This window comes from Diorhabda sublineata, chromosome X, assembly GCF_026230105.1.
Source record: "Diorhabda sublineata isolate icDioSubl1.1 chromosome X, icDioSubl1.1, whole genome shotgun sequence".
Classification (NCBI taxonomy): Eukaryota; Metazoa; Arthropoda; class Insecta; order Coleoptera; family Chrysomelidae; genus Diorhabda; species Diorhabda sublineata.
Window position 1 is genome coordinate 32,979,644 of NC_079485.1, and position 288,358 is coordinate 33,268,001.

At 30.5% G+C, this 288,358-nt stretch overlaps 5 protein-coding genes, 2 long non-coding RNA genes and 1 pseudogene across 9 annotated transcripts; 4 read left to right on the plus strand and 4 right to left on the minus strand.

Annotated features, from left to right (window-relative positions):
• Positions 1 to 20,655: 20,655 nt before the first annotated feature.
• On the plus strand, positions 20,656 to 134,587 carry LOC130451741 (aspartyl/asparaginyl beta-hydroxylase-like). 3 transcript variants are annotated; one of them, XM_056790956.1, is made up of 14 exons: positions 20,656 to 20,874; positions 102,775 to 103,013; positions 103,119 to 103,322; positions 104,831 to 105,639; positions 106,446 to 106,533; positions 106,834 to 106,908; positions 107,673 to 107,792; positions 121,566 to 121,901; positions 122,703 to 122,842; positions 123,227 to 123,461; positions 125,465 to 125,570; positions 126,919 to 127,153; positions 130,593 to 131,080; positions 134,363 to 134,587. In XM_056790956.1, the coding sequence occupies exons 2-14, from the start codon at positions 102,962 to 102,964 to the stop codon at positions 134,511 to 134,513; spliced, it is 3,039 nt and encodes a 1,012-aa protein (XP_056646934.1). In that variant the 5' UTR covers positions 20,656 to 20,874; positions 102,775 to 102,961; the 3' UTR covers positions 134,514 to 134,587. The 3 variants fall into 3 exon arrangements, with proteins under 3 accessions (XP_056646934.1, XP_056646936.1, XP_056646935.1); XM_056790957.1 differs by lacking the exon at positions 107,673 to 107,792 and having other exon boundaries at positions 20,691 to 20,874; XM_056790958.1 differs by lacking the exons at positions 106,834 to 106,908; positions 107,673 to 107,792; positions 121,566 to 121,901.
• LOC130451742 (hairy/enhancer-of-split related with YRPW motif protein) lies at positions 84,364 to 93,296 on the minus strand. Its single transcript, XM_056790959.1, has 3 exons — positions 92,362 to 93,296; positions 90,968 to 91,185; positions 84,364 to 85,112 (listed from the first exon to the last, which is right to left on the minus strand). The coding sequence occupies exons 1-3, from the start codon at positions 92,517 to 92,519 to the stop codon at positions 84,499 to 84,501; spliced, it is 990 nt and encodes a 329-aa protein (XP_056646937.1). The 5' UTR covers positions 92,520 to 93,296; the 3' UTR covers positions 84,364 to 84,498.
• A 4,407-nt stretch (positions 134,588 to 138,994) lies between the features above and the next one.
• On the minus strand, positions 138,995 to 145,464 carry LOC130451453 (TBC1 domain family member 22B). The gene is made up of 4 exons (XM_056790470.1): positions 145,243 to 145,464; positions 145,058 to 145,191; positions 144,765 to 145,001; positions 138,995 to 143,482 (listed from the first exon to the last, which is right to left on the minus strand). The coding sequence occupies exons 1-4, from the start codon at positions 145,305 to 145,307 to the stop codon at positions 142,524 to 142,526; spliced, it is 1,395 nt and encodes a 464-aa protein (XP_056646448.1). The 5' UTR covers positions 145,308 to 145,464; the 3' UTR covers positions 138,995 to 142,523.
• Positions 145,465 to 147,745: 2,281 nt separating this feature from the next.
• On the plus strand, positions 147,746 to 154,079 carry LOC130451128 (uncharacterized). Its single transcript, XR_008910675.1, has 2 exons — positions 147,746 to 147,840; positions 152,791 to 154,079. It is a non-coding gene; the product is annotated as an uncharacterized LOC130451128 (long non-coding RNA).
• A 191-nt stretch (positions 154,080 to 154,270) lies between these two features.
• LOC130451352 (uncharacterized) lies at positions 154,271 to 163,846 on the minus strand. Its single transcript, XM_056790317.1, has 4 exons — positions 163,615 to 163,846; positions 161,826 to 162,258; positions 159,925 to 160,752; positions 154,271 to 158,785 (listed from the first exon to the last, which is right to left on the minus strand). Exons 2-4 carry the CDS (start codon positions 162,251 to 162,253, stop codon positions 156,496 to 156,498), a joined length of 3,546 nt encoding a protein of 1,181 aa, XP_056646295.1. The 5' UTR covers positions 162,254 to 162,258; positions 163,615 to 163,846; the 3' UTR covers positions 154,271 to 156,495.
• A 6,669-nt stretch (positions 163,847 to 170,515) lies between these two features.
• LOC130451376 (protein trapped in endoderm-1-like) lies at positions 170,516 to 224,264 on the plus strand. The gene is made up of 5 exons (XM_056790354.1): positions 170,516 to 170,809; positions 198,873 to 199,119; positions 216,844 to 216,946; positions 218,259 to 218,461; positions 220,948 to 224,264. Exons 1-5 carry the CDS (start codon positions 170,695 to 170,697, stop codon positions 221,312 to 221,314), a joined length of 1,035 nt encoding a protein of 344 aa, XP_056646332.1. The 5' UTR covers positions 170,516 to 170,694; the 3' UTR covers positions 221,315 to 224,264.
• On the plus strand, positions 176,586 to 177,684 carry LOC130451377 (uncharacterized). The gene is made up of 3 exons (XR_008910713.1): positions 176,586 to 176,647; positions 176,709 to 176,912; positions 177,642 to 177,684. It is a non-coding gene; the product is annotated as an uncharacterized LOC130451377 (long non-coding RNA).
• Positions 224,265 to 248,454: 24,190 nt separating the features above from the next.
• LOC130451081 (uncharacterized) lies at positions 248,455 to 249,104 on the minus strand (annotated as a pseudogene).
• Positions 249,105 to 288,358: the final 39,254 nt, after the last annotated feature.

Here is a 288,358-nt window from a genome sequence, read left to right on the forward strand (position 1 = left end):
GAAAAGGCTCGCTTTCATAATGACATATATACTTTTACAACAATGTGTGTGCAAGCAAAATGCTTCGCGTGATAGAAAATAAATTAGTCTTAATTGATAATAAGAATGGAAAAGAGTTCATGAAATACAAATATATAGATAATAAAAAAATAAATATTTTTGTGACTACAAACCGCAGAACACTTTTATACAGGTAGCGGTCAATTTTTTCATTTATGATCACTACTCTTTTTAGTTTGCAGTGGAGGATAGCCCGTTTGAAATTTCATCTGAGATCAAATTGTTCGTAAAGAAGCTTTAATAATGAATATATATATGTTGCGAGGGATACTTCACATAATCCAAATAATTATGGAAAATTTTCATTAGTTAATGTTAGAGTAACACGTAATCGTCAGGGCTGGGAGGTTTTTACAAACAGGTGAATATTTCTTTGTCTTATTTTCCGGACAAATCACTACTAACCATTATTTTGAAAAATGCTATTCTCTGATATATCCCTTCCCTTGCAGCATTATCATAATTTGAAACTCTGAATCAAACATTCGAATACTTAGTGGATCTTGGCGCTTTCTGAAGAAATTCTGACAATAACCATAGACCTAGACTATAAACAATCAGAATTGCCAGTGGTTGATTACAAATAGCTCGAGAATTTTTTAATGAAATAGAGGATATTTATAAACAAAAACAATATTTTTCTAGTATTTATGATATTTATTCATAAATTAATATTGTACATATTTTTTATAACCGCTAATATTTCAGTGAGTCATATTACAATAAAGGTTCATTAATTTAAATAAAGTGTCTATATTGGAAGGATTTAGTAGGTGATTAATTAAATTAACTCGCACGGTTTGTAAATACGAGTACATCATCAGTTAAGATGGCGTATTCTTAGCTTAGAGCATATCCCTTGATGTTTCCTTGTAGAACAGTTTAGTCTCTGCGCTTTCCAGATTTTTCTATGGTTTTCAAATGGTCAGACACATTTAGATAAGCTTTTTTGTTGGAATACATTATTTTTATCACACATATCTTTTTAATTGGCTTTATTTTTATTGTCAATCATTCGTATGTGAATCGTTGCATGAAATATATAAATTCCAACTAATTAACATATAATTAATTAGATGATAGATAATTCCCGAATACTGTGTATTCATAGAATAAAGAACTTGATAATATCTATTCAATTCATATAAATTCACAAAAAAGGTTTAATGAGAATTTTTCAGATAAATTGCGCCATCTGTATCAGTATCAGTATACAGGATACGCCTTTACAAATATATTTGAGTAGTACACTCTGTACACATTTGCAGTTTTTATCAATTCATCAAATTATACATATAATGGCCAAGGCCGCATAATTTTAGAAGTGCTAGCTTCAAAGTCATAAATTATTTCTTCTTATAATTAGTGATGGAGATTAGGATAAAATTTAACTTGTTAACCGAACAGGAAGGAATAAATAAATAACTTTATTTTCTATAGGTAATAAACTTGGTATTTTTGTACAGTCTGGCAGGTCGAGTAGATAATGTTTATGGATAGGTATCATCGGCACCGCTGGTATTAAACCATAATTTGTAGAAGGTTCCAGATTTTACTGTTGTGCGATATTAGTCGAAATGAAATTTGTCAAGAAATATGAATTGAACAAGGGGCAAAATAAAGTGACCAAATTTATTGGTTTTATTCTGTTATTTCTGAAGATGTCGAAAAAACATGGTATATAAGACAAAACTTGATAATCGTACTGAACTGAGAAATATAATTCCGGTACGTACGTAATTCCTTATCACAGGTTCAAAATTGACTTTGATACTATAAAATAGAAGACGAAAGACATATGAATAAACACGGTTAATCATTCATTTTCTCTTGTTGAATATGATATATTTCATTGATAATTGGAAAAATATGTCAATAAGTTATTTGGGAGTATACCTACTTGCAATCGACCTAAATTATAATTTAGGATAATATATGACAAAACTAAATAAAATCGAAATATTATTAAGATACATTACTTTGTATTTGCTGTCATCACTTTGAAGAGCCCGGTAACAAGATGTGTACTATAAACATTATCGATGTTATAGTTTAACTAAAAATAGCAAACAAAGTGTAGAAATTTATCACGGACATGCACTTACGCATAAAAAATCGGAGATGTCAAATAAGGACAAAAAAGATATTTAATATTGTTGCACGAGAATTTAATGTTACGAACATAAATTTCATCAGAAAATCGATTCCAATGCTCAGTATACAATATGAAATGCATTTATTCAAAGTATCATTTCCAATACTACTGTCACAGCTGTTGTGTGATCTGAAATAATTTCTAAAGCATTTAGGGTTGCTACGGTAGTCTTCCAAAGTATAAAACTCATATCTGAATTTAGATATGAGTATAAGATAATTTCTTCTATATTGGATGTACATATTCTCCAGAATAAATAGAAATATAAAATGAACGCTTATAAAACACTAGTAACAAATTTTAACATAGCTTTTTTTTCTAGATTATGTAGGCCTTTGCTTTCAACAGTCGTAATGTATTTATTAGTACGATTAATCATTTAAACGAGCACATTTCCAACATATTTCTTCGAGCTCAAAAAAAAACTTCTGGGGTACAGGGTTATTCAATAGCTCAAATCTTCTTCGATATTTGCATATATCAAACTATTTCTTTGATTTATGAGGAATTGATACATAATTGTGTAACGTAGTAGATTTCTATTTTTAATTAATCAATATACAACAGAAGTAATATATATCAACTATGTACATTTCAAGCTTATAGAGCTTATACTGATAAGGATAATGATGTTTAATTAATATTGAATGAAAGATAGTCAATTTCTTTTTAATTTACTCCATGTATCATCCTCTTTATTTTGTAGTCATTTCACCATCTTACTTTGAATTTGATCTAGTTGTTTAAAATATTTTTGCTTTTCATACTTTTTTTGGACAATCGCTGGCGTTGGTCATACTAAAAAAACTGTTAATTTTGTATGAATATTCCCACATATTTATCTAAGTATTTCTTAGTTTATTTTTTAGAATTCTATTTCTGTTCCTTAAAATTCAATTTTCATATTGCACTGGTTTCATATCTAGTCGGATAATACTGGTCTGTTTTAAAGTAGTTGACACTACTTACCTCTTGTTATGTCGATATATCTGGGATCAAGATGATTGGATCTTATCTATAAATTCAATGCATTTTAGGATAATGCTTTTTGCGTTTATGGGTATTTCTAATTTTAAAAGTTGTAGAAGGTAGCATTTCCAGTTCATGGATATTTTAGTTTAAAGCTTAATTCTACAAGGGATTTAACTATCAAACTATAGAGGTGAGTTGTGGCACAACTATATTTGTGAACAATATTTACTGCGATGCCAGAGGCAGTTTAGAAATTAACTGAGTAAGTTTTTTATGATTTTGAAAAAGGCCTGTGCTAAAACTAATTGTTTTCTATAGTGGCCAGGAATATTTTTTTTGGTAAATGAAAAGCCCAATATTTCATGAAAGTAATTTTCTTTTACACATTTGAGCAAAAATCTAAAATAAATTTGAACGGATAGTACAATATTTTCTATTTACTCGTTTTACAGCGTTATCAGTATAACTATAAAATTTTCAGGCTAAGAGAATATAGTGAGAATTCAATAAAAAAGAATTCATACCTCCTAACATAATCATCTCCAAAATATGATATTCTCATCAAATTCATTTCTAAATTCTTTCAGTGGAATGCGATAACTACATAGCTGAACGACGGACTTTGAAGTATGAATGTAGAATTCTTAACTTATCAAATAATTTTCGAAGTTTATCACTGTAGGAAACTGAAAAGAAACAGGGAATGATTGTTTTAAAAGAATTTTGACATTGATTTTTCTTAGTTCTTAGGTCTAATTAAATTCAAGCCAAAGATTTAAGACACTAAGATCAGAAACTTAGATAATTTCGCCGGTTTTTCTCCACTTTAGAAACGTTTTACTGTGATATTTTCTCAATAAGAGTATACTATATCAGAGTATACCCTCTGATAAAATTTTAGCTCATAAATAAACGTAAACGAGTTTCTCATACAAATTTGTATACAGTCCTATTGAAAAATTCTCTCTCTCTTTTTATCTCTTGAACAATTATACAAAAACCAATATAATTTGTGATATGATTATTGAGGATTATAAACTTCTCTACTATTGATGATATATGACGTGTTTATCAATGATGACAAATACGAAGTTCATTGTAACCAATAATTTTTAATGTAACCTATGGCAAGCGATACCTCTTCTCGAAGGTATTGAAAAAATCTCTTCAATGTTACTAATCTTATTTCTTCGGTGCTCATAGGCCAATCTATCAACCACGATATTACTTGTTCACACATCATCTTATTACACTGTAATAGTGTGGAAAAAAACCATTCTATTGGAATGAATTACAAAATTTATCTAGATCAGCTTTCGAAACAGATCAAACGATACAATAACATTTTGTCTCACAACAGTACAAGAAAATGTACAATATTCTGCAAATTACTAGAAGTACCAAAATAGTTCAACGTTTGATCCCAAATTATTAAATGTGCAATTACTTTGCTAGTTACAAAAACGTCAAACTAAAGAAACATACAAAAACCTTAGATTATTTGACAACTATCAATAGCATATAATTTCAAATTTTATTATCAACTGATCTAATTCACTACTGCTTTGTATCTTAAGGCCAGGTGCTAAAACTGCCTTAGAAATATCGGTATATTTGAGTTTATAGTTTCAATACCTTTGATAAAAGGGGGTGTCACTTACTATAAAAAGCAGCAAATAAATATTTTCAATATATTTGATTTGGACATCTTCAGTTCAATTCAATTCTTTGAAAACAATTTAGATGCCTTTAAAACTGTACTGATGCGTTAGTTTTTGATTATAGTAGTTATTTATCAGTATACTTGATTATTTCAGGACGTTCCAAAGAGGGATTCCCGCTCAACTTATTAAAAACGTATCTAAATACATATAAAAAGTATAACTATGATCGAAAATGATAGACAGTTTAAGCAAAATGAAAAATAATGTATAGGTAACAAACGAACCAAAATCACTTTATAGATTAACAATAAATATTATATTTTCTCAGTTGAATTAATGTCTTTTGCAATCCCATTTGGATGATTCCATGATCGAATATTTTTCTCGTCGCGTGAATTTTCAAAACGCTAGTTGAAATCGAGTAAGGATCATTGATTTAATGTTTCGCGAATTTTATCCTGTGATTGCTGACAGCTGTGTTGTCAGTTGTTCGAGACTTGTTTTCATATAAACATTTTTAGGTCACTTAACATGTACTTCGGTTGTCACTAGCCTTATATATGCAAATTTATACGCGTCTTCGTTTTTTTACAAATATATGTAGATATCCATATGCAATCAAATAATGACCTTTTTAAATATACAAGTCGGCTTATGAGGCAGTAAAAAATTCCCGTTGGAGAGTGTCACTACACTCTTACAAAATAAGAATAAAATTAAAAAACTATATTTTAGTCACATAAAAGTTTCTGTATGAGTCGGTGGCGAAGGCATCTGAATTATTTATTTAATTCTTGCGCTTTGTACACTGCTATTTTTGATGCTAGAATAATAATTTAGAATAGCTCAGTAGTCTATTTCCGTCGATATGGAAGTATTGCTACTAATATCCATCCTAATGTGAATAACTACTGGTTCTATAATGGTTTCTACTAGGCAATATAGCAATACCACTTATCGTTTCCAAACACAATTGCTTTTAACGTTTTTTCTGATCATTCCTCGTAATAAATATTTTTCATATATCATTATTATTGTTTGAATTCCACGAAATCGACGCCAAGACATTAGTTAATATATATCAGCAAACTTTTGTCTGATGGATAATAAGTTTTCCTCAAAGTTTTTAAACCGTTTTTATATAGCATCAGATTTGTCTTCTTAGACTTAAAACATCCTCTAATTTTCATTTGAATATACATATTTACAACTAAATGAAATTTTTGATGTTAGAGAGAATGACCTCCTCAGATTTTGCAAAAATTTGTGTAATATGTAAAAGATTATAAAAAAGAAACGTTAATGTTGACGTCGAATAATGCGTAGTGGAACTAACAATTGATTTGTTGGAAATTAATTAGAAATAAGAACAATGTAAAAGTTTTTTCCAAATTTCATTACTTGTTTTTAAAATGTCTTCATTTCAGGTCTCTTCTAATTGAAACTTAGTTTCTAAAATAGGTGAAAAATTGACGTTTCGACCTATCGTCTATCTTACGTATATCATCTATATTATGTATATCGAAATAAAATCTGTTTTAACCAAAAATATTAATTTATCTTTATACTTTGAAAATATGCAGCAGCCATCAATTAAATCACACTAATATAATATAACATTTAACTTTTTGTCTGTAGCTGCGAATTTTGTGGTTGATAATGATCACATATGGCTTGTTTTTGTTGAATCTACCCTCACAATTATATGAACAGATTAAGTTACTTGGCTTTTGATTTTCAACATTTAAGCGTATAGATTATCCAATCGATAACAGGAATATTTTACTGTGTTAAGATTGTTATTTAAAATTCAGTCAGAAGTATTTCACAGACAGGTTGTTTAAATATGTGTTCAAAAATTGTAGAGAAGTTATATCAAAGACAGTGAAAAAAACCTATTTTGAGTATTCTTAGATAAAAATGAGAAGTCTTTAGCTCCCAATTTTATTGTTAATTGTGAGTGGAATATAGTTTATAGAAATGTCGTAAAATGAGTCCCTCTAAACTTGAAACTACGACTATTTGGCGAGAACCACGAAATCATCTCGGAAATTGTTATTTTTGTTACGTGAACGTGAATAATTCAAACAATAAAAAATGAACTAAATAGCAGTTTGCAGGTACCAGTTCTCTTTGAAGTCCAGTATAGCGCTCTCCTAACTCCTCAGTGCCTAAATATATCAGAACCCTTACAACAACACATTAAAGGATAGGTTCATCACAAAATGACTGATTATAAAGATATGTAAAATAAACCAAAATGGTTTTCCCAAATTTATTATTTTGTTTGAGATTAAATCTTTCTAAACAAGCTTTAGAATTGTTAGTATCAAGACTAAAAGAGAAAAATTTGCTCTCCTCAGACACTAAAATAAGATTTTATCGTAATAGAGGAAAGAATTACTGGGAATTATTCATTAACAGAGCATTGGGTGAACATATAGTCCAGAATTGATTAGTAGGTCGTGACAAAATTATACTTCCACCGTTACATCTTGAAACAGTTTTTTAAATCACTAGATAAAAACGGTAACTGCTTTTCTCACATTATGAAAAAAATTCCTCAGCTAAATATAGAAAAAATTAAAACCGGTATTTTTAGGGGCCTCATGTTCTGGAAGATATATTACCCACGTGAAACTAACATTAATTTCATCAATCTGAGGAAAGATACAATCCTAACAATTTCTCATTTAATATGTTATACAGGGTCCTTTACGACGGGCTGAATAGATATGTATATGGAAACGTACTAAGACTAGTATTCTGAAAATTTGCTTGCATGGGTTTTCCGAAATGCTCGTTTCACCTAAAATAATTTTAGCTTTTTGAAACCTCCGGTTATACCGGAAAAGGACACAAACTTCGTTATTTTAAACAAAATGCTATAGTTTTTATTAAATATTTCGAATCTACGCAAAATTTCAATATAACTTTATATAAGGCATAATATGCCCAAAGTCCATCATTTTTCGATTATTTCACATTTTCCAAATTACAGCTTTCAAAATCTGTGAAAACCTTGACAAAAATTTATACAGGATGTTCAGAAAATGGTGCCGAATTTCACTATCACTATGACAACCCCCATTTTTCTCTTCTTCAAATTAAGGGGACTCAAATAAACGGTTTTTGTAGAAACTGAAATCTTCATGGTTTTTAATTGTCGGTTGTCTCGAGCGACAAAAAAAGCTAACATATCAACAAACAACAAACAAATAATGAAAAATAATGAAAACAGCTTGACGTTTAAGCATTACAAAAGTGATCATCATGTCTCGTTTAGGATTTACTGATGAAGATTATCTCAATTTCCTGGTAATATACGGGGAATGTGATAGGATTATTAAACGAGCCTGCGATACTTTCCGTTTGCGATATCCGGATAGACCACGACCCACCCCTGATACACTTACGCGGCTCATTCATAATTGTAAAACCCACGGTCAGTTTGTTGCACCGTGCAGCAAACTGAAACCTGTTGTAGACAATGAAGCCATTGAAATTACAGTCTTGGGATACTTCAAAGCGTATCTTGAAAATTCATTGAGCGATGCGGATAGAGATTTTGGAATATCAGTGATAAGTATTTACAGAATTCTTAAAAAACACAAGTTCCATCCGTATTCAACTCGTTGGTACAAAATTTAAAACCAGGTGACGATCAAAGAAGGATTGCTTTTATTGAATTTATATTAATCAAAACTCAGGACGACGGAAATTTTTTACAAAACTTAATTTGGACCGATGAATGTAAAATTCAGAAGAATGGAATATTTAACCGGCGTAACTCCCATTATTGGAGTGATACTAATCTTTACATGTTTCGTGAAAGACAGTTTCAAGGGTACTAAAATTTCAATATTTTTGCTGCGATAAAAAATGTTAGTATGCTGGTGGATTATTTTTATGACGATAATTCGAATGGTGATCTTACTATTTAAATTTGAGGGTGAATTTTACTCCAAATTTTTGTTTATTTCAGATAACAGATATCTAGAAAATATTAGAAAATTATTTACACCCACTAAATCTGAATTGGAATCACATGTGGTATCAGCACCACGGGGCCCCACCATACGGTAGTGCACTTGTAAATAACTTTTTACAGACTCATTTTGAGGACTGATTGATAGCACAGGATGGACCGCATCAATGGCCTCCCCGTTCACCGGATATCACCCCATTAGATTTATTTCTTTGGAGTCGTAAAAAAGATATCGTGTATGACTCGCCGCTAACTACAACAGAAGAATGTCAGACTCTTTCGCCGCAAGAAATTCGAAACGCCCCTCAGCACGGGTTTTTAAGAAGAATCCATAAATGTTTGGAAGTTGGGGGCAACCATTTCGAATATTTACTTTAGTTTAATATTTAGTTTTGTTCTTCTCCTCTTAGTGTAGTGATTTTAAATATTTTCTAATTGTATTTTATTTTAATTTTTGATACGTTAACTTTTGTTATTCGTTGTTCGCCATTGGCAGGTAACAATTAAAAAACATGAAAATTTCAGTTCTTTCAAGATTCTACAAAAACCGTTAATTTGAGATATATGAATTTACTAATAATTCACTAAGTCCACCTAATTTAAAGCGTAGAATCCAATAGTAAAGAGAAAAATGGGGGTTACTATTTGAAAAAATTAAGTTTTCGAAGCTTTTAACTAGCGAAACTCATCACCATTTTCTGAACATCCTATATAAATTTTAGTCAAAGCTTTCACAAATTTCGAAGCTGTAAGTGTTGTCTGTTTAAATCCGAACAATATTAGACTTGATTCACCTAAACTTAGAAATATAAGTTTTTTAGTGTCCAAAAATTTCGAAGATGTGAAATAATTAAAAAATAACCTTATATAAAGTTATATTGAAATTTCGCGTAAGTACCAAAAATTTTATAGAAACCATAGAATTCCGTTTAAAATAACGAAGTTTGGGTCAATTTCCGGTATAACCAGAAGTCTCAGAAAGCTGAAATTATTTTAGCTGATACGAGCATAGAAAACCCATGAAAGCAAATTTTCAGAACACTAGTCTCAGTACTTTCTCATATGCATATCGATTAAGCTCGTCGTTAAGGACCCTGTATAAAGTACTTTGAAATACCCTACTGACTTTTTTATGAAACCTTAAATCCTCCATATCCTTCGCATCTAATTCTTTATAATACATCTAACGCTGACTTTGACATTAGACATTCTAACACTATTATCTTACTTACTATTTATACTCTTATCATATAAAATCAGTTACTCCTAAATTTTCCGGAAGCTATAAACAATATAGTTTGATAATAGCTTACAGAAAAACTTTGAAGTTTCAATGCGCATGTACTAAAATCAAAGAAAGAACACCAACCAATAAATTCCCTAACATAATTTATGAAATTACTTGTTCAAATTGTGATAAGAAGTATATTGGTCACCCAGATAGGTACTGCCAAACTTTTGACAAATTTTATTATCTCCATTTCAAGCGGCTTTATATTGGGAACGTGGCAAGCGAGCTTTCGAATACTTATGTATTCATCGTCTGGGACTGAAATTATGGTAGAATACAATATAAGAAATATGTATAACAATAATAAAATTTTACTTACAGTAATTAATTTAGATTTCTGGTGATTTTTGATGTTATTAAAAATTGTAAAATTTTTTAAACTCATAGATTTCAAAATTCAATATTTAAATAGACGTTGATAGAAATTTTGATTCATTGAAATATTGATTCTGGCTACTATAAGAATTTTCATTAATGTTTGATTGGTTAGGTTATGAATGACGTTGAATTTTTATAGGTTACATAAGAATAAGTTTTAGTGAATGATCTTCAATATTGATTGGTAAATTTATGGATAACATGAATTTCAATAGGTTAGATCGTTATGAATGTAGTTGAATATTTATTGGCTAGAATATAAATCAAAGAAACTTATATAATATGATATTACCATCGAATTATGTATTGTTGGGATTGGATGTAATATCCCTATTTAGTACACTTGAATATATGCCTTACAGCTCTACAACATAAATGGAGCGATATAAGTAAAAACTGCAAACTTAATAAAGAAACTCTATTAGAATTGAAAACATTCATTTTTATCAACAGATGAAAAATAGAGTCCTAAAAATTTTTGATCCAATTTTTCATGAAAAAAACATTGAAATACTTTACCAACTTTTTTATGAAAATCATATCCTCCATATCTTTTGTAACGAATTTTGTATAATTCATTTAACATTGACATTGAATCATAATTTTTAAACGTCATTTCTAACACTTCTATTCCATGCATTACTACACCTTTACCATATATAAAATAAGTTACTCCTAAACTATCTGAAATCTTTACAAAATACAATATTAAAATAGCATATAGTCAAACACTCAATATTCCATCTATTTTTACTAAAGTAAAAGATAAAACACCAATCAATAAATTGCCCAAAATAGTATATGCAATACCTTGTTTAAATTCTGATAAAAAGTACATTGGTCAGTCAAAAAGGTCATCCATCAATCGTATAACCTCCTACAAGAGTGATAGCAGATTACATCCTGATAGATGTTCATAAGCGACTCATGTCTATCCCGAAGGACACAATATGAATTATGAATCTGCCAAAGTTTTGACAACTGAAAAAAACTACAAAAAACGTGTACATAGTGTAATTTATGCATATCTTCTAGATTTTGAAAAAAACAAATTCTATAAAAATTCAACTCCATTAACAACCAACTAACTTCACCTAACCTATAAATTTTCCCTTATAACGACCTAACCTATTGAAATTTAATGTTACTTTTCCTTATCTAACCTATAAAAATTCAACGTCATTCATAATCTAACCAATCAAAAATTAATGAAACTTCTTATAGTAACCAGAATCAATATTTCAATGAATCAATATTTCTATCTATCAACGTCAATTTAAATATTGAAATGATTCACATGAATACAATGTTTGGGTTATCCAATTTATGACTTTGTTCAATGGAGCCTAGTGTCTGTCGGCATTTTGTGGAGTTCGCGCCATGCGAGGACGACCAAACAACTCCTGCTAAATTTTACTTAAATTATTTAAGTCATTTTTAACATTGTCAGCTTTCTCGTTCCCATTTATTAGAACTATTTCTAAAAATTATCTTTTCCATGTATTTGCTTCTGTATCAAGAATTTATAACCTTTTATTCTATTTTCTAAATACTGAGAAGCAATATGTAGACAGCGTTAAAATCATTACGAGGTAATATTACTTCTTTTGCTTTTTAGGTATTTTAGTGAAATATTTAGATCATGTATTATGTTTTTCATGACATCTAATTACCATATTTATTAATTCTATACCACTATTCTATCACTTAACCATAGAGTTTAGAATGAGGTCAATAATTTGCTCAAATTAGTTATAATGAGAACAATACGAACAGACTACGGTCAGTAACTATTATGGACAACGCATCGTTGATATAATGATACAATTTAGAGTTTGCTGTAAAAATTATTGCGGTTTTGAACCTAAGTATCTCACATATAGCATAAAATTCCATTCTAAAAATACTTAGATATATTAAGTTAATATTCTTTGTCTATGGTGACCAATCGATGCCGCTTTTAAATTCTTAAAATTCTAATTAGAAGAATTATAAAATTTCCACTTCTACGTGGAGTTGCTAAAATATTTCCTCAAAATCAGTGACCAAATTAATTATATTAATTATATTTATGCTCCCTGACTTTTTATACCATACTAATCTAATAGGTACTCGTATAATCGAGTCTCAACGAGCACGCTTGATAAGTGTCGATAAGTTTTAAACTATGAGACTGAGGTGGAGCTAGAGATGTTCTTGTAGGATTACTTTTCCTGTGTTTCTGTTAAGTGTTACAATGATATATTCGTTGTTATTGAATGGAGACAAATAATCATATATTTCCAAATATTGAAATTATTATCTCCCAAGAAAAACATCATTAAATAATGTAAAATAAAGTGAAACTGTCACTTGTTTAAATATAGCTCTTTATGCTACAGTAGTGTCCTTAGATTGTTGTGATACAAACAACGTAATTACTTTAGTGGAACAAACCAAATATAACAATTATAAACTACAATAATTACTCACTCAATATTTGTTTGTTACACCTTATTAGGGGTACACCAACCAATAGGATAAAATTGAGTTTTATATACCAAAGGATCGTAAGGCAATAAACATTCAAGTGAACTCAAACTACTTTCAAGGCAGGATAGGATGAGATGACCAACAATATGTTTTTATGAAATTATTGGTATATTGTTCACATATAATTCTTATTTGACCGAAAAAGTTTCTATATCAATTCTGTCCTTCCAGAGCTCTTAAATATCCAAATTTTTATTGATCTGGACTCTTTGTGAAAAATAAAAAAAAATTTTTTTGCTTATTTCTATTTGTATCTCACGTTATTGTTATTACATTAATATATCAATCTTACTTTCTCTGCTGTACTAACTTTCCATAATTGGAAACTTTATACTGCTACTTCTTCTAAAAGAGATAGATATATTCCACTCCTTTAATTTAGAATATTATATATACACCTAGTATCCCATAGTTATCTCATGTGTGCCAAGTCCATTATCGTCAATCTCTCACTATCTGCGTTGTGATAACCCTTTTCTACAGGTCGAGCACTATCCCTCTACTTTACAACGACTTGCAAAAAACTCTAACTGTTTGAAGACTGAATTGATAAAAATATTTATAATTGTATATATATTTAAAACTGAACATCTGATAACTCTCCTAGAAGACTGGTAAATTACTCTCTTATTCACATACTTCTACTGACATGATCATATTTTTCCATTATTTCTATTTTGGTTTCAAAATAACTACTTAATGAATTTACCAATTTGCTATTTGTTATTTGTTTCTGGTTAGTACTTTCGTTCGTCTTCCAAGTTCAATCATTTATATTGTTTTCATAATTTGAACTTAATTATGATAATTTTACTCACATTGTGAAAAATATGTGAATAAACTGCATCATGCTACCTATATTTCTTACACTATCTTTATTATTTAACTAATAATCTCAGTTAAGTACCTTTGTTAACAGACTTTCATTAAAAATTAGAAATCTTTCAGTTTTGTATTAAAACTTATAAAAATTCAAACCATTGCTGTAAATTGCAGTTAAACACGTTCAAGGGGAATCAGAATACATTACTTCTCCACCTCTAGCAAGAGCTGAAACTAAAACTGAAGTTAGTAACCAAAAAGAGTAGCGGAGTGACTCTCGCCGTTTATCGATCTTTAGATTTCCTTCCTTTTTCATTTCATTTCAAGTACTCCACCTTTTAATACGATTATTACCATAAAAACCACAATAATTTTGTAAATGTATTTATTTTTAGTTCATTGAGTATTTTGTTGATTTTTTTTAACAACTAAATACTTTTTATAGCATCAGTTTAGTAATTTTATCAAAAACTGATCATTCGTCAAAGACTATTCCGCAAAGCTTGTTGTGATCTTCACTGAAACGAATAATTCAGAGCCATCTATATAGAAGAATTTTAGTTTGACTGAACCATCTTTATCACGACCAAATAAAATTGAAAAAAGCAAAGCTATTGAAGATATAATTGCGGATTTGAGCTACTTTTGATTGAAAATTAAGTTACATTAATACATTTTGCCAAAATCATAACTTTGTTAGATAAAGATATAATTCTACTATGAACACCGTGAAAGATTCTAAACATTCATATATTACCAATTAGTTAATTAGTTTTGTGGTTTGATAAACAAAGGAATGATTTGAAGGATATTTTATTATTCTCCTTGGTTTTATCAACCTAAGTGCTTATATCACCTTACCGTTTTCCATGCATGACTTTTTGGGGATGTGAGAACAGGAATCAGAGGAAGCCAAATCTGGTGAATAGGGTGGATGTTGAAACAGCTCGTGAATCATTTCAATGATTTGCGATGTAGTGTTTGAACTATGTGAAAGGGTACTTAGAAGCTTTATAAAGTGACCTCTATTTTGCGGAACCAGGTCTTTCTCCCAATTTTTACATTCACTTAATCCAAACGATAACAATAACAATATGTTTCACCCTTGGAGTTAATCTATAACTGAAATTGCCCTTGAATCCCTAACCTAACGAATCATGGTTGAAAATACCGCATACGAGGGTTTTGTTATTCACCCTGAAATGATTATTCTGAAAATCAGTTAGTTTTGTTTTGTTTCGATTTGTTTCGGCAAGTTTTAATAACATGGTAATATTATGTATTTCTTTTTAAATGCACCGTGTACTTACTTTAATAGTTATATAAATTTGTCAAATGTAGGTATTTTCTGTATCTGGGATACATTATCGCAATCTAAAAGAGCTTTTAAAGTTACTAGATTACAAATTTCATCTACCATTTGATAATGGACATACTATTGTTTTCTTAAGGTCTATGTGACCACGACATACAAAGGATGCTTCGTTTAACCCATTTGAACAGTAGTAGTAGATACCTTAAATACTACTATTGAATACGAGTGAGCCACAAAGGTTTGCGCATATAACAAGATCAGAATCATACAAGAAGGTAACGAGAACAAACTTAACCACAGTTAGTTAAATAAAATGTATGGTTGACTCTGTTCGTTCCGGGAGTCCTGGGGCGCGAACGAAGAACCTCTCTGTTTGTCGACACCGGAGCGATTAGAACCATTATGAATCCAGAGATAATAAACTCCAACAAGAAGTTTCTACCAATCAAGCTTCTCCTGTAGACCCCCACAGAGAGACACAAATTTAATTGGGAATTTGTACAAAAAAATTCACGCATAAGCTAACTGTAACTGACGTGATTCTGGGAATGGACGTACTCAATCTACATGGTTTCAAGTAGGACTCTAGAAACAGAACAATTGACGTAGGTTCTGAAGAAAAATGCCTTCATTTATATAAGAGCAGCACAATAGTAACGCGGCAGCAGGAATCTTCATAGAAATTACACCGGTTATGATGGAGGCAAGAAGGAAAGGTACTAAATACAAAAGGATTAGTTACGTTAATGAAGAAGTGTTAACGTTAACGATTACCCATCCACCCAATTACAAAAAAATATGAATTTAATAAGATGCTTCTACATGATAAATTGACAGCAAATATCAATATTTGGCTAGAAATTTCTGAGGAATAAAGCAAATCTCCCGGTGTTACGATATTCAATCTGCTCCTTTTTTTGCTCAATTCCTCACAGTCCAGGATATTTCTACCTGCAGCCAAAATTATTGATACCCTCTTTTGAATGTCACTTTTAGCTTCTCATTAGTGACAAGCTCGAGTAGCTCTTCTTGTAATATCACAAACCAAATTTTAAATATTAAGCACTGTACTGACGACACTTCTTAATATCGGCCATGTTACTTACTTTTTAATATATTTCTGTAAGTTCTATAAAACCTTATAATTAAATTTTTAATATCAAAACTCAGCAATAATTGAATAAATTACATAGGTAATAAAAATTAAGTAGGGACAATAAGTTCAATCTTTATCAGATTTCTGTTCTTTATCGAAGTATGTGAGTAAGTTCAATACCTATACAATATAAAATTTAAATTGAAATGAATAATTTATTTGTAATGATTACGTATAATAGGTACATAGTAGAAATCAAATACTGAACTTCCATACTTCCATAAATATACCTATGACATATAGCAGGTTAGTTGGAAAAGATTCCTGTATATTTAATTTCCATAGGTAGGTTCTAGCTTCTCTGATACAGGCTATCTCTAATACCTATTCACTTTAATTTTCTTTTCGAAATTCTGGAAACAAATTCCGTCACTGGTCAATAATAATATCGATTCAATTTTCTTTATAAATTCCGGAAACAAATGAATAATATTTATACTCGACATTCGTATTTATATTAGTAAAAAATCAAACCAGTTCTTGCAAGAATGCAAGCACATACACCACAAGTCGTATTAATTTGCACGTTTGAAAAAGCGTTGCGGACAGGACGGCAGCCGGAGCGGTAACGCCAAGTCTTGACACATTGTACTGAATATGTAAGAAATAGTCACTTAAAATGTTATCTGCTTATATCTATAGGCAGAAATCAAGCCAACATTTAAGTTGTCCACTATCGAAACCAAATAAATTTTTCGTGGACCCCCAATATCTTTCCATCTTTTATTTAGGCCTTTTTCAAAACTTAAATTTTTTCTTATTTCTCAGACCTTTTATATATATATATATATATATATATATATATATTTACGTTTCTAAATCGTCCTGAGTTTAGGTCTCTTCTGTTATAAAATTGTTTTTTTCCAAAATCATGTTGAAATGTAGAGTATATATGGTGTTTTGAGTTGTTCACTCATATAACTCTATACATAAAATATCTTATCAACTCTCAATTTTAACATGATTTATTTATTCTCTTAGTATGTGTGAACGTAATCAAAAAGAACCGAATCGAACAATAAAAAGGTTTTCAATTCGAAAGAGTTCTCTTATTCGAACAATGCTTCACACGTAACATAAAAGAAATCTCGAAGGTTGGCATTTTTACAATGCTTCCTTTTGTTCTATATTTTTTATTAGAATTTAGTACCGGACAATACAAAAAATTTTCATTTTTAAGATATTTTAAAATAGACAACTAAAATCACTAATAGAAGCAAAGTATTTATTTTAATAAAAAACTATATATTGAAAAATTTCATGCTTTCCATTGTTGTATCTGCAGATATTAGTACTAAAGTTGCGTATGATTCGAATAGAGATTGAAAGAATATTGTTTCAGTTTTCAACCTATTAAACATGATTTCAAATTGAAATAGAATCGTTAATTGTTTAAATCTAGAAGAATTCGGTAATTTGGAAATAATATAGCAACAGGCTCTCTACACTATTACGGCTAAGTAAGAAGGTATTTGGATAAAGAATGTCATGAAATATGGATTGAACGGCGAGAAAATCAATACATTGATTAGCTGGTTACCGGACTTCACACGTTTGATTTTTCTGAGAGCGTATCTTAAATCGAAGGCTCACGCCCTGAATCTGACATTAGGCTTTGAACAACGTTGCAGAATGTAGGACGATTTACGAAGACATTTGAAAAAGTACGACAAGAATTTCAAACTAGCCTATTTCACTGCTATTAAGTAAATGAAGCACACTAGAAGCAATTATTAGACTAGATCAGTCTCTAATTAATATACCACAAAAGATACAAACCTGTCCTGGCACATTTTGCTTGTAAAAATAGATTTATGCTCAAAAAATTCCATCTACTACAATTATGGATACTCGTTTTTTATCGTCTTTGAAACGAGAAATATTTTAGAAATGTGGTTATTTACCCTGAATAGTTAACTAAGGTGTCTTAATAAATAACTTTCCTATTCATTGACGTTATTGTTATTTTGCTTTTGCTGCCTTAGTTATTTTGGGTCGATAGACTTCTATTTCCCGGGCGGATCTACTATTTCCATTCACCCCTGGTTTCAAATGAATCGAAAAAAAATTGTCAACTAATTGTTTAACAAGGCTAGTTTGCTTGGATAGAAGGTGGTTTATATAAATGTGATTAAATTTTCGATACTCCTATTTTACAAAAGAATTGAGTGTATGTTATAAATTACATAAAAAATTTTTTTCCCTACAAAAAATACGTCGATGTTTTCACAGCTCAATATTTCGAAAACATGAGATGTGTGAAAATATGAGAGTCGAAATTGTTGTTGGATTTTATTATAAGAAAGACGTTTTGTATTTCAAGAACATATTCAATTTTAACTCTTTATCATATTACAGTAATGATAAAAGTGGCTTTAAAATGCACAGCTGTATAATTTCAAATAGTATATTGTTTTATTGAGGTCTCTTGAAATAGTGCAATAAAATGCAAGCAAACCGTTCTAAGATCAGAATATTGCATATCCTTATCTTAGCTGTAAACCACCCAAAATTGAGCGTAGTGAATAAATTCCAACAAATAAAATTACGAACCAGAAGAACATTACCACAAAAGACATAAAGTTAGCTCCACAAAAAATGCTTCATTCGATCAACTGTCCTGACTGATATTTCAAAGGTGTTTAATCTAATAGTAAGTTATTTTTCGAAAGCGTATAAATTGTGAAGAAGCAATTTTCTGAGTATCTTGCACTCCAATCATCCTGAACTCCTGGGAAGTCTTATTACCCACCTCCATACCACCTATAGGTTGAGTAGCATCATTTGTCTCTATTTTCTCAATTTTTTCAAATAATTTTTCATTTTTTGTATTTACTTCACTCGTCATGTGTTCTTTTTTAGTCATTCGAAAAAAATCGACACCTAATACCAATGTTTGCGCATCAAATTGTTTGTAACAATATTAGTAAAATCTTAACAAACCAATTTTGAATTTATGTGAGGTGAAAGTTCTAATGAGTGAAATTTAAAGGTACAGTTTCAACTTCAAATGTAAAAATGGTCATACTGACATGGAGGATTCTTTGGTTGACGAGCAATCAACTTATACTATTGCAGTATAGCTTAAAAATGGCCAGCATAACAGTAGTTGAAAGGCTATTAATATGTTCAAAATTATCTTCATTCATTTTATATTAGTATGCAAATGCCAACAATTATCTACAAAAATTTATCAACCATAAAGGAAAGAAAATTATACAAACTTTAGGTAAAGTGAATTTCCGTTCAGGAGAAGCAAAGCCGTAGATCACTGCTGGTGAAAGATATGGTTTGATAGAGAAAAGTATTTGAGGATAATACGATAATATGTACAAACAGATGGAAACCGAATATTCTCTTTAGATGAAACCTGGCCCATTGGAAGATGAATCGCTTGAAAATCCAAGACAACCATTTTACGAGATTTTATAAAAGGTATTTTGTGTTGAATGTATGTTGAACTCTATAAAGATTAAGATTACCTAGAAGATATTAATGCTGATCTTCTATCTATTCTTTCCATGAAATATAAGATTTAATTCACAAAAAGCTTTAGATAATATTCCCCATCAGTATCAGGTAGAATAACCGGTCTCAACGGATAACTGAAAAAAACTCCATAGATGACTTAGCTGGAATGGAAATTATTATAGAATTTTTAAACGTAACAAAGACTCCAAAAGATCCGAATTCGATATAATACAAGGATGGTTCTAAATAAACCAAAATTTTTCAATAAACGCGCGAAAAATTTAATGTAATGTAAAAGTGACTGTACTGGATGTTAGACTGGTCTGCTACGAAGCGTAGAGAACAGCTTGGACCGCGTAACCATGTTTTTTATTGTACTTATAGCCATGAGCGAGAATAATGTGATTACCAGTGTCTGGTTAGCCACGCATTATTATTCGTTTTTTAGTCAAAGATAATGTAAAATCCGTAGAAATTTATCGAAAATTACTCGAGCAATTTTATCCTCAATTCTCATATATACGCGCAAATTTAGTAGCGTATTTCTTGCCCAAGCTCAACTTCTTAAGAAGAATATATCCCTATCCCCTTTTTATATTTCTCCAACTTTCTCTAAAACTGTAAAATTAAGCCACAGAAAATTTGATTACTATACTCATTCATTTTAATTTCACAACAATCCTATCTATTACACCACTTATACGAAATCCTAGAAAATTTACGGCCCCAAAATCATCCACCACGACCTTCAGCGAATAATTGAATTTAATGATATGGCTGTGACGTCGCCATCTATGGCACAGAAGTTCAACTAAACGCTTACGATTAAATGAAATCTACAATAATTTCTTGAAATATATTTTTGCAATGAACCTGATGAGATAAAACAAAAAGTATAGAACAGAACGTCTTAAATTAAAATTGAGTAGTCGATAAAAAGTTGTTACCATCTAACAAAAAGTGATCATTACTTAGTAAAAACAAAAACAGGCGCTTTGTGGAATCTATGAATCTATTCATAAATTCAACAGTGTTAACCTAGAAGAAATTCGTCACAGCAACAGCAACAGGTAAGTTTAGTTATATTTACAATTCATATTGTTTTAATGCCTTCAAAACTATCACTCGAAGGTTTGAAACATGACACATGAAATATTTAATGAACCGTTGAGAATTGAATACTAAATTACTAATTGGAATGTTTACTTAAAATTGAATTGCTACACGCCTACCTAACCTAACATAAACCCCTACTTGTTTATTTACATCCTTTCTTTCACCTTATACATATACTTATAGGTGTCACTAGTATGATATAACAGGAATAAAAATGCCTATATATATATATATATATATATATATATATATATATATATATATATATATATATATATATATCCCCTTGTTACTTGTTGTAAATTGGCGAAACAGATTTGTTCATAAGGAAGCAAATGTACAAATAGTATACACAATATTGTAAGGCCTAATAATATAGTTCAATGTATTAGTTTAACATTAGAACAATCAATTTTCACAAATTCAGGGTATTGTTCCTCTGCTAAATTTTATTTATAATAATAAAATTTAATATAATTGGTATATAGAAAAGCAAAATTTTTAGAATACCTCTGCATTTTCCAGCATAATTAATAACAATTATTAACTTATTACATTAATGTAATATATGTAAATATGTAAAATCAAATAGATCAGTGACTTCAGTATTCTATACCACAAATTCATTAGATATGTTTGGAGGGCGGCTTAATGTTCATTTATAAACAGGTATTTTATTCCATAAGCAGGTTTTATTTTGTTAGAAAAATGGAAAATAAGAACAATTTCTTAGTTTTTCGAAACAGATGGATTGTTTATTTCAGTTTGAATAACGGATATGATAAATTACAACGCATTTAAGAAAGATCTCATATCCATTGCTGGCCAAAATTTAAATAGACGTATTAAATTATTGGTGAAAACTAGACAATTTTTTTTATGGAATTTCATTACCAAACTGGTTTTGCTATAATGATTGATATACATTTCATATTTGATGAACTAGACCAAAAGCAATAACTCATCGTCGGAGAAGTTGCATGATCCTTTTTATTTTTTCTACATTTTTGTTTATGTGCATTTTTCAAAAATAAGAATACAAGCGTATTTTTTTTTTCTCTTGGAAAGGTTTAAAAATTTCGCCTAAATTTTTTTCGACTCGAATTACTACTCAACAAGTTTAATTTGTTGCGGAAATGTGAAAATTTTTGTTTATTACATAAACTTGATACGCAATTTTTATATCACGCATGTTTAAGCAGTTACAGTCGGTCTGATTGATTAGGTTATGTTGGTTAATAAAATTGGATTTCACACAAAAATTTTAGCATCTCACGAAACTTTTAATTGCTGCAATAATTTCTTTGATGTGGGAGAATTTTAGAGAAAATTTCCATAATCAGAACTCGCTATTACAGTCTTGAGAATAATTATAAGTGAGGTAGAATTCACAATAGGATATTTTAAATTTATCTTACTACAAATTTTATATTATTGATGATATGCCACTTTTTCATCGGATCCATTTAAAAATCATCATCTTATTTTGCTTTCAGAGAATCCATTATCTTTTCTTGTAGTCATGTATTTATGGAAGATTCGACGATTCAATACAATGTTTTAAATTGTAAGGTTCTTCATTTTTTATACCTGACTTGAAATCGAATCATTTAGAAGTTGATTTAAAAAGTGAAATGCCAATCTGACCACATCAGAATTGTTAACGATGATACAGATGTTTCCATCGTGGCAATTTATCTTTAGTCTAAGCAAGCAGGGTTAGGTTGTTTAGGTTTATGACCTAACGATTTTTATTCATATGATTGGGCTAGAAAAAATGTTCATAAAGCTGCATCTTCAGATTTCTTGCAAAGAACTTTTGGGCAAATAGGAAATTCATATATTAATGTTAAACACCTATGCATTGGAAATCATGTGGGTCTTGAAAAAAATTGAATGCTGCCAAACATCAATATAAATTGATTTTCCAGAATATTTGCTTTAATTTAAGTTCACCAAAAATAATTTGCTCTATAGATGCTTAACATTTACATTTGTATCTATTAGTACAGTCTATTGCTTACAACTTGTTAGTGAATGAGAATAACGATGGAAAATTATATCTGTATTGGTTTTTCCATGTGCTACAAATTGTTAAAGGCTCTAACTGAATAAAATCTTTTCTTGTAACAAAAATAATGTTTACTGTTATAAAATATATTTCCTAAATTATTCAAATTCTTAATAAATGCGGGTCGAACTATACAATCTGTCGAGGGCAGCATGTCACACGTTCTTCAGTTTGTTAGATAAACAAAGTAAAGTAGCAAAGTGCCCAAACGCAAATCGAGCGTGTTGTTGCATGTGATCAAAATGGACATCAGTGGACAGTGGTCAATTTTACGCAACTGCCCTAACAAACTAATCTAAACAAAATTTCAGACGACTTCGACATCTGGCCTCTTCACGGCTCGTAAAGTCGAGCTTAGTCAGTTGTTGTATATATTAAATCATTTTGTGTATTGATAAATGACGTTTTCATATTAGTTTGATTGGCATTTTTACTCTAATGCAGTCAGTGCATGCGTTATATATTTTGTTTATTGATACGACTACGTGAATTCTATTGAAGAATATTAAATTATTCGGTTAACCAAAATTTGCGAGGGGAAATAATTGAAACATTTAAAAAACTTCTTTGTAACATAACCAGATATTGAAGAAACTAAACAGTATGCTTTTATAATTATCGGACCAAAAAATTATTCTTAATGTGAGTATAAAATGTCTGACATAACAATTAATTTCACTGCCCTAAAACGACATTAGTACGTCATGTTTTTAAATAATAACTGCATTTTGGAATAAAACTAAAGATAATTTATGACGAATAATATTGAGTACCCCACTTATTAAAACCGTGACATTCATTTTTGTCTCAGTTATTTCATTTTATATATATATATATATATATATATATATATACGAGAAGGCTGTCAATGTCAATAAAAAAGACATAAGGAATTTAAGCAAAATTTCAATGCTCCTTGTAGTAGTAATAGTATATATATATCAACCATTTGTGTATAAATTAATTTTTTTTCTCTCTAATTTCTTGGGTTCGTAGGTTGTTACATCCTACAATTAGAGAGAAAAAAATAAATAATATATATATATATATATATATATATATATATATATATATATATATATATATATATATATATCCATTAATGTAATCCTATTTTGTTTATATTATTTCGGTTCACAATTTTGGCGTTCTCTTAACAATTTCGACAAATAATTGTCGTCTATATGATTTCATTCATTAATCGTGATATTCGAATGCGGCTGTAACGGTCAAATCATTACATTCTTCATTTCCAATTCATTCAAATACTCTTTGTATAGCTTCGAGAAATGCTGGAAGATAAATTTTTTGCCGATCAGGCGCTGTCCAGAATGTGCTACATTTTTCTTTAATATTTTCAATAACCATCTCCATAATCCCTTCAATTTTTACCAAGTCTCCAGTCGCACTTTCTCCAAAACATACTCAAATCATCACCGAGCCTCCGCCAGGTTTTACAGTCGAGATTCACCTGGATTTTACATCCGTTCTTTCTTTGACTTGCACACAAACACTTTTCTCTTAGACCTAAAAACCTCAAACTTTGACACTTCACTCCATAGAACTCTCTCCCACTCTTCATGCCTCTAATTTTAATATTGTTTAGCCCACCAGCAACCTCTTAATTTTATTTTGAAATCTCAAAAGAGGTTTCTTGTCTGCTACCCTCCAGATAGGGCAACTTCTCTCAATCTCCTATTCACAGTAGAAATACTCAAAAACAGATTACTAATTTCATTGATCTGGTCTGTTATCTGTGGGCTCGTAAGTTGTCGATCAAGTTTACTGATCAATACAATACTTCTAAATTCGGCAACTGTAATCTAAGCAAATAACAGTAAACGAGACAATCTCCTAAGAAGTATAGAATTTTTTATTGAATATTATAATTTATTATAATTGAATAACTAGAAGAATTGTTGATATTTATATCTTGTCATTTAGTAGATTTCGAACTAGCCGAAGTGCCAATCTCATCAGTAGTCAGTCCTTGAAATGAATGTATCGCTGCAGCTGGCAGTTGGGATCATTCTTTCGTCAATTGCCATTTTATGGAGAATAGATTCATCAATATAATTCTCAGCCACTCAGCAAAACACATTAGTGGCCTCAGCATCCACAGAGAGCATTTTCTTTAAACATATTGGTATGAATACATACTGTATTAACAGTTCTTCATATATAATTTGAGTTTTAAAAAATACTTGAATGAATAATAACGTAATGCAGAGTTTTTATTGAAATAGTCAATATATTTTTCACTATTAATTAAATATAGTGATATTGCACAACTCTCTACGTGGACATACTCCATACATTCCGAAAATAGTATTTTATGAATTAAAGGGATGTTAGGCAACTGACAATCTCTTTGATTAAATAAACTGCTCGTGTCAACTTGACTTCTGTAATTATTGCTATAACATGCCATTACTTTTGTCTCAGTTAAATATTTCATTATTAGTACTGGACAAAATCCATGTGTCAGATATCACTTAGGTGTTTTAGATATTTTCTTTAATAAACTGAAATTTATTTGAAAAATGAATGACTGTATTAAACTACTTCAAACAAATGTTCGTATTTAAAACGTACCTTATTAAAATTCACTCGTTATTATTCAGAATAGTCCAGCGTTTAAATATATACATTCTATTTAAATATGTTATTAAGTTATTGAAGATAGTTGAAGGGTATACAAAATTTCGAGAGGAGGAGAGGAGTGTATAGTGGTGATTTCGTTTATATATTTGATATCATTTTCAATTTTTTCAATATAATTGAGAAGCTTTTTCGTTACTTCTGAAATATAAAATCAATTTTTCTAATATTAATTACATAGTCAGAAGCTGATCATAGTTCTCAATGTACGCCGTTTTCCATTAATTCTAGTCCTTAGCAAATCCTGTATGACAAATTCCTCAATTTTTCTAAAGTAACGAGTACATCCGAATATTTTTTATTCAATACTTGAATTGAACGAAATATCTCCAATATTATAGCAATTTACTAGATGAACTTGGTATTAAATATTGTTGAAAATAATCACAATTAAAAAGTTGTTTTCCAAAGGTCGAAAGCTCTTTTGATACTTCGTGAAAGGCAAATAGATTTTTTCACCTTTTTTTATATTTTTGTAGCCTCTTCAATACCTAACTATTTACTGTTATTAACATTATTAGGTTAGTCCATCTCTGTGGACTTGATCTATTAACAGTAATAAATTGACGTACAAGCAACGTCGCCATATTATAAAATTTTCAATGACGAAAATATTTGCACAACGTTTATACAGGTTACAAAAACATTGAATGTATGAATTGCCTCGCTGATTTGATACAATTCATGAACACGTATGCGTTTTTTCTAAAATATCTTTCAAACAATGAATGTAGAGCATTGAATATTTGATCAAGGGTGTTATTCAGAATTAGCAGTACAGCATTGTTTTGAAATAATTACTTCACAAGCACAATTTATTCAAATTCGTATATGATTTCTATTCACTTACATTATTAACCCTGTCTTTTACCCGTTATTGTTATTTAGTTATTCGATTTGAAATATAAAATTCTCTCGTTAAAACTTAACCAATCATTCTCATCTAATTTATCAATTCGGAGACATATCCATTGGCGCTTTGGAAATTTTCTATTAGATTATTTGAATTACATCCCCTGATTTGAGAGTATGATTGATCGATTTTCAATGTTTCAAAAATTCTAATCCAATTCGAATGTCAATAAATTGCCACTATTGTTGTATGAAAGAGGTTAGAAACAGGAAGTTAAATTTGGTATATTGTAATACTACTACCAATGCTACAGGGTGTTTTTCAACTTAGATTACGAAATCCATATAATTCGAAAAATTAAAGGGATTTGGAAAAAGCGTACGATTGTGTGCAATTGGAAAAGTTCTACACATCTTTTACAACAAGCGAATCCCACATAACCTTTACAAAACCATAGAACCGATAGGAAGATTCTCTTCTTGATCTTTGTGGACAACGTAACTTGAAATATCATGATAAGCTGAGTTGATATGTATGCAGAAAACCCCTGGTAATATTTATATGGAAATTATACGTGCTACGACGAAGTTCTAGTAAAATTATTTTCCACGGCTTATCGTTATATCGGAAATGAATACTTTGATTCTTAGATAAAGCTTTATAGTATTGTTAGAAACTACGATGACTATAATTTAACTAGAAACATATTCTCTAAAGGGTTCTAGTTTTCATTTATTTTAATTTTTCTGAAAACCATAATAAATGGGCTCTTCAGAAAAAAAGCATCGAATCACAAGGGTTTGCTTGAATAATACCTGAACCTTTTTAACTTTTTATCCAGAAATGTTTCAAGTCCAGTTATCATAATGCGCAGAACCAGTGCTGTATTCAACTATCTCGAAAATTGATTCACTAATTTTTTTCAAATCGATTCCCTATTTTTTCTTACGTCGGTGAATTCTACGAAATAACTAGGGGGAGTTTATGCCTACAATCCTATACCTAAATTAAATGATTTTTGTATAGACGTGAAAAAACTGAAATAGAATATCCATATGGTTATTGGAAATAAGTCATCAAGTCAGTTAGCGAAAAGGCGATGGAGCTACTATATGTACCTGGATCTAGGGAACTCATGAAAAATAAAATTGCCGATAAGCTGGCCAAACTTTAAGCCACCCAATCTGTATTGGAAATCACTGTCAGAAGTGGGATACTGTAAATAAACAGTGACATAAACATGGCCAAGGGACTAAGTAACTTGAAAGTGACGGAACTGAAAGCCCAACTGGAGAATCGCGAGTTAAAAACATCTGTTAAGAAGAGTGAATTAGTAGAAAGATTCAAAGTGGCTCTGGCAAGTGATGGCTCTGAACCAGAAACAGATCTATTTAAAGACGAGTCTTCCACCTTGATATCGTCAATTTCTAATAATATGAACGAAAAGATTTCGACATTAAAAACTATATTTCTGACAATATGGGAGACAAGATATTGAATATGAGAGAATATTTCAGCCAATATGGACGAGGAGATTTCAATTCTGAAGAATGATATTTCGGCCAATATTGACAGCAACCTACCTGGCAAGAAGTGTCAAGATTTTTGCCATCATATTGGGCTCAGTGGGAATCCCTTGTACTTGAAGAGGGCCTTTTAAAAAGAATCATTGATGAACAGCTCCAACGCTATGGAGAACTGGTGTAAGAAATGTACGACTTGTGCTACGAGTGATGGACCACATCGCAAGAGAAAGGCACCCATGACACAGTATAATGTTGAAAGGACCATTTCCGGCGACAAACAGTAGTGATAAATGCATCCTAGTCGTGATGTACCATTTTACAAAATGGGTGGAAATTTACATGATCCCCAATCTTGAGATACAACTTTTGTGGAAGAAAGCACGAGGATTAGCAACCTTCTTCCGGAAGAAGTTTGGTCGATTAGAAAAACTTGAAGAGCAGATCCCCGTCAGGACGCTGATAATCAAACACGATTCGTAGTACATCTTTTACCTGGTACTCAAAAATGAGTTTCAAGAACAATACATCTGCAATGATATATGGAAATGTAAGATAACAAGTAACCAGTTGGATTGGCGAGTCTCCAGGAACACGAGAGAGGTGATATTCCAGAATACATCAGTAATTGGTGAAAACAGACCCTGTTATTTCTATATGACCGGAAAGTGCAGGAATGGATCCAGTTGCCAATTTAAACATACATTCTCGGATATCCATGAGTTCCAGGAGGAACTTCCATCTAAGGAGGGGGTAATGTTATGAACAAGCTCACGAAATTAGTCCCAAGACTGGCCCTGTCCAGCTACAATGGAATTTTGAAATTCGGCAAATTCGCGCTGTGTCTTTAATCTTTTTTTTATATAAATGGCGGACGCGCCTTTGATGAAATTTTTATTATAGAAGAAAATAATGTCTACGAAAGTCTCTTTATTTATTTCTTGTGTTTCTTTTTGTTCTAGAACTTTGTAGAATTCTATTTGTACTATATAAATAAGTTTATGCACCGCAGTAAGTTCATTATAAATAAATAATCGAATTTTTGTTGTACTTTATTCTCTAAATTAAAGAATTATAGAAAAAACTAGACAATGTTGATTATTGAAACGCGAAAAGAATCTTTGCGGAATATCATTTGATGAGTTTTGTTAATTCAATCATTGAAATTAATTTGATTCATTCAAGATTTGTAAAATTGTGATGTTTTTTGTGAATAAATTTTTTTAAAAAATTGTTTTCCGCTTCGAAATATATACTTCTTTATGCTAACTGTAAAACTGTAATTTAGAACCGCTTATTCGAACATATTCGTCACTATGTTTTAATTAATTTAAATTCAATTCAAATTATCTATATTGCTGCACAATCTCTTGAACTCTCTCCAAAAGTGAATTAAATTCAAATTAAAACACGGGAATCCAATTATTCCCGAGTGTACAACAAACACTCAAGAAACTTGACCATCAGTAAACAGCACAAAAAAATAATATGACTTCAGTAAGTTGAATAGTGGTCAAAAAGATCTCTAGGGAGTCACAGGTTCGCCCTAACCAACGTTCGTATATACGTTTATCTAAGAGACCATTTATGTTCTTGAAGTAAATTAATATTAGGGATTAAAGCTCTCCATTTATTGTAATGTATATATTGGAAAATATCGAAGAATATATTATATAGAATATAATATAATAACAGTCATTTCTTTTTAAAATATTTTACGATGCTATAACTTTGGATAATTTCACATAACCTACAAAACATGTCTTAATAGCTCTAACAATTTTGGAATGTAGTTGAAAGTGAAATGAATAGGAGAATTGAACATACAATTACATTAGCCCTGAATGGAAGTGTCTGCTCTCTTATTTTTGCATAATTCAATTTTTGATATATACATATAAGGCAATTCTACTTGTTCAATATATAACAGGGCATTAAAAGTAGGTTGTTTCCACCCTTTCTTTCTTCCCATTTTTTTCTCTATTCTTTGTATTGGATCATATTGCTCCGGAGTGTTAGATAGCCATATTTGTCTAAGACTTGGTTTTAGATGAGGAGGGACAATTTCTCAGTCTTCCAGTCAGTTTGAATTCACAATTTCGCACAATGCCGTGCGATTATTTTTGTTCAACGATGAAAGTGTAACTATTATATCAAACAATTGAATGTGTTGTATGTGTGTAGTCTCTATAATACTTCCTTCGAGTGTATTCGAGAAATTCGATAGAGAAGTGACACGCCAAAAGAATGTATACGATTTACGCGTAACTCCGGAATAAAATTCTGTTCAACCAGTTGAATTTACGTTGGACTATTTGTAGTCAATATAATTATATTTTTGAAACCATACACAATTCTTCTCTCATTTGCAAATAGAATATCCTTTTTTTATTTGCTTATAGTGATTGTAGTTATGGGAAATGATAAAGAATTATTTTAAAACCACAAAATTGAATTAGGCCTGCAGGGGATAGTTAAACCTAATATCAGTAGGCTGTTTTTAATTTTAAATGAGTTTTCATGAAAAATAAGCGAACCTAAACAGTCAGAACCTCAACTTCCATTGGTTTCGCATAATACTCATAACACAACATCGAATTTAGGTTTTCAGAAAAATGAGTTCAAGCCCAAACAAGAATTGAGCAGTGTACTTTAAAAAGTTGAGTTGCACATCTGTTGAAAACTTCATTTCATTCATATCAAGCATATAGGATATATCTTATCCAAGAACTTTTGGAAGCTTTTCACTGAATATAGTTTTTACGAATAAAACTACTTTTTCTATATATGAAGTAGATAACAGGCACAATTGCGAATTTATTATCCTCTTTTGGCAGTAAATGCGTTATATGCGCGATCTACTTTACTTTGATCCACATTCATCTGGCTTATGGTATCTGTCTATGGGAGAATTCAAGAAGAGTCCAAAGGGTTTTTACTCTTCAGAAAACTTTACGTATTAGTGATAATTCAAGAAGTCGAATACATTGTCGCGAACGAGATAAGGCAACTCCTTCTGATGTTCACAGTGATACCACCAAGGGTCCGGGTAAACTTATTGTACCATTTTATAGGCTACATCAAACACAATATAACAAACTTGACGTTAGACTGTATAACAAGTTTCTAGATTTGCATACTGATAAGAACATAAAAAATATGAGCCAGAGTCCGTTCTATGAACTTTCAAAGTGATTTTCATTGTAAAACTGTTTTTATGCAGCTGGAAACTTCATGTCTTTCAAAATATAATTTGATGAAATATTGGTTTCACTTTGTTTAAATATTCTTCTTCATTGCCTTATGTTATTGATAACCGCTCAGTGGTTTACTATTGGGAGTACACAAATCTCCGATTAAAGCTAACGGAATTTGTAAACAAAAAATAAGGTCCACTACAGTATACACTAAAATTAATTTAATCAAACAGATGAAAAATAGAGTCCTAAAAATTTCTGATCCAATTTTTCATGAAAAAACGTTAAAATACACAAACTTTTTTATGAAAACTCATATCCTCCATTTCGTTTGAAACGAATTTTGTATAATCCATTTGACATTGACACGAACATTGAAACATCATTTTCTAACGTCATTTCTAAAATTTCTTTTCTATATATTTATATACCTTTACCATATATAAAATCAGTTAATCCTAAATTTTCTGGAATCTTTGAACAACAACAATATCTTGTTTAAATTGTGAGAAAAAGTACATTGGTTAGTCGGAAAGGTCACTGATCAGTCGAATAACCTCTCATAATTATCTATCACGATGAAAGTGTAACTATTATATCAAACAATTGAATGTGTTGTATGTGTGTAGTCTCTATAATACTTCCTTCGAGTGTATTCGAGAAATTCGATAGAGAAGTGACACGCCAAAAGAATGTATACGATTTACGCGTAACTCCGGAATAAAATTCTGTTCAACCAGTTGAATTTACGTTGGACTATTTGTAGTCAATATAATTATATTTTTGAAACCATACACAATTCTTCTCTCATTTGCAAATAGAATATCCTTTTTTTATTTGCTTATAGTGATTGTAGTTATGGGAAATGATAAAGAATTATTTTAAAACCACAAAATTGAATTAGGCCTGCAGGGGATAGTTAAACCTAATATCAGTAGGCTGTTTTTAATTTTAAATGAGTTTTCATGAAAAATAAGCGAACCTAAACAGTCAGAACCTCAACTTCCATTGGTTTCGCATAATACTCATAACACAACATCGAATTTAGGTTTTCAGAAAAATGAGTTCAAGCCCAAACAAGAATTGAGCAGTGTACTTTAAAAAGTTGAGTTGCACATCTGTTGAAAACTTCATTTCATTCATATCAAGCATATAGGATATATCTTATCCAAGAACTTTTGGAAGCTTTTCACTGAATATAGTTTTTACGAATAAAACTACTTTTTCTATATATGAAGTAGATAACAGGCACAATTGCGAATTTATTATCCTCTTTTGGCAGTAAATGCGTTATATGCGCGATCTACTTTACTTTGATCCACATTCATCTGGCTTATGGTATCTGTCTATGGGAGAATTCAAGAAGAGTCCAAAGGGTTTTTACTCTTCAGAAAACTTTACGTATTAGTGATAATTCAAGAAGTCGAATACATTGTCGCGAACGAGATAAGGCAACTCCTTCTGATGTTCACAGTGATACCACCAAGGGTCCGGGTAAACTTATTGTACCATTTTATAGGCTACATCAAACACAATATAACAAACTTGACGTTAGACTGTATAACAAGTTTCTAGATTTGCATACTGATAAGAACATAAAAAATATGAGCCAGAGTCCGTTCTATGAACTTTCAAAGTGATTTTCATTGTAAAACTGTTTTTATGCAGCTGGAAACTTCATGTCTTTCAAAATATAATTTGATGAAATATTGGTTTCACTTTGTTTAAATATTCTTCTTCATTGCCTTATGTTATTGATAACCGCTCAGTGGTTTACTATTGGGAGTACACAAATCTCCGATTAAAGCTAACGGAATTTGTAAACAAAAAATAAGGTCCACTACAGTATACACTAAAATTAATTTAATCAAACAGATGAAAAATAGAGTCCTAAAAATTTCTGATCCAATTTTTCATGAAAAAACGTTAAAATACACAAACTTTTTTATGAAAACTCATATCCTCCATTTCGTTTGAAACGAATTTTGTATAATCCATTTGACATTGACACGAACATTGAAACATCATTTTCTAACGTCATTTCTAAAATTTCTTTTCTATATATTTATATACCTTTACCATATATAAAATCAGTTAATCCTAAATTTTCTGGAATCTTTGAACAACAACAATATCTTGTTTAAATTGTGAGAAAAAGTACATTGGTTAGTCGGAAAGGTCACTGATCAGTCGAATAACCTCTCATAATTATCTATCACGAAGGATACAATATGAATTATGAATCTGCCAATGTTTTGACAACTGAAAAAAACTACAAGAAACGTTTATTTTTAGTATGTATTGCCCAAAATGATTAATGCATTAATAAGAAAACTGATTCAAATAACCTTAGTGTATTTTATGATATCTTTTAGATTTCGAAAAAACAAATTCTATGAAAATTCAACGCCATCAACAACCAACTAACCTCACCTAACCTATAAATTTCAAACTTCACTTATAACGACCTAACCTATAAAATTTATTGTCACTTATATTCTAGCCAATGAATATTCAACTACATTCATAACGACCTAAATTTAATGTTATCCATAAATTTACCAATCAATATTAAACATCATTCACTGAAACTTATCCTTATCTAACCTATAAAAATTCAACGTCATTCATAATCTAACCAATCAAAAATGCTTATAGTAACCAGAATCAATATTTCTATCAACGTCAATTTGAATATTGAATTTTGAATTTTATGAGTTTCCCAATAAAAAACTACTATATACTATATATAGTATATAGTACATTAAAGTTTTTTTAAACTTGTAATTAAAGTTCATTTGAATCTCAAGTCAGGGTTTAAATTTATGTAACAATAATGACAGTTAAATGATTTTAAACCCTTATCTACATTTAACACAATGATACAATTAAACACGATTCAGACATGAAGAGGGTCGGTCACTTTTTACTCAGTTCTCATTTCTTGTGACATGTTCATGACAGTTGTAGATTTTATTGTCCTCAGTACACGCGACAATATGTTATAATTATAGTTTAAATGCGTGTAAATATGTAACATTTCAAAGCTTTCCGAAAAGTTTAAACAGGGGGTTGAGTTTATTGGTTATGGATAATGAATTTTATCATTTGATTATCAGTGGGAAATATTTTTAAAAAATAAATTAAATATTTTGGTGTAGTTATCGTAAGTAGAGTTTCACAAAGAATTTGAACCATCAACTGTTTCCTTCCATTACCGCAACACTGCCTGTTGTGTGTTATCTTCTGAAAAGACGCATCACAACAACAATCGCAGTTACACAATTGCACTGCCTAGTCCTTCAAGCTTCCCATATATTGTGGGTAATATCCGGCCGCAATACCAACCAGTGCATTATAAATTTTGCTATACTAATAATAATTAGGGTAATTGTGAGTGTTGGTGTAGTGATAGTGAATAATGTGTTCATTACGAATATCATCAACAATTCCAGAAGTACTTTTGCCATGTTGCACCGTAAGAATGATCGTTATGACATATTGTTCACAAAATTAGGCAAGTTTTGTTGATGTAGATTCTAGAATAAGCCAAGGTTTGACTAAAAATTGACTAATTTTTTTATGTAAATTGAAAGTTTTCTTCAACTTTCTGGGTCATTTCCTAACCTATGGCTAAATTGAACTCCCTCAACATATTCTTGTTCCCACAATATATTTTCGTTGTTATTGTAAATATATCATTTCTATTGAGGATTATGCTTTTTTAACGAATTTTTTCTCATTTGTTTTGAGATGGACAAATAAAAACAAATATTTATAATTGAAAATGACTTCATTGTTTTTTAAAATATTCTTCATTAATATCAGTACACTTTTGTTTGCTTCTGAACCTATTGTCGAAGGATTTTTTCTATTTCGATCGATGTGGACTGTTCAAAAGGTTTTAGTTTGAACTATTTGTGAGCGCTCTCATTGTCGTGGTGGAGAATGATTCGTCTTCTGCGATTGGTCTTTCTGTTTTTTTTTTGAACTCCCCGGCGAACAAATTTTGGTATACCACTCAGATTTGAACTTTCTCTAATGGAACGTTGGCGAAACAATTATACCGAAACGACAGGCGACCGTTTGCTCCAAGTGCTTTGTGCGCGAATATAAAGTCTATTGTTGTTTAGTTTCGGGTTTATATGCATAGAACCATGATTCGTCGCCACCTGTCATGATCTCATAGACGTCTTTTCAAGCACCGCTATTTTTTTCAGCATTTCTTTGCACAAATCGACTAGATCTGTTTTTGAGCGATTGTCAAATAATTATGCGGTATCCAAAGCGAACAAATTTTTTTAGCAGCCAAATGTTCCGAGTGGAACTAATGCCCAAGTATTCTTCAATCTCATAGTACGAGTATGTCACATGACAATATTGTAATATCACTTTACGCACACACAGTATCGATGTTCTCTGGCACAACAGCCGATTTTGGACGAACTCTACAAAATTCATTATGTAGCGACTTGTGATCACGATTGAATTCGAAAACCAGCAAAACACGATGGCTCGAGATGGTGCTTCACCAACAAAAGTCGAAGTGAGTTGATCGGCACACTGCTGTTGGTTTAATCCACGTTGGAAATCAAAGAAAATCATCTATAAAATCCAGACCACTTTAAAAATTTAATCGTAAAAAAAAGATTGTTTCATAAATACTCAATCACCATTTATTTCAATGTGAATAGGAATTCTTATGAATATCATTTTAATGAGTTCTATTATTTCAATCGTTTTAAATTAATGTATTCCAATATTATTCCAAGTCTGTAAATAAAGTTTTTTGAAAATAAAATTTCGGAAGTGAAATTTGTTATTGGCGCAGTTACAGTAGGATTCGGGTGATCGTGTATTTCTTACACAAAGTGACGATAAAAAACTCGACTCAACGATCTACAAGGGACTCAGCCTTCAAATATCTATAAGTGCAAAGTTCCTTCTTTTCTTGTATTTTTTCTTTTCTGAACTCTATACTTATCTATTATTGCAATGTCGAAGAGATAATTTATTGATTTCAAATACGTTTTTATGAAGGAATTAGAAAATTTATTGAATACTTCTAAAAACTAAATATTAAAGAGATTAAAAACAATGCAGATTCGTTTAAAATAGCAACGAAAAACCCAGAAACCCTTATTGGGAATTGTTTTGATTAAAATTAGCAAATATTTAGCCTTACGTCAGAGGCAGTAATACCTTTAACAAATTTATTAACCGATGCTAGAATCTAATCGAAACATAAGCATAACGATCATAATATAAACATACATGTTTTGGAATGTATTTAGGAAAAATGAATTGAAAAAGCCAAGGGCATGGTAAGGGATAAAATGGAATTGAACACATGGTCTAAAGTAAAAAAAGCATTAAAACAATGTTTTGCTGATAGACGTGACTTGGACTGTATTCTACAAGAACTGACGAGAACCAGACACAATTGTTGAAAAGTCAAACAATACTAAGAATGAGCAATGATTCTAATTCAAGCAAAATAGATAAAAAATGACAAGTAAACCACTGTCAGAAAACTGCGCTAAAATACTTTATTGCAGGATGTTGAGGCTAAATAAGAAATAATATGTATTTGAAGAAACTTAGCTCTTTAGAAGATGCAATGGCATATGCTGATGATTTCGAGAATTTCGAAAAACTTAATGGCTCATTTTATGATTATGAAATTTTAATTAATACTTCACATAGAAAAATATTTATCCGAACATTAGGTCAAAAAAAGGATTATTAAATGCTGTAGGAAAAATAGTTGAATGGCTTTTTGGAAATATAGATTCAGACGATGAAGAAAGATACGATAAGGTAATAAATATTTTACAACAAAATCAGTAATCAACGAAATAAATATGCAAATATCTTTACATACAAATTTAATTAATCATTATAATAAATCGATAACGACTTTATGGCTTAACCAACAAAAACTTCAAAATAATTTAGAATTAATATATCATTGGAAAATAAAATTATAACTTTAAATAATTTCATTACATTTTAAAGTACAATCTCCAAGATCAATCTAGATTGTGAAAATTTAATTACATTGATCGATAATATTGAAAACAATTACATTTTCTAAATTAAACTCAATCCATAGTTTGATAATTTCGAGTCAAGACATTTTAGAAATGTTAAAACATTCACCTTTTATTTATGAAGAACTAATTCCATAATTTCATAATCTTTGACATATTATCTCTTTCTACGCTTTCAAACAACTTTTTCCAAGTCTAAAATAATTTTTGCTACCCATACACCTAGATTGAAATCGCAAACTACCGAATTTTTCCATTTATACTCTGTTATCCAAATTAAAAAAATATTTAATCCGTCATAACCCTACGTGGCCAACACTCCAGAAGAAGTCATTCTAATAAAAAAGAATGTCCAATTTTAGAAGAAAAATATTTTCACAAAGAGAAATAGTATTATAGAACTATTAATCGGTTATTCTCCTACAAACTGTTTGTTAGTGATGTGAACCTCCAGGAAACTATTATGGAATAGATTTCAGATTTAGAAACTATTATATAAATGAGTTTCAGACCATTATTTGAAAATAAAAAACCCTTAGGGATGGAGGAGTTAAATCTAGAAAAATCCAGAGGATTTTAAAAATTAAAACGTAAAGATTATGTTTCATAAATAGTTAATCATCGTTTATTTCAATATAAATAGGAATTATTGTAAATACTAGTTTAATGAGTTTTATTAATTCAATGTTTGAAATCAATGTAATTCATTCAATATTGTAATTTTGTGAATAATGTTTTTAATTTAAAAATAAAATTTGATGAATGTTTCAAGTATTGGTAGCAACTCAAATAGCACTCGTATGACAACACGTTCTGAGTACGTTCACCATTAAAAATCTCAAAATTATGATGGCAATGTGAGATTTGATATACTCACATACTCACATTACCATGTCATCAAAATTCATAAATTTCTTTTTTTCTTTATTTTCTGTATTCAATATTTCTGTTAAAAAAACGGGTATAGATTTTTGTATTTTTCGAAATAATATACCGGTTTCCATTAAGCAATAGACAACGATTTGGTAAAAACTTGAAACATTTAAAAATTTTTATATTAAGATGGTGAAAAAGGTGTTTCTCACATTAACAATATGAGGACTTTCGAAAACTATAATTGAATTAACCCGATCATGATCTGATTATTCGGAAACTAACTGAAAATGTGTTTGGAAAATAAGTTAATCGGGTCGTAGTCTTATGATAAGATCTTTCTAACTTTCTACCCTGGTAGACCAGTGAGTGAATACGTTTCATTTGTCTATGGTTTGTTTGAACATTAAAAATTATGTAGTCACCGTATATTGTCTATTATTAATTCACTTGAGCAGCGTTATTTATAGGTTGCTGAGGTTTGCTGTTTTTATACTTTTCGTCATTACATATAGAAATTGCTTATTAGTATCAATCTTTAGTGCTAAATCCTTGTGATTGGATAATTCATTGATAACTACTCAATAACAATTATTAAGTATCTAGAATCTTCCAGAATCTATTATATAACTAAACATCATAGAGAAATTAATCCACAAAAAAGCTATAAAATGTTTTTGTTGATCATCACTGAAAATAGGACGCGACGTTCGGAAACGGTGATCATAACAAATGATTATCTAATGATGTTAATGAATACGAAAAAAAAATAAGGAATATAAAACTATTATTTAGGTTTTCTTCATACTTATTAAACAAATGTCTGTATTTTTTACAAAATATTGAATCTCTCTCATGTAGTATTTTGCCAATGACCTCCCTATAGCTACTACCAAGAACCGCTCGTTTGTCGTAATGGCACACAATGTACATAGCACAGAATCTTTTGTCAATCTCATCTATTTTAAAACAATTATATCAGCTTTGATCATTTTGCTATCTTTGAAGGTAGCAATTGAACGATATGTTGATTCCTGTCTTTTTATTCCTTCCACAAGACTTTCATTGCAGCTACGGACCCAGATACCTAGCAAAGCTACTCTTTGGGTGTTACTTTATAGTCCTTATGTGCTGCTTCTTCCTTCATCACACCGACCCAGGATCTAACTAGAGCCACGTTTTAAGGCGGAGACTATACGATCTCATTAAAATGGCTAAAGTAGCAGAAGCCGGAACAGGTTCAAGTTTATTACTCGCCCCACCACATGAGGTATCAGACACACTAGTTAAAATATAAGCGGAAAGTAATCACTGCTATATCAATTTACTATATCTTTGACCACACCTCATATGTATAATTTATGTTTCACGTATAGACAAATATGTTAGAGGTTTGGAAGGCATTATATATTATTTTATTCTTATTTGTGCGTTATTCAATCGATATACCAAAAAAGTAAAAACTATTGATTAGTGCAAGTGTATGATCCGTGCCTGGATACATATTATATATATATATATATATATATAAGTCGGCCATATTAGACACGTGCTGGCCTACAAATCGGAAACAATAGACAGAAGATGAGCGTGTGTATGGCACGCGTCACTGACGTCATACAACTCAATATTCTCAGCTATTGACATGCCGAAAAGGTATTAGTATTAGCATGATTCATGAAAAGTTTTCAGAAAAAATACAGCTCCGTAACGACTGAATCATCAAAGGATTTGTGACATGTGACAAGTAAAGAGGCCATACATAAGATGTTCACAATATACAAAATATGTCAGATTTCAAATTTAAAAGAATGGTTTTGAGATTGATTGACGGCCGGTTTCATAACGAAATTAAAGAGACTTCAAATCAAGTTTAAGACGTTAAAGTTCCGAGATCCCGATTTATTGGCTTTTATATCTTAAAGTCGACTTCACGAAAGCGTACCAACACATATCCCTGAAAACAATAGTGAATATTGAATGTAACCAATAATATAACCTCAATTGTTTATATAACAACTGAATATTGTGTTCGTTATAATTGTCCATAAAGCATGAATAGATTATTATACAAGTTCAAGTTCATCGTCTGATCAAGAATCTGAAATTATTATTAGATGACCAAAGATTTATGAAAACAGGGAAGACACTTTCAATAAATATATAATGAAATTAAACTTTTTCAACACTTTAGATTGAAAAAAGATACAGTGAATATGTTGTTGCATCGCATTCAGCACTTACTAGCACTGCCTACAAGCCGGTAGAATTTATAATGATACTTATACTGCCCCTTTAGTGGAAGAAGTATACTACCGATTTGTCAATTTTTACTGACCCTACGTTTTTTATGCAACGGGTAGTTTATTAATTTGAGTAAGAGTACCAAAGCTTCAGCATTTCGAATTGTTAGACGAGTTTCAATACTAGTTTGTTCTCTACTGCCAAAGTACATCTAATTGACTCACAACCATCAAAGATGGGTAGCTCTGCATAGGAGTTTTACCATATTTCTAGATTTCACAGAGTGCTTCGAGGTATAGACTGCACTTTAATGAAAATATAATCACCCGGTGGAAAAAATGCAGAGATCTTTCGATCAAGGAAAGATTTTTTTGCCTTAAATGTGCAAACTGTGTCAGATTAAAATTTAAGGATTAAGAATATAGTTGTTCGATGGTCGGGTTCTTGTTATAGATAATTTCTAACAATTCCCAGGTCTTCTCCTAGAAGAAAAAAGAATAATTAATCATGCAACTAACAATCGTATTCCAAGAAACCTTTTTATTTTTTGATAATTTATATATAGTTTCATATTTTACATATATTTTTCCTTTTATTAACTGCTCTATCTCTATCTCTCTTTATCACACATCATGGTAAATTGAACAGTAAACGGCAAAATTAAAAAAAAAACATGATACTTATTTATTTTTGGTTGAAAATTTTGTTAATAATATAGAATAGTATTGAAACAGAGTGCGTAAAATTAACACACTGCTAAATTTGACAAAACTGGGTGTTTATTTTGTTATGTCGTGCAATGTACTTCACTATACATGTGAGGAGAAGTGACTTAATTTCAAAGTCCAATATTTATAATAACAAGTAAAATTAATTAGTATTCGTAGGAAAAGTACCATAAACAACTTAATACAAACACTCGTGTTTCGATTCACTCGGACAGTTCCTTGTTCACAACATTAACACTTTTTTGAAATTTGTCATTATGTAATACTACCATTAGAGTTTATCTTAAACATGTTTTTTCACAATTTGTACAGTTAAACAGCAATTTCAAATGTCAATCAATAACACTGGTAGACAAAAAAATTTCATGAGGCTGAATAGCTTACTATTTAACCTAGAAATATATGAAAATGACCAGAAAAATGCTGTAAACGTTTTTTATTTAAAAAAAAAACTACATCCAAACAGACTTCACTTTTCAAAAAACACATAATACTCAGAGTTTCCTGGGAACCGTTATTTCCATTGTTTCCCAAAATAATATCTTGCCAATGTAAAGGCGCCGTCGTAATGAGCAACAGGTCTCATGGCAGATTGTAAAAAGATCAATAACGGACTAAGTATAAATTCCACTTAATTAATTAATTAAAACTTTATGCGCAGAAAAACAAATCACAATTTTACAAATGTTGAATGAACCCAATTGATTTCAACGATGAAATAACACAATTCATTAGATGAATGATGAATCAACAAATTTCATTACAACGGTATTCAGAACAATGCCTATTTGTATTAAAATAAATGCTTATTAAGTATGTACTTATGAAATATAATCTTTTTCCGTTTTAATTTTTAAAGTCGTCTCGATTTTTCTAGATGTAACTTACGAGGACATATGGTTTTATGAAAAATTTGTGATGTGATGATATTTCTGAAGACTGTTTATAGTCACTTGGGTTTCATATGAAATAGATGCTTGATAGAAATTTATCGCAGCTCTACCCATTTTAAGTAACAAATATTGAGAGATATTGACTATTTGCAATACAACGAAAAAACTGACAGAGCATAAGAAAAATAGTAAATTCACTTTCGAAATGTTCTTTCGAGTGACCACTTGGGTGCGTAAGGTATATTTTCTTCCTTGTTTTTTGGCTATTCGTTGATTAAATTGCTTGGCTTCTTGTAATAGATGGACATGTGTGGATATTCCACAACTTCCATTTTTTTCTTCAAATCCTATGATAATCGTGTCATTCGTTTCTCCTTAATTTTCAATATATCATGTTTTAGGAGTTCTTCGATTTCTTTCCACTTTTTATGTATCCAAATCACTTTCACTGCATTTTAATACTTCCTCCACTCATTACACTTTTTTCACACGTTCTTTTGTTTAACAACCACGAAGTTTTTGTACAATTTGTCCTATCTGAACATTACTTGCTGGACATATAAATATTTTTAGTAATTAATAACAGAAATCTTATAATTGAAAATGCTAAGCTAATTGAGGTATTGGCTATAACTTTTCTCTAAAATCGATTCAAAGCTAATATTTAATTTGGTTGTTTTCATTTTTATTGAAGCTAATAATTCATTGTTATAATCGTGAAAACAACAAATATATAAATTTTCGTGTTAAATACTATTATGCTAATCTTGTTAATACTCGGTAACTGTTTCTATAGTTATTTACTACGAATAATGTATCATTCATTTTTATTGATACATCGAAAGGGAAATAATTTGCAAAAATTGTGTGATTTTTTTCATTATTAGCAATTCTAAACAAAATAATCGATTAAAAAAAACATTGAAATATATTGAAAAACTAAGCAATGCTCGAGAAGTAATGTACAGAAGTCCAATTTTCATATTTAGTTTTATGTCTGCAATTAAAAATGTGATTTTTACAAATGAATACCATATTTTTTAGAATTAGTATATACTTATGAAGTAATAAATAATATTCTGTGAGCAGTCTCGAGTCATAAATACATGTTTATGCGAAACGGTAGACTTGGACGTGAAAATCACAAATTTCGATTAAGTATTCTTATAACTGGTCGTCACTTCCTATAGACCATGTACCAGCAACATATAACACAGACCATCCCAAGTCTACGGGTTAGTCATACACAACTAAACAGAACTTTCTACTTTCCAAAGCACCCATATGCTCCATTTCTGAAGTAATACGAAAAATTCGAGGATAAAAACATACTACAGTATTTGAAATCAACTGATTCCAAATGAAATTTATAACAAGCCGACGACGTACATTTGAATGCGCATACAAAGCGATACAAATGTGTGGGTATTCCTTTTGCTTATGTCGTAGTTAATATATATTCGTAATTATATGGATAATGGATATACTACATTTGGCAGTTTGAAAATTTTATTAAAATTATTAAAATGATATCCTTATCTTTGTTTTCTCGTGGATGGGTATATCTAATAGTTTATTTTCTCAATATATAAGTAGTAGTATAAATAAAATAAGACCGCTACGATCAGTGTTTGATACATTGCATTTTACTACTGTTCAATACGTAAATATATCTATATCACAATAGCGACTGTAGCGCGTATGTATGTACTCGGACTTTTGAGTTTACTGTTTGACTTCGAGGTCTGTCTAAAGAAAGAGCGTTAGAGCACGACCTCTACACATCATTGTCTGCGTCGTGCATATAATCCCCGAGTGGGAAGACTAATCAAATAATTAAAAAGGTATTGGATGTGAAATTATAACGATAACATTAATGTTTTTTAGTTTCAATAAGAAGCATGATTTTGTGATAGAATATATTATTTTTTCAAAACTGTTCATTCCAATTTTTTTTGTTCGAAGATTTGAATTTTAAAATTATTATAACATTCAATTTAAATTTTATATTCTTAAAAGTGCTCTCAAAAAGTCCAATTTCATTGCCTGTACTGATTTAATCTTCTCAAATAGTTTCACAAAAGATCAATCTTCAACTAGGCTGCCAAGCGGAATTCAATTATTTCATAAGTAAATCTTCGAATTAATTTCCATACTGACTAGGTATAAATCAAGTTGTTAATCATGTGCACACATAATAAATATGCTGAAATAGCACATGCGACTAGAATTCTATACTTTCTCAATTATACATTTATTATCAGTGAAATTTTAAATCAATACAATATTTTAAATACCGATACGCTCATAAACTATAACATTAAAAAAAATAAACTGGATAATTCGTCGTTTACTTATCATTTGTAGAACTCTTTGTTGGTCTACTAAATAGGCATGTTATTATTTTATATAGACTCACTGAAATTACAAGTACTACACTGACAACAAGAAGAAATAATGTCTTGACATTAACTTTTTGGCACATCAAAATACAAATATCAGCGTTTTATTTCTGACCATATTCCCAAATCCAAATTTTTTTAAATAACCTGTTTTCGGAAGCCGAATAGTAAAGATTTTATCAGTTATTCCTATTTATATAACGTTTAACATAATGGCCCAGGACGGTAGACGCTGTCGTTTAAAGCGACGTAAAATTTGGTTTGCATTATCTAAATGGGTGTACACAAATACTTTGTAGCAAGACATTGCACATCGAACTATGAAGTTTCTCCCAGTAACTGGTTGGCCACTGCGGTTATCACATTTAATCGAATCAAGAATATGATGGCACTGGCTATGTCGCAATTAGTGTCGCGTAGAATGACACAGAACGAGACGCCACAAGCAGACATCGATCACCTTCTTTTGTCAAACACATTAATTATATTGATTATTGCACGTTAAAAAATGTCACCAAAATAACATTTCATTCTTGATTATCGAACAAAAAAATTCCGCTTCTACTCATGTTTTCCTTTGCTCTCTCAAGATTTGTGCTTCAATGGTCTACCATGATTCATCTTTCACTTTTATAAAGTATTTTATTTTTCCAAATCTTAACTAGTACTAAATTATCAACTTTGTAACGACGATATGGATGGTGGGCCATATTGTGTTTTATGAATCTTCTATTGCACTTTGTTCTTCTAGGAACAATAATGGGCTTAAGCTGCCTCCTTCTTACACTTTTAGCAGTTTCCAATATCACATTTTCACTTTGACTTTTTATCGTATGCTTTTCACATGTTTGACATTTCTTTATAGACCAGTTTGGATGAATACTTCATTTTGAAGTTGTCTTGCTCCATTTTACTATATTCAAATCTACTTCTCGTTTCAACCAAAGATGCTTTTTTTGAACTTGAAATGATCTAAAATGCTACATTCAATTTTAGTTAGAAAATTTTTGCATAAAACGTATATTTCGATGGTTTATTTCATAAGACGAATCGGTTTTTTTCTGTAATTTAGTCTTACAAAAATATATACACCGCAGGATACGTGAAAGAATTTGAGTTGATATGTTGTTTCTTGAATAATCTGAAGGTGAGGAGCTTTTTTATTTACTTACGTATATTAATTGGTTTTTTGAATGAATTTTATGATAGGTTTTATAGTCTATATCACTAAGATTACAGAAAATCTGCATTTCCCTAATTACATCTATCAATTTTACTGTAAGAACCATTTTACCAACGAGGCATTTCACGAGTTCTTTATACTTATAGCAGAATGTTTTTTTTTGTAACACTGGTAAACATTGTTTTTGTCACACGAACTTTGTAATGATTTTTATTTGTTTTGATGTAACCTCATTAAAAAAAATTATTATTTTGCTTCTGTCACATCCAATTTTTTTATTTAATTTTAGTTTATTCTTTTCCTTATTTACGTGTTTTTGTTTGAATAACTTAATTTAGGCGACTGTTACATTTTTTACATTCTAATTATGCTGCGAAAGTGTTCTAATAACTCGGATAGTTTTTGTTATGTGTGTGAAGAATTTACTTTTACATCTGAGCGTCGAAAATTTACGCCATCAATTAAAATATGCTATTCATAATATTTTCGTTTTCCTGTGCGCTACCAATATAAATCCTGGGTTCCACATATATGTTGGGTAACGAGTGTGGAACTCCTATAAGGTTGGGTTATGCAAGAATCTAGACATTTGCCTTTTGGTATACCAATGATTTGGATGGAACCAAAAGATCATGTAAGTGACTGTTATTTCTGTTTGATTCAAACAAAGGCGTCAACCCGATAAGGTACCCAAGTTATGAATCGTCATCTTCAAAAGAACCGCATTTATTGATACAAATTGATTTAAACAATTTAGTACGTGATTTAAATTGTTCTTAACAAGCTGAGCTTTTGAAGTCTAGATTGAACGACTGGAATCTACTTTCTCCTGGTACGAAAACTTCTTATTTCCGACATCGTAACGATGAACTTACTTTTCTAAAACAGATCATTCAGTCTATTGTAGTAAAATTCCTGTAGCGATAAATTTATCGAATTTTGAATATGATCAAGTTACTGGAGATACAACGGAAACAAATGTTCTTCAGTGCCGGCTGCCCAGGGTACTGATATGAATGAGACTAACGAGGCCATGAAGCTTATTGAAAAAATTGAATACATTCAACATATTTGGAAAATTTGTGGAGATTTGAAGTTATTGCTCTTTTGCTTGGGCTACAGCTTGGTTACACAAAATATTTCTGTTTTACTTGCGAATGGGCAGCAGAGACTCCGGAGTAGAAGAATGTTAAAAATGATCCTTTAGTGAACCGTGACGATATACTTTTACTACCGTTGCATATAAAGCTCGGCTTGATTAAAAAATTTGTGAAAGCACATGGCAGTGGATTCTTATACCTGAAAGAGAAATTTTCCAAACTCAGAAAGGCAAAAATTCAAGAAGAAATATTCATTGGTCCACAAATACGGGAACAAATGAAGGATACAAACTTTGAAGAAAAGCTGAATGATCTGGGAAAAGACACCTGGAAATGTTTTGTGAATGTTGTCCAAAATTTTCTAGGAAACCATAAAACGGAAAATTACAAAGACTTAATCAGTGAGCTTATAATTTCATACAAAGCTCTGCGATGTGATATGTCTTTAAAAATACATATCCTGCACTCTCATCAGGAATCCTTTCACGAGTATTTGGGTGCTGTGAGTGACGAACAAGGCTAAAGATTTCATCAGGATATTTTCTTGATAGAAAAGCGCTATCAAGATAAAAAATGTCCAGGAATGCTGGAAGATTGCTATTGGAGACTTAAAAGGGACCTACCAGAAGCCAAACAATAAAGAAAATCATAACTATTTATTGTACATTAAGGAATATTTTTGTTAGTGATTTTTGTACTTTTTATAAAAATATATATCACCATGAAACCTGATCTGTCATTTTTTTCTATTGATATATTATTGTTTGATCGCCATAGTACATTCAAAATTTGGTATGTTTTCGTGTGGCAAAAAAATTCAATTTTTTTGAATAACTTAACTTACAGCGGCGGTAATCAAACGTTTGATTGGCTTGTTAAAACATTATGATCTAAAATAAATGGAAGGTAGAAGGATACTTTTCCAATAACTTCCGAGTACTTGTGAAAAAAAATTGATGTATTTCAACTGTTCCATCATATGCACCTATAACAATCAACAATGCAAACATTAGTTTGTGAACAGCAGCTAACACCAATAGAGTTATTGACGTGTTTACTGCTGTAATGATTTAGTTACTGTTAGTAGTAGTCTGTTATTCATAAAGAACGTAGAACGTGGAATCCAGTACGCTCTCTATGTACTCATTCCATTGAAATAATTTCAATATCAAATAGTTGCTGCAAATTTTCTGAACTCGTAGAAAATCGACCCTTCTACTTAATAAGGAGGTGATGATTGTGTGATTAAGATTGTTATGTCATGGTTTTTAATATATTTTTTTCCTATTTAAAATGTTTATATAGTCAAAGAGGAATCGACGTATGAGTACCGAAAACTATTCCACCTCAATTTTTTATACGATCCTCTTCAAATTGTCCAACTGATGATGCATGTTGCCGTGAGACAACACCATGCCATATTGTTTAAACCGAAATTGCAAAGAATTGTTATTCAATTGTTATTCAATTGTTATTCAACCGGACAAAATTTCATTGTTTCTGCCTGTTTTTCAATTGTTAATTTCGCGCGCTCACAAATATACGTTTTGATTCCAAAAAATGTACAAATACCATTATATCTTATTATTGTTGATATAAATATATAAATAACTATAATAATAACAAAAAATTGATATAAACTGATAAAAAAGTAATTTCAATTACATGTTCCGATTCATTCTTAAATAACTTTTGTAAAATTGATTCCAAGAAAAAATTTGTTATATAACAAATTATAGATAATATAATTATTAATAACATTGCTCTCTTTAACAAAGTTAATAGTTTTTAAGATAAATGTTAAATAATGATTTAGGACAAAAAAAGGCTGATGCAGCGCAAGAATCAGAGATGGCATAATCGATATATACTTGTGAGCGACCGAAATTAACAATTAAGAAAGAGGAATAAACATTTAAAACAATTACATCTATATTTTATTTTTAATATATTTTTCATGGCTCAAAACTACCCAAATTCGAGATTTTTCGAGCCTTTAAAAATTTATATCTCTTAAAATATCAACTCGTAAAAAGTCACGGGACCTTTTGTGTAACAAGTGTAACAAAAATATATCTTTAAGAGGTATTAAAATTACTTTTTGTCTCTGGTAGATAATTAAGAAAAGATAATTTGAAAATTAGACTCTTCTACTTCGAAATAATCGAACTAGAGTGAGGTATCGACAAATTCATTTTTTTTTTAAATATTGGACGTGGCTATACAATAGAAATAATTACGACGCCAGAATAATTATTCACGAGGAGGAAACATATTTGACGAAAAACTCACTTCTAGTTATCTAAAAAGGATGTGGTAGATGTCTGCTTGTGACATCACATTTCAAGCAAATGCGTCAGAGTCCATGGAGAATTGTGTAAATTAGACAGTCTTCTTCCCATCATATTCCACGTAATTTCGATGAGAATTAAATCTGGAAGTCAGTGTCTACGACCAAACATTTAAATCAGCTTCTTGGGAAACTCTATAGTTCCACGTAAAATATAGTGAACATGCATTGACTTGTGGAAATAATGTGGTAAAATGTATGTAGTATTCCAACAATACTGTCTACCTTTCAACAGAATCCAAATATCTTGTCGCTCTCCACAACGGTATCTTACCATACCAAGTCCGTCATGCCCTCTTAAGCAAAATAGCAATTTGCCGCTTAAATTCGTTTGCCACAGTGATCCGTCGGTGTAAAAAGAGGCGATGTAGTATACATACAATAACAGGTCTACTTTCCTATTAAAACCACTGATTAACAATTTAGCACGTATCAGAGAACAGTCTCACAAATATCGTCACCCGTTGCATTAATATTGTATCACAGTAGAAAAATTTTCCTTCTTGGTGTGCCACTGTTTATGCGTGCTTTCATTGTGTTGCAATTGTCAAAAGTGAAAATACACTAAGTAGTAGTTAATTCAGAAAATTCACAGTTTTTGCGTGATAATGCCTATGTGCAACTAAACAAGAACAAAAATTTTAGAACGAGTAATATTGTTAACAAAACCACACTATTGTATGAATGTAGCCTACTGATTGAGTCATAATGTCTAATAGAATAATCTTGGTGTTTTGTGTGAAAAATCATAAGAGGTCGTAAACTCAATTTTTATACTGATTTTGAAAATTACTAAAATTTGAAATGTAGATTGAAAGGTCTACAATATAATATGAATAGAGGTTGAATGCAATCTCGTTTATTCTCCTGAAAAAGTAATATTTTTCCAATAACCAACTCAAAGTAGAGATAACTGTGGGCATCGTAGATCTGTGTTAAAACTACTACACTAATCCAGACATTAATACCCATATTGTTTATCCAGTTGTGTAATAGAAACAAAATAATTATTTTCATTGATAGACCAAAAACTAGAATCGTTTTTGATAAACGTTTGAAAAGTATGGAGTGTTTTTATTGTCAACAACTAACCATTGCGATAAAGAAAAACAATTTAATCGAACAGAAAATACATTTATTACTTAAACACTAATATCACAGTCAAAACAGCATAAATTGTTATAAATAAAAATAGGATATGGATCTACGGTATGTCCCAAAAAATATTTTGTATGAAATTAAATACTAAAAACGACTAGTAAATACAACTCTAAATGAATTTTTACAGTGAGATTCTACAAAAGTCGATCAAATTTCTCATCTTTAAAACTTTAAACCTTACTTACACTTGTTACTCGTTACGAGTAGTATATCTTATGTTTGATTACATCTAATCAGATTTAAAAATGAGAAATTAAGCAACAATTTTCACTGTGATACATATAATAAAGAAATATAAGAAATTTCAGTTCTTGGGGCCTAATATATATAAAATCAAAGAACTAATAGCTCAATTCTCTCTTCTCTATGCATTCGTTAAGTCTGTTCTCATTGACTTCGTTGTTGCTTGTCTGACATGAACAGGGATAAATATCATCCAAAATTGTTACCTCTGTGGAAATGCTTCCTCGATATCCATAATTGGATAATGATATTGCTGATCCATAACTTGTGTATTTTTTTCGTTGCCTTCTATTTTGGATCGACGTAGACCAATTTTTGAAAACCTGGAATAAAGATTACTTGTTTACATAACGAGATTCATCAGCTTGAATTATATTTTGGATGGCGGTGTTTTCTACATTCATTCTCTTTTTAACTTGTATACGTATAAAAAAACATGGACACGGTTATGTTAATTATAAAAAATGACAGTACAGATGAATATGCGCTTTCCTCGATATTATTAGAAAATTGGGGAATGATATAAATGAAGTAAACTTCTTACACTTTCTTCTTCATAAACCTTTTTATATGTTTTTCTTGGTCTCGATTCTTTTCGGTGTTTATCTGAATATGATTTGACATTGACAATTTACTTAATTATACGGATATAAAAAATAAAAATCTGTTTTAACCACAAAAATAATTTTTCGTTTGTTGAATTTCAAAAATATATATAGCAGTTACCAATTAAATTATTCGTAGTTGCATTAAATTTGATAAAATGGATGTATAAAGTTCAATGAAATTATTTAGGTCTTTGATATTGATAGGTAAATGTACAAGTTTGTTGGAAATTATCAATTTTTATAGATAACACTAATAATAGTACAACTTATATATAAAATTTATTAATAAAACTTTAACAATTGTTTTGTTTTCAATGTACAATACTCAATACATACTTCCATTGAAATATTTGATTATTTGATTCAGTTTCAATTTCATAATTGATAATATTGAATAATCTGCAACTGACTTATGAATTGCTATATAAACATTATATTCCAATACATATCATATTTCTAAATGTAAATGAAAGTATGAATCGATTTGTTATATCATCATCAACTAAATATTGTTTTCATTTTTTAAATAATCTCTAGGTTATTTTTTCCGATTAACGAACTCTCGATCAGTATTAAAACAAAACACACTGCCACTCATAGTGAAGATTTTGTAAATAATAACAAACTATATATTGTAAGTGTCCTCAAAATCACTGAAATAAATGAGTAGCTCAGAAGTTCAATTTATCCTTAACAATGTATTATGATATTGACAATTCTGATAATTACATGAGTTAATAGATCATATACTGTATCAATATAAAAATACAAACTATTTGAACCATAGAAAGAGAAGTTACTATCAATTGAAATTATTGATAGTTGCAGTTTTTTAATGATGATATCTTAACTTACTCGCAAAATATTGAGATATCTGTCTCAGATAAACAGCATCACAATTATTACATTTGTGATAGTACTCCTTTCATTTTACAGTTTTTTACCTAATGATATAATTTTTCTTGTATTTTACTTTGGGTTTGGAAAAAAGTGGTTTCACATAGAGATTTCTTAAACCTATGACGATTGATTAACCTATTTACAATTCTTTTTTCATAACCGTTGAGTACAGCGACGTCCTCAATGAATGACTTTTCCTTATTATATCTCTCGATTGTGAGTGGAAAGTGGATTAACCGATGTACCAGAAAATGGATGCTGGCCATCTTATGTTAGATACAATGAAAAGAATCAGCAGGGATGTACCTGCACGTAGCGGTGTTTTTCCTAAATACATCAAATTCTAACTTATTACTATTCGTAATTACTAAAGTATCTAAAAATGGTAACTGTCCATTATTCTCCATTTCGTAGCTGAACTTTATAGATGGATATAGTTCCAAAATGAATTCGTCTACGTTTGCCTTCTTCGTATTGAATATGGCGAAAGTATCATCCACATACCTGTACCATACCCTGGGAAAATACTGAAACTCTCGACTGATTTGCTTTGCAAAATGATTCATAAACAGTTCAGCCATGAACGGTGTTAGGCAGTTTCCCATCGCTGTTCCTTCATTTTACTTGTAGAATTCGTTGTTGTACTGGAAATAGTTTTGTTCCATACATATTTTTGTTAACTGTAAATATTCTTCTATCACATCAGCTCCCAAATTATTAAATCTCAGTAAGTCCTCAAGGTACACGAAGGTCTGCGGGATCGGCACGCTGGGAAATAATGAACTTACATCAAAGGAGATTAAAATTTCCCCATCTGCAATCTTTGTAGTCTTCACTTTGTTGATAAACTCCAAAGAATTCTTCACTGAAAAACTCTCAGGTTTGATGGGTAGGTTTTCAAACTCCTTCGTTAACCACCTGGAAATATTATAACTAAGTGTACAAATTGTTGGAACACTAGGGCTCATTGCCCTTCCCAGGTTTGTGAATTTTGGAAAGGCAATAGAGCTTTGACAAAGTTGGATTATTGACGGATAACTTATGCTTGAGTGTACCAGTGACAAGGTTCTTAAAATTTTTAAATGTTTCTTTCACATTTGTGATCATTTTATTCAGCGGAGTTTTTGAGATTTTGGTGTATGGTCCTGTTTCGATTAAGTTATCCACTCTCCCGAAATAGTCTTTCTTGTCCATTATAACAACCTTGTTTCCTTTATCTGCTTTCAAGTAGAAACAATCTTTCCTCTTCAATCTCCTGACAGTATTCAGATCTCTTTGACTGACTGATGGTTTTTTATTCTCGGTAGATACATTTTTCAAGATTTGACTTCTGCACGCTTCCTGGACGTATCCTAGCGACTTGAGGAAGATAATGAACAAATTGCAGTACTATGGTTTCAGGGGAACTCCTCTCGCATGGTTTAAGCCATACCTTATCAACAGAAGTTGGCTTGTAAAGGTTGATATAACGATGTTTTCTTGCAAGCCAATAGAATGAGGAGGGCCTCAAGGTTCAGTACTAGGCCTTCTTTTGTTTCTTCTGTTTATAAACGACATCGGCTATCTAGACATCAGTGGTAAAATATGTCTATTTGCAGACGACACTAGTTTCTTTTGGAGCAACCCTGATCTTACTGTACTTCAAAGGATCATATCTAGTGACCTATTCACCCTTAAATCATGGTGCAATTCTAATCTTCTCTGTCTCAATGCAAAAAATGCACAATCACTTGCCAATTGAAATTAAATCGATATCATCTTTCCTCGCATTCCGCAATAATTTGAGGATATATTTACTGGAAAGCACCTTCTACTCTGTAAACGACTTCTATTTTAATAATAATATTTAATTCCGAGCATGCTGCATACTGGTTTAATTTTTGCTATGGACTTATATACTATATATTACTATTACCTATAATTTAGTTACTCATTGTGGTTTTATTCTGTATATTGAAATTTTATTTTATTTGTATCTTTTATTATTTATTTTTATATTTGTTTTTCAGTTTTTACAAGCTGTTGTTTAAAATTGTAACAATTTTTTTGACAATAAAGCATTTTTCTCTTTTTCTTTTCTCTAAATATAAATCGAAGGTCAAACAACCTGATATCAACAATAATTACCTAAATTTCCTTCAAACATAAAATTATATTTTTTTGTATAATTTTGAGGATTCTAAACTATTATCCGTTCTAAATTCTGAAAAATATTACGTTCCTATGACTGATGCTTAAATTACTAGATATCGATAGATTATTTTTTCAGTAGATGACGATAATATTAATACTGAATAATTGTGTATAGAGAATTTTTGTAAATCTAATGTTACTATGTGAAACACTACTAAATTTTCCTAGACCACAATCGAACCCGTCACATGCAGTTTTAATTCACGGAGCATTAACACTGATCTATTAGAGACGTTGAATATGTTTATCGTATATATGTTTCTTAATGTACAATGGTTTTTGAAACAATTTATAAACTGAAGTACCTCTTGAAACAATATAAATTTGACTCAAACATTATTGTGTGTTTAGATTTTCCATTATCATCTCGCGATCGGTCGCTATGATAGAAAAAATCTAACAATTTCAATATTTTGCTCATAAAATTTGATAAGTCTGCTTAAAATACTTACCTCTCTAGAAGTGCCTGGAGACGACAATATGTTAGCGCATGGCACACTGGCGTTTGACGTAGTTAAGAGCAGTCGACCGCAGGGGCAGTTGTTAGTATTATTCTCACACGCGAGTGGTAACGTTCGATAATTTGTTAGAAAAATTCTAGCTAAGCGACCTATCCCGTTAGTTTTTTGGTGTGAATTGTTTATGTTTTTGGTAAGTTTGAACTAATATATTTATATAGATTTTAGTAATATTAATTTTTCATTTCATTTATAGGATTTCCAATTTAAAAATAGATAAGGAAGTTGAAGAGCAACCATGGTAATGGTATAACGAAAATCCCACTGACACAGAGCCCATGAATTCAGACGACGACATAAGTGATGCTCCGTTTGAACACAGTTTACATAATACTGACACTGAGCAATCAGACGAGGATGATAGCGTTACTACGGCTCAACCCATTGCTACTGTGACAGAAGCGCAAACAAAAATAGACCCTATTTTTTAGGTAAAAATCTCAAGGAGTGGCTAAACCACAAACCTATCATGCCTAGAAGAAGAACAGGTCTTCACAACCTTATTATACAACTAGCTGGTGTTAAAGCTATTGCCAAAGGAGCTAGTACTACTTTAGGTTGTTGGAAACTATTTTTCCCAGACGAAACCATTGGCAAATTGGTAGTTTCACGAACCAGAAATTAGCGATAATGCGAGAATCATATTCTGTCCATCTACTGATATCGAGGAAATTCACGTATTTCTTTGGCTTTTATACATGGCGAGTGTAAAAAAATCTCAACACTTAAATACTTCCGATTTATGAATTACTGATGGTACGGCCACAAAATACTTTGCGGTTTTTATGTCGGAGAGAAGTTTTGACGTGCTAATTCGGGCATTACATTTTGACGAAAATGATACTAGGAAAGAAAGAGCCAAATATGATAACCTAGCACCAATTCGGGATCTATTTGACAATTTTGTAAAAGCATGCTATTCAAATTTCTCCATTGGAGAGTATGCTACGATAGACGAAATCTATAGTCTAGCAGATACAAGATACGCACAATATGGAAATATATGCCAGAAAACAACCAGAGGGACCATACAAGCTGCCAAACGATGCTTCCAACGTTGTGAAACGTTTGATACTTACTACTTGATAAGACTGGACGAAACGTTACAATGGATAATTACTTCACATAGGTTCCCCTTGCTAAATTAGAAACTGACTTTAGTTGGTACACTGCGAAAGAATAAGCCGAAGGTCCCGTCCGAGTTTGTTCAAGTAAAAAATCTTCCAGAATGCAGTACTATGTTTGCTTATGGGAAAGATGACAATAACTGTATTCTTGCGTCGTATATTTCAAGAAGTAATAAAAACGTTCTGATGCTATCTACTCTCAATGATGATGATTCAATAGATCCGTCCACCGAACAAGCAAACACCAACAGTTTTTTAAGCTCTAAGAAATATTGCTATAATAAATTCCCAAATAATTCAGAAACATAACACGGGTGAGATAAAAGTAAGGAGACTTTTTATTTCAGATCTCTCAAAACAGTTGGCATTACCTCATCTAATCAGGCGCTCTTCTATTCTCCAAATTTGTCTATTCCTCTTCAACAAAAATATCTAACTTTATTGGCAAAAGACCAACGCAGATTGTAACTCTATTACAAGATCAGCAGGATCAGCAAAAAGTAAGATATAAATATTGCCCCAAAAGAAAGAACCGATTTACACAACATCAGTACGCAACTTGTGTCTCTCCAGTATGTAAAGAACACAGTCAAACAATTACTTATATTTATATTGAATGTGGCAATAATTCCACTGAAGAATCTTTGTAGTTTATATTTTTTTGAGACCTATATTTTTAAACTGTTCTTAAAAATAGTTATTAGTATATTCCGTATTCTGTTAAAAAAACTTTCTTATTTCATTTTTTAAATTTATTTAAAAAGTTTAATTTGTAATAATATTCATAAATAAACTTATATAAATTTTTTTTTTTACATTAATGACTTTCACTCTAATTCTTAGATAAAATCTAACAAACGACATATCGAGTTATGAAAAGAGTAGCGACCGTTTCCGGGTTAATATGTTATGTCAAATTATGTTTAGAAGCAACTAAAAAGGAGAAAATTAAGGTGACTTTTGTATAACATCACCAGAATTTAGAGGAGCTGTTGAAGTTGCTTCATTAAATTTATTGTCGGAATAGTCAAGGAAAGTATATAATGTGGTATATGAGCTGGCAAAAAGGATTATTAATAACTATAAATAAATACCAACCTCTTGTAACATTAGATAGGTACCCAATATTTGTTCAACTAATACATAGATTTTTGTGTTAATTATTATTGATATAATATACGATTATTATAATTTCCCATAACTATGTACTATGTTCAAATGCACGATAGGATAATATATTGTATGAAATATTTGCTAGAATAAAATAATATTGCTTCTAATAATGTAACAAAATTTTCCAACAAAAAAACTTACACAAAAATATTTAGTAGTCGTGGATAAAGTAAAGTATTCTACTGGCATATAATGTATATTGTACTGTAGTTTCAAGAACTGTCAAGTCACTTGGTTGTATGATATGTAGTATGAAAGGATTCCATTTGTATTGCATGCAAGTTGTATATATGGGGTTAAATATAGTTACTTCCGATGTCAGTCGATCAGTTAATTGTATGATTGTATGGATAAAAAGCCTACACAAAAAGTTGGTTCCGGAAAATAAAAGTGTTTGTATTTGTTAGTAGTGGACAAAATGCAATGTCAAGTACCCCACATAAAGTCAAACAACTTGTGAAATTCATCATACGTAATAATTTTAACCTTACAAAAATCTGTATGCACTTTCTTACGTTGTCTTAATACATAAAGTAGAGTAGATAGAAACAAGTATGCAAGATGTATTTTGTTTGAAGTTGACGATTCACAGATCGGAAATTATATATGGATTATGGTATCGGATTCAGTGTAAAATATTAAAAATATTCTCATAAGGAATAAGGAAAAAATGAAAACGTAAAACAGAATTCTGTGAGTACACAATGAATGAAAACAATAATAATATCAATGATATTTTTTTATTTTCTATTCATGTATCATTTTATTTGATAGGGCGTGTAGACCTTATCTTATCCTATGGCGAACCGATTTATATTTCCATAACTATTACGCCTGTTTTTAGACAGAACATTTTCAAATCGATCTAAGAAGAGATAATCTGAAATGATTCACTAAATCTCCCAATCTTACTTTTTTAGATTTCTTTTTATGTGGTTATTCAGAATCAGGTTTACACTAACAGACCTGCGATACATTTCTGCATTATCGTCAGCAAGGAAAATTTTGTAAGCTTATAACCTCAACACATTACAGTTAATTATTGTGTATCGTAGATAATTCTTCTAAAAACCAATATGTGAAAATAATTATCTACCTGCTTTGGTGTTTTTTCATATCACTGTTTATTCAGCTTAATTTAACTTCAGATAAGAATATTTGTAATCAGTTCAAGTTTAATACTCGTATAACAGTAGAAGTATATTCGCAACTGGAAAATATTCTTAGGTTGAATTCTCTGTTAAAACATCGGTAACACGGAAAGATAAGTACTTTAATAAATTTTGTAAAAAAGATGATTGATTGTATTCTGGCCATTTGCATCAGAAGGCTAACAATGGTTTAAATTTCAACCCTGGCTTAATTCTGTGTTTTGAATTGCACCGTGTGCCAAACCAAGTTTTAAAATGTTATTAAATTCAACACCCCGAATCGAGGGCTTAAACTGATTTAATTTACCATTTAAATAGTTTCTATAACCTATAATTTGGGTCATTCTGATTGAAAAACACAGCAGAAACAATGAAGAATTTAAAAAATGGTAGCAATAAAAGCTGCAGAGGACCTATATGAAGTTAATCTTTATTTTCTGGAGATTGTAGATATGGGATTTTCCAGGAGGGTGTATAATAGTGGGGACCATTTCACAAATATGGATAATTTTACAATTTTTATAAGGTTCATACCATAAAAGCCAACAGTTATTAACATTTTGGAGCAAATTAATGAAAATATATCGATTCCACTTCCAATAGCCACAGAGTAACTTTCTTATTGAATATCAATATATGTTGCTTTTGCTATAATATCCTATCCTATTATTATGTTAAATTTGAATTCATGAAGTTATTCTGGATTTATTCTATTAAGTCTTAAGTCTTTAAGAAACTCTTAAAATGAAAAAAAAAAACGAAAAAACTGCTTGTATAATCTTAAAATGTATCGTTTGAAGATAGGTTTTTGGGCCAATTCATTCAATTTTTAAGAAAATTTCCCTGAGTAGATGACATAACTTTAACTTGAACCGCATAAAATACGGTGCAAGCGATTATAATCGTAACTTAAATAGTCGATGAATTTTAACAGTCTGTTATTTTAAACAGTGGTTTAGAAATTGAGGTGCCAGTGGGCATTAGGGGAATCGAGTTGAAATTTGGATGAAAAAGTGTTTGAATAATAAATTATTGAAAAGGTAGAAAGACATATATAAAAAAAGTGAATAAAAATAATGAATTATGGTAAAAATTGGATATAAGTAAAGAATAGGAAGAGGAAAGGTGCTAAATAGTGTCTATAAATGCACCGAATTTTACCACTGCATCCGGATTTCCTGGATTAAAATACGAGTTTATATCGTGATGAGACTAGTATTATCATGAAAAAACATTTAACTAGAGGTAATTATTGGTAAAAAACCAGTTTAAATTTTAAGCAAAAATAATTGTTATGGATACAATTTTAAATGGAGAAACGTGAATCTATATTTGTCAAAATGCATTTAAATTTTCATTTCTCACACATATTTTACACAAGATTTCAAAGAATTCAGTGAAGTTTTTTTCAAATTCAAATTATGTCTATATTCTAAGAACTGGACTTCTTTTCTTTTCCAATCTCCAGTTGAGTTCAGATATAGTGGACAAAGTGCAAAATTCTACAATTCTAACAAATATCTGACAATAAAGTATGCCTTATAATGGACCCTTACCAAAAACTCGGCAATAATCAATTCACATTTTGTTCTTCCATATATATATATATATATATATAGTACAAATTATGATTCCTCATGTCAAAAAACGTAAAATTGCCAATTTTCAAAGAGAAATTGTGAAAACATAAAAAATTATTGTGAAAATTTAAATTTAAACTTTGAACTCTGAAACTAGCAATATTTGCATAAGGCATGTTGAGCAGAATCATCATATTTTGCTACAGTTCAGAGATTGGACATTCTAAATGAATCACCCTGTATATATATACAAGGTGATTCATTTTATATATATATATATATATATATATATATATATATATATATATATATTGAATAGGATATTTACAAGTATATGGAGATTCTTTAATTACAAAAAAAGTAAAGCTCGCAGTTATAAATTACTTAACTCTCATTATTATAAAATTTATTTGTCTGGAAGTAACGTAATATATCGAAAACTGTAACTAATATTTAATAAAAATCGTGTTGAAATCAATATACGTAATAGTTCAGTATATTAAAAAACGTCTGAATAAATCATTGAGGTCAGCACACCGAAAATCAATATACAAACTATTAACAATATTAATAAAAACTTACTTTGAGGCAACTGTGGCTCGTCCACTGGAAAAATTTCCTAACCGACATCGTACTTTTCTCCGACTATGTCTGATATTGACTTTCACAGTTGTGTTCCACTACGCGATTTCGAGTGATATAATATAGACTCCGCGCGCGCGTATACAAAGCTATATATGTATGATCCCCTCCATAGCTTCTCAATAATCTGCACCCTAATATAATGTCCTATTTGAATTTCCACCCTCTAATTACAAATACCAGTTTAGAGTAAAGAATTAATGTTTCCCACACTTGTTCGTTGCCCTCTAGTATGATGTTTTCAAATCGAGATATGTTTCACACGGTGCTTTCGAATCAGTTTATGAAAGGGTTGCGTGAGATAATTGTTTTGATGGAGGTCTGAATTTTTCGATATGTTGTAAAAGTAATTGTGCTTATCAATATAAGTGGTTATCATGAAATGATAGATATCGAATTGTATATTGAAATAATATACAAGATATGACTATAAAATAACGATACTTCCATCATTATAAACAGTTCCGGAATTCCTCTTCTATTGGCTTATTCACGACGCGAGACTTTTTATAGCTTCAATGGACTCAAATCTTACTGTGTTAATGTAGATTTTACCTCAGATAACGGATAAAAACCCCACAGCTGAAGACCTAGCAATTAAGATAGATGGTTTAACACTGGGTTACTGAAACATCTTGACAGACAACGAGTTAACTCATTTTCGTTGTTTCGTTTCTGTTTTGCTTTGTAATTGATTGAAGTTCAAATATCTTGAGGAACAAGTTGGTTTCGTAAACCATTCTGTTCTTAGGTTATTGTTTATTTTATATAATGTGACATCAAGAAAATTTTATTATTTTGTTCGATTTCGATTGTGAATTCAAGTTTTTTATAATAAGAGTTGAATTTTTTATTTATGTTTTCAATTTGATTCTTTGGTACGGCAGTAATGCAATCATCTACATATCGGAAAAGAATTGGATATATATAAAGTTTTCTTAAGACAGTTTCCTTACCTTCGACTACTAATTGTGCTATAATACTTGAAATGGAAGTGCCCATAGCACGATCATAAATTTTTTTGTATATTTCATTTTCATATTTGAAGTATGTTGTTGTCAGTTTGAGTTCTATAGCTTCAATAAATTTGTTTTGGGGTATTTCTGTATATTCTTTAATTTTGTCCCATTTTTTAATTAATATCTTTTTCACAATGGTAATAGGAATATTTGTATATAAAGAAACCACATCTAACGAAATAATAAAACATCAAAAAAAAACATAAATTCAATTATACAGATTCAAAAATTCTTGGAACGGAAAAGAAAATTTTTATAAATGGTTCAGATTCATAAGAACGAAAAAGCTATAAATGATAAAAAAGATCTAAGTAATTTAAGTAAAATTTATGGCTCTATTTTGTAAATTCTAATAAAACTACAAATAATTTAAATAATTGATGCTACTGAGGAAAAAATAAATTTCTATTTTGATTTTATTTTTATTTTGATGTTCATGATGTAGGTGGTATATTGATTTATATAAATATTATTTTACTTAAATAAAAGTCGAAACGTGAATTATCTTTCTTCCAAAAATTATTTTAAAAAAACTAAATTTAAAACAGAAGAGACCTAGAAGCATAAACATCGAAGAATGGTCCAAGAAATTAAAGAAAAAGTTTATACATATATATATATATATATATATATATATATATATATATATATATATATATATATATATATATATATTCTTATTTCTTAGAGGAAAAGATGTCAATCCAAGACGGAAGACGAGCCAAATCACCAACGTTTGACGGTAAGACTTTGTAGACCAAATGTTAATCAACTGGTCGAACAATCGAAATATGACTTATAAAGATTCAAAATTTTTATTTGATTAAACATTTGAGCATCATTGTCTGTCGATACATTGGCTGGACTGCAAAAATATTCATCTCCGTGGCGAATTTGACAGTCCTTGTTTAGATAATCCTATCGTTATTGTACTGGCCTAATGAAATTCTACAGTTTATTGAATTCAATTAGGATTACGAGTATAATACACATTCATTTGACTAAAGGAGAGGCAATGAGGGTCGCAAATACCTTGACCTTAAGATCTATTTGCAACACCGCTCCAGCTACAATGTCTCAATCATCGAACATCCTACGATCATTACTTGTTTTGATTTTCAAGAACAGGAGCAAGTCGCTCTCTTTTCCTATAGACAGCTTCAAAATTGCAAAGCAGGTGTTCGGCTGACTTAGTGACTTCTTTGCAGAAACAGCAGGTATCATCGTGTCTCGTCAATTTCTTCAGCTCTGAATTGCTGAGTGAAAACTTTTTTCTCGAACTCGTCAAGCAGGAGATCTTTTATTTGAGTTTGATCATTCGCCATCCAATTTTTGTACGTTCCCATTCCTTTACCAAAATTTATTAGTGGGTGGATACAATGTTTTGCTATTTATTTTTGCATAGTGTCGAAATCAAGAAATGTTTTTAAATACCCGAACCTTGGAAAATTTTGGACATCCTGTAAATCAAATATCATATGTCCTTAATTAAAAATAGTAGACCCAAAGCCATATTATAACATGTGAACATAATTTTTAATTTGAATGTCAATTAATTGCTTAGAAATATTAGAAGAAGAAATTCCATTTATATAATATTCATAATATAAGTGTGACAAAATAATCTTCAATATAAAATTTTTACCAGAACAACGTCTTAAAAATGGACGTATAATCTAAAATTAATTTTGAAAATGTGCCAATAATTTACATACTATTTTGCATTGGGAATGCCCATCTATTAACTGTTTAAAGCTAATAAATGAATTTATACCACCTACAGTGGATAGTCTAGAAATTTTTCAAACTAACATAATTTTACTTTTTAATAAATTTTTTGTTTTGTGAGCTTATGTGTCGCTATAAATCAAACCTATAAAACATTGTTTTTCCACATGTTGCGGTTCTCTGCAATCTCAATATTTTCTTCATAAGTAAATATAATTGATTGAATAACTCAATGTAAAACTAAAAAAACAGTTGAATCAGTAGATCGTGAAATGGATCTGATTCCTTCAGTAACTTACTGCGCCTACTGAGCATTCAAAAACCCACTACATTGCACGCTATTGCATAACTTACTTATGGTTTATTGAATCGATGATCAATTTTACCATTATTGTTATAAATTTCAGTAAACAGACTTCTCTATCTCTTGGGAAGTCTAACAGATCTGTGAAATATATATTTTTCTTAAGACTGCTTCATATTTTCGTCTCGATTACTTGACAGGTAACTTACAGTAACAACACTCCTTCTTTTTAACTCGCTTACATTAGCTTCACCTGTATGCGGATTTGTGAGCTTCTTTGTTGGTTAGTTAGTAACTCTCCTATGTGGTTTATTACTGTTAGTATATCCCAATACTTTAATTCCGTTGGTTAACCAAGCGAGCTAAGGCGTCAACCTCCGGATTCACTGGTCTTTTGCTCAAATCCCGTTCACGCAAAAAAATGGTTGTTGCACATTTTTTTTAGAAATTATCACTGCAAATTATTTTCTTTTTACATCGAAATAACAGTCTGCCCTCTGTTGGAGCTTTACTATTCTTACTGCATCAGTATTACTTATATATAGAATTCAACACCTTAAATTTTATCATGTTGTTTGAGAAGAATTTTACATCCCTGCACCCTCTGTTGGATATTTACAATACTAGTCACTAGACTTGAAAAAAATTTCATTGTTGACAATAAATCGAACCAAGAAGTGGAAAATATATAGTTTTAAAACACCAAAAAACATGCTTTCTAAGTATATGATGAAACTAAAAAGTGAAAAATAAGTATATTTTAAAGAAATTAAAAAAACAGGCGTTTAAAGCACATCAAACTAAATAGTTGGAAATATTTTTTTTAATAAGCTTAAGGAATAAAGAATGAAAAGTAGTAGTATTATTGTGAAAAAAGCGTGTGGCGCTTTGTTCAATGTTTCTCGTACATCGAGCGCCCGACGAATCCTCCAGTACCACAACAACAAGAAGAGACACAATAGAACTTTTGGGTCGCAATGGATATGTCACCCTGAATGCATACTTCATACAAATTTCAGTTTATTAACAATTAATCAAGTTTAAGATTCCAAATATTCTGAAAAAATAAGAAATTTTTCGAGGAAGTATGTGTATATTATTAGACAGTCGGATAACAGGACATTTTGCATAAGTAGATCAAGTGCAATTTGTTTCAATATGAGGTTCAAAATTTGCACTATCATTTCTTTCCATTATATAATTTTATACGAGTAAACTTCATACAATTGGATTATAACAATCATTATATTTGAATATTGTGGATTCCAAATAATGGAGCCATATATAAGGAGCGAAAATAGTACACATCACAAATATTTTATTGAGTTTCTTAGACATATGAAATTTGTTTATATAAAAATTTTTATCTGAATATAACACTAAATCTTTCCCTTGACTGACACTCGAATAATATTATTATTGAAGAATATGCAATAGTATAGAGGTGGTTTTAGAAAATTGTGGCCAGTACATATACATATTCTTTCTGATTTAAACATTTTTTATCACAGCCTTTTTATTGGATATTTTGCAAAATTGCTAGCTTAAAAGTTTTATTCCGTTTAATTGCCCATCTTTCCCTTCTAAGTACTGCACAATATTTTCTTTTTTATTTGACTCTTTCATATACGTCGATGTGGAAAATATTCATTTCATTCAAATGTATTTTATATTTCAAGTTTTGTCGTTTTACTACATTTTTTGATCATATAAAACCACGTTTCTTTTTTTCTATTGTCCTTATGTACATCTTCCTGAAAATATATCGTATCAAATTTTTCACTTGCTGAAATGATGGATTATTATGCATGGATTATTTGGCAAAAATGAATAAAAAATTACAATATAATTAAGCCTTGTACCCACTAGAGGTGAGGTGAGACGTGACTCAAGCTGTCACATATGTGAAACAACACGCCCTGTGTGTTGTTTGAGCCATTTGAATATCTCTTGGTTGAAATATGTCTTGAAAGGCGCGAAAAATTAGACATCCAAAAGCTGGAGACGATGAGTGCAATGTGGAGGTAGACAGAATAATAATGCCGTTTTGTTTCGCGTATTCTAAAGTTTCAAGCACTTTGTGGCGTACATGTGCGTCGACAATCAATATAACTTTATCGTCAATAGATGATTTAACAAAACTTTGAAAGTGTTTGATCCATTTCAGATATAAATCCGTTATCAACCATCCAGATAGTTGAGCTACACCTAAAGTGCCAGGAGGTGTTTCATCGACCAATTCCTTCTTCATATTTTTCCTAGAAAATATCATCATCAGCGGAACAGAGGTAGCAATAGCATTAACCAACAAACAACAGTGGTGTTAGTTCCACGTTCTGTGCTAGTTATTACGCCAACTTGCTTCCTACCAGTAGTAGCCAATATCTTTTGGGGTTTTTGTACAGTAGACAGGCTTGATTCGTCAGTATTATAAATTCTGTATGGCCCAATTTTCTCAGATTCCAGCAGATGTCCGTAAATCTCAAAAAACTTTTTGACTTGAGGTCGATTAAAAGCCTGAGCACGAGCAGCTGAAGTCGCTTGTGGTATGCGTAAAGAAATATCTTTATTTCGTCTCAAAACCCCTTCTAACCATTCTTGTCCAGCTTTTCGTTTTAATGGGTGAAATTTGTGAGCAAAACCGTTTTTTTCAGCCAACTCAAAAGCTAATTCTTGAACACAATGAAAACAAACGAGAATCAAGTAATTTCGAATGCTTAACTAATTTTTTTCCACATCAGGTGTAAAAGTAGCTTTTCAACATCCTAGACCCTTTGCAGACGATTCCGAAATTTTGTTACCATTCGAAGCATGTCTTCTTAGTGTTGCTTGTGGGACTGGCGTGAGTTCACGTTTTGGTTAGTTTTACCGGCTTGAGTCATGTGATGTACAGATCGACCAACACAGCTTTGCCTCTGAGATGCGTAAAAGATAAACAGAGAGGGCTAGTGTGCGACAAAGAACGACTTCGCCTTTTCACCGAGAAGTACAATCGAGAGAAAAATTTTAGTCCAAACTGTTGATTGAATGCAGTACCTGAATCAACGTCAAAATAAATTTGGCATCGGTTGACCATAACAATAAAATTCTGGATGGATTACAATCTTTATTTTCCTGTTCTGATTCAGTGTCGCTATCCTCATCATTCAAATCAATAACCTGATCATCTACTATCAATGTCTATTATGGGTTTTTTTCGTCACGAAATCGTCCTCAAATTTCTTCGCTCTTTTGCTAAGAGATTTCAACTGCTCTGGAGAAAATCCTTTGAAAAAATCGTCGCAATGTTGCATAACATCCTTGAAATTAAAAGATACATTTTCATTTGCACATAGTCTTTGAGTTCGGCTCAAACCGATTCGATTGGATTCAAATCCGGATGATATGGTGGTAGTCGCACGTCTTATGATTTGCTGTTAGAAAAAGCTGATGTATTTCATACCGCTTATATTTTGGCTTATAGTTCTTTATGAGGGCATATAATTCAGGTTTCAGCATCGTTTTATTAAATGGAATATTTCTCTCTGATTGCTCTCGGTCAATGTCGTTGGCATTTTGTTGATTTCTTTATTATGATAAGGTATCGATAACCACAACGCTTTTTGTCGGCAAATTCGGAATCAACTGTTCTGACACCCATTTCTTATAATTTTCAAAATTCATCTCATTATGATAATTACCTGTATTGCAATTCGATTTCCTTCTTATATAAGCATTAGGCACAAATCCATTTTCTCCACCTGCATGTTTTATTGCCGTTGCCTTTTACTAACAGGTTTTTTAGACCATTCTCGGTATTATCACTCCAGCCTTTTTGGTGCGTGTGTATAGCATGAATATAAGTTTCGTCCATGTAAATAATAGGTCGAGCCTCTTCTCTGTAGGTCTGCATTTTTTTAAGAATTCCATTCTCAGTAGTCGAATGGGCTGGAGCTCCATTAATATTTTTCTGTTCATTTTCACCTTCCTCCATCGAAATCCAAGTTTATGAATGTTTTTTCTCAAAGACTCTTTGCAACTCTGATAATCCATATCGCGAATGATATTTCTATGAATTACCCTGAGCGAAGGAATTCTATTTCTGTGCTATGGAAATTAACTATGCACCTACATAAAATAGCCAAATCAGCATCATCCATTGAGAGGTTTGCATGTTTCACTCTCTTTTTATTTGGAGTTGAAAACGTTTCCTGTTCACCTTCTTCTATTTTTTCATCTCTGATATAATTTTCTTTACGGTTCTTACGCATACACCTGTAGCCTCTGATACTCGATCTTGAACCTTCGATGATAAAAAATAAGTGATAGTACATTTTGACTTATTTCTGCCATTACTTCTTAGCTTCCCAAGAGGAATCCTTATTCCATCTGCCGTTGCTTCTGCCTGCATAAATCTTAAAACATTGTTGACAATTTCTCTGCTTTGTCCACTACCTTGTGTTTCACTTTACTGTTCAAAGGCATTTTCAATGTAACGAACACAGAATTATCACAACAGTTCACTAAATAGTCTACCGCGCATACAATTCTCAGAGGCAAAGCTATGTTGGTCGATCTATAGTTATCTATGGCGGGCTAAAAGCGGAAGGATTTGAAATATGATGTCGTCTCATTTTTTCGGTATATATCATTTTGTACGTACTTCCCCTACGTATAGCTAAATCTAAAAAAAGATTTAAAAAAAAATAGAAAATGCTACGGGGCTCAATTTTTTAATTTGGAATGCTCGTATAATCACTTATCTAAAAGCACTATTTTTTTAAATAAATAATTAAAATTCTTTTAATAATTACGTTAAAGGATTTTTGTTTTTATTGAGTCTTGGAACACTAAAGATTTTATGGTACTAATGAAAATAGAATTGCTACATTTGTGATCTCGGTAAGAACCAAGTTCGTTGAAAGCCCTTTTTATAGTTGTTCGTCAAACGCTTTTGGAATTGAAGTGAATCAATATAAATCAGGAGTATAATGAATTTTATTTTTATATAAATTACTTTGTTACTCAAAAATTATTCACCTTTGTAGTTCCAGATAAGTAATATATATAATATCGTGCCGATATCAACTATAAATATTATTTATTGTTATTACGAAAATAGAACTACTTATGCAAATCCAACATGTTTCAATTATTTTCGTCCTAATTTTTCTCATATCTTTTTATGTCATATGTATTTTTCTGTTTGATGTAATGAAAAATAATGTTTACCGAATAAAAATTATTATCAAAACTTAATAATATTATGAAATTGTTATCAGTTGAAAAAACGTGCCAAATACAATAATGAATGTTATATAAAAATCCATTGTTCTTTTATGTAAGTACTGCTGATAATTCTCAATTATTTGATTATTCAATAATCACGTTTCTTTGTTTTTAGTATCTATCTGGGGACACTCCGCAAAACATGGAATTGTGAATTTTCATAACAACACATTTACGCTAATATATGCATATACAGGGTGTTTCTATATTCGACCTATAACGCTCTACCACAGATAGATCTCTAAACAAAAGTCTGCAAGCAAGTAAGTAATTTACAAATTAATTAATTATTCATTCAATTTCAAATAATTGATTGAGTAAGTAGTTCAAAGCAAATAAAAACCTTGATAATTTCAATTTCCAACAAAAATGTATTACAATAATAACAAAATTGTTAATGAAAATAAAAATAATAATAGCTCAAATTAAATTGTTGGAGAATGTATCGTTAAATATTACACAACAAATGTGGTTTCAACACGATGCGGCATCTGATCATTTTGCTACAGCGGTAAAAATTACTTAAACAGACGTTATATGAAGTCCTTAGTGTACGAAACAATCATGGAATCTGATCTAATTGCTAGAATTCAAGCTGTTGCAGAAATCATTCAATCTCATCCAGATTTATTCTCAAACACGTTTTTCAATGACAAAACAGTATAATACGTGTATTGAAGTAAGCGGCCAACAGTTTGAACAACTTCTGTAACTTTGTCAATTTTTTTATTGTTGGAATACAGTGTTGTTTAAATTTAATTTGGGCAATTATTATTTTCATTTTCATTGCCAATTTTGTTATTATTGTAATTTTGAACTACTTACGCAAATTAAATGAATAATTAATTAATTTGTAAATTACTTACGTGCTTGCAGACTTTTGATTAGAGGCAAATTTATACAACCCTGTTCATTCTAGCTCCATATAAGGTTATTAGTTTTTTAACTAAAAATAATCAGGCATTTTAAAACAAAGTTAAAAAAAGAATTTGCTCCAGTGGCGTAAAAAATAGGGAGATAAAAATGACAACTAACCCTGACAGCGTGCCACTGGTTAAATTTTTCCAAAGTTTGTTTATGTCAAGATATTACTTTATTAAGGAACATATTGATTACCAAAGGTGTTTTTGATTTATGGCAAATTTTTGATTTTGATTTAAAATTTTGAACGCTCTATACGTCAGCAACTAGGCCCCGTAAGGTTTCGTATTCCTATATCAAAATGAATCATTTATTGAGATCTCTCTGTGGTAGAGCGTTGTCTGTCGAATATAGAAACAAAACAAGGGATCTATTTTGTCCCTTTTCTTGGTGCAATACTGGGGAACCTTTTGAAAAGTCTAGAATGTGGGATGGCTACAGTTCCAGAGATCTTTATCTTCTATTTCATATGCTCCTAGGTGTAATGCTCTTTGGTTCCGTAGTGTATATCACTTCGAGAGATTGTTCCGTCCTCTGTGCAACAAAATCTGCACGGCGTATTATCTGATAAGTATAGCGTCTCCAGGTATTTTTTGAGGCGACAGTGCCCCAATCGGCCTCCTGTTAGCATTCGTAGATTGTTCCTACTAAGCTTGTTACATTCACCAGATCTTCTCTGTTATAATTTTCGTTTTTTCCATTGCTTTTTCTATTGTTCTGTAGCTGACCCTGAAGGGCTGGTCTGCCCTCACTTTAGCGAGCTTATTAGCTATTTCATTTCCCATCTCTCCGGTATGTCCTGGAATCCATTGTAGGGTACGCTGATGTAAATCAACATGTCTCAAGCATTAACAGATTTCGACAAACTTTTTCGATCAATATAAAGCTAGGCATTATCATTTTATATATCTATCTATAAGAACCTTTTTTCCTCCTTATGAGATAAATTTAAATTTTTTAGAAGTTTCATTTGCCTCATAAAAAGAAAGCATATGTTGTTCGTGTATGACAGAAATTTTGCAATGATCGTATGTAACAATGGATGCTTCGTAATCATCTTTTCCTTTAACGATGCTGTTTTTATCAATAATGATAAAAACCATAATTTTGGAGTTACTAATCGATTTAATCACATGCTAAATACTTCTACAAACTTACTGTTTACATATCCTAATTCCTTACGATATGAAATCGCGAAGAAAAATATTTATTGACCCTTTTTTTATTTTTTTTTACACTAAATTAATTAAACATAGTTATTGATTATAATTAATGTATCTCAATTTCAAGTTTTATTTATTCACTATTCATAACAATTAATATTTCAAGCTATAATTAAACTTCGTTACACTGGATTGAAAGTGTCTTGTTGGCAAAATTCTGTCATAAGATAGACTAGTCGAGAATGAAAAACAGTATTTTTACCCTTTATACCTGCGACCTGTTTTACATTATGTCAAATAATATACTTCATACGTTCATAATGCAAACATATAAACCAATATAATAACCCACAAATCATTTAAACAGATTTGAATTCTATCCTAGTATGGAGCTTCAAATGGTTTAATATCTCTGAATTTGAATAGGAACAAACCGCCATCGCTAATCTGACTGTATTTTGTATAAGCATATCAACTACAATTTACCTTACAAAAGTAATGATTAAATAGTTCTGATTGTTCTATATCATTTATGTGGGACCATCTAGACCAGAATATTCTAGGTCTACATGGTATACTGACTTCATTAAAGACAAGACCCTCGAGGGAAGCCTTCGAAGAAGGTCCAATGAGACTTCGGGATCCTGGGGAAATAAAGCCATAATTCAAGTATAATATCGAAATTTTGGATGTAAAAGTCGCTTTGAACGTCATCATTTTAAAATGAGAGAAAAAACTATTTTAGGCAGAAAGTAATACCGATGAAATTTATTCAAAAAGAAACTTTACCAGACGATATTAAACTAATTAGTTTTTATTTATTTTATTGTATTTGATATATATTTTTTGTGTACACTTGTTGATTACGAGTAAGCGAGTGATTTTTGATGAAATATTTTGTAACAAGGGATAAGACCCAAAATCAAATAACGTTTGATCACGATTATCAATAAAACAAGTGAAAACTGATATAGTACCATGATAGCTTAAGCAGGTTCCAATTATTCTATCCGATGAACTTCTAGAAATTCGAACCCAACTGATTGAAAATCAATTCAATTTTGATTCAAAAATCCTTTTTATATCCCCAGTGCTTGGAGCATTATATATATATATATATATATATATATATATATATATATATATATATATATATATATATAGCTGCTAGTTGCTACTACTACCTACGTTGCAAAAATTGTATTCAACAATATTTGAACTCCATAAAAAATGCCTTTACCAAGCAGTTGATTTCCTTGAACCAGCCTTTTTAAAATCTCACTAAGATCGCCGATACTGCTAAAGAAAGCCAAACAAAATTCAATATTTTCAACTCGCTTCTGTAGTAGCAACACATCTTTTTTGTAATTGTCGTTGAATTTTCAATAATTGTAATAAATATAGTTTTCAAAAACTGAAACACTGGCACATCAAACTAAAAAGTTGAAAATAATTTTCAAAATAAGCTTAAAAAAATAATGAAGGAAAAATACTAATTATTGTGAAAGCGTCGGGTGCTCGGGGTACAAGAAATATGGAAAGCGCCCCACTTCTCTGTCTCATGTCCCGAACATATGTGTCCATATCTTATTCTCCATATCATAATAAATCAAAAGTTTCACTGGACTATGTATAGTCATAACCCTAATATACTTAAATATAGAAATTTTTGTCAAATAAGTATTGTATTATAGAAGTTCTAAATTTTGATAGTTTATAGATACTAAAAAATAGAGCTGGAAAAATTTATATTTTTTGAAACGGATAAATTCATTAAGATTTTTAATATTTGTATATCAAATTTAAATATAAAATATTTAACGTTCACACCAATATCACTTTTATAGATATTTTTCCAATGGCAAATCAAAAATACTAAATTGCAAAGCGTGCTAAAGAAATTTGTTGAAATGTCTAATATAAGAATTATTGAGATTCATCTATTTTGACTTGCCACACATTCAGTAAGTAATAGTGAATATTAGGTACAATATAGGCTGTGGGGATCTCCAAAACAACAAATTCAGTACATTGCTCAGTACAGTAACATTTGTGATTGTGATAACTTCAGTGTTAATTGTACGTTACCTTTTACATGAAGAGATAGATAAAATATACCTATTTTGCATAAAATTTTAGTAGAAATAAACTTTTCAAACGTTAGCAGAAACATGTGAAAAACTTTACTTCTAAGAAAACATCAATAAGAATTATTACTTATTTAGAGAATATTAGACAATTAAGAACAGAAACAAAATATTTTTTATTTGCGTAAACATGGATATATCGATAACATTTGTATTGAATACACTGTTTTTTTTTTTTTCGAAACTCGCATCAGACAGTGTAATGGTGAGTGTTGGTGTAGTGGTGGTTTACACAGTGTATTCAATATAAATATCACCAACGGTTCCAGAAATTCCAACTTAGTGGACGACATTTGGTTAAAAAAATTTGCCACGATAAACTGATTCAGGCATTTAGAGCTTAAGAGCTTCTTTAGAAGTTACATCGGTAAAAAGATCCAATTATAATAATTATTGTATTCTCAGTTCAATTTTAAATTACTTCACTGCATAATCTTTATAATCTTCTCCATTCTTGTTTTAATATGATAGCCTCAATCCTTAAATCCGTTACTTTTTCTAGTGGTGTTACATATTTCATTATCAAATACCAAAAATAATTATATCTCACATTCTATACGAGGGATGTCAGATGTCAGTTCCGACCTAACAAACAAACAAGATATTTTCTTTTCATAATTTAGTTTACGTATGCGGTAATGTCCTTGTCTAATGAAATACCTGGCCAAGAATTAAAACTTTAATAAAGAAACAGGAAAAAGTTGCTGGGGACCAGATCTGATTATTAAACACTTCGAAGTGTAATTCTTGAAATTAGCCATACGGTCAACGAAGTGTGAGGTACGAATTTAAGTAATTAATAAATAAGATTCCCAAATTTAATATTATTCCGACATTTTGCTATAATATGACAAATTTATCAAATTATTGTATTGTCATTAGTTGTTAATAATTGTGCAAAATTTCAGCATAACCCGGCTTTTTGAAATGGGCAAAAATTACGTTCAAAGATTCCGTTACATAGATACATATTAAGCTAGTAAAAGCGTGATGTATGAAAGAATAAGTAAAATACTTTATGAATAGATTAATATTTTTCATTATAACACGTATACCCTCTACCTATCCATCTAAAAGATATATTCAGTAAAGTAAAAACTAGAAATCTTCCTACAACTTTTGCTCATCATTTTTATAATAATATTTCATTAGTTTTAGACCAAACAAAATCCTTTTTAATCATCTGTATAGCTCAATAAAACATAGAAATAATAACAATTAATTGCTGAATAAGATAACTATGTTCAATTGTTAAATAAGGTAAAGTAAAGTGCATAATGGAGTCACATTCTTCAGGTTTATAGTTTTCTCCTTATCACCCCCTAAAAATTTCGCCTCGAAGAGTATTGAGGTGGCGTGTGCAACCGGACAATGTTCAACTGTTCGGCGTACGCATGAGAGTCGGCTTTCTAAGTATTTCCCACGTTTTGGCACCCCTAAACCCTAAGCAAGTCATGTCATTTCTACCCCACGTAAATGCGCTATACTTTTATTTATACACACACACACACATTTTATTTGCATGTAACTTACTCTATTTGATTTTCTTTAGCGATTCGCAATAATCTCTCTAAATATCCCTGAGGCACATACGGAATTTTTCACTTAAAAAATAAACTAATTATCATACTGGGTAAATAAAAGGTATATCTTTACTACTAAAAAAATTTTTTTTAAATAATAAATTCGAACATGGTGTTTAGTAAATTTTTTTTGTTTGGCCTATATCAAAATAAATCATTTATTTAATTCAATGTTACCAGTAATTTGCTGAAGCACGATCTTTTCAAAAATAGTTTGTAACAAAAAATTCAAACTATTTCATATAAGTCATTCCTCAAATTGTAAAGATTGTAAAGATATGCCATTGTTCTCTGAATTGGATCTCAAATTTATGTAAAATAATGTGAATTATCAAATATAACTTCTCTTTTCTTCATTTAAGCAAATAAAGGCAATACACCAATTCGGAATATTGTTTTCCAGCTCGTACATACAATTATTAGATTTTAAAATTGATAAATTATCTGTTCCTTACTTTAGGCACAGATAAGGAAAAGTAAAAAGGAAAAACATAAGAACTTGGCACTTAAAGCAATGTAAAGGCGGAATCGAATTTTTTGATCACAACGACGCGTAAAAATTTACAACTGAAGAAACCCTGCTGAAACTGTTTTTAAAAATTTTATTTTACATAAAGCATCATCGTCCCTCCTTCGTTACAATCTGCTGTAAAATTCCAATAAGTTTTGTCGAGAGAACAACGAGCAGATTATAATCCTTTGATTGTAGTTGTTTTCGGTTAAGTGATGTTGAACTCACTTTCTAAACTTTAGACCTTACCAAGTTCCCATAATTAATTGCAAACAGTCTTTTCTTAGTAGTTTGAAGCTATCACAGACATTTGTCGCGTTAATTGTCGATTTTTGATCAGTTTTTTTACTAAACCTCTTACTACAAATTTGTTAGAGTTCATTAATTAATCCTATTAACAAATTTAAAGGAATCTTGAGTGTTGTAGTGAAATGTGTTAATAAGTTTTTAGTTGAGCTTGTGGTTTCAAAGGTAACGATTTGGTTCTGCATTGTTGTGTGTTATGTGCGAATGATTCGAGATTGCTAGAACAACAATGTACCAGAAGAATATTTCTGAAATTCGACCATTGAAATATTTCATTATGACCTCTCTGAATTCATGATCCAAAATATATTTATATTAGGAGATGAAAAATGGTTTCAGGGGAGGAACTTTTTAAGATTATTTTCATCAGATGATATTTCACCATTAAATCTAGTTTATATTGTAGCGTTACACGATCTTGTGTTAAATGATGAAACGATTTAAATTGTTATTCACACCATACTAAATATTTGAACAATCCCGCGTTTGGTAATAATATATAGATTATTTTTAATTCAATGAAAGGTTTACACTGGCGTCACGTTTGCAGTTTGAATTTACATTCTACATTCAGGAATATGAATTAAAAATAAAAAGTTGTTATCGATTATGATCTAAATTCTAAAATTTTTATCTAGTTATAGCATGAGGATTTTACAACGAACCCAATAAATAAGTAATTTTTAAGAATTTGAATGTTTTAAGCATAAGAATATTCTGCATTCTGATAATGCAATCATGGTGATAAGAATTGCAGAATTAACAGAAACGAAGTTGTCGAGGTTGTTCTGAAAGTAACAAAACGTATGACATTATAAATTGATAGAACTACGCAAGAATTTGTATGACGAGAACAGAAGAAGTTATACAGAAAAAATTAGTATATCATCAAAATTATACTTATACCAGCATGGATATATTGCGTTCGTTTAAATAATATCCAAATAATAAGATGTGGCTTTAAACATTCCGAAAAATAATGGATAGTATAATGGAGACAAGACTATTTACATAAAATGAAAAACTTCTAGACATTCTAATAGACTCATAACTTGTTTCGACAATACACAGTCATGATGTAGTAACTTATGATCTAATTTATAATAGTGAAAATTGCTGTTTAATAGGACTATGTTCTAATGAACAAAGCATTATAATATTATACGCTTTTAAACGTAATTCATAATCATTATTTGCCAAAAAAATTAAAGAATGTCCGACTCATGAAGATATGACAGCACATTGAGTGAAATATTGGTTTGGAGAACAATTAATAACGACCCATAGTCAGTAATTGTTATGGAGAACATGTGTCACCTCCAAGATACCACCAAATACCAGCAATAGAAAAGATGAAATAATTACATTTTAATCTGAAAAGAATATACCTCTTATTGCGACCAATTGAGTGAAAAACCTAATAAAAAGATTTGCTTGAAATATATTAATATAGAAAAAAATATTAATCACTTACGGCATATGCGGTACACACCCATCTAAAACTATTAAAGAAGGATTGAATATGTTGGAAAAAGTTCTTAAAATATTATGTGATCTTACATTTAAATTCACAAAATCAGTATTTCTAATAAAAAGTATAACTTATTTGGAATACGAATTATCATACCATTAAATAGTTCCGTCAACATTCAAAACTCAAGCGGTACGTAACTTTCCAAAAACTCAACATAAGTTTAGACAATTTCTGGGATTAATGGGATTCTTTAGAAAATTCATCAAAGATTTTGCCAGAATAACGGCTCCTCTTACAAAATTAAAGAGAAAAGGTATTCCTGGAAATATTGTCAAAATTTTGGAAAATATCGATAGTACTTAGTGGGTTCCGAATTTATGATTATTACAGATTTTAATGCGGTCAAAAATTTACTAAATAGACAAACAATAATCCCACGGATTGCTAGATAGGTTTTAGTTTTACAAAATTATTCTTTTCAAATCCAAAAAAAAAAACAGGTACGTAAATGCAACATGTAGACGTTCTGAACCGCAATTTCAAAAAGAAAGAAACAATTTCCATAAGCAAATTTTAAAAATACGAGAAGACGTTTATATACGTTAAGCACAAGACCAAGACTTTTCTATTGAAAAAATCAAAAACATTCTATTAGAAGGGGATGCCATGAACAATAAGGGTACATTTGATGATTTTCATCTCCGTGGAAACAAATTATAGAGAATAACACCTTACGAAAGAATGTACCTAAAAATTGTAGGTGGCAAAGCAAAGCTAATTATAATGACGTAGGTCATTTCGCGTTTGATAAAATTCTTAATAGAATCAAACAAAAATATTGGTTTGCAAAAATATCCAGATATACAATATATACAGGATTATTATGGCCGAAAGTGTACCAAATATTGTCGTTGTTTCTGGAATTTTTAATTCTTCAATAGGTTTTAGTTTCCTTGCAACTTTAGTATCGTTCAGTCCTTTGAAGTCCATTTGGTTCAAATTTGGTTTAAGGTACGTTTGACCTTCTATAAATTCAGATTCAAGTTTTAGTAGTTTTATTGATTTGTTAGTTATCTGCTCTATTATTAGCTCTTAGAGATTTGCTTCGATGGTATAACAGTGTATAGGCGAGTGACCGTCTAATAATTCTAATGTACAATTATCTCTTGATCTGATTTCTTGTCGACATTAGTATTTATCTTCTAATATTGGACATTCTTCCTTTATGTGACACCTCTTGCCAAGTAGGGTTGTACGGGAATAAACATTTTATGATTTTAGACATAGGTGATAAAATTTTGCTGTTTCAGGTTTTAATATAGATGTATGAGTCAGATCTTTCTACATTTCGTTTATTAATAATTTCTTCTCTAGTTTCTGCATTTCTGTTTTGAATTTTTTCGTAAAGGTGTTTGGTAGCTTTCTTATGGTTCTCTACATAGAATAGATAGAACTAAGTGATCATTTAGATCAAAAGGGTCTGGACTATTGATATGCCCTTCAACTATTTCGAATGGAGTGAATAAATGGAATTATTGTAGGAAAGAAAGGAATGCTTTATGAATTGTTGGGGTGGGGAGTGAGGTTTTTATTTCTTACTCAATACATAGAAAATGTTCAATAAGGCTAGAATGAAAGCGTTCTACGGGTGAATTAGAATTACTATTTTTCGCTGTAGTAAATTGGAATTCTATTTTATGTAATTTGCAAAAATCTTGTGGATCATTGTTTTTAAGTTCAGTACCACAATCAGCGGTACTTTTGACCGTGATGGAATATGTAAGTTAACGGATTATCGACTATGTACACGCCTGTTAAACTGGAAATTGTGTAAGCCTGTCTGTTACGAAATAAGATTGATTAGAAATTTTGAATACATCGTTACGTAAAAATGTTCGAATGGTTTAGATGCTGTGAACTAAGAATACATCTAACTAATGGAGGATTCCTATCATATTTATTTTTTTTACATGTTTCGCAATTATTTACAAAACTTTTTATATCCTCTGCCATTTTAGGCCAATAGTATTTTAAACCGAGTGATGCTTTTAATTCATTTATTCTCATTATTTGAAATAGAAAACACCTAAAATTTAGAAACATAAACATATCAAAAGGTCTAAGAAATAAGAAACTTGAGCAAATTTTGTTTTGAGCATTTTTCATCCATTACCGTTTAAAAGGTAGATAGGGAATTTTTTAGACCAAAAGGCATACAAAAAAATTCGTAGTGGCCATTGTCGCTGAATACTGTGTTTTCAATTGATTCTGGTGGTATTTTTTTTGCTGAAATCCGCTGGCTAAATCAAGAGTACTGAAGTATTGTGCTCTACCTAATTTGTCGTTGATATTTGGAACGGGATATCTGTTTGAAATTGTCTTTTCATTAAGCTTACGATAATCGATTACGAGAAGCCATTTTTGACGTTCAAATGCGTTCATTTTCTTACTTACTATCCAGATTAGTGAGATCCATTGTGAATATGAAGCTCTTATGTTGCCTTTATCTAACATATCGTTGATTTTTCGTTGAACTTCCTCTTTATGTACTTAGGGGTATCTATAGGATTTTGTGTGAACGGGAATTTCATCGGTAGTTTTTATGGAGTGTTTAAATTTCGAAGTAAATGTTAACGGATTACCGGGTTTTAAGAAAATATTAGAAAAATTTTGACATAGTTTAGTGATGCTATTCTTCTCTTCAGAATAAACTATTTATATCTATTTTCTGGTTATTATCTGATTGTTGTTTTTCATTTGGTTTATTTGTGAAGTTGAAATAGGGAATTTTATATTGAAAAGATTCGATTTTAAAATCGTTTAATCGTTAGCATATAACTCTTCTGATACACCACTACTTATTTTATCAATATGCCAATTATTAAATGATATTAATAAATTTTCTAGTTCATTCATATGTGTAATGAATGAATAGAAGTAAAGTAATTATTTAAAAATTGAAAATTATCTCAAAATGTTTCAATGTTGAACAGCTCGTGCGGATTTTGAGCCTATGTATCCCATTTTGCCAAAAAATATCCTTGAACTACTTATGCATAACGTCATTCGACTATCGAATAATAAATCGATCATCACATATTAATGTGAATATTAATAATTACAATTGAAATTGTGTATCACATTCCTCGAGTCCATAAATACATATACATTTTCATAATGAATGACGTGATCATTGCAAACTAGGTGGGAATTGAATAATAAAAAAATTGTTTATGTAACCCTTTTAAAGTAGTAAGTATTTAGAGAGTATTCATATAGATTCTTTTGAATCGGATATTTCATTCTCAGCTGTGTTGGTTGAATCGAAAGGAAGTTGACAGGACCTGATCCCGTCTTTTAAGCTGTAATATTAGTTTATTTATCAAGCTATTGAAGTAGAAATTTTCACAAAATGTAAATAATACATCTACAGAAGACAACTTTGATTCTGTAAGTTATGTATGTTTTTTAACATTTTAAAATACTGAATAATACAAACATGATGGAAGAAACTTTTCAATGAAAAAGTTACTTCACTAAAAAAATATTTCATTTTTTACCATTCCTAGCAAGATTTTAATTTTTTTGAACCAAAAATAATATCTTCATTCGTTTGAAATATTCACTTCTTCAGTTATCTCTCTTACTTTACTCATAACAAGTTTATTATAATATATCAAACCAATGTGTGCAGAAGTTCTTACACAGCGTTTTTAGTACAGCTAAAGAATCTGAAGTTGTCACAGAAGTTTTTGTAGGAACTGCGTACAATATTTAAACTTATATACTAGTATAGTAATAGATTCTGCGCGATATGTATAACATTTTTTCAGAATATGAAAGCACAACCAGTACTACTAATTTTTGAAATATCTATATCGTATTGCAATGCTTTTCTTATTTATTTATACGGTTTCTATCGGTGAGGTGAATGTATAAACACTGTCTTTCACTTACTTAATTTATTTACACACTTACACTAGACTTAACTAACTTATATAATAATTAACTTATCGCTAATACTATCTAATTTATTGAAATTCTCCGGTTACTTCTCTCTTCACTTTGACTATTTATTATAAACTAAACTAACTCTGCTCAATAGCAGGAACAACATTTCTAGAATTCTAGGAAGTAAACAAACAAAAACAAATAAATAACAAGACTTTTATAGGAATTAGTTGAAAAAAATCGTAAAGTAAAGAAACCGCCTTCTATGATAAAAACATACATAAAAACAACCCTCAAACGAATTCTGCTGTTTAATAAACGGACTGCGACAAATTTTAGAATTACATTATAACCGAACAGGACCGGCTTCACGACCTATGTCTTGGACTTGTTCGTAACAGTATTAATTAATCATAATAAAAGTGATATTTAGATGTACCACGTAGATTTAGATGTAGATGATACTCCACGACAAATTTCATCACAATAAATCTTAAATGGATAAACTAACCTTCAGTGGCCTTCAAAGTATGTTGGATTGGCACAGACAATCAAGTACTCGCCAATAGACTAGCGAAACTAATTTGTGTTATATGACCTGACGATTTCTCACATTAAAATAAATTTGGAACGTTGCTGAATAGTTGTGTCTCTGATATAATTTCAATTGTTACTAAGAACAAATTGGCTAGATCAGACTCTGTTTTTGCTCTACTGGTTTTACGGTGATAATAAGAAGCGAACTTGCCAATAGTGGACAAGAAAAAAATCAACCCTTATTAGCAGATTGTGGAAACCTGTTTTAGAGCTATTGCAACTCATCGTCCGTGAAAAATTGTCTATTCAAAGGATTTTCCCAACAATTCAAATTTGCACGGTCAAACAAACATAGGATTTTATTTTTACATTATTATTGAAACATAGCATAACAGTTATAACCCATATGAATATTTAAAGTAAGTTGCACGTGTGTTCCGGTACAGGAAGTCGTTAGGCTCATTTTAAGCTGGTTGTTAGACTGTTTTTTATACCCCAAACTGACCGAACGTTTTTCTAATATTTTTTTAAGTATTGTAAAAACCCTTGAATACTTCACCAAAAATGATTTTTGCAAAATAATTGAAGGTTTAAATTAATTACCTACAGTCCTTTTTTTCATTTATATTCATATTTGAATATAAATGAAAATAATATAAAATTTATAGAAGGCAAGTACTTGAATAACTAAGAGGGGTGTAAGACAAATATTTTTATCCAGAGTTGTTCAACCTCTACTCATAAATAATAATTCAGCTTTAATCAGATGATATGGCTTGTGCGGTATTATAGGTGAAACTACTTTTAAATTTTTTTATTAGTAACACAAGCATTTCTCCATAAATATATTTAAAGTTACTGACATTTATCTCAAAATGGTCATTCAATGGAATGTTTTAGAATACATTTAAGTGTGTGGACATTTGAAATAAATACCTGAAAAGTTGTGTAGAATAATATGAGATACATAGTATAGATGATCTTTTCTAATATTTATAGACCTGGAACAATAAATTTTCATAGCTATCCCAAGGAAATATATGAAATAAAAAATACATTCATTTCAAGGGAGTTTTATAGAGGAGTTTAAGTAACTCAAAATTTTATCGTGAACAAATAACGGAACAAAGTGAAAAAATAATTTAAAAATTGCATTATTATTCTATATCTGGTTTGGTTTTACAAAGCAATCGTAAAAAAATTTATTAGAAAGATATGTGAAGATAAAGATACGAAGCATTGGAAGAAAATATATTTATTAAGTGTAACACCTTCCTTTTAACAAAGATAGCATGAGGATAAATAGCTGGATTCAAACGTATTTTGCTCTCATAAATATTTGGAGCAGCCAAAGCCTATTTAAATACCTGTCATGATTTAGTTGTGTAAGGATTATTGAACTCTTGAACATATTATGATCATATTTTGATTACAAACTTTTGGAATGTGTTTCCTGTACATGATATAGAGAAAGAAAATTCTCGTCAAGGACAGTATCTTTATGTATTGATTTTGAATCCTTGTCAAATATCATAAAAATACGATTCGAGATTAGTTTTTGCCAAAGAAAGGTGTCAGCTTTCTCCATTTGCCTATAATGACGAAAACTTGGAATATTGTATATTATTTTCACAAATATATTGTAAAATAGTTTATTAATTATCATAGATTTCACTGTCACAAGCTTTCTACCAAACATCAAGTTTTAATTGGTAGGAATACATTTTTTTGAAAGTATTAAATATTGAGCTTTCTTTTTCAATTACAAAATCAACTTTCTCTTGATGATCCTGGTTGGTGGACGTACAAAATTTCAGTTTATGAAGTTGTTTTTGGATTGGTTTGAAATATCTATTAATATATAAGCTGATAAGAATAAAATGAAAAAGTGAATTTCATATATTTGATTCCACATTCATTAGAAGATGTTGATGTTAAAAATTGTGTCTCTGTCAGACTTTTGTCCAAAACAAAACCACCCTGCTTAAACTGTGCTTGTTACTGTATATTTATTTTTCCAATGTTATAGAAATTTGTCCATTTTAGGTTTATACTAGACTTGTATATGCCTACTATGTTCTACTTTTCTATTAGAGTAAAATGTTCGAACTATAGTTATTTTCAATTCTTTCAATCACTAGGACTGTTTATAACCGATTCTGTAATTATTACAGCCGAACTGTTGTGCCCATGGCTTGTGCTCGAGTGGAAAATAGATCTACATGAAATGGTGAGGGGTGGCTGTAAAGTCCAGCTCGTTCCTGGTCACTCGAGCTGAACCTCTCGCCAGACTGGGGTCAGCAAAACAACCAGTGAATCTAAAACGTAACTACTCTTAACAGGATACTGTCATCTAAGACACGAATATCCTTAATGCTTCTGGTACATGGAAGAGGAAGAAACTGCAGACCACTCACACGTGCAAGGCTCAAACACATGAACAAACCTTATAGTTCACCCAGTGGCATTGGAAGGTTCAAGCCAATGTACCTGAGAACAACGGCATGTTGGCAGTTTTAAGTGGAGTTTGACAGGCCTATTAGAAACCCTGTATGCACAACGGATCTTGACCGTCCACTGTCTTAACTACTGTAACTATCCATAATTATTTCTTATACCTTTCTCGTTCTATTTGTCACTACTAGCAAGTGTTGCTCTTTTTGTTTTTAAAATTCAATAACAAAGGTCCATAAAAAATGTAATGAATAACTAACATTATTTTTACTTACTTTTTATTATAGAGTAAAACTATCGAAACAATCTTTGTAGTAATGAGGGGAAATAAAAAAATGCAATATCGATAATAATATTTATTGCTGAAAATTTGTCATCACAATAAAATATTCAAGCTTAGTGAGATCATATATCTATAAAAATATTTTGTCTATATGGCAAAATCTATCAGGAAATTATAAAAATCCTAAATATAATAAACTAATAATAAATAAACATTCAAGTAAGGTACAAATGACTAAGTCTCGGATAGTTCTGCGTAAGGCAAATTTATATACAGCCACATAATACGTCCAGACCAATAATACTGTTGAATATATATATATATATATATATATATATATATATATATATATATATATATATATATATATATATATATATATATATATATATAACACATAATTATAGTCCGAAAACGAACTGGCACTAGTTTATAATCACATCATAATTTTCAACAACTAATCAGGACGTTTTTTTCAAGGTCACTTAATTAAAAGACTAGTTCAGTAAGCGACTTCCGCGCCCCATGGTCGATATGGTTTCATTCCTTGTGATGGTGGAATACTTTGGCTATAATTCTGATGATGACTTGTAGTTGGGATACTAAATCCGTTGTGTGGATATTGATGGGAACTGTAGGCTAAAGCTGAAGGTGTCGTTGTTGTTAAAGGAGTTAATATAGATGTTGAAGGTGGTATTCTATTATTACTATCCGAAGTTGGTACTGGTATTGTAGTTTGGCCACAGGATGTAGAAACATCAAAATGTCCCAAATCATGATGTATATTTTGTGGAGGAGGAGCTGTTTGATGATGATTCAGATTAGATAAAGGACCATGGTTAGAAGCGGGAGAAGGAGGTAAAGCATTAATGGGAGGATAAGGAGGTTGAGATCCTGGGTATCCCCAAGGAGCAGAGGTAGCTTGCTTTGAAGCTAGTTCTCTCTGAGCAGCACAACATTGGAGATGCGAGGTTAACCTGATTCGTAATGGGTTTTGAACATCTAAACCTTCAATTCGTTCAAGATATCGAGCAACTTCCGCTACACATTCCCTGAAGCCCATTCCATGGTAATCCATAGCATATTTATGCGGATCGTAAGCAAAAGAATCCAAGCCTGAAAAAAATTTTTAGAATTAGTTTTAGTTTTTATTAAGAAATTAAACAATATATCGGCAAACACAAATACAAGGTTTGATTGAGTTTTTATAGCACGTTTGACTTATTCTGCATCTATTGTGAACTAGCATGTCTATTATAGCCTCATGTGTTGAAACAAGCAGTGACAAAATTGTAGTCGTTCTGGCTTGCAAGTATGTTACTACGGCCACTTTAATGAGATCATGTTTGCAATATGTCGTGGATCTTGAACAACGCATTAAGGTTACGTTTTATTTCAAGACGAAAAAAGTGCAGAATAAGGTTACTAAATGTTGAAATCTGTCCATGGTTATGATTCAAAGGTAAAGATTCAGAGTTCTGAATTGAAAATGAGTTACTCATCTCGGCGTCACAATTAGAGTCGAACATCAAGATCATCGATATATTATTTTTCGTTTATGAGAGCATCGTGCTATTGAAGTTAGAACACCTTCATACTCCAAGTTTTAGAAGCAGTTCTAGAACGTTTGCGAAGAAACGGGAATAGATCAACGTTTAATATCATGACAACGTGGGTGTGTCACAAGCTGCTTTTGCTTCACAAATTTTTCATCTCGTAAAGTGTTCTGTTTATCGGTATCCTGCATATTCACTTGATTTATCATAATGAGACTTCTGGCTTTTCTTGAAAATAAAAAAATTTGCGAACATACAATTTTTTTAAACCATTTCTAACATAGACAATGCCACGAGAGAGTAGATGCAAGCCACGAGCCTTAGAGATTAATCCAAATTTTATGTTACTTTCATAGATAATTCAAAATTTTTGGTATTTAGAATATACGTTACGTCTTACAGTCATTTGAGACTTCAGATCAATTTTCACTCTGTTTAATTTGATTGAAACATATATAACATTTGACATTCAAAAAACGTCTAATGAAACTATTTTTACACTCTTTCACATATATGTTTATTTAACATTTATCGAAATATTTTTACTGCTTTTCTGCGCTACTTGCTGATCAAATCATGCTAATTTATATAATTCCAAACTAAATAATTTCTATTTCGACGAAGTTCTATAAAACATGTAATGGAAAAACTTGAAATGAAAATTAATAGCGTTAAAACAACCATAAATCCACATCTCAAAAATAAGTTAGTAGTGGAGGAGGGAAATATGAATAAAATTGCATAAAAATTGATACCGGCAACAAAGTAGAGGATGTCGTTATAGTAATTAGTTTTTGATGCAGAACAAAAAATATAAAAATTTCACATTTCATCAGAACAAATTTGAATGACTTAAAATCAAGGGGACTTAATGCTGCTAGCAAATTGTACTGCATATAAGATTAATTTTAACAACGATAAACAGAACTTAATACTTTATGAAAAGGTGACATGATGGAAAATTTTTGTACTTATCTTCCTGGCAGTTACAATTTAAAATTTTATTATGGGTTTCGTTTTAATAAGTGGTTTATTAAAGTTGGGAAAAATGTCATTGTTCACAGAATAAAATCGTAGAAAAACAAAGTTTGATAAGGATCTTATGAGAGAAATATCGAGAAATATAATATAAGACACAGCAATATTTTATAACGAAAAATGTTAATTTGACAATGCAAACATTTGTTACCGCCGCATGAATGTTATGGGTGATTTAGGGCCCAGTTACTTTTCATTTAGATACATGAAAACTTTAAATACTCCATTTTTTTGTTGTGTTTAATGTTAATACTGTGTTTTGAGGAAAGTATTATTATTGATTTATTGGTAGAAATTTCAGATTTAAAAATATTATTTTTTCATGACTTGATCCAGTGTATGTTATACGTGTAGAAATTTTAATATCAAATACACAGAAATCTGAGACATCTAATATAAATTCATATTTGCAATAAAACAGCCAAATTTTGGGAAACAACTATACACGTTCCGTACCTGTTACACGTTATTTTTCTATCGGGACGTTCCAAAATTTCATTGTACTGTCACTGATTTGTTGGTTTATTAATATTTATTTTTGTTTTACCGTTCTTCTTTGTTGAAAATAAAACTAAGGGTACCTATTATGAGATGAATAAGTAAATAAAGCGCCGATAAACGATGTAAATCTACAATATGGGTGTAGAGCGGAGAGAGGGAATGAAACCTGTTGCAAGTGTAGCTGTTCGGCGAATCGGTGTTTCTTTACAAGGGTTCCCACGGGTGTACCCCACTACTATGAATACGGTCTATAGGTTTACATTTGTCACAGCTGGTTCATCGCATATTCCCACGCATGTAATATAGATTAACCCTTTTAATTCTATATTCACCTGCTACCTGAATAGGTAGTGGTCAAAAACCGTTTAAAACACTACTTTCAACTCATTGTTCTCCTCATTTTGTTTATTTAAGAGAACAATGATTAACGTGAAACGAAATAGTTACTTCTTATTTTATCAATTTTCTGGTTTCCAAAAATACTTAATTCTTGAAAATATTTACAAAGATATTTTTAAGTAATAAACTTCCATAAATTCACTAATACAAATCCTTATAGGTATATTGTTCCGTGTATATCTTTTAACAGATCTTTTATCGAATGCAGACAATCTTCATTCAATAATAGCATTAAATGGATTTTGTATTATTATGTTTAGTAAGCCATTTATCTTGTCATAACAACCTAAGAACCTTGTTAATTTCTATAAATTTGTTCATAGTGGAGAATTGTAAAATTCACGAAGTAATTTGAAGAAATACTGCATCTTATATTTTTTTTTCGTGACCCAATGCTGTAACGTAGAATGTGGAAGTGTAGGTCTGAGTTTCAATATAAACTTTAATAAGAATTATACACATTTATGTAATTAAGATGTTGGAGATAAATAAATGAATAATCGTTATAAAACAAAATCGTTTCATATAGTTTCAAGCAAATCGAAATATTTATAAATTTGCTATAGCTAATATTTCTTTTTTTATCAAATTATCTTCAAATTCAATACTTTTGGTAGTTAACCAGTCAATAATTTCTTGTTTTCTCCAAAATGAAGTTGGAGTCTTCTCTATGCGTCGAGAATGATAACTTGCGTTATCCATAACTACTACTGAATCAGCCGGAAGATATTTTATCACTAAAATAGTCTTTAAAAACATTTGATTGCTTTACGGTTATGCTTTTCCTAAGCAAAATCCATATTTCTCAAAGTGTTACATAAAAGTTATCAACGGAATACTGTCATCCTGGCCAAGCTCCATTAAAATCTTATCTTTTTTAAAATAAAAAGAGTGAACTTTTCTTCGAATTACACTTTTGGTGTCTTTATTAAGGACTTTTACTGCTCTGCCTGGACTTTTCTTGGCCTGATATCTTTTTCGCCTGCAATAATTTAAAAACGGTGGACTTTCCAACTCCGGTCATTCGGGAACATCGATCGACAGTTTCCTACAGTAAATTTCGGGTAATTGTATTTTATGCAATCGTGTACATTTAAAATAATAAGTTTTTCATTCACTGATATTGGAGAATTATTGGAACATCTTTTCGTTGGTGTAAATGTCGCCATTTTATTACTAATCTTATAATACTGTGAACACTATTTATGGCTTAACAGCAAATATACTTATAAAGGTCTAAAAATTTTGGTTAAGGCACCATTGCCCTTACGGCGCATGGTTAAGCCGAATCTGAAATAGGGTTGGATTTAGGCAGAGGCACTAATAGAAGGTTAAACGGTACCTGTTAAACGCAAAACGTAACTGTATAATCTACTACACAATATTTCAAGACCTACAACTATGGTCGACACTGAAATTGAGCCGAACTGGGCGGAATTCCCCATTTTATTGCACTATACAATATAATAATATCCTCAAGTTTTAAGTATAGTAATTTTACTAATTTTTAATATATGTATACAGAAATAAAACAGTAGTGAATCATTGGAATTTAAATGTCATTCAAACAACATAATTCCAATTTACCTGTGTACCTTTCAATAGAACTAAATACATTTAAATATTCCACTAGAATCTCGCTCCAGTTTTTTTCTCTACTAACTAGTCATTAATCAGTTACAGAACAAGAGCGAGTAAAGTCTACCAAATAAGAATTTTTAAATAATCGTTTATTGAATTAAGATTATTTGTAAAAAACATGTCAGTAATAAAGAAATGTGCTTGTCATAATGGGGAATTGAAGTAATTCTAGAAAAATAAACAAAAACGGAGTTTCAAAAATAACCTCATAATATTTAATTTAAAAAAAATGAATATGAATATATAAAACAAAATATTATCGTAATAAAGTCAAAGTCGGTTTCATCGGCCGAAAAACAAATGGCGACCGTTTTTTGGAGCAGTCATAGGACTGTGCTCAACGATTATCTTCAAAAACGAACAACAAGAGAGTATTATGCATCATTGCTTGACGTAAAAGGAGTAAATATAAGAAAGCGACCGCATTTGAAGAAAAATAAGTGCTTTGCCATCAGGACAATGCACCTTCTTACACTTTGGTGATCGACGTGGTTATAATTCATTTCAACTTTTTCACTTTCACTAACAGGAGATAGTTTCTCATCAAAGAAGTCGTTATCGCTTCGCCTATTTTGAGGAGAAAGACGACAAATATTATTTGGAACAGTTAAAAAGGTTAGGCAGGTTGAGATCACGGAATTGAATCACTTCTTACCAATGAACGAATGACCACCCTATCCCCACCCTTCTTTTGACGAAACGTCAAGAATCTTTAAAATTTCAACGCGGTTCAAACCGCGAACATCAATATTTCTATCACACGTCATTTTGAATATTGAATTTTGAATCCCCATAATTTCAAGTTTTCACAAGAATTAATACAATTTAAAGCCACAGTAAATCTGAATTAATTATTTCCCAGACGATGAATACATAAGTATTCGAAAGCTCGGAAAAAATATATTAAAGGTAGTCTACTTTGGTGTTTCATTGCCACGTTCCCAATAAGAAAATGCTAAATATAATTGATAATGCTTTAACGTCAAAATAAAACAAAATCCTAATAAAAATCTACCTATGAGATCAAGAAGTTTTAATAAAAAAATATATATTTACTTAAAATGTTTCTAGGTTTACTATATTTTTAACTATACTTTTCTTTTTTTAGATTTATGAATATGAATCTTTCTTTAGTACTTCAAAATTTTTATTCTTGATCCATTTCCAAACTCAATTATTCTTGTCCTATATGCCAAATGAATCCAATAGAGTTTAAAATGGAGAATTTCGTTGAATAAATATTTTTTCTTTAATTAAGAAATATAAAAAGATTGAATTTAAATCATTTACCTCTTTTAGTCTTGGATAATTTGCGGGGAACAAAAATGTAATTATAAATAAGTATAATCAATTGATATAAATAAAAAATTATATGACTAAAAAGCGAATTACATAATCAAATGCAGTTATATAAATACCGCATATCACTCAAATTATGATTCTACTGAACATTTTGAAAAGAAAATCTCAAAAACTAAGCTAATATGAGAAAAAGTGTATTTTGATCAGTTTTTGAGGTTTTCTTTTCAAAATTTTTAATTAACTTAATTAAATAAAATGTAATGTCTCAGTAGAATATAAATACATATATATATATATATATATATATATATATATATATATATATACATATAACGTTTATCTAATAAGATAATTCCAACAAACCATGATAAAACTGAAATAACTAGCGTACAATGGTTCTCGATTAACATGAGTAAATTTATTAAAAATGTTTTATTCGAAGTAATTTTGTCAATTTAATTTAACACAACATACCTATATTAAGTTTTACGTTGTGTGCAAGAAATAATATATTTCCTCGGTATTTATATTTACCTTTAGCATGCAGCATTTTTAAATGGTCAACGGTCATTTGCAAAATTTCGGCTTTCTCGAGCTTTGCTGATCCTTGTTTCTCAAAGGCACTAGGCACAAGTCTTTTTAATTCACTCAGTGACATGTTTATTCGATCTCGTCTCTTTTTTTCTATTACGCCTCTACGTTTTTTCCTCGATAACATTTGACAACTATCGGCATCACCAGGGCTGGTGCATCTAAAGTAATTATAATATCAAATCTACACTGAAATTTACTTTTTTTGTTATCAATATAAGCACACTGTCATGTCTCCCAATTAATAATTATGTTATACCTTGCCATAATTTACTTAATTGTCTTTTCTGAGTGAGTTTTGAGATTTATATATTGTGAAAATGAGTCGTCTCGAATAGTTTCTATGAAAAACTGTCTCTGTGATTTTCGCCAATTTTTTTTCAAACATAATGTTGAAAAACAGTTAAGTGCTACTAGAACTAGATATTCTTGTTTCCTTAATTTTATCATTCTTATTAATAAATAGAGTGACATAAATACTGAATTGAAAATTACAAAGAACATTAATAAAAAATATAATCAACATTTAAGGATTTATTTGAAATTCAGATGTTCTTCGAATTTAAATCAAATAATTCACTATTCTGACTATTAATAAATGCTTGATAAACAGAATAAAAAAACTCTTAGCAGTTGTGAAATGAAATTAATGAATTTGATATTACAAATTATTTTTCAATAAAATATTATTTTGTATTAAAAAATGAATAATTGAGGGAAATTATCCTTTTCATAAAAGCATTTTTAATCTATAATATGTCATATAAAAATTACATGTATTTGTTTAATTTTTAAACTTTTATTGGTTTTTGTGATTTTACTTGTATTTCCAGTACATAAAATAATGAATATAAAATTTTAATACCTCTAAATGTTCTTGATTTTAGGTCTCTTATGTTTTAAAATTAGTTTTTTTAATAATTTTTGAGAGATTGATGAAAAAATGACGTTTCGACTTAACTTCAGCCTTTATCAAAATATTTGATATTTTGATAAACCTCAATTTTTTATCAATCTCTCAAAGAATATTAAAAAAAAACTAATTTTAAAACAAAAGAGACCTATAATCAAGAACATTTAGAAGCATTAATATATCAAAAAGTGTAAGAAATGAGAAATCAAAGAAATTTATAAAATTTCATTCATATTCATTATTATAGAAAACCAAAAAATAGCCGACTATATACGTACATGATTCCTTATATTAAAAATGTATCATTTTTCTTCCAGAAATATTTATCTAGCTCTTTTCAAATTGGTTCCCATTTGTGAAACACGACAGTGGATTTATAAATAAGTGAAATAGAAGTAGACACTTTGAAATAATTGGTACTTACTGCTCTTTAGATGATTCCTCCGAGTAAACATCATCACAGTCACTTTCGGAAAGAGGTCTTTTGATACCTCTTGAGACAGGCTGCCAAGACGAAGAAGTACTACTACTCCCAGAATATCCCCACTGCAATGGAGTGTGCTGAGACAAAGAATGATCCATATCGGAAAATAGGTCACTATCACTGACACTTGTGTCCAAAGATGAAAATCGGAAATAAGTCGCGTGTCAAAACGGCTGTCAGTCAGATCACGCGCGTGTGTTAGTGTCGTTTGCAAATGCGGAATGTACAGCCCTGTTGATCAACCAACGTTCAGCCACGTTTTTACCCCCACTCTACCCCCACTAGTAGGCCTATCCACGCGACTTGTTCCTTGTAGTTTCCGCTACTCACCCCGAAAGTCTATATTGTATCATTTTTCCTTTTTTGTAGTGGTGGTGCAGGGCCAATTCTGGGTGGTGTGTGTAAGCGTGTACTTGCACGTGATACATGGGACAAAAAATTATAGCGTGCGTTCGGATTGCTACTAGAATTCAATCCTTGTCCAGAATTCGAATGAGATTTATTAAGAAATATCTAATTTTACCTACACATTTTCAACAATAATAAATATTAATGTTAAAAGAATAATAATAACGATCATTATCGTACTAGCTATGAATATTATGGTATGCAATGATGAAAAAATCTACATATCGATGACTCCTTTGAAAATCAATTCTTTGTATCTTTTGAATAAATGATTTTAATGTAGCTCAGTAATATGCGTAGTAACCTAGCAGCCTAACGAAGATGAAGTTAAATCAATTCAAAAATTCATCGAGAATTGCCAAAATAATAATTGATAAGTGATATAGTGAAATCATCGTAGTAATCAGTGATGATGATAATAAAAATTTATTCCATAAGAATGCGATTACGCACAAATAACATTTCAATAAACAAATATATCACATATTAAATGAGTAAGATATATACATTTCTACAGAGACTGAAAACTTTTAAATCCGACTATTCTCACTATTCTAACTTCAATTCATGTCATTCTATGTCACAGACGACATTAGTGATATTAGTTTGGCTGATAGAGCTTATCCAACTATTAGATCATGACTTTAGATGCATAACTGTTAAAAAAGCAAATGCTGCATTAAGAAAAAGTAATTATCCTAACAAAAGGATAAATAAAAACATTTCAAGGAAAACCAAATACTACAATCAATTAAGGAACAAAACAGAACCCAAACATTAAAATGTCAAACATTGTTTCAACCATATATAATAAATATAATATTAGAAAGAGCCATAAAGGACATAATACATTATCAAATTACCGAACAAGAAAAACGATTCTTTTTATAAGTAAATAAGGTAATCATGTGATGTTGAAATCACCCATTTTTATTCACCCAATGATACATATCCAAATCGGAACCAATCTACCAAAACTTCAGTTTGAATGGGTGCCATTAAAAGTCGCCCTACAACTGACCGACCAAAAACCGTAATTGATGACGTAAAAATTATTAGACGTTATGCAAAAATATGTAGAAAATTCTATTTATCCATTCGGGAATCTGCATCACAACATGAAAAAGTAAATTTAATTTTGATCAATTAACACTACAATTATTTGATGATGATTATAACTACAGAATCAGGCTACTCGTATGTTAGGAGTAATATATTTAATCGCCACATTTGTAGATATGGGACTAATTGAAATTAATTGTGCCTTCTCATGATTTTTTGGCCTCTTGGTAAAAAGTGTTTAATTCTCTATTTTAAAAATGTTCATTATTGCATATTCTCTTTTTTTGCTTGAGTATCTTTTTAGTGTTCCTTCAGATTTCTGAGTACTTTCTTATGGTTTTCATCGAGACAGTTTCTACTGTCCTTAGTCGTACAACATTCCTTTCCACCAGTTTTTCTACACTTCTCATCAAACAATTCTTTATTGTTAGTTTTATTTTCCAAGCCCAGCGTTTGCTCTGCCACCCTTTCTATTAATTTTTTTACTTGCATTCACACCTTTTCCATATTGTCGTCTATGTTACTTATTCTCAGATTTATGCTAACTTGTTGATGTTTTAAAATAGAAAACTTTAGTCTCAAAATTATATTAATGTTAACATTATAAAACTATAATATGTTAAAAATAAACCTCTTTTGTGATTTAAAATGTCGATTAAAATAATTCATTCCCTCCATGATAACAAATTATACGGTGCATTGGGACTGTACAGTACATTTTCGATTATCCCTTGAACTCCTGTATTGCTCGTCAGTATGATGGTTCCCAACTTTCTATACCCAACTTGCCCGCTTACCTTTATCGCTTTCCTCTTTTTCAATCGATCTTATTTGCTGCTGAATCTTTTGCTCCTTCTTATTTTATAGGGTATCAATCTTTGGCTTTTGTTCCGTAACACAACTATCTTTTCTGTAACGTCATCCCCCACTTTTCTTGCATTTCTTAATTTTATATCTATTTTAAATTTATTCAACATGAACTTTTCAATTTGTCCTTCTAAAGCTTTATAACATATTTGTATTGATCTCTATATCCGAAATTCTGTTTGTTTTCTCTTTCTAGCTTCCTGATAAATACTTTATTTCCTCTTTCATCTTTTTGTCTCTTTTTTAATTTCCATGAATTATTGTTGGTTTTCTCTATTTTTAGTTGTAGTTAGTATTTGCTTTATTAACGTATTGCACTCATCAATACATAATCCTAATCTCTTTTTCTCACGGAGTCGAGAATTTTATATTTCTCATTATCACTACATTCCCATAACTGATTTTCAGTATTATCATTCTTCTATCATGAATTTGCTCTATCAAGCTATCCAAGTTCTTTCGCATTTATTTTTACAGATTTTAACACCTATACATCTCCTTTCCTAAATATATCTGTACTAGAATTTAACATTTCAATTTTAAATGAACTGAGTTATTTAAAGTTGATACATCTTGTAGTATAAACACATTATAATAATAAATATATAGTTCATATTCTATTTTATCTCTATTTTTAAAACAGCTTCTTATACCTATCTGAAACGCCCTTAGGGAAGTAAAAAGCCTTGTTGAAATCGAATTTTACCGTAATAAAACTGTACTTTTTCTTTCACTAGGAAGTACCGTTACGCTTACCAACATTTCCGCATTTTTATTCCTCCTCCTAAAAAATAATCATGAAAAAGGATTCTTATTACAGTTTGTTATTACAAAAAATGAAGGATACATCATCGTCATAAAGCATATTTCTATAGACGAATTGTTATTAATGTAAACCCAACTGCAGGTAAGAAGTCTTCGGACACCCCCTCGGTTAGTATAATAGAGCTTTGATGGATTTTTGTTAGATAATATTCGTGGTATAAGGGTATAATTTTCACTGAACAAAATTACTTCTACACAAAATAATATATGGTCAAGAACTTTTACTCAAAATTAATTTTCCTTTCTTGCGAAATAATAAATATTGAAAAAATAGTATACCCTTAATAAAACATGAAAATTAGAAGTGATTAGTATTAGTTCCATAATAAATGTAGTGTACTCAATGTATTTCAGCCAATTTATCACTCAAAATTCCATTTCCCTTCTAAATATTGGGCAGTGTGATTCAAAAATAAATTTCAATTTGTAGTGTAATATGTGCATCAAAGTGTGTGGACCAAAAGGAATAATTTCTTGACCTTAAATTTTTCGCAATATCATAATCATATTAAGAGCTGGCTAAGATAACGTCAACGTTTTATGTTCCAGCATTTTTACAAAAGTTGTATTTTTTTAAATTTTTTTCTGAGGAATTTATTTTTTTCTGAAGAAATCTGTTCACAAAGGCCGATAATATAGACGTTGTTAGTTATTGCGAGTTTGTCTACTTGTGTTAACGTTAAAGTTCGAAGACGTTGAAATTATCACCATGCTAGCGATTTTGACCAATGTGAAAGTGATTGTAATGCAATGACAATGATGCTAGAAGATACAAAGGGATACACAGGATACTAACTAGTCAACTAAGCCTCAAGATATGCGCTGCAGGAAACTAGTTCTGCGAGACTCTTTTGCTACCATGTGTCAAATTGTTGACCAACGGTTTAGAGACGAGTGTAGCATTGTGTATGGGAGGTAAGTCCGGTTGTGGAAAAGGAAATAATATTGGCTTTGTTATTGAAAGCTAAAACTACTGCACTATTACCATAGACAAATTTTAAAATTTCGTGAGCTTTTTAGTCCTTTTTTCTCAAATTGAAACAAAACTTCATGTTACTGTTTCGTTCAAGATTTCACTATGGTCAAAACACAATTTCACTGAAGCGATTATAGTAGCAGACTGATAAGCTGGAACAGGTTTAAACTTGTCACTACTCATCTCAACAGATAAAGGTATGATGCTTGACATATTCAATTCAAATTTCTTAATCGTTGGATATTCAGGGTGTTTTTACTTCTACTGGTGCCTCAGCCTAATTCCCACCCTTTTTCAGATTCTGCTTAACCATGCGCCGTAAGGGCAATGGTGCCTTACCCAAAATTTTTAGACCTTTATAATTATATTTGTTTAGTTTAACGCATCAGTATTTGCTGTTAAGCCGTAAATAGTGTTCACAGTATTATAAGATTAGTAATAAAATGGCGACATTTACACCAACGAAACTACTCCACTATTAGTGAATGAAAAACTTAATATTTTAAATGTACACAATTGCATAAAATACGATTATCCGAAATTTACTGTACAAGAAACTTGTCGATCGATGTTCCCGAATGACTGGAGTTGGAGAGTGCAACAATTTTAAATTATTGCGGGGGAGAAAGATAGCAGACCAAGTGGAACCTCCCAAAAAAAAGTCCAGGCAGATCAGTAAAAGTCCTTAATGAAGACACGAAAAGTGTAATTCCAAGAAAAGTTCACTCTTTTTATTTTAAAAAAGATATACCCACCCTAGATAAGATTTTAATAGAGCTTGGCCAGGATGACAGTATTCCGTTGATAACTAAAAAACTTTTATGGACCACTTTGAGAAATATGGATTTTGCCTGCGAAAAGCATAACCGTAAAGCACTTTTACTGGAAAGCGATGAAATTGTTTGCTGACGACGAAAATACTTAAGAAGTATAAAGCAGAACAGAGCAGAAGAAAATGTTTTATCTTGATGAGACGTGGATTAATGAAGGTTATACAGTACCAAAAATGTGGCAAGACAAAAATATAACCAGTGCTCGCCAAGCTTTCATGGGAGGCCTGTCAACGGGTATTAAGGTGCCTTCAGATAAAGAGAAGAGACTAATAATCGTCCACATTGGAAGCGAAGAGGGATTTGCTAACCTTTCAATCATGCCATACGGGAGATTACCACGAGGACATGGATTCGGATGTTTTTGAGAAGACTGTAGCGGGTGGTAGTACCTGCACTTGATAAAAAGAAAGAGTTTTACAATGAAATTAATGCCAAACTATGAAAATAGCTTAAATATTCGTTGGGTCACTCTGTGGTCCCTTTGCACACCTAATGAGGATTTATTACTCTATATCTTTCTGAAATAAATTATAGTCGAAGTTTACTTGTAAGTTTGTAGGTTATTTTTATCTGTGTATTTTAACATGTATAAAAACGCTGAAATGCAACATGCATTTTGTATATTGTATGGCAAATGGTAATTCGCGACAAGCTAGATATCTTTACGCTAAAAAATATCTGCAACGAATGACGCCTCATCATTCCGTATTTGGACGTAATCACAACCGCTTATCTGAAAGTGGAATATTAAAAAGGAATTCAACAAACACTAGTTATTTTCGGATAGTTAGAAATGTAATGGTAGATCAAGCAATTTTAGATGAAATTGATGTACACAGGACAAGCACTAGAAAAATTGCTAACACCTTAAATATCACCCATTCATCTGTTTGGCGAGTTTTAAAAGAACAACAGTTATATTCTCACCACACCCAACAGGTTCCAACTCTTGTACCTAGAGATTTTCCTCAATGAGTTAGGTTTTACGAATAGTTGACAAACCAAATGCCATAAAATACATAATTTTTAAATAATATATTGTTTACGGACGTGGCAAATTTTTCAAAAGTACATAAATTTCCACAATAATCACGCGTAGGTTGACAAGAATCCTCATGCGATTATAGAAGACCATTTTCAAAATGTTTTTTCAGTAAACGTAAGGATTGATATTGTAGGGGATAATTCAATTGGTCCCCCTTTTTTGCCTCATGGAATGGAATTGCTCACACCAGTTTTCTCAAAAACGATCTCCCTGAACTATTTGAAAAAATTGCACTCAATATCAGACATGTAGTTTATGCTGCTAGGCAACATTTAAATGCAACATATCCTAACCGTTGGATTGGTCGAGGCCCCAACATTGGCCTTTTTGATTCCCTGAGTTAAATCCTTGTGATTTCTGTTTATTGGGTTATTTTAAATTCTTAGTCTACACGACACCTATGGTTGATATTATCGATTTGAAGAATCACATTCCAAATAGCATATGACTCGATAAGAAATACAACCCAAATCTTTAAACGTATACGGCAACCCATGACTCATAGGCTACGTTCATGTATTTTGGCTAGAGGTGATTATTTCCAGCATCTATTATGAATCGTATTACAATTTACATCTTAACTGATTTCCACTCAATTTTTTTGGGCCTGGTGGAGTCTTCATCGCTTATATTTCTGGCAAATATTGTTTTGTATTCCAGTTCACTTTTGAGCAGAGGAACTTCTTTATCCTCTTCTAAATTGGCATTTTCTTCTTCTTTAATTAGGAGAAGGTGGTAGAACTGATGAAAGTAGAATTACTGGTTTTCTTCTTCTTCTACCTGTTTTATTGTTGGGGTCTATATATTTCTTGTACATTCTCTCAAAATGTTTCCTACGATTCTCAGAATTTGCTGGAGTTATTCATTTTAAAAGTTTTCTCCATTTCATTCGCTATTAGCTGGAACATTTTATTAAAATTCTCCTTATTTTATTATCTCCTTCCGGTATTGTTCATAGAAACCTGAAAAAATCAAGTTATTGTAAACCTTCAACCACAGAATGTTAATTTTTTTGTCATTTAATCATATTTTCCATTTCATCTGAGATTATGCCTAAAATCAAAACGAAATTTCGACAGAAAAATCTCTCGATATCAACGACTGCGAAAATCAATCTGTTGAGTACCCGCAAATGTAAATCTATATCTTCTAAAATAAATATAAACTAATTGAATTATTATAATGAACAATCTCATTTAAAAGCGAATTTTCATTGAAGAGAGAAGCGATAATAATCATTTTAGGGTGGTCTAGGGAGAAAGGCCTAGAATACTAAGGGAAAGGGATCGAAAGGTTGGTATCGTGGGAAACACACTTTTCTGCTCGTCACACAACCGACACGCGCCTATCGTCGTCAATAGTTTGGCGTTAACAGTGGTAGGTATTGAAAGGGGCAAGAGGGACATACTGGCAAGCTATATATGGAAAGACTAAATGAACATGGACATACATTATTTTTAATACTCAACCATACCACCTTGAACTTTTTGTTCTTATTAAATTATTCGGAACTTTTATTAAAAAGGCTGCCCAGATTGCTGTTAACAGAATAAAATCCGATGTTCTACAAACCAAATAACTTCTTGCTCCTTTGTTTACTACTATAAGATAAAACTAACTTAGATTGAAAGTTATTGCATATTGTATAATCAATCAATGGATATATAAATGAAAAATTCAGTTTTATCTAAAAAACTTCAACCGATGCATATCGGATCAACTATACTTAATCTAGTGTGTATAACTATTTACAGGATATTGATGATTATTTACTGTGTTAGTCATCATTGGGCTTTTTCAAAGGATCTGTAAATTTACGATAAAATGATATAATCTTCAATTATTGTAATGTCCTATATCCTTTCTAAAAGATTTTGTTACATGTTGAGATATAAATCAACAAGAATGAAATTCTAAAAAATAGTGAAATAAAACTTTTCATACAGAGTTTAAACAAGGTAAGACAAAAACAAAACACCAATATTCTTAAATGAAGTGTTTAAATTCACACCGATAAAGGCCAGGGGTCCGGTTTTTTCCGCGGTGCTGATAGCCGGTAAAGCGATAAGAAGCATCAGGATTAGGACTTTTTCGATTGAATATAGTAAGGAAATAGGACAGGTCCTGATTAATATTAAATAGTCGAAATAATATTCAAGAAAACATCTATGGACAGCAGAAAAAGGAAAAGTGAAAAAGATAACGAAGAAAAAGGGACAGCCTATTTCAGTAGAAGCAAAAAAACATTTAGATCGCTATTGAAAACGCATGGAAATATGGAGAAAAACCTTGAAAGAATGAAGGAACAAATAGGTGAATCTATGGACAATCTGGCAAAAGAGGTAGTGGAAGAGCAAAAAGGGTAAAGATAGAAAATGGACAATTAAAAAATGAAAATAAACAACTGGAAAAGCTGGTAGCGGGCATGGATGAAATACTAGAGAGATTTGAAAAGAGACAAATAATGTGGTGGTACAGGGCATCAAAATAGATAAGAGTGACAAAGAGCAAACTTAAAATAAGAACAACTTCAATATAATTAACACCTTACCTCTGTACATGAATAAAACGAAAACTCATCTTTCTGACTGAACACGTGCTACAAATAGATTCAGAAGTTATTTTTGTTAGACATCCGCCCCAGATCAAATACGTAACCACTACATTAAGTCAAATGTCAATGCTGTTCTGTGACTGGCTGAAAATCATAGCATGTAGTGTCACCTATCGTCAAATCTATAAACGTATTAGTTGTGCTCGTGAACCAAGAAAGGATTCTTCGGTTCATTTTCCCCTTTTGCACCAGTTTCCACACTCTGGTTCAGACTTCTATGTCAACCGTCAAGAAGTAAAGATGTGAATTTATGTAAATTTTTCAACAAGGGTCTTTTTAACACGATTATATCAGCTTCACCTATATGTGTGATTGTTTGTTTGTAACTCTCCTAAGCAAGTGGCTTATTTAATAAAAAAATCGTTCGACAGAGTTAGAAATTGAGAACTTCAACAACCTTACTAACTACACCGTTATGGCTCGTTATAAGTTTCGAGTAGATGTAGCTATACAAGCAGTGAAGCCATTATACGAATCTGAGTATCAATTAAATAAATATACGAGTAGTTTAAAAAATCAAAAAACACGCTTTCGTAGCATATGAAACAATAAGTGAACAATAAATATAGTTTAAAAAATCACGCTTTTAAAGCACATGTCTTGCATTTACAGAGTATTACAGACAAGTTTGACAGCTTGAAATTCAATTATTTCCATTTTCAGAAAAATCTTCATAGCGACTCACTTAATATGCCTTTGTTGTTAAAAAATGTGGAATCCTTGTTTTGGCCATTATGGTGACCTTCAAATGTCCTGAGACCTGTCGATTTTTATAGGTTAGACCGGATACTTCTTCTTGGCAATATCCAATGGATTTGGATATGCCGACATAAGTAAATCATTTTCCCAACTAATTTCTGATTTTTTATTTATTAATGGCTGTTGATTATAATTACATTTGCTACTGAATTACATTTACTTTTTTGTCTGTTAAAGTATGAACTAAAGATTATAAATTTTGTGTTTTCCCATTAATTAAAAAATACTAAATATATTGGCGCTCATAAATTATTAAACCTAAAAGAATGTCCTAAAATATTTAATACTCGAACCCTCAGCACAATGAGCTATGATTTTTTTCCATTGGCCAATTTAATAACAAGTTCGTTACAAAACGATTTATTACAAATGGTAGAATATTATGGAAAAATACTTTAATGGTACGACCATATACAAAATAATCCGCATGAATTAATTATGAATATATAATGTATTTGATAGAAAAATCAAATAAGTGATATGAACAAGAAGAAATGAGAGAGAGATAAACGTATTATATCTATATACTACAGAGACAGGATATATATATATATATATATATATATATATATATATATATATATATATATATATATATATATAAGATAATTTATATGTAGAAAAACGATTATTTAATATGTCGGAAAAACGATTTTAGAATGCTAAGATATCAAAATATTATATCAATAGCTGGAAAGCATCCTAAACAATAATATTCCTTCTAGTGAGTTCATGCAATATAAGATAATCTTTTCAAGATATTATAGAAGACCCTGTCCAACAAAACTATACCAATGTTTCTTCAAAATGTTTTTCATTTCATGTAATCATAAATACTTTTGTCGACATATTTATCAAAAATATTGGAATATATTGATAATCCTTTAAAAATAAGAACAAGAACATCATTTTAATCACATTTATTGTATTATTTCCGCTATTGAACTGATAATTTTCTCTACAGACTCATCAAGTATAATTTGAGTAAGATCGTCTAAGCTCGACAGTAATCGACTAAAAAAGTGTGCAGACTGCCTTAACTCAATACTGCGTTGCGCGTTCCGCTAAAATCGGTTAGAAATACATTTTCGAAAGAAAAAAAAAGAGATCGTGTATGGTGGTGTTACCTTTACCCTAACCCCGTCTACAAAATGTCGGGAGACGTACAACCGAGGAAAAGAAAGGACAAGAAAAAAAGAAAAGGTATTGCGTTAATGATATTAGTTTATTTTTAGCCACGAACAGCACGATGATATTCTATTTTTGTTCTCATAGTAAATTATGTAAACCAATTTTTATAATTTTTAGACGATGGAGACCAAATTCCTGAAAAGCTCCACGTTCCTCTTCTTACTAATAATAATTTAAATAATGAAGATGTTAACATTCACCTTCACAAGGATGAAGGGACAGGGGGTGGAATTTGTGCAAAGTTTGTGTTTTTCATTTTATTCTCTGCATTAACTGTACTTATTGGCCTTATAATTACAGAGTATAGAGGACTGACAGATCGTGAGTAAAGGTTTTATCTATTTATGAGTGCTTTAGATAATGTTTACCATTTGATAAAGTAGTCGTTGGATAATTTACTATTTTTTTATCCGAACTGCAATGTATAATAAATACTATCCATACTACTTCAAGAATATTTATCTTTTCAGATATTTATCAGTTTTTTTATAAAAAGTAAAAAAAATACATGCATTTGAAATAATTGTGTGTAATGTGATCAAAATAATCTTAATTTTGATGCATGCATCTGTTACTTTTTATATATCCCTACGTCCATAAATGCTCTGATGACTGTTCTATTAGTCCTTCATCAGATTGTTGCAGTTTCATGTACTTAAATTTACAGAATGTATACACAAAAGATAAGATAAAAAAGAGGTCATAAACTAAACCACGTATTATAGTGCAAATTTTAACACAAATGAAGCTCTTATTCAACATTATAATCTATTTTTCCAGTAAGCATTAACTTTCGTAAGGAAAAGCAAATGAAAACAACAAAAATATTGTATTCCTTTAATCTCCTTGAATTCTTTATTGGTATTTACAAATATTCTTGTTTATTTGTAGATCATAATATTGTTTCCTAGTACTTTTTCTAAAATCCAGTCATATTTTTGTTATTCAAAAATTCTGAGTATCAAAAATATATATTTGTAGATTGACCTTTTTCTAGCATACTTATCAGGTGCAGCATTAACAGAGAAACCCAAAACCTTCCATAAACCCTCACAGCACCTCAAAATGATTAAGATCAGGACCTCTTAGTAGCCAAAAATATCAGAGCCTCGTTCAGTCAAACAACTAGTTCAGGAAATATTCCTAAAGTATTGTAAGGCCACCTAAATACTCAACACTTATTGCTATAGATACTTTCAAAAGTATTGTTGTCAATAATAGTGTGAATGAAACATACTAAATCTTCTATTCTTCAAGAAGAGTAATGAGATTTTGAGTGATTAAAGAAGCCGAAAGTTGTTGCGGCTCACATAATAATTTGAAGACAATTCGAGGAGCAACAAATTCATACTTATCATTTAACAATTAATCAAAGATTGCGTGATCTTACGATTGAATGTAAAAGTACATTCGAAATGTCAATTTAATGAATTATATTTTGTTTACTGATGAAGCTATTCATATGAAATACCTTACAAATTTGAAAGAAAACTAATACAAAATGTCATTGATCACTAAGAGGAATTTGTAATAAGTCCTCAGATGAGATAAACTCCTCAATCAAAGAAAAGTATGAGGATTCGATTTGATGAAGCTCTAGCTTGCAATACACTAACGAAATAAGCGAATCTTTTTGAACATTACTTCTTGCTTTAAATTGATAATAATTATTTTACTTAGGAGAGATGTTCTGTGTAGAAATATTAGATTGATTCTCAAAAATATTTTTTACCCAGGCGATTTAATACCTGACCCAACTCTTATTATTTCGTGTCACCTACATAAGCATAAAAGTTATACATCATTATTAACATAGATTTATTTTTTAGTTGAAACGACAGATCCGAATTCTAAATTTTCTCAGTTATTTGAAGGCTGGGTTGACTCTAATAATCATGATGATCACGATGAACACGTTTTAGATGCTATCGATGTTGACCACGACGAAAATCACGGTGAAGATCACAACGATATTTCATACGAAGAAGATCGTGGCGATGATGTAGACGAAGAAGGTAATGAGGATAATTCGGATGAAGATGATCATGACGATGAAGAATTAGTTGATGCTAGAAATAGCGAAGAGCAAGATGAGAATGATGAGGAATTAGAACCTATAGATGACAGTTATGAAGATGAAGAACCTGAAGAGGAGGATAGAGAGGAAATAGATGACGAGGAAGAAGATGATGAGGATATTGATTCCGTAGAGGAAGCTAAAGAATTCGTTGCTTCTGAAGAAGATGATATTGAACAAGATGAGGATGAGCCTGACGATAACCAAAATGAAGATTATAAGCATAAAGAACTAGATGATAATGAACAAAAAGATTTTAATGAAAAAGATGAAGATGACGATGAAGACATAGAACAAGATGATGAAGACCAGGAAGATGAAGACCAAAAATATGAAGATCAAGAAGATGAAGAACTTAAAAATGAGAAAGTTAGTACCGAAAATAGACTTGTTTCTGAAGAAAAATTGGCTGATGATAAGGATATTGAAAACAAAGAGGGCGATCTTGATCTTCATCAGGAAGAGGAACTAAATGAAGATATAACTTCCGATAAAGATAGCAAAGAAAAAAGTCAAAACAATAACGATGTAGATAATGATAACATAGATGAAAAAAAAGAGGTTTGTTTATTTTTCATAATTTTGTGTATTTTTATTTTATTTACTTCAAATTAACTAATTGTTACTTCTTTTCATAGTCTTTTTGTTTCACCTCATTTTTCTAATTCCTGACCTTGTTTTAGAAATAAGAATTTATTTGTTTCCTTACTTTTAATAAAACTAGAAATATAAAAAAACATTTTTTTTTTGATTATGGTAATTTCTGATTCATATCATAGTTGTTTTTTGAGTCAGTGATTATCTGATTTTTGATGATTGGATAATAATAGAAAATAGAAAGTACATTATCAATATTTCTGAATATTCGTCATCATTAGAAATAGCAAACATTGAATATAATAATTAATTCATTTAATTTTTAGTTTCACAATTAAAAAGTTACCATTGATGGATTGAAATAGCTTCGAATATAACAGAAATTTATGTAAAATTAAATTTGTCAATATAAAAAATATGTTATATATACCCTTCGTGAGGAAGTCCAACAAAATGAATTTCCACGCGGGAAAATGAATCACCAATTTATTTATTTTAATACACCTCGAAATAAAAATTACTTATTAATAACATGACAAGTAACTAATCGCTGAGTGTTCTTGAAAATTGAGTGATAGAGTAAACTATTTTAATAAGCAAATTTTAATCAGCTTCTCGTTATGAGATCCTCTGGAAAAGATAACATAATTATAAAAATAGTTGTAGATTCACATCAGAAAGAATAATTTAAATGAATAGAAGTTTCAATCAACAATTAAATAAATTTTGTAGTGTTATAAAATATATCAATAGACGATTTAATGTCTTAGGAAAATATACAGCTGAAATCAAAAACAAAGGAAACTGTTGAACAAGACCAAGAAAAAATAGGAAATGGCAGCGTAGAAAGTTCCGGTAGTAAGTATAAAAATTTTTATTTTTTAGTTTCCAAACACCATCTTAGCTCATTTTGAACTCGTTTTGGTAGTACCTTTTTACCACTTCTATAAGGATCTTAGTTGCTTGTGCTATAGCTTATTTGAGTACATTAAATGCATAAGTACTTGATTTTTGAATAAATTTTATATAAATAAGGAACATTAAAATACATTTTGTGAAACTACATTCTGAGAACATATAATTTTATTTTAAGTTTAAATTTACTCCAATACTGTAAATCAGGAAATGCAATATTTACAAAAAGCATTTGTTTTATAGTGGCCGTGAAAATTGGTGTTGGGCTAGCCCTTCTAGTGGTTGCGCATCTCGTGTTGGTAAAAAAATGGAGAAACGGTTAGTAGAATGCATGTAGATGTTGAGTTAAGATTCAAACCTCAAAAGTGGTAGATTAATTAAAAAAATAACAATTCATTTCCGTCTGTTTTAATTTGATGTAGTTATCTCCAATATTTCCCATAGGCAAAATTCGTAAACTACTTACTTGTATCAAGTAGGGGGATAACTATTTATCACTCCAAGTTAAACTTCATTTAAACATGTATGAACTTTTAGTAAACAAAAATAGCGTTCTGAGTACCATTGAGGTTATGTAAGATTTTTAAAAGACATTTTCTTCGTTTGAGTGATTTAGTACACAATTTTGTACACAATATGTTCAAATAAATAATTTTTCGTTGGATATTTCCTTTTAAAAATTTGTACATGTGAACAACAATGACCAGATCAACAATATATTGAAGAAATTAATTAAATATATATATATATATATATATATATATATATATATATATATATATATATATATATTCGATTTACTCATTTCATGTGATAATCTACATCTTTTAAGGTTAGATAGTCCGCCTTTTTGCTTCTGATTATTCATTGCCACTAACACCATTGCATTTCCTGGTAAGTACTAGGCTTTTGAAATATAATTTGTAAATGTCTTGTGTAATTTAACACAGTTTAATTTGTCCTATAAAAGCAATAATACATTAGGGAATAGTCCTCATTGAGAATAGTTCAATAATCATATTGCTTTTAGAGGGTAAATCTTATTAGATAAAAATGTTGAATCATCCAAAAATTTTAAATAGCTGGTGATGATACGCTGCCATTCGATAAACCACCTCCAGTAATCCAAGATCGAAGAAATACAATAATTGTCCCTCGAGCATTCAAAGAAGTAGAACCAGATATGGAGCAGGTTCAAGAAGGTATTTTAATTAATAACTTCGAAATATTTCAGTATAATAAAATGTCAAAATTCTTGTTTCTATCAAGTTTAATTAATTAACATTGAACTCGAACATAATAATTTCGATGAACAATAATTTCAATAAACAAAACAACATACTACATTTATTCATGCAAATAATTGCTGACTGATTTTAGAATAGGGAGATTGGAAATAAATATTCAAAAAAATTTTGGTGCTCCTATTCTTATATATCGCGCCTTTGTGTATAAAATAGCGGTTCTTTCCTTATTTGGAGGTATTATTTATCCTAACGTTGGTTTACAGTTACTTCATACCTCACTCACAAAGGAGGTGTAAAAATTAAGTGATGAGACCAATTTTTCAAATTCTGTGTACTTCAAAGAATTTCCTCTGGAAGTCAAGCAACATTCCACACCACAACTCGGATACCGATATAATTTTCATTCACTCACGTCAGATAAGTAAGGAGGATAAGAGGCCACAGGAACGAATTTATTATTCAAAATCTAGTTTATTGAAATTGCTGTGTGACAAAAGGCATTGTCATTATGTAATCAGCATGCATTCGATCTGTGACTTACTCATGTTTACTTATTTATTCAAATGGCTTTCTGGAACCATTTTCGCTCAGATCTTTCTCATTTCCAATTCATTAGTCAAACTTTGATGACGGTGGTGTGACTCAATAATTCTTCAATCATTAAACGATGATTTGAACGAACAATCTCTCAGATTTTGTCGACATTTTCAACAGTTCTTACTGTTGATTGCTTTCTACAAAGAGGTTCATTTCCATGGAATTTTGTCCTTCTAAAAATGCTGAAACATCTGTGCTCTTTTCAAAGCTCTCTCTCTCAGTAGACCCGCTACAGTATTTCAAAGTTTTTCTTGTACTGTAGTCTGAAGCAGCATCTGGTAGCACACCGTTGCTCGAGATTATGTCATTAACTTTTTGAACGCACCTAAAAATATAGTTTCACAAAAATAATGACGACGCCTAAGTCACCGAATCGAACAAGTGGAACATCGTAGTAAACATCTATCACGTGTCCATCTGCTACTTCTCCAAGACGCGTGCTTTCAGTGTTACCGTATCGAACGCTACGTTGCGAGTATCATCATTTCATTTCCATATCTCGTAAAAAATGACTCGCACAGTACTTTCGGCTAGATCATCTCTGTAAACGGTTAAATATTCAAGATGAGGCTATAGGTTTGGGGATGCAACATGTCAGATCTAATACTGTTCAATTGCGTATGACTGTGTGTTAGGAGATAAAAGATTAGATATAAAGTATGTTGTACCTTCAGTTTTTGGAATTAGCTCTGTCCACATTTCGATATAGTTTGCGTCTTTTCACAGTCTATATGTTATATTTGGTAAATACAGCTTGCTACTTGACTTATGTTTCACATATATTATTCACGTAATACAGATCTTAAGTTTACTACTCCCTTGCTACCGGTATAGGGGTAATAGGTATATTATTATTCCCGGGTATCAAAACTTATGAGTTATCTCATATCCTAGAAGATTTCTGTCATGATTCATGTTTATTCAAAATAATTGAGTATCTTCATATTTGTTATTATTATAAAGTTTATTGAAATTCCAACCACAATATTTTTTCTAAGTAGTTTTAATTGTTTCATTTTTAAGTCAAATAATTAATGGAATAAATAATGAATAATGTTACGGTTCTGTTACATGATTTGAATTAAAAATCTTCACAACCTCCAACCCCCATAAATTACAAAATAATATACCGTTTATTGGATACTTAATCAATGGTACTGAAGTAGAGATATGAACATCTGAGTAGATCAATTAATTCTTTTCGTTGATTTGCAAATATTTCTCCCTATTTTAAGTTCATGTTCATCACACGATCCTGTTGTTTGTAGAATCCGCATTGTAATCAATTTTTGACTACACTTCCAACACAGGATAAGATAAATGGAATATCTCATATATCACAAGACCTTTGAACAAATTTTATGAACAAAAAATTACTACACTACCTGTAAAAAAGAAATTCACCCATTCTCTCTATGGGGTTAGGCAATATACAATGGCTACATCTTCAATAACTGGAAAAAATTTTTTGCTTTGTTTATAAACTTTCATACTTAATACAATTATAACATTGCACAATTTTTGCGACAAATTCCTTTATTGTATATTTTTTAGAATTCTGGTTGTATAAAAAACGTACAATAACAAACATCTCTTTTTTTATTGCTAAACCGTTGATAATTCTTAATTGTTTTATCTTTTTCTTCTTCAGATTCATTCTTTTCGTTACAATCGTTCACTTTCAACCAAAATTAAAAGAATTTCGTTTGATGCGCTAGCTTCTATCTCATTGTCTATGTTATTGGGAGCTTTGGATATAGAACTTTTGTACAATCTCGCTTCGATTTCTGGAGATGAGCTATTCAGTTCAAAATAATATGTTGACACAGATTTACCTGGTGGAACACAAATTTTCTTTTGCCTTTTTCGTTTCACATTCACAAATATAAATTTTTTAACATGTCTGAAAATTGCGATTTCGATAGCACCCTACGATTTGTTTGTTTCCACATTGTTAGATTTCGGCGCCATGCCTTTTTTAATGGTCCAAATACTGAAGATTAAAGTAAGTTCCAGTTGGCCCATTTTGTATCCACTTCAAATACAAATGCTTATAGCTTTGTACACCACATATGGTGCTAATAATGGACCATCTCCTGTAGCGCAGAACATAATAGACGTAGAAGTTTTGGATGAATCCAAAATTCGATGCGTATGCTTAGATCCCCTTCTCACTAAAACCTTTTGCTTTCTGACAATCTCCTTGCCAATTCAAGATTTATTTCCAAAAATGTTAATTACCACTCCTTTCTAGGAAGATTGTTTTGAAATACAGGAATATGAACACCATTTCGATTCAAATACTGTTTAACGAATTTAAATAGCACTTGCTGGCCAGCCCAAATAAACTGGCAGCAAATGAAGCATTTACAATACTTTTTTCCTCCAATATACATAAGACAGGAGGCCATCCCTACATATCACCGTTTTTCCCAAGGCATTTATTGTATAACGTAGTTTTGGACACCCCACACTTATCTGCGGCTTGCTGGAACGATAGTTGACCCTCTATAACACTTTCAATGTTTTCGTGGCATCGTTCTGTATATTCTCTAAAAATAACACTTTGTGAATATTTTAGCATTTTCCGAAAACGAGTGATGTTTTTGCCAAATTCACATGAAAGTTGAGGTAATAGGTAAGTATTGATTCCATTGGAGTACTAATGTACAATTTTTAGTGTTCTGACAATAGGTGAAACTTTCTAACATATGTATGATGATAAATATTTTACTTAATTATTGTTATATAATACTTACTAATGAATTTCACGAAATGAAAATACTCTTTGTTGCGTCAAGTTTTAGGATGACATAAATAAGGATATTAAGTCAAAAACAAGGCTATCATTCCTAATAAGTGTTCAGTAATTTACAGTCTATTCAACATTCTAAAGTACATTCGTTCATAAATTACTCTACTATGATAATGCAGATTCCAGAAAGCTACTGTCGTCACCTTATACTTTTTTACTTCCGAAGCAGCGCAAATTGTTTATACGTCATTATCAAATATGAAAAGTAGGTGAAATTACTCAAACCATCGAGTTGGGCCAACTATCCAACTTAACACAATTTTCAACTATTTACCAAAAACTGAAAACCAATAGAGGCTCAATACTTGGGTTTTACATGAATTAACGTCAGCAAATTTTATGGATCGTGTTTTTTAATCTCCAACTTGTTTCGAATTTTAAATGGGGATTCAAAAATTACGCACTACACCATCGTCTCCTGTATAGCACTCAGTGATTCTTTCTAAAGCCCATTGAGCGGGTGGTATGTTGTCTTCTCTTACCAAGACAACAGCACCGATCACAACCTCAGGGCCGATTTTCTTCCACTTGGTACGTACAGTTAACTCGTTAAAATATTCATGACTCCATCTAGACCAAAAATGTTGCTTCACCTTTTGAATGTGCTCCCAGTGAGAAAGACGATTAATAGGAGTTGATGAATAATCATAGCCCCTTAGGTTGGTCAATGAATCACCTACTAGAAAATGGCCATGAGTAAGAGCGATAGGATCATTTGAATCAGAGGAAATAGTGGTTAAAGGTCTAGAATTTAATATGGCTCCTATTTCGATAATTAATGTATTGAATTGTTCATATGTGAACAACATCTCCTATCTTGCGACGTGTAATAAATGTTTTTGAAAGATTTTGACAGCAGCTTCCCATAGTCCACCGATATGAGGTGCGAGAGGGGGACTAAAATGCCATTGAATTCCCTTATCACTTAAATAACCTTGAATGTGATTTTGTGCCTTCGCTGAATTAATATCTTCTATAAATTCTTTCTGCATACGGTTAACCGCAACAAAATTAGTACCATTATCACTATAAATATCTTTAGATAGTCACAAGTCAAAGTCAAGATAGTCAAACAAAAGGCTAAACCACGAATCATTCGTTCCAAAGTTGAGAATCTTGTTAATGTTGTGAAGGGTCGAACAGTTGTACAAACATACAGGTCTGCGTTGCTCAGGTAGCTCAGGTAATTCTTCATCAGCGGTCAATAGAGAATTCGGCCAAGACGAATTAGGTTGGCTCAACCAAGTGGGACCGTTTTTCCATAAAGTAGCAGACGGAAACTCTGCAGGTGCTACTCCTCTTGATACAAGGTCCACTGGGTTGTCGTGCGTAGATACGTGCCTCCAACATTTTATCGGAGTCATGGTTTGAATTTCACCAACGCGATGTGCAACAAATGTTTTTAATTGTTGAAGCGAAGTTTGAAGCCACCGCAAGACAATTGTAGAATCAGTCCAATAAAAGGTATTTTATTTTTCTTTAAGAGCAGTTTTCACAGTTTTCATTAAAGTGGATAAAAGATGAGCTCCACACAACTCTAATCTGGGTATTGTTATTGTTTTGATAGGGGCAACACGGGATTTGGCACATAACAATTGTACCCTAATATTATCTGATTGGTCGACTATGCGTAAATAAATGCATGCTCCATATGTTTTTTCGCTTGCATCTGAAAATCCATGTAATTGAATTTCCATCGGTTTCCATCTTCGGTGATTACGGTACGTGGGAAAGACAGTAGGTTCAACGAAGGTAACTACTCGCAATATAATTTCCATTCAATATGGATTTCGACAGGTAATGACTCATTCCAATCAAGTTTGTCATTCCATAAATTTTGTAGAATAATCTTAACAAGTATAATAACTGGAGCCAGCAATCCCAGGGATCGAAGATTTTGGCTACCTTTGACAAAATAGTTCTTTTGGTAATTTTCTTTACCCGGATAGGTTTTACTGTGTAAGTAAGAGCCTCTGTACGTGAGTCCCAATATATACGTAATGTTTTCAGCGTAGTATCCCCAAGTTGTAGTTGAGGATTGATATCCTTGGCCGGTATGCCTTCTAAAATCGATGGATCGTTGGAGGCCCATTGTCTCATTGTTAGACCTGCATGGGACAGGATTTTAATCATTTGTTGTATAATGAGTTTTGCTAGTTCCTTATTTTTGGCTCCACAGATAAAATAATCGACATAAAAATCTTCTAACAATAATGTCACGACTAGAGGATACATTTCACCTAAATCTTCACTTAGTTGATGTAAACAACGAATTGCTAAATAAGGCGCAAAGGTAATACCAAAGGTGATAGTTTTCAATTCGGAAATTTGTAATCTATTTTTACTTTTCCAGAGTATCTGTTGAAATTTGCGATCCTTTTTCCTTACCAAAAATTGTCAGTACATCTTTTTTAAATCACCCGTTATAACAATGGGGTGTTTACGAAAATAAACAAGTCAGGTTGAATAGTAGAACCGGTATACAGTACATCATTTAAGGATACGCCTGTACATGTCTTCTTGGAACCACCATATACCACGCGTACTTTAGTAGTCAGACTGCTTTCTTTAATGACTGCATGGTGCTGTAAATAATAACTATTTAACTCAGAAGGATCATTATTTACTGGAGACATGTGTTTCTGCACTAGATAGTCTTCTAAGACTTCTTCGTATGAAATCTTGAGTTCAGGATTTTGGTTTAATTTAATTGGTTTAAACATTCGGTTTAAATGGTAGGGCGACAACGTAACGCCCATTTGCATCTCTGGTTACATTTTGGCGAAAATGCTGCTCACATTTTTCTTCATCTTCTGTGAATTTTTTAATTGTGGGACATTCTTCTACTTCCCAAAATTTTTGCAGATCGAATTCTGCGGGTGTAGTAGCCATGTGACAGTTGGAAACTGTTGGTGTGTTGGAAGGGGCAGCTCCGCCTATGATTCACCCAAGTATGGTCTTTTGCAGGTATAATTCTTGTTGATTCCGTGTTGAAAATCTGATTTGTCCCACGGACAATAATGAAAGAGTGGTTCCTGCTCCCAACAATAAATCAATAGGTGCTGGTCGATGAAAGTCTGGATCTGCTAACTTGATGTTGGCAGGTATCTTTATGAGTTCACGCTGAATCGGCTGATCCGGTACAATATGGGATATTGCTGGTACGATTAAAAAGGTTAGTGTCTTTTTATAAGCATTGAAACGTGATTTGATAGTAGCCGATACTAATTCAGTACAGTAGGTAGTCATAGAGTTTATTGCTCCTACAGGTATGTTACATACTGTTCTTTTCAATTTTAAAATGTCAGCAAGACGCTGGGTAATGAAATTCGTAGTTGAACAGGTATCGAGTAGGCCTCGACATTGAATAGGTCTAGTATCCTTGTCTAAAATGACTAGTACAGCAGTGACCATTATGTCATTAGACATTGCGTTTACTACAAGGGTCGTTTGCCTTTGTTCGGCGGTTGGATGCGGATAGGTCAGGTTACTTTGTTCAGGTAGCTGGTCAACTGCATTTTGTTCCGGAGGTATGTGCAATAATGTATGATGCCGCTTTCCACAGGTTTTACAAGAAGTTTGTAAATTACATGCATTAACTTTATGAGATTTACCAAAAAAGCATAAATGCGCCTCTAATACCATCTTACGACGATTCTCCACCGATAATTCGCAAAATTTACTACACGTGAATAATAAATGTTGCAAATTACATACTGGACATGGATAGGTCTTTTTTTGATAAGAGGTTTTATCTTGATTATTGGGTTGAGTTTAGAGAGTTTGAGTTTTAACTTCGGTTTTGGCAAACTTAGGATGGTTCATTATGGGACGAATCTGCGCAGTTAGCCCTGCGTCCTAAAAACTTGTGTAATTCTCGAAACGACGGAAATTTATCATTATGCAAGGTTAATTCCCACTGCCAAGCAGTATTTGCGCTGACTTTTGATAAAATTAAATCTACTAATGGTATATCCCAAAACTCGATCGGTGCCTTGAGGTTCTCCAAGGCTCTGGTGTGTTGGTAAAAAACGTCGACAAGTTCATTGAATGCAGCTGGAGTATCCTTTTGCAGCCGTGAAATATCTCTCAAAATAGTCACATGCCGACGTGCCATACGACGTGGGTGTTCGAATTTTTCTTCTAATATGGAAATTGCTACATTATAATTGTCATTCGTGATTGAATGAACGCAAAAATTAAATTATGATACGTAGTGTTTCGAGAAATTGAAAGGGTATTGGTTATCATGAACTAATAGAACTGTTCTATCTATTAATTCGATTGTATATTGTCAACAATTGATGCGATTGAAGCAGGCGATCGAACATATCAAACCCCATTGGAATATTATTTTCTGGTACTCTGCAAAATTTTTGATCAAGTATCATTCCTAGGAAGTTTACTTCTTTCACATATTCTAACTTTTCTCCATATAGATATAAGGTTTTGGGTTGGAGTTGAGTTCTTCTTGAGAAACATATAGCTGTTGTTTTCGATGTATTGAATCGCAACCCACGTCTTATTGACCAATGTTCTATTGTAGCTATTGTTTATTCAATGTTGTCATATTTCTTCCTCTGCAATAAATAACTAAGTGATCTGCGCATTTTACTGGTGATTTACAGTTTGCAATAATCGAATGTATCGCTATGAGAAATAATGTTGTGTTGAGATTGTGGTATACCATTTTCTTGTCTCTTCCATCCACTCGCACTTGATACTGGCGATGTTCTAGGAAGTTAGAGATATATTTCAATATGTTGCCTCGTATTGACCTGTCGTAGAGTATTTTCATTATTGAGTATTTCCAGACTACGCTTTACGAATATCACAAAATATTCCGATGCAGTGTTATTTTATTGCAAAAGCCTCATGTGTGTCTGATTCTAGATCTATAACATGGACCGATTTTTACGGAAGCCACACTATTCGGGAATTATTAATTTTTCTGATTCCAGATGCCATAGAAGTCTGTTGTTAATGATCTTCTCAAAAACTTTACCCATGGTACATGTAAGTGATGTTGGTCTATATGTTTTTGGGTCTGATTTCGGCTTATTTGACTTAGGAATAGAAATTATGATAGAGGTTGTCCATGCTTTGAGAAATTTTCTTTTGTCATTATTAGATTGTATATCTTTAATAAATGTTTTTTTGTTTAGTTATTTAAATTTCTTAGAAAACTAAGAGGAATATTCTCCTGGCCTGCACAGGTGTTTTTAGTTAGTATTGTAATGAGTTTTCGAGTTCGTCAATGGTTATTACAAGGTTTAAATTGTTGATTTGCTGAATATTGTTAATATTTATTTCTTGCTGCTCTATCTTATTTTTATAATTCAAAAAATCTTCTCTATAGTTTGAGTTATTCGAATATTTTTGGTATTCGTTTGCAAGATGTTTGCTATTTCGTTTCGGTCTTTATACAATATTGTTGAGCTCCAGAAAATTTATTGTGTGGTATTGTTTTGGCTTAGATATTCTTTTGACTTTTTCCCATATAGTGAACATTGGGGTTGAGCTATTTATTGTTGAAACATATTCTTTCCAGGATTCCTGTTTAGCCTTTTTAATAGTGTATCTAGCAATGGCTCCCAAGCGTTTGAGTTCGAGTTTTACTGTGTTTTGCTTTTTTTGTATCTGTTAAAAGTTTCCTTTGATCTCTCTACGGCTTTTTGGCAGTGAAAATTCCACCAGGAAATCATGTGGTGTTTGTTATTATGGTCATACCGTCCGATTTGTTTTTGCTGCGTATGTTATAAGTTCGGTAAAAAATTGTGCTTCTTTATCGATGTTGTATGCGGCATAATTTCCTCTTCATTAGTGATTATTATGGAATAGGGGTCACTATCATATAAATACGTTGATACATCCCAATTCAGCTTTTGTGGGAGAGATGAATGACATATCGTTAGATCGATAGCAGAGTCATCGCCAGTTCTTATGTCATATATAGTTTTTTGTCATTCAAGAGGTTGAATTGTACGTTTCTAACAGTTTTTCAAGTTTTTTCCCAAAAAGATGTTTGTTTAGGTGAGCCCCAGATATGATTGTGGGTATTAAAATCTCCTACTATTAACTGAGGAAATGGAACTTTCACTCTTACGGCAACTGCTTCAATTCCTGTGGTAAGGTGGATTGGTGTGACATCTATTTTTAATATAGGTCGCTATCCTTCCATAAGCTATTCTAGCATTTTCTCGATTTGTAACAAAACAACTGTAATTTTTCAGATTATTAATTTTATTTTTAAAATTCGTTCCTTGTTGATAGATTACCATGGGTTTATATTTTGAAATTATTAGTGGTAGGTTCTCTAGATGGGTACAATACTCATTTATATTCTATTGAATTAAGGTGGTGAATTTTAAAAAAAGGTAATAGGTTTCAATTAAGGTATCGGTATCCACTTCGGTTTGGTTTTGTTCCTTATTCGAGTGCATTTGCTTTTGATTTTTCTATCTTTTAAATAAGGATATATTGTGGTAAGTAGTTCTGGGACTTCTGTTATTTCGTCGGTATAGATTTTTACAATACTAACAGGGTCTGTGCAGTCTTCGGAATTTGCAAATAGATCTATAAGCTCTTCATACGTTAAAGGATAATTATTGCCTGTTTTCTCGAAAAGTACTTTAGTGTGACTTAACAGTTCTTCTAATGTTTTTTTTTATTCAGTATTTCTGGACTGTTTAATTTTCTTCTCGTTGTTTTTTGGTTTTGTGAAAGTAAGTGGATGTAAAGATGTTGTGGGGGACGGTGAGAGTTCTGCTGCAGTTCTTTTATTCTGTGGTTTGGTTGTTTCAATTTGGCTTTTTTCGACTGTCAGTGTGCATTCTCCACTTTTTTCGATGTAATTAGGTTCATAGTCGTAAGTGTTAGAGGTTTGTGGTTTGGGAAACTGTTTCGCTGTTTGGGTATTTGATTGATCCTGTTGATCATGCGATATGTTGTTTGGTACTTCCTTAGGTTGATTATTGACTAATTTTTTTGGTGTCATTATGGTTCTTGGGTATGAGTACCTTGAGGTAGTTATAGTGTTTGGGAAAGTTTTTGTGGTATGTGTGGTATATGTGGATTGTTTGCACTGTAAGCATTCTTGATTATCAATGCTGAAATGCTGGATCTGATATGCCTACTCGCAGGAAGGATAAGGATGAGAGAGTATAAATTCTTAGTTTCTTTAGTTCCAATTCAAGAACTGAGTGGGGGATAGAGGAACATTGGATAGGATCAATTTTTGACTTGGAGTGATTACCCAACGCGCCTATAGTTGTTGTTGGTTAATTTGGATTTTACCGTGATCGTTTATAAATGTATTCACTAAATTTTTATTTGCCAAATATATAAATTTTCCATTATTGGATAGCTTTGAGCAAAAAATTTTATTGCTTGGTTGTATTGTTTGACTTAGAGCCTTAAGGTAATCTTATAACCTAGTGTCTTCGATGGCATCAAATAGGATAGCTGGATTTCCATATGGGACGTCTCTAGACCTTTCAGAGCCAAATCTGGTGAATAAGGGGGTGTTCTAGTAATACAAACCCTAAATCACGAATTTTATGCATGGCAACATGAGATTTGTGTGCAGGGGCGTTGTCCTGCAAAAAGAAAACACCTTTGGTTAGCTTTCCGCGTCTTTTCTCTTAAATTTTTTCCCGTAAAGTGGTCAGTAATGTCGAATAGTAATATCCAGTTATTGTTCTACCCTTATCCAAATAATCAATCATGATTACTCCATGGTAATCCCAAAAAACTGAAGAAAGAATGTCTCCAACAGATTTTTGGACACGAAACTTCTTAGGTCTTGGAAAACCAGAGAGTCGCCATTCCATCGATTGTTGCTTTGTTTCTGGATCGTAGAAATATACCCATGTCTCATCCATAGTAACAATTCGGTTTAAGAAGTCTACATCGTTTTCAAATCGAGCACAGATCGAACGATTTTGGTCAACATTTAAACATTTGGGGATCCATTTTGCAGAAATTTTTCTCATGTCCAAACTGACGTGAACTATGGGATGAACACGTTCGTATGAAATATTCAGTGCTTCAGATATCCGTTTTAGCTCAATTCGACGGTCTGATAAAATCATGTCATGAACTGTATCGATATTTTCGGGACTGACCCAGAAACTGGCCTTCCCGATCATTCATCATCTTCAATGGCAAATTTACCTCTTTTGAAGCTTGTAGACCAATTTTTCACGGTCGCATACGAAGGACATTGCTCACCAAGGGTATTAAGTATATCTTCGTAAATCTGCTTACCTCTTAACCCTTTTAAATACAGGTACTTGATGATAGCTCGATACTCCAATTTTTCGATTTTCAAAATTTCGATGGACATCTTTTTTCTTTTAATTTATTGCGTAACTCTGGTTTACTTTTTTGACGTCAAACTTTACACTGACACTTCTAGTAAGTTATTGTTCCGCTCTTAAACCGCATATATATATATATATATATATATATATATATATATATATATATATATATATATATATATACATCTATATATACATATATATGCGGTTTAAGAGTGGTTTTTTATTGGGAACATGGTTAAGAAACACCAAACTGGACTAACTTTAATATATTTTCCGAGCTTTCGAATACTTATGTATTCATCGTTTGGGACTGAAATTATGGTCAAATACATTATAAAATATGTATAAATGTAAAACAATAATAAAATTTTACTCACAATAATTAATTAAGATTTCCGGTTATTTTTGATAATGTTAATGCTTCTAAAAAATTTTAAACTCATAGAATTCAAAATTATTTCAATTAATCAATATTTCTATCAACGTGAATTTGAATATTGAATTTTGAATTCTATAATTTTAAAAATTCATACAAGCAATAATAATATCAAAAATCACCGTGAATCTTAAATAATTATTTCCCAGAAGATGAATACATAAGTATTTGAAAGCTCGGAAAATATATTTAGTCCACTTTGGTGTTACTTGCTACGTTCCCGATAAGAAACCGCTTATATATTACGATGAAACACAGAAATATATGTCACCATGCACTAATGTTAGAGATTAAATTTTCTTCTCCATATTTCAGTTGCTATAAATTCTTCGTCTCTCGTTTTATCTAATTAATTCTTGTAAGTAAAATGTTATTATTGTTATACATTTATACATATTTCTTATATTGTATTTGACCATTATTTCAGTCCCAGGCGATGAATACATAAGTATTCGAAAGCTCGGAAAATATATTAAAGTTAGTCCACTTTGGAGTTTCGTTGCCACGAAAAAGTTTTTAAAAGAAAGATAAATTTTGACGTTTCGACTTTTCTTTTAGTCTTTATCAAAATATATATTTTTTGATATATTAATGCATCTAAATGTTCTAAAAACTAATTTTAAAACAGAAGAGACCTAAAATCAAGAACATTTAGATGCATATATATACAAGGCTTCGTTGAAAGATACCAGGATACGCAGAATATGCTAACTGCATAGATGAACGATTACGATACAAAGAAATGGTCAGAAGGTTTACATATTGTTCAATTTGCCAAGAATACTACATACCACGAAGGAATAAGCCAAAGTCCTTGTTAAGCCAAGTTTGGCATTAAAGCGAAAAGAGGTATAGCATTGTCTTTTTTGCGAACAAATCGCAAGGATCGTAACTAAAGAACAATAACTGGTAATCCTTCTGAAAAAAAATTTGAGTGGTAGTCATACCGAAAACCATATTCCAGAGAAAAATATTGAAGATTTGTAATCTACCACGTTGTCACTTCTGACTATAAACACGACTAACCTCAAGCAGCTTTATACATACGTAAACAGTTCGTTCAGATTCATTTTCAGTAAATTTTACTAAGAGATGCAGCTGCAGCTAATTCGAGAAGCGGTGAGCAAGGCTATTAACGCTGTCATTGCAAAAGAAAGTGCTCCACAAATAAATGCACTTGTAATAGCAAGTGCTCTTGTGCAATTCAAAGTGTCGTAATAGTTTAAGTTGTTGCTATAAATAAGATTCGTATCACATAATTCAATGATATAAATCTCTAACATTAGTGCTTGGTGAATGTCGACATTTACCGGTGTAAATTAGAAATAAATATATTTAGCTAATACTCCGGACATACACCAAGCGACTATGTGTATGTTAATATTCAGTGGTGTTTCGCAGTCGATATTATCTAGATTGCGGGGTATATATATATATATATATATATATATATATATATATATATATATATATATATATATATGTATATATATATATATATATATATATATATATATATATATTATGTATATATATTTATATTTAAAAACTAGACTTTTCTGATGAGGACGAAGGGGAGGGAGATGACGAGAACAATATGGAAGAAAGATCAGATGTTAATTCTACTAAAGCTAAATATGAAGAACTTGCAACTGCCTACACACGACCTGTTTTACAATCAAATCTCAACAATGAAGATATTCACGGAGACTACGAGTACGACGACGAAGAAGACGAACAATACGAAGAGGAAATCGAAGAAGAAGAGGCATCTGAAGAAGAAGAGGAAGAAGAATATGACAATGAAGAAGCTGAAGATGTGGATGACGAAGATGAGGAATTGCTTCAACGACTGGAGGCTCGATATGGAAAACTTCAAAAAGATAATGGTAAATGGTGTTAGGTATAGATTTAGGGAATTTATGAAATCACTCAACTTTTATGTCTATAAGGTATCGAATCAATCAAATACACTATTGAAATTGTCAAACAACTTGTTGCAGTCTTCCCAAATTGCATTTACAGTACAATGAATTCTAAATTCGATATTTTTCCTTTTTCTTCTAAAAATAAAAAAAACTACATTTGTAATTCAATACTCTTAACAAATACAAAATTTTTAAATCACACATAGGGCTCAAATATTATGAATTGAATCAAGATTGAAGAAATATATCGACCTTTTCGTTAAACCGTCAGGTTTCCAAAAATCTAGTAATTTAAAATAGATCCGTATTGAATTATATGGAACTTAGGACAATGTACAAGATTTAGGATTCTTATTAATATTGATTGATTCACTTTCTATATAGATGCATAAATTAAGTTGAGTAAAAATTAATATATAGCTTTAATTTGTTCTAATAAAACTAGAGAATATTTTTTACATTCTGTATATAGCAATATAGTTCTTTGTTCTCAGAAGATATGCACACTATCAAAAATAGAAATTTCATTTTTTTTAATTTATCAATATAATTTAAAAGAGTGAAAAATGATTTTGTTATAAAAATTCAAGATATTATTATTATTATTTAAATCTTCCATACAAGGAATTGGGTACACCTTCATTTCTAAATTTCTATTGGAAGAATGGTGTTTTATATTTTAAACATTTTTTAGCACAAATAGGTGGAATAAATAAGTATTTATCAATTAAATCTACATTATAATATTTTTTTTAATTTTAGACACTAAATCCACAGAAAACAGAGATTTTGACTTTGCTCAGAGGTTAGAAGTTAATGAGTATGAATATACCAATATAACAAATGATGATGACTATAATATTAAAGACGACCTTGATGAGGCACAAAATTCCGTTGAAAATGTAAGATATTTATTACTTTTTTCTCAAGAGAGAAAACTTAGAATTTTTATATGTTTGATAGGATTAAGTAAGAAGAACATCGGAATCCTTTAAACCCTATTATACTTTTAACGTAGTTTGTATTGATTTTATATTTTTATTTGTAACGTTTTGGGAATGTTTTTTTATATTAGTTTGCAAATTTTCATAAATAATTTGGTACAATGACAACTTAAATTTTTCATTGTAAATCATTAGTGTTATGTTTTTCTATTACTAATTTTTATCAAAATTATCCGCACAAATTTTGATAATAATTACCACATTAGATTTTTAGGCTAACATTATTTTTGTTTGTCTTAATGAGTGTTTTTTGTTTGTTTTTATACATACATATATAACCAGGATACTTCGCATGCAATTGTGCTTTTTGATAAGATCCTCCAAAAATTCCCATTCTCACCTCGATCTCTCTTCGGAAAAGCATTGGCATTAGACATTCTGGCAGATAAAAAAAGAAGCAATGACATACTAAAGAAATCTCTTCATATTTATGTACAGTTACTTCAAACAAAAAAAGTACCACCAGCTTTATATCAACTAGCTGCAGAGAGATGTATAAATCGAATGAGATTTATAGGTAAGTAAAATTTAAATGGAATAAAATGGCAACATGAACTCGTCCTTTTTCAAATATTGATATCTAATTATATATAAATGTAAGGTTTTCACTTTCACAATTGATCCGTATTCTGCAGATTCTTTATACCGGATTAACATTATTTAAAACTACAAATTATTCGTTACTATTTATTACCTAATCAAAAGAACATCATCTCAACGGAGATATAGTTATGCAATGAATCAGAATTTATGTATATTTATCTGCACATAATCAAAATAATTTAATTACTTAGTTGCCAAGTTTTCATCTACCACTCTGCAAATGGGCATTAGACATCAAATGCTGTTTTTCCCATATTCAAATTAGTTATAATACCTTATAAGTGTTTCATAAATTTTCATTTTTTTGTTACCTGTAAGCAGCTTCTCTAACCTTCCTATGCCGAATGTTGTCAAATACTTGTTTAAAGTAAACAATAAAAATGTTACAGCGTTATAGTATTCATATAATTTTGAATATTTTTCCTTATTGTCAAAAGTTGGGTCAGTTATTTCAGATATTATACAATGTCAATATTTCAATCTATTATTAATAATTGAGGGTAGAATATGATGTGTATAGCTATGTAATTTTAATATTCAACTTCGTTCCCCTTTTATTTGAATGGAGACATAATTCCCAAATTTCAATGTATCGAAATTATTTCTGCTTTAAATAGTTCCTTGACAATGTTGTGTATATTTTCTCTATTAACACTTTATTCAATTGATTCCCGGAGCTCGATTACTCTTAATCTTTGCATTCTGTACATCGTATATAGATAATAGTAATAATTTCTTAAACATTCAACTTCTGCATTGCTACATAGAATAAGTATCATGATTTCTCCATCATATTTCAAATATTCCACTTTATTGCATATTTGATATGTTTCTTCCTCAATATTCTTTTAGTTTGTATCAGTTTTCTGTATTATTCATAGCTGCTCCTAGCAATTTTAACCATTATTAACCTAGCTAATTTTGTGGATGATCGTTGTCTATTCTATTCATGAATTGTTTCTCTTATTGCTTCTAGTAATATGTATTCAGTGGTTTCCCTTTTATTTAGATGAGTAATAAGGTTTTGCATGTTGATTTCTACAATATAGGTTTCTTTGTCTTATGATCGATCTAGAACTTAAAGAACCATTTCATAGACCTCAAATGACTTGAGTTAAGTTCCGTGCCATTCCTATCAAAAACGTTCCGTCTTGCATTTGAAGGGTAGTAAAGGAAGCTCCATTTCTGAATATAGAATTGGACTATAAAACACTGCACATCAGAAGAACATATTGGGTGATACTATGAATAAAAATACGTGACTTCTTGTATGTAAAAATACATATACTTAGAAAGACATGGGAAACAAGACATCGTGGCAGAGAATGATTAGATCTATAGTGGTGACACATTCTTGAAGCTGTTTCTTTTGGAAATTTTATCCGTAAATCATGTTCTTCTGTATTTTCTTCGCAGTATTCAACGTACTATAGTCTTTGTGGTTTGCCTTCAGTTTTGATTTCTTTTCTTATTTCACTATAAATTTACTTTTATAATTATTTCCCAACCATTCATTCTTTGGAGATCACATGTTTCACTTAGATGTATTTTTTAATGAATTCGGTTACACATTTCCCTTTACAGATTATAACTGTTTCTAAAAATAACAAGTTATAATTTTATTGTATCTATATCTCATGAAACATTCGTGGATTTCCTTTTTTTAATTCTGTGTTTCAGCTGCTTTCCTAGAATAAGAATTAGTTCGAATTTCATTTTTTGTAGATAATTTGGAAAAAAAAATTCTAATAAATATATTTTCAACAAACTTATGGATTTTCACATATTAAATACAGATATATGTGCATGTCTCTGTAATTACGCGATTGTGATTGGTCAACTCAACATAATTTATTACGTATACGTACTTACGTAAAATGTATACATATAATTAAAAATTACATAATATTATTTTAGGACAATATAAGAATACTATTGCCATACATAAACTAATTATAAATAGATTTCCGAACGACCCGAAACATTTAAATAATTTGGTAGTCACTTATTTAACTATTAATAGGTAAGTAAGACATTTTTATTTTGAGTTAAATACCACCAATTACGACTTCAAAAAGCATTCAAAAAAGTATTTGAAATATCTGTCAGTCACCGGATCTAAAACAAGTTGAACTAGTGAAGCAATATTGTTATTTTTAAGTTGTTTCATACAGTCTCTTCATAGAATAAGAAAACGGATCTGAAACCAGTTATTTCGATTACAATCCTCCCTGAGAACCGAACCTATTGGGTAGGCACCCATCATGTAAACATTGGCGTAAAAGGCAGGTTTCTGTTGCTTACACCATGCTTATGAGTTTTTCTTTGTTGCTCGGATTAATGTAAGAGCTTTATATAAGAGAATATAATGGGTGGTTGCATAACTAATAGATTCGGTTCCCAAGAGGTTTATAACCTGCATATCAGCGGTATCTAGGGTAAAGAGAGTCTTTTATATGGAAGAAAAGTGTCCAGATGTATATGATAAAACAGTTCAAAAACCTTCCAGAATGACGCAGGTATAGGATATAATGTGAATATAACAATTGTAGATGAATGGAAGTTAAAAAATTTTATATCATATTTCATTATCGAGGATTTCAAAAACTTGTACAAAAGTGTAAAAAGTTGTCCAGGGCGTAAATAATATTTGACGCTCCCTTTAAAATTTACCCTGATGCTATATGGCGCCACCCTTATTTAACACATTTCGACGGAAATATACACAGATTGTTCTCTCTACTCTCCATAATCAGTTGTTATCCATACAAAAAAACGCATTCTCGACTATCACAGACCTTCAGAAAAAGACATCAAGCTTCTGAGTCATTATTACAGTATATTCTGACATATCAAAGTAGCACAATTATGTATCAAAACACTGAAGTTGAAATATGTGTAACTGATCTTATCTTAAGTAACTGAATCTCTGATTGATCTTGCATTGGGTTTCCAAACCGCTACATTGGTAATTCAAATTTCATTATTCCAATTTGTATCTTTACATCAAGGGAAAAATAGTAGAAGTAGAATCAGTAGAAAAATAGTCATTACGTTAATAAGATATATCTCCGTAATAATCAAGTAATTCTTAATAATATAACTGAAGTTTTTGTTCAGTTAATATGAACCATAAAACTCTATTTTTAGGGACAAATTTCTCGGAATTCCGAGGCAGAATAGATCATCCCAGCAAAAATTGCAAGTCCAATATAATGGCAAAAAATTCTATCAATATTTAGATTTGATCATTCAATATTTTATTTTTCAATTAAACCTAATGGTTCCTACATATATATGGTTGCATCATGTAAACACATTGCAAGAGATTATTTTATTAATATACAATTATTAACTGAATAATTTTATAGGATAGAAGATGCAAAATCTATATTGAAACAGATATTAAGGAAATGGCCAGAGAATGGTTTTGCTTTGGTTCATTATGGCTTCATTTTAAAAACTTGGGATAACGATTTAGAAAAAGCTGTACTTTATCTTAAAAGAGGGATAAGCACCAAGGAGGAAGGTGTAATTGATGGTAGATTTTATTTCCATCTTGGAGATGCTTTAGTTCGTTTAGGTAAACCCGAGGAAGCTGCTGAGGTATAAACGATTTTCATAAAGTTTTCCTTTGCAATGAATGAAATATTATTACATTAATATATATATATATATATATATATATATATATATATATATATATATATATATATATATATAGGTCTAAAATTTTTAAAAGAAAGACAAATATTGACGTTTCGACTTTCCGTCTTTATCAAAATATGATATCGACACTGTGTATTTATATTGATCTATAGATAACCTTCATCTTTTAAAAATTATCAAAAAAAAGTAATTTTAAAACAGAAGAGACCTAAAACCAAGAACATTTAGATGCATTTATATATATATATACAGTGCTTTTCAGATAAAAGTATCCACCTTTAATAACTTTTGTAATACTGGTATTTAGAAAAAATCCTAAAACACGTCAATTTATGTTGGAAGGGGCAAGCATTATTGCTTATTTAAACTTATTGGAAAAGCCACCCCCTCACCCCTAGCAGCATCCCCTTTATTTTTTTAAATTACTTTTCATATTTTTTATGTAAAATTTGGATACTCCTCTTTGAGCTGATTTCAAAAATGTATAATACTTGTAGGTTAAAGTGGTTAGTTTATGAGATAAACAATTTTTCTTTTAAGAGCACAAATTTTACTTTACTTTCACCTTATTTGCCTGTACTAAAATGGGTTGTACAACAGTTCAAGTGAAAAATATTGAGAAAATTAATAATCTAGTATTAAAATAACAACCTATTGCTAAAAATACAAATGAAATAAAACCAAAGTGGATGGTAAATTTAACTGCTACTGTTATACCAGATGAACTGAAAGAAGTTTCATCTTTAGGTCCCAATTTTGCACAAAATATTTGTAGTGACAAAGAATCACCTGTAACAAATATCTTATATAATATTGAATGCAAAATCAGTCATCTAAATAACGAAATAAGATCTGTCAATATCAAACCCCAAAATATTACTAAAACTTTAATCTAAACACTTAAACAAGGGTTTCCTTCGCATTGGATACAATAAGTGATGCCTTTTTTGACTTTATTCTTATCAATATGTCCCTGTCTTTTTCTTGTAAACACCTCTTGTAAATACCTCATAATTTCCTTCGAACCTCAGTAAACCTTCTATGACTAAGTATCCAAAGTCAGTTATAGATATAATGCTGTCCTCAATTTTCTTATAAGTAAAGTGCGCGTTTACCACTGAAGTGCCCAGTAATACTTCAATTGATAATTCCTTGTACTACTGAATACTTTTTCTTAGCATGGTACTGTTACTTGACATTTGATCTGATAGGTTCATTGAACTACCGCAGTTGTAATCTATTATAGCTTTGGGTTTTTCAAAAGAAGGCCCACGTCCCTAAACTTGTGTCTTTCATTTCAACTAGATGATGGGTTTTTAACACTAAAACGTCCCTCTTGTCGCACCATTATAGGATTCATCTTTCTCTATCATCCTCTCAAGCAGTAACTTAGCTTTTTTCAGTTCTCTCTTTTGATAGAGTTTTCTTTGCAATTGCTTCGCAAAGTTCTAAAGCATTGAGTTTCGTTGTCCAAATTTATATGAGCGAGCAGTGTACTTGTGTACCAATTATCAGTAACACAAATTCTGTTACATCCTAGATCATTTACCAAGTTTGGGACAATGCTGGTGGACACCGAAAACAATCGGTCTTTCTTCTCTTTTCCTGCATAAATGGATAGATTCCTTGTATAGCACTTAAGATACAAAAATATTAGTCATGTTCATTAGTTTCACTACCGCTTGACGGACTGAAGATTGGATCATCAAAATAATTATTCGAAAAACAACTATTTGAATAGTCTTCTAAAAGAAATTAGTAAACATAGGCCACGAAGAAACGTGAAAATTAACATGTTGTCAATTGGCAAAGATTTCATAACCTCAATGTTTTTCTGTTATTTGGGTAGAATCCTCACCAAAATCAACTGTTATTCTATAGCAATTTACACTGATTATAAAATAGACATTAATTACTTATTGTCCAATTCTTGTTGTAGTTTTTTGCTAATTGCAATATTCTTTTGAATCGATCACTCATTTTCAGGTGTAAGAAGACCACACAAAACACTACTTGTAACCTCCAACGTTCATTCTGTATATGCAACTGCACAAAACTTTATGTGCTGACGTTGATAAACTAATCGCGACCTGTTTATTAATAAATATGTGTCAACAAACTTATCGAGAGCTATTTATAATTGTCCAGACATAATCGGAAACTCTTGGCAGACAGTTTTGCCCAGCCATAGTGGACACCAGTGTCCGATATAGTGCAGTTGTTGTGGACCAAGGCGGACACCGGTGACCGCTTTGTTTTTATGGGCCATAGCGGACACCGGTATCCGATTAAATTTTCGTACCTTTGGGTAATTATATGTATAAGTAACATAAAATGATGAGTATAAGCTAATGAAAACAACTTGGCCAGGAGGGAAGTTTTACTGAAATTCCCTTGGCGCTTAACTTTCATATAAAAATTTATGAAAAAATTTTCATTTAACTGGGACACTGCATCAACAAAGTTAATGGAATGAAAACTTTATAATAGAGATGAAATATGTAAAATTATTCATAGTAACAGAGGACTCAGCATATTAATTTTTCAAAATATCACAATCATATATAATTTATAAATTAATGTTGAATACTACTCGTATATTACCAAATTTGTATTTTATAATGATAAAAAAGTGTGAGAACGTCTTTCGAAGTGTTTATAAAAAGAACAGACATACACATCTTGAAACGCGACTGTTGAAAGAAATGACAATTATTAAAGAAACTATAAAGGAAGAGAGAACCGAAAGTTGTTTTAATTACGAAATTTTGTACTGAGCACACTGTTCACACTACCATTACACCAACACTCACAATTACATTATCTGACGCTCTTTTTGATATCCAATTGATCATCTTCAGAGATTGGAACGCGCTATTTGTTTCTATAGTTTTTAGCATTGTAATCTATGTGTCTATATTTTCTCGTAACTGCCTTCTTTTAGAAAAATATTATCTGCGTTATCTGCAAAACTGCATTATCAGATTTCCAACATATCAAAATACTATGTATATTTTGTTTTAATTTTGCTGCAAAACCACATTCTAAGGTTTCCAACATTTTCAAATACTATGTATACTTTTTCACTTTTCTATAGCACTATTTGATTATTTAGTCCTCTTTTTTGCTGAAAACAGAGTTCTTTGTTTACTTGCATATCTTTTCAATTGATTTTATCAGTTTTAGATTGATTCCCCTATTAGGTGGTATTTCCCAAACTTTTACATGTGCACTCTGTCAAACGGTTGTATGAAATCAATAAATGCCGTGTACATACTTTTGGTTGTTTCATTATTCACAATTTGCAAATTAACATAAGGTGTTACATTCAGTATTATATGTTCTTCGTTTTTTAATTGCATATTGACCATTTTAGATTTATGAAGAAGGAAGAATAAATAAATTATTTTTATCTAAAAACCAAAGATCTTTATATAATGTTCCACACTTATCGGCCAAACCATGGTGGAACTCCAAGGATGTTCCATCTTACTCAAAATCTCTCGATTTATTAGCAGCTTCATGGAAACAAATAAGAAAAGAGGGTTTATCTATCTTAAATGAGAAAGGATATTTTAAAGATGAATCTGAAAACCTAAAACATACTGGTGAATGGAAACAATTCGAATTATATACAAGAGGGCAAAAAAACATTGAAAATTGTAAAATTTGTCCGATTACGTGTAGTATAATTTATCAAATCCCAGAAGCCAGGACTTGTAAGAGAGGACAAACTAAGTTTAGTGTTATGCATCCTGGTACACATATATGGCCTCATTGTGGTCCTACAAACTGTCGACTAAGAGTACATTTAGGTCTTAAAATTCCTTCGAATACTTTTATAAGAGTGGCAGATGATGTCAAGTAAGTTTATTTTATAAATTGATTCTTTAGTTTTATATACAGCACTATATTTTACCACTGACAAGTTAATACGGCATACAAATGAACAAATCAATTTTCCATAGAAAGAGTTGGCTATGGCTAATTCGTAAATATTGACGCCAGTTGTTTCTCACAAGTGGTGATATACTATTTACACTAATTATGTACCGGGTGTCCCAATAAGAATGGCTCTCAGCCATATCTCGGGAGCCGATTATAGTACTGCTTCGAGAAATAAAAATATAACAAAAGTGAGCTCGAGAAAAACCTGGAAATTATTTACAGAGTTGTAGGTCCACCGCTAGAGGGTGAAATTAAATACCAAAAATTATAAAATGAATAATTTACAAATTTTGCCTAATTAAGATGCATTTAAACTATGACTATCGTCTTCTTCAAGAAATTCAGCGTATATTTGATTTTACAGATCTCAGTCCATCTCTTCAAATAAGAGGTGGGGGAAAGCGGGAACTTTATTATGAAAAAACGCCTAAAGTCCAGTTCTACTTAACCTATCTATGCAAACTTAAGTCTTTTTCAAGAGAGCTCCTTTCTACCAATGTAAGAGTTATAATTTCGAAACAATCTAATGAGTAACATATACGCTAGAGGGCGCTATTTATTTATTTTTTTAAATCTAGCTATCCTTGAAAAATGTTGAATAGAAACATACAGTTTTAATTAAGGAATATAAAAGTAGACCAAATTAGCAACAGAATAGCGAAAACCGCATGTCGATATCTTTTTCGTATTACGAGATATCCTAAGAAATGTGTAAATTTTAAGCAGTTTCTTTTAAACATAAATTATTCCGGTTTGACTGAACGTATTTTAACGTTTTTTGACTCCTCAAAATTGTATTTCCTTGTTCTATTAATAATAGTTCCAATTATTATGTCAATATTACTTATGCTGTCACCAGGAAACTGCGTTATGGTAGTTAAAATGGAAAAATAACTTAAGATACTTCGCTAGTGACGAACTAAATGTTCAAATTGTCGCCCATCATTTTCGATACAAGCGTTTATTCTTTGAAGAGTAGATTGAACAGCAGTCTCAATTTCTGCTCTCGAAATACTCTGAATGGAGTTTCGTATTCTCTCGATCATGTTATCTCTAGTTGTGGGTCTAATTGCACAAACAATGTCTTTAGTCCGGCCCTAGAGATGGAAATCTAAGACAGTTAAGTCTGGTGACCTGGCTGGCCAAAAAAATAGGCCTCCACGTCCTATTCATCTATCAGGGTAAGCATTATCTAAAAATTCTTTAACTTGTCTGGAGAAATGCGCCGGACACCCATCGTGCTGAAACAACATAGACCTACGAGTTGCTAGTGATATATCTTCCAGAAGAAGTGGTAATTTATCCCTTATAAAATTTAGGTAGCGTTTCCCGTTAATTGCGTTGTCAAAAATAAAAGGTCCAATTATCTGACCATCTACAATACCACACCATACATTTACCTACCATCGCCCCTGATACTGAACTTCTTCCATCCAGTGTGGATTATTCTGTGAGCAATAGTGCATATTATGCCGGTTAACCGTACCATCACTGCTAAATGTAGCTTCATCTTACCACAAAATACGTGATGTAATTGAGGGCCGTCATATACCATATGTAGTAACCAGTTGCAATAATCCAACCTTCTGTCGTAATCACAATCAACCAATTGTTGATGCAGTACTGTATGATATGGATGAAATCTAAAAGAAATATAATGTCCTATTAAATATCTTTCCGGAATGATAAATAAATTATTATGTTAACATATAACCATGCCCGCAAATACTATTCGGGTATATTTTGTTTAAGAAACATTTCTTTTTACATCATAATTTACCTGTGTCCTGTCAAAATACGTTGAACGGTGGTTCTGCTTATTCCCAAGTCTCTACTTATTGCTCTAAAACTTAAATGCGGGTTAAATTGCACATATGCCGAAACATTTATTGTGTTTTCCTCTGAACGACCTCTGCCGCGTCTTCTAAATACAGGAAGATTTACATTTCCAGTCGTTCTTAAACGGTGTATGAGTCGACGAAAAACTCTGCTACCGGGATGACGTCTTTGGAGATATTGTATGCCATATACCCTAGCCGCAACAGTTGCATTTCTCATACATTTAAAGTGAATGCCTATCATATCAAATGCTTCTTCGTTTGTAAGAATCATCTTAGATATAAGTGTCAAGTAAATTTTATATCGAATTCAATGCACACAAATCGCAATGACACGTAAATGAACAAATTACTAGGTTTATTAATTTGACACAAGACATATTTTTTCTTTTGTTTTTTTTTGGCCTTTTTAACTTCCATAACGCAATAATTTCCCGGTGACAGCATAAGTAATATTGACATAATAATTGGAACTATTATTAATAGACCAAGGAAATAAAATTTTAAGGAGTCAAAAAATGTTAAAATCTGTTCAGTCAAACCGGAGTAATTTATATTTAAATTAAAATGCTTAAAATTTACACATTTCTTAGGATATCTCGTAATACTAAAAACATATCGACATGCGGTTTTAGCTATTCTGTTGCTAATTTGGTATACTTTTATATTCCTTAATTAAAACTGTATGTTTCCATTCAACATTTTTCAAGGATAGCTAGATTTAAAAAAATAAATAAATAGCGCCCTCTAGCGTATACGTTACTCATTAGGTTGTTTCGAGACTATAACTCTTACATTGGTAGAAAAGAGCTCTCTTCAAAAAGGCTAAGTTTGCATAGATAGGTTAAGTATAACGGGACTTACAGACGTTTTTTCATAATAAAATTCCCGTTTCCCCCCACCTCTTTGAGGAGATAGACTAAAACTTGTAAAATCAAATATACGCTGAATTTCTTCAAGAATACGATAATCATAGTTTAAATGCATCTTAATTAGGCAAAAATTGTAAATTATTCATTTTATAATTTTTGGTATTTAAGTTCCAGGTTTTTCTCGAGCTCACTTTGGTTATAATTTTTTTTTCCGAAGCGGTACGAGAAATGGTTCCCGAGATATGGTCGAGAGTCATTCTTATTGGGACACCCGGTTTATAGTATACAATTTGCTCAACTTAAATTTAAAGAAGAAATAAAATAAGGGGAGTTGAATTTACTTTTTAGGAATTAATTCACAAACTGAGTATCACAATAGGTGTTAACTTATTATTGAATTTGTAATATTTTGATTCAAGTTAAGCAGTAGCAGAAATAATTAGTTTATAACTTTTCCATTTTTGTGAGAATAAAATTTTATTTTTCAGAAGTTGGAAAGAAGGTGAAGTACTTATTTTTGATGATAGCTTTGAACATGAAGTATGGCATAATGGAACAGATTTTCGTTTGATTTTAATTATGGATATATGGCATCCAGAACTAACACTGTCTGAAATAAATAGTCTTTCACCAATTTAATTATATGAATATCTATCATCTTCCATGAAATATTTATGGGTCTGTGTTTATTAAACGTTACATATTTTTCACAACTTTTGTTTTATTATATTAGTATACTTCTAAGATATTGAAAATTAAAATAAAAAAAAGGTGATAGAAAATCTATCTGTCTATCGTGCTTGACACATACTACTAATATTTTGACTAAAATAATTAAAGTTAAAAAAATATAATTTTTTCTCGACAAGAACTGTATGGTTTAACAATTGAAAGCTCAAATGAAATACAGCTCAATCCTAATGTACGAGAGAGTAATAAAACCTACTAAATAATCCAAAAATTAACCATTTTAAAGATTATCATAGAACAATCTTAATGTTTCCTAAAATTATCATAAATGTACATGAGCTAATACGAGCTTTTATTGGTCCTTTATAACCATAAGCTGTACGGAACAATAGAAAGAGGTTTGACTTGGTCAAAAGCCCTATGTATTAAAGATTAGATAAGATCTATAAGTACCTATTTGCCAATTACAATTAGAAATGTTGATTTATTATAACTCCGAGAATCTCTTCCCGACAAATTTCTCTGATAATACAATTTTAAGTTTTTCCTATAGTAAGGAGGTCCAAGTTGAGTATTCTTAACAGTTTTGTTTTGTTGCAACATATAACGTGCAGTGTGCAAACTGTTGTGAATTCTAGTGTGATTAAGGAAAATTTGTAAGGGGCGCGTAAACGCCGAAAAGTCGCTTTGTGTTGAGAAATTTACCATTTACAGACGTATTAAAGAAGAAAAATATGGTGAGTTTCAAACAGTACGTGAAGCTCCAGGGAAACTAATTTCTTGTCACGGTTTGAGATGATTATGATTAACCTGAAGTGGGTGGGTGAGTGAGTAAGTGAATATTTAAAACAAATAGGTTTTTGCTGGTAAAAGCATTCTATAAAGTCTATTTTAATAGATAGAATTGATATTGTAGTATGAAAAAAAAATTACCTAAGGACTATAAAAGGAATGAGAAACGGTAGTTCGGTCAATTTAGACATTCGAAGTTACATAAATTCCCACCAAGCTGAAAATCAATAAAATTGTTTAAAATATAATTTGAAAGGTCCCCATCATTCCCGTGTATAGAAAAACTTTTATTCAAGGTCAAAGGTCAAAAAAAATAGTTTTTCGCGATTGTCAGCAAAAAAAGTTTTATCATAAAAATACCTTAGACAAAAATTGTAGATCATAAAATTTTCTACCAAAAACGTAATAATACTTTTGAAATCGTCATGTAGCTGTAGCCCTTATTTGTAGGTCTAATTTGACCAGACTAAAAGGTGGTTTATTGACTTTGGAATATATTTTTCGATGACTACCATGATATGAATTTTGATGTTTTTAAATAATGATTCTAACAAATGATAAATCTTCTTTCATCAGTCCAATAAAAACATCAATAATAATTTATCGTACTTCAGGCAATCACTTGAATCATCATTAGTTTATTGTTTTTTAATCATAACTTTTCTGCTTGCCTTTACATTTCAATTATTTTTAACTATTTCATGCACTCAACAAACAACAAGAAACTAACATTCAAATAAAATATTCAAGGTATCCTATTGCTACCAACAATGGTCCACTAACCGACCCTATATAGAATTTTTATGTTGGCCTACTCCACCGAGAATTTTTTCGTTTTCTGCCCTTGTATGTATGCATAAAACTGAGACTTGATTTATTGTTATTGTGTAATAACTACAACTGTAACACAATGAAGTAATTTTTTAATAAGGTAAGGAAATGAAATTTAAGACATCTAATGTTCCTCATTGATCTACCAAGAACAGTTAAGATAGAGCAGTTTTATGTTATGGCTATAGAAAAAAAAACATTATCTTTATTTTGTAAATTAAATATGTTTTTTCATTAAAATTATGTTCGTAAATTATTCTCACAACTACATCTTTTTTTAAACTTTCAATAAGTGACATATCTTACAAAAAAATTGTATAGAGAAACATTCGAAGTTGATTTGGAGGCAAAGATCAGAATTTATACACAAAATAATAGCCTCAAGACATATTTTACTTGCCTCTGCAAGAAGCCCATTTTATTTAACAGAATGATTAAATTTAGTTTTTTTTACTACTGTGTGTAAAAAATACACTTTAGACATACTTTGTAGTGCGTACGACTCTACTCTAGAGCATGAATAGTTATTCAAAGCTTTTTAAGTTTCAATCTGTATGTAGTTACACCTAGTATTCTAATATAAAAATGTAGGTACTTATAATAAACGGATATTAAATCTAAATTTTTTTTCAATTAGAGATTGAAATATATAAAATTCAGTATAGTGCATACCTAATAATTATTAGTTAATAATTATTGGGTACTGGAAAATAATACAATAGGGTGCACAAGAAAGTACCTATAAGTTGGCTGTGAGTGACTGACATTTCTTCATGCACTGAATCTGACATTTCAATTTAAATTGAGATCTATAATTATGGCAAGCAAAAGTATTTATATTTACGTATTGAATATTTTTTGGAAACTATGATGTTATTTAATTTTCTTGTTTTAGAAAATGAAATATGTAGGTAGATATAATTAGATGGATTCTGCTGACGATCTCACAGAGGATTATTCTGCACTGCCAAAAATTGGAATAAGGTGTAGCACAGAATGCTTCAAATGATTTATTGTCCCAAAAATGGTGAATATTTATGAAACAAAATACATTTTGTAGGAAAAATAAACTAACAAAATATTGTTGAGGAGAGTAAAGTTCTAGATCAGATGGTGGCTGGAGATTTGATATTAGCAGATAAATGTTTTTTGATTAAGGAACTTCTCCCTGCAGGAGTATCATTAATTATACCTCCATTTTTAATTAACAACACCACAGTTTATAGAATCCCAAGTATATGAAACTCAGCATTTGCAAAGGCTAGAATTCATGTAGGAGAATAAAGTGTTATAATATTTTGTAGCAAGTTCCATCATATTATATACCACAAATTTCAATTATCTTTCAACTGTGTGCAGCCCTCACAAACTTGCAATATTCCCCAATTAAAGAAGTTGAGGAGTATTATAGGTTATGCCGTTTAATGTGAACTGAATTGATTAACCGTACGGAGTTGAGCCAAAGTACATAACATGTTATAATTTTGAGTTTTAAATATTTTTATTGTAGCAATATATTTCATATTCGATTATTTTTGGTAAAACGTTAAGAAATTTTTATTTAAAAAATGTATATTTAGAATTTACTTAATTTATAAATAACTTCACCTAATACAATTATTGTTAAAAGGAGCGCCATTCTGGTCAAATTTTGAATTATAATTTACCGTCTACAAGCGGACAGTTTTTAAGCTAAACTCCCATATGACATGTTACTCCTTACCTCTACCCTCCATAAAACCCATGTTATAAATGCAGACATTGACTTTTATATATACAGAAACAACTATAACTTCCGAATTTAGCCCTTAGATGTCACTAGTTACATTAAAGAATTATTCTGAAATCGAAAAGCATGGGAGTGCTACATCGTAACAAGTGGAGTTGTTACAGTATTGCATTTGGTCTTCATTTGTTTATGCCCGGCCTTTGTTATTGTTACTCCTCTATATTCAACCAAAATAAGTGATTTTTTTAAAATAAGGTAAGTAAAAATCACAGTGACACACGTAACAGTTTTATGTTGCGACTAACAAAAGCTAAATTCAAGGAAACCGATATTAATATTTTGGTAAGTTAAGCAAATTACTTTATTAGAGGAAATAACCTCAATTATTTCTTTTTATTATTATTAACTCTGGGTTTATACAGCAAATAAGATAGGAAGTAAGTTAGGATAAAATAACACATAAAAGCTATTTTCCAGTATATATGTATTAATCAACATTATTTTATTTTATTTATTATTCTAACTTATTTTTTGTCTTATTACTCTTTAAACCCATTGTAACGGGCTAAATTTGGTGAGTTATTTGATTTAATGAATAAGCATAGTGTTTCGTGCAAAATGTCACAAATACATATTCTGTAGTGAACGGTAGTGAAGAAAATAAAGAAAAAATTAGAAATAAGTATGAGAAACTCTTGAAAGAAAAGGAACTGAGCAGACAAGAGAAAGATTTGGATGCTGTTTTCATTTACATGCAGTACTCACTACTCCTTGCGAGAAAATAAGTAGCTTCTATTACAAAAGACGATTGGCAACTTACAACTTCACCATTTTTAATATGAAAGAGAAATTGGACTCCTGTTTCCTATGGCATGAATAGATGGAAAAAAAGAGTTTCCTGTATCATTATTTAGTGAGTGATGAATTTAGGAGTGAAAAGATAATTTTTTACATTTTCAAACTGTACTGGAAAAAACAAAAATAAATTTATATTTACTTTCTATTTGTTTGGTGTACAGATAAATATAACTGATAAAATCAAGACCATTACCCACAAGTATCTGGTAAATGGGCATACCCAAAATGAGGTTGACAGCATGCATGCCACGATTGAAAAAGAGAAAAAATGCATACTTAAAAGTAGTCCTATATATATTATCAATAATAATTATCATTATCTTATTGTTCGCAACAATTATTTTCAATGTTAACAATGTTAAAATTTAAATGAAATATTTACTTTGACAATTCTTATTTTTGTTTTGTTTGATAAATTAAATGGTTCTGTAATTTATTACAGCCTCATTCAATTTTTATGTTTTCAAAAATGCAATTCAAAAGCGTAACAACTCAAATTTCAAATAACTAATAAAGTTTCAATTTTAATACAAAATTACTGTCTCATTATTAGCACATATTGAGAAATTATGTTCAGATCAAAATGAATTAAACCGTTAAAACAATAAATCAAAAATTTTTCATGCAGTTTTTAATTTTTTACTATTTTCTCAATAATTGCGTTTTTGGACATGTTACATTATTGAACTAGACTAGCGATATGAGTGTAAATAATTACTAATTTCTAATTTAAATTCAAATCATTCATATTGGTGTGAAAATAGTTTAAGTATTGTACAGTACAACAAATTTTAACATATAATTCAACATTTCTATTGTTGCAGCAATCATGTTACTCTTTAAAGTTGGGATAAATTATTTCTATTTAATCAGAGAGTAGTTACTAACTTATGCTATGGTTTGCAAAGGACCGGTAGGTATTACATAGCAAAAACTAACTTGATAAATTGTTGTCCATGGTGTAAAGTTGCTTATAACCTCATAAACGGATGTCAATATGCGGTATTATAAACATGAGACGAAGCTACTGATGGAGTAAGTCGACTTAAAATTTCAATATTGCATATCACAGTATTGAAACAAAATGTTGACATCATGCTTAGTATATAAACTGATGGCATCTGATTAGCGCTTTATAGTTCATTTGTGTATTTTATTTTACATAGTTTCATTGCATATATGACGTATCATATGATAAACTACTCTGTAATAACTTTTCCGTATTAAGGCTAGGGAATAAAGAAACATCTTGGTCAGTTGCTATTATTTATAATTTCATAATATACTTTTTATTAGATTTGCAATGTGTAGGAAATACTTGGACTATTTTTTTATTCCAAAAGTTTTTCAATAAGGCCAAGTTATTAAAAAAATATTCTTCTATTTAGATGTTATTGGCTCTATTAGTAATTTAGAATTTGATACTTCAAAAAATGCATGTCACGACCACGATCTTTCCTTTTTCACTTTTCACAAAACAGAAAAAATTAACCAAAAGCTTTAAGAAATTATGTTACAATTTGTAAGTCATTTAATTTTCTAGTTTTTAACTAATTTACATTAAAGTAAAATCTGAAATCTAAACGGCTTGATGCAATTTTTCAATTCTTAATGTTGATTATTTTTTTTGGGAGTGATTCTCCCTCTATACTTTTAATTATAGTCAAAGTTATTTTATTTTATAATAAATGCCTTACTAGTTGTACCCAACATTTACAACTCTGATATATGAATAAATAGATCATTCCTCATGAATATTAAGATATAATCTACTCAATCATATAAAGAATGTTCTTGAGAGTCAATATTTCTTATTATACACAGAAATTTAAATTATAGACAAATTAATTCATCAATGTTATATATTACCCTCACTGTAAATTGAAAGTTTTGGAAGAAGTAATTTTACACAGTTTTATGCCATTATATCAACATCATGATGTAAAGACTACAAGGTGTGCTCTTCATTATCAAATTTATGTTAGTTCAAACTGTGCCAATGCACTTAACAACCCACATCATTTCTTCCTTTTCAGGTGTTGGATGAGGGTTTCCGTCCATCTAATCTTAGTTTCTCCCACTGTCTTATCAATTACTATACTACTACAAAGTTTTGAGTCTTTATGGTTAAGAAAATTTCTTTATTTGGACTATCAATTTTCTTCATGGTCTTCTTTTAGTTTTCAACCTTCAGTAGGCTTCTTGTTAATCATTCCGTCTTCATTCTTAAGATATGCCCATACTAATTCATCTATTTCTTGTTTTATTACTTTTCTAATGTCCTCATAGTAAAATTTTTATCAATTCATTTGTCCTGTTGCTATTTTTGCATCTAGTTTCCCGTCTTCTATAAATATCCTTCCCAGATACTAGTATTTCGTTACTTTTTTGAGCGTATTGCCATTGTATTCAATCTTTTTATTATATCGTTCGTTTTTATTTTCGTTTATTATTCTTACAATGTACTACAGATACCACATATGAAGTGTGTAATATTTTTACATGTTCCATGTCCAATTGCGCTACTTAGGTATAAAAAATGTCGTTTTATATTCTTGACTATTTTGTATCTTATAATTATAAATATATTTATACTATGCACTTGCTTTATTTTTCTACAAACTCCCCTGATGTTCACTCAAAGTAATCTTCTCATTAACTCTGTTTCAACAAAAATGTCATAAATATTCAATTCCCTAAGTTTTTTACTTGAAATATGTTAATGAAAAATTAGTACTCATTGGATTTTTAAAGAATTCCTGTTGCATTAGATTTTATTTTGTCTTTAATAAAACCAAATTCTTGGATTTTCTGTAGTTGATTTTAAATTGTTATACTTCATTGGTTTTCAGCATGTCTTTTGTGTGATTATTAAGGCTGGCTTTTAGTTTACACAAGTTTAAAATTTACAAATACTCTAGATAGAAAATAAATTATACAGCATGTCCAAAAACTATCCTGTCAAACACAAACTACAGATACTAAACGTGATTTTATGTCCATCTAACCTAATTCACTTTTATCCAAAAGCTTCTGCTAAATTAGTTAGCCTTTGAAGATGATTTTTAGTCAAATTTGAAGCATTTCAAAACCACTATTCACAAACTTTCATTGGTTCATTAAATAATTCTATAATCATATACTGCATTGTTTATTGCCATAAAAATCCAGAATCTGAATGCATGTAAGGAAATTCAGAATTATCCTAGAATTTTTTCATTAGTTAGGTAATCCTTACAAAAACAATTGAAGTTATGTTTTGCAACCATGTATTCATTCGTCATGCAGAACAAATATTATAAAAGACAATAATATTCTTATTAATTAAAAAAAAAAATAAGTTAGTCTAAAACTGATTTTTTTTAAAAATGGTGCATAATAGCATATAATTGATAATTTTAGAAAGTACTACATCTTTAAAAGGCGCTAAGGTTGTTATAAAAAACTTTTGGATAAAGACAAATAAAAATTACATCCAGTATCTATAGTTTCATAGGACAGCCTCTGTATACTTTGTAAATAAGTGATAAAACATTTATCCAATAATTTCTGATTGTACAGATAAAGAGTAAAAGAATATATTCAAGATTATTATATAGCAAATCATCTACACAGCAGGTTTTAAATAATTGAAAAAAATCTCAACCTGAGAAAAAATAATCGACAGTACTTTAACAATATAATTAAAGAACCCGATACAAAAAATATAACATTGGACACATTATAATATCAATAAAAATCTAAATAATTCAACTATCACCGGTGGTATTACTTAAAAGATGATTGGGAGCATCAGCAAACATAACTTTAAGTTTGTAGGCCTCGGCCACCAATAAACTTATTTGAGAACTAGTCCAGGATTGAGTCGGTAGATTCTGCAACAACAAAAGTAATCCCTGAAAGTCATGTTGTTGCATTAAACAATCTTTCCAATAAAGGAGGAAGGCAGCACAAACATATAACTGAAATGTTGCAAAGCAATCACTTTCAGCAAGGTAGGTATCCCATAATCTGATGGTGCAACGCAATGGCAGTTCTCGAGTCAATAAATTATTCAGCCATCTAAAGGAAAATTGAAGATAACTAACGTTATGCTCTTTCAAATGTTTATGTAAACTTTCATCAACTCTTTTAATCAATTCCTCAAGCTGTAACACCTTTTTTTGAATACCTATTTGTGCAAATACATAATTATCTTGTATACTATCCATAAATTTGGATAAACACCAAAATGAATCAGCTTCAACTATCCTTCGTTGTTCTTCAGTTAATTGGTCCACAAAACACTTTTCAAATGGTTCATCTTCCTTTAAAAATTCTTGTAAAAACACTATATAAAAAGGAGTTACTAAGTCATTTATACCCTGCACATATCCAGAAGCAGGATGACGTATTGACCATATAAATAATATTCTTTCAAACATGATTTGTACTGTTTTTTGTTGAAATAATGGTATAGAAGGATTCATTCTTGGCACATCAATATTAATTTGGTGTTGAATATCACGGTTGGTTTCATCATGTTCAGTGTAATAATACTTTTCTACTAAAGACCAATAGTCCTGTCTTTTCCTTTCTAATACCTCATTTCTTCGTTCTATATTCATTGGAAGATATCCTGAAAGCAGTCTCCATGTAATTCCTTTCACTTTTCCTGGTATTCCCGACCAACTAAGACGGCACAATTCCTGTAGTGTTGTTGAATTTTCTGAAAATATAAAACATAGAACTTTGGTGTGTGTAGTAACATTACAGAATCAACTAAAACTTTGTTTGTCTAAGGAATAAGGATGCAACTACATGAGAATTTTAATTCAATACAGCATGTCACAATGTATCCAAACACTCATCAAATACATAAACTTAGTAAATAATACTTCTTTAATACCAAATCACAGGAGTACCCATAAAAGAGAATGTACATTTAAGGAATCTATTGTATTAAAGAATTATAGTGGTGATTGATTCACAAGTTCTAGAAAAAATATTGCTGGCTTATCTAAACACAAATAAGACCAATTTGATAAAAATTAAAAAAATTACATTTACTCTACATTCTAAATTTATATACACCTTTGAGATAATGAAATAAAATAATTTTTCATGTATGTAGCAAATGAGTGATTAACTAGTAATGGTTATTTATCTGTAATTATACCCTTGCTCTGAAAATAAAAAAATCCTACTTACAAATCATAAAACAGTTACATTTGGATGATATTTGGCATTCTTACTGAAGTGATATTTTAAATGGAAAGATGTATCACAAGATTAACACAAGAACATAGATATGATATGAACAGAGATATGAAATGAAACCAATTTTAAACAAGATTAACAGAAAAAATATAGTGATAAGTTGTTATTTTCAATATTGATTTAAAACTTTTGTCACTAAATCTTTTGCACTCAATTAAAAAAAATACTGCATTGAAATGAGGGGCAGGAAACCCATAAATTCCAGAAAACAAGAATTTAATACAGCTTAGATGAATTTTTCAGATACTCTTAACAAATAAAATGGTGGTCACTGTGTTTATGCCCACCAGTTGATGTTAAAGGCAAATGAGTCTTGAAGTATAGTTGTCAAAATTTGTTATTACATTTGTGATAATGAATTTCAAATATAAATTATTTCCTGATAACATAAAAGTTCAAATGAAGAACATACCAAATATGTAGCAGTTGTACAATTTTGTTTTGTTTGAAAGAAGTTGAAAGACAAAATGTCCATTCACTAAAAACATTCTAAATTTGAGGATTATGCATCAAGCCTCCAAATAAACAATGACATTTTTGAGATCTCACCCTATCAATTCCTCTGGTGATAAATTGAAATACAGTAGCCACTATTAAATATATATCTGTGACTATAAGTGACTGATGTAATGATAATTTACTCACTGTTATTATTGGTATTACTTATATAAACAATAAAATTATTGGTTATGAAGCACATTATAAGCTAATTTTTATGTGATTATAGTTACCTAGAAGATTTTGGAATTTTTCTAATTTATTCTCTACTCCTTCCTGTTCATTTGGTAATCTACGAATTGGTTTTGGTCTACCAGGTATTCGACTGATTTTATTCTGTTCAGTTTCCAAGCTATCAACTTTTTTATTTTTTTTATTTTCAGTAGATGATTCAAACTCATAGTTACTTCTGTGACTATTTAGTACATTTAAAGCTGCTGAGTGTGCGACTTTTTTTGATATCTTTGTATCTAAAAAGTTGAATTGAATTTAATCTGATTTTAACGAAATAATAATTATTGTTTACTTTCTAGTCCCGATATTACACAAAATTCGTCGTCGTCTAGATCCCAAGCATCACTAACTGATGCCTGAAAATCTTGAAATGATGTCGAGCCTGGTGTTCTCTTGATATCTTTTCCTTCTCTTTTGGGGCTCGGCCTAAAAAACTAGTAATTAAAGTACATATAGATTCGTATCATTAATTAATACCTTCCAGCTACTGACTTCACATTCTTCTTCCAAAAAGAAGATTTCTCAAGATGGTCACTTTCCATCCTATAATTAACATATTTTCATATTTCTCTCGGTAAAGTTAGTTCACTCCAGCACATTTTGAAAATATATATGGGGATAAAAACAAACTGTGAGAGAAAAACAGAAATAACCTTACTCTTTATTTACAGAACTGACACTTGATGGGTGCTATATGACAACTGATAGGAAGGTCTCGTTACCAACTGCTTTCTAGCAACAATTCAAATTAAAGTTCAACTTATAAGGTGTATAATCTATAAAAGACCTGTGTATAATATATTGTTGTTTAATTTAATGAAACATATCAAATTGATATGTTTTCATTCATAATTTGAGGTTTCTATATTAACATATAGCACTTTTCCATTGGCGTAGAAATTTTTGGAATCAGTTTAAAAACATTCATTCTGATAAAACTAGGCCTGCATCACGGATACTAGAATACATGGTAGGGGTCATGCGTTAGATGCGCAGTAGACTCAAGCGCCGGTGACGTCACTCTGAACCCTCTATTCTTCCGAAGTCACCTCACTCACTCAATGTCACTTCGCCACTCAGTTCCATACACATACTTGTCGTTGCTACACGTGCTTTGTGGATTTGTAGTGACTACGTCTTTAGTACTACTAAAAACCATCTGTTTTTATAGGGTAGTCGGGTGAAAACAATGGTTTGTTGTGCAATTGCAGGCTGTTCTAACCACACTAGAAATCAAAACAAACTGTATCTAGCGTAGTTGTAGGAGATGAAAGTTCGCCAAGCAATGAAAAAAGAACATTTCGAGCCCAAAAAAGAAGTAGTAGGAAGGAAGTAGATGATATTTACAAGGAACCAGCAATGACTTATCTTTTAGCGAACTCGTCAGCGCTGAAAATATGTCTTATTCAGACAACATGAAGCATTGTAAAAATGATATTGATAGCTTAAATTCAAAATTAGAAACTATGAGTATAAAGATTAAGGAACTTCGTGAACAAAATTTACAATTACGAGACCGCCTATCTCAGACGAACGCGGAGTTATTAAGATTACAACAGCTAAGAAATGTGGTTAGAGGAACTTTTTCCGGAAGTCAAGAACAGTTATAATGAAAGGACAGTGTACTAATTGGTCATCTGAAAATATTGCAAAGGCAGCAACTTTGCGCTGTTTGTCGTACAAAGCGTTAGGTTTTGAGAGGGACGTTCTCAAATACCCTTTGCCCAGTGAAGTCACTATCAAAAGAAGGCTACGACAGTTATCTGTTCCACCAGGTTTCATTGATCTAATCATCAATGTTATGAAAACACAATCAAAACTATTGACACAGTTTGAAAAAGATGTAATTCTTAGCTTTGGCGAAATGAAACTTAAAATGATCTATGTTTTGATCAGAAAGAGGAAATAATCCAAGGACCTCATAACAATGTATAAGTAATGGTTATTAAAAGCTTAGTAGGAAAGTGGATACTGCCGATTTACTATAATTTCGACACTGCTGTTTCTAAAGACTTGTTAATGGAAACTATTCAAGTGGTAGAAAATGCTGAATTCAAAGTGAGGGCATTTGTGTGCGACATGGGGCCCTCAAACAGAAAACTTATGGGTGATCTAAAAGTTTTGTTTGAAAACTCTGGTTTTAAAAATCCATTCGCAAAACAAATAAATGTATGGGTTTTCTGTGATTTACCCCATGCGTTAAAAATCCTAAGCAACCGTTTGTTAGATAGCGGATATCGACTTAAGTCTGGGGTTTGATGATGAAAGATGCATTCGTCAAATTAGTTGAACTACAAAACACTGGAACAGACTTGATATATGCCTACAAACTGACCATGAACCATTTACTTGTAGCTGGTACAGAAAGGCAAAAGTCAGAAAAGGGGCCGAACTGTTTTCTATGACCGTGGGCAATGCCATTTGTCACAACCTTCCCGAATTTAGTCATGTTAGAGATATTAACAGTGGTTTTGATGTCCTTAACTCAAGATTTCCCGTGGATGGAAATAGACTCAAAAGGGCTTACGGTATGACAATGACACTACCCTCACTATGAGGGTCATAAAACCAAAGGAAGAGGGCAAAAAGGCTGAGCAGAGTTCAAACCAGAAACAAGCAAATAACGAATCTGTAACAAGGTACGAAAACCCAAAAACGATAAAAAGTAAGAAGAAGAAGAATGAAAAAGAAAAGAGCCCGACAGATGGATTGCTCCCTTTCCAAAAAGTGTTTTTGATATCCATAAACAGTCTACGTTCATTGTTCAAAGATTTGAAATCAGAAGACTATACCTACATTATGACATCAAGATGTAACCAGGATATTCTTAAAGTTATTTTTCCAAAGTACGAAATAATCTAAATTATAAAACTCAACCCTCTGTATATATGAAACTCTTTATGTATGAACTATTGATCTTGAAAAATTTGGCCAATAAAATCGTTTCATGATAAAATTAGAGTTTCTCTACTTGTGCTTCTTTAGTTTGTAAATCTTCTAACACGGTGTTACTTTGTATAATTTTGAAAGCAGAATTTTTGAAGTACGATTGCATCGTAGTCGTGAAGATTCTAGGTAAATTGCGGTGTTTGAAATAAATAGCGTATCTTTTGCTTAGGGCGATATGTTCTTTTACAAAATTTATTATTTAGATGGAGAAATGTTTGAAGGTAGTGTACCTAACATATAATCTAGTATTGTCAAAAATATTGGCAGTTTTACATTTGATAGATTCAATGTCTCCAATTGTTATAAATATTTGGTTCTTGCATGTGTTTAATACTCTTTCAGTAATTGGAATAGAAAAAATAGGATTCTCTGTTAAAATATGTTGAGTTTCAATGTCAGATTCCGAGTTTGAATCTTGAAGTCTGTCTAGTTCTTGATTTACAGTGTTAGGGGGTCCTATATGGTTCAGTATTTCCTTGAGGTCAGGACTAGAAAGTGGAGGAGTTTCGTCTAGATTTTGTAGGAAGTTTTCTATTATTTCATCTGCATCTCCTACGTTATTTATTATTGATTCATTATCCATAGCATTCAATTCTATGCATGGATTTCTACTTAGGGCATCTGTGGCTGAGTTCGACGATCCTTTTTTATATTTGATGACGTAATCGTACTCCATCTAACTAGCATAGAATTTTGGTCTTTCATGGAGAAAAGCCATTGCAGTGGCTTGTAGTCTGAATATATTGGGCCGAAAAGGTATGGGCGAAAATATTTGCAGCTCCATACTATTGCTAGGAGCTCTTTCTGGATAGTGGAATGGTTTATTTCGGCTGGATTGAGAGTCCTTAATGCATAGCATATAGGGTGCTTATTTTGTGAAAGAACTGCGCCTATTGCGTAGTTGGAACTATATGTTGTTACTTCAAATTTTTTATCGAAATCCGGATAAATTAAAATTCGTTCAGACGTTAAAATATTTTTACATGTTTCAAAACAATCTATAAAATCTTTTGTGTGTATTACTTTTTCGTTTTCTTCAGGCATTTAGTCATAGGCTTTATGATTTTAGCAAAATTTTTTATAAATTTACCGCAAAAACCTAATAATCCTAGAAAAGATTTTATTTCTTTTTGTGTTTTTGACAAGGGAAAGTTCTTAATAGCTGAGATTTTTTTTGGGTTCGGTTTTATCCCGTCTGTTGTAACTATATGAACTAGAAATTCTACCTCTTTTCGTTAGAATTCCGATTTGTCTAATTGAATTTTAAGTTTCGCTTCGCGTTTTAAATTTTGAAAATATTCTTGAAGTCCGGTGCTGAATATTATTATGTCCTCCATATAAACCATATACACTTTATTTTGAAGATTTTTAAAATTTCATCCATAACATCATAATGGCCGTTATCGACAGTGAAAGCTGTTTTTGATATGGAATTTTTGTCTATTTGGATTTGATGAAAACCAGCCCAAAGGTCAATAGTTAAAAAATAGTTTGATCTTCCCAGTTTGTCGAGAATCGAATTAATATTTGGTATCGGATATCGATCTGGGATCGTTTTTTCCTTGAGTTTCCGATAATAATCGATGACTAGACGATACTTTTATTTCCCTGATTGGTCTTCTTTTTTATTGACTATCCAAATAGAGGATGACCATGGTGAAGTTGAGGGTCGTATTATGCCTTTATCCAACATTTCATTTATCTGGTTATTTATTTCCTGTTTATAAATATATGGATATTTACGATTTACAATGTATAGGAATTTCGTCGGTCGTTTTAATTTCGTGTTTTGTGTTTTTGCCGTGAAAGATAATTTATCACCCGGTTTAAAGATGTCTGAAAAGTTTCGAATAAGTTTTCAGTTTTTTCTTCCGCGTTCATATGGTTTGTTCTAATTAATTGTGATATATCGATATTTTTTTTGATTTTTTTGTCTTCGTTATTTAAGTTAAGAAACGAATCAATATTAAAAGCATCAGAACTAGATTTTTCAAATGACTCTACCTCTAAAGGTTCTTTAAGATTAACTGACATTATTCGATTATTTAGTTTTGGATTTCTACAAGAGCAAATCCGTTTCTGGCTTCAGTCAAAATTTGCGGTATATACAATGGTCCTATTTTCCCTTCATTTATCAATATTTCTCTATTAAAAATAGTAACAGGTAACTTCTTCAGAATATTTTGTTGTGGTTCTACTGAGAATAATATATTTGGATTTTCTTTTCGTCTATATCTAGGAGGTATCTCAGTATTTGGTTCTATTAATTTGTTATTTATAAGATCAATATTAAAGTTCATATTTCTTAAATCATTTAGTCCTATAATACCATCGAAATATTCGTGGAAATCAAATAATAGAAAGAAGATGAAATAGTTTGGATTCTGAAATTCCGAAAAGTGTTGATTGATATACAATATCTTGACTACTCAAATCTGTATTAAATTGTGCATTGATCGATTAACGGAATTTGGATAAGTTTTTTCTATAATATCGGGTTTAATAATTGAACGTGAACTACCGTTATCTATAAGTAATTTTAATTTGGGATTATTAATTTCTATGTAAGGTAATGCGTTTCCTGATGAAATGTTAATTTCTACTGTGTTCCTTGTTGTTGCCTCGTTTGGATAAAATTTTCATTTTTTGTCTTGTCATAATAGTTATAGTACGTTTGATTTTGTTCATTATCGTCCGTATTCTGATTCTGATAGTAATGTTGTTCGTCCGATTGGTCGTAGTCGTTTGGTCTTTTGTGAATAGCTCTTCGGAAGTAAAATTTGAATTCTGTCCAGAATTTCGAAATTTTTATTTCGATTATAATTGTTATTATTTGCTCATCTTTGTTTTAGTGATAATGTGGAAGAATTTCTTGAAGTCGTTGACATAGGTGTTGGTTTAGGAAGTTGGTGTATGAGTATTTGGTTTGGTCTGAAAACATTTTGTGGAGGTCCGAATACTTGTCTGTTCGTCGGGTATTGTCTGGGGGTCATTTGTCTAGGTTGGATATTAATAGGTTGACTGGGGAATTGATTAACTAGTTTATTATTGTCAACGGAGTGATAGGGTTGTTGGAAAGAGAGTTGTGTTTGGTTTTCAGGATAGTATCTTGGTTGTGAATAATGTTGTCGATAATTACTATTAAATCTGGACGTCGTTGCTCGGTTATTGTCATTTAGATTGCCATATAATTTTTCAAAGTTTTCAAACTCATTTAAATAGGCCATTGCATCTTTCAGTGAGGCTGGATTTTTAAAATGCAAGTTATTTCTTAAGGTACCACTACAGCCTGCTATAAAAGTACTAAGTGCAGTTTTATCATAATGGTTTATTTGGCACACTTTCTCCGCGTTAGTTATATTAGGATTATTACTAATTTTCTGCACTATACTACTTCTTAATAATTGAATTCGACTTCCAAAGTTCATCAATGGTTCCTTCCTAAATGATTTCATTCTAGTGAGTTCTTGGACTAAACAGTCAATATTTCTACGATCAGCGAAACATTGAATCAGGGCTTCTTTCAATATCGGCCAATCTGTTAACTCAGCACTATTACCTACTAATATTTCCGCTTTATCTACAAGTTTTTCTTGAACTGATTGGAATATGTGTTTAGATAATTGTGCATCATTAAATTGCCGATAATCATTAATGAGACCTTCACACCTAATTAGAAATTTATGTGATTTGAGCGCATCAACTGTGAGAGTTCGCATTGTCGTGGTGGAGAATGAATTGTCTTCTGTGATTGGTTGGCATGTCCAGTTATTCCGAAAAAACAAGCAGACTTCGAAGTGCTCTGTACACGAACTTGAAAAACTCATACACTCTATTGTTGTTTGACACGAACACGTTTGTCAAATTAAGCGGTATCCAACGCGAACAAATCTTTTAACATCAAATGTTCATGCATTATGGAATGTATACGAGTGGAGCTAATTCCCAAGTATGCCTCAATCTTACGGTATGTCAAATGACGATCTTGCAATATCATTTTACCCACAGAATCGATGTTTTCTGGCAGAACAACCGATTTTGGACGACCTTCACGAAATTCATCCTGTCTCGAAGCGCAACCACGATTGTATTCGGAAAACCAGTGAACCACATTGGCTGGAGATGATGCTTCATCACCAAAAGTCGAAGCGAGTTGATCGGTACAGCAGTTTTGCCGAAAATATTTGCGATTTAAGTACATTTTTTACCAAGATGAATGTTTTAAGTATCTATAAATAACCCAAACCTCGTATGACAACACGTTCTGATTAGGTCCACCATTTAAAGTTTCAAAATTTATGATGGCAATGTCAGATATGACATATACCAATCAGTGTTGCTATGTCTCAAAAGTTAAGTAGCAACCCTCGTAGGTATATGTTGTTTTTTGGTAATTTATGTGTTAAATTCTGATCTATTTATGGGGAACAATGAAGTAACCAACCTATTGTGGCAATATTTTACAGTAAAACATATATTACTTTCATTTTAGCTATTTTTATTTTTCAACAATAGGAACTATCTAACATATACAATCATAGAAATAAATTTTATAATGTGAAAAATATTTTTTATAAAATTTTTAGGATGAACTTGTGAAGGTGTAGATTTACTCGTAAATATATAAATACATCTAAATGTTCTTGATTTGAGGTCTCTTCCATTTTAAAATTAGTTTTGTTTGATAATGTTTAAAAGAAAGATAAATTTTGACGTTTCTTAAAATCAAGAACATTTAGATGCATTAATATATCAAAAGGTGTAAGAAAAGAAAGCGACATAATTTTATATTTATAATATGAAATAACATACTACTCTAATAAAAACTTCTTCAAATGGCCACAAATGAATGTGCTGCTTTATAGCTAATCGAATATATTAACAAAGTTAAAATAGAAATGGAGAAAGCATAATGCGGATAAAAGCCATTATATATAATATTTGAAATAAGGTCTAAGTTCTTCATTTCAAAGTTTTCCTTATTAAATATAGATTCAACTACATATATAATTATTGGAATTCATTTGAATTGATTGAAATTATTTGGATTTATTACTGAATTTTATTAATTTGCAGATGAAACTTACGATAGTTGCTTCTTATGGCTTTTCGATGGAAATTTTACAAAAATGGACATATATATCTCGTTGAATAGCAGCAACTTTCAAGTATGGATCACAGAATTGATTATTCTCCATTAATTCTTTAAAATAATGAATAAAAACCGGTTCACGTTTATCGCCATTTTCTATAATGAACTCAAATAATGTCTAATAAATTCAGCAAAGAAATGGTACTCATAATGTTTATGTACAGGGTCCTCACGACGAGCTGAATCGATATGTATATGGAAAAGTACTGCGACTAGTGTTCTGAAAATTTGCAATATAACTTTATATGAGGCATAGTATGCCTAAAGTCCACCATTTTTTAGTTATTTCACATTTTCGAAATTTTTGGACACTAAAAAACTTATATTTCTAAATTTAAATGAGGCAGGTCTAATATTTTTGGGATTTGGTCAAGTAACACCTACAGCTTTCAACATCTGTGAAAACCTTGACAAAAATGTATATAGGGTGTCCAGAAAATGGTGCCGAATTCCACTATCTACAAACTTCGAAAACTTAATTTTTTCAAATGGCAACTCTCATTTTTCTCTTTATCATTGGATTCTACGCTTTAAATTAAGGGGATTTCGTTAGTAAATTCATATATCTCAAATTTACGGTTTTTGGTGAAATCCTCATGGTTTTTAATTGTCATCTGCCTATGGCAAACAACGAATAACGAAAGTTAATGTATCAAAAATTAAAATATTTTAGTCAATTAAAAAATATTTAAAAACTACAATAACAGAAGAACAAAACTAAAAATTAAACTAAAGTAAATGTTCGAAATGGTTGCCCCAACTTCCATATAATTTTTTTAATGGAGGGCCGCATGTGTCCAAAAATTTCAAAAATGTGAAATAAGTAAAAAATGGAGGACTTTAGGCATACTATGCCTTGTATAAAGTTCGCATAGACTCCTGTATAAGCGGAAGTTTCAGAAAACTGAAATTATTTCAACTGAAACAAGCATTTCTGAAAACCCATGCAAGCAAATTTTCAGAACACAAGTCCCAGTACTTTCACATATCCATATCGATACTCTTCGTGAAAGACCCTGTATATTTAAAATATTTAACAGAACATATATATATTTCCAATGGATTTCTTTCAACTCATCTAACTTAAATGTATTTTGTATTAATGACAGTAATTGAGTGGTACACAAAATTTCTGTATTATGTAAAGTATTATTCTGTATTATGTATTCTGTAAAGCATGTAAATTTTGCTGCAAATATAGATATTTGAATCAGTTTTTGAATTTCTACCTTCTTGGCGAAGAAATAAAAAAAAATTACGGAATTTTTAAAATAAGTAAAAAATATAGTAGATATTTAGTAGAATAGTTATACTACAAATACTGAGACTTTTTCCCTGGAATGCACAGGATTAAGTAGGAAAAAATATAAGAGCAGGACAAATCATAGGCAAAAACAGAAAAACTTTAGATTCACACATTTTTAATCAACAGTATTAAACAATAAACTGAATACAAAAAACATTATACTGAGCAAAAACTAACAATATGTAGTGAAAAATTGTGCATGTATTAAATTGCGTATATATAATAATACAAAAATACTAATAGACTAAAAGCCAGTGCTCCACAGACTTACAGTATAGTAGCAAACTGCATTTTTATTCCAAGTACACTGGTACATGTACCATTGATGAAATGAGGGTTTCTTTGGGTGTGCCTAGAAGTCGAAAGGTATTAAAATGGATTTTCAAAACGTGATTGCAGCATGTCGGCTGTTTTCATATATTAAAATTTACAAATTTTATCGAAAAATTTCATGGCAGACACCTATTCCGGTTCCTAGTATAATTTTATAATTTCAAATCTCAAAATTTTATAGAAAGAATCAAAATCGTGCACCTTTATTAGCACGGTTAAAAACTATTATGTGGTCTAGCTACATTTTAGAACCGATCAATGTATCTGCTTCCGTTAATATATGTATATAATAATAATGCAAACAACATATATAAATGGCAGTTGTGCTGAAACACTAATTCCTGCGGAAAGAAGAGTGAGGGAATCAAAATCATGCACCTTCATTAGCACGGCTAAGAAACTATTATGTGGTCTGTCCGCATGTCAGAACCGACCTATGTGTCGATGTGAATATATGTCTATACAAATTTAATAAATAGCGTACACAATTTACAGCTTTGCTAAAATAACTCAAGATTCTAGAAAATTTATGTGGTTTTGACATTATAAAAAAATATAGTAGAAACCAGAATTTAAGATATCAAAATGGTAGACATGCTGCAATCACGTTTTGAAAATCCAGTGTAATGCCTTTCGACTTCTAGGCACGCCCAAAGGAACCCTCGATGGGAATAGTGACCCTTCATTTCATCTAGAGAAAGTATACCAGTATACCTGGCTTTAAAATGGAGTTTGCTACTATACTGAGCCCACGGAGCACTGGATCTTAGACTATAATAATCGTTTACTGTGTTTTAACAAATAATAATTTAAAAATTATGGCAATCGGTATCACAGTTATCTTACACACAAGTTTCTGCCACAAACCTTTGATACCTACTATCAGATATATTGAAGTTTATAATCTTTAATAATCGACAAACTCTCTAAACTATTTTTTAGTACTTGCCCGCTAAAAATACGGATAAGTAGAAACAGAAATTGAAAAAATATGTATAACTTCACTAAATGAAAAATTAGGAATTCTACAATAATTTATTGAAGTTGAGAATTGTGTTTCCAAAATATTTTAATATTCAGTGAAGTCAGATTGGTTTAAAATTTATGAATAGATGGTTAGACTTAGGTCACTATTGTGGAATGGTTTTTCCATCTAAAATCTTACTTGTATTAAGAAAGAGAAAAAGATTTTTTAGATACCTATTTATTTTTTAAACCAATATTTAGAATCATGTTTAAATATAAGCTTATATTTGTTGTAATCAACCAGAGTAATAATTCCATCGTTTTCTCAACAAGCAAGCTTTTTTCGTCTGAATTAATTTCTAGCACAAGAAAAAATTCCTCAAGGCGACGAAAAAAAAAATGTAGAATATTAACAGATATGACTGAAAAACTAGAAATCGAAGCATACAGATAAAATAAGAAATTCTTGTTTGTAAAGACTATGCATATGTAAACAATTATGATTTTGAACACAAAGTGTAAATAAATGCAGGTTAAATCAACAGAATTGAAAATGTATAGTGACATGTAAGTCCTACAAAACTAATCGAAAAATTGCAAATTTTAGTGAGGAAACAGAAAGATAGGTTGAAAGAACACTAAAAAAGGTTGCAGCCATTCCATTCAAATGGTGAATTATGCAATACCTACTCAAATTATGTTTTTAACTAAGCTATATTCATGTTTTTCAATGCGCGAGACTAATTTGTCAAAATTAAAGTTTATAACTTGAACCGAATACTTAGACAGTATTATTTTATTTTGTATACAAAGTTTTATTCCTTACGATTTCAGTGTGAATTAACAGATAAAATTCACTTTAATCTTATGCAATCGCAAATAACTTTGAAATAAATCCGTATAAACTTCTTCCCTTCTTTTGCCTAAATGATATTAATTAATACTACAAATTAGTAATAAAGTTATATGGTTGAAATATTAAATTGAAATTTTACTTTTTAGATGCAGAACAACACTCATGCTATTATTCTGTGCAGGTACATCCTAAATGCATTTTACAATATGCAACAACTATTGGGATTTCTACTTGTTTAATTCGGTCCATAATGTGAACATAAATATTTCTCAACTCTTTCCGATCATCCTCATGTATATATCTAACTAGTTGCATTATTAAAACGTAAGCGGTAACGTCCGTTCTGCAATTTAAAATAGCCAACAAGAAGCGTAACTTATCCACTTCGTCTAAATCACTCAAAGCAACAGATAGTTGCTCTTTGAACACAGGAAAAACAAGAATGGTCAACCCTGAGATTAGTTCACTTAAGTAGTCGAAAACTGCATATGCATAATTTTCAATTGAACGATTTTCTAAACGTAATAATAACAGTTTTAAGGTGATGTGCGACCTCAATTGTTTGGTAATTGTAAAATGTGTGCACCAGTACTCAGAAAATAGAGACACAAAACTTGTATCAGTAACTTGATTTTTAGAAACGGCATCAACAAAAGTTTGAAAAAACTTATTGACCATAATGGGTGAGGAGTTTGATAGAAACTCAAATACGATATTAAAGTTACGAATACGATTTGACAATCGATTTTTTAAAACTTGAATTATAAACGTTCCAAAGTTATTTACCTTGCCAAAATATTTTTTTATGACATAAATAACAAACTCATCCGAAAAAGATGTGACGATATAGCCAGACATGTATTCAAACAATGTTTCAAGATAACCATCTATTTCAATGTGACTGACTTCCAAATCTTCATAAAAATATAAACATTTTTCAACGTACCGGGTCCGGTATTTCGATGGTACATTTTTCTTTACTAAACTCTCTAAAGTCTCGACGTCATTTTTATCAATGTTACTTAATCTATCTAGAACTAGATGGAAAATATCTTGTGAAGGATTTTTCGAGAAATATTTTAAAGTAGCACTAAAAACATGTTTCTGGCTGGACACATTAGAATAGATTGTAGTGGTTAATAGATTAGTGGTGTATTTTTTATCAAGAACTGCACAACTAAGAAAAATAGCATGTTTTCTAGCAGACACAGCTTGTTTTGATAATTGCTCTACATATGAATACAGTAATCTTTCTGGTGATTTGTGAAAAGTACTGTATAAAGCTGGTAGAGTTGATCGCAAGTAATCACCTTTGGCAAATTTCATTATTGTTCGCAACATTTTGTATGGTTCATCCACTTTTCCTAAAATTTTTGCAATATTCAACTGAATGGTGAACATATTACGCATTTCTTCATCTTCCAGGTTAATTTTTTCATTTTTTGGTAGAAATCTATTCTCCACAATATTTATTATCTCCTCTGGAGTTAGTATATGGTAGATTCTAGCTATACATTTATTTAATGTACTTGTATCGTTTTTGTCAGTTTCATCTAACCGGATCATATAATATTCTTTCATTTTTTTATCAAAACCTAAATGTGAATACTGCTTAATAAATTTATTGTCCAAAAAAGTTCCATAATCTTGTTTGAGATTGTTCTCTAGTATAACATCGTAGTAAGGTACTAGCGTACTTGGTTCATTTTTAAGGAGCCATTCAATTAATGACGGATGATAATAATCTTTACAGAGGCTGTTTAAATAGAAATTAAGTAAATCATTTCCAAAAATAGTCCTCCTCTTTTTTTGAACTACTTTGATAAAAACTTCTTCAAACGCCCGAACATAACCTTGTTGTTTTATTCCTAATGCGAATATATTTAACAAAGTTGCATTAGAAATAGAGAAAGCATACTGCGGATAAAAGTCATTATATATAATAACTTTCGGTATAAGGTCCAATTCACTCCTTTCAAAAGTTTCCTTGTTGAAAACAGATTTTACAGCAAATGTTATTTCAGGGAATTGATTCAAATTGATATAATGGCTAGGATAACTTACACAAAACTTAACCAATATACATATTAAACGATGAAAAGGGGCATTTTGATGATTCTCGGCAAAAACTTTTGAAACCATTTTACAAAATCGATAATATATTTTTTTTTCAGTTGGAAGATTTTTTAATCTTAATTCATTGAAGTAATCATCTTCAATCAACTCTTTAAAATAATCAATAAAAATTTGTTCAGCTTCAATGTCATTTTCCACCATAAATTTCAAATAATGTTTTCTTATGTCAGTGTAGAAATGGTAATGAGGATTTTTTTGTATTTTTAAAATAGTTAGTATATTATAAACATATTTCCAATGGATTTCATTCAAATTACCCAATTTATATGAATTACATATTGAAGATAATAAGTCCTTTGTATAGAAAGTTTCTTTATTAAGCCTAAAACAAATTGCGGATTTTAAAAATTTTTACATATTCCTTAAATTAGGCAGACAATGTGTGCATTCAAATGATAGATATTAGGAATATAATGCAGCCCGAATAGTAATTGATTGCAGTAACCCATGAGTTTTTTCACCCAGATAACCAAGCCTCATCTCTCAAATAATAAAAGTCAGAAAAAACCAGTGTAACCTAGTTAGGTTGCATATTACCAGAAATGCTTTCATGTTAATTTCCATCACTGATTTTTTTGATGTTCATACATGATACCATGACAACTACATTAAAATATAAAATAAAGTGATTCTAAAATTAATAAGAGAAATACAACTCTTTGAAGGGATGAATTGAAAACCTTATTTTTTGAAATATTTGCAAAACGTTATAAAGTTCATATTCTGATAGAGAAAATCTAATAAATTAAGGTATTTTTTTCGTAGAAAAAAAAACAATGTTCAAAATAATGTCTTTGGAATAAATATGGCATAACTCTCATTCTCCAAAGCTATATTTCATTCATATTGGGGTGGGTAGGTGGAGACATGGAATTAATTATAATATAGCATATAATTACTACAAAAAACTTCACAACCAAAAATATTTGGCAGACATTTGAGAAAATAAGATACTTGTTTTATTTGGGATGGTTTCGTGGGCACTTTAATTTTTTATAATAAAAATCGTGGATTTTTTTCTTCTGTATTTATTAAGAACTATGTGCAGAGCTGATGGAAGACTGGCTTCTCTACCGCTATAACTATACAACAATGTTGCCACATATATAAACTTTTAATAATGAAGACATCGAACAATACTCAATTCATCGTTTGAAAGGATTTTATATCTCTTATTTAGTTTTAGAAAAAAGTGTAAATGAAGAACTCTTTTTGAACATACTAACAGTATTATAAATTAATGTACTCGTACATACACCTAGTAAATCCAGCAAATAACCATATTTCTATAATCCTAGACAAATTAACTTGTAAAAATATATTCGGAAATAATTTCTAAACCGGTGCAACTTTATTTCTGACACATATTTCAATCAACAAACCTAATAAATTAATTTACATCCACCTTGTAACTTCAACAAATAACCATATTTCTATATTCTTAGATAAATTAACTCTTACCTTGTAAAAATATATTCCAAAATAATTTCTAAACTGATTGCATCTTTATTTCTGGCACAAATTTCAATCAACAAAACTAATAACGAAGATTTACGATTCGCATCTGAGGTATGGTTAATTTTCTTCTTGATAATTTCAAATGCTTCAGAAGCTGGATAATATTTTAAATAATCTTCATAATTAGTTTCCCGCTTTTCATAATGAAAAGCTGCCCATTTATGAAGTGTCTCTTGGGGCGGTTTAAATTCTATTATATGAGGACCAAGTACCCCTAGTATATCCATTTCAGATTTATTCACAAAGTTTTCATTACATGTTTCATAAAACAGTTGCCATCTTCTATTTTTAGGATAATATTTAATAAATTCATGGCTATTGCAAAAGTTCGGTAGCTCTAGAAACGATCGAGGAAATATTTTTTTGAAAAATGTTTTAAAATCTGTACCCAATTTGTGAACCATCACAGATTTATTTAAAAACCTAAGATATCGCTCGCAATTTCTGGAAATATTATCTTTTGATATTTTCATTATACTTTTAGTAGTTCTTTTCCCTACTGAATGTACATGGAGAATTTCATCTTTTTCTAGTTCCAATAACAGCTTTGGGTTATTTAAACCGATATGCCTAACTACTTTTTGTTCACTATAAACTGATCCTGTAGTGGTTTTAAACTGAATCAAGTAGAATTTTAGAATGTTCTCATTTTTGGTGAAGAGCGCAATCACCTGATTTGGTCGAAATTTTATATCATTTTCTTCTAAAACTGATTTTATTTTATCTAGAGTACATTTTGGCAATACTGGTAATGCAGTTGCAAGTCCATATCTAAAACATATATTCTCTACATTCTACTGCTCTATGAAAAGCTAGCAGCTTGATAAAAGGAAACTCACTCAATATTTGAGACATTAAGTAATTAATATAAACAGACTGTGCACTTTCTATATCTGTAGAAATGGCTAAAATAATTTAGAAATGTTTACTCAATCTCATATGAAGTTAATAATATCACACCTAAGAATTTAAAAGGTTTTTAGATTTTAATGATTCCAATGCTTGTAACACAATAGCAAAATTGTAAAAAAAATTTTACGATGAACCAATTGGTATACATTTATATTTAGGTGTGTGCAAAAAATGAAGCGACATTTTTCTCAATTTCTGTTTAAACTTCACACATAATACTAAAAAAAGATAATCAGACATAACTAAGCATAACCAATCTAGGTTCATTTAGTCGTTCCATTGGGATGGTTGCATTTTGATCCTGACGTCCCGTAGTGCTCTGCGACAATTCATTTGGTTAAACACTAGAAAATTGTTAATAAATATTTTCTTCACTAATTTAACGTTTACATCAGTTGTTCATGTGCCGGATTGCCTATAGCAAATAAAGTTATTTCTCTCGGTTTTTGTGGTGTGCAGAGCTTGTACATTTGTTTGCTCTATATATATTAGTAAACTATTAACTGTGTATCAGAGTACAGATACTGATTTGCTGTAAGAAAAAATCACCTAAATACATTCAGTCTTTAGTTTTGTCACCAAAAGATTTGTTAGCTGAATGTGTAACATAGTAACAAAAAATCGAATGTATGAAGCCCACATACTTTGAACAGTCACATTATTTTTTGATTCTACTATTACCAAAGAAAAAATAGAACCATTAAAAAATTGCAAAATGGGATAAACAAATATACAAAAGCAATAGAAATTACAGACTTAAAAGAAATGGTGAATAGAAAAACAAGAAACTGACTTAAAAAGCAAATTTTAAGATTAGGAAGCTTGATGATAATGAACACCTATTATTTGGATAAAATCTGGTAATGTTCATTAATACTTTAGCAGTTCATCATATGATTATGAAGTTTTTGATAGAAATCATGAAAACTCACTTGTTCTCTAAAGAAGAATCAAATAATTCATCTGTTTTTTCCTCATTCCAGCATTGTGATAATTTTGTAATTAATTTTGTTCTAACAACATATGAAAAAAATGGCATATATCCATCAACTATTACATTTACTTCAATATCTTTAAAGGCTAACTCAAAAAACCAAGGTTGCTTCAAAATCTTAGTAGCAAAAAGCTGATTTCCTCCCTTCAGAACTTCAAGAAGTATCTCAATTCTTTTGAAATATATTAAAGTATCAATGTAAAAAAGGCTTTCTTGGTAAGTTTTAGGCTCCAATTTTTCCAAGGCTTCAATTTGATCTTGTTCACTTTGAAATAAAGATGGATTGTTTATTAACTGAAAAAGGCTCTTTTTCCTTTCACCTATCAAATTTCCTTCCAAGTTGTGAAATCTTGACATAAAATCCATAGTTCCTTAAAATATGTAATATGATAAATATAAACTATATTCATTGACAAAGAAATTATAAAATAACCAAAAGAGAACGGAAGAAATTACTAAATTGTTCCTAGTTATATGGCTACAAACAAAAATTGCAAGATAAATATAATAGCTTTATACTGTTTGAGCAGAAATTATATATGTTTCAGAAAAAATTGCTTTATTGCATTATTAATGTTCTAATATGCTAATCTATCTATTGAAATTTTTCAAGTCACACATTTTTAGCTATTTACACAAAAAAATAATTGAAGTAAAAGTAACTCTATATTTTCGCTTTCTAGCAGAGGGAGTATATTCAAGATTTAAGACATATAACCTTTATCCATTTAACAATTCAGTTATTGAACAGTTAATGTGTGGACATACCACGAATAAACCTCATTCGATGTTAAGAATAGGTCTCATTACTATTCACATTGAAATGTTTTCAGCTATTCACATATAAAAAATGAAGCAAGAAAGTATATTTTACCATTATTAAATGAAACAAAAATGTAAGAACTTAAAGATATGATGAATAATGGTTTGATGACCGATATTTAGATCCTTGTATTGTGATGAATTTGGAACCAAATCAAACTTATCATTTGGATATCCAAAAAATGATACTCGCATCATGTGTTATTATAGAAAAAGCAAAAAGAAAACTGCACTGTGGTATCTGAATCTCAAAAACTGGACAGTCAAACATAACTGTCTGACAACAACTATTAGAGAAAAACATTCAAGTACCTCAATTGATTCATGTTTTAATCGGAATAACAATCATGTGAGTATCGTACTTTATCAATACTTGATTTCAACTCGCTTTTTTAAAATAATAGAACACAAATTTCCTGAAGTTGATCATAGTTATTCTGATTCCAATAGACACTTCGGAAGAATTGAAAACGTTCTAAGGAAACATCAATCAATTTAAATTCCAGATCAATATATCCATAAAAGATAGTATTTTTGTGGATATAGAGGACTTTTTTATGAATTTACTTGTAAATATTTATTTATACAGAATTAACTTAAACTGACAACTAAACATTTATTAAAATAGTTTGCCATAGAGATAAATCATTTAATAATCTTCAAAGTCAATTCCTACAATCAAGAATCTTAAATTACAAAAAAATCTTTCAATTATTCAATCTGTGATTTAACAATTCAATTCATCTTAAAATTTTATACAATATTTATAATATATATATATATATATATATATATATATATATATATATATATATATATATATATATATATATATATATATATATATATAATTTAATTACAATATAGAGATGTAAAAACAGTATTAAATATATTTAGTCACTTACCTCTAGTTCCAATTAAACTAAATTTATTTAAACTAAAACTTGCATAAATATGACCTTAGCATTAACCTAAGATTATCTTCATTAACCATATAACTATATTATAAAGCATATGTTAAATGGTACACATTACAGGCCAGGCCAATCAGAAAGTCGCACTAATTGTAGGCAGAACCCGCCAAATTTAAACAAATAAACAGAATGTAGTGACTGTTCAATCAATCAACCGTCAAGTGTAATTTTTTTTAGTTTCCTATAATTTATATAGTGAGCGACGAAAAAAATGAAAGATATTTTGGGTGTTTGCTACTTGTCAGGTGATGTACTGTGATATATAAGTGAAAAAGTTCTAAATTGAGAACACAACTTCCACTGATTCAGCACTTTCATTTAAATGAATAATAATAAAAATTAATTTATTTTCTATGAGGTTAATCGAAGAATGAAGATATAAATCAAAATTTTAATTAATTCACACAAACAATTCACGCATATGTTACAATATGTTACAATAAATTCTCATATTATCTTAAAAAATTAATTTTCCTTTCCTCTTTTCAGGCTAAGGACTGACAAAAAAGAAATAAATATTCTTAACTGGCGACTTTAAAAAACTAATTAACACTTGTTAAGTGTTGTTTAGATACGTGCATTCTATGTGGATTCTAGAAAAATATTATATTTAATTATGTAGTAATTGAAAACATATATTACAATATAACTTATATATATATATATATATATATATATATATATATATATATATATATATATATATATATATATATTGTAATATATTATAGTTTTGTACTTATTATATGTCCTATATCTCGCATGAAATCTTTGTTTTGTCTCGTTTTCTGTTTCATTTTTATTGCTTATTATTGTTACTAAGGTTTCGACTACTTCGAAGATGAGGTCAATTACATTCACTGTTTCTTGTTTGCGAAATTCCTTCTTTCTTCAAATTTCCATATATTTTATCTTTTTCTGATTTATTTTCAATATTCTTTTTCCTGCCTCAGAAAGATTTGAAGTAGTATCCTCGACCTTCAGGTTCACACAACACACATTCACAATCTTCTGGAGCTTATAATATAATGGAGCACCTACAAGAAGAGATGGATTGGTTGGTTGAAGAAGAGGAAATGATGCTACAATATGAATCCAGGGAGTACTGGGTTAATCCAATAAACCAACGTAGGCACGAATGTGGTGAATATCATGTTCTGTGGCCCGAAATTAGCAATGACGATGACATGTGTAAAATGTATATCAGGATGATCAAGAAGGAATTCGACGTGGTTCACAATTTACTAGAAAGTAAATTAAAGAAGCAAAATACAAATTTTAGAGAAGCAATGTCTCCAGAGGAATACTTTTAATAACTTTAAAGTAGAAAACAACAAAATACAATATTATATTTTCTTAAATACAACCGAGTATAAAATTATTATAAAACTAGACATAATATTATTTTTGGAAAAGTAGATTAACATTTTATAAATTTGTAACATTAATTAATGTATTGGAAAAGGAACTTCCTTGAGTATTTTCTGAAATATAATTATTGGTTTGAGATTGTCGTTTTCGTTGGTTTCGGTAGTCCTTATTTCGGAAATTCTACAAAAACTCATACTTTCCTACCTCTTCTATAAATTGTACCTCAATTAACATAAAGATAATTATAGATATATTACGGAAACGAATGTAGTTAAGGAAACACTTTTCAGTCAAGCTCAGAAAAAACTCGGCACAGGTGGTGAATATAATATACAACACTTTGTAACACTTCTGATGAAAATCTGACCAACGTAAATATTGAAAACACGCGCTATGACGTGTTAAAGCGTGTTGTCAGTCTCTGACGACATATCACAATAATATGCATAGATCTATTCAAAATAACGTAATAGATATTTATATAACACGTGTTTATGCATGTTAACACGACACGTGTTAAAAATGTGTCCTTAGTTTTAGTCTCTAACACACGAGAAATGTGAAGAAATGACTTTTGCGCCATCCCACTGCCGAAAAGTTACATGTATCCTGACACCAACGCGACTCAACGTATGAGCAATCGGTGCAGTAGAGCTTGACATACATTAAATATTAACATATATTTTTTCTAAATCTACATGAGGATTGATTTCATTATTAATATTCTAGAAGTGAATCTAAATCTTTACCGAATGTGTAATAAGAAATTACCAAGTAACAGTTTTTACTTATTTTATAAAACTTAATAAATTCAAATTTTCGTATTACTGGCAAAAAACGAGACAACCCCAAAAATCTAAAGGGACTATCCTGTTCAAAACGGAATGTATGGCCAGCCTTATTCTACGGCATAATGTTCAACTCAATTTGAATTGTAAAAAGAAATACATAGATACGGTTTTAGGAAATAATATATTCTGTTAAATAAAAAATGGGGAAAGTGTGAACATTGTTGCAGTTGCAGTTTCACTCAATTTTCAGAATATTCTTATCGCATTGCATTGCGTTAATCAATTACTTTCGTCATAATTACAGATTTTCTACGGTTCCCTGTATCTGGTAAACTTGTTGGTAAGAGCTAAAACAGCCTCACATGTACCCGCTGAATACCTAATGTATCAAATTTATAGAAGACAAAGAGACACTTAACAAAAGATTAAATTAATACCAGAATGACGAACCCGCACGTCAATATCTTTTAAATCGAATAGTTATACATATAAAAATGTCCAGCTACATAATGAGATTTGAAACTTATTACAAAAGAATCTGCAACCAACTTAAAATTAAACGCGTCATAATTGTAAAACGATAAAACAACCTCTTGTTGTCTTCAAACGCTAATGTTTTTGAACGATATCAAGTCTCTTGAATCAAACGGTTTGAATCAACATAATAGTATACCTGAATTTTGAACATTACTCTTTTGTTCATCAGAAGTTGGATTACCTGATATAGATTCCGCTCCTTTGAATCAACCATAGCCATAGTATCTGTTCACGTATTACAGTTTTTATAGCATTTTCTGAACGCTGTCAATAGGTTTGTTCCAACCTGCTAGTCGGGACCGTAATTGGAACGGTTATCGGAAGCGTTTATAGATATTTTCTGCGCAATCTTCCTGCTATGCACCGTTCTTCTAACAGTACTTGTAATCAACCAAATATCGAAAATACCGACCCTAAAACGGTTCACAAATAATACATAAGTCGGTTGGAACGTAAAACAGAATCGTTCGTATAACAGTTGGAGCACGTAATCTCTAGGTTTGTTCCAACCCATCAAAAAACTGTCCTTGGTACGGTGACGATTCTGCGCGATTATGTGTTCCAACCAGGCGGTTACCGTTATACGAACGATTCTATTTTGCGTTTCAACCGACTTAAGTATCGTTTATGAACCGTTTCAGGGACAGTCTTTTCTGTACTTGGTTGATAGTAAGTACTGTTACAAGAACCGTGCATAGCCGGAGATTGCGTAGAAAATATCTATAAACGCTTCCGATAACCATTCCAAGAAAGGTCCCGACTAGCAGGTTGGAACAAACCTTTTATCACACAGAATCGTCTCTGTACCAATGACGGTTTTTTGATGGGTTGGAACAAACCTAATGTGAACCTCTTTTACATTTGTTATATTATCCAGCTCTATACGAGGTCTGGCTATTAAATTAGACTGCACACCTAAACGGGTGGGGTAAAAAACGAGTAGTGCGTTGGGTTTCTAGATATCTTGTGTATGCACGTCCCAAAATACGGTTCCGTCACTATTATAATATTTGTGCAGTTTGAAACGAGCGTGTATAACTGTGTATAATAACCATGTATAACGAAAAACAAGAGCAACGTACAACAATCTCAAATTTCTCATTAAATTGAAAATAACTCCGACTAAGTGCTGTAAATTATTGAAAGAGACCTATGGGGACAATTCTCTATCTCGTACGCGTGTTTTTGAGTGGTGTAAGCGCTTAAGTGAGGGTCGAGGGAGCAAACCACAATTCAAGGCAATGTTGATCGTTTCTTCGACATTAACGGTATCGTAATGACTGGATGGGTTCCAAAGGGTTAGGTTAGGTAAGGTTAGGTCAACCACACTTACTATTTGTCAGTTTTGGCAACACTGCGAGAATGAGTTCGTAAAAAACGGCCCGAGTTGTGGAAGAACAACTCGTGGATTTTGAACCAAGACAACGCACCTGCCCATAACACGACAGTAAGCGCATAAAATCTGCTTTGAAAGGGACCCGATTTGAGTCGATGGAAGCGATAAAACCAAAAATGGCAGAGTTCCTAAAGGCGCTCGCCAAAGAAGACTGCTTCGGTCAATGGAAAAAACGTATAGAAAGGTGTGTGGTGAGGGGAGGGGAGTATATTGAAGAGGAGCATTCGAATGTATAATAATTTTTATAATAAAACCCTTTTTTATAACCAATCGCGTTATTTAATAGCCAGACTTTGTATTCCTCATCACATGCTAGTTATAAAGTAATATTTCCCATTTATAGAAAAAGAATCAACTGAAAGTGTACTTTATCAATCATCACTTCTGAGCTCTGAGGGTTATTTTATGTTGATAGCTAAGTGTATTTGGTATATTGATGATGACAATCTTTTTCCAAATTTTTTCCTCCACAACTTCTTCCAATAAATTATCTTCTCTGAAGACGTTATATTTCAGTATTCTATTGGCGCTACCACGGCAATCCTACGCCAAACTAAGCGCCGTTCGGTTCAGATTGATGAGACAGCCTAATGATTGGCTCGGCACCATTAAAAACTGACGTATGCTACCACATACTCGAGATTATTACAGGTATTACCTACCTATATTAAAACATTAGACGGAACTATCATTATTTGTTACACCGACCATGTAAACGTTGTTGAAATAATAAACTATATAATATCTATCATAATTGAAGAAATTTTGACTCCACAAAAACTTAAAATAATCTTTTATTACAATCAATGTAAACGTCCTTATATTTTGTGATTCGCTTAATGTTAATGGTGCTATTGTTTCTGTTATTATTATTTATTAGGTTAGATTTAAAATAAACATACAAATTGACACATACTATTTGTATATATAAGTGCTAAAGCTCGTAAAGAAATAATAGGCTATTAATGTTTATCTATGTGGTAGGTAGTTATTTTTTTAATGCTGTACAGACGATACGATGTAATATCAAGTGCGTATATTAATATTGGAAATACGGGGTGCGCAAAAAGAGCCCAGGGATTTGTGTAAGGAAGTATCCGTGCAACATGTGTGTTTGTTGTTGAACAGTATTTCAAATCGGATAAATCGGTCATTATTGTACAAAAAACTTTAGTAAAGAACTTTAATATCGATGGTAATAGTTCGATACCTGATCGCAGCACGGTACTTTATTGGGTGTAGTCGTTTCGTGGAACAGGATCAATTACAAATAATAAATAAACTGGATGTCATTATACGGTACTAACTCCAAAAATTGTTGACAAGTTAGACCTTCTTCGAAGTTCTCAACGCTTGACTAGACTCTTTGTTCCGAAAATTCTCGATTAAAGGTAAAAACTTTGCTTCTTCAAAATAAATCAGACTTGTTAATTTTACCCAACATACATCTATGAAAGCAAGATGATGTTAATAAACTAACATGGAATTAAAAAAATTCAAACACAATATTAAAAACCGTATGCTGCAAAATCGATCAGTTATAGTAATAAACAATATTTTCCATTCACCTTCAATAACTCGAGATCGTGTTGTCCTGTACTTAATTCATTTATTTTGCCAAGCAATTTAGGAAATTTCAAATGCCAAAGTTAGGAGATATACATCCGGGCAGGAGCCAACTTTACATTCAGATTTTTAAAATCCATGAAAAATTATCAATAGCGATTCTAAAAATATCCATCTAGATTATATATCAGGAATTGAGGCGATTAACGATACATTTAATCATGTAGGTTCATCTTATAAGAAATGCTCAAATATCTTCTGTAATTTGGTTTTACGAAGATTCAATATATTACAAAATTCTTTTTCATTGTTTTGTATGGATTAATATCACATTATCGACGCAGGTTCAAAATATTGCCAATGACTTAAATTACAGCAAATATGAATTTTTTTCATTTGATTGATTTGTATGTCTTCATTTAAAAAAAGTACGTAGTATTTTTTATTTTTTGTTTTTACTTTAGATATTGTTCAATTTTCTCGAATCACTTTCAAGAAATACAGTTTGAATTTTTTTTAGTAGTTTTTAAAGAATAAAGAAAGGTTTAATTTTTAAAGATATTTTTAAAAGATAGATAACATTTTATATCCATATAATTATTAAATTAGATAAATATTTTCATTAAGAGGTTAGGTTGTCCATTCAGTTTTTTGCAAAGAATGCCTTCTTTCACTCACTTCCCGTATTACAATACATAGATCGTTGTTCGATTGTTTTTTTGTACTTTGTACTGTCCCATATTGATTTTCTCAATATTTGATAACAATTTTTCTTTGTCTTTATTACCATATCGATGTGGTAACAAACATCAACCTTAAACTCGGCAATGAAAAGCATGCATTTCTGAATTGAATTGAAATTGTATGATTTTAGTAATATTATTTAAATTTCGGAATTTATGAAAAACTACTGCTAGGTTCATTTAACAAAAATTCAGTACAAATAAATTAAATGAGTGTATCAAATTGTTTTTGTAACATTTGTAATGCACAAATAATTAATATAAAAATTGCTATAATATTTATAAAACAATTCTTAATGTCGATCCGCTCCTGGCTTTTCTTGTAACAAGTGACCAAAATTATTTCCTTAGTGCGGGAGACAAAATTATGTGAGATTTATATTCCAATTCAAAATAAAAATAAATATCATGTCCCCACTCCATCCATCATCTTCAGTCACAGGAATTGTAATGGTTATAATCGTGACCCAACCCGCAGTGAGACTTTGAACATTCGGAGTAATGCATGATGTTATGTTTACCTCAAAACTTGTTACTTTCGTTTCGTGTCTCAGGTTTTGGTGATCCCTGTGTATTATTATCTACAGTTTTCACTACATATTAAACAATGTCGAATTACTATTACAATGACAGTGCTACTACCAATGTTATTAAATATTCAAGGGAAGCGACTATTTTGGCGGCATGCTGTGCAATTATTTTTTGTGTTATCGGCGTTATCGGTAAGATTTAAATTTCATCTTATTTTTGGTTTTCATCTATACAAAACAGAGGTGAAGATATAACAAAGGTTTTTTTACTATTTAATAATTTTTTTCATTTAGATGTCCAAGCTTGATATATAGTAATGAGAATTGTGTATAATTCGTTGAAATTTATTTACCTCTGTGTTGAATAAAAACGCTGAAAATGATTTAAATAAAAATTCAAGTTAATATGTACATTGGTTATACAACCAAATTAAAAATGCTTTAAAAAAATTTAATTGCAAAAGTGGTGACTAGTTGGTACTGATAAAATATGAAGAAATCTACTATTTATTGCAAATTTTACAGATAAAATCATGGAAGAATGAATGTTAATTTGAAAGAGAATGAGTTCCGCTTTTGATAAGAATATTTGCATTACCCAAGAAATATATATTCCCTAGTAAGACTATACAAGCAACAAAAGTTTATTTTATTGTACATTTCTTACATAAACATGTATATTATTCACACCATATTACTATCTATACAGTGTTTTTAATAAAATTATTGTCTTATTGAAATTTTGTTATTACATAAACTTCTATCAAATTTTATGACTAGCACAATCATCTGTTTTGTATAATTGATATCTTAATATTTTAAACAAATTATAGTTAGAAAAAAAAACAGTCAAAAAAGACGCTTTTATAGATAAAAGTAAAAAAATTATTTTCTAAATAAAAATAGAATGACTGACGAGAAAATTATTCTATTTTTTTATTTTTGACTTGTTAGTTTGATCAACTATAAAATTGAGCTTTTCAGTTTATTTCAACTATAGTTTATTTTATAGTTCTATCAACAATGAAAGTGTTCTTAACTACAACCTATTTGTTAAATCATTTATAGTTGCAATATCAGGTCGTCTTATGAATCATTTTGCAAGCTAATAATTTCATTTATTATTTCGCCGTTATACGTTAATTTCATCTATTCGTTACCGTTTAAGGGCCGCGCGGCTAAATGCTGCTACATAAATGTATTCAGCAGCAAATAGCCAAGTAGGTGCTCAACTCAGAATGATAATTTTCAAATGGTAACTATTGATATTAGTTTAATTCACTAATTTATTTACGCAGTCGGTTTAGTAAACTGCTATTCTCAGAAAGCGTTTCTAGATGGAAATTGTTAAACCTGATGATGCAGATCAGGTGTATAGGGCAAAATTATTTAATAAGTGTATTGTCATCGGCTCTGGACAAGTGAGCTGAACTTGACCTGATCGTTTAAACTAGGTAAAAAATCGTGATCGAAATTTTAGTTAAAAGATTCCGTTACTTGATACATAGGCAAGTTAATAGAAGCATGTTAAAAATACCCAATCTCTCCACAATAAAAATTTCATTATCTGCTTGGTTAGTATAAACAATTTTGTAGAGCTATAATTCTTTGCTATCATAGATTTCAACAGTCCGCACTCTTTTCTCTTCATCAGAGACAAATTTTCTCGCTGGAAACGAGTTTGTTGTCTGCTCTATATAAATGGATAATATGGAATGGAATGAGTGATAGATTTTTTCTAAACAAGTTCTTATCAAAAACACTTATTTTTTCACTGCAGATATTTGTTCAATCTATCTATTTTTATCAACTGATAGCAGCGGTACATATTTTATATAGTTTGTATATTTTCTTTAATTTTCAACTTTAAACTCAGTATTAACGGTTATTTCGTGTCTAAGTAAGAGATAAGAGATCGTTTTTAACCAAAGATATTTAACTTTTAATAACGTTTATGTTTTCAAAAGTTTCAATTTCTCCTAGTTTAAAACTGCTTAAACTGCTATATTTTCAAACGTAAACTACAGATTCAGTGAGACTCAATTCCAATCTAATCCAATTTATTTCTATCGAAAATTTCCTCTTTAGGTGGTTAACGCCCTTTGAACATGACGGGTTTTTTCTTTGTTAAATATTGCTGCACAAGGTTCAATTAATGCGATTGCGAATGGCCGTGGTAAAGGAGTCAAACATCCCTTGTTGAAAGCTTCTTCTGAATGTGTAAATAATTTAAATACTCCATCGTGGTATTTATTCTTTTGTTGTCATGTCAATCTCTCGAAGCGCATTCGTAGTGCTTTTTTTATCTTTGCGATTAAGAATGCTTCTACTGTGAAGACCGTAACTTTCTGGATCATATCCAAAAATTCATGATTCATCTTCAATAATGTAGGGTTTCCACTATTGATATATCTATTTATTGTTCTGTCATTTTTATAATAACAATATGCGACGAATGAACAAAGACTAAACAAATGTATTACATTTACACCAACTAACATTATCATTCGGTACCATGCACTACAGAGGTCGCTAAGAATTTGTGGCATGGAAATATGAAGGTAAGCTCGATGCTTTTGGGCTAGACTTCGCAGTTATGATTTTATTTGCTTTAACATTATGACTACACTCGTATATTACTTTTATTTTCATTACATCTTTTCAAATTATAATATTGAAATTTCATTTTTTTTATTTATAGCAACCACTAAGTTATTTGGAAATTCCGTCTGTATTCGGATTCTTTGTTTTGTCGTTACGTGCTTCTCCATATTCCATTTCTGTTTTTATTTAAAAAATATTCATCTAATAATATATTTTTTTGAAAAACAAAATAAAGTGAATTTTATTCCAATTTTCTGTTAATTGGTTTGTTTTCGTTTGGGATGAACTTAAATTCTCTTACCCCTATTATTTTCTATGTATTTTTGACTTAAATTTCTTTATTCTGTAGTTGTTGTTTGTATTAGCTCACGTCCAATTATTTTATCCTATTTAGTATATTTTATTTATTATGTCATTCTTTTTCATATCTACGAACGCATTTGGCCATATTCCTCTTTTATAAAAACTAGACAAGAAAATGCAAGAGTAGCGGAATCCGCTTAAAAATTTGACAATTGTTGAATTCATAACTTACGGAATAAGGTACATACCTCTTAAATGTTGTGTAACTTCTAACCGCAACTCCTAAACGAGTGTGGTACAAGCTGGAAATTAATTCCGCAGATGCTTGTCGCTAATCTATCCAATTAAAAAAAAACAATCACAAAGGTAGTACATAAAATATTTATCGCACAACTGACAGACCTTTAGGTGGAAGTTGAACATTCCTGGTGTAGAGACTATTGTGGCTGTCGTCCCTAAATCTGTCTCAAAGCAATCTCAAGTGAAGAATATCTCACACATATATTTTTATACGCACTCATTATATTTACATACAGACAAAATTGTTGATTAGCATTTTTATGTAAAGATTGTACAATTTTCTTTTCATAATAAGTATATTACTTTTCTATAGGAACTATATGAAAATAAATGTCTTGTTATTTATATTTTTAATTTGCTATATGTCGGTTTTCATAACAAAAAATTCCTACACCTCAATTTGAAAATGATGTAACTTGCTAAGACTAGTCTCTAATTCTATGAACAGAATAATTAAAAGAAAATGAAACAATTAATTTTCTTTTAATTATTCTTTCTTTGTTTATTGACAACGAAATACGTTTTTATAATATGTAGTGTCGAGTACGATAAATATGAAATTCGTGTATTGTTAGGATATTATTGCAAACAAATCAATCGTGAAAGCAAGGAAAATATGTTAAATTGGAGGGGAAGACACAGTTAATACGAGTAGTACAGCATTGATATAATTGCTTCAATAGTGGAATAGGAGGAGGATTTGACGCTTTAACATCGTTCGCGCTAAGATCCTCCATCTACGTGGAATATTGAGGTTACAAGAAAGCAGTAGAAAACCATCGAACGTCGAGTAGAGGTGTTTAAACAGCTTTTTGTCATACTGAAAGATGATTGTTTTATGAATTGCATTGCATTATTACTTGCGATAAAAAATGGATATATCTAAACAACCCAAACATGGAAAATCAGTGGTTAAACAAAGGAAAATTGCCAGAACTCGTCTCAAAGAGAGGTGGAGTCGAGCGTAAAGTGGTGGTGGTATAGAACTCCTACCATATCCAGCATTTAGTCCGGATCTTGCACCGTCAAATTACTATTTATTTAAATTCTTGGCGACATTCATGCGTGGAAAAAGATTTGAATCCAAAGGAGAAGGGGGACAATTTCTTGTATCTAAGCCAAAAGAATGGTTTTACCAAGGTCTTGAAGAGTTTGGTGAACGTAGAGTTAAAACCATGGAATACGATGAGCTCTACTTCGATTATTGAGGCTTTCTTTTTGTATGATTATTTATGTAATAAACAAAGTGCCGGATATTGTGGAAAAGGCCGAGCTTTCACACGTAATATTTAACTCTAGTTTTATAATTAGAATTGAAGATTATCTATTGGTATAGGCATTGTTTGAGCAGCACTTTCTATCTAGTAACATACTCTAAAACATTATTTTCATCCTATTACTTGATACAAGTAAATATTAAATAAGGAAACGCACAGAACAGATTAACTACCTACAAGGGTATTCTGTTTAAAAGAGGTTGTTGCCGCCAGTGAACATACTTGCTGTCTGGGGTGGTTAAAAATAAGATTTATGATTACATATTTGGGCCTGATAATATGGAGTGCCAATAAAATGCGTTAAAATTCACGATTCATCGCTTTGATCCAGCCAAAGATTTTGAACTTTAACATACATCAATAAAGTCCGCACGGACTATAATTTGAATGAAAACGGGTAGTAAACATCTTTCGTTCCATTAATATGCGCTTGTATTATCTAAGCGAATTTTTGATCGTTTATACAATCAGTTGTGCAATTCATAATGGAACTACTGCACCTTCATTATCCAAAGGAAAGTACGAATTTAAAAAAGAAGTTAGTGTTTTAAGCGTAACATGAAAACTTTTTACAAAATATTTTTGAATTTTTATCCAAAGTATAACACCTCATTTCTATGTTAATTATATTCTACATTGTCATCTAGACTAAACAACAATAAAATTAATGTAACGGATTATTTAAAATCAGTGTGCAGAGGCGGAAGCCGAATTAATATCGTAATTTTTTACTGCAGAACAAATTAAATTTTGTTTTAATATACTATAACTATTTGCTGTTGAGTATAAAGTATTCTATAATTATAATCAGACATAAAAGTTCTTGTGTGCAAATGTGCAAGTTCTGCTAATGCTAGTATTTTCCTGTAAAATAATATTCAAATTGACGTTTGATAGAATTATTTATTTTATCAAGTGTCAATTTGAATAATGAATTTTGATATTCCATAATTTTTTTGTTTTTACAAGAAACATTTAAAACCGCCGTATCTCAACTAATTATTTCCAAGACGATGAATACATAAGTATTCGATAGCTTGGAATATACATTAGAGTTAACACACTTTGGTTTTTAATGTTTTACACAAAAACGCTCATAATCTAGCTGGCAAAGTTTCTTTCTAATTCATTTATAAATATACAAATAAACAAAACAATATACACAAAATTATATACAAAACGTAAAACTAAACTAAGTCATGCGTGCCGAATCTCTAGAAGGTGCGTAGCTCTGCTGAGATCTAGACGTTTGAGATCTGATCGCTTGGTGGTCCCAAGTCAGAATGAACTTCTATTCGATTCAAAACGTCTCACCTGTATTTCGTTATCTTATTCGAAATTGAGTATCTTCTATACTACACGTAGGTATCTGTTATAGAAAATTTACAGGTGCAAAATTAAAGTTCAATAGTCATAAAACAACTGTTCTCTAACTAGGCAAGTTCACATATCTATTTGTTCAACAGGACATTGCAAGATTGAAGCAACAATTAGGCAGCTAGTTTTAACATCGTAAAATTCAGGGACTTGTCTTGGTAAGGTTCAAGTAAGTTTTCTTCACTGTGTAGTTAGTCGGGAGAATTTTGAATATCCTTTCAAAACTCTAGATTTCAACAAAAGAGGCTGTCGGCACACATTTTTGCTATTGAAACAGCCACCACTCGCCATCACCTCCTTCAAATATAGGAATCTGGTCTTCTTATTCTGTTTGAAGCCACAAGCACTCGGAGATCGATATTACCTGGATGGAAATGGCGACAAGCTTGAATGTGACTAAGACGATTCTGGTCATAAAAATCTGTAATTGTGTAGTAATTATTTTTTTTCAATTCATAGATTTATTTTGTAAACTTCATCAAAAAAGTCTGTATTATTTCAATTTTATTGAATTGTTATTATTGATTTTCTGTTTATAAAGTAGAGAAGAAAGACTTTTAGAATAAACCTATGTATTATGAAGCTGATAATTGAACCAAGATGAAGCACAATTTTCTACAAATGCGATACTCAGATTCATAATTCACACTATCTATTTGATAGGATCCTGTTAATTTTTTTCATTATGTAACTTTACAAAATAAACATTGAATAAGCAAACGGAGCGAAAGAATTATCTATCTACAAAGGCGTTCTCTTTAAACAGAATACCAGACTAACCTCTTCTGTATTCCGTTTCAGTTTTTCTGGAAAACGAAATTTCAAAGCAAAAGCCTTAAATGAAAATAAATTCTTAGCACTAATCAAAATATCCTTTTTTGGTGATGATTTATCTTGATATAACATTTTAAAGTGATTTTCTATGAAAAGAGAGCCAAAATCAAGATATATCGTTATAACACTTATAAATAAATAGAAATAAATGATTCTCAACTTTTCAATTCCAAGGGTTATTTAATGAGCAATCAACAAGACAGTCAGACTAATATGAGAGTAAAACCATATACTTATTTTCGTCCTTAATAACTATTCCGACACAATTTCCAAATCTCTTCGTTCATCACTTTCTCATATTTTATTCAATCAATCTACTTATTTTTTAGGTTCAATTACATTTTCAAAATTCTCTGTATGGTTGAAGAGGCAATAGTGTAGAGACTGTTTTAGAAAGATGTGATCTTATTCTATGACAATTCGTCAATATAATATATTTTTTTAACAAACTATTTATATTAGTCTTTTTTGTTGGACCTTTCGTACCAAGTTAATTGTTTTCAAACATAAGTGTGATTACAGTGATATTATGCGTTTATCAAAACGATTAGTGACTAGTGGAATCTTAGATAGAAGCTGTTCTCTAAACGATTTTTCAAATAAATGACTTCATGATAGTTATCATTATAGTCAAAATTGTCCATCCATCCGTAATTGACTACATTATATCGTCGCGCCATATATAATCTTGTAGTGTGCTCATTTCTGTTGTAAAACTTTCTCAATGCCGCAATCCTGTTTTCCTTGGACAAATCATGTTAAATTCTACGTAGAAAACTTGGCATATTTGTGTCAATGCTTTACAATTTTTCCTTACATGTTTTTCTATTTTGACTACTGTTTGTGGTCCTAGAAGTTTGCAACGATAAAAAAATTATTAATTTAATTTTAAATTACACCGTTCCAACATAGTTCCAAAGATTTCGCATTTAGCCGACGTTAATCAAGTATACATGGATTCTCTATTTTAATTTGCATATACGCTCTGTTAGTGAAACGGACTTTGATTGCTCCATATAAAACCAACTTCTACAATTGTGATTTGTAGAAGTATGGAATGTTAAATATATTCCATAACGTTTTATTGTTGAATTATATTGAAGTTTGCTAGAGACATAGTAATTATATACATCGAAGGAGTGATAGCGTAACCGATATTTACCAAAATTGTCTCAGATTTCGAACTTTTATTGATAAATTTACATTGAAATTAATTCAAATTATAGCATTACATGAGAAAGCATAGTTAGCATATCCTATGTGATAGCAGAAACAAAGCACGTCTCAGGTGTGACGAATAATTATTAAGTGTACGAAGTAGTACATCGTTCAATCCTGTTTAACTTCTTTTTTGTCACTAGCCTTTGTAGTGTAGAGAACTATCTTCCAAAACAACGCTTATTTCTTATAGTCGAATGTATTTATCCATGTTTTCAGTTTTTGTAATACCAGTTTCAAAGTTATTTCAATTTCCACTTGTTTATTTGTACTCAATATTTGTCTGATTCATGACATTGATGATAATATAATATTTATCGTTACTCGTTACTCTTTAGTTCCTGAGTTCCTGGTTTTACTTAAAAATATATTCAAGTATAGAAATTTTCCTCACAATTTTGCTCTAGTTAACTGAAGACTAGTGAGAAAGCTTTATGATGAATTTCTTATAAGTATCTAGAAAATAATGGTCGGTATTAGTTTTAGCAGTCATTTTCGACAAATTATGAATACTGACTCTTTATGCCCGTATTTCCGTTTCCTTCAAAAAAATAGGTGAATGCTAGTGTAAAATTGAATGCTAATTCAAATTTCTTCAAATTTAACTCTAATTTAATAGTAAACAAATAAAATGAATCGGTGCTCAATAAAATTGGAAGTTTTTATGAACAATTTCCGGCTTTGATTTCGTTATCATTTCCGATTGATCACAAAAACATAAATCGCACTCATTTGAGAAAAAAATTGTGAATTATATATTCGTGAATTTGTATAATATTTTCAGTATGACTCAATATGTAATCGAATTATTTCATAAATTTAGTAGAAATGATCCTGATTACAGTCCTCTTATCTCTTAAACTATATCCGTTATTTTCAGACTCGCATCTGACACATTTTGGTAAACATTTCCAGGTAGTTATTGATTGAACCCTCCCTTTATACGACAGAATTGTATTTTGTCTTGCTGTTATGTAAGGATGAATCTCAGCTGTGGTTGTTTTAATGATGTTTTTTTTACAGAAAACCTTAATTTATTGTGTGAATTGTGTGACTGAGAATCATAGAAATAATAAAGAAATGGATTATAATTACAGATCTTAATATCTTGGTGAACTGCAAAATTAATACTTGAATGAAACAGTGAACATACTCACATCTACAATATTATTGGTCCACAACAAAAGCATAATTTGAAAAAATTCTCTAGTGAATGGATTAAATTTCACCTATAATGTTTTAAAGCAGTAATTTTATTACAAAAAAATTATAATTATCAGATATCGTGTGCAAATTTAAAATTTTGCCATCGAGGGTTGGTTATTTAGAGAGCATTCAATAGAAATCGTCAGCAGCTGTTCTATTGACTGTAGACTCAAATCAATATTGTGAACCGCACAAACGGATTCCCTTTGTATCGATATTACATTAAATGAAACTGGTAAGAACCAAAGAAGAAGAAAATAAAGAAAGAAAATAAAATCGATTTACTACAAGTATACACTACAGTATGAATTTGTTCATCGATGTAATTACCTTAAGTTTCCTCGAGATCAAAATTGAGGAAAACGTCAATGAGGCAATCGACTTTTTATGATTCTGTCAGTTAGTGATGTTCGTCTTAGGTATAGATATCCTGGTGAACAATATGATTGATGTAATCTTGCAGAAAAGGTCGGCTATAGTGGTGGATTTGTTATAATGAGGTGGAATTACATAACAGACATTTTTAATCTCATGTAATTTCATATGCTCCATTCATAAGGAACGAAATTCTATTAAAGCATAAGAAATTACGCCACGGTTAGAGCTTCACAGCATCCACCTGAAGGTTTAGATGAACTGTCAACTATATTAATTGTGTCAGTAAATTATGCAATGAAATGATTGGTTGTTTTCGTTCATCCAATACTCTTATTCCTACGGTTTTTTAAGTAATATGTCTGACAAAGTTCTAAGTTTTTATACCGCCATTTACAGGAGTCTTTTAATTTTTTTCTCAAGTTTATTAGTAATTTTACAATATTTACACTAATTTTGTGGCCTAGTGTCATAAAACACGTGTCTGAATAATTGAATCGTTAAAACTTGTTTAATGTAGATGATACTTTTTTGATTTTGTGTAGACAATCAAAACAGGTCGTTAAATTCAATTTTATTATTAATTTTTACTATAAATAGATGACAATCTTGTTTTTGTTTTAAAACAGATATGTTGCCATGGAGTATATTATGAAAATATTGCTTACTAAAAACATAAACATTTCATATTCTATGCTACCACTATATGCTATACACAACAATAACACTAGAAATTCCTTGGACAATTGAAAATAGTGCATTGTCATTTGATTGTATTGCCATTTAAGGGCCATTTAAATATATAAATTACGTCCTCGTATATAATAGTCTAAGATCCCACCGCTTGATTTTGCAAATATATGTTTTTTAATGAAATTAATTTTAAAGGAATCTTGAGGATGCATGGAATGGATTAAGAATAGGCTGCCGTAAAAAATTAGCCGTAATTATCTGTAATTAATTTTAATGTCATTAATAAACTAATATGACTTGCAGCTATATGTTTTTTCAGTCAATATTTCAACATTTGAAAGAAAATGATCTCACAAATCAAAATAAAAATGGTTGCCAGCTCTCAGTCGGCCGCAGCATTAGGGTTGCCAGGTGTACACAGGTATATTATTGTTAATCAACTGCATTCACAGGTTTTTTTTAAATTCTTATGTTAAATTAAAGTTTTATATACTAGGTAAGTGGAAGCGCAAGAGAGAAGATGCACGCATTGTTACGTGCTGTTAACAAAAGTATAAAGTTGTGAAAATTTAGTTTTATTATTTTTTCAAACATAAATTATTTAATTTAACTTGATATATATAAAACTTTAATTTTGCGTAGAAATTTCAAAAAAAACCGGTGAATGCAGTTAATTAACAATAACATACACTTGGCAACCCTAATGCTGCGGCCGACCTAGAGCTGGCAACCATTTTTATTTTGATTTGTGACATCATTGTCTTTCAAATGCTGTAAGATTGACTGAAAAAACATATAGCTGCAAGTCATATTAGTATATTAACGACACAAAAATTAATTACAGGTAATTGCGGCTAATTTTTACTAGACAACCTTTCCCTTATCCATTCCATACATCCTCAAGATTCCTTTAGTTTCTTTTGATTCCTTTGAGATCAGAATTATATATTTTGCCAGCTATAGTTATATCTTGCAAGTGTATCTTCTAAACTGATTAAAATGAGAAATAATATAAATAAATACTGACTCTATTTAGATTTGGCTAAATCTTCATTTAATTGTTTTTTTTTGAATGCAGCCCTGTCTCGATTGAAACTGGCTTGTGATTTTAAGATGACAAATATTGCGTTGGACCAGTAGTGCAGTAGCAATCTATTTGTATCTATAAGTACGTACCATAAATGTCACACAGCTATTCTTGTTTCAAAATTTACAGTAATAAATACGAGTGCTTATCGCTAAATTGTGTATACTACATTGACGGTCGTGTGTGACAAAAGAAAGTAGAGGAAAAAAGATAAGATGAACTGGTCAACCGAGGCATACCACCCAGCTTTAAGATAGGCGTCATAGACAATTAGCCATGCGGGACTGCCTTGCTACTGCTCGTCAAATTATTAACTTGTTACTATGCGTATATTATATAATTGCATTCGAACCTTTGATCACTTTCCATATCGTCCACAATTAGTGTTTTCGTTGATTGCGGAGCACTATCGTCAAGGTGCAGAAAACCGTAGCACTGGTAAGATTGCATTCGACGACGAATCGCGACTCTTTTTGAAAGCGAATGATTGTCGTAGGTTGGTGAAAGGTCGCCATTGAAATCGACGACATATTGCGTTTGGTGCTAAAATGTATGTGCTCAGGACTGTTGAAGAAGATGTCTTGAAGGTCATTCTACTGTCAACATGTATTGTTTCATCCAGATGATACCCGTTGAACGAGGGCAAGAACCTGCGTTAGTGTTGCTTTTAACGAATCGCCACGAGCAGATATAGATGACCTTTTTTTTTTCGAAGTCTATCATGTACACCATTGTATTCAGCTTCACAAATACATTATTCGTTTTCTGAGTATATGTTAAAAAACTTTTTATGTAAATATAATACCATTTCATTCTTGATGTAAGGCTATCGCATTAATAAAACCTAAATGAATCAACCCTTAATGACACATGAGTAAAATGTTGATTCTTATGTCGTAACTTTTATGTGTACACGTTTGTAAACTAGTATAAATTAGACCAACCAAACATAAATGATTCAACTCATAAACCACTTTTTTCTTATATTGACATACAACATTATCAAACAAATTTTTTAATGATTTTTACATATTTTGTCCATGCAATTTACTATTAAGCTATTGATATTGTCTATTAACGTTTTCATATTGAACTAATTCTTCTTTCGGACCAATATTAACTGGACAGAAAACAAAGAAAGTATTATGAGGTGCGACCTTCGGTACAGTAGACATCGTTTTTCAGTTTACATTGAGCAATAATAACTCTTTCAGTTCCGTTCACCGTGCATCACATTTTTAGAACACCTATCTGTATAATTGAATTTATCTCAGATATTCATTTAGAACGTTTCCGTTCAACTATACATCAATTTAAGGTATATGTTGCAAGCCTTTAAATAAATTGTTTATTTTTTGGAACAGATTTTAACAAATAAATTTATGAACCGTGATTAATTTTACACGTTCAATGTAGTCGCACAGAAGATAGTTAAGGACCTGAAAACTGTTGAACTTTTATAAAATAATCAATTGTAAACTCAGCATTTATTTTATTATATATACTTGTATTTTAGCTTTAGACTATGATTTTCATACAGATTTTGTTAAGATAATTTTGTTTTGAGTTTTAATGACAGTGACAAGAAACGTCACATAAACCATTGTGTCAAAACTGCATTAAATACATTTATAGCAGGATGTACTGGCGTCCTAAGAAACAACATGCATCTTAAAAACCAAATTCATTAGAAGACGCAATAGCTTATGTAGACGAATACGAGAATTACGGAAGGTGAAATCGGTGAACCTAGAAACCATCCTGTCCGAAATAATTAAAATAAATTTTAAAATCCTATTAAAAATAATAATTATTATCCAAGAAATAATCCATATCAAAATACTAATTTTAACAATTATCGAAATAATAACAATAACTATCAGAGGCCGACTTTTCCAAGTCAACTAATCGACATTCAACCACGGCCTCAGTAACCAAGAAGATACCTAACAAATGCTCAAGTTTTCAGACCACAACGAAATGTATTTAGACCAAATCAAATTCACGGAAATAGATTGCCAAAACCTGAACCGATGTCCACGACATCCAAAAACTTCACTTTCAATACTAGAAATAATGATAATAAAAATATATATCTTGGAAATTCAAATCCAAACCAATCAAATTATAATAATCATAATAATCAATATTTCCAAAACACCAATCAGAAACCAAACTTTGTATCGGAAGAGCTATATGCTAACGATTTTGAAAACGAATTTGAAGAAGAACAGATAACTTTGAAAACTCTACATACACAGTAGAAAACAACGAACCAAATCAAAATTTTCACGAAATCCCTCAAACCAAGAAACGGAAATAGTAGAAATTAATATAGCAACAAATAACCCACTCCCGTACATCGAAATTGGCCATCAATTTTATCCAATATGCCTTTATCACTCCAACATTGATATAAAGACATTCACAAAGAGAATAATAAAATATCAAGCAGAAATATCAGCGCTCAGATAATTTAATTATAAAGGTAGCATTCATTATATATTGTATAATTTCCACGGCATATTAGGTATAGAAAACATGCTTAAAATGCACTTTAATATAGATCTTTGTAATAAACACTTATTTGGCAGTCACACATCCATTCCCATAAAATGTAGCGCACCAACAGATATCAAATTCTCGGTAGGGCCAACCAAAAAATTATTAAAATCTATACCTGTCAGCATAACAGATGGAGAAATTCTGATTAAGGAAATGCATTTAGGAGAATTATATATCCCTGAAACTTTAACAATAGCAAAAAATTATTACGCAATAGTAAAAATTACTAACAAAACAGATAAAACAATTTCAGTAACTTTAAATATTTTAACTGTACCATGGGAATATCAGATTTTGCAAGATATGGACAATCTGGAAGTACGTGAATGGAACAATATATATATATATATATATATATATATATATATATATATATATATATATATATATAACTATACCAATAAACTAAATGAAAAACAAAAAATTTACGGAAAATTCAGAAGAAAAAAACAACATTACTATACTTCACTTCAAAAAGCTATTGACGAAATTCTTGTCCACACAAAATCACAAAATCATATAGATACCCCTACATACAAAAAGAAATTCAACGCCAAATCAATGATATGCTAGATAAAGGAATTATAAGAACCTCCTATTCACCATGGAGCTCACCAATATGGATAGTAAGCAAGAAAATGGACTCATCTGGACGTCAAAAATGGAGACTTGTAATAGATTATCGTAAACTCAATGAAAAAACAATTCCAGGCAAATACCCCGTTCCTAACATTAATTACTTTTGAGACAAACTATGTAGAGCACAATATTTGAGAACTTTAGATTTAGCCAGCGGATTTCACTAAATACATATGTCATCAGAATTAATAGAAAAAACAACCTTCTGTGTCTACAATGGCCACTACGAATTTATTCGCTTGCCTTTTGGATTAAAAAAATTCACGGTCCACCTTCTAGAGAGCAATGGACGAAATTTCAAAAGAATAAAATTTGTTTGGTGTACATGGATGACATCATAATTTTAAGAACAAGTCTTCAGGAACATATCCAAAATTTGCAATAAGTATTTTTTAAATTAAATTAAAGATAGAATTAGACAAATGTGGATTCCTCCGCAAAGTTGAATTTTTAGGACATGTAGTGTTGAGATATTATAGAAATTTTATTAAGAATTTTGCTAAAATAACAAAACCTATGACAAACTGTCTAAAAAAGGAAAACAAAGTTGAAAACACTCAAGAATTCGTAAATTGTTTTAATTTTTGTAAGAATCTATTAACCTCAGAACCAGTATTAGTATATCTTGACTTCATTAAGTCATTTAAGTTAACAACCGACATTTCAAAATATGCTATCGGAGTAGTGCTGTCCCAAGACGGACATCCAATTGCATACGCGTCGAAAACCCTTAACAACGCTGAAATTATTTATTCAACCATAGAAAAGGAATTATTATTCGGTCGCGAATTTCTTATTTTAACAGATCATAAACCATTACAATAGTTGTTCTCATTTAAAGAACCTAACTCACGAATAGTTAGATGGAGACTAAGATTAGAAGAGTTTATTTATAAAATTCAATATTTAAAAGAGCGGCAAAGTAAACGAAATCAAAACAAAAAGGGAGAAACATTTTGAAAAAAAATACGCGTTTATATGTTGTTTTATCGCGAAGAAATTTAGAACAGAACATATACCAATTTGTTAAGGAATTTATAAATCCCAAACAATTATATGCATTATATTTTGATGAACCTTAAAGTCCCGAAACGTTTATTGTAACCGTCCAAAAGTTTTTTAAAAATAATTTGTTAAACTCTATATATTGTAGAAAAATTTTACAGGACAGATAATCAAATTCCAAAATTGAAAAAAATTCTTAACATATTATCTCTTTTTAGGTACACCAGTAACCTCTGATTCCAAAATCATTTTTGCAATCCACATAACTATATTAAAATCTGAAATAGCAGAATTTTACCACCTATACCCAGGTATACAAAGTCATAAAATGTTTATTCCCGTACGAGCCTACTTGGCAAAAGCTGCAGAAGTAACATTGATCCAAAAAGAATGTCCAGTATTAGAAGACGAGTATTACTGTCGACAAGAAATCAGATAAACAGATAATTGCACATTAGAATTATTAAATGGTCAGTGTCCTACACATTGCTATACCACTGAAGCGAATCTCCAAGAGCCAATAATAGAACAGAGAAAAAACAACGAAATTCTGTTTATTCCAAATCCAACAATAAAAGTCTTGTCTAATGCACGTCAGATCAATATTTAGAAATAATTCAACAATCAATAATCAGAATTCCAAAAATTGCATACTCCAAGTAAGAAAAGAAACATTTTCAAATAACATTAAAATTCGCAAGGGTAAATCTATAATATTACCAAAACTAGAATCAAAATTTCTAGAAGCTCAAACATACCGTTCACCGAATTTAAACCAAATTGACTTGACGATATCAGTAAAGTATCAAGGAACCTAAAACCAATTAAAGAATTAGAAATTTCAAAAACAACGACAATATTTAGTTCACTTTTGGCTATCATAATCATCATACTCATCGTAATAATAATTCTGTATTTTCTGAAAAGAGGTAGAAGGAAGTTGAAACCAAACAAAATGGAAGAAATTGAAATGGACCTTAAGGAGGAGTTACGGACCTGAAAACTGTTGAACTCTTGTAAAATAATCTTGTATTTTAGATTTAGACAATAATTTCAATGTAGATTTTTGGCACAGATTTTGTTCTTTTGTTCAGTTAATATTGTATTTTTGTCTTAATAAAGTTGTTATTTGTAATTTGATATATTCTTTTATTAATGTATTAATCATTGGAAAATCATATCTAGCAGTATGTTATGTATATAAGTATAAGTTTTATTTTCATAAATAAATTGAAAATTTCAATTATCCTCTCTCCTTTCAAATACATGTTTTCTAATTTTATCTTGACGTACATTTCATCTAGTCTAAGCGTGGTCTTAAAATAACTGAACTTTATAGACTGTTTTATTGGGGTAATTTACTTTCTTATGGACACACCCCATTCGTTTTAGTACGGGAAATGAATACAATTTTGGCATTTCCACATAATGAGAAAATTTTTATCATTTGTGTATTTCTAGCTTATATTCGTGACACTACTATGTGTCCTATTTGCTATGTTTAAATTTTGTTTTTAATTAGCTTTCTATAAAAAGATAGAACGAATTATATATTTCGATACCGGAAAACTGTTTTTAAAAATTTTATTTATTACATTCACAATAAATTACAATTTTACAAAATTGAATGAACTCACTAATTCAACAAGTGAACAAACTAAATTCATTGAACGAAGTAACTAAAGTCACCATTTGTTATTTCTCAACATTTCTATTTATATTTAAATAAATGCTGATAACATGCTAACAAAATATATTGGTTAATTCTCATTATGTCTCAATAATTTTGCGACGGTCGTTTAGATTTTTCTGGATGGAACCAACGTTATACGTTCATTTCTTATAATAAATATTCATTTCTTTAACTACTACCAATTGATTTTTGTGTTTAAATAACTCTAACTAATGTAAAAAAAGCAAGAAGCACAAAAAAGACCACGAATATAAAAAAGAAATAAACTGAAGCTTAGTAGTAAACAAAATATATTGGTTCTGAAATGATGTCAAAAATACTTTGAACGTCGACACTTTTTCTCAAATATTGAGAGTTAATTAATTTAGGAAATGAAGAAAACTTGTTTTCTGACCAACACAAGACTAAAACAGTGAGATCCTTTATCCACTACGCTGCTCAATATAGTATTAGAATGAGGTTTGATCAGAACAGGGACACAAAAAACAAGAACAACACAATTACTGCTATACGCAGACGTATGGCAGTAATTGGAAAACGAGCTAAAGAAAATCTGCACAGCCATCATGGAAATGGCAGAGACAGAGAATCTACGAGTTCATGATAATCAACACCACAAAACGCAATGAGACGTTTGTCAATACAACTGAACGAAGAAAAGGCAATGAGCTTAGTTTAAAGCTATGGGGTGGTTATTTAGGACGAAGGTGAAAATTTGGAAGCGAGGATGAAGAGGGGAAGTCAACAGTTGGGAACGCGATAATAAGGCCTCAAAAAATCTCCAGAAAGGCAAAGCTACATCTATATAAAACAATAATAAAACCAATAGTGAGCTACGGAAACGTGGATTCTTAACAACGGAGAGAGAGAAGTCTTTGCCAGCTATATTATCAGTAGTTTTTTATTGGGAACGTGACAAGAAAACACCAAAGCGGACTAACTTCAAGATATTTTCCGAGCTTTTGAATATTTACGTATTCATCGTCTGGGACTGAAATTATGGTCAAATTCAATATTCAAATTTGAATATATATATATATATATATATATATATATATATATATATATATATTAAAAAAAAAGGATTAAATCAAATTAGAACGTCGTTCTAATAAGAAAAATTAATTTTTCCTTGGTCCCTACATCTCAATATATAGCAGTAATCAACTAAATTATTTGTAACTTTATTAGAATTCACAAAATACAACTATAAACTTTACTTAAATTATTTAGATCTTTTTTAGTATTTATAGCTTTTTCGTTCTTATGAATGTGAACCAATTCTAAAAATTACCTTTTACGTGTTTTAGATTCCGTTTCAAGAATTTTTGATTCTTTCACGTGTATAGTACACTCCTAGAGTTTGGTGCGCTCCTCCCGACAGTGAAGATATATGTAAAAATATCACTTTCCCAACACAATATATAAAGCAACGAAATTGTGAATTAAAATGGTATTATTGAAAATTTCAATAGTACAATTGATTTTACGAAGGGAAAATAATTATATAGCCGGGTGCACATGGAGGGTAGAGACTAATGGCATTTAAAAACACCACTTTTACTTCTGCATAGGGTTCATATCCCCTTATATGTTAGGAAATTTTATTTATGAGAATTATCGAGGAGTTTGGTGATGATTCACAAACAGGAAGTTTTGGAATCGCAAATTTAATTATGTTATCGACTATTACTCTATTGTGTATTAATATAGCAAAATGCATAGATATGTTTTAATTTTCGGCTCCTTTTGAAGTGCATACACGTAAGTTGGAAAGAATGTTCATAAACTCAATTCTAGATACAAGTTGAGGGGCTATAAATGAATTTCAATAATCCGGAATAACGATGATGTCTATTTTTCTAGAAATCTTAGCAATAAGAAAATCTTTTTGCCATTTCTATTCAATAATGCAGTTCTTTACACCGTATCTAAACATTATCGCGTGAAGGTTGTTATATTAAAATTATAAGCGAAAAATGGCGGCTAACCTTTGATCGATTAAATGGCAAACCACAAGTCGTGCTGTAACTGTCGTACTGGAGTACAGTGTATCGCATGTCAAAATGAAGAGGCTTTCAAATTGTCAAAAGAGTCGAAATTTCTTATAAGCATGTACTCTGAATTTTTATTCAAATAACAAGGAATCTGCATCAATTCAAAGGAATAACTTAATAGCAAATTTCCCCAGCTCAAAGAGAATCAATTAAAAACTCATTTCAACAACTTCTGATTTTACTATTTATGTTGTGATATGAAATCCACGCTGCGAATAATACAAGAAAATAGTGATAGTGATATGTTGAGAAGGATAGGTCGAAAAACAAAAAAGTTTTTACTCGAACAGCTATTATGCGGAAAATTTACCTTGGTTAGCGAAAGACCAAGAAAGTTCCTCATTAGACCAAATAAAAAGCTCGATAAATTATTCGGTTTGGGTTCTATTGTCGCTGAGTTTATGTTACTTAAATGAAAATTAGTTGTTTCATTTGTTATAATTGGCTTTAGTGTTAATTAAAAGAAGCAATGGGCTATTAAAACAGTACCTCGCTAGTATACTAGACTTTCTTCAAGAAACTAGTATGGACCTTACATGCAAAAATTTACCTAATTAGTGTTACCGAAAAATTAAAGATTTGATGATTTCAATTTGTTTCTTGTTTCAAAGCTTTCTATTTGGTTTTTTTTTGCTTGGGCAGCTCAAATTATTGGTCGACGACTAGAAAGATAAAGTTTCTAGTACAATCCGCAAGATAGGAAATCAATAAAAATTCTATGTTAGTTGGCATTTTATTTACCTACATCAAAAAAAGTATTCTTTTCGAAAAATTTCGAAAAAAAAATTTTGATTCCACCCAATATAAAGCTGAAACCCAATTGTGTCATGTTAAGAATCCTAGTTGTCTGTGACGAAAGAAAGCTTACCTGTTTATCGACCTAACAACATCTATACATCTGCTTTTTTATAAAATGTCCCTTAGACATAATATTCCTATGTTGATTACATAAATAATAAATTCTATTTTTTCATAAGCATATATATTCTTGAGTTTAGTATTTTTTTATGTATTTATAATTCATCGATGCAACTTTCATCATCATTTTCAATGATTTACAGCTGAACTGGCAATAAAGTCGACAATTTAAAACCAGGTACTGATATATTATGAAATAATTCAATCGACATTTTTATATATTTTTCGTGATATATTGTTTTGACTTGAGGTCTCCTTTGATAAAAAATCAGTTTGAAATTTCAGTTAAAAATTTTTCGTTTCGACCTATTTCAGTCTTTATCAAAATATTTTGATAACATTTCTTGTATATAACAATAGCTCTTAGTTTCGTCATTAACCCGTCACATAAACAATAAATATTCTCAATAAAATTATTTGAAATTATCAAAGTCATCAAGATCTACATTTCAAAACGAGCGATTTCTATGGGGTATAGGCGTTCGTCTTATTTTGTTATAGAAACATATGGCCGAAAAATTAGATACATGAATTTGCATCAAGTTTGGCTTCTATCTTGTGATTCTGATTCAAGGCCGCAAAAAAGCTCGTCAAAATCGGGACGTAGGAAAGACAATATTTGATTAAGATGTTGCGCAATATGAAAATACTTCAAGAGGTTATACAATGACTGAATAATACTACGTTGAATTATTGAGAAGATTCACTTCTTTTAAAGAAAGTGATTTGAAATTGGGTGCTTCTAAGTAATGTAATGTGGTATGGACTAGATCTGTGAAAAATATATGAGAGGAAATCAAAAATATGAAAAAGAATTTTTTTAACAAAAATTACTTACGCTGCATCTATTTGAATTAATGTGTCTAACATAATCTTGATAAAAGTAGTGACAAGTTTATACCTGCTCTGGCGTATCAGTTTGCTACTTCACCCACTTTGAGAGATTGTATTTGGAGTTACTTTCATCAACAACGCATTATCATTTATGTAGTTTTATTTCCAGTCACAAAAAAGAATCTCACGCCATAGTGATTTATGGTGATAGTGTAGTAACTTTGATGACTGGCTTTTTTATTTATCATGATAATGCGCCCTGTCATAATTCGCTTTTGATTCGTGAGATTTTGGTAACTAAAAATCTTGATTACTTAATCCACCTTATTTACCAAAAGTACTATTCGATTCATTCTTCCCGAAAATAGAAATATGTTTTAAGGGGATTTTGCCGTTTATGGATTCAACATTATAAGTGCATTACTAACTAAGAGCAGTCATTTGAAGGCGATCGGTTTAAATTATATTTGACCTTTTTACTTTGTTTTTGATAGAATTATTTACCATATTTTTTTATGACTCTTATTTTATCACAGTAACAATTTGGTATGGAATCGTTATCAAATCGACAAAGAAAAATGAACGGTAATACCTCTATTCCAAAAAACTTTTTCTTGCGACTGGCGTAAATAAGCCATTTAAACTGAGGTCTAGAAATATTGGAAATAGTTCACCCCAAGGGCCTCTGGTGTATATGTCGTTCCAATACTATCCGTTATTTCATTGAGTAATTAGTTCGATTTATTTTTTATAAAATTTGTATTTGTAATGTTAATTATTGTAACAAAAAATGTGACCGACAGATAAGTCCGTACAACCAAGAAATTTGCATCGAATTATGATATAAGTAGTACTGTAAAATGTAATTATATTCTAATATATTCTCACTTTATTTGCACACACTTTTCTGAACGTCTAACTTAAGCTTCTATGCTACTATAAAAATACGATGCATCTTTTGGAGTCAACGTCGCTGTTTGTTGTGGAATTAGTGTCTGTCATGGTTGTAGTCGGTAAAGTGAAGTAAGTGGTTGTTGTTGTTGTCGCTCTAATCGCGTCGTAATAACTTCATATCTTGTCAAATTTGATATATATTTTAAAATTTAGTTAAAAAGTTGTCATTGTAATCTTCAATAGTTGCGATTAAATAGTTTCCGTTTCTTCTGTTAAGTTCGTATGTTTGCTTGTGGCTGAACCCGATTTCCTAAACACTGTTAAATCTTTTACCCCTTATCTCCGCCTTCAGCCTGCAAGCAAAAAATAGTCGGACAGGGCCAGATCAGGGTTATATAGTGGATATTCAATCTCTGTGAACCACATTCGTGCACAAGTAGCCTTGGAATGTGAAGCAGTGTGGACTGAAGCATTGTCATGAAGCAAGCGCACACATCAGCTCATTTTGCTGCGCCTTTTTTCGATAAATTTTGATCTCTTATTAAGTCACAGTAATATGTCAGTTGTATTTGATTTCTTCTAATCAATCAAAAGGATTGTTTAGTATAAAAATAAAAAAAATTCATGAAACTAGGGAAAGCAAAGAAATGATTCTATTATATGTTATTTTTCCCTATCGCTTATACTAATCCTGTACTATACTGTACGTTTTCGTCATTGTTGGTGTGGTGAATCTACACACGGTTCACCTGGTGGGTAGGAATATCATAAAATTGTATGTATATTACATGACCCCTACTATTTTAGAAAGAATGCGATGTCCACAATTATTTAATACTCCTAACTTTCCCGCGCAATTCTTACTCACTGTTACTTTTGGAAATAATTAAAAGTATGTGGCAACGATTTCTTCACATGGAAATATTTATATTAAATTGAATTCAATGTTGTGAAATCAAAAAGAGTTGCCTCAATCACTTGATAGGGGTATCTTGGATCCTTATTCTATCATACGTCTCACTCTCTCGCAAGTTTCCAATAGTAACTGAACAACAGAGCTTTTTCAGCAGGTGATATTCGTCCTCTTCTAAATTCACTATAACAGCGAAACACAGTTCCTCGAGGAGGACTTTCATCACCACATCATGTCTCTCACATGTTTTCTTGATATTTCTACGGCAAATCGTATTATTCGTACTACTTATTCTATGATAGCAGAGACTCCATTGCAATTGAAGCTTTAGGATCGTGAAATTAAAAAATGCAGTGTTATCAGTTCTAACTCGTCTAGTTTCGTGGTATCTCAAAATATACAGCGTGACCATTGTTAGTAATAGTAAATTTTGTTATTTTTTTTTGTTCTGCATCAAAAACTATACTAATTACTTTAATTTGATAAAATTAGTTAATGTGTCGTGATTAGAGTAATTCCATTAATCCTCTAGTTAAGACAATCGATGATTTTAATTTCCTGAATTTATTTTTAGATTTCTAAATTACAATTAATGTATTCCTACACATCTATTGCTAAATTTTCTCAAAAATGGTGATGGGGTAGAGAATTCAAGGAGTTGTCACTCGTTCTCCCAATTAAAATTTTTAGCAATTACTATATGGGGTGGATGATTGGCGTTATGTATGGTGCTAAAATGTGTCTCCTTTTAACTTAAAATCTATAAATTCCACCACTTTCTCAGAAAGTTTAGACCTCCACAATTATTTAGGGTTAGTATTTTTGGTTAAGACCCCTAAAAATAGTAGTAATTGAAAATAATTGTTCCTTTATACATTTCTCAACTTTCATATCAATAAATTGAATAAGGCTACCGTCATGTAGTGAACATTAATTTCAAGAGACAAAATATGCAGCTGTCTTTTTCCATATCCAATAAAAAAGTAAAATTACAAGTTTTAAGTAGAATAGAGTAGAATCTTAATATCACACTGCCAGCTGTTTTTAGGTCAACGAACTACTAAAACTAATACAATTATAATCCCTATTCATTTTATTTATTACTCAACACTTAAATGTGTTGGCAATTACCGAATTTAAAGACTGTTTTTATTATATAAATAAGACTGGAGTATACTTTTTAGACTTTGGTATATTTAGTTCTGTAACAATAATAATTTGATATGAAATCTATAAATCCCAAATTTCAACTCAAAATGATTAGTTGAGCATATGTTGCATATATTGATATTTTTTAGGATAGGATAGTTATACTCCATTGCAACTACAATTTAAAAGTATTAGCTTTATATAACACTTAATATTCAGTTTTTCCAATATTTCACATTTGGGATTCATGAAAATCTACCTTGCACAACGACAATATCTAAATTGATATAAAACGGGTCTGCGTACACCGTGTATACTCTTTCGTAAAATAATATATTAGAGAAAGGACAAAGGAGAAGAACAAGGGCGAAAACACAAAAATTGGTCACGAGAAGTTGATAGGAAATTGAACGTGTTGGGAATGGGATGATAGTAAGGTAAAATTCACCAAAAAGAAACAGGAAGATAACACAGGACAAGAAACGGATATCAACATTAAGTAATATTAATATTAGAAAGTTAGTACAAGTGATAAAAATAGTATACTCGTAATAAGTAATAGTAGGTTTATAGATAATAGTAAAGATAATCATAGTAGTATAAACTTGATTAGTAGTATTAAATTTAACTATAACCTTAGAAAAAACAATATTAGGTATCTACCTAAAAGTAGATTTGATAATTGAAAAGAAAATAAATAGCGGGAAGGGCGGCAATATTTACTCAAACCACAGCAGAAACATATCAAAAGAAAATAATGATCAACACCAAAATAAGCAAACTAAAGAAACCATAACAGAAAAACATAAGAATCAAAACAACGTGTGTAAGAAGAAAAATAGAAAGAAAACAATATAAATAGGAGCATGGGACATAACTTCACAACTGAAAAAGTACATGAATTGGAAATGGAATTGACATACAAGAGGAATATCAGGGAGTAACAAATATAAAATATAGAGATTTAAAAGAAGAATCTTGAAACTGGAATTTAGAAGATATATAGAAAAACTACAAAATATTTTATATGAGATAGCAGAAAAGGAAGATTGGACGTCAGAAACAAACCACAAGAATGGGAACAGAATTTGCCAGTTCCAATAAACAAGAAAGGAAAACAAACAATTTGCGAAAACTACAGACCCAATTTGCCCAACATCAGTGTTTTATAGGATGTACACTAGGATACTATGAGGAAGAATAAGATAAGAGGTAGACAAGAAATTGGAATAAGAACAGGCAGCATACAGAAAAGGAAGACAAACAATAGATAATATTCTCATACTAAGAAATATAATAGAAAGACGTTACGAAAAAGGAAAAACACTGCATTTAACGTTCATAGACCTGAGAACAGCATTCGACTCAATCCAATGAAACAACGTGTGTAAGATATTAAAAAAACTAGAAATACCAAGAAGTGTATTTAAAAGAGTGAAAGGAAAAGTAGAACTGAAAGGTCAAAGATCAGAAGGCTTTATGATGAAAAAAGGGAAAAAATAAGGGGACAGTCTAAGCCCACTATAGTTAATACTAACAATGGATGAAATTCTAAAAGAGACCCCTACAAACGAACATAGGTTGCCTAATAAACTTAGAAGGCTTATTATATGCAGACAACATCGTAAATATGACAAAAATTTGGATCGAAGAGATAGAAAAACTGTATAACTTAACTTAGATAAACGAATAACAATGATAATAAACAAGAAAAATGGAAACATAATCAGACTAATAGCAAAAAAGAACAAATAAAACAAATCACAACTTTTGAATATCTTGGTATAGTAATAACAGATGACGGCAAAATAGAAGTGGAGCTTACAAACAGAATAAAAAAGCAACAAACATATATTATGCATTGAATAAAACAGTATTCAGTAAGAGAGTTATAATAAAAAAAGTAAAACTGAGCGTATACTATACAATAATTCCAACACTGACGAATGGAAGTGAAACGTGGGTAACTAACAATAAAATAGATACTAAACGCAATACAGATGAAATACCCACCTACGGAGAATAGAAAGAAAACTAGTAATGATAGAATAAAAATAAAAATATAAGAAACAGTGAAAAAATAAATAGAAGAATCTTAAACTGGTTAGGTTATTTAACAAGGATGGAACAAAATAGATTAATAAAAAAGGCGAAAGGGACGGACCAAGAAAAACATGGGACAAACTAATACCATATTGGAAAACAAAGGCAACAGACAATAAATCAAATGATGATACATGAGATACGTGAGAGGAAGAAATGGGTAAATGGATAATAAATACATTTCCGATGCTCTAGAGATGGCAAAAAAATGAGAAGAAGAATATAAAATATTCAATAACAATTCGCATAAATAGTAAAGAAAACGAGAAAGTGTTATATATAATTTATTAAAACTTAAAATCAACCCAATATCTGTTTTACTATTTGATTATATCCTATATACTCTTTAGATCGGTAATATGAATAAAAATGTTCTACTGCCCTACAGCATTCTTAGTAGTATACTAAGTTCGTAATTATTTTAAATGGGTCAATTTTCTTTTGATCTCAATAAAATTGAGTATAAGAGAAAAAGGATTTTGTAGAATAAATTACATTAGTCTGGTTTTAACTGTAATTAACGGTTAATTAATGTGCCGTATTCATCAAAAATTAAACAGAAAATTTGAAACGAATTTTTGATTAAAATCGTACATATGATGGATTCAGCGAAATATTTTTTTTCTGAAATTTAATTGAATTGTTTTTAATAGTCGACTGTACTATTTTGGTCGACCTCTTTTGATCTTTTCACATATAATTACATTTTTAATGATATATGATACTATAATCTAAAAAGCACAAAAATCTCTATTTCGGATATTTACAGAAAACTTATGAAAAGGGAGGATTGGAATAAAATAAAAATCTAAGTACTGAATGAGAAATATGACACCAAACAAGAAACTCAATTGATCAATTTAACTAAGTAAAGATCAGATTAATTGATTATCTAAAATCTTCAAACTCAAAAACATTAAGCTTCCTCCCTCACATTATCATCTATAAATATATAATTTTCATTAGCACGGTTAATTAAATATACACAAATGATTAAAATCCTAATTGTTTTGAATAAAATATGAATACCAATCTATACTATACGAGATTTGGCTATTAAATAACGAGACTGATCGTTCTATGGAGGAATTGCACTGTTGTAAACAATTTAACATGATAGTTAATAAATGTCAAGTATAAACGTAGAGCAACGATTTATTGTAAAATTTTATTGCAATTGACACTTGTGATTCATCGAAACAAGTGTATAGCAGTGAATGTTTTTCGCGTGCTTCTGCTTTGAGTATTTCCAGGATGTAGTATCGAAAAAATCGATAATTTGATTCAATCGATTAAGTATTCTTAAGTTTGCTGGAACCGATGAAGAATACTTTCGAAAGTTTTTACATGCAAAAAATATGTGGTAAATTGGGTTCATTTAATTTTGTCTAGCATCCTCGTGCTTGACTATTCGCCGGATGTAGCGCCGTATGATTTCTATCTATTTCTTAAGGTTAAAGCTGTGAAAAGTGAAAAGGTACGAGTACTGAAGGAGCTGATAAAAAAGACTTCTTAGCATAATGGAATATTCGCATATAGCATTGTAAGGATAGAGGAGGGATAATATGTGTGATTTTAAAATAAAATATTTTACAGCGTCACTAACTTTATTTAATAGCCATATCTTGTATCAGAGCATCAACTTATAAACATTTTCATGATAGATAAATAATATGTGACAGTTTTTAAGATTTAATTGAAGTGTAGTTTTATAATGCCCTGATATTCCCAGAATTTCTTATTGCCCTCATGTTTTGTGTAGAAAAGTAAATAAATTACAGGCATCGGAATGTAAATCAAACATACACATTTATAATATCACATCTGGTTAAGACTTGAGAAAATGCAACCGAAAAAAATAGTACAAGACGAAAAACATCCGATTACTTTTAATCTCTTCATTAAAACACTTTTGAATGATTGTTAAATATTGCTGGCTACCTTCTGAAATTATAGATTAGAAATAAATTGAGATCTATTTGTTTTTATTTAAATCGAATATTGTCTGGGAATAATCAAACTCTTTTGCCATTCCAGCAATAATTTTTCATAATTGCCCATTAAAAAGTCCTATAAATTATTTTTATAGCTAATATGTACTGTTTACAGAGAATCAAAATGTCCTAGTATCAAACCATTTATATGAATGTGCTGAAAAATATTTGCTAGAAAAAATTACGTATATAGTTCGTAACGCAATAATTTTTTCAGGTAATCTGGTGACAATAATAGCTCTAATAAGATGTCCAAAATTAAGAATCCACGCTACAACTGCATTCGTCTTATCTCTTTGCAGCTCCGATTTGATATTCTGTTTAGTTAATCTACCTCTTACTGCCGCAAGGTACATCTATCAAGCATGGGTTTTCGGAAACGCTCTGTGTAAACTATTTCCGGTGTTGTTTTATGGAAATGTTGCCGTTTCCGTGCTAAATATGGTAGCAATTACCTTAAATAGGTAAGTAGATTACATAATCCTATTTTTACTTATTCAACCATGCATGGAAAAATTTTCCTGTCATTTAAATAATTAGTTTGGTGACTACAGCGTATTGTATATTGGTTATTGTTCTACGAAACTCTTATATTACTGCACGTTTTCATTCGATCATGTAGCTAATAAATGATGGAATAATTATACATAGTGGCTCAAAACCTCTTTTCACATTTTGAATATACTAGAAAAGTAGAGAATTGAGCAACCTAATATAGTAGATTATTTGATATTAATTTAATTTATTATAAACATAAACTGTATGCTCCTCTAAAAAAAATTCTGGAGAGTAATCTTGGTAGAGAAAATTTTGAAATTAGAATAAAAAATAATAAAATCGTTTAACTGGATAACAGCGAACAAATCATCGAATTACCTGAAAGATCTCTCCTAGATCTCTTTGTCTCAATAAATCAATAAAAAAGAAAGATTTTCCTTTTTTTTTCATGGATACATTTTAAAATCTAAAATGATTAGAAATGTGAGATGTATCTAAAAGAAATTAATATTATACAACGCGATTTTTTTCTAGATTGTAAATGTTACTCTAGTAATATAATAAATCAATTATTTTCCATTTCTTCATTTCCTTTGGGATATATATTTTAAGAATAAAAGAACCCTAGACAACCAAGAAATCCCTAAATTTTGGGGGCTCAACCGGCATGAATATGGATCAACAGTGATCAATAGGGCGAATTGGGATCAAACCACGTTAAAAAAGTACAAAAACAACGTTAAAAAAGTACAAAACCTATGTGAATAACTGTAGACCGACGTGGAAAACACTAGAACGACGTAGAAGCTTGAAAATAAACCGAGAGCTGCACACCTCAAACTTTTAATAGACTTTCCGTGGTTAAATTGATTATTAGAGCTGTACACAACCGCAACATTGTAAAAAAAGTGTTACGAGAAACGAGAGGGGTAACCTGCTAATTTAAAGAAGACTACACTGTTGATATTCCCGGCTGATCTACCAGAGGTTGCTGGAGCCGGAAATATGTAAGCTTGCCAGTTCAAACCTGGAGGAAGCCTGAGGTGAGAAATATTTTTCCTTTTATTATTCGAAATCCACGAACTAGTGATCAGTGGCGGACGGCTGCAAAATTTTTTTTATAGACATTCTAACAATACTTATTTAAAAAAAGAACAGAGTACATTTGTACAAACCATAATTGTCAAAATTTAATTAGTTTACATGAATTACAAAATATTTTCTGTAGCTAAGGTGAATAATAAGTTTATATTGTATTGACTGTAATTGACATTTTTGAGGATAATTTGATTTTTCCTCTGCTGTAAAAACGAGATATTTTTTATAATATTTGTCTTCTGAGTAGAAAGTTACAGGATTAAGTTTTAATTGTAACGAAAAAAAATATGTTTGTATAAATACGTTTGATAGTACAAATATTAGTTCACACATTTGATTAGACACATGCCTATTTTTAGAAATACGCGGAACTTTTGATTGAATTTCTGCATTAAGTTCTAAACGAAAAACAAAGAGTTATTTTCTTCTACTTTTTCAGATTTTATATATTTTGCGTAGAATAAATCTATTATTTTAATCATGACAACGTTAGGTTCTGTAGGTACAATTGGTCACAATATTACGCATGCACAACTCAAAGTTGTAAAAATTTTAAATTACATTTGTTTTTCTAATGACGGCGAATCGAGGAGAACTCGTAAGGCTATGCGTTCTTTTCTGGGGTTCAATTTTAGTCACGAATCTGTTGAATATCTGCATAGAGTGGGGAAAGTTCTAGATAAATTTGAACTTCCTGACCTGATTGCTGTTTGTCAAATACTTGGTCTAAATTATACAGACGATAAAAATTATGTAGCTAATTCCATTTGCTCCTTTTTAATAAACTTCTCTCACCCAATTGATAAAGAAGACGAAGTGGATAATCTAGATAGCGAAAACGACGAAGAAGACGGCTTAAATAGCGGAAAAGATGAAGAAAGACGAAGAGATAAAAAAGGACGATTATCTGGTGAAAGACGAAGAGATGAAGAAAGACGAAGGGATGAAAACGGACGATTATATGAAGAAAGACGAAGGGATAGAGAAAGACGAAGGAAGACCTGAAGATGATGGAAGACGAAGAGAGGAAGAAAAACGGAGACTAGAGGATATGCATGAGCTAGAGAGAGCGCGTGGATTTGAAAAGAGACGACGGTATGAAGAATGGCGAAGAAGCGAAGAAAGGCGTGAAAATGAAGCGAGAAGGCGAAGTGATGAGAATACAGATGTTGGCAGCAGACAATGAGATTGCTTTGCATTAATTTCGCATTTACGTAAAGAAATGTTTACGAGATCTGGCTAAATTTTTTATACAATCTGGAAAGGGCATCAGAAGTTGGTCTGAACTTAAAAAAGATTAGTCGAAGAGTTTGGAGTACATGTGAATAGTGCACAAATACATAAAATGCATCAAGAGAGAGATACCCAAGAAATAGTTAAAAATGTCAAGAGGGAGAACAGATTCACCTGTTTCAACTGTGGAGGTCGAGAACATAAATCCAAACTTTGCCCAGATGAGTTGAAGGGTACGAAGTGTTTCAGCTGTAATAAATATGGCCACATGTCAAATAAATGTCCGAATAAGAACGTTGCAAAATCTACTGCTGGAAATTCTAGCGTGAATGTAATAGAAACTCTGTTTGATACTGGTAGTGATGTTTGTACGATTAGAGAAGATCTGATGCCTGATAATATAATGTTAAAAGGATTAGATGAAAATACCAGAGTGGAAACACTTGGATCATTTAGTATTCAGGCTGAGATCAATGATTAAGTCTTCGATCTGAAATTCCATGTAATTCCCGAAGTAGCTACATCCCATCGGGCTATAATTGGAAACAAAATTTTGAAGCAAGCGAGTGTTAACATCAGTGACGATGGTATAGTAATATACAAAAAGACGGAAGAAAACACAATAACGCACATTATTAGTGAGAAGTAGACGTATAACACATAAAAAATACAAGACATAGGGAGGAAGTGAAGAAATTAAAAGAAAACTACAAAACACTCAAAACGAAGACAACGAATATTGAGATGAAGATTGTACTGAAAAGCGAAGAACCGATTGATCAGCGACCTAGAAGACTATCAGCACCCGAAAAAGAAGAAGTAGATAGACAGATAGAGGAATGGTTGAATGATGGAATAATCAAACCGAGTTGTTCGAATTTCGTGAGTCCTATTGTACTAGTGAGAAAAAAGGATGGCCGAATCAGAATTTGTTGCGATTATCGCAAATTAAACAAAAATATAATACGCGATAGATTTCCACTTCCCCTTGTTGAAGATGTCCTAGACAGCTTACAGGGGGCAAGGATATTCAGCACCCTTGATTTGAAAAATGGATGTTCATGTACCTGTTGAAGCAAGCAGCACAAAATATACTTCTTTTGTAACGCCGAATGGCCAGTACGAAATGTCCATTTGGAATGTGTAGTACTCCAGCAGTTTTCCAACGAGTCATCGCTCATATCTTCAGGGAGTTGACTGCTAGAAAGTATGTTATATACTACATGGAAGGCTAAATGGATAGGAAGACTAAAGCTTGTATTGAAGACAGCTGTAGAATATGGATTAGAAATAAAAAAGAAAAAGTGCCAACTATTGAAAACCAAGGTAAAATTTTTGGGATTCATAGTAACCAACGGAACAATCCAACCAGAGGAAGCCAAAATCTAGCAGTCAAGAAATTTCCAGAGCCGAAGAACCAGAAACAAGTCCAATCATATTTAAGCATAACCGGATACTTTAGAAAGTTTATTACTGGATATGCCTATATCGCAAAGCCTCTGAGTGACTTACACTGCAATTAAGGCGAAAAATTTAAGTTTGAATCACCATAAAGAGAAGCATTCAAAACCTTAAAGGCGAAACTTATTTGTGAAACGGTGTTGCATATTTATCAACAAGGAGCTTATACCGAACTACACACCGATGCAAGTATACATGGTTATGAAGCATGCCTTTTGCAGCGATCTAGTGACGATTCGAAGCTGCCACCCAATATATACTGAGAAGAAAGACGATCCCTGCAGAGATGAAGTATACAAGCTGTGAGCTTGAAGTACTTGCCATTATTAAAAGTGTGAAGAAATTCAGAATCTACTTACTGGGAACGAAATTTAAAATAGTTACAGACTGTGATGCATTCACAAAAACCATGGAGAAAAGGAACTTTACAACACGAGTTGCACGATGAGCCCTGATGCTAGAAGAATTCTAGTATGAAATTGGGCGTAGACGAGGTACACAGATGGCTCACTTCGATACTCTTATCAGGAATCCAGTAGTACTGACAATTGCTACAGAATGTGGTATTCAAAGAATTAGACAAGCACAAGAGAAAGACGAGCACGTTAAGGCGATAAAAAGGATTTTGACTACAGAAGAGTATGAAGATTTTTATTTAGAGCATGATATATTGTATAAATACGAGAATGGATTAAAATTACTTGTCGTTCCAAAGAACATGCAGATTGACATAATAACAGAAACCCACGAAATAGACTTCTGTTAAGTTGGCCAATATCGTCTAAGTTATATGATCTGTTCCTGGTCTCGAATCCCTCTTCTTCTTCATTAAAAACACTCATATTCAACACTCGTTGATTGTTAGCTAAGAATCTGTATGTAAAAGTCTACAATTTATTATTATACATTTGAAAAATCCCTACCAAAATAAAGTAGAATCGCCATAGAAAAAAATAAAATAAAAACATATTCGAGTATTATATAATTGAAAAATTTCTCATTAGTAGTAACGCAGGAAGAAACCATATGTTTTAGAACTCTGAGCTGTATATTCAAGTTTTCGATTTGTATCGATATTTTGTTCTCGCCACAATGTGTTCATTGTTTTAGTAAAGTGATGTATTCGGTTTCTGATTATTTATGTTGTTTATAGATTCTTTATTTGACTTAGGAACAGATTCTTTCATTTATGTTTCTCAGTTGTACAATATTTAGTGTCCACAACATTTTTAAATATATATACTGTACTCGTTCCTGTTTTTCCAATTATCAAACAAAATATACAAAATGCAAAACGGAACATCTTTAATGCAATATATCAATATTTTCCTGCCAAAAAAAAACATGTCTGAACAAAATATATTATTTAAACAAGCGGAATCTTTGGTTAATAACCCAAGCTACTGTAAAACTGACTCAAACAATATATACCTACAATGTATTAAATAACATCACCAGCTTCCCATTTATAAATGACGGTAATGATAATGAAAATACTCTAGGTAATAAAAACATACCCAACCTCCCAAAAAACACAGCCATTTCTCACCTTATAGTTAACAAACCTCCTACCTTCAAATCCCAAACTATTAGCAACTCTGTCTTGCCTAACCCCCATAAAGATGATTTTCAATTATACAAAGAAAAGCTAGAAATCGAAATCTTACATAAAATTCCGTTCAAGGTTGAACAAATTATGAAAACATTGTATTTAACTATTTCAAACTGGGATATTTTTCAAGAAACACAAAAAGAGATTAAAACTATTATAAACTCTTTACCTGATCTTTACTATTAGAACCTTGAATATAATACAATCGAATTGTAATTCAATATTAAAAAAGAAATCTAGCCGCTTAAACTATTTATCCAGCTCAACTATTGAATTTGAACTAATTACCCTCAATAAGACTTGGTTATCACCAAATAAAGTATTTCATGTGGGCGGATACAACTTTATATACGTTAACAGGACTGATAAATTTGGTGGTGTTGGTATTCTCATTCGAGATTCCTTGTCCTCTTCGGAAATAGTGCTCCGTAAAAACTCAATTCTAAAATAGAAATTTGTGGAGTATACCTAAATGATCTCAATATATCTATACTTTGTGTTTATAAGTCTCTTAAAATAAAAGCGACTTCAAAAGACTAGGAACATCTTTTCTCGCAGATTCAGGGTGATGTAATTATATGTGTTGATTTCAACTGTCATCATAGTTATTGGGGATTTTCACTCAATAATTCACAAGGTAACAGCATTAATAGATGAACAAATTTAATTATCTTAAACGATGGCTCGCCAACAAAAGTAGGTCAAACGAACGACTTTCGCCAATAGACCTCACACTAGTTTCATCCCGACAATATGTTCTATCACCTATATTACAATCAAGAAAATGGGTAGAGTCCTCTGCTGATTGGGTGTGTTTTCAAGAATACATAGTAAACGACTTTGAAAGTAACGATGTAAACTCGTTAGAGTATTTAATAGAAATAATAAACAAAGCAACATCCAATACATGAAATGTCGTACTGGCGGTTTTAAAAAAGTGTCAAAACCCCTTTGGTGTGACGTTGATTGGGCTCAAACTATAAATAACTGAAAAACGCTTGTCAAATGTACAAAACCACTGCAAACTTAGAGAATTATCTTTTATGGCAAAATATACTAGCTATAAGTAAACTATTATTCAAACAAAAGCAACAGAAATTTTGGAAAAAATTTGTCAGCAGTTTAAACAAAAACACGCCGACAGCAAAAATTTGGGATTTTGTTAAAAAAATATCAAACAAAAACTCAACTATGAAAACACAGCCAATACCAGAAAGTTTCATAAGCCAAATATTTGACATCTCCCAAGTTTTGTTCCAAATATAGTGAAAAAACCAATTGAGAGCCCTAGCAATCATTCCATCGATAAACCCTTTGATATCCTAGAACTGAATATTGCAATCAAATCCACAGGATCTACAGCTCCCGGTAATAATATAACATATGATATTATCAAAAATATAACATAATAACGATTGGTGGGTGAAAGGTAATTACCTTAAACAGCTGAAACAAGTCTTATCGACGTATATCTCTAATGTCCTGTATAACAAAAACTTTTGATAAGATGATCATATTTATACTATACTATTATACATATACTATTTTACCCTGCACACAGTACGGATTTAGGAGGGGCTATGGCACATTGGATGCAATAACTAACTTAGTAAACGATATACAAATCACATTTTCAAAAAACAAATATCTTTTGTGCTTATTTCTAGATATGAAAGATGCTTATGATTGCGTGGATATTAATTTACTTAAAAACAAAATTAATCGCCAGGATCGGCCCTCTATATAGCATAAAAAGGAAAGGAAACGAAAATCATTATGAAACCCATTATATATATATATATATATATATATATATATATATATAATTTATATATATATATATATATAATTTTGTAGCCACTCCTGACTTTTTTCCTAACATTACACTTGCTCCGTCACTGGTAAATCCAATTAAATTTTGTTTCAAATAATCTCGTCGAAGCCATATTTTTCCAAATTATTTAAAATGTATTCTGTAACGGTGGATGCTGTTTGATCGGACAATTCTATTAAATCAAAAAAAAGGAATCGTGGTTGGCTGATTTTATTTACTTCGAATTTTAAAAATATAATTAGAGTAGATTTTTTACTTAATTTTGAAGATTCATCAATGAGAATCGAAATCTTTCCTTTTGTTTTAATAATTTCTGAACAAACTCTTAATTTCATATTTTTGGATATGTGATTAATTATATTTGTGCAGGTATATCTGGACCGTAAACCAGGCGCTAAAATTGTTCCATTTAATTCTTTCAATTGCAATAAATTATAATAATCCGAATATGGTCGGTCGAGTTTGGCTATATAATAAGCAGCTCTAAATACTAAAGACGTGCTCTTAATAGACGCCTTATTTAAATTGTCTATTACATTTTCTTTTGGCTGATGCTGTTCGCTGTTTAAATTTTTTTCTGAATTAATGTGTGCTGTTATTTTCGCGTGTTCAAAACCGCAGTAAGAAACTGATGTGGAGCTCCATTTCTTTGAAACATTTACACCACGGGTTTTAAATACCCCTACGTGCTGTATTTTGTTACAAAAAGAGCAACAGGATTCGGAAAGTAACCAAGGAAACTGTCTTTTCTGTTCTAACCACATTTCCGCACTCCAAATATTAGGCCACAAGATTTCGTCAGAATCGTTATCATTATAAGTACTTGACGTTGATGCTATGGCTGAAGTTCAACAGATTCCAGTTGATCAGCGTTGAAGTTTGTATTGGATATTTGGCTCAATGTTGCATTTTCCCGGGTCATTGACTCATTTTCGCTGCTAGTTTTTAGTTTCTGTTTAAAAAAATCGGTGATGCTACTGTTTTTTCTTTTTTCAATCATGTTGAAATTACTAATAAATTAAATACTATTATTTAATAGGGAAAAAACGGACATTTTTTTATTAATAATAAAAATGAAATATACTCACACTTTAAGTTTATTAGATTAGAGATTATAGAAAAATGCAACTACTACATACATATATGTAGCGCGCACGTAATCTTGTAGCGAGAGGTTCTTGGAAATATACGAAATTGACACTAACACTTTTTAATCGACACTTTGACTTAGGTAGCGTGCATAGAATATTTTGCTAGCAGTAGTACTTATTAATCTTATTATTATATTGTATGTAATAAAGGTTTTAATGCATACAATAGTTTTGTGTGGCACTTATTCACTAACTAAAACTTTAACTCTCTATAAATGTGCTGTCGCAAAGATGGTTTGACACTGATTAAAAAAATGTTTTCAAATACTCAAATTCTTTCACTAAGGGTGAGAAATGTAAAAACTACAAAGATGGGAATTTCCCAGCAATGTACATTTCAGAAATTTCAAAATCGGTACGTTTGTCGGCGTTTTTCTTAGCATCACTGTAATAAACTAATAAAGTTTAGAACATCTACTAATACTGGAAACCAACATCTGGAATCTCTAGTTCACAACAAATGTGTAATAAAAATTCTTAGCATTAGCCGCAGGCCCTTCTGGGTATGGCAATAAACTATACCAGGGATGAGTAACGTTCGGTCCGTGGTCCGCTTGCATTAAAATTTATGTATGAAATCTTTACTTTTTTAAAATTTTATATTTTTTTCTTCTGATGTATATTATAAATAAAGTTTAATTCCCGTTGAACCGGTTCAAAAAACGGTTCACGTATTTGTTTCGGTTCGGTTCGAGTTCTGGTTCAGCAGAAAAAAAACGTTCCAGACTCCGGAAAATGGTTCGGAAAAACAAGCCGGTTTGTTCCGGTTCGGGTTCGGTTCAAACCCTTGTTTATAATAATACATATAAAAAGTCGTCAAAAATTAGAAAAAAAAATCATCAATTCTTTTCATTTTTTTTAATACGTCAGCCAATTGTCGTTATCAGAAATCATCTTTAGTTCCGGAACGCGTGCCTGTCCAAAAAGGAAGTACCGGAACGGCGTTCCGGCTCGACAACACCACTGGTCTGTACCTGCGATGATAATTCTTGTGCTGATCTCAACCACATTTTTTTGGATGCAGCAATCACATTAATAAAACAAACAATTTGTTGTAGTTACTTGTTAAACAAAACTACTCTCTACCTCTAAACCTCACACATTTTTTAAGCATAGATAACCGACAAACTTTAGATCTATTAGTAAATTTTATCAAGGATATTAAAATTAATAATAATATTTAAGTACATAGTATCATTGAAAAATTCTGTGGCTGATGGACTTGCTTCCAAGCCATTTTCTTTAACACACACACAGTATTATCATTTTCAATCAATCTATTAGGTACTAGATTTTTTCCCACGAAATCTTGTACTATGAAGGAAATGTGAGTTAACCCTGAACGAAAACTCGTATCAACGCCTATGGAATCTTAATATCTAATTAAATTTCTTATTTATAACTATGCTTCATGGTACAATAATCTTCATCAATTTAATCTTAAAAACACACTAATATCTATAGTAATTTCTAATCAGTAGCTTTATCAGTGGTACTAGTGTGAATGATGAAACAATGAGTTAATCAGTGTTTTTATTCAATTCTTTGAATATGTCACATCACCAAATGAATCAATTCCGATATACATTTCTCAACTCGAGTTGTTTTCTTTTAGTAGATTCTTATAAAAAGATTGAGATATGACATTAGTGAAGAAGGCCATTGCAATTAATAAGTTCAAGAGTCAAGTGTCGGGTCAACGTTGATATTATTGTCAATCTAATTGTATTAACCGTTACTTATAGTTAGTCATCACTTATGCTTTATGCTGCGAATATTTTTGGCATGGATGAATAATGTATAATATGATGACGTTAATAATTGCAATCTTAAATGGCGGCTATTAAAAACAACTTAGAAGAGAATCTTAATTAATTGTGCTTTTGAAAATACAAGTTGGTTTTAAAATTGGAAACGTAAAGATATTGAATATTACAATAACCTAGTCACCTGACGTAACCATAGGAAGAACTAAAGTAGTAGTATAAATAGATAGAGGAAGAGCCAGTGACCAATTTTGGGTGGTCATTTAAAAAGTCACGAAACTTTCTACAGTAAATCCTCTATACCTACTTAAAATGAAAAGCCACTTTCTTTCAACAGTATTTTGTCTTGGAATTTTTGCCGGAGCATTTACATCTCTCTTAATTGTTGACAGTACGCTATAAATATTTATAAAAAAATTCATTTTGTCATTTCATCAGTCTTCAAATTTTAACAGAAGAAATAAAATAAATAAACAATTAATAACATAGAATGCCAGAAAAAAATTTCATCATCAATAGTAAGCTAGAGCGAGTAACGTGTCCGTGAGAGTGCAAGTAAGACGTAATATGGAAACCTGTGGATTAGTAAGAAAGAGAGTAAAATATATAGAAGTTGAATATATACAATTTAAGAAAAATTTTATCATACTAAATAAAATATACAAAATTTACGTATGAGGAATTATTAACTTGTTTAATAGTCTTCATCTTCGTGTGCACAATCATATCGGTCGCCGTGATCCTCAATGAATACAGATAGAAATACATATGTATATATGTGTATATAAGTGGCTTTTCATTTTCAGTAAGTATAGAGGATTTACTGTAGAAAGTTTCGTAAGTTCTGAAATGACCACATGAAATTGGTCACTGGCTCCTGGTCAAAAATGTAAACGTTTCAAGAGAAATAGTTATGAAACAATAAGTAAGGCATACATACTACATTTATGGCTTGAAACTTTCTTTCACTGGAAATTTCCTTATGTGATAATCCCAATTTTTTGAAATTGTCCCTCCAAAAAACATCCTCAAATACATAATTCTACCAGCACTGCTCTTGGATTCGTGTAATAAGCTTGGAAACAATATTTGGATTATTATTTTATAGAAAAGGGCACTTTATAACTTAAATTTAGCAACATATTTGGGCATTCAAGCATTTACAAGTACGTAATATTTAATTCTCAAAATTCGAATAAATACGTCGCTCCACTCGTTTCCCTTGTAGCGGCTCGGCCGGTAAGCTACTTCACCAACGTCGATAGCATGACTAGAGAATTAATTCCATGTTGAATGTATTATTATTACGCCTTCGCTGTTGTATGTGTTTTTTGAAATGTCAAAATATTCAATAAAAATATTGTATTGTACCAGTACCGATATGTACAAATACGACAATAAATACACCAAGTAAAGTATTCATTGGAATGCCAAAAGGAGAGAAATTACGGAAACAGGGGTTTAATGCAATGAATAGAGTCAATAAAATGAACAAATCTGTCTCCATTTCAAGGTAAGTTAATTTTTAATTAATTAAGGTACTTCATATAGTGGTATTTTCAGTTATAATATCACACAGACTAAATTAAAAGGGCTCCTGTGGTTAAATTCAATTGTCTTCTAATCAAAATTAATTTGAAAAAACGAGAAAACTTTTCGTACTTTTATACAGTAATATGAGATATATATTATTACATATTAAAAGAGATTTGTATCTTATATGGACACTTATAAGTGGAAGATAATGGGTGGAAGTTAAAACTCAGAAAAGGTATTTTACTTCATATTATCAGCAGTGTCGGCAGCCAGGTTCCAAGTCTATCAATCCTGAATAAGCTGCTGCAGCGAAAAGATGTCGTGTAGAAATTCTCCATAATATATGAGTCATCAAATGTCACACATAATTGAAAAGCTGGGAAGTGGTATTGTAAGCAAGTATAGTAGTAGTAGTGGTGCTATTGAAGACAATCCACTCGACTTCTCTGATGATGGATCTAGTTTTGCTTCGTATGAGATATAAAAAGAAATAAAAAAAGTGAGAAGATCTAACAAAAGTGCAAACTGAGAATTACTTTTCCTATCAACTTGAAAATAACTGATATACAATTTCAATTTATTATCTTGTTGCTTTTATGCATCGGATTTCAATTGTCATAAAATCGTTATTTTGGGCAAAATGACTATCCATTGCATGGTAATCTACTTGGGGCAAGCTATCTGATGGATCACGAAATACCCTGCTCAATTATTATCAACAAATTAACTATTTGTCGTCAAAATAACGACAAGTTACTCTAGCTAGTAGCATTTTGTCAAACAGACCAGTTTGTTAATGCTAATCCTATCGACTTGAAATAAACACCATTATTCCTGTAAAATTAAGAAGTATTACCAACAGACGCTCTCTGACGCCATCTTCAGTTCCCATTGCAAAATATCAGTCAAGTATTTCAAGCCGTAATCGCTGATAATATGAAATTTCCTCTATATATGAAGTGCGTCTAACATTTTCATCTAACATTCTTTCAAATATTACATCGAAAACCATACCAACTCAAACCCTGTAGGTATAAAGGAAATAAATTTTGTTTTAAGGCCATCAATCGACCTTATTCAATGGTAAAGATTCTGTTCTTTGTAGAAATAAATAATAAAACTGATTATTTATTGGGAGGATAGATTCGATTTAAATTCACAATCATAAGTTTAATGAATTTATTTTCCCTATATTTCTTCTGTTACAGTTAACGATTATTACGTTTCCACGATAATTCTTCAGTACTTGTGACTTAGTATGTATGTACGTATGTTTTCATTTCATCAATAGATTCCAGGATATGAGGCGTCTGTTGTTTTATCTATAATCTTACAAAACATAAAGGTTTTTATGTCGCTTCATTTCAGTCTTTGGAAACAAATTATTTTGTTTTTATATTATTAAAAATATTATCTTGTTAAAACTTTCGCTTTGTTGTTGTCTAGCCTTGTTTATTCGTTTAGCTAGATAAGATGTATAAATTAGATGTGTAATTTATTGTTTCTAACAATACACACATAAAAACAATACAAACAAACAAATTACAGTGCAGTGTTGAAAAAAAAATGTTAAAATATTTATGAGATAAAAATAAATTATTAGAAAACAAGAAAAACATGAAGATATGGGATACTCAAGGATTCAGGGAGACACATAGGAGTAAGTTATAGTGGAGAATGAGATAATACAAAGATCGATTATCATTGTTATTGTTCATATTAAAACAAATTCATATTTGGCAAATATCATGAATGCTGTTTTCTACTTCTGTGTTTTCAGATATGTAACTCTAATTATAAACCATAGTTAGTAAATAGATATGTGGACTTTTACTTTCTCACTGTAAATATTGTTCATAATTATACTGAATAAATGTTGATTATAATTATTCATTTAATCTCATCTCAATGATGTTAACTTTTTGATTTTAACACGTTGTTTAATCATACTATCGACAAAAATTAACATTTGGCTCATATAAAAAATATGCGTATATGCTATGAGGATTAGTTCTTTTCAAAAAAATTTGTTCAGAAGTGCAATTAGATTTGAGGGTATTCTCTACTCGAATTTCAGCCGATATAATAATTACATGAAGAACATTGTATTTGCAATGTCCTATTGTAAGTCTAGTGAGAATCACTTACACTTTTTATGTTGAAAGTTTTCACAATTTCACTATTGGTTTAAATTCGCTTACCTTAGCCAGCGATTTCTGCGCCAGCTTGGTTGCTAGTTTTCAAGTCACTTGTCAGGCTTTTTCGTAGATATATTTATTGTTATATTCCCACTAGGCTCATATACATCCGCTTCTTTATTTGTTTATTTTTCTTTATTAGGAACGGATCAAATTAACTTGATAGTATAGAGTAGAATAGAAATCCGATATTTGTTCAAAAGAAAAACTAAAATTATTATAGTTTTTGATGTCGTATCCTCCTGAAGTCTGTGATGATTTCATAGCTCTTTATAACTCTATCAAGACCAGTACAACATTGCAAAACAGAGACTATCCGAAGGTGTACAATGGATAGAGACCTTGTTGTAAACTGCATATTATCTATATTTTTGAAGTTCTCTAGCTTTAGTGTAACATTGATTCATCTGAAATAGAAACACTCAGATGCAATTAGATAAATGGAATATAAGATAACTTTGCAGTGCTTCCGTTCACAACTTTCTTGTTAAGAAAACAGTTCTGGTTCATCATGAACAAATTTTCTTTCACGAAATCAACAGGTGTGAAATTTGGCAAGAAACATTCATCAAGTTGGAATTTTTGGAACCGTTGGAGATTTACATATTGAACACACTATTTACTGCTACTACTACATCAAAACACAATTACACTGTATAACGCGCGTTTCGATAATTGATCGTCTTCACAGACTGAACTATTTTGCTGCCAAGAAAGTTGTGAATAAAAGCTATTGAACAGCTAGATAGATTATCCTCGACTTTTGTTTGAGCTTATTTCTTTTCAAAAATATTAGGATGGTGAATGCAAATAATAGAAAAGGAAACACTCACAATCAGATGATGTTATGAGTCTGTGAGTTATTAACTTTTCGTACATGAAATCATTGAGTACTGTTTTGTTGGCCAAATCTATACAAACATAATTGTTGGAAAGAATAATAATTATATAAGAATACGTTATTTTTGTAGTTGTTAGTAGTACAAGAATTTGCTGCAATTTTCTTGGAAAACAGTTGAATACTTTGGAAGAAATGTAGTAATAGAGTCGAAATTATTGATGGTACACTTCATTTGGACTTATGTTTATAACTTCGATATTTGTTGGCGTAATGAGACAGGTATTTCGATTGAAAGAGAGTCAAGATCAGATAAAAAAGCAAAAAAATACTCAAAAAGAAGAGAGAACCTTTGATTAAAGAAAAATGGAGAACTTGGAATTCAAAATAAATAGAAATATTTAAGCATAATTCTAAAGGAACAGAAGGTAGTTCAAAAATTAAGAAAATCAGGACCTGAAAAGTAACAAATGAAACAAAAATCAAAACTTAAAAGTCTCATTATCGACGACGACTCATATATTACTTTTGACGGGAGTGAAACAGCTAATAATAAGATTTATTATTGTCATAACATGAAGTAAAATTTTTCAACACCCTGTATGATTATTGTCGCGACTTTACTCATCAACTATAAACAAATTAGTATTTGAAGCCCTAAATAATCAAAAGCTCACTATGTGTCTTTGTCAAAAAGGAAGCAATTTCATTAAATGTTTGTTTAGAGTTTTCCGAATTGATGGCGGCTTTATAAGGCATTTAAAGACAATTTGATAGCTTTCATTTTGTAAACGATTTGTTGAATCAAGTTCAGCTTTATGGATATTTTTAAACTAGGAGCATTACAACTTTAACCAATAAAAAACTGGTTTCGTATTGAGATGCTACTGAAAGTACTATTTCATCATTTGAGGTCAATATATTGTCAAAGTAACCTATTAAATTGATAATCAACTTATTTCATTATTGATCATTGTCTACATAGACATAGAAATATGGTCGCCGCAATTTTAATGCTGTAAAATTTATTCATAAATTAGTAAAAATACATATGTTGGAGATAATTCAAACTTTCCTTTTATATAGAAATAAATATGCCCTTGTTACTTAACCAAGTTTTATTTCAGGCTTATGTTTCTGAAGTTTATTATTATTAACGAAAGTTTCAAACAGTTTTAAAAATTTCGGGTTGAAACTATCAAATGGCAATAATGACATTTTGGTTGAGGCTATCCGATCAAAAAGTTTGAGACAACAATTGTTTTACATAAGTGTATTTCATATTTATGAATTAAATTATGTTCACTAAAATAGTTGGTATTAAATTTTTTGCATTATTAATATCATAGAAAATCATACTAACTATTTATATTCAAATAAAATGTTTAATGTAAATGGAAATTAAATTAAATGTAAATATTTAATCTATAAATATTCAAATTCCGTTTAATCATTCACACATTCGAGTGAAATTTTATCCACCAATATACAATTCTCTCCTTCACCATCTCGGCGTACTTCTTTTCCTCTTTCTATTTAAGGTATAAACAAATTTGCAGCCTCCACAACTATGTAGTAACATTATGCTACACACTAACGTTGCCTCTTTTGTTAAGATTACTTGAGACAGTGTTTTGCTTGTGATATATTAGCATGTCTACAAGAGGAAGCACAATACAACGCAATATGTGGCGTGCTCTTTACTCCAACATGTTACCCCAGTGGGATTACGCCTTCACATATATTTTGGTAACAGTAGAACAAACAACATATATTTTTACTATAAAAAGTTTAAATCGAAAAAGTGGCACACATACATTTCCCATATTATAGTTTACGTTTTTCTACAGATTGGTAATAAACGTCATTTTATTCTATTTGTCAATTTTTATAACACAATATTGACGTGATAATTGTGTTTTCTAAATTAAATTCGCATTTCATGGTTCAACAGAAGTGTAATATAGGGTAGTGAATTGTTGTCAAACATTGAATCAAGAAGTCCGTATAAGATGTGCTTAAGCTTGTGGAATAGGACGTATTAGAAGAACAATTCCACTCCAAGATCGTCGACTTTGGTTTTTAGCTCTATAGGATTGCTTCACGTCCACAAGGATCATTAGTTTTAAAAGTATGACAGGCCATTAAAAATGCGTATTTTTTATCGCTGAACCAGAAGTTTTGGACAGTTCTGACTTTTTTCTTCCTCTCACTCCAAGACACAAAATTTATCGAATGGCTGGAACCTTGAATGAAATGACATAATTCCAGGAGATTGTGTGATGAAAGACGATATTCTCAAATTTTTGTGGTAATCCATCTGCACCACACTGTCCGAATAATGGTATGGGGACTTTTGCTTATAAAAGTAGGTCACCTTGCCCCCACAGATCTCTAATATTTCATCCGTAGAACTCCGCTGGGACATTAGGCAGTGAAGATTACTAAGTTTATCTCATCCTTCACGGATTATAGAGGCACTTTGGCGTGAGGTAGAAGTAACCTGGGCGATATATACCTGACAAATTTCTTAGTGCGTGAAATATAATGAAAGTCCAACACATTATTAATTTTTCCCTTTATTCCTACTATAAAATTTTTCTCAAGTTTTGTATGCTTACTTATCTAACCTAAGGACACGCCTTCATTATTCTTAAGACTTCACATTATATTGTGAGATTTTTGTGAGCATACCTAAAACAGTATAAATAACTTTAAAACTCTGATTTATTTTTATACACTTTTCTTCATAACCACTACTTCAACATTATTTAGCTTCATTACGTAAGAATTTATAAATTATGTTCCACGAAACTTCATCCTTGACTAAAAAATCCTATAATTCACCTACTCTTTTCAGATGAGAGAAACAGAAGTTATATGATCGCTTGAAAGAATATTTTCATTGATGGTTTTATGATTATTTTCATAATACAGTTGCATATCTTTGGCTTTTTTTACAGATACGTGCTTATATCTTGCCAACAATACTACAATCGACTGTATTCCAAAGTATCTATATGGATCCAACTACTGTTTATTTGGGGAATCGCGTTCCTTCTTATGGTAAGGATAGATTGGATAAATTTTATTTATTTATATATATATATATATATATATATATATATATATATATATATATATATATATATATATATATATATATATATATATATATCGTCAATAGAAGATTTGAAATAACTCTGATCGGCTATATAATTGAAGGTGACTTCTTTTATTATTATTTTTTGCTCTAGAATTTCAGGTGTATCGGCAATTCAAATTTTTTTAGCGTAGGTATTTGATGCATCCATTTTTTTATTACTTTCCTATTCCTCTCAGTCATAACAACTCTTAGTAAACAAACCATCTTGATTGATATAGATCTTTTGCTTCTGACGACCGTATCATCAGTCATTCTACTTATATGGTTGTTCTATTCTTTTTTTCTAGTCAATAACCACTCGTTAATCTTCTCCACATTACATGTTGTTCTAATGTAGTCGCTACTTACTCGATCTCTCAGTGTATTCCCCGTGATTCTCCTCAGTATTCTCATCTCAGCTGTTTCCAGCATTCTTTGTGTTTTGGACGTCTCCGGTCGCGTTTCTGCTGTTTATGTCATTATTGGTCTTATAACAACTTTGTAAATTCTAGTCTTATTTTCTGTTCTAATATGTTTCTCCATATTGTATTATTGAGGCATCCTGCTCTATTGGCTTTCTGTTTTGTTTTTTTACATCTGATTCTACATCCCCATAGCTTGATAGTGTGATGCCTAAGTAATAACTACTACTACTCAGCTCTTTTGCTCTGTATTTAAATTAATTAGATTTTTTTACAGATATTTCGATTTCAGTCTATAACTAATATAAAAAAACTTTTTGTACATAAAGAATATTAAAAATATACTAGGATGTATAAATATACACTTTAACATAAAATCAGTGAGTATATTGTACGAGGTGTGATCAGAAACCAAGTAGAAATCTAACAAAATCTTTTTTAAAGTATTATTATCAGCTAATATTGCATCTTAATGTTGAATCCATTACTGCAAGAATCTCTTATAGGCTTCTTTAGGAATCATTTCCATTTACTCTAACTTTTTCAGTATCAGAATTTTTTTTCATGTATAAAGCAAGCACAATAAGGTAAACCCAACTGCACTCGAGATCAGAGCAAATAAATATGCAATAATAATGAATTTCAGATTTTTCTATGCCATGTAGAATGTAGAAATATAGTCGGATGAAATGTATGAACATGGCTCTTCATATTTATTGAGTATTTAATTATAATACTGTTTATTTTGAAATTCGTTTTCGTGGTATATTTTTTAAGTTAGTTTATAACGATAAATTTGTTTTTGTTGCAGATGCCACCGCTGATAGGAATATGGGGACAACTAGGCTTAAATCCCTCTACATTTTCCTGTACCATATTGAGTAAAAATGGAAAATCTCCGAAAAAAACCATATTTTTGATTGGATTTATTCTACCATGTGTTGTAATAATTCTAGCTTATTCATGTATATACTATAGCGTTCGAAAATCGAGAAAAAAACTTAGATCGCATCGGTGAGATTCTGTTGTATTACTTTATTGTTACAGTCTTTTATGTAATTGGCTGTTCACTATGTTCTGTCGTTCAATAAGAGGTGGTGCTGTAGATTCTTCGTGGTAGTATTCTCATAATGCTTTTACGTCTTTATGGAACACATGTCTCACCTGGGTCACCTCATTCGTATACTAAGTGAAAAGGAAAAAAATTAATATCACGTAATAAAATTTCTAACTCGATTGAGAATTCTGGAGCCTTTTGACAATCAAATTATAATCTTCATATATTGAATTGGTGATAAATTAAAACTTGACTTACACGTTAATACTAAATTTCCTATTAATGAACTCCCCCCGCGAAATACAATTTCAGCAGGAAAAATTACATCGGTGGGAAATTTCACATTTATTCCTTAGTTTATTGAATTATAGAGTGGGCTATAAGAAATAGGCCCCTTGTCCCTATTTATTTATTAATATTGAAAAAATTGTTCTATCTGTTAAGGACTGTTAATGTCTGTTTTAAAGAGCATCAAGCTCAGACAGAAAAATCGGGTATTGCCGAGCTGTCAAACATAGTAATGAAATAAATAAAGATATTGTGAAATTGTTGAAAAATGTATCCAACAAGTTATTGTATGGGGCATTTGAATATATTGAGATTGTTAAATATAAGTTGAAAAGTTTTAGTTTATGTTGAAACCGATAACTGGGTGTTGAACAGTGTAATTGAGACTGTTGGTGTAATGGAAGTGTAAACAATGTGTTCAAAATTAAATTCTTAGTTTTGGAAAGCGTTACATCAAGCATGAGGACTCTTCGCCTGCAATTCAAATAATAGATGGGCTTGTTGCTGGTAAGAGTGGTCATACATATATGAAAGACATCAAAAAATGGTATCAAGGCCAGAAAAAGTAGCGAAAATACAAGATATAATTATACTTGATCGTCGATTAACTGAGAGCGTTTTGGCAAAAGCCGTAGGTGTCTTATTAAGCGGTGTGAAGATTATGTTGGTCATAAAACAGAAATATTGTCATATTCAGTAACACCTGAAGAAAAGCACACTCGTATGCGAATTTCTTAACATTGTTTGGAGCGTTTTGGAAACGTTATGTGTCTTGTAAACTGTACATGAGATTGGGTCTACCACCATTTTTCTTACTCAAAACAAGACGATAAGTATTGGTGTGAGATTAAATTAAAATACAAATTATTGTTAAGTCCTTCCTTTTCACCAGACTTGCTTCCTTTGATTTTTAGCAGTTCTCTCATTTGAAAAAAGTAATGGTTGGAATAGAATGAAGAGGTATTAATAGCTGTGGAAATGTATTTTGACTGTGTTGCATGTATTAAAGATGGAATGCATAAATTAGCATAAAATCGTGCCCTTCTTTCGAACGACAAAACGTATTGAACAAACATTACCAACGAAAAAGGTTGGAGTTTCATTAATGGAATATTTAAAAATTTTGTTTTTCTTTGTGCACTTTGAATTGTGTTGTCAATTATTTGATATATAGTTTTTATCAAAACCGAGAATTAGATTACAAAAATGAAAATAAATGAAGAGTGATAGCATATTATATCCTCATTAATGTTCATTAGCGACTCATGTCTATCACGAAGGACACAATATGAATTATGAATCTGCCAGTTTTAACAACTGAAAAAAACTACAAAAAACGTTTATTTTTAGAAACAACATATTTTGCTCAAAATGATCAATGCATTAATAAGAAAACTGATTTGAATAACCTTAGTGTAATTTATGCATATCTTTTAGATTTTGAAAAAACAAATTCTATGAAAGGTCAACGCCATTAACAACCAACTAACCTCACTTAACCTATAAATTTCAACTTCACTTATAACGACCTAACCTATTGAAATTTAATGTTATCCATAAATTTACCGATCAATATTAAACATCATTCACTAAAACTTATCCTTATCCAACTATAAAAATTCAACGTCATTCATAATCTAACCAATTAAAAATTAATAGAAAATTCCTATAGTAACCAGAATCAATATTTCAATTAATCAATATTTCTATCAACGTCAATTTGAATATTGAATTTTGAATTCTATGAGTTTAAAAATTTTTACAAGCTTTAATAAGATGAAAAATCACCGGTAGTCTTAATTAATTATTGTAAGTGAAATTTTATTATTGTTATACATTTATACATATTTCTTATATTGTATTTGATCATAATTTCAGTTCCAGACAATGAATACATAAGTATTCGAAAGCTCGGATAATATATTGAAGTTAGTCCACTTTGGTGTTTCCTTGCCACGTTCCCAATAAAAAACTACTACTTTCATAATTGTATAAATACATACGAATACAGAAGAAAAAAATGATTACGTGCACCTGAATGTACAAAATTATTCCTGTATTTAAAAGTTATTATAATCATGATTAAATACTACTTCATTATATGTCATAGTACTGGTTACGCTAGATCACTTATTATTATTATTTAATTTTTCAGCCCAATCACAGAAAAGAGGAGTTCCCGCCGAGAACGAGATGACAGTCGCTTGACAAAATTGATGGCCATTATATTCCTTTGCTTCCTAATATGCTTCTTGCCACTGATGTTAGTAAACGTTTTGGATGACGTGACTATCATGTTTCCAACAATCCACGTGTTAGCATCTATAGCCACTTGGGCTTCTAGTGTAATAAATCCTTTTATTTATGCAGCTAGCAACAGACAGTATCGTTCCGCTTATTCGAAATTATTCAGAATCGTTAAATCTAGTGTAGTTTTTTCTGATTCCAAACATAATTCTAACTTGAAGCTTGATAAAAATTCGGTTACCTACAAACCTAGTGGCAGCGTCACACATTCCTGAACTATAAACCTTTTAGCGATTCAATACAGATACTCCATATTTATTTTTCAAAATAAGATGCTAATAGACTGGTATTATTATTTAGATATTTAAAAATGTTTGTTTTGTACAATTTATTTACGGAAAAGTTTCAGCATGGCCAAAGAAATGATGAACATCTAGTAGCATACTTCTAACAGAAAACAAGATAAACATCTTCATAAATATAATTGAAGATAACTACCTACATTAGTAGTGAAAGATATTGTTATTGTAAGGAAGTACACTGGTGCATTTACATCTAAATATGTTATTTTGTTGCATATCTTAGATTTCAATGTTGTTTGATTGTAAAAATGTAATAATCATCAATATTGTTCTCTAAAATATATTATTTGTACACAATGCAAACTGACAGATTGCAATTTTCATTATTGCTTTTTGTTTAATTTTCCTGTAATCAGAAAGTAATAAAAAACGCCTCGTTCATTCAGGTAGTGAAATCGTTTCTATAGGAATAAGATTGATTCTATTGAAAATGTTAACCTTATTACCTTATTTGTTTTTTGGCAATCAATGAAAAATAACTTGATCAATATAATTTATTTGGATGTCATTATATGCGATAAGGTACTGAAATTTATGTAAATGTAAATTTAGTAAAGTAGATTAAATAAAGAAACTTACGAGTATTGCTTGAAAAAGATTGATTTCATTATTGAATAAAAAGATATTTTGAGTTAGTCAAATATATTTATGAATTACACATTTGAATCTCACTCTATTCTTATTTTTTTATTATTCACTACAGTTTCTTTTTAAATATTGGACAAGAAAAAACTAAAGATATATTAATAGTATCACTTACAGCTATAAATTAGTATGTATACTCATTTGACTAATCTAAATTAGGCAAGCTATTATTTATTATAACTAGAATAGTTTTAAATTTTTAAATATCATATTTGATATGTTGGTTTTGGACAGAGAGAACTTGATAGAAATTGAATATTTGGATGTGTGGTATATAATTACCGTACATTTCCAAGTTTTCGATAATAATTTATTATGGATACTGGAATCCAAATATGTAAGGATTTATCCATTGACTTGACAAAAATATGACGTAACATTTCGATAACAATTGAAACTTCACTTAATCAAAAATGGCTGCTTTAGTGCATGTGGCAACTATCGCTCAACATTTTTGTTCTACGACCACGTTTGCTGTGCAACTTGCATCTACATAAAGTTTGATGTGAGATGAATTATCTTTCCTTTTCCTTTATCATACGCAGAAGACATAATGTAAGAATAGCATTTACCCTGTGGTCGCAAATTATTATTTATTCATTTATTTCTGATTTGAATCAAATTGATATAGAGAAGGAAGTTTGATATGATATAAATAATCCTACTCATTCAATAGAATATAAAAACACAGATGAAAACAACATAATGTGTAAAAGCTATTAGAAACAGTAATAAAAAAAAATTTAAAAATTAATATGAAGATAAATATTTACGCAAAAGTAATTAAACGATTCTTTCTTTTTCAAACCTTGGTAGAAGATTAATAAATATTATTTACTTTTTCTTGAGTACTTAACTCCACTTATTAAATTCTCTTCATTTGATGAATTTATAAGTGGAAAAGACTTTGTTATATATTTTAATTTTAACACATCCAATGATGGATAATTTACAATACCATTGATAATATCAGCTTTATTCAGGCTACACATTTTACATCGGTGATCAGCGACAAATTTGTAATTTATTTTATTTAAGTAAATATTTCCTCTTTTTATTAGCTTAACGTAGCTGTATTATTAATCAAGTTTATTAATATGAACATTAGGAAATAACAATCAATAGACTGATAATTATACGTATATATGAGATTAAAACCACTATTTAAAACAAACTCTATATCTTTACTTAGGCAGTTTTTTACGAAACTTTAAATCGCTCATAGTGACTAGTTATTCAAGAATATTTATTAGATTGCTAAGTATGATCAATATGTTTATGAGAGATAATTAAGAAATTAAAGAGATCGCGTATGCCAAGACTTCTCCCAAAGTAAACTTATTGTTATTATAAGATATTGCCTTATGTCCCTAGTATTAGTTTTATCCAAGAGTATAGCATAATATACCTGAAAATTAATAAGATACTGTTTCAGATGTTAATTAATCATTTGTGCCATGACTATCTTAAAATCATAAGCCTTCACAGTTAGCTAGTCTGTTTTGCCAGGAAAAACCAAATACCTACATTTATGGTATACGATAATATTGTATCACTGTAGTATTCACACATACGGTTTTACATTCAATATTCCTTAGCCATAATTAGGTGCTTCTCTCTTTTGCTTTAAATGGAAATTATAAAATGTTGTAGACCTTCAAGAATGGGAATACATATTTTAAATTATGGAACGAATACTCTTGTAACAAAAGGTTATTTGGAAAGTAAAATCATGACATGAAATGCTGTCTTTTCAACGTATTCCAATGTAAATATTTAGTTTAGTGTATTTTTTTAAAATAGGAAATGACAAAATGATATATGTTTACCATTGTAGTTTTGAGTTAGATGTAAAAAAACCCTAGACCAAAATAGTTATTGGTGTGTTGAGCTTTGTAAGAATATTTTAATAACCAAGAAATCCCGGCTGAAATTTTTTAAATTTTGTCTAAATTTGTTTAATAATAATGTAGTTCAACAAGCATTTGTTGATTTCCATATTTGCATTCAAAATTGTTCACTTGATTTAGTGACTATAATTTTTTTATAAACACAAATTTTTCAATATTTGTTCAGTTTTTTTGTATATGACAGTTGAAATTTGTGATCCTATCACATTTATTATAACTAGTGTGATATATTTGTAGTTACCAACATTTTTTTTTGTTGTGTCAATTTTTGTACCAGTGAAAATTAAAATAAAAGTATATGAATTTTAGTTATACCACTTTCTCTCTCCCTCGAATTTGAATAATTTTCAACTTGCAGCTCCTCTCAATTTAATTAATTGGAGAAGGAATTGGAATTGGTGTGACCGAATCATGGTTGACGTTAATTAATCATTAGAAGAACCATTGTGTAATCTATGGAGTGTAGAGAAGGAGTAACGTCTCTGGGTTAAAAAATGTGATCTGATTTTTGATGAGTAAATAGGTGGCGCTGATTATAGAGGGTATTCGCTTTAATTTTACGCGCTGATTTGAAAAGAACTGTATAGTAATGCTTTAAATAATGCACCGTGATAATGAAATTAGTAGTGAAACGATTAACAAAACAGAATCTCGTTAAATTAACTTTATTATTCAGCTATTTATTTGGTTTAGATAATACATATATTCTAATATGAAAAAAAGAAGAATCAGGTAACAATAATGAAATAGTATAAAAAAAACCTTTTGGTTGTTTAAAATAAAATATCGAATTTTATCCGTAACTAATATAATAATTATAGCAATATAATTAGATCAATAAAAATAATACAATAATAAAAAAAATATTTCGGTTCATGAAAATAAAATATTGAACTTCATTAGCAACTAATATAATAGTTATAGTCATATAAAAATATCAATAAGAATAATAAAATAATTGAAAATAAAACATTTTGGTTCATAGAAATAAAATATTGAACTCTATCCGCAACAAATATAATAATTATAGTTTTGTTAAAATATCATTGGTAATTAGCTTATGCAAGCAGGTACAGAAATATATCAAGTTCTTAATAAAAAATAAAAATCTAATAAGATATTAAGGATTGCACACAGCTTTTCACATGAATATAATCAAACGTCAGTCACAACTTTGATAATTTCTTATACAGTAAGTGTTTAACTTCAGATCTCAATCCCATAGTACAATCAGCGCCACGTATTATCCCTACAGAATTCAGACCATATTTTAAACGTACCGTCCATAAGAGATGTCACTCCTTCTCTACACTCCATAGTGTAATCACAGAAGACTACATGTAGGAATAATTCGATTTAAATATTATATTCAGACTTAAAGGCTCTATCATAAGAATATGAAGTACTATATCTTGTTGGTCTGAAGCCACTAATCCAGTAGGTGATACCATTGACCAAATAATTAACAAAGCCAGTCCATCCTGTTATATTTTTTACTCAATCGATTAACATTCGATTAATACGTCGATCTAGAAGTTAAAATCGCATAAAAGATATTTGTATTAATTTCTGTTAGTTGGATTCTGACGTATTAATCTATTTATGAATGATATTCACTTCTTGGATTTACAATTTTTAGTGGATCAAACTTGTTAAAATAATATTTTGCGGGGGTTTGCTTGTAGTGGATTCAGAGTTCTAAATATGGGCTTTCTCTTTTTCATTTGGAATTGGTGTGGCTTATTTAGCAGCTTCTTGTAGTATTAGAATTTAGTTTTTCCATGCTTTCTTAAAGTTTATTCGTAGTTTTTAAGCTGTGCTCAGCTTAAAAACTATCAATTATACTTCAGTATAAAACCCAGTTGGTTCTTAATGAGTGGAGCATGGTTAATTGTTTGATATTTATTGGTACGGTATTTATTGTTCCAATCACAGGATTATGATGTAAAGAGAGTTCATAGTTGAACTCAACAACCATATATGAACTTGATAAGTCAGACGTAATGAAGGAATCCAATAGATCATGAGTCTTTGCTGGATCTGTTGGCCTTAGGTTGAAGTTGACAGGATATTATAGTTATTCTCATTTTTGACTTTTGGAAGCTTTGCGCCTCTTGTACTGGTAAGTCTTGAGCCCTATAGAGTATTTTTTGAATTAGGCAATCCAGTGACCTGTCAAATGAAATTCAATATGGCCTCCCAGGGCAAATATATGTGATTTAATACATTGTAGAATGAATAATATTATAATAAACAATAGAAAGTTTAGTTTCATAAAACTTTTGAGCTGGATAAGTATGTGGAACAGTTGTCTATATAAAAACATTCTTTCTTTGTTAGTGGTTTTTAGACTATCAAGAATTATTAAATATTTACTAGTAAGTACACACTGACTAAAATATATACAATATTATAATTAAAGTGAAATTTTAATGGAATTTCTGGCTTAAAAATTCCACTTGAACTGGAAGTTATCAGCTGCAGTGTTTAACTTATATGTTTAACGTTTTCAGAAGCGAAAATACTTCAAAATGTCAACAACCTGTATTGTAGTCGGTTGTGGGAGCCGTTTAAACCGAGACCAAGTAAGCTATTTTGCTGTTCCAGCTGTTTTAAAAAACAAATTTTTGGTACACAAAAATGAATTAAGTGAAAAACGTAGAGAATTGTGGTTAGCAGCAATTAAGAGAGATGATTTAACAGAATCAAAGATCAAATATCAGGCTGTATGTAGCAGGCATTTTGTTCAAGGTAAGCTTTGTTTATTTTATTAGTATACATATTTATCATTATGTATGATTTCTTATTTAGCTTTATGGATGTAGGATGTGTTTATTTATAGTAAAACCAGCAGCTTTTGAGGACGAAAATCATTCAGATTGGGTGTCATAACAATGTATGGAACATACACGTCAAGTTTTTACAAGGAAGCAAACAGATATAGATAGAAAGGAGAGGTTGACGAGGAGAAGAGAACTGCAATTTTCCAATGTAAGTTATTAAATTGCTGAAAAATATTTATTTCAATTTTTCAGTAAAATGAATATTTGCGAATTAAAATTTACTCATTGAAATGTTTTTGGTAGATTATATTATGTATTGTTCTTAACAGCTGCAACAACCTGAAATTAAAGAAGTTGAAGAAATGACTGAAGACGAGTTGGATCGTCAAAGACTCAAACTGATCTCACAATGAATGATTTGGCTATTAAATTTGAACAGTTGAATTTTTCTGTGCAAAAAATTTAACAAAAAAATTGATAATTCGCCATTTGGTTTGATGGATGATGCAAAGAATATTATACTGGTTTTGAGTATAATATTGTTTATTTAGTAATATTTGAAAGTATCAAGCAATATATTGAAATAACAAGTTGTACTGCATTAAGTGCTTTTAATCAAGTAATTCTAACACTTGTAAAATTACGATTAGATTATCATTTCAAAGATTTGGCATACAATTTTAAAATTTCTCCAACTACCGCTTCCATTTGTTTTGAAAATGTTATCAAGACTATGTTCAAAATATTTAAATCACTAATTATATGGCTTGAAAGATCAGCTATTCGAAAAAATGTTCCAGCTTGCTTTGAAGAAGTTTTTCACGACAAAACAACAGTCATTGTGGATTGTTTTGAAATTTTCATTGTTAATGCTAACACAACAACAGTGTTGGTCAAATTATAAGTATCACCATACTATAAAATTTTTGATCGGAATTACACCTCAGGGTGTAATAAGTTTTATAAGTAATGCATGGGGAGGGAGGGCTTCTGACAAACAAATTGTTGAAAATTCTGATTTTTTGAAATATATTATACCAGGGGATATTGTATTGGCTGACAAAGGTTTTTTAATAAAGCCAAGCTAGTGACACCAGCATTTACAAAGGGCAAAAATCAATTGCATCCTATAGATATTGAGGAAACACGCCAATTAGCACATGTAAGAATACATATTGGTAATTGGTTTAATAAAAATTAAATTTAATATTAGGCATTGTACAATTTCAATAAGTATGTTAACAAAAAAGTATGAGGAACACGATTTGTTAGATATGATTATTACAACGTGCTGTGCACTGTGAATCTTTCTCCTCCGATTGTACCTCTTTAAGTAATATATTTAAAATAAGTACATTAATTGATTTGTTTATTTTCTACAATATGGTGGTGGAAAGTGCTGCAGAAAGAACGGGATACAGACTGAGTAGAGAGGAATCCTTAAAAAAAGCACCTTCTCGTTTTTTAGAAATAAGAAATCCTGAGACATACCGTTTTGCAGTATCAACATAATATTGGGAAAAATAGACAACTAATATTCGTTAATAACAAGTTTGTTTGTGTTTTCGGTTTGAATATCAAAATAAGGTATGTGAAATAAATGCTTTTAGAATATTTTTTGATGTCTCATTTATATCCAGTTTTCAATTAGTTACTATATTTTAGTATTTAAATAAGTTAGAGAAAGAAAAAAAATATGCTTTATTGTCAAGAAAAATTCCAATAATAAACAAAGCTATTTTATAACTTGAACAATAAAATAAGGACATTAACTAATACCAACGTTATTATATGGGAAATAGTCAATTATTATGTATTAACTGCTTATAAATCAGATGATAGATTACACAAATTTTAAATATTGTTTATTTATTTCAATTGCATTGCAAAAACAAAATTAAAACTTATTTTAAACAATCACTGCAATACCATAGATCAAAGGAAACTGTTTTTAAATTTACACAGTCAAAATGGAACCATTTTATCTTACAATCTACATCATCACACAATATCATTGGTCTACCATCATCTACTCCATTACAAAAACAAAAATGGCTCACTTCTGCGGCACCCATTTGTTTTGTAAAGAATTTATCCAAGAGCTCTGGCATTATTACTTCAGAATGGTATTTGAGTGCAATTTCTGAATTTTTTCTCCAAAACTCCAAATCTGGGAGAATTCTTTGTTTGAAAAACGTTTTAGGGGACCAAATAACAAAATCATAGTAATGTAATGTAGAAACAAAAATTTGCATCTGTACCTGGTAATAATATTGGTGATCAGTTTGCAAATAAGTTTTTCCATTGTTTTTGTACAGTGATGAACTGAATATCAGTTAAATCTTTTAATAAATATGGACACTTCACTTCTAAGCATCCTCCAAAATACTCGCAAAAAACTAATCTATCAGGCGAGGCAGCTAGCTGTGGCGACTTTTATCAGCTGTACAGTAGTATTTTATCAATTTCTTAAAGTTTTTCAAAATCTAATTTACTTAAATTTGGGGACTTATATATTTGACTATTTAAAAATTTGAAATATAATTTTGGCAAAATTATTGATTTTCCTTTTTTAATTTGTGTATTGGTTGAAAATATTTCATTTTCTACTAATTTTACAATTCCCCGTAATCCTGATAATTTTTCTTATTCTTCTTATTTTTGAATAACGGTCTGGAGTACATTTGTATATCAATGTATTTACTAAGTTTTGTAATAACTAAAATTTCATTATTAGTCATTCGTTCGATTCTAATTTCTTGGAGGTTCACATCATTAACAAAACAGCTTGTAGGAAAGCGGCCATTTAACAGTTCTATAGTACAATTGTCTTTCAATTTAAATTTTTCTTTGCAATAATATTTATCTTCTAAAATTGTGCATTCCTCTTCTATTAAAATAGCTTGTCCTGTCCAAGTAATGTTGTGAAGGAAGTAAAATTTTTTTATTTTGGATAATAGGATACAAATAGAGAAATTCATTGATTTGGGATTTTAATATGGAAAAAGTTACTTGAGAGCTCAGAAAGAGGTGATATGTCAGAATACTATTGAATTTTGGGATTTGTTCCTCTTCATAAATAGTATTTGAATATTTTATCAATTCTAAAATTTCCTGACTTGAAATTACTGAACTATGAATTGTATTTGATTTGGAAAATGTAATTCCATTTCCAATATTATAAATTAATGTAATTAGACTTCGGCAAACCAGATTGATTTGTGAAATTGTACTATAAAATGTGATGAAATTATTTATTATTTTGTTTTCCACTAATATATGAGTTATTGATTTATTATAATGATCATCTCAATTTTTATGTAAAAATTTGCTCATTTACTTCCTGAATTATTTGTTCTTGTTTTTGCTGTAAAATATTTATTGCTTCAATTAAGCTATTTTTTAAACTATGAAAATATTGTTTTGTTGCTTATTAACTCCTCTCAAATCTATATAATATATAAAAGTATGTTTAGTATATATAACTTTACAAAATCCTAAGTTAATTGATAATAATAGGTTATTTATTTGTGTAATTTGTGTGTCTTCTGTCTTGGTCTTCTGGTAAAATGTTAGTATTATCAGTATTGCCCATTTCGTTTTTTTAACAATTTTTTAAATAAATTTTAGGTTTTCTGATTATATTTTTATGATAAATTCCTCTATATAAGTTAGGGAATTTAGGTAATTTTTTTATCTCTAAATTTATTATTTGTAATTTTGAATATAATGAAATATTATCACATGATGATCTAAATTGAGGGACCATTTTCATTTTTTTCATTAATTATTTTTATTTAATTCAGCATTTTTGTTTCCAATTTTCTCGTATAATAATTTGGAAGGTTCTTTACAATTCTGAATCTAATGAGATATTACCAAATAATCATCTAAATTAAAAGGAAAATAAATTTGTAGTTTATTAAAACAACTTTTTAAAAAATGATTTTTATTTTTATAACTAAAATGAGGTGTAAGGTGTAAATTGAGTAACAGAATAAATACAATTATTATACGAAAGAATTTAATATTTCACGAGTATCGGGTGTTAAATCTTTATTAGTTTCTCTCAAACTATTTAAATGTTCAATTAAACTGATATGAAACTGGTGAATTAGTGTTAATTTTTTTTGCAGTGATATAATACAAGTCAATTTTATGTAATTTACAAAAATCTTGCGAGTCATTATTTTTGAATTCTGAATAGTCAAGTTATAAGTTATGAAAACTAAGATCGGTTTTTAAAAAATATACAAAGTACAAACAATACATCAAGAACGGATTCTGAACAGACTTAAGACAAGACTAATAAGATTGACATGACTGACAATACTGCAAATACAATAAATCTCAAAGAATATACATATAACATTACAAAAGTATGAAGATATCACTTCATTTCTCGTAGAGTCTCTTATTAGTGCAGCTGTCATGATAAGGTGGCCTCGTAACTGTCAACTGTTATTTTATGCGGTAAGCCGTGATGAATAACATAATTTAGTAGGTTATCATCAACAGAAACACCAGTTATACTTGAAATTGGATATGCTTGACCATAACGTGAGAAAGCATCTATTATTGTTAAATATGAATGATTTGCTACATCAATATGTATATATGATCCAATGGTTTGCTTGCTGTTGGGGTTGAATTGAACTTAATTACTGGAGGATTTCTATCATATTTATTCTATTGATAGCACAATTATTAACAAAATTTTCTATGCCTTCTGACATTTTTGGCCACTAATATTTCGCACTTAGTGAATTAATTATTCTGTGTCCATTTTTATATACATGATAAAACTTTTTTTTTGATCTTCAATAGTTGAAATATCTTTAACAACATTTATACAATGGACAAATTTCAATGCAGCGTATTAAAACATGATAATAGACATGAGGTCTTATTGTTGAGATCTATTTTATAATTTCTTAAATTGCGTATCACTTCAAAGAATGATAATATTTGTTTCCAAAATATTTCTTCTATTCTCTTCCCATTGAGTATCGCATTAAATTTCCTATTCAAATATTTTAGACTTATTATTATTTTCATCAAATTCTTTGTTTCGTAATTAATATCATTTCTAACATTTGCATTTTTCATTTTCTTTTATCAATCATATTAATTTGATTGTTCTGTTTTTCTTATTTATTTATATGATTTCTATTCGTGGTGTTAATTAATATTGTCTATCACGTTGTCAATTTATTCAAATACTATACACTACACTGAGCTAATTTCTAATAATACACTTATCACTATCACTTAACTAACTTTAATATTTTATATAAATTCTTCGATTATAAACTGTGCTACTTAAACTCTTTATATGTTTATATGTTCATAATTCCCCAAATATCTAGAAAAATAAAAAAACCAAATAAATAAATAGACCTTCTTAGAAATTATCTAAAAGAAACATCGTAAATAAACCGCTAGATATAAAAAAGGATATGTAAAAACAAACATCAAACGGATTCCGCAGTTTCTAAATCGCAAGTCAAATGTCACGCGCGCGACTTCACCGAATTTTATAATTTGAATACATCTAGACAGGACCGGCTCTAGGGCGGAGACACGCTCGTAACATTACTGCCTCCTTAGATGGAAGTTCCTCCTGGAAGTCATGGATAACGGGGACTGTATCTATAAATCGGCAACCAGACCCATCCCTGCAACATCGGGTCATATGGAAAAAACAGGGCACCAATTTTTGATTACCAGGTGATGTACCGCGATATCCTGCTTAATCTTAGCGTCTTGCCGGGGGCTGGGATCTTAAATCTTCAAGTTTCTCTAATCGACCAAACTTTTTCCGAAAGACGGTTGATAATCCTCTTGCGTTCTTGATACGGGCAGGGATATTGCAGGCCAGCGGATAATTTTTCAGCAGAGTGAACAAGTCTTATTGTTGTTTTGTAGTTACTCCATATCTAGCTTTGCCGGTACCTCCGTACGCACCCATAAATTCTGCGAAGGCAAGGTCAGGCTGTTCTCGCAACTGGTTCACGCCTTCCTCTAGGTCGTAATTTCCTTCAAATGATTTTAGTCGAGTGGTGGAGTACTTTCGGTTTGTCATTGGGATCTTGATTATGAGATAGATGCCATCATTGATCTTGATTGAGTATGGACCTTTCCATGATTTTTGTAATTTTGGAAAAAAATTCATCCCCCTCTTTAAAACTGCCGTCTGTGGCTTCCGTGTCGTATCGTTTCACCGGTAACTTGAAGATTCGAGCGAACTAATTTGTGTATGTCGTCCATTCTTCTTCTTAATTCTCTTCTCCAGGTCGACAGCCAAATTTTAGGTCACAAGGGAGCTACCCTTTTACCAGTGGATTAATCTCTCTGATGGCAGGAAACTACTTTGGACAAATATCTGCCTATGGTCCTGTTCATTTTCTCGTCCATTCCATCTGATTGTGGATGTAATGCGGTCTCGTCCTCGTCTTCTTCATTCTCAGTAGGTCACAGATTTCGTTTAACACATGGCTCTAAAAGTTTCTTCTTTGATCGCTGTGGACTTCCAAGGGCACACAATATCGGCTGATAAACTCCTTCACCAATACTTGTGTTGTGGCCTCTTGATTCGGGATCGCCTATACTTCCGCCCATTTTGTAAAATAATCTATCATATCTAGGATGTATTTACCACCACTTTTTGTCATTGGAAACGGTCCAGCGATATCAAAAGCAATTGGAATGAGTAAGTGTCTTCTTTTCTCGGAACCATCATTATTCTCAAGGATTATTTTCAAAAGGCCTTCTTCTAGAACAAGGGATTCCCACTGAACCCTATATGCTTTTAGTGCCACGCAAAATCTTGATACTTCTTGCCTGGTAGGTCACCAATTTTTTTCCTTCTATTGCGGAATCATTTCCAGGTGAGAATCATTTTTCTGATGTTCTTTGATCCTTGTGGGTGATCATTCTTCGTTAACCACTGTAGCTCTTGAAATTACGGCTTCCTTCGATTCGGCTTTGTTGCGCCGGGCGCAATCTGCTAGGTACGGCCATTTAGACAAAGTGTTGGATTTTCGGTGATCATAGTAGAAGGCAAACTCATGATCCTGGGTCGGTGCTGCCCCCTTTAAGGCGACTTGTTCTTGTTTGGCCTGTGAATGGACTTTGTTGTTTGTGGTATACACAATTTGCGTGCATGACCTGGCTTATCACAATTCCGACGTTCGTTCTCCCTCGGCTTCTTGTTAACCATTACTTTTAACAAGTTGACGATCTGGTCTAATTTTTTCTCGTCACCTTCTTCTTTATGGTTGTATTGCCGTTATATTTTCAAGCCTTCGTGGCTGCATCGTATTCATCGTCAGGGCATCTACTAAGATTTTCGGATAGGTTGATCTGAGCGTCCTCTGCATATCATGGTTGCGCAGGCAATAAATGAATGCCTGGATTCCCCATTCCATCATGTTCTCTAGTGCTGATGGAGAAGCAACTGGGACAAGTCGGTCAATGTCTACCTCGTATTATTGAAGAATTTCGTCAAACTTCTGCTCTTCAGCTGCGATTGGTACATGTGTTCAAGATATTCGTGACCATATCTCATGTCTAATCTCTTCTTCAACTGTTCGAAGTCATCAGTTTCTTCAAGAGGTATCGTCTGCAGTACATCTAAGGCGTCTCCTCGCAATGCAGTGCTCAAGTTCACTGTTTTTTCTTTATCAGACCAATTATCCACTTTAGCCGCTGCCTCAAACTGCTTAACGTAATTAATCCAAGATGTCTTACCGTCATGCCTTGGAGCCTTGACTCGTGTAGAACTGCCGATCTTTTTTGTTTTGAGTGGTGCTTGTATTTTGCATGTTTTTGTACATTCGTGCTTCTTCTCTTCTATTGGAATATGTTTTGTTCTTGAATTCGCAACCTTTTTCTCTTTGATTTTCTAATTCTATCGCTGTCATTTTGTTATTCATGTCCGATTTAAGAGATAAAATTTAATTTTCGAAGTCAGCGACAATGTGCTTTCAATGAGAAAATTTCAGCAGAAATATCGCTCTTCATAGTGGAAATATCTTCCTTCATGGTCAAAATATTGACAGAAATATCGTTTTCCAATGTCGAAATATTCTCGTCCATTTTAGTAGGAATTGATGAGATCAAGGTGGAGGGCTTATCTTTGAATAGATAAGTTTCTGGATCAAAGCCTTCACTTACCAATGCTAATTCAAGTCTTTCTATAAATTCATTCTTCTTACCGGACTTTTCCAACTCGCGATTTTTCATTTCCGTCTCTTGGTTATGTTTATTTCACTATTTATTTATAATACCCCACACCTGATATCAATATAATGTTTTTCTTATTTATTTATATGATTTCTATTCGTTGGTTCCGCGGTTTATGAAAATTACGTTGGAGGTGCCGCGCGCGCCTTCGCCGAATTTTAGAATTTCATTACATCTAGGCAAGACCGTGTCTAGGGCGGAGACATGTTTGTAACAATATAACATTCGTACTCTGTTATTTCATTATACATTTTTATCACTTTATTCATAACTTCTTCTTCTATTAATATATCAATCTTTATTTCATTTATTTTATTTTCTTTTGCTTCAATTTCAGTATCATTTTTATTTATTTTTAATTCATCTAATCCTGTATACTATAATTCTGGGTCTTACTTCGTTTTTTCAAATAATTCTATTTCTAATTCTCTTTTTGTATCACTGTTCATTTCCTTTTTCGTTATAATTTTTGTTAAATTCAATTTATCTTTATCTCCAAATAATCTACCGAGATCTTGTTATAATTATTAGTTACTTTCGATGATTTCGATTCGTTCGTTTCTATGAATGTTTCAATGTGTGGTTATGAATTGTGTGAAGTAAAATTTATGTCAACTATTTTTTTATTCTATTTCTGAGGCTCTTCTCTAAAATTTACGGATTGTTTATGTTTATTTTTTTCAGATTTAATAAAATTTTTAAAAATATATTTTTCCATTTCCTCATTTTTGTCGTCATAATCATTATTGTATATATTTTTCTGATGTAAAATTTTTTATTCCTACTAGGTATATCATTGAAATTTCTTGATGTCGTAGACATCGGTTCTGAGTTGGCTAGTTGTGCATTTGGTTTTGTCGAAAAACATTTTTTTCGACCAAACACTTAAGCATTTGTCTAATCATTACGACGTTGATGTGTTGAAGGGTTTATATTAATTGGTTGACTAGGAAAATGATTTTTATTGTAATTATTATATCGAGAATGATACGGGTAGTTGTTTATTTACTTATTGATTATTCTGATCGTTTCTTAATGAGTCTAAATTTGTCCTAAAATTATTATTATTGCTTCGAACATAATGTTTCTCATTGTGCCTGAGCATCCGGCGATAAAAATGTTCAGTGTAGTTTTCGCATAGTGGTTTATTTGACTTTTTTATCTATTTCACTTAGATTACAATCATTACTTATTACGTATTTTTTGACTTTTTAACAATTGTAGTCTATATTCAAATGCTATTAAATTTTCATTTTTGAACGGTCAGTTCTTGTAAAATACAATTAATGTCTCGTCTATCGACAAAACATTGTTTTAATGCTTCTTTTATTTTGGGCTATGTATTCAATTCCATCGTTTTCCCTATCATAACCTCAGATCCTCCGATCCATTTTTCTTGTATAGATTCCAAAACATGTGTCTTTATATAAATATTATTATAGATTGCATGTTTCAATTACTTTCGCATCTGTTGATAAATTTGTTTAAAGTATTACTTTCACCATTGAAAGGTTTCATATTTTCTAATTTTCATTTAAACATTTCTCAATTAAGGATTTTTGGATTTGCTGTAGCCATTTTATTAAATGAATCTAAATTATTTCTTTTCTTATTTAATTATTAAATGTATTTAATAAATTGTCTAATTTAAAATTAATACATTATCTTTTCCTTACTCTAATACAAGATAAGGATAGAGTTAAAGAGGAAAAATTTAAAAAGAGGAACTTGGCACTTACAGAGAAGGCTGAGTTCTATTTCTTGTCCCTCGTAGCCATAGGTCTTCACACTATGCATTAAAATAAAGTCATTCCAAGAAATTGATTCTATAAAAACGGCCATAATATACTGTAAAGAAGTTATAAAAACAACAGTTTTTGGAAATTTGTATCCGGCGTGCCCACCAAATTTTATTATTATATTATAATATTAACATGATTGAATTGGGTCAGCTTCACAGTTCACGACGTGGCGAGTTCGTACCATATCTAACGAATTTTCTAAGGACCACGCTGGTTTCCTTCACCAAGTATATTTTCACCGCATTTTACGTCCACTATCGTCTTTTACAATTCAGTATCCAAGAAAAATAGCTAATCCAACATAGATATTACGGTAGACACATTGAGTGTTAATGGTTTTCACCACCACATTTAACTACTTATTTATGGATTCATGTTGATGCCCTCCAGTGTACACAAAGCTCCAAAAGCTTTGAGAAGAGGGCCACCTGATCTGATGGCTCGTCAGATATTGAAGCACTTTATAGTAATTTGTGAAGCTAAACTAAAACAATTGAAGTTATCAAACAGTGGTGAATATCTAGGAACAATCACACAAGAAAAGAAATTTTCTCACCTTTGTCGAATATTATGTATAATTTATAGAAGATTTTGCCAACATCACTATACTATTTCCAAGTTATCAAAGAAAAAATAATTTTTGGGGATGCAGTTGGAGAATAAAATAAGTAAATTAAGTTTCCAAGTCGTATTGGGACCAGTCTAATATGCTAGGCTTCTGCAAATAGTCTTTTAAAATGGGGATTCTCGAATTTTAAAGACATTTCAACCTTTTCATTAAATTTAGAAAGTACCGTCTTTGCTGCTTCTAGTGTCATTCAACCTGTCTCAAAGGTATTTCAGTCTTACTATTTTTGATAGTCTGATAACGGCGTAGTAACTTTGAATATCTGCAGAAAACTCATTGCAATAACTATTGTCTAAAATTCTATTAATTACTCGAACTTAGTAAGCAGTCCTGTAGCGTTGCTCCTAGCTGTAGGGTTGAACTAAGCTAATAAGGAAATCTTTTTTAAAGATGCAGTTTGTTCACCGACACCATGTTTTCTTTGGGAAGGGTCAAGAGTGCTTGACGTCCAGTAGTCAATTCTGCCAAATATTTTTACGGTGGAATGACTCCTTCGCCAAAGTTACACCAATCTCACCCAGTTTGATTGCCATGCAGCAAATATAAATTTTCTTCATGAAGGGCGGTAACGAAGTTTTCTTCTATCAAATTATTTCGTTGAACTTATTGCAATAGACAGCATGAGTTAATACACAAAAATCGTAATTTTCGATTATAAGAGGGCGCCGTTTTACAGAGAACACAAGGGGATACGTCCTCCTGTCCCCCGGGCATGGGCTTGTATAATATAACAAATAGGTCCAATTTATGCGTTTTTTTCGACCAAACTATAAATAAGTAATGATCCCGGTAGAGCATTTATTTATTGATTTCAAATAATGAACCCTATTTAAAAAATGTCTACGTCGAACTGTAAGACTGATAACTTGTGTTGATAATTCCTTATCTTAATAGCTCGATTATAGCAATTTAAAGCATCAGCAAAAATTATAAACTACCCATAATCATTTTCTAAACAATTCCAGCAATAATGTTTATCTTGAAAAATGGTAATAAAATAAATATCAAGCTGTTATTGTTCGAAGAATTAAAACATCATATTAGCACGTAAGCCACTTTCATATCGCTGAATATTTGGAATGCTTGGATCTAGAGATAATTTAAATAATTTTTTAGTGCTGGATGTTCGGATATGACTCAATAAAGAACTATTTAGAATGTTTTCTCTGCATATATAATTTTAAATTGTCGAAAGTCTTTTTGTTTCTAATAAGAATTTTTCGCATTCCTTTTCCGTCAATCCGGCCATTTTTCGAATTACGACAATATTAAACATTTTTAAATACTTCCTCAATATTTAGAGAAATTTGTTTATTAATTATATTTTTTTTCCATTTGATATCAAATCCAGCGAACATGTTATGTAGGTATATGTGTTTTGTAAATTGCAGTTAAATTTGTTTTTTTGTGTATCATTTTATTATTTGTTATTAACTAGTATCTGTGACTTTTCTAATAACATTTTCTGTATTAATCACAGTTTAAATTCACCTAAATTGAATTTTCTTGTTTGTAAAATCATAAATTTGTAGTCAATCTCACATCGTACGAAACTATGCTATAAGGTCTTATTTTAAATTAGTTTCCCTTCCACTAATAGTGTATAGTAATTGCTGAAGGAATAATAAATTTGTTATAGCTTTACTTTACTTACTTTATTAATTCTTCATGTTTCCTTTTTTACTGTATATTTTTTGTCATAAAATATATTTTAATTTTAATATCGCACTAATAATCGAATATGGTTATTGGTATATATCCAAAAATTTCTGATATACAGGATGTTTCAATATTCGACCGAAAACGCTCTATTACAGAGAAATTTCACTGAATTCATTTTGATAGAGGAATTTTTTGAAATAAAAAATTTGTTATAAATCAATAACACCTTTAATTTTTTTTTCAAAGCTGGTGACCAATATGCTCCTTGATAAAGTAATATTTTGACATAAGCCAACTTTGGAAAAATTCAACCAGTTGCGCGCTGTCAGGGTTAGTGGTCACTTTTATCCTCATATTTTTTACGCTACTGGAGCAAATTCTTTTTTAATTTTTTTTTAAGTTGCCTGATTATTTTTAGTTGAAAAACTAATAACCTTTTATGGAGCTAAAAAGACCGGAGTTGTAGAAATTTGCATCTAAACAAAAGTCTGTAAACACGTAAGTAATTTACAAATTAATTTAATCTCGAATAATGATTGAGCGTAAGTAGTTCAAAACAAATAAAAATTATCCATAATCTCAATTTCAAACAAAAATGTATTATAATAATAACAAAATTGGCTATAAAAATAATAATAGCACGAATTAAATTGCTGGAGAATGTACCGTTAAATATTGGACAACACATGTGGTTTCAACACCATGGGGCATCTGTTCAAGATGAGGCAAGAAATTACTTAAACAGACGTTATAGAGAAAAATGGATTGATCGGGGTGGACCCAATTGTTGGCCCTTCAAGATCACCTGACTTGAATCTAATCGATTTTTTTACATGGGGCTATATGAATTCCTTAGTGTACGAAACAATCATCGAATCTGAATAAGATCTAATAGCTAGAATTCAAGCTGTGGCAGAAATCATTCAATCCCATCCAGATTTATTGTCATAGACACGTTTTTCAATGACAAAACTGTGTAATAAGTGTATTGCAGTAAGCGGCCAACGGTTTGAACAACTACTTGTCAATTTTGTTATTGTTGTAATACAGTGTTGTTTAATTTAATTTGTGCTATTATTATTATATTTATTTTCATTGCCAATTTTGTTATTATTGAAATACGTTTTTGTTTGAAGTTGAGATTGTGAATAATTTTTATTTCTTTTAAAGTACTTTCGCTCAATCATTATTCGAAGCTAAAAGAATAATTAATTAATTTGTAAATAATTTACGTGCTTGCAAACTTTTGTTTATAGCTAAATTTCTACAGCACCGTTCAATTCAGCTGCATAAATGGTTGTTTGTTTTGTAACTAAAAATCATCAGGCAATTTGAAACAAAATTAAAAATGAATTTTCTCAAGTGGCGTAAAAAATAAGGGGATAAAAGTGACAACTAACCCTAACAGCGCGCCACTGGATGAATTTTTCTAAAGTTTGTTTATGTCAAAATATTACTTTATTAAGGAGCATATTGGTCACAAAATTTAAAAAAAAAATTTAGAGGCGTTCTTGATTTATGGCAAATTTTTTATTTCGGTTTAAAATTTGAACACCCTATATCTCAGCAATTAGGTCCCGAAAGGTTTGTATCCCTATATCAGAAAGAATCATTTATTGAGATCTCTCTGTGGTAGAGTGTTGTCGGTCGAATATAGAAACACTGTGTATACAAATTTTCTCAGAAATGGTAATATATTTTATAATGTTTTGATTATCCAGTAGTTTTCGAGCGAACATGCAATTTTCTGTCAATTTAGTTTTATATTAAACCTTTACCTCAAACACATATAGTAGTGTGTAGTTTTATTTGAACCTAATAAAACGCAAATTTGAAATTTCAAAAGTTCTCAAAAATATGTCGATATTTGAATTTCTCAAACCCCACCTATACAGTAGTACTTTGTTAATCATGTAGAAGGGATGACTAGCATTTATTGGGCACCTGGTGATCCCCACCTTATTTTCGATTGTTCCTATTGGTCGATCAATTCTCACCAAGTACTACCGACTTTATATCAAGCGGAGCTCATACAAATGAGTTAGTTATTTTGTTCGATCGATCTTTGATAATAGTGGTAGTGGTTCCCGGCTAAGTTGATTTTTATAATTTCTGGGTAAGAAAATTTATTTATACATTTCCCAATAATTACATTATTTTTTCGTATTCTAAGAATTTGATGTTTATTTCTTAATGACTAAAATTTTTTGGTCTTTTCTTAAATTGGTTAAAATAAGAAAAAACTTTCAGCTTTACAATATATTTATTCATTATTCTTATTTAAATTTACTATTCCTTGAATTGAATTGGTGATGCAATCAATTTTAGGCATTAATTGATTGAATTTTAGTATGCTGTATTTCATTTTCAACTCAATAACATTATTAATTATTTCTGTTCTCCCCAAAAGTGCAATTTATTTGTCTGTATATTAAAGAATTTCTTTACTAAAATAAGTAAAAAAATTAGTAAAATATTTCAAGACAATTCAATTCTAGATTTGAGAGGTTCAAATATTAGTCGGTATTGAGAGATAATTGTATTTCGGCTTAAAAATTGGATTAAATCAATTCTACTATAAGCTTCTATAAGATAAAGTTTCTAACTTTCATATTTCTAAGTTGATTGCGTTTATATATTATATATTATATATATATATATATATATATATTATATATTATATATATATATATATATTATATATATATATATATATATATATATATTATATATATATATATATATATATATATATATATATATAGATAGATAGATAGATAGATAAATAGATTATTTCAGAACGTCAAACTTTTGCAGGACTATTTATTACTGACTACTTTTCCAATATTATATTTACCCGTGGAAAAATAATATCTGAACTTAAATGGATATGATTACTTGTTTGATATCTCCATAGTAGCACAATACATTGTGCTACTACTTCAGTAAGTTACTATTCATAGTATTTGAAAATTTTCATATTTTTTCAATCGAGTGAAAATATTTTTTTTGATAAAATCTGTGGGGATACATTGAAATGAGTCCATTAAAAAACCTCATTTCGTTTAAATAAAACTGTTGAACATGTATATTCTCTTACACTAATAGACATGCCTCATTTTATACATAATAATTATATATAAAACATAATTTTTTTATGTAATTACCTCACACAGAAATATTGTTGTTAATTTGATTTTAAATTTATCAGTGTTGGTTATTTTTTTTCTGATCTCTCCAATGTTAAGTATGCAATCTCTTTTTCCGTTTTTATCATTTTATTGTTTCAAATTCTATTCATTAGTCCAATCAACATCAATGTAATGTATTTAACAACTTGTAAAATCCTTATTAGATATTAAATAAAAGTAGTAATAGTAAATAAATATTTTACAAAAATATTTTACTGTGTTTGCATATACAGTTTTGGTTTTGGTTTTGAAATAATAAGATATATATGGTAAGTTGCCTGAAAACTTTGAGATTTATTGGTCTATTCAGTATAATATCATGAATTTATTTTCCCGTTCCTCAGTTCAAGATTCAAGATTTTCGCATTATCTCAAAAAATGAGTATCATGTTTTTATTTCATATAGTTTCTTCTTTCTTGGTTTTCCATTGAACTTCCAGGGCTAAATGTGTTGATTATTTATTCAGCATTAGCTATCATGTACCTGAAGTTTTTTTTTCAGAATTTTATTTCCATCCCTTTTGCTTAGGAAATTCTTCAAATTTTTTCAACTTCGGTCTTTTGCTAGTCTTAATTCACTAAATCTATCTTTTATACATACAATGACAATCAACTACGTTCTTGCCTTATGTCGCGATTAATACTGAATTCTACTCGTATCTTATCGATATCAACTACTTCAATAACTCGCAATTCCAAGGAGCAAGATTTAATCCGCTGACTGGCTTTGATGTGATAATGAAATTATAATTATTTTTTCTTGTCCAGTGCTTATAACATACCACAGATATACCAATTATAAACAATGTGCTACTCATACATCATTCTGTAATATTGTAGTCATTTATGAAAAATGTTCATGATTCAATCGTCCATTTGTTTATACAATAATGAACTTTGATAAATTACTCATAAAATAATAAAAATCTTAGAGTAGTTTCCAAAGTATGTGCCACATTATTTTCGTTTATGGTTAGCATTTGAAAATTCTTACAAAAAAACTATGGAGAATTGAAAATATGAAAATCTGAATTCTCAAATTATATTTGTCTCCTTTACTGTCAGTTGTACGGGTATTGTTGTATCCATATCTTCAATTCTTTCATATACCTTTTTATATTCTCTCATCGGTCTTGTTATTTTTTTGTCCTACATACAAGATGTGATGAATAAATCTAGGGAATAAATTTTTATAACACTAATTTCTCACGTTACATTTATTCTAATTAGTAAATATTTCATTATTTGTTGAGAGAAGCACTGACAAGTATGAATCCTTTCTGGTTTGCTATTATAGTTAAGTGCGAGGAACGTTTAGATCTAAAAAACAAAAAAGAAGTGCAGAAAGTGGACAAATGTATTTGGTCCAATAGCTCACATCTTGACACGCACATCACCATCCTTGACTAGAAGGTCACGATAGAGCTGAAGAAAACCAGTCCTAAAAAATCGTTCCACAGATGGTTCCAGTGCATTGCTAGCTGAACTTAGTAGAACTTTTAGTTTCTTTTCTTTATGATTATATATATTTCCTATCATATCATATACTCTGGTTATCAGTTTCTGTTATTTTTGGCTTAATATTTTATTTTTCTATATCTCCATATTTTTTTGCCCATTAATTCCAATTTTGTATGTTATTGTCTCATTCTATCGTTATTATATCTTAATTTTCACTTTACTATCGATTTACTCGTGTTTTTGTTAACTTTCACAGTAGTTTGGTTGATTTATCCTCTGTTGGTCCTTTTTGTGTCCTCATTCTTTGGCCAACAGATTACTACGTGATTACTCTCTGTCTAACATTTTTTGCGTTTATCTTGGTTGCAGTTGACTACAGTTACTTCAATTTATATGTATCACTTCCATCCCGATGTTCTCTAGTCCTTCAGTTCACACATTCAATTGTTGAAGCAATTCCATGAATTTCTTGTCGTAATTAGAATCTGCTTCTTATAATAGTGGATAAATTATTCGTTGGCTTCAACTGTTTGTATCCAATCGTTATTTTACCAATTATTCGCATGAAGAATAGAAAATTTCAAAAATGTGTGTGTTACGCGTCTTCTCATTTCTCATAAGCTCTTCTGATTTTTGTAACACGTTCTACTCTTCCATTTTTCCTTTTCTCTACGATCATATCAGAATACTAGGTGTTTCCATTTCGTTTAAATAACATTCTTCACTTCACTTCACATCTTCACCTTTCTACGATTTTCTTCATATTATTCCATTGTTTTCTAGATGTGAAAGTTGTGTATTATTATATCCTGCCTCTGCTAGTTCCTCTCAAGTGTGCTCTCCAGTGTTCATACGGAGTTAATTTTTGTTCAGTATACTGGTACTCTCTAATGATTTCCAATAACCTTGGTATTCTCTATTCTTCGTTATATTTAATATATTTTACAAATCGAACCTTCCCTATTTTCACAAAAATTAATAATACTAAAGATAAATACACGTATCAGCTCAAGTTTCATTATATTTTTTACAGCTTCTTTGTTATTCACTGCTCTTGCTACTTTTCTTTTTGTGTCCGTACTCTTTTGACTATTTTTATTTCTTCTTCGTCTTGATTATAAACAAAAAATTTAAGCACAGAAAAATAAACTCGGGTCCAGACAACATCAAAAAGTACAAATTCGATGCGTCAACTGTCCAAATTCCATGGAAAATCACCGAATAATTTTTCTTAGTACAACCTCTAAATATAAACGCTAGTTGAACTGGATGTCTTCCTATATATGGCAACTGGAGAGTATAATACTGGTAGATCTGAAAAAAATGTCACTTTGAGAATAAAGCAATGAACACAAAAATAGTTGAAGATTATATTGTCAACAACTTCTCCAGAACTTTTGTAGAGTGGAATAAAAAAAACAATCTCTTAAGGAATCTTTGAATTGTGTGTTTGAGCTCCATTTAAACAGAAACTTGTAAATCGAACACAACAATATTTGTATATTGTAACTTTTTCCGATTGTGTATGCTCTGCAGAATCTTGGTTTCGTTTTATTTTTTATTTACTCGTATTTATTTTAGTTTTCCTTATATTTTTTTTATGTTTCGATTATTATTATATTTGGCTGTTGGTTAATTGGGAAATTACAATCTCTTTCCACCGTTTCTATAAACATTCATTGTTTCTTGTATTTTGATGATTATTCTTTACTCACAGGTTATATCATTGATTATATTGTCTATTTTAACCTACCCGATTTCCATTATATGTCTTTTTTGTTTTTAAACTCTTCGATGAAAATTATAAGCCACATTTTGTTAATATTTTCTTTAATTCCAATATTCATGCATTTTAATTTTGTGTGCTTTTGTGTACATTTTGTACCAATACGTCCAAATTTCGGATACTGAGAAGACTTCTATTGAAATACAATTTTTTTATCGAACTTTTTTGGAATACCAGATAATAATTATTTTATAGTTTCGGCGAACGTGCAAGTATATAGTTCTGTCACCAACAGTTATATTTTATTATCGTTGCCACCAAAATTTCAAATGTGAGATGCTATTCATGTATTCTGAAAAACAATTCGATTCAAATTTAATTGAAAAAAATAATAGTACCATTATCTGATCGATATCATTTCATAATTATCCATAATGGTTGTTTGAATGAAGAATATGCGCATGTGAACCGGACTATCAACCAAACTACCTTAAATATTGAAATAAATTTATTGCAACAAAAATTTCAGTTTCAGCAATTAGTTGACAATTTTTCAACTAAAGAATATCTATTCTTAAAATATAATAACTCACGGAATATAGAAATATAGTATATTATATGAAAGTTACAACACTAATTTCTACCAACTCATCTGCAACACTAAAATTGAACGTGTTGAACAGTATTAACTACTCTATTGAGGAGGCAACATTTACAGGCGATAAATTTTTAAATCGGTAACCTATCATAACTAGGTTTCTGATCATCTACATGCTAAAGTTGTTACCATAAGTTCAAGGAATAGATTGGGTTGGATGTAATTCTAATCTTTCTATTGGCCTACCGGAAAATAGTGACAATCTCAAGTTACCAGACAATCAGCGCTGGATATGATTGATAGAAGCAAAAACTAGTTATTGGTCCTTTTTTTTAGTTAGTTTAAGTCCTGAACTTGATATTAATTGTGTCTAAGAACTTGACAACATTAAGTATCTGAATAGCTACTATTTTTACTAGAAATACAATACACTATTTGACATAAGTTGTATTCTTATAGAGCAAATATGCAACATAATTAGTGGATACAGATTATAATCGATTACTTTTAGATTCTATGTCCTCGACGACCGCGTCAATAATGAAAAATGATTACCATTTATATTGTTATAACTGATTTTCGGCTTTTGGTATTTACAATTTGTTGAAAATGACAAAAAATCATGAACATCTAAATTAAGGAGAAAAATATCAGAAATCTAACAAAAATTATGTCTAAATGGTATATTATTTGCGATAAATCCAAATTTATGCTCTGAGGAACATTGAGGCGTCTTGCTAAGTACTCAACATTGTACGTTCGATATGTAAAGCTTATTTGTGATGACATGTCCTATATGTCATTTCATAACATTTTATGTATGAATTATTTATTATTATTATAAATGAGTTGTTATTTCAGTACGTACTTACAATGGAATGACAAAAATACAAACGAAATAAAGATAAAGTCTTAACCAATTTTAGTCAGGTGTTTCACATATACACTTCACTGGGTATTCCACAATTTTTTGGATTCTTGAGAAATATTACAATATTTTTCATTTATTATATTACGAAACAAAGTTAGGTATTAAAAAATCCAGCTTATTTTTCAACTGTCTATTTTACTGATAGTTATGTTAAAGAAATTATGTGACATTATAACAAGATTCAAGTTATTTAAGCTATAAAAGGGAAAAATACCTTCTCTGTGGTCTATAAGAGTAATTACTTGAAATTTAGCAATAATTGTCAACTAGGCTATTGCACAGGGACGTCATTTTGGAAATAAAAAACTCTAATTAACAGTAAAATAATTATCCATTTATATTAAAAATGAGAAGTCAGACACCCCATTTAAAAATATAGTACACATACTCAACCGTCAACGAATTAAGCAATAGAACTTGTTGCCATAATTTAAATAACAATTAAAATAAAAATAACGGAAAAATATATTCAAAAATCCAAGTTCAGCTCTAACTCAAGAAATCTGAAAATCTGGAAAAGATATTGTCCCAAAAATTCTCGAAAAAGAGAAAGAAAAGAAAATAGTAATATTTGAACATTTATTTTTCACCAAATCTATATCTACAGGGTGATTCATTAAGAATGTCCAATCTCTGAGCTCTAGATTCTAGACCTCAAAATATGATGATTCTGCTCAACATGCCTTATGCAAATATTGCTAGTTTTCGAGTTAATATTTAAATTTTGATTTTCGCAATAATTTTTTATGTTTTCACAATTTCTCATTGAAAATTGGCAATTTTACGTTTTTTGGCTTTTTGGCATGAGGAATCATAATTTGCACTCTAATTTATCATTGCTAATAAAGGGGCTGGACTTACAACTAAAATAATAAAAAAATATTAAAAAGCGTTAAATTCAACAAAAAAAGTTACTCTTCTTTGATTAGGTAACTCAATCGGTTATCGAGTTATTTGCTTCTAAAAAGTTCAATAAATTTTAATTTTTAATCATAAAAAAATTTATATTATAAAACAATAACAAATTTGTAAACAAAAATAAAAAACTTCAAATCAAATGCTCAAAATGCCCACCATTTACTTCAATATACTTTATGATCCGCTTTAGTAAAGATCTCTTAATATCAAATAATCCTTGTCTATTATTCTCAATTACATCCGCGGCTTCTTCTATTTTCCGTCGCAGTTGTGGAAGACAAGTAATTTTTTCTTTGTAATGCCTTCATTTGGGACTAAATTGAAAAATCCAAAGGATTTAAATCAGGGCCTCTTGGTGGCCAAGCAAACTCACTTCCACGATCAATCCATCGATGCGGAAACTATTCAGTTTAAGTATTGACGAACTTGTAAAGAATAATGTGGTGGTGATCCGTCGTGCAAAAACCACATATTTTGTCTTAAAGCGAGAGGTATATCCTCTAGTAATTCGTGGAAATGTTCTTGAAGAAAATCTAAATAAAGAGGTCCATTTAAATTAGTTGCAGTTCAAAAGGACCTATTAAATATCAACATATTACACCACACCAAATGTTAACCTTAAACTCGTGCTGAAAAGTGTTTCCCTCATAGTATGTGGATTTTCAGAATCCCACAAATGATTATTTTTATAATTAAATATTCCTCGTCTGGTAAATGTTGTCTCATCAGAAAAAAGAATTGTAACCAGAAAATCTGGGTTAACATTTTGTTTATCTTGCAAAAAATGGGCAAATTGTAGACTTTTAGATAAATCTTGAGGTAATAAATTCTGAACAGGAATGTAATGATATGGATGCAATTTTTCCCTCTTCAGTATTTTAAAAATAGATGATTGGCTGATACCTGTTTGCAGACTCAATCGGCAATTACTGATTTCTGGATTCTCCGTAACACAAATTAAAATTTCATCTTCATCGGCAGGGATTTTTTTTGTAGCACCGTGCTCAGTTTTAGAGCGTAAAGACCCCGTTTCACCTAAGCGGTTGTAAAGATTTCGGTACAGTTTATAATTGGGTTACCTTCGATTTGGGTATAATTATGTATATCTTCGAGCCGCAGCTGGACCACTATAATTTGACTGAGCAAACACACAAATCATATCGCGCATCTCATTATTGGAAAAATCGTTATGCCTAGGCATAACAGGAAGTAAATGGTGGGCATTTTGAGCATTTGCATTGAAGTTTTTTATTTTTGGTTACAAATTTGTTATTGTTACATATTTAAGGAATAATAAATTTTTTTATAAAAAAATTAAAATTTATTGAACTTTTTAGAAGTAAATATCTCGATATGCGATTGAGTCACACGAATCAAAGAAGAGTAACTTTTTTTTGTAGAATTTAACGCCTTTTATTATTTTAGTTGTAAGTCAAGCCCCTTTATTAGCAATGTTAAATTATAGTGCAAATTATGATTCCTCATGCCAAAAAACGTAAAATTGCCAATTTTCAAAGAGAAATTGTGAAAACATAAGAAATTATTGTTTGTTCACTTAAAAAGCACACATATTTCTTAGCATAAAGCAAACCAAATCCAATGCTGATTAGGTGAGTTGTACCGTCAATATTTTATCATTATCAATGAGAAAGATTGATTTGTTTGTTTAAAAAATAACTGCAACTAGCACGCCAGTGTTATGGCTATAGAAGTAATTTCATCGTAAGCAATATTTAGAATTATTATTACTATGCAATAATATAATTCAATGATTAACTATCCGATGCTTTTGTTTCTAATTTAAATTGTTTACATTCCCATCAGTATTTGTTATACTATTATTCTTGAATTGTTTGACAGATAAAAATTGTATTGATTTATAAAACTAATGAAATTATTGTCAATGAATATTGAACATTGTCAATTGAAAATTGATGAACATATAATATACTGCTATTATTTAAATTTTTCTGTCACAAAGCTTATTTAATTAATAACATGATAAATTATTTTTCAATTTGTATTATATTTGAAATTTTCTCTCTAATACTCTTTTCTATTTATTTGTTCCATGTATGTATTCGTATTTAAAGTTCGCTTGTGCACATTGACTGTATTGTATTATTATGTTCATGTTAATGCTCCGTAGTTCAAAAGTTTGTTAGGTAACAAAAATTTTCTTATTGTTTTCAAAAATAATAGTATTTATTTGTATCCAATTATGAAACAATTAATTACTGTGAAAGATAAACCAAGAATAATCTTAAATTAAAATTACATTACATGTGAACATGTGTATAAAGATAATATATTCCTGGAATGGGATAACTTTCTGCTGGCGTCTATATTTTATACAATTACTAGAAGAGTGAAATATAAAACCCCTCGCTCCTCAAGTATCGAAAAGTTTGGATTGACTTTTCCATTGGGTCATCCCTAAGTTTTCTTCTTCTTTGCCTTCTTCAGTTTCTCTTCTTATGCATCTTAAAATTTTTGACTTAATTTCATTACAGCATACAATATTATGATAATGACTATTGATACGTTTGATTATGAATATTCATAATTTTTTGGGCGAGCTTGAGTTTTGTTTGATTTAGTTAATTTCGAAAAGCTCGACGAAGTCCTAACTAAGTTCAGCAGCAACAACAGAATATTCATTATGGAAGGCTACAAAAAATTAAATCATCCCCAAGCTCAATATCCCCCCCTCCGCAACTCTTGAGGTTACTGGTTAAAAAGCAATAGTGAGAAAGCAGTAACTTTCGCAAAGCACTTACTAATGTTTTTCAACCTAACTCCACAGAAACAAATGAACACAAAATCAATATCGATCGATAGAAAGAGAGAGAGAGAGAGAGAGAGAGAGAGAGAAATTTTCAAAATGTGGGAAAAGATGTTAATGATTGTGCATGTTTTTTATTGTAAAGGTCGTGTTCCGCGTTCCCAATAATCTTTCTAAAATTGGAAAAGCCTGCTTATGAATTAGGCAAACGGATTCAAAGATGAATCACAAAGGAAGAGTCAATATTTTGATTCTTTTAAAGAAGTGATCGATCAGTTTGGCATTTCAAAAGAACCTTTCTTAGTTGTATTGAAATTATTATGACTAATAATCGTTTCTTAATATTAACAATTATCCGTGTGGAAAACTTAATATACAATTATCTTTACTTAGCAAATATTGTTGACTGTTTCATCCAGTAGCGGACATTCTTATGTTTCAAATTGGTCTTCGTTTTGTTTTCGTGCCAAATGAATAAAATTATGAGTATACATTTTATTATTTTGCAGGAAACAAGTGGTAGAATTGATAGGATTTATAATAAGTATTAGAATGTGAATAGCAAAAACTAATTTTAAATCAAAATTTGACATTAGAGTGCTTAAAAATAATATGTTAAGAGTGTCGTTGAATTTTGGAATTTGGTTTTTTGTAAAGAATTTCTGTAAATATTGAATCATGTCGAGAATTTCGCAGCTAGCCATAATGGAACAACGTAGTGAGTTAAATTTTGAAAATAAATTTTCTTCTTTCAAAATTTTTGAATTCGGCGACATATGTCATAGCGTCTTCTAATGATGTTAGATCCATGTTTCATTAGAACCTACAATAAACTTATCTATTGATCATATTGGTTAATTTGACAAGATCGTTTTAGTATGTTCATATTTTAGTTATTACTTATTTTTTGAATTATACTACTATGAATTTAACTGGAGCCAACCATGAAAATTCATAATGCACCAATTAATTCATGAACAAGAGAATCTATGTCACTTCTATCAGCAAAACACTGCAATAAGGGAGTTGACAATTTTTGTCAAGTATTAAACAACTCTATTACGGACCATGGAAGCTTCGACCTTCCCATTTTTCTTGAATACATTCTATTAAATGGGCATTTTTATTTATATATTTATTGTCGCATCAACTACAAAGGTTAGGTTCACACTTTGTGTATATTTCCGAGCATTTTTGAATTTAATCACAAAAAAAGAGAAAAGCTAGCTGCAAACTTTTCGTTGGACCACCCTGTAACAGAAGAGACCTAAAATCAAGAACATTTAGATGCATTTATATATGTATGTATATATAATTTTTTAATTTTCAGAAGATTGATAAAAAATCGACTAAATTATTCGAAACGTCAATTTTTTATCAATCTTTTAAAAACAATTAATTTTAAAACAGAAAAAACCTAAAATCAAGAGTATTTCAAATATATATCTTCATACTTTCCTTTAAACCCTTTTTCATTAAAAAATATGTTGATGACATTATCGTCTCCGTACCTACGCAATGGTTTAAGCGAAACCTCCACTGGTCAACCGATCTTTTGATCGACCAATAAGACTACTATACATATATATAATAGTCAGAATAGTAAAATATATAGAAATCTCTGTATAAAAGTTAAAATAGGAAGGTTTTGCAGATAAACGTTAATGTGGACAAGGACTCTGAGGGAAATGATAGGCTGGGGAAACGGGGATGAAAGTCTTACTAGATCTATAAAAGATAGAGATTTTATATTATGTTAAACTCAATGATGTAATAATGTTGGCATTCAGTTTAACAGGTAGATGAGAATGAGAGTATGAATGAATAAATCTCACTGAGATAGTGTATGTCTGTTTTATTGTTTATACAGTTTTGTGATTTTTGAGATGTAGGCCATTTCTAGAAAGGTCCTTTTTTCTGATGTGGTTCAGTTGTTAAAACGCTTGGAGCATTGAAATCAATCTGATGGTTTCTCCAATTTTCCGCCAGGGCACATATTTCAGGATGCAGTCGCCTTTATGGGAGGTGATCCTGTTTGATAAGGGTCTAAGGGTTTGACCAATATACAGTTTCTACAAGGTATGTTGCTGTAAATCACATTGGTAAGTGAAAAAAAAGGTGTTTCATCTTTTACTTGGAAAAGATGGATCTGATGGTTAAAATTGTTTTGTTAACAATCTTGAAGTTGCTATTATGGTTGTAAAGTTTGGTGATCCTAGCAATAATTTCTTTGATAAATGGTAAATATGTGTAAATTATATAAGATTGAGACAGTTTAATCTTGTTATTTATTGTAATATTAAAATTTGTAATATTGAGTTATGTTCGGCTATGGATGGAGATGGAGTATTAAGTAATAGTTTGCGTAACAAGGATTTGGGGTATGACTTATCTAAGAAGATATTTTACTTTTCTCGAATGTTTATGGTAAGAATGGTAATCCAGGTATCTACCAGAGCTACACGTTTCCTGTGCCAATCTATTACTAGAGAATTATCCAATCGTACGTAGTGGTTGGTGTCTTCTACTTCTAATGTGAATTGGATGTGTGGGTCATAGTTGTTGGAAGTATCTATGATTTCGCTTAAACCATTGCTAGTTACGAAGACGATAATGTCATCAACATATTTTTTAATGAAAAAGGATTTAAAGCAAGTACGGGAGCCAGGATCGGTGACATCGACGCAACCATTGGTGTACCGAAAGTTTCTTTGTGAAATTTATTATTAGAAGAAAAATTTGTGTTATTAAAAAGAAATGATTTCTTATTTATATTACAATGGTTACGGATATGTGAAACGACATCTAGACTAGCCAACACGTGGTTATCTGGTTTTATCAAATGAATCCTTTACAAAATAATCGTTATTAAACACATATGCTATAGTTAAAATATTTGTTACAAATTATGGAACTTGTTCTGTTGGTGCTCCAATGGAGGCTACAATCGGTCTCATGCATAAAGTGGATTTGTGGACTTTTGGGAGGGTGTAAAATTTAGGTGGGATACCATTATAGCCAGTAAGTTTTTTCTTACTATATATTCATCAATTTTTTTGCTAGTAAATAGTGATTTAATGAATTCGTTGCCTTTTTTTTGGATAGAAGCAGTGGGGTCAGATGTGAGCTCAGTATAGGAGCTAGTGTTTATAATTATATCATTAGAGAGAAATTAAAATAGTGGGATTTCTCCATAATGACAGTTGTTACCTTTATTAGATTGTATTAAGATTAGGTCCAGGTTGTTTTATAATTTTTCTGTTTTTGTAATATGGAGGATATGTAATATAAGGAGGTCTACATCTGCTAATATCTATTTAACAGTAATATCTTTGGTGATAATAGGCTTAATACTAAATTTTGGATCTAATGCTGAGAAGTTTAACATATCCTCAGGGATGAGAATATTTGACAAATTTTTTATTTACTTAGGATTTATTTTGAAGATAGAATTGCTCTGTACATCATGTAATGTTTGAAATTTTGTTGTATATATTTTGTTGTTTACTGATATAATTGTTAAACTGTTAATACGTGATTCTAATGTTTTAATTGAGGAATGATTTGCGGCAATCTCAATATTTAAAAGATTGAATTCTAACCTGCTAACGTCCTTGTATTTCCAATGTGAATCTTGGTTGAAGATGAGATTTTTTACAAGTGTTGTTGCTGTTCTATTCTAAACTTTCAAATCACTGAGGTCGCTTGGCTCGTCTTTCTCTTAGGCTTTCCCAACGTCTAACAAATTGTAAATTAAAGATATTTACAATATATATATATATATATATATATATATATATATATATATATATATATATATATATGAACAAAATAACTAGGTTAACGGGTTTATTCGTTTATTCGCTTTGAAAATTTAAAAATTATCGACGTTTTGGCCCTCACTTTGGAGCCATTATCAAGAGAAGAATGGGGATAGGGTGATTATTCGTTCAATGGTAAGAAGTAATCCGATTCCGTGGTCTCAACCTACCTACTCCACGCAACGAATCACCCTTTTTTTCTGGTTGATTCCAAGGCCCCAATCTGCCTACTCCTTGAAACTTGGAACAAGAAGACCATTCTATTACATTATTATATTACTAATTTTATCGTAGATAATCGAAAGACTAACGAAAAACCGTCAGCTCATTTTCCGTATTAAACATAAAATCATGAAAGCTCAATAATTTGATTTCCTATCTAATGAATGCACTAATGACGATGAAATATATACCTTACCTAATAATAATTTTTTTTTCGGCTATGGTGTTTTTGATTTCGCTAAGGCAATCAGTTGTGTTGATCATGAAATTCTGATCAACGAACTAGAGTATTATGGCAACCGAGGTGCTCCTTTAAAATGGTTTGTATCTTAACTTGAAGGTAGAAATCAACTGGTACGAGTTAATGGTAAAGTTTCGAGTAATTCACCAGTTGGCTGTAGTGTGTCTCAGGGCTCAAATTTAAGTCCAATACATATCTTGGTATTCATCAATGATGTCACAGACTTACAAATTATTGGTGCATTAACTTTATTTGCGGATGAAACCAGCATTACCTGGAGTGGTCCAAATACACAAGCTTCACATTCCACTATGGGCAAAGATCTCATTAATATTAAGCTCTGGTCTGATGCGAACAAGCTCTGTTTGAACACTGAAAAAACTTTATTTTTTTATTCTACAAAGAAGATTTACAACCTGTAAAACTCAACAATGTCTTAATACGATCTTCAAATTCGATCAAGTTTCTTGGTCTGCATATTTACGGTGCCCTTCAATGATATAAACATGTAGACACTTTAGCAAAAAAAATTATCCTCTGCTTGTTTGTCCATTACATCTGTATCTAAACAGCTCGATTCTCGTACTGCTTTAGAAACTCACTAATCATTCGAATTGCATCTTCGCCTTTCTGGGGGTATTACAGTTTGCACGTCTTCGAATCTATCTTCAAGATACAAAAAAAAACTATTCATTATATTTATGGAATAAGTAGTTGCAAATTCTATTTTCAAAAATACAAAATTTCAACTCTCCCCACTCTTTTCATTCTAGAATCCACTTGTATGTTTGCAAACACCGTAACAATTCAACGGAGAGACTCAATCATAGTTACCCGTTTAGAAGAAGAAAATTGGATATTTACTTAACAATACCCACCTCTGTTCTGATGTAAAATCCTATAATTCTCAAGCTAAACGATTATTCATTCAGCTTGTGTCGCTTTGTCTATAAAATTGTGATATTTTCTCAAGAAAATAAAGCTTATCTCTCTTTCTCTCTCTAATCGCCTAATTCTGCACTCTATCTAGCTTTTGCCATGTCTCCTTTGAAGCCTTGCAAATCATTCCCATGACTAATGATATAAGCACTTTAAAAGTTGGGCTAGGTAATTAGGTTATGTTATGAAAATTATTGCAGGAATGAAATGGTGAAGCGAATTAAAAGTTCATTGTTAGAGGTTTGATGTTAGGTAACCGTGTGAATGAGATGGTTTTGATCCTAGGTAAGATTAGAGCTTATTTTCGAATCACGGATCTTGTGTTCTCAAATGCTTCTGTGTTTGTTCTCAAACTACACCTTGCTGGAAATTCTATAAGGTACATTCCTTGGAGTACCATAATTTTTGTAGGACCAGGAATAGTGTTACAGGCTTCGCTTCTGTCTCAACGTAAGGAAGATCTGTAGAAATTTACATTTTGAGAGGAAGCTATACTTGCAACGGAAATGTTTGTGAAAGAGGGAATGTAGTTGAAGCATCCATCGGATAACACTATTAATTCACCATTATCCAGGAATCGACTATGACATCTGGCTTTTAATTCCCATTTAGATAATTATATTTGAAAAACATTCTATGCTATGGCTACTTCTAATATTTTTTTAAGTATTTCTCCTAGATATGTGAGTAACCTTTATATTATTTTGGATTATTCACATATTCACTTTGTCATCTTTCGATAAAAACTCTAGAGAGAATGTTACCTTGTCTGATTTCTTTTTGCATACCTATTTTTTCAATAGTTCCTCATTGATTCTCTTTTGTATCGTTGCAATTTTTTTCGAGTTTATGTGTACGAATTTATTCCAATTTTATTTTATTATAGATCCTAATCAAATTAATCATTTGCCGTTGGATGTGTGAAAATAAGAGCTACACCATTTCTTGATGACAATCTATCCACCAATATTTTCCAGCGCAAATAAATATAGGTAAGTCCCGTTTAATCAGTAACTTCGTTTCACATCAATGCATGTTGTGAAACCAAAAACCATCTGAAAACAATTTTGGAATATATAACTCCCATTTATTGTTTTGATAAGATACCATATAAGCAAGTAATGTACAGTTGAACTCATTTCGTACATAATTTTTTTTATTCTGTTACCTAAATCATGCATTCCATTTTCGGCATATGGTTTTTGAGGAATTTGTGGGTGCGTACGAAGAAAATGAAATGGCAGCATATGGTATCACTATCGACCAATTAACCAATTACAGGTTTTTATTATGCTTCTGTTAAATTATTTCATAGTACATCTCATTTACAATGGTATAAATGATTGATACTTTCCATGTGGAGCAGAAACAGACATTCTAGTATCAGGACTAAACAAACTATTTTATAGCGCAGTATTAGGGGACTTAAATTGCAAGATATTAGATTTTGTTGTCCAAAATTGATAAAAATGCTAGGTTACAATTACATTGAGACACACAAATACATGAAGATAATAACCTAGTACATAATCTATTTATGGCTGTAACCATTCGTCCAGATATACGCAAGCAAACACACATACCAAGTTGTTGGTGAAGATATAGTCTAATTAATCTACAAGAGTTGGATGAGTCGCACAGTACTAATTTCATCTAGTGGTTTGCATCAAATAATTATTCACGTTCATTTTTGTCATCTTATGTTAAGTAGAGCTGGATAATATGTATTGGACCAGCTTCACTTAAATATCGTTTTCAATTTTTCCCCAAATAACCTTTGTTATCGATCAATTTCAACTATTCCTCTTAACGAACTAGGGAGTAGATTTGGATGTTATTTGCTGAATCATATTAACTCGCTTACCTGTTTGTACTTACAGTTCCTCCTATACCAAGGGAACTCTGCGAAAATTTCGAATATATTTCAAGATCCCGAAATTGGAGAATCACTACAGGATATACATAATTTCTGTCTTATCCAAAGTGTTGGGGCAATAATGAAATGCCCAATTTGAAAGATTCATAGAGTATTCAAACATCCTGTGGCATATATGAAGAAGAGTGTATACGTTTTGCTTCAGTTTTATCACAAAAAAGATCTGCAGCAACTTATAATTTAATTAGCGACTTACAGATTTATGATAAAAAGTGAAGGGATAATCCAGAATGTTAGGACAGAAGATTAATTATTTGCAATTGCCTCACAACTGGTTCTGATTAAGTCACATTCAATCAATCATCTTTATATAGGGTGACCAGAAACTCTCCTGCCACAAAAACTCCAGATACTACATATGATTTTATGTTCATGTTTCAACATAGAAAAACGCGAGCTCCCTTATGCGACAATTTTATATAAAGGTAAATTAGGTTATTAGAACATTAAAATACATATCTAGTTTGAGCTTGTATTTAACAAGAGAACGATACTCCACTTAAAAAATATCAGATATACTAGCAGGAAGAGTTTATAAAAAGGGGGATAAAATAAAAGCATCGATTTAATACCAATACTAACTGTTTTTATGAAGGATGTTAATATAATGTCAAGAAATAGCAGAAGTTACTACCAGCTACATAAGAATACAATCGAAACCAAATATACTCATCCATCATTACTCAATTCTCCAAAGTGCATTACACTGTTTAAATGGTATTTTTTTCATATTGGCATATAACAACTATACATATTATGTTTTGATTTATAATCAAGTCAAATAGTCACGAATAATTTATTGCTTTAGTGTTTCTAAAGATATTTCAATTAGTCGGAAATAACTAGGGACATTACTCGATTAAGGCTGATTTTATAAGGACCCATGGCATCTTTGCTATATTGAAAGTTCAATTTCAAAGCATAAAAGTGCAATGTTGATAATATAACTTTTTAAATTTCCAATTTTAATTATCAATTACATGTATAAATTCTCTGTTAATAATCCTTGTAAAATCAGCCTTAATCGACGGAACAATATTTGTTTCAGAAAATAAATATGAGTGGAAAAGTATTACTGCTATCCAATGTTATTGTCTCGTGAAGTTGATGAGTCCAGCTGCAGATATTTATTGGTGCACACGTGAACTGATTACTTGATAAAAAGCTTTTGAGCAACATTTAAGAGCCTAAAAAAAGAAAGGTAAGTTTCATTTAACTTGTAGATAATTGGAAAGTGATTATTTCCTATACAGCGTGATAAATACTATTAATAAATTTTCTTGTGGATCTTGTCAATAAATTGTAGAAATTTATTGACAATCATAGCTTAGTCGAATTACGATTAGCTCTATATAACATATTCATTCATTCATTCATATTCTACGTGAATTCTATTTGCAATAGATACGGCATTGTTCAATCCAATGATAACATCGCAGAACAAACTCGAGATGACTAAATGGGGTAGAGGAATTGCAATCATTATTTCAAGCAATCTCTCCGATGATCGATTCTTTGCGCTTTGTTTGCTCTATGATTACTGAGCATAATTTCATATTTCATTCTGTCATCTTCTGTTACTGCTCAATCACTTATAACAATCGAGCTTTGTTTTTCTGTCATTTTACTTACTTTACCCACTGAGCACTGTTTCCTAATCAAATATGATTTGTGATTTTGTGTGTATTTGAAGGACTGTGTGAGTATACACGTCTATTGTACTTTACGATTATTATATGGTAATTGGGAAATAATTCTTATTTCATTTCATTTTATTGTAGATCCTGAGAAGATCGCTTGTCGCTGGTCACGTGAGAATAGAAGACTCTTCCCACCAACATTTTCGAGTGCAAAAGAGTAAGTAAAAGTAAGTTCTATTTAACCAGTCCTTTTTTTCATTTCATTGCATTCTGTGAAGCCGAAACCAGAGGAAAACAAAATATGGCTATTTTTTAATTTTATAGCTTATTTCAAACTAAAAATTCCATTTATTTTTTTGAAATGATACCATTTAAGCAAGTAACCACGTATCCATGTTCTTCTTCCATCACCTCTCAAATCTATTTGCGTAGCACTTTTCTTAATATATTCTGTACATTTCACCCCCAATAAAAGAATAAGATGACATAGATGAACATATGAAGAAATGAAAAGATGGAGGTGTCAAAAAAATTTTCAGTTCTCAACCCTACTTAATTTGAAAGCGTACTGAGCTTTGTTGAAGAGATTCTTAATGTAATACCCAGTCTAGATACAATTAAGCTTTTGTTTAACTATTTGCTATCACATGATATCTTCTCTTGCTTAAATTACGAATGCGAAAAAGAAACAGAGTATATTGAAGAACTTTTTTATCACGCAGTTTAATAGACCTACATTACAAGATATTAGTTAATGATGTTCAGAATTGATAGCAAAACTTCGTTGCCATTAGATTTATGCATACTAATCGTTGATGATTTCACAAATATCTATTTATAGCTCTAACCATACATGGAGCTATATTCAATCACCAATGCCAAGTCATATGTGAAGATATAGATTATTCAATGTATAAAATATGATTAGTCGGACAGCACTCATTTTATCTAGTGGTTTGCATTAACTCATTGTTCAAATACATTTTTTCTGTCATTCTGTGGAGTAGAGCTGGATAATATATAATAAACCAGCTTCGCGCAACATTGTATAGTATATAGGTTTCATATATTGGATGGTAAAAGTCTCTCAAGATCCAGCGAGAAGGGAAGTTACGAGGATGGTCCCAAAAAAGAAAACACAAAAATTTTGGAAAAAAATCCTTTTAGATCCATACACTTTTACCGGTGATAATCAATAAGTTCCTTACCCTTGTTATATTTAGAACCGTCAAAATAGCCATTCACTGCCGACATCACCTCTTCATTGCTGGAAAATTTTTGATGTCTGAGCCATTTTTTCAAGTATTAAAACAGAAAACAATTCAAGGGGGCTAAATATGGTGAATAGGATGCATGAAGTAACATTTCAAACGTTAATTCATTGATGTTAGCCATTGCAATAACGAATGTGTGAACTGGTGCATTGTCTTGATGAAATAACACTTTATTCTTAGTCAAATACTCGCCGTTGATAGTATTTCCTTTTCCAAGATAGTCAAAGGAAATTATCCCACGCGCATCACAAAAAAACCGACGCGATGACCGATTCTCTGTGTTGAATCTATTGTTTCGCTTGTGAAGTGATGAACTCACGTTTTATCCATAGTTATAAAACGGTGCGAAAATTTGGCTTTATATATATGAACCATTGCCAAACACTCGATATAAACATCTTCACGACGCTGTTTTTATTCCATTGTGAGCAAACGCGGCACCCATCTTGAGTACAGCTTTCTTATGTCCAAATTTTCAGTTAATATGCGATAAACCGTAATTGAAATCCCTACTGGGTCTGCTAGCTCGCGCACTTCCAGTCGACGATCATATAGTACAGCTTCGTAGATACTCATTTCTGCAGTCTCACCAAGAGTAGAATCTCGTTCAACTTTTATACTGATTGGGCTAAATTCCTTTCAAATAAAAGTATTGTATCACATAACGTTGACCAATTTTCCCATGTTTACAAATTCACTGAAAACGTTCACAATTGATGGCTGCCAAACAAATACTAAACAACGTGGTTTCTTATGTCAGACCAGGACCATACTATAGGTACTTATAATTATTGTCTCATTCATTGTGTTTCCAAAATATACCTCATTCTTCATATTTACCTATTTATGATAAAATATGAGAAGATAATGAAGAATGTTGCGCAGAAGAATAATTATTTGTTACTGCCTTACAACTAGCTTTGACCAAAGTAGATAACATAAATCTTGTTATACTCCAAATACTATACATATATAACCAAAATATTACCAGTATGATAAAAATATTATCTATTCCTGAAGAAAAAAATTTATGAAAGATTGCATAAAAAGAGTTAAAATACCATCACCAATAATATCACTACTAATTTTAAAATTACTTTAAGCTGCACATGAATACTGACGAAACCAAATATAGCTATCTGGAAATTCACTTTCCATGTTCCATGCAAAAAAAGTGTAATATTGATAATATCACACCTCAAATCTCTACAAATCATGAGTATTTCCAGTTATCAATTATATGTGTAGAGTTTTCTAATAACAATCCTTATGAAATCTGCTTTACTCGACGGGACCATATTTGTTCCAGAAAAAAAGGAAAAAAATTACTACTTTGGGAAGATCTATTATCCCATGTTGTTGATTTAAGGAGTTATTACGCCTGCTTCAGATATACTTTGCGGAATACCACACTTGATTTAACTATTTATTGATGTAAACCTCTTGAGTCCAGGAAAAGATTGGTAAGTTCCGTTTAGCTTATAGATAATTGGATGTAATTATTTTCCATACCGTGTGATAAATACTAGTAATCGATTTACTTGTGAATTGATGAATTTTCACTTTCCATCCAATTTATCAATAAACTTACAAGACAAATTTGAAATAAATAAATATATTATAGAAATTGCAATAATTATTTAGCAATATCTCCCATGATCGATTCCTTGAACCTTATTTGTTTTAGGATTATTAGGCACTATAAGATATACTATAGAACCTTTTTTCTTCTTCCTTTGTTACTGCTGAATTGCTAGTTATCACCTTTTTATGTCATGTGTTTTATTTCTACTTTTACAATTGTGCGCTGCTTCCCAATCAAATATTATATAAGATCTTCTTTTTGATATTAATTCTGTTAGTCCTTCACAGGTCTTCTTCTGTACTCTTGCATTTTATGCGTATTTATGAGTATTGCGTATATTTACTGTTCACAATATGAGATCTGGCTATTAAAGAACGAGACTGCGCGCCTATATGGTGCCCTAGACAGGTAGGGTAGAAAACGAGAAGTGCGTTGGGTATCTAGATATATTGTCACCGAAGAAGACTTCCAGCACTGCTTTGATCAGTGGAAAGATCGTATAGAAAGTTGTGTGACGAGGGGGGAGTATATTGAAGAAGTGCATTCGAATGTAGAAAAATTTTTATAATAAATTTTTTTTTTCGTAACCGGTCCCGTTATTTAATAGCCACACCTCGTACAATTGTTGTGAATTAATTCCAAATAAAGTATTTCCTTTTATCATAGATTCTGCGCAAAATAATCCATTACCGCTGAACTTAGGTGCTGTAAACCTACCATTTCGTGAAGCAACAACATTTTCCAGTACAAAAGAATATAGGTAAGTCCCGTATAATCACTAAATTTTTTAATATCAACGCATGCTGTAACACCGAAACCATCTGAAAACAAAATATGTATAATTTTTAAGTGTTTATCTCATTTTTAACAAAAATATTCCTATATATTATTTTCATAAAATACCATATAAGCAAGTAATGTACTCACATCTAATTCAATCTCACATATCCATTTTCTTCTTCCCCTACCTTTCATACCTTTCATATTTATTTGTGTAGCATTTTGCGTAGATATATAAATATATGTATATATATTCTTGATTTCAGGACATCTGTTTTAAAATTAGTTTTTTTTTGATAATTTAATAATTTTTTTTAACGTTTCGACTTGGAAAATAAAACTAATTTTAAAGTAGAAGAGACCTAAAATCAAGAACATTTAGAAGCATAAACATATCAAAAGGAGTATATATATATATATATATATATATATATATATATATATATATATATATATATATATGTATATATAAATATATATATATATATATATATATATATATATATATATATATATGTATATATAAATATATATATATATATATATATATATATATGTATATATAAATATATATATATATATATATATATATATATATGTATATATAAATATATATATATATATATATGAATTTTAAAGAAGCTATATTATAAGCAGTTTCTTATTGGGAACATGGCAAGGAAACACCAAAGTGGACTAACTTTAATATATTTTCCAAGCTTTCGAATACTTATTTATTCATCGCCTGGGACTGAAATTATGGTCAAATACAATATAAGAAATATGTATAAAAATAATAAAATTTAACGGAAAATATATAAGTTAGTCCACTTAGGTGTTTCCTTGCCACGTTCCCATTAAGAAACCGCTCTTATATATGTATGATATCAAAAATCCATAATAGGACGTGGAAGAAGATTTATTTTTGTTGAAGAGATTCTAAAGATAATATTACTAAATATATAACAGAATCGAATTGCGCATTTGAGAGTCCCTCATGAAATGACAAATTTCAAGGAATATTTTTAGCCCTAGGTTTTTGACGAATTTGTGGGTGCCTACGATAACGAAATAGCATCATTATATATATATATATATATATATATATATATATATATATATATATATATATATATATATATATATATAAGAAGAAACAGACTATACTAAAGAGACTTAATAATGATAACAAGGCTCTGTTGCAATTACATTGATGCATACTAATCGTTGAAGAGAGTAACCTTGTATCAATTTATTTAATGCTGTAACCAATCGTCGAGTAATATGGAATCATCTATGCCAAGTTGTTTATGAAAATACATTTTATTTTAGTTCGGATCAAATAATTGTTTTAATTTATATTTGCCATCATCCTATTGAGTAGAGCTGGATAATATATATTGGACCAGCTCCACTTATCTTTATCTAGTTTTCCCCAAATAGCCTTCCTCATAAAACAGTATTAGTCCAGTCTACAGGACTATATTTTATTGTTCACTTGTTGGTAGGTTCCAGGTTGTTCTAAAGATGAGCCTCCTTCCGGATCTATTTACATTAGCTGAAATAAAGAAAATACCTTGCTCAACTCTAATACTCGTAATTTGCAGATTATATCAAAAATTGTAAAATGTATATGAAGAATATAGAATAACGTTTCATGGTTCTCCTACAGGTCATCTCAATGTAAAGAAGAGCTGCAAAATATTATGAGCTATTAAAATTTATGATGAAAGAGGAGAAGATGATTATATATTTCACGATGAAACATTGAATATTTGAGATTGCTCCGAAACTAGTGTCAAATGAACCACATAAATGTCTCTGTATATAATAGCAGATACTGCAAAAAACCAAATACCATGTGGTATCTATCATACGTACATAATCATGATGCTTATAAACAAGATGTAATTGGAATATCGAATTCATACCACCATTTATCCACTAATATTAACACTAGAAATATTTTATACAATTGGATTGTTTCTTATGATGGATGGTAACAGTGTGTCAAGATTCCCCGAGAAAAAAAGTTGCTATAGTCTATACATTGTCAATAACTCATTCATCGTATACAAAAAATACGCCATATTCCAATTGAGAGTTTAACAGAGTACTTCATAAATCCTATAGTGTGATTGAAGTTTAATTTTCCAGATTTTGCTTCAGTCTTAACGCGAGGAAGATGTGCAAAAATTTAAATATGATAGCAGCTTACCTATTCTTAATTAGGAAAGAATGAAATTATATATTTGTTGCTGTTACTAATAAATATCAATACCACGGTATCCTGAAACTCTCCTGGTTAAAGGAAACTACAAATACTAGATCTGATTTCATGTCCATCGAACCTAAGATACCTTCATGCAAAAAAAACTTCTACTGGAGTAGTGCCATAGTGATTCGAACAATATGAGGAGTCATACTCAAAAGGTGTTCTGGCTCAACTTTCCATTATGCACCTATTTCGAGAAAAATCAAGTCAAGTTCATTAGATTTTTGGCAGTCAATAACATAATTTTTTCATTGACCATCACACATTAACGTTTGTTTACACAATAGTTTGAAATTGCCGTTTAGTAACATATGCTGAAAAATCAAAAAAAAGTTATTGTCGAAGAGCTCTAGCTAATTTAAAAGGACATTTTGACTAACGGCAAATTACGCAAATCACATAAAATACCTGTAGTTTAAGTTCGGCGGGAAGGTTTCTAAAGACCCTGTATATTATTACACAATACATTAATACTTCAAATGCCATACGTACATGACCAAAGTATCGCCAATATGACCAAGATATTTAAGTTGTATCTGAAATTTATGAAAGATTGGATATATTTGGAGATTCGATTCGACAACACTACTAATCCACCAATAGTAACACTAAAACTAATATTTTTCTTATGGCGAATAATGAAGTTCAGTCAAGGGAAAGGAGAACTTACTACAAAATTCACATAATTGCTATCTAAATATTATCTGCCATTAAGTCCTCAAAGTACATTACATTGTTTAGATAGTATTTTTTAGAATTGAAATTCAAATATTCATATTTTGTTTTGTATTAGAATTAACTTAAATATTTTTTAAATAATTCTCAGTTCTATTGTTTTAAAATAAATTTTAACTAGTAAGTCACAAAAATATGGGACTTACTCGATTAAGGCTGATTTTATGATGATTCATGACAGAAAATTTACTTTGAAATCACTAAAGTACCATATTGGTTACATTTAATTTCTCAAATATCTCTCAAATCTCTAAATCACGTGTGTTCAATTATTATCACACGCATAAAATTTTATGTTAGCAATCCTTGTAAAATCAGCCTCAATCGACGGGACAATATTTGTTTCAGAAAATAAGTATGAATGGAAATACTTGGAAAAGTACGGCTATCCTATATTCTTTTATCAAGCTATCCAGTTGCAGAAATTTTTCGGTGCACACGTGAGCGAATTATCTATTAATAGAAATTTCATAAGTCCAAGATTGGTAAGTTGCGTTCAACCTATATAAAATTAGAAACTGAATATGTTCCAGACTTTGAGCTTAAAACACTACTATTCAATTTCCTATTTCCTATTAAGTTTATAAATATCTTGTGCTATAACACTTGAAATGGAAGCTCCCATAGCACAACCATCAATTTGTTTGTATATTTCATTTTCATATTTGAAGTATGTTGTGTGTTAGTATGAGTTCTATAGCTTTGATAAATTCATTTTGAAGTATATCTGTATATTCCTCAATTTTATCCCATTTTTTCATTAACATATTATCCACAATGGTAATAGGAATATTTGTATATAAAGAAACCACATCTAACGAAATAAATAATTCGTTAGGAATGTTTATACTTTTAATTTTTCTTTTTGAAATCCCATGTGTTTTTGATATAGTATTTGTTTTGGTATGAAATTTATTCCAAAATATTTTTTAAATAATTAGACAATGGGGTTAGAGGAGTTTGAATATTTGAAACAATCGGTCGAAGGGGAATGTCAGGCTTGTGTAGCTTTGGTAAACCATATATTTTAGGGGGTAAATGAAAATTCCTGACGACTATGTATTCATTTCGTTAGATGTGGTTTCTTTATATACAAATATTCCTATTATCATTGTGAAAAATATATGCATAAAGAAATGGGACAAAATTGAAGAATATACATGAATACCTCAAAACAAATTTATTGAAGCTATAAAGCTCACACTTACAACAACATACTTCAAATATGAAAATAAAACATACACTCAAATTGATGGTTGTACTATGGGAGCTTCCATTTTATGTGTTATAGTACAATTAGTAATGGAAGATCTTGAGGAAACTGTCCTAAACAAACTTGATATAAATATTCCATTCTTTTTTTGATATGTAAATGATTGCATTACTGCTGTACCAAAGAATTAAATTGAAAACATAAATAAAAAATTCAGTTCTTATCATAAAAAACTTCAATTCACAATTGAAATCAAACAAAATAATGAAAATCAATTTTCTTGATGTCACATTATTTAAAATTAACAATAACATAACAGAATGGTATACAAAACCAACTTGGTCCTCAAGATATTTGAGCTTCGATTCATATTATCTTATGTGACAAAAAATATCAGTGATAATAACATTGGATGATAGATCTATCCAACTATCAGATCTTGAATTTAAACGCTCAACTATTCAAAAAGCAAAAACTGCATTGGAAGAAAATAATTATCCGGTAAAAATGATAAATAAGATATTCAAGAAAAGGATAAACAGATACTGCAACCAATTAAAAAACAAAACAGAAACGAAACATCAGAACATAAAACATTTTACCTTACCATGTGTAAAAGGACTATCCCAACAATTATCAAATTAGTTCAATAAATATGATATTAATATAAGTCATAAAGAACACTATACATCATTCAAATATTTTACTAAATCAAAATCAAAAACACCAAAAAACAAAAGAAGTACTATTATATATCAAGTGCCTTGTCCTAATTGCAACGCTGTCTACATAGGGCAGACATCACTGTGTGAGTTACTTAATGTCATTTTGACTAACTCCAATTTTTTCCTTGTGGATTAGAGACAACAAACATTCCATTTTGTCCTAGTGTGTTATAAGCATGCTTAAAATCTATAAACATAACATGAAGGCCCAAATTTCGCTCATAGCTTTTAACCATGGTCATCTTAAAGGTAAATATCTCATCCGATTATTTCTCTTCCTTTCTTGAAACCTCTTTGGTATTTTCCCACTATCCTTTCTTGGTATTCATTGAGTCTGTTTCTCACAAATTTTAAACGCCACATCCAAAAGTGATATTCCTCTATAATTATTATATTTACTTTTATCTTCCTTCATTGGACTTATTAGTCTATTATTCCATCTCTCGGGGATTTGTACTTTATTCCGTATTATTATTATTCTGTATAATTTTTTATGTATATCTCCCCCACCGTAATCCAAATAAGTGTGAGTTGGCATTCTACCAAATAAGCAAAATAGGCAACTTATTCACGCATATCAAAGATAAAATACCTAAACTCCAGAATGCAAATGTGATTTATCAAATAAATTGTTTGGACTGCAATAAGAGTTGTATCGGTAAGTGTAAACAGTTCATAATTATTATTGTCTGGTTGATTCTAGACATATGGAAATAACAGGGCACCGTCTTTACCAGGTGATGAGGTGGATAACTGCAAATTAATATGTTAACCCAGGTATCCTGGAATATAAACTCTACCATGTTTCTGACGTCGCGCCAATCCAACAGGTTACTCACTATCTTGGTCATACCCAGCTTCCCAGTTTCGTCACGTTAGCTTCCAACACATGGTCATGAAGGCTTTGAAGCATTTTCCACAGAGCGGTAGGTGGATCGATCTTGAAATCAATTGTGTTTTATTCTCAGCAATTCAATTTTTTTATAATTGGCCAAATTTCTTACGGAAGACAGTTGCCAATCCTCGTCCATTCTTTAAACATGCAATGCAGGAATGTTTACAGGCTAGCGAATAAATTCCCGGCAAAGTGAACAAATCTTGTAGTTGTTTCGTAGTAACTCTTTCTTTGCTTTCTTGTCTTTGCTCTGCCGGTACCTTAGTACGTGCCCATAAATTATTCGAAGGCAGGATCAATTCAAACGGCGCTAGTCTTCCACGTTGTTGGACTACTTTCGGCTTTCCATCAGGAATCTTGTTTATGCGATAGTTGATATAATTGATCCTTTTCTTGATCAAGTGTGGACCTTCCTAGGATTTTTGTAATTTTGGGGAAAATCTCTTTCTCCTTTTCGGATAGTGCAGACATACTTGGTCCCCCTCTTTAAAACCGCTATCTGTGGTTTCCGTGTCGTTTCGGTTTTTGATTCTATCGCTGGCAACTTGAAGATTTATGCGAACCAATTCGTGTATATCGTCCATTCTCTTTCTCTATCAGATCACATAATCTTCTCCCGCTACGTTTTCTTCAGATCGACGGCCAAATACTAGGTCACAAGGAAGCCTCATTTCACGTCCAAATAAAATTTTCGCAGGTGTTTTATCGGTGGATTCCTTTATAGTGGATCGATAAACCATTGCGAATAAGGATAGATCCTTATCCCAATCTGTCTGGTGACAGAAACTACTTTGTACAAATATGGTCCTGTTGGCCAATGGTCCTGTTCATTCTCTCGACCATTCCATCTAATAGTGCATGTAATGCTGTTGCTTTGGTCTTCTTCAGCTGGTGTTGATTTCCTGGAACATATGGCTCTCGATGTTTCTTTCTTGAACGCTGTAGACTTCCAAGAGCACACCGTATCGACTGATAAATTCTCTCACCAATACTTCCGCGACAGTTATGGCCTCTTGATTCGGGATCGCGTAAATTTACACCTAATTTATAATATAATCTATCACGATTAGGATGTATTTACCATCACTGTTTGCGGTTGGATATGGTACAACGATATCTAAAGCAATATTCTCAGAAGGATTTCCAACATTATGCTGTTTCATAGGTGCCTTTTTCTCACGATGTGCACTCTTAACACAAGTCGTGCATTTCTTACATTAGTTCTTTATATCGTCGGAGCTGTTCACCCAATAAAACCTTCCACGCTCGTATTCTTCACTCCCAGATGACCTCCTGATGCACTGTCGTGTAACTTCTTCATTACCTCGGCTACTCTCTTCTCGGTACCATCATAGCTCTCAAAGATTCTTTTTCAAAGGCCCTTTTCCAAGATAAAAGGTCCCACTGAGCTCAATATGCCTTTAGTGTCGGTGAAAATGTTTGTTTGCCAGATAGGTCACCGGTTTTCTTTCTTCCATTGCCGAATCATTTTAAGGTGATGATCATTTTCCTGATCTTCTTCGATCCTTGTGTGTGACCATTCTTCGTTTACCACTGTAGCTCTTGAAACTACAACTTCCTTAGATTTCTCCTTGTTGCGATGGTAAGAGTCTACTTGGTACGGCTATCCAGACAAGCTGTCGGCTTTACGGTGACCACTTTAATAGGACGCAAGGTTACAAAACTGGGTCATTGCTGTCCTCCTGTAGGCGATCCGTTCTAGTTTCCCCTCTAAGCGTCCAGGGACTCCCGTAGAGAAGTCCCGAAACGCTTACACAATTTACGTGCATGCTCTGACTTACTAATATTCTGACATTTGCTCTTTCTCGGACTATACCTTTGACATTGACGATCTGGTCCTCGTCACCTTCTTCATGTATGGTTCTGACTTTGTTATATGAAGCCATCTTGGCTGCTTAGTATTCAAGAGCAGCAGTAAGGGAAACAACTGAGATTCTCGAATAGGTTAATCGAAGCGTCATCGTAGCGCAGACCATTAATGAATGCCTGGATGACCAAATATTCTATTATGTTCTCTGGTGCTGATGGATAAGCAAATCGGAGAACTCGGGCAATGTCCACTTCGTACTTTTGTAGTTTCGTTGCGCTTCGGTTCTTCAGCTGCGATTGGTAGATATGTTTTAGATATCGATATAAGCCGTAATATCGATAAATGGTATCGTATTTTAGTAGAAATATCGTTCCTCATTTCAGAAATTGACGAGATTAAGGAGGAAGATTCGTCTTTGAACAGATAAGTTTATGGATGAAATACGTCACATACCAGTGCCACTTTGAGTCTCTACTAATTCGCTCTTCTTACCGGACGTTTCCAATTCACGATTATTCAGTTCGGCTTTTAGTTTCGTCACTTTCAGGTCACAAAATCTCTTAGCCATGTTAATGTCACTGTTTATTTAAAATACCTTACTCCTGTCACCAAAGTAATATTTTTTCTTATGTATTTCTACTATTTCTACCGGTGGAGTGTATTTATATACTCTGTCTCTCACACACTCAATTTATTTAGATACTTACATTGAAGTTAAATAACTTATATAATAAGTAACTTATCACTAATACTTAACTAACTTCTATAATTTATTTAAATTCATTTATTATAAACCAACCTCGCTCAACAAACTCCTTTATATACCCAAAACAAATTTCTTAAAAATTCTATAAAATAAACAGAGAAAACAAATAAATAAAAAGCTCAGGAATATATTAGAGATAATAGGCAAAATTTTTTTGATTAGCCACATTATATATTGTAATGACATATCCATATTAATAGTTTCCTTTTATTATAGCTTCCGAATCATTCAATCAATAGTCGAACGACTCTATTTTCTATAAATTTGTGGAAATATATAATATCCAATCCAAATGTGTTTCAAATGTTCAGCTTCATTTTTCGTCTACTACAGTGCAGAAGAGAAACGGTAAAGCAATTAATAAGCTATATAAGTAGTCTATCATCCACAATTTACAATTTTTCTAAAAATTTGTTGGAGATTTGAATGTTAATGGTAACATTGTTTTATTGTAAATTCATATTTATTTTGTCCAAGTTACATTCATCAAAGAGATAAAAATTGTGCTTAACTATTTCTCCAGAACGTAAATTGATATATAGCATTTATTGACATAATTTTCTCTATTTCAGGATACTACGAATGATATAATAGCATTTTTTGAAACAAGCTCAGATACCATGAAATTGGTTGATGAAAATAGTGGAAATTTAAAGCTATATTCTATAAAATACGTTACTTTTTCTACTGGGAATAACCAAATTCAAAGTGCATCAGACTCTGAAACCCAGGAATAGGTATGTGGTATTTATTTATTGTTTCATTTATTATTTAGTGTTACTGATTTCACGTAATAATTGAGTTTATCCATAGCATTGGCCATTTCATATTTTTTCATTAAAATCCTATAATCCAAACATTAATATCATTTCTTCTGGACATTTCTACTTTTGACACAAATTTCTCACTAAATAATGCCATTACCTCTTCAAAGTACTCAATATGGTGCCATTTCTTCGAAGAATACTCGTACTCACATAATTACACTGTTTCACGGGCTCTTCGATAACTAAATTATCAGCTTCATAGACCCAAGGGGAACTAAAACTTACGTAGTTTGTAAACAAATATGTATTTAATTTTGAATGCCAATTTTTACTCTCATGCGGAAACATAATCCAACGGGAAAACCTACTTCAGTAGTATAATTTTTTCACATCCACTTTCCATTTTATTAACTACTATTACTATACTCACAATAGATGAATTTGAGTTTATCGGAGTAGATAGTTCTATTAGAGACCAATTACAATTCACTTTATAATTTATTTCCTACAAATTAATTTGGAAACTTTTTGCACTGGAAGAGAAGAGTTATATTGGCACCTAAAACTGAGTAGGTACAATCAGATAATTTGTAGCTTATCTCGGATCTCTGTAGTGTAGAGGAAGTAAGTGGTGTGTGTAATATTAAACTCTTTTTTGTCCATTTATATTTGCCTTCTATCACATACTATGAGCACATTATTATTTTCTTCACTTTATTCCTTCAGAAATAACATATTTTTTATTGACAATTCGTTATTCAACTTATTAATGTACCAATCTCACGACAAACCTCGGTATTGCGAATATCTTCATAGTCTATATTTTGAAGGTTTTTCGGTGCGTTGAATAACTCCGTTACAAACCAAACATGTGATCTTCAAATGAGAGCTCCTGTGTATTATACCAAATTCAGATTACTTATATTTTTTTTTGGTTAGGTTTGTTGAATCGTAGGTAAGTTAACACTCTGTAGCTTACTGTATGTTAAAGACAAAAATGATTCCATCTTCTTCAGATTTTCAAAAGATACTGAAATATATTAATTGTTTAATTCAATTGTAATTATCTCTCTTCAATATACAGGGTACATGGAAGTTCGAACCTTTTTCTTTGATTCAAGGAAACAAAAACAATAACAGCAATGGAAGTTACATAACGAAAGATTCGATTTGTGCCGTAGAATGCTCAATTTGAGAGAAGAATGTATATGAAAGGTTCGAGTTTCCGTCTAAACTGTATAAAAAATAGAAAATAATTACAATTCATTCAGATACGAAGATACTGTGAATTATGAAACTACGTTAAGTAACATAAGTTTTTTCTTTTTGCTTGTTTTCATTCCCATAGAGTAATCTAGAGAGGGTTGATTTACCCGCGATTTTAACATGAACTCTTAAAGAAATAATATGTGCTTAGTCTGTAACGTTATGCAGCACACGACTGTAAAATAAGTACTTGATTGATTACTTTTCTTAATAACATTTTTTGATACCTCTTAAAATATCCATATATCGAACTTAACTTTGTCGTATGATGCACCTTGTGCTTGGAACCTCCCAAATGATTCTACTATAGAATTTTATTTACTTATATATAACACAAAGGAACGAGATATTTTTCGTAATAAAATTTTTTGAACAAAAAATTTTCCATCTAATCAAAATCTGGTGCCATTACTTTTAATCAAAAATTAGGCGGAAGGTGATTCGCCGCCACCAAATATTCAAATGTTCTTACACCCAAATTTTAAATGTTAGTATATTTTTATTCAGATCGCTTTATCAAGAAGATAGTCATCTGAGAAATTAATGAGTGCTCTATCACTATTCTATTAGTTTAAAATTTTGAATATTTTGAACAAAATCATCAATATTTTCCTCTGTTATAAAGTGGAATATTTCTGCATGGAACTAGTTTATTATGCGGGAATTAATACTTGTTCTTTCAGGAATGTTTGCGTTATTGACTGTTTTGGCTCCTGCATATTCCATATCCAAAACTTCGAAGATCATCAACAGAAACTTCTTTTGATAATCGTGTTGGTAGTGATCTACCTCATGTATTTCAGGAACAATAACCTTCAATTAACATCAATACAAGTTCTACTACAGTTATTGATTTAATAATACAGTATGATATGATGATATGATCTAATATAATAATATAAATTTCAATATACTAAGTATAATATAAAAGTAATGATAATTCAGAAATTGTGATCATGTGCTATTTCAATCTAAATAAATTTCACGGTAGTAGTAGCAGTAGTAGTAGTAGAATGAGATTTTTGGACACTTCCATGCATCTAATTCAAATTTCCTAACAGTATTTCAAAAATAAATTAATACTAGTTAGATTGTAATTTTAAATTCTAATAATTAATTTATCGAAGTAAGTAATGTTATAACATTGGGAGCACTGCTGAAACTCATTCTATACCTAAAAAAAGTTGAATCTATTTTTATGTTAACAGCTGATATTTTGTATACTGTCAAACTAATCTTACTCTCAATACTAACTAACTACAATATCTACCCGCGGTTATGTCCACTGTCTCGAATTGTAAGGAGAGGTTTGTGACCATTAACTAGTTTCGACGTTATTACGTTTGACAAACTCTCGTTCGGGCTGGAGACTCGAACTCAAAACTAGTCAGTGGTTACAAACCTCTCCTTTTAATTGCGAACCATTGGGAATGTTAATAACATCAAAAAGTTCGATTGACATCGGGCTCTTCAGAGGAGATATACTTCAATATTCGTCGAGGCATTAGCCAGGAAAGTAGTTGTGTTCTCATTTGCAGAACGGAAGAACGAAATATTAAATTTCGAGATTATTTCAGAGGTGAATAGTAAAAATCATTTATTTTGATATATATAATAGTTTTAATTTTTTTTATCGAATTTCCATGATTCTATTGTAAATCGAACACCGAACAGTAGAGCTAGGAAACAACATTTGTGCAGAAATGACTGGCCTATGAGATAGTAGTCCAAACTCACCTTCTCTCAGCTTGTAGAGGCTATGGACCATGATTCAAGTATTTTTGCCAAAAGCTTTCTTACCTTGACGGGCCTAACATTAGAAAAATGATTTTGACTTTGAATACACAATAACTTTTAATGAGAAAAAAGGATGAATATGTCTATTACTACTAAAATTTCAGTTTTTAAATAATCAGCTTGTTTACTTCTCGGATAATTCAAAGGATGTTAGTCACGAGAAAAGTGAGTGTTATTACAAAATAAAAAAGTAATGGATTTGTAAACTATAAATTGGGAAACTTCATCCCGCAGGAGGTCCTAAAGTGTATTTCAGACATTCCAGGACATGGGGAGTGACGCCCCCACGGGTACCAGTTACTACAACGATGTCAGTGCAATCATCCTTGTAGGTTCATTTTTTCAATGCACATCCATCGTCGCTTCTTCGTTCGATCCATTGGTTTTCAATTCAAATATCTTCTAACCCTATATATCCTTTAAATCGCCTTCTAAATCAGCAGATCTTTTTCTTATTGCCACTTGTTCAAGGTAAAGACTATTAGTACCTCGTTGTTCTCCATAGAATCTTCTACTAATCCCTCAAAATCGCGACCTCAATTTTTGTCATGGGTACATTTCTTTAATCTAACGTTTCTACTTTTGGAAGTTAATGCATTTCAGTTATATATCTTTCGGTTTCTTTTTCGTTTGAATTATCCCATCTTTTTGAAATCACCTCGATTCTTCTCGATTGTTGTATTTCCCTTCTCTCCCTGTTTTATTTAATCTTTGGTAATAGTGTTAGTCGGGTATTCACTTCTTTAGGCTTTTGATTTTAGTTTTCAAGATAATAATGGCAAACTATGTAGCAAACTATATTTAGTTTATAGGAATTTAGAATTAGGATAAATAACCCCCAATCTCTCTCAACTACATGAATTTATATCCATATTTAACAGAAACTGTATCTATTATTCTCTCACTATTGTTTAGAATTACTATTGGTGTTCAGTAGAAATAAGAATAATTAAAATTATTTTTGATGTTTAAGTAGACTAATATCAATCCCATGTTATGTTTTAATTGTAATTTACATCGCTTTCCAATGGTACAAATTAGAATTCACGATGTATTTTCGAAGTGTTGAGCTCAATATTTTATTAATTCCAATATAAGTTAATTTAAATAGATAATTGTTTCCTTCTTCATTATGCGATCCAATTCATCATCTATCTATATATCTCAACATATCCTATAAATTTTGAATAAACACAATAATGGTGGAGATATTTTCTCAAATTTAGTATTAGTTTCCATTGAAATCTAATCAAATATATATATATATATATATATATATATATATATATGTGAATGTTTTGTAATATATTCTCAGCTACATAATGTATAACTAACTACATATATTAACTAAGATAACTACTCCTTACTATAATTATTACTACATGTTAAAGTGATGTTAGTTCTTAAATATATCTCAAATATTCATTAAGGTAATTATAACTTGTTCAGTGATTTTTCTTAGTACTCGCATCTACGATATTTTCTGACCTTTGTTTTCTCTTTGGTAATGTTTTTTCCAGACATGCTGTTGTTCTCTTTGGAAGTATGTGAAGAGAGAGAGAGAGAGAGAGAGAGACAGTAGATAGCACCATCACCATTGAGTGATTGGACGCTTTGTTTGATAATCATACTCTATTGTGTAAAAATGTGTATATCTATCATGTTATTAATTATTTGTTTCTTCTCTCAATTTTTTTTAATAGTTTTAATATATTTTTGAATAGGAAAAAATTGGAAAATAATTCAGTTACCTCGAATTCATAAATATATTTTCATCTTTCAATTTTTATTCATATTTTCCCTCTTATGAAGAATAGAACCATTAACTCGAAGGTATAAATATTTTTTGTTATGATTTTATGTATTATCTCCATAAAGCTGATCATGCATTTTATTAATCAAAGTATACTAGCAGTCCACGCCTATGTTTCGTAGTATTCATCAAGTTTCAAAAAATGCTGAAAACGACGATTTTTGTTATAATAGCAACACATTTTTATGATACAGACATCTGTACTTTGTCAACTTCCGTCTTTCTACATCTCCAGCCCTTTATTTTTAAATAGAAAACATATACTAGGTATGGTACATAACTAGAAAAACATTTAAATGTATTATTCAGACATAATGATCATCAACGATACTGAACATACTGTTTATTGCTACTACTACACCAACACTTACTAAAACACTCTGATGTGCAGGAAATAGCTCGGTTAAACAAATTATTTCTTGCAAACTTTCCGTTTTTGAAAAATACAGTAATAATTTCAACTCCTTCTACGATTATAGAATATACTATTTTGGAAGTGAAGAAAGCAATGTTAAACAAATTAACTCGTTATCAAATTACTAATATTTTCTCTCTTTTGATTTGACCATAAAAATGACATATTAGCAAACCATGGACGTTGTATTCCATTTTTAAGCGGCGCTTCACCTAAAATCAATTAAAACTATTTTTTGCAAAGATAATGTAAATATCTAGAAAAAATCGTGGGAGATTATTATATCTGAATACTTCAATTAGCTATCCTATTTCAAAATAAAGGCAAATATCTATATCACCCATACATCACAAATCGATGTGTTTCGCATTTCCTTTTAATCTTAGAAAAACTGCCAGATATAGAAATAACCTGTTTTCTGAGGCCAACTATAAATATTTAACTTTTAACGACTTTTTAAGTTAAGTTAATTTTAAAAGATGTCTTGCCGTCTTTTTGTAAATGATATACTGCTTAACTTCTACTGTCTGCCATTCTAGCTTCACTATTCTGGGTTGCTGTGGACAGATGGTAGTTTATCGAAATTCGACAATTATATGATACCAATGTTTAATCAATAATTCTACATAGACTAAATCTCCCATTAATTCTAATCAATATCATAATTAGATTTGTCGTATAAAGATGCATTTAGAAATAATATATATTAAAAAATGAACTATACTTAAATTTAATCCCACTTATTTCATAGTAACCGTAATCTAATCGATCCTCTTCATGTCCACCATTTCTTCATAATTTCCGATTTATTTGCTATTTCTGTGTTTTCCAATATTTATTCAAAAGTTGAATTTATTTTTCCCTATCTAATCATATAGCTTTCTTCTGATTTTTATTATAAAAATTTCACAAAATCTTTCTTATTGTTTCTATCTGGTATCCAGTAGAATTCATAACTTAACAAACCCCTCCGCTGTTTCTTCCTTTATAAATGTTCCCGATTCTTGAGCAAAAGCTTTCTTCTACTTCACCTCTCTTTAATATACTGTAAGTTTGTAATCTATGTTAAATAATAATGATAGTGTTGGGTAATATGTGTCATTACTCAAACAGTTTGAGTCCAATTTTGATTACAGAGCAATTTGTTAACAATGTTTGAGAAATTGTTCAATAACATCAACAAAATTCTGCTTACCCTATTAAAGTGACCAATTTTTACTAATAAATAAGAACATACATAAATGAAAATACAGTACTTTTTATTGTATACAGTTTTCTGTAAAAATCACAAAAAACAAACAAAATTTCCATATAATTGTAGAAAATCAACCATTTGGTTTTTCAACTTATTTTTCATGCTTACCAACGGTGTTAGTTATCATATACAAAGCACAATCAAATTTCCTGATAAATTGTCACTAAGCCACCATTTTTGATGAGCAATTTCACTTCCTTCTTCCTAGCTTTCCTCCGCTTCTTCGTTAGCAACTGGTAATACAAAGGTTGAATTCTGTTTGAACTATTGGTCATATCGAAGCTAGTTCTGCAAATACTAATTTATCTTGCTCATAATCACATAGAACTTTGCACCCAGTCTTGTTGAAGCGGTTTGTAAAGGTATTTTCACTGACTTGATTCCAAATTTTGGCTGTAACATGTCAATCGTAGTTGTCATTTTGTGTTTCATATCAGTAAAATACTGCCAGACAACTAACTTGTTATTTTTTGTCTCTTTGAATGATACCTTGGGCCACTGTTGAAGTTTCGAAATGATGTATAATAGTTTAGTACTTTATTTCTGTTGTCATATTTAGATTGTTTTTGTATGCAGTAGAATTATAAACGAACTTGAAACTATTGAAGCATCACAGATTATCCAAGCTACAGTATTTGAGGCTTAAACTGTTAGCAATGTATTTTCCAATAATGACTGGCTTAATTTTGTATATCCTGATACAATTTGACCTCAGCAATACTATTATGCGAAGTTTACAATTTTCTCTTCTAAATGATAAAATTTTGTTAGGTACATTTGTAGAATAGTCCAATCTCATCCATATTGAAGATCTTCAAGATTATATCTTTTGATCTGCTACGCGAGTCACATTCTTCCTTTACTTCTGCACTGTCACTGAAAGTTTTCTAAAAAATATTGTTAACGACATTTTCATTCATGTACTCCATTGAGACATGATAATAATAATCGATAAGATACATTATGTAAAGGTTATAATTAGAGGTAAATAAACTTTCCATCTATATTTTACAATAATAAGATGAAGATGTTTTTGATAAATGTTTTCCTTATGTAAAGGTATAATTTACGTTTTCTCTTACGTTCTAGAAGATTTCAAAAATTTTGTTAAATCGAAGTAGTTGTTATACTGAGGCTCATTTTATCACGATTGCACTGAATATCAACATGTTTTATGGAGACTCTTTTATCAAGTAATGATTAGTAAACTACATTTTTAGATAAATGATAATTATATACCTATGTGATTGCTACTTAGGACCATTATTATTTTTCTTATATTTACACAATGTTGTGTTTACAAACCCTTTCATTTCCTCATTCGTCATTTTAATCTGTTAGTTAACAATAAATATCGTCTGATGTTTCACTTTCATATTTTAATTACTGTCATTTTCGAGGTATTACTATTGAAATCATTTTTTTTTGAGGATTTTATGTATCTTCCGTAGGACTGATAGCCTTTTTATATAATTTACCTCTTTTTATCTTATGTTTTTGCTTCCTAATTTGTTTCATTATTTCTTCAAATTTCTATTTTTTATGTATTAACTTACACTCTGTAATGTAATGTTTGTATTGGTATTCGAATAAGTAGCAGCAGCTTAGTTTCAATTTAACATCTTTCCATCCCATACGAATTCAGATACTTTCTTCCCAAATTCTACATAGTTTGAGTTCTCAGAAACAATTCTAACTTTGTATTCTATAGAACAGTATCTGCATATTAATAGTTGATTCTTGTGTGCATCCAATAGCTTAGATTTTTCAATACTAGTTGCCTTATTGATTAATTTTTTTGCTAGTTCTCTTCAAATTAAAATTCGAATAAAATTGTACAACAAACAAGCGTTTGTTGAATCGAGACTTGTTGGAAGTTGAATATTAACTTCAAAAAAGTATAACAGTCTTAATTGATGTTTTTCCGGGGAGTTTTCGATATAAAGGTTAAATTATTTCAGCATTTTTCCTTAAAATATCAAGTACTTTCATGATGAACATTTAATTTAGTTCGCTCATTTGATTCTAGATATTACCTTAAATCAAGTAATTTGCTATTACAAACTTAACAATCGTGATTCTATATATATTCATCCTTGCGTCTCTCCAATTCATTCAACATTTATTCTATTTCATTATTTGTTCAATGGTAGGTTCGTGCTTCATTGTTATAGGGTGCATTTTTAATTACTTTTCTGAAACTAAAATATACCAAGCAGAGTTGATGAATCTATCATCAACAAGACATTAGTTCCCAATGTAAGTTTCGACTTAAATTCCTTTAGTTATCAAGGCAGGAAGTAAACCGATAAATCAAAATATTTTATACAAGGAAACACCAAAGTGGACTAACTAATTAATTAAAACTTTCGATGGTTTTGAATCGTATTAATTCTTGTGAAAATATTAAATTCATAAGTTTCAAAATGCAATATTCAAATTGACGTTGATAGAAATATTTCTATCGAATACTTATGTATTCATCGTCTGGTAAATAATTTATTGAGATTTGTGGTGGCAATATAATTAGTTCTATGTTAACTCAAGTCTCTGGAAATTAACGCGCACCAGATAGTATAATGGTTAATGTTGGTGAAGTGGTATTATACAATATATTTTATATGAATGTCACCTACGGTACCAGAGATTGCAACTAGTTACTTTGTCCATATTAAAAAAATATATATTCACTTCATATATCACCATAGTTAAAGAGTATTCTACACAATGACCAGGTAAAGATTGTAATAAATTCAAATATAGTAGTATACTCGTATTTTTAATGCCTTTAAGTTATGATACACTTATCATTATTTCAAATGCATATACCCTGTTTAGATAGTCTCTCCAAAAAGAGCGCATTCCTCTATTTATATATGTCTTATGCCTGAGAATATATTTTTTGTGTTACATAACCCTTTGTCATGGCCGGATTAAGATTTATAAGACCCGGGGCAAAAATAATGACGGGATTCGGAAACTCGGATAAATTAAAAAAATAATATCAATACGTTAGATTTGTGGTATTAACACAAAAAAAATACAGAATGCTCTCCAGCTGATGGGGCCCTCTTGGACCTGGGGCACGGAGCTAGAGCCCCTCAAGCCCATAGCTTAATCCGGCCCTGCCCTCTGTTCAAGGAATAATACATATTTTAATCCTAATAATGGAACTTGAAATAATGTAAACAGATTTAATAACTTTAATAATTGAATTGACAACCTTTATACAATTTGGCTATTGTGTATGGTTGTGAGACATAGTAATTTTGAATATAAATTCACAGGCTACATCGCACCGGAACGAAAATAGTTATTATAGTACACTATTATGTATTCTTTGTGAAGGTACTCTCAAAATACAGTATACAATATGTTTGACTTTGAACTTAAGAGTATAACACTTAGTGTTTCAAAATAAATAGCGGAATCCTAACAGTTAACTAGATTTCTTATATTAAACCTAATAATTATAAATGATACATTAAACTAACGAGTAACTCAAAGAGTATTACATAATAACCTATAAGCTTAATATAATCATCACCTGGGACACGTAAAAACGATGTACGAATTCTTACCAAACGTTTATCAGTGTCTCAGTGTCTCTTGGATAATTTTTGTATCGTGTTATTTCTCAATTGGAAATATAACTTGAAGCATAAGTGGAAGCATATAAACAGGAGCTGAAAATGAAGTTTTCCAGTTCATCTTCCAACTGAGAAAAGAGCCGTACTCGTAGATTATTAAGATAAGAAAAACCAGTTGCAGTTGCTTTACCAAAAAATATAGATAGTTTCCACCAGGATATGGCACAAAAAACATTCAATTTAAGAGAGCACGTGTGCCATCGAGAAAGAATTTTTTAGCTACAGATCCGTACATTATAAGTATGGAGCAACACTTTGTTAGCCATCACATAGTATATAAGCTTTAGAACCAATAAATGCAAAAAATGAGGAAATATTTGTTGGGCTCTCCGAAAAATTTCCTATCGGGAATTGGTAATTCAGAAGTGTCGCATTTGCTCAACGCTCTTCTCGTAACGTGAGTTTCTTTCCTTTTCTTTCCAAAGGTAGCCGGTGTATTCCAACCAATAATATAAACTACCGATATGATTATCACTTGGACGATCAGAATAGAATCTACATTGCAAAGTTACTACAAATTTTGTCTTTGTAAACTGTAGAACCCAAACATCTTGTTATCTATTGTCGACAGAAATATTGCGCATGCACAATGTTGCCAACAAACAAGACTGAGTTACTTTTTCATTTGATATATCATTTATAACTGTGAGCTATTCATTTTAAAACATACGGTATATATTCATTTCCATTTTTGTCAACATTTTAATATAGTGATTTCGAATAAATTTATCATGGACTATTTTTTAATCCCATGCTTATAAAGATAAGTATAAAAATTCAAATGTAATGTAAAGTAAACTAAAAGAATAATATTCTCAAACAACTTGGAATTTTGCACATGTAATGCTTCTTGGTAAAAATCCAACCACCCTAGAGAATAAGATCATTAGAGTTCAGTTCAAAGTCTGCAGTGATGTCTGTTTTCTTTTTAATATGTTGTAACACCATTATATAAAGATAATATGATAGTAGAGCAGTGACAATGTTAAAACTATTTGAGGCAATTTTGCACGTCATCTAGTTACTTTTACGCTCTTTCTTAAATAATTATAAAATAAAAATAATCCGTAAGTTTAGTGCCATCTGAAATAAACAGCACTATTTTCTACATCTAAATTTTTTGGAAAGATCCCAACTGAATGTGAAGTTTTCTTCTTCGAAATTCGAACCGACAGTACATTGTTGCCGATTTTACTTTTTATTACAAAAGTGACACAAATTACCTATTCGATAGGAATCTTTACAATAGATAGACAGAAATATCATGTTTCTAATAATGTTATAGCATGTACTCATCTCGAACCGAAAATAAACTTAATCTCAGTACTAATTATTTGTCACCATTTTCAATGTATAAAAAAAGATTTTTGTAATGAGTTCGTGTAGCACTAGCAAATGAAACAAATAATTTTTCATTAATCTGATAATCACTTAAATTTGGGATAGAAAAAGAATCTTTGCCCAAAGGTATATAAAATATAAATACTTTTCTTTGGTGACTGAAAAAATATGAATTTGCAATTTCAGAACATCGGTCATGAATGTATTTTTGAAACATTCATATTTTGATGATATTTTGAAGAGGCGAAAAAATAAGTCCTGGCTAGTTTGTATGTTTTTTTAACTTTCAGTTGATTTATGTGATTTATCCATTTTCCCCTTTCTTCCTATGAAAAATATTTTTGATTTTGTTCCGCTTTCGTACTATATTCATATATTTGATAAAATCAAAAACAATAACTTGTGAAAAGTTCTAATTATCCTAATATTTTAAACGTAACGAGATGAAATATACCAAATGTATCATAATACAATATCGTACTAATAATTCAATTAATGACATTGTAGAATTCTTCAATTGTGCAATATGTCCTTTCTTGAAGAAATGCCGTCGATATTCGGAACTTACTAAATCGATTGGTTGCTTATAATTCTAAAGATACCTAAATGATAATTTTTTAACATGAAGGTTCTAACAGGTTGGTTGGGCAATAAACATCTTATAGCATTACTTAATGCTTGGACTTTCAGTTAAATTGTAAACAGACGGATTTCAATATAAATAGAGTCGAATGAGTTAAAATTTTGTATTTTCAATACAATGTGAAGTTATGAAGTACATTATGAATAAATTGAAATAAAAGAATGTAAATAAAAAAATGTTAGATTTTGGCATAAACGTCAGGAATCACGGATTTTTGCTCTTAGGTAATTGCATCCTTCATATTAGATAACTAAATAAAACACTCAAATTTTTAGTAAATGAATTTATTAGAAAATATCGAACAGAAATATTAAATAAAGTAACAATAATAACTACACTTTTTATGAAATTGTTGATATAAAATTATAATAATTATAACCTGAGCGTTTGAAAAAATTATCACAAACTACAAGTAGAACGGTCCTGTGTATATTCCTTGTGCATTTTACAGCTACAACATTGTTAGTGGGAAATTCGAATGGCAAATTGAGTAAATTTATTGTAATTTTAAAACTGTTTGAAATTTTCAAAATGTTTGTTAAAAAGTATGATAGTGTTGCTTCGGAACATTATTCACATTCTAATATTTTTGTTCTCTGGAAATTATTTTTTTTATAACCAGTATCCGACCCATTTGGACTATGTGTTATCAAGAAAATATATACAAAGTAACTCTTAATTTTGATAACAGAAAGAAATGGACAAAATCCACTAAACAACCTGAATCTCTTTTAAGAAGACTGTAAAATCCCAAAAATGTAGTACATGTAGAATCTACTCGCGATGACCTCTAGATAATCTTGGGTCAAGTAATCATATTTACTATTGAAACACCTACTATAAATAAAAACGTTGATTATTATTGCTTATTAATTATTCTTTTTGTCATTGAATATTGGAAATCAAACCACAATCCACACAAATATTTCAATATTCACCTTTTATCGAAAATATAATCTACTGTGAATGGACCTTGAAAAATGTACGACAATTTTTTGCATCAGTCTTAAACCATCTTATTATACTTAATAATATATAATATTATTGATGTTCTAGTTTTCGAATTTTTTCATTAATCTCAGCTAGGGACCAACAATTTTATAAAACATTATTCTTCATAACGGTAGCTGCATCAACTCTACGGAAATGTTGACATAAAAAAGATTGTGTATTGATTTACCAAAAAAAAAAAAAACAGAAAAAATATAATATAATATACCGTAAGAAACATACAAAATATATTGGTTGTTCAGTTATGCTGAATTATTGATAATTTATCATTTTTTTTTTAGTTTGTCTAGTTTTTAATGAACTTGAAAAAGTTTTACAATATTTGAAAATCTGAGTTCGCAATAATAAATTGAAAATGTATTGCCTATGACTACAACAGATTGCATTTGTTACATACCACTCGGGAATAATTTTTTCTATTTTTCAAACAATTTTCTTTTTCAAATTTAATATTATTCCATTATCTGAAATTTTCCCTATATTTTTGTCGAAGCTATTAAGTACTATCATGGTGAAATTTTTCAATAATGTTGTTGGAATTTTCAATCACACTTTATTTACACACATCATTTAAATAATAATTCTTATAGAATATAGGAAGCTTTTATCCACTGTTTATGTCATCAGAAGCTTGTAAACTGACTTTACAGTCTTTGCAATTGAAGTGATCTAAACATTTTTTAATTAAATAACCCCCAAAATATATCACAGAAAAATTTTCTAAAGTCGCAATATCATTTCTTTAATGAAGCGAGTGCTTCATTGTCATCTGTTGGTAAAAGCAGTATATTATCATCATCATCATCCAGTTGACTGCCTGCATTAGCACTTCTAGGTGGCCTCATTAAATCGGCGACAATATTTATTTTAAATAATAATATAAATAATTAGTGATGTTAGTTATTCGAGATAAAAGTGTTCTATATCGCTTAAATTGACTAATAATTATAATAAATAAGCATATCCTCATTAATAACCTATATGTTTGCCTCGTGAAGGCACGAAACGTCGTAACTAAGATTTGTTGGTACAAGTCTATAGTAAATTTGTATTCAAATAAAACTGGCATTTGATATTATTTCATTCAAACATTCTATGCTGGATAAAACAAAAGCATAATTTTCATGTATAACTTTAGAATGGAGGAAATTATTCTCCCCAATTGTTACTATTTTGTCAATCTGTTATGGCATAGAATATAGTATTATAACCTTATTATAATATGTGATAAAAAAACAGTCTATATACATTTGAACAGGTGAAATTTTTGCCTCATTGACAGGATAATTTCCAAATATAAATACACAAACAAACAACCTTATTATTATGTGCTTAGTTCATAAACATAAAAAAATAACAAAAAATACTATTTCAATTTTTGTGAAATATTAAAGTTCAGTCCTTTGTATTCGGTTAGTTGTGTTTATGTATAAGTTTGAAATTGAAATTACCTTAAAAATGAAATATATATCCAAAGATTCTCATATAAAAAAATAATCCAAATGCACAACCAACGAAACTCAACAATAACACAACGAACACAATACAATAATGAACTCAAATTGCAACTTTGCTATAGGTACCCAAAATAAGAAACTTTACAACACAGCTTAAGGCAAGAGTTGAATATAATATTTTAAATAATTTTGGCGCTATCTGTTATTGGGGTAATTCGGCAACTAAAGCTAAGAAAACACGTAATTTAGGCTACGACGTACAGTAAGAAAAGACGTACTGTGGACGCCAACTCTCCACTGCCATCTATTGGTGACGTCCACCTCGTCGAATGATATCCTCATAAGGTTAACCTACTATCCTATTCTTTATACAATGGTAACACTAATCATACATGTACTTTTGATATAATGCATGCACACTGAACTTTAAGATCTATTGTGAAGAAATCACTATGGTAAACTATGAACGATAATTGGCTAGTTATCAAGTATAATTTAACGGACAAATTTCCAAACTGGTAACTGACATTTGTTAAATAGATAAGTACAATCTTTAGCAATATTTGCATTTACTATAAATATAAAAAAATTCAGAAGATTTAGAGATAATATCTCATCTCAAGTATAAGTCTAGGTGCAGTATTATTGTATTTGTTATAGCCCTTCTATTTACAATTGCAGTTCAAAAACGGCGTCGATTCAGCAGCATATACGAAGATTAATAAGTATTTAATATTTCAAAAAACTGAAAAAATATGATTTAAGCTAGGAAATATAGATGATCGGATAACGCAAACTTTCAAAACGAGATACTTAGGTTCACCATCGATCTGTTTCAAATATGATTTAAAAGCAATCATTACGATAGTCCAGTTTTCTCTGGTATCATATTGAGTAAAACTACACACTCATCTTTCTTTTTATTAACATGTTCGACACAATATTTACAAATCTCCTGGTGATCCCTACAAATAATTTTTTTCACATTTTCTACAAACCCTTTGTTTCTAGTTAGATCATATTTTTGTAATTTTAATTTCACTTCTGCCCGTATTAACTAAATAACCATTGGAAAAGTGTGACACCATTCTTTGTAGAGTTCGGCAATTTAACGTTTTTCTATTTGATATTTCTTCTGCTACTATTATCTTACTAAGTTCCATAAATGATAGGATGCTTCGCCCATAACGAATACTGACTGTGATGGAATGTTATAAAGGAGCTGTTATCTAAACAAATTTTCAAATAAATCTGCTCTTATAATAACATCTGCACAGTTTTCCAACGCATTTACTACATAATGAATATCCTTGTGTTGTCAAGAAATATAATGGGTTTGAGGCTTTTAATTTTAAGCAAATAATCTTGCCGCTATTG

Coding starts and splice junctions, on each gene's coding strand:
- LOC130451742 (XM_056790959.1), bottom strand. CDS start 92,519: ATGGATCATTCTTTGTCTCAGCACACTCCATTGCAGTGGGGATATTCT. Junction 91,186..92,361: donor GAGGAATCATCTAAAGAGCA/GTAAGTACCAAT, acceptor TAATTACTTTAG/ATGCACCAGCCCTGGTGATG. Junction 85,113..90,967: donor AAAAATGCTGCATGCTAAAG/GTAAATATAAAT, acceptor AATTTTTTTCAG/GCTTGGATTCTTTTGCTTAC.
- LOC130451741 (XM_056790956.1), top strand. CDS start 102,962: ATGTCGGGAGACGTACAACCGAGGAAAAGAAAGGACAAGAAAAAAAGA. Junction 103,014..103,118: donor GGACAAGAAAAAAAGAAAAG/GTATTGCGTTAA, acceptor TATAATTTTTAG/ACGATGGAGACCAAATTCCT. Junction 105,640..106,445: donor ACATAGATGAAAAAAAAGAG/GTTTGTTTATTT, acceptor TTAATGTCTTAG/GAAAATATACAGCTGAAATC.
- LOC130451453 (XM_056790470.1), bottom strand. CDS start 145,307: ATGGAAAGTGACCATCTTGAGAAATCTTCTTTTTGGAAGAAGAATGTG. Junction 145,192..145,242: donor GTGAAGTCAGTAGCTGGAAG/GTATTAATTAAT, acceptor CTAGTTTTTTAG/GCCGAGCCCCAAAAGAGAAG. Junction 145,002..145,057: donor TGTAATATCGGGACTAGAAA/GTAAACAATAAT, acceptor TCAACTTTTTAG/ATACAAAGATATCAAAAAAA.
- LOC130451352 (XM_056790317.1), bottom strand. CDS start 162,253: ATGGATTTTATGTCAAGATTTCACAACTTGGAAGGAAATTTGATAGGT. Junction 160,753..161,825: donor GATTCTTCTTTAGAGAACAA/GTGAGTTTTCAT, acceptor TATATGTTTTAG/ATATGGACTTGCAACTGCAT. Junction 158,786..159,924: donor TTGGAATATATTTTTACAAG/GTAAGAGTTAAT, acceptor AATTTGTTTTAG/GCTTAATAAAGAAACTTTCT.
- LOC130451376 (XM_056790354.1), top strand. CDS start 170,695: ATGTCGAATTACTATTACAATGACAGTGCTACTACCAATGTTATTAAA. Junction 170,810..198,872: donor TTGTGTTATCGGCGTTATCG/GTAAGATTTAAA, acceptor TAATTTTTTCAG/GTAATCTGGTGACAATAATA. Junction 199,120..216,843: donor GTAGCAATTACCTTAAATAG/GTAAGTAGATTA, acceptor CTTTTTTTACAG/ATACGTGCTTATATCTTGCC.